Consider the following 243,793-nt stretch of genomic DNA (forward strand, 5'->3'; position numbering starts at 1 on the left):
CTCAATTTATTGACAAATTGCTCAAGAAAACCTGGTGGATCATAGAATCATTGAATAATAGACTCTTACAGTGCAGAAGGAGGCCATTCGGCCCGTTGGGCCTGTGCCAGCTCTTAGAAAGAGCCATCCAATTTAGTTCCACACACCATTTTCCCCCAAAACCCTGCAAATTAGTTCCCTTCAAGAACATATCCAATTGCCGTTTGAAATTTACGAAGGAATCTGATTCTACCACTCTTTCAGGCAGTGTGTTCCAGATCTTAACCCTCTGGGTGAAAACAATTCTCCTAATTTCCCCTCTCGTTCTTTTGCCAATTATTCTAAATCTATGACCTCCAGTGTCCATTTCTGACCTCCAACCTATATTATTGAGATTTATATCTAAAAAGAAATCCCAGGAAATGCATTTTTAATTTGAAAAATAATGACCAAACAAAATGCCTAATTGCCTAATGAATGATTTCTTCCATCTCCACTGTAGTTTGTGGATATTACTCCTTCAAGGATACCCTCAAAGCCTTCTTGACAAAATGCAGCATCCCCACCGACTCCTGGGAATCCCTGGCCCAAGACCACCCAAAGTGAAAGAAGAGCATCCGGGAGGGTGCTGAGCACCTCGAGTGCCATTGCCGAGAACAAGCTGAAGCCAAGCGTCCACAGCGGAAGGAGCGTGCGTCAACCCAGGCTCCCCGACCACCCTTTCCTTCAACCACTGTCTGCCCCACCTGTGACAGAGACTGGAGGTCCTGCATTGGACTCCTCAGTCACCTGAGAACTCACTTTTAGAGTGGAAGCAAATCATCCTCGACTCCGATGAGATTGATGATTACTGCTGTGAACAGCAAGGATAAGACACACAAAAAAATGGAACCAAATTAAAGCTATGAAGAGGTATTTGATGCATAATCACAGCAATTGGATTAGTGTAATATAAATGCAAATAATTGAGCAGTTTTCTTGAATGATTACAATTGGTGTACAATTCGATATTTTGTCCCTGGGACAAAATGCTAATCCCAATGTGTTAATACAAGCACTACGGTGCAAATATAATCATGCTTTATGGTTGATTTGCTCCAAAATACTGATTCCCTCTGATTTGATTTGGTGTATCTCCACAAAATGCTCATTCAGCCGACCAGTGGTTATTTGTCCATATTCATGAGTCCTGGCAGTTTTTAGTCAGGAAACTTAATACCCACTTGCAATTTACATTTCTATTCTAGTAAGTTCAATTGCTATGATTCTGTAGTCTTTTAATTACGTATTCATCATATATTTCCTTTGATTGCATTCTTTATTTTTTTACTTTATCCTTGCTGTTCACAGGAGACATATGCACAGTACTCCTGATGGAGCAGAGATGGAAGAAACATTAATTCGGCAGTTAGGTGTTTTGTTTGGTCATTGTTTTTCCAATTAAAAATATAATTTTTGTGCTTTTTTGTTAGATGTAAATAATTGTTCACAAAAAGGTTAGGAGAAGAAGAATACTTGGACTATATAGTACTTCGTTACTTTAAAACATTTCAAAGCACTTCCAGGACCACATACTGTCAATATCATTAATAATGCAACATCGTCCACCTTGTAACATTGGGGTCAAGTTTCAGGTCGTGTCTAGAACTGCGCAGCCCCGCGAGCCATGCCTGATTTCCGCGCTCAAAACCGCGCCGAAAACTTACCTCGGTATTCTCCCCGCTGCTGGAATATTCCAGGTCCTTGGCGCAGCGCAGCACAAGCTGTGGGGGATGGAGCCAGGTCCCTGCGCTGAAAACAGTGCCGGGACCTCTGCACATGCGTGCTAAAGTGTGCGCGCATGTGCAGTAGGTCCAGGCGCCTGAGGCTGTGTGGGAGGGGCCCGAAGCACGCCGCCTCTAGCCCTGGCCGAATGGGCTCACTGGGGGGGCGAAGATCGGACTGGACCTCCCTCTCTTCAGCTCCTGATATGGCTCCCACTCCCCCCCCCCCCCTCGTTCAGCTCCCGCTCCCTCCAGCTCTCTCCCGCGCACCACCGCCCCCCATCCCTGTTCAGCTCCTGCTCCTTATTCAAATAAGTTAATAAGAAAAACTACCAAATGTCCTATCTACATCAGCAGCTTTGAATAAAGGTATGCAACTGTTACCATCATCACAGGCAATCCCTCAAAATTGAGGAAGACTTGCTTATACTCTAAAAGTGAGTTCTCAGGTGGCTGTACAGTCCAATGCGGGAATTACAGTCTCTATCACAAATGGGACAGACAGTGGTTGAAGGAAAGGGTGGGTGGGGAGCCTGGTTTGCCGCACACTCCTTCTCTGTCTACGCTTACTTTCTGCATGCTCTCGTCAACGAGGCTCGAGGTGCTCAACGCCCTCCCGGATGCTTTTCCTACACTTTGGGCGGTCTTGGGCCAGGGATCCCCAGGTGCCAGTAGGGATGTTGCACTTTATCAAGGAGGCTTTGAGGGTGTCCCTGAAATGTTTCCTCTGCCCACTTGGGGCTTTCTTGCCGTGTGGGAGTTCCGAGTAGAGCACTTGCTTCGGGAGTCTTGTGTCGGGCATACAGATGATGTGATCCGCCCAATGGAGCTGGTCGAGCATGGTCAGTGCTTCGATCCTGGGGATATTGGCAAGAGCGAGAACACTGATGTTGGTGCGTCTATCCTACCGATGGATTTGCAGGATCTTGCGGAGGCAGTGCTGGTGGTACTTCTCCAGTGCCTTAAGATGTCTGCTGTATATAGTCCACATCTCTGAGCCAATAGGAGGACGGGTATCACTACTGCCCTGTAGACCATAAGCTTGGTGCCAGATTTGAGGTCCTGGTCTTCAAATACTCTCTTTCCTCATGCAACCAAAGGCTGCGCTGGTACACTACAGGCGGTGTTGGACCTTGTCATTGATGTCTGTCCTTGCTGATAATAGGCTCCTGAGGTATGTGAAAATGGTCCACGTTGTCCAAAGTCATGCCGTGGATTTTGATGACCCGGGGGGCAGTGCTGTGTGGTGGGGTCAGGTTGGTACAGGACCTATGTCTTATGGATATTTAGTGTAAGGCCCATGTTTTCGTACTCCTCGATGAAGCTGTTAACGATGGCTTGAAGTTTGGCCACTGAGTGTGCGCAGATGCAGGAGTCATCTGAGTACTGTAGTTCAATGACAGAGGATGGGCCGACCTTGGATCTAGCCTGGAGGTGGCGAAGGTTGAACAGGTTCCCATTGGTTCTGTAGTTTACTTCCACTCCAGCGGGGAGCTTGTTGAGAGTGAGATATAGCATTGCAGCAAGTACGATCGAGAAGACCGTTGGTGCAATGACGCAGCCCTGCTTGACTCCAGTCCGGATGTGGATTGGGTCTGTGGTGGATCCGTTGGTCAGGATCACGGCTTGCATGTCATTGTGGAGCAGGCGGAGGATGGTGACAAACTTTTGTGGGCAGCGAAACGAAGGACGACGCTCCATAGTTATTGTGTTCCTAACACAGATGAGGCTGCACACAGGGAGGTTAAATTAACAGTGACCTCAGTCTTTAATAAGACACTCCAGAGCGAGGAACAGGCCTCAGGGGCCGGCTTATATACAGTGCTCCTATTGGATGCTGGGATCCCTTGGGACTTCAGGGGATGGGAGTGCATGCTTTATCGATACACAACAATAGTCCCTCATGGTTGACAGTGTAAAAGGCCTTTGTGAGGTCAAAGAAGGCCATGTACAAGGGTTGATGCTGTTCCCTGCATTTCTCTTGTAGTTGTCCCACAGTGAAGATCAAGTCCGTTGTATCCCTTAGTGGATAGAACCCATATTGTGACTCTGGGAGGAGCTCTTCAGCTACAGGGAGAAGACAATTGAGGAGAATTCTTGTGATGACTTTCCCAGTGGCCAACAGCAGGGAAATTCCTCTGTCGTTACCGCTGTCAGACTTGTCCGCTTTTTTGAAGATGGTCATGATTATGGCATCTCTCAGATCTCATGGCATGCCCTCCGCCTTCCAGATAAGAGAGCTGAGGTCATACATTCGTGCCAATAGTGCTTCTCTGTCATACTTTTGTGCCTCGGCGGGGATTCCATCTGCTCCCATTGCCTTGTTGTTCTTGAACTGGCGGATGGCCTTTTCTACCTTGTGCAGGGCTGGGGTTTTGCTGAGATGGTGCTGGGTAGCATACTGCGAGATGGAGTCGAGGACACTCGTGTCGAAGGCAGTGTCTCGATTGAGATCTTCGAAATGCTCCTTCCAGTGGGTCCTGAATGTCTCAGTGTCCTTAATGAGTGCCTTTCTGTTCTTGGCTCGCAGTGGGGTGGGGCCTTGGATGCTTGGGCCATAGGCGGTCTTGACTGCGGTGAAGAATCCTCACATGTCGTGATTGTTGGCCAGCTGCTTGAACTCCTATGCTTTCTCCACCCACCATCTATTCTTTAGTTCACGGGTTTTTTGTTGGACCTCGGCCTTCAGCCAGCTGTAGAGCTACTTTGCTGCTTCTAATTGAGTTGCTGCTTTAAGTTCAGAAATGCCTTGCGCTTGTGGCTTATTAGCTCCTGGATCTTCTGGTCGTTCTCGTCAAACCAGTCTTGCTGGTTGCTGGTTGAGTGACCGAGCGTCTCTTCGCAGGCGCTGGTTATGGAGGCCTTGAGGCCAGACCAGGTGTTGTGGGCACTTTGCATCTCAGGATCATCGAGGGTCGCCAGGTTGGCAGTGAGCCATTGGCTGTATCGGGCTTTCTTAACTGGGTCTTTGAGTGTACCAGTATTGATCTTCCTGCGGCAATGTTTCTGTTGCCGTCGCTGTTTGGGGCTATATTGATGTTAATGACGAAGCGGATTAGGTCCATCCAGCAGTCATCGGCTCCCGTCATGGCGCGGGTGATGTGCACGTCTTTGCGGTTCCTCGCTCGGACGAGGACGTTGTTAAGCAGGTGGCAGTGCTTGGAGCGAGGGTGTTGCCATGATGCCTTGTACTTGTCCTTCTGACGGAACAAGGTGTTGGTGATGATGAGGTCATGTTCTAGGCATTTTGTCAGGAGCAGGGTACCGTTGGAGTTGGGTTTCCCTACCCCCTCTGTGCTGATCACGTCTCCACAGAGGTCTGTGTCCTTACCGACTCTGGCTTTGAAGTCGCCGAGGTTGATCAGCTTGTCATCCGTAAGGTCTCAGGACAGGGATTGTTCGAAGTTAGAGTAGAATTCCGCTTTAGTCTCATCTGTTGCGTCGAGTGTTGGGGCGTACGCGCTGATGACTGTGGCGCACTGGTTCCGGTCTAGGGTGAGCCAGAGAGTCACGAGACATTCGCTTATCCCGCAGGGGGAGTCTCTGAGACGGCCCACCAGTTTATTCTTGATGCCGAAGCCAACTCCATGGAGGCGGCGTTCTGCTTCTGGTTTGCCTTTCCAGAAGAAGGTGTAACCACCACCTTGTTCTTTGAGCTAGATTTCTCCTGCCTGCCAGGTCTCACTTAGGGCAGCGATGTCAACATCGAAGCGTCTGAGTTCCCGGACAATGATGGCGGTGCGGCGTTCTGGTCTGTTGCTGTTGGTGTTGTTCATGAGGGTCCTGATGTTGCCTGTTGCTTGCTGCAGAAATGGAATTGTGTGTGCAACATTGATTTGACGCACAATCTGCCGTTTTGGTCATTGCTGCTCCACTTACCGTCCTCTCTTAATCACGACCAGCTGAGCAAACATTCAGAAGCAGGAAGGAGGACCCAGCAGCACTACGTAAAGGGATCATCAGCAACAACTTACAGCTGACATGCTTTTTCAATTCTACTGGCTCTGTCTAAGTTTCTGTAACACTTGCAGCTTTCTAAACATTTAAAGTTTCTGAGGTCACAGGGAGTGTTGCCCCAAGTGGAGAAGGCCTTGATGTTCATTTAAAGGCTTCTGCTCACACCACTGGCTCTACTTGCAGTCCCCTTCACATTCGAGTATCTTCGGGAGAGAGAGTGGAGGCAGCAAATAACAGAAGATGCTCACAGAGGGAGGAGGGTTCTCAGCAGGAGGCATTATCCACCTAGGGTCTTCCAGAAGCACTTAGCTCCACAAGCCAGGAGCAGTGTATTACGAGGCTCTGCTTCAACAATGAGGTGGTCACAGATATCTGCCACCTCTGCAACCAGATGTGCAGCCTCAGAGCAGGGCAACCACGGCTCTCCCATGTTGCCCTCAAGGTCACCGTGGCCCTCAATTTCTTCAATAAGGAGACTTAGCTAACATTTCCCTGTTTGCCATCCATCCTGCATCTGGGAGGTCATAGAGCCTCTGTACTTCAGGAGAAGGGACTTCATTGTCTTCTCTCTGAACAGAAAGAAGCAGGATGAGCATGCATATGGCTTTGCCAGGATAGCAGGCTTCCCCATGGTGCAGGCGGCATCGACTGCACACAGTGCTTTTGTGGGCACCATGTAACAATGCTGAGATGTTCCGTAACCGCAAAGGCTATCACTTATTAATGTGCAGTTGTTGTGCGATCACGCCCACTACATCATGGTGGTGTATGCTCGCTATCCTGACAGCAGTTATTATGCCTTCATTCCGTGCCAATCTGGTATGCCAGCAGTCTTCCAGCTACCACGTCAAACCCAAGGGTGGCTGATCAGGGATAAGGGCTATCCACTCTACATCATCATAGGCGGTCCCTCATATCAAGGATGACTTGCTTCCACGCCAAAAAGGGATGAGTTCATAGGTATTTCAATGAAGGACCTAATATTCCAGGTCCTGAACTACATCCTGAAGGGTGGAAGATGGCTGTGTGTGGATTTCTTTAACGTGTGGTGGCCACCACACGGGCTTGACATTGGCAAGGATCTACACGTATCCGCAAGTATCCGCTCTACACCTGGCGAATGACTCCCCTCCGCAACCCTACCACTCATGGCCAGCACTCATATAATCACAGCCATGCTGCCACCAGGAACGTCATCAAGTGGATCATTGGCCTACTGAAACAACAGTTCTGCTGCTTTGTCAGCTTGAGAGGAGCCCTCTTGTACTCGCCGGAGCAGGTGCCCCATTTCGTGGTGGTGTGCTACATGCTCCACAACTTGCCCAGCACTAAACAGTCCTTCAACCACTCATCCACCCATTGCACATCTGCCCAGTGGGTCCCACCATCTATTGACATTCATCATGAAATAAGTGAAAGGACAAGTTGGTACCCGAGACGCAATAATAGACAAGACGTGGAAGTGGAACTAATTAATACATTTTTATATCGTTATAAGTAAGTAAACTTAACAACATAACATTTTGTCAAGCACCCATGTGTATACCCTTTGTGAATTACAATTTCTTGAACTTACACCTCCGACCGCTTCCACATACTGCATTCCGTGTGGCTTCTGCAGAGGTAAAGGCAGGCTGTTCAGATCCCTGCCCTGATTGCTGAGGTGTTTTTGGCTTATGCTCTCTGGGTTCTGGAGTTCCTGAGAGCACCCCCCGCCAAGACTGCTCCACTTACACTTGTGCAGGGCAGACTCAGCCATCGGGAGAGGAGGAAGCATGTCGGGTAGTAGCTGGGTGGGTGGGGAGGCAGTGGGTGAGAAGTAGGAGCACTTTCAGCAGCGTTAATATTTACAAGTCCCCTTTCACTTTCCTCCCTCTCCCGGGCTGCATCAATTTTCTCCGAGCACTCTGCTGCAGACCAGCTTGGTGATCAGTGTTGTGTTGTAAGGCCATGGATAAAGTATCTTTTTAAAAATTCGTTCATGTAATATGGGCGTCGCTGGCAAGGCCAACACTTATTGCCCATTCCTAGCTGCCGTTGAGAAGATGGTGGTAAGCCACCTTCTTGAACCGCTGCAGTCCGTGTGGTGAAGGTACTCCCACAGTGCTGTTAGGGAAGGAGTTCCAGGATTTTGACCCAGTGACGATGAAGGAACAGCAATATATTTCAAAGTCAGGATGGTCTGTGACTTGGAGGGGAACGTGGAGGTGGTGGTGTTCCCATGTGCCTGCTGCCTTTGTCCTTCTAGGTGGTAGAGATCGCGGATTTGGGAGATGCTGCTGAAGAAGCCTTGGTGAGTTGCTGCATCTTACAGATGGTACACACTGCAGCCACGGTACACCGGTGATGGAGGGAGTGAATGTTTAAGGCGGTGAATGGGGTGCCAATCAAGTAGACTGCTTTGTCCTGGATGGTGTCGAGCTTCTTGTTCGTATGCCTGATACAAGACTCCCAAAGCAAGCGCTCTACTCGGAACTCCTACACGGCAGGCGAGCCCCAGGTGGGCAGAGGAAATGTTTCAAGGACACCCTCAAAGCCTCCTTGATAAAGTGTAACATCCCCACCAACACCTGGGGGTCCCTAGCCAAAGACCGCCCTAAATGGAGGAAGAGCATGCAGAAGGCGCTGAGCACCTCGAGTCTCATTGCCAAGAGCATGCAGAAATCAAGCGCAGGCAGCGGAAGGAGAATGCAGCAAACCAGGCTCTCCAACCACCCTTTCCTTCAATGACTGTCTGTCCCACCTGTGACTGTAATTCCCGTTTTGGACTGTTCAGTCACCTAAGAACTCACTTTTAGAGTGGAAGCAAGTCTTCCTCGATTTTGAGAGCCTGCCTATGAATGAATGATGGTCCTGATGCACCTCTAGCATTCTCCTACTCAACAAAAGCCCACAGGTGTCCAAATAATACAATTGGTTTAGACATTTATCACCAGAACTGGCTGGACCACATAAATTGGATGCTGCTCTAAGAACATAAGAAATAGGAGCAGGAGTAAGCATTTTGGCCCCTCGAGCCTGCTCCGCCATTTAATAAGATCATGGCTGATCGTGGACTGATTATGGACTCAGTTCCACTTCCCTGCCCGCTTCCCATAACACTTTATGCCCTTATTGCTCAAAAATCTGTCTATCTCGGCCTTAAATATACTCAATGACCCAGACTCCACAGCTCTCTGGGGCAGAAAATACCACAGATATACAATGCTCCGAGAGAAGAAATTCCTCCTCATCTCAGTTTTAAATGTGTGGCCCCTTATTCTGAGACTGTGCCCCCTAGTTTTAGTTTCCCCTATGAGTGGAAATATCCACTCGTTGAACTCAACTGATGATGCCCTCTCATTGCAGCCTGTCCAGCTCGATTTCCACTTTCTCTCGCATCATGTATGGTGGATGGGTCGTGTACCGGGAACCAAGTGGATCTGCACCTTCGCCCCAGAGAAATTTCTGATGCCTGGCTCAAACAACGATGGGAACTTGCTCAAAACCTGGGCACGTGACGCGTCGTCGATGGACGAAAGCGCTCGGATGTCGTCCCAGCTCCAGCGGATTTTTCCCAGCCAGCTTCTGCTGAACAGTGTGGGGCCATCCCCTGGTACAATCCATAATGGTAGTTCGTGCACCACTCCATCATCGGAGACTTTTACTGCTGTACTGTCAATTACAGGGATCAGCTCTTTAGTGTAAGTTCTCAGCTTGGTATGAATAGGGCTCAGCTTGGGCCTTTGTGCCTTGTTGCACCACTGCCTCTCGAAGGCCTTTTTGCTCATGATAGACTGACTCGCACCCGTGTCCAATTCCATGGATACTGGAATTCCGTTCAGTTCAACTGTTAACATGATAGGTGGACATTTCGTGGTGAAGGTGTGTACCCCGTACAATTCTGCCTCCTTGGTTCGAGTCTCTAGTTCAGTTTGATCCGCCATGGATTGGTCTTCCTCTGCAACGTGGTGGTTTGCAGGGTTTGCAGCTCGTCTGCACATTCGCCGGAGGTGTCCCATTGTTCCACAGCCTTTGCACGCATAGTGTTTGAAGCGGCATTGATGGGCTCGATGATCACCTCCGCAGCACCAACAAGGTGTTAATTGCCTCGCATTCACACTTGATGGCGGACTGTGAGTCATCTGAGGTCGTGCAGCTGCAGGCATATACGTTCTGCCATATGCATTCCTGCTTGAAAACGACATTACTCCTTGTACAGTTCTTGCCGATGCATCTTTATGCTGCGAAATTTGTTTGATGGTGGACATAAATGCCTGGGCTATCGTTATGGCTTTTCTCAGGTTCGGTGTTTCAACAGTCAATAGTTTGCGAAGCACAAAAAAGTCTCTTAGCATTTGCTCCAGGAATCCACCGAATTTGCAATGTCCTGCAAAGCGCCTTAGTTCGACGACGTAGCTCGCCACTTCCTAGTCTTCAGACCATTGACATGTATAAAATCGATAACTTGCCATCAGAGCGCTCTCCTTCGGATTTAGGTGCTCCCAGACCAGCGTACAGAGTTCTTCATATGATTTGGTTGTTGGTTTCAGCGGTGCAAGAAGATTCTTCCTGAGGCCATAGGTTGTTGCCCGCAGACGGTGAGGAGGATCACCCTTCGTTTGGCAGCATTCTCATTCCCTTCCAGCTCATTGGCCACGATGTATTGGTCAAGTCGCTCCACGAAGGCTTCCCAATTGTCACCTTCTGAGAATTTCTCCAGGATCCGAACAGTTCTCTGCATTTTCGCGTGAAGGTTTGTTGTATATTACTCGTCACCAGTTGTTATGTCTCAAATAAAGCAATGTGACTGAGTACTGTAGACTTGAGTAAGTGTGACCTTAGTCTCTTTATTCTGACTCCAGAGTGTCAACACAGCATGGGAGGCCCGCTTATATGCAGTGCTCCCAAGGGATGCTGGGAGCCCTTGGGACTCCAACAGATGCGCCCTCTGGTGACGGTAGAATGCTGGTTACAAGGTGTTGCATACATAACAGCTTTTACCTCTGCAAAGTTATGGGGGCAGTGATCGCACACCATGCCATCCTGCGGCGACGACTGCAAAGGCTCCGGCTGCAGAGACAGCTTATGGCAAATATGGATACGAGACCCCAGTTGGCGGGACAGGAGGCTGTACAGTCACAGGGTTTGTCGTGCACATTGTTGTTACTTTGTGATGTCCGAGGACCAGTGCCTAAGAAGTTTTGCAAAGTGATGGTGATGGAGCTCTGCCACTTCCTGCAGACATACCTGGCAGCTAACATTGGCACCAGGACCTCGCTGTCAGTGGCAGTGAAAGTGATGGCAGCATTTAACTTCTATGCTACCGGCTCCTTCCAGTCTTCTGTAGATGATATATGCAACATCTCACAGTGTGCAGTACATTGCTGCATGTGCAAAGATACCGATGCTCTCCACAGCAAATGAATGGACTAGATCAAGTTCAGCATGTCCAGGGAAGACATGGTTACTTGAAGCATCCAACATCCATTGGTATCTATGAAGGATGGGCTCGATGGACTGCTGAGACACAAATCAAATCATTGAGGCGGCCTCCACCACACTCAAAGCAAGTGCATCGACACTCTCGGGCACCCTTGACAAAACACCCAGTAGATCGCTGTGCATCTGCAATAACTGTCCTCTAAGATCCTCTAAGTCGGCCTCATCATCAGAATGCTGCTGAGCATCACTCAGGCGTACATTCACCTTCTGGGAGGCTGGTCCCCTGATCTCCCCTTCCCCATGGCGTTGCTGCATGCCACTGGGTCCTGGAGCATCACCTACCTCCATCTCCCTGACCACGCCTTCCGACAAAAAGCTGCTGGCCCTGCTCTGAGGATGCTGGATCCTCTGTCATGTCCAGAGAGGTGTCCTCTGCCTCCTCGTCTTCTCCACCGTCACCCGCAGTGGAAGCCTGACGTGCAGGCCCCTGGCTGTCTGTGTCATCATCTGAAAGCACAAAGTCAGAGAAGAGTGGTTACCTGCAGGGGAGGTGGCCAGGAGCAGCAAATGCATTGTAGGATGCCAGTCTCATTGAAAGAGCTGAAGGATAGTGGCATCAGGCCTAAGAGGCTTGCCGGATGCTGCAAAGGAACTCAACATACCGTCACTGTCCCCAGAGGAGCCGGCCTCACCCACCGCCATGGCACCAACTTGAACACCCATCAGGGCCGAGGTGCGTTCCTCAAACGGAGTGAGGTTCTGGAGTTCAGAGACCTTTCCTGCAGTCCGCATCTGCTCTCTGCGGTTGTGGGCGAGCTTGTCCTGTGAGATTAAAGCGAATATCTGAGTTAGAGCCCTGTTATCTGTGTGCCCCAAGTGCCTTACATAGTTTAGTAGATATAACTGTATGAGAGTCTTCACAGTTTGAAGTAATTTCCACTCGCTACGTGAACTTGCTGTGGCAATGCTTGAATTAGGGGGCCAGAACCTAACAGTAACAAAGACATGATCGTCTTCCAGACTCATAAGAAGACTGAGGAGTTCGCAACATCATGGGTGGATCTGCAGAACCGAGTAGCAAAGTTAACAGCGCATGTAGGCCCTTGCATTGGGTGAGGCTTCAAATGGGAACCTTGCATTGGCCTCACCCACGTAGAGAAGGATGCCAAAACAGTACAGTGCACGTTGAGCTCAAAGCTTAGTATGCTGCTGGTTCAAATTTAAGATACTCACCCTCACCAGCACTATCATCTCGTTCCACTTTTGTAGACATTGAGTGGCTGACCTGGCCACCGTGTCACTCACAGAATCTTGCTTTGAGATTTCCCTTCACAGGCCTCGTGAGTTGGTCCTCGCCGCCTCTCCAGGGCATCAAGGAGTGCATCCACGCTGGCGTCTGGGAACTGATGGGGACGCTGACGAGCTGCTGCTGCTAGGTCTGCCACCCTCACTGTCTGAATGAGTATATAGGAAGCAAATATAATCATGAGACGTTGAGGTGGCCAATCAACACCTCAATGGAATCCAGTGGCGCCACTATGTCTGTGGCACAGCTCCAAATGCTGCCCAATGCCTAGCTGTTGAGGCCCACTCAATGCCATTTATAGCTTCCAGGTAAGTGAGCAACGCCATGATTTAGCACTGCAATCCACTTTTCAAGCGGCAAAATTCAATTTCACGTTTTGGGGCCGCGCCGAATACCTGCCGGTAAAAATACATCTCAGCCAGTGGCAAAATTGGCGGTACCGAATTTCGACCCCTTAGTCTTCTCATAGTTCATCATTGATTAAATAAAGTCAGCATTTGTGTCTCTGAGATATTTGTAATTTTTTCACTAGCTATTTGCAAGTTCCCTGTCTCTCCATCTCTGACTGAGAGGGATGCAGATGTGCCACTTATCTTGCGGGCCTCCTTCTCTGCATCTGTTAGCTGGACAATTTGTAGTGGCCCACCTCCAGTCCTCTCCCACTCCCTTGTGTTTTGCATTCTCTTCTCCTACAAGGGGTTAGAAAACAGACCTGTGAGTGAGTGAAGTTGAGGTATTCACCCAATGGATGCAATGCATTCGATGAGGATAACTATGAGACACATTGCATAAGGATTGGGTTGATTGGCAATGGTGAGGGGATAAATGGGGAGGTGACTGCTGGGTGGTGCTGAAAGTTGAGTGGATTTGAGGAGTGATGTGATGTAGTACACTTAGAAAGGTAGAGTGAAAGGGGAAGGGGCTTAAAACAAAGGATGAAGTTGAATCAGGAAATGTATTCACTTTTCATGACCTGCTTAATCTATTTCATACATGACCAGGGCACAATGCTTCTGCTGCTCACCTCCTCAGCTACATCCAATCACACCTTCTTGGTGAGAGCCATAAGTTTCTTCCTCCCATTGCTGGGAAAAGTGTGTCCCTCCTGCTCCTAACTGCACCCAGCAGTAATTCCACTGATGCATCCTAGAAGCTGGGTGCTGCCCTTGTTCTATGCCCACCATCCACCATAAACACCTCAATTTCTATCTGTACATTGTCCCTTTAAAAATAGCTGAGATCACGTCATGCAGGTGCTCATCACGCCACTGCGCAACTTGGCACCGCGAAACCCGGAAGTCATAATTAATTGGTACAATTCATTTCTGACTCACTGAATTGACCTCCGAGTTTCGCCCATGCAATTACACCACCTCCACCCCACCCAAATCTCACAAGAACACCTTCAGATTAATATCAGGGCCTTTACCTTCACTCTGATGATCAAACCCAAAACATCTGATCTGCTCCCTGCCAATGCTCACTGTATGCATAATTGATAACACCGCTTGCATATTCTGTAGCCTGATCCAAATCCTCACTCTCCAGTTCGGCCCAATTCCTTCACCTACTCAGTGTATATTGTGTGGAAAAACAAATATCTGCCCACACAGCTAATGTTGTATATGATGGATGTATTTCATTATGTGGCTAGCTTGAGGTCAACTGGCTCCCACTTTGTTCCTTTGAGAATCTACGTTTATAAGTAAGTGAGAGTCACCAAATTTATTTTTTTGATCTTATCGTACAAATCAAGTCCAGCCTTTCCCGATGTTGTAAATCTAGACATTACCTTGCAGTTTCAGATACCTAATTTGTTGATGTTATAATTAGACTGCTGTCTCAAATCTCTTTATTAATAATCACAGCAAAGTGCAGTTTCCAAAAGCAGATTACATCTCTGACTAAAAACTTAGACTTTTCTGTCTGCTGTGAAGGGAGTAGTGTGCCACAGGATTAATAATTAATCTTTTACCACAATATTTTGCATCTGATTTCCCATGCGTTCCTGTCCAGAAGGTGAAAAGCACCATGCTGACAGACCATTCAATTCAGCTAAAACTAGTAATCAAATTAATTTACAAGCTTTATCATTACACAGAAACAAAAAGAATACAGCAGACTAATCAGTGATGCAGTGCTCGATGCACACTACATTGAACGATTTTGAAAATAAGAGTATTTAAAATCTTGAAGTGTCCTTTTCAAAATTTTGGAACTGAGTCTTTGGAGAACGTGGCCTGAGCATCCCTCTGCGCCACAGAGTTCCCCTTTTCTCCAACAGCATGGAAACAAACAGTTGAAACAAGGGAACTCCAAAATAAGGGAAGCGAGTGGATTGACTTCTAAAGGTAAATTTTATAAGACTTTGATCCTGAGATGAAGTTTCATAAAATTTAGCTTTAATTTTCAAGCGGGTTTCCAACACCCAGATCAAATGAGTTCCTCCCAAACCAGATACTGGGCCGAGAAGTGGTAGGTAAGATTTGCACAATGTAAGTGCTTGGTAACAGCAATCACAAACAAAAAATGCCCAACAGCCTGTACTAGGCATTCGACAGCACCATCTCCAGGTTCCCTCACTATCAACAACTTACGGGTTAACATTGACCAGAAGCTTAACTAGACCAGCCATATTAACACATCTGCATTTCATGGCTCCACATCAAAATTAAAACATATATATGGTTTTACTCATGATTTTGGTGGCGACTTCTGGCTCGGCTGCATCCACACCAGCAAAACCTGAGGGGAGCAGGTCCAGTGTCTGTTCTGCTCAGGGCAGCCCAATTTCCCAGAGAGGTCATAAAACAGGCACTATGTCCCTCATTAACATAAGCAATGGACCTAATGCCGGTTTTCGACACCGAACACTTGAAAAATGGTCTGACTGAATAATGGGCCCAACATCTTTCAGACATCCTTAGCGCACAGGATGTTGGTCCCCAAAACTGGCCCTTTTTTTGTCCGTTTTATGCCTGTAAAACAGGCACAGCAAGATCCAATTTCTAGGCTTCACTTTTTTTAAACACAGTATCTAGTGCCGGGCAGAAATTATAGAAAAGATTAACTTTTTCTCTTTCTACTTTGATTGTTTTAATAGCTACTTTTGGATATACAACTATACAGTCTCATCATTTTCTTATTTAAGTATTTATTTTGTTGGCATCTTCTTACCATACTACAGGCACATTACCTCTCATACCAAATCCATTTGCTAAAAAATATTATAATTATTTTCATCATACTTTAGTCACAGAGTCTTTGGAAAATTATGATTTTTCTCTTTATCTAGAAAATAAAGCAATATATTCTTCCTAAATCAGCACATCAACATTAGGCTCCAATCTCATCTCAACGAACTTTGACCAATCAGACTTATGGAAATTTGTCATCTTTCGTGGCTGGCTTTGAGACCTCATAGAAACTTTGGTTTAGCCAGGGTGACAATCTCAGTCAAATGTTGGGCATTAGTGTCTTTTGCTGTAACAATCGGTAATGCATTCTGACAAGGAAAGGCTATTTCAAGCTATATTCAAACATAGGCTGATTGCTGACTCGTCCTGAGGACTATCTGACCTGACACAAAAATATGCACTGCACTACAAAAAAAAATGCATGTGCTCCCCAATCATATACTTCTGACCCTCATGCAGGAATGTTTCTAGCAGTAGAATGTTTCAAAAAGGCTGAAACAATGAAGCTTTTGATAGCTACCTTTTGGGGAAGTGGGTTGAATTCCCATCAGCTGTTGGTCTCAAACAGCTAAAATTGGACTAACTCATTCCACCACCTGTTCTTGATATGGCGAAACGACCGTTTAAAGTTATTCAACACACCACTTTAAATACAGTTTATATTTTGTGCAGTTTAATGCCTTACATAGGTTCGCTGGAATATTAACATTTTGAGCAGTGCAATGCAGGAATATTGTTTGTCACAGAAAATGCCTATGATAAGCAACTTAGTCACAAATTTTGGATACATTTTTTTTATCGGGGGGTGGGGTGGTTGTGCTCATTAAGATGGAAAATGCCAAGTTGTAGAAAACTGAACACATATTTACTTTTTGTACCCAGTCAGCATCAAATGCACGTGACACAATAAAAGAAAAACAACATTTTGTCCATGTGTCGTAGCCTCAACATCAGCAGAATACCCTCTACAGCACCACTGTAAATGTTCCCATGTTCCATAACTGCCAAGTTTAACTGCTCTCTATGTAAGATTGCAAATTTACTGCCAATTTGTGAGTAGTTTTGAGCTGTGAACGTTCAGCCAAAGGATTTTGCTTGATGCTCCCCAAATTTAATGGGAATGCAAAAGAGTTGCACAGGCCAAAAACATCTGGCCCTTTAAAGCCACTTTGCCCTTGTGACCTAGGCATGGCCAGAAACCCCCATGAGCCTGTGTCCAACCACAGTGCAAAGCACCACTGGACTGCTATTACACTGCAGCAGTTTTAATTGGGGATAAATGTTGGACTAAATTGCAAACGACCAATGGACTGAATTGAATTGAGGTATTTCATGGATAAGTGAGAGTCTTATAATTTTAAAGTATCCTTTCTTTAAAAAAATTAATCAAAAATAATTATACATAACAATAGCTTGCATTTATATAGCGCCAATAATGTCGTAAAAAGTCCCAAGGCGCTTCACAGGAGTGTTATAAAACAACATTTGACATTGAATTACAAAAGGAGATATTAGGACAGGTGATCAAAAGCTTGGTCAAAGAGAAGCATCTTAAAGTACAAGAGTGAGGTAGGCTTTAACACATGTAGCTATTTCTGTTGACAGTGAGAACTATTGATGTAATGGAGGAAGAGGCCGAAAGGAATTATTCAAACATAACTATGGGGCCGAAATTCATCAGGCAGCTCGCTGCCACCGACATCCCTCTTGAAGATCCGCCCAGTGCCACTTTCGAGGTGGCCTGGAGAGGGCTGGAGCGGACGAGAGGGGAGAGCCGCTGGGAACCACCCACTAATGTCAGCGGACGGCCGAATGGCGCAACTGACTTCCCGCCCGTCAAGCTCCCAGATTCCTGCAGGTGGGAGTCGGCGGCAGAATGGGAGTGGTTCGCTGACTGTAGGCTGGTCTGTTCCCGACGGTAAGCCTGAAGAACCTGAAAAAAAGGTAAGTGAACATTTAACATTTTTTTTTCAACAGCAACTTACCTGCAGGGAGTCCCCTGAAGGTCTTCGGATAGGTTTTGTATTTTTTATTGACGATTTTTTTTTCTCAGGTCTTCGACTCTCCGTGGGCCCGACTCCATCCTCGGTGGCACTTGGGCGGCAAGTGCCTCTGCCGCCGAGAATGAGACTTCCCGCCCGCTGCCGCCCAGATTGACATCGTACTTCGTCCATTTGCCGCCCACCGACCTTCGAGGGACCTTGGCCATGAATATTCCACCCAAAGTACCTTCCGGTACCTCAGCGGCCATTGGCAGAACTTTGGGCTGAACTTTGGCTGGCACTTGGGCGGGCAGAGGCCTTGATGAAAATCAGCCCCTATGTCTGGGAGGCAAAATAACACAGTTGAAATGACAAGTTTGTTGAAGCACTTTGGGTTAATGGCTGTACCTACTGATGTTCAGCTACTTCACACTGTTGGGCTCAGTGACCTTTCCAGGCAGTTTCTGATAATGTCATCAGCACTCAGTTGAAACAAAACATATTCAAAACTTAAACCTTACTTGTAAAAACAAGATTTTTTTTAATAACAGCTCATGATAATAGATGGCAACGCTACTTCTTCAGATATCCCAAGACGTAATTCTGCCATCTGACACTCCCAGTGGGACATGTCGCTCACTATGAGTGCATGTTATGGAATTGTAGGCGCACAGGCTGTTTGTCTGCAATTTCCTCAGATCTGCACTTTGTTAGCACTGCTCCCCACTGGGAGTGCCAGATTACGATAACCCCTACAGGCCTTTTCCTATTAGCTTAAGGTATACCATCCCAGCCTATGTTTCTTAACCTATAACATATTGAAAGAGTAAAACTTGGGTGCTTAGGGAAGGATCAACATTTTCTTTAAAACAAGCAGATTATTTCCTTGATGGCTCAGTTAGTACAGCAAATGAGTCGTGAGCCATTGATAATTGCAAAGGTCGGTTTTACAATGATCCTGGTGGCATCCAAGCCTCATTGCTCCAGTTTTCAGCCTCTGTCTTTGGATGGCAAAAAGATGTCATCGGCCAAAGCTGAAGAGGGTAACCTTGGTCTCCGATCAGCCACGCTGTCACTTCGGCCTGATTGAGCAGTGTAGATATCTTGGATTGACTGAGAATAAACAAACCGTGGCTACTGCCTGGGTAGCAAGCACTTTGTTATGTATCTGAACTTGTATATACCCTGTATAGCCACCAGAGGGCTCAGTCCCCGGAGTCCCAAGGGATCTCATAATCCCTTGGAAGCACAGGTATTTAAGGAGGCTTCACAGGTTTGAGAGGCACTCTGGAGACCTGCAATAAAAGACTAAGGTCACACTTTACTTTGAGCTCACAGTGTTCAGTCTGACTCTTTCTCCATACATTACAACTGGCGACGAGATACAGAGAGCAAACCCAAAGATGCAGAGAACAGTAGGCATCCTTGAAAAATTCTCGGAGGGAGATGATTGGGAAACTTTTGTGGAGCGACTCAATCAATACTTCATGGCCAACAAGCTAGATGGGGAAGAAAGCGCTGCCAAATATAGAGCGATCCTCCTTACCGTCTGTGGGGCACCAACGTATGGCCTCATGAAGAATCTGCTCACTCCAGCGAAACCCACGGAGAAATCGTACGACAATTTGTGCACACTAGTCCGAGAGCATTTGAAACCGAAGGAAAGCGTTCCGATGGCGAGGTACCGGTTCTACACCTACAAAAGATCTGAAGGCCAGGAAGTGGCGAGTTATGTCGCCGAGCTAAGACGCTTTGCAGGACATTGTGAATTTGAAGGACATTTGGAGCACATGCTCAGAGACTTTTTCGTACTTGGCATTGGCCACGAAACCATACTTCGCAAACATTTGACTGTAGAAACCCCAACCTTGATTAAGGCCATAGCGATAGGCCAGGTGTTCATTGCCATCAGTGACAATACTAAGCAAATCTCTCAGTACACAAGTGCTGCTACAAGTGCTGTGAACAAAGTGATGTTGTTTTCGAATTGTAACGGACATGGCAGGTCACATATACTTGCAACTACACATCGGCAAATGTCTCAGAGTCCACCATCAAGGGTGATGAATGCAAGACCATTAACACCTTGTTGGCGCTGCGGGGGTGGTCATCGTTTCCATTCATGCCGATTTAAAGGATACATTTGCAAGGGCTGTGGAACAATGGGACACCTCCAACGAGTGTGCAGGCGAGCTGCTAGGCTTGCTAAAAATGCAAACCACCACATTGCAGACGAGGACAGATCCATGGAGGATCACGACGAAACAGAACCTCTGATAGAGGAGGCAGAGGTACATGGGGTGCACACATTCATCACAAATTGTCCCCCGATAATGCTGAATGTCAATGAGCTGGACACGGGCGCGAGCCAGTCCATCATGAGCAAAAAGACTTTCAAAAGGTTGTGGTGCAACAAGGCCTCAAGGCCAGTCTTAACTCCAATTCGCACGAAACTAAGAACTTACACGAAAGAACTGATTCCTGGTCTACGATGAAGTGGTACACAAGCTACCACACTGGGTGGTACTGGGCGATGGTCTCATGCTGCTCGGCAGGAGCTGGCTGGGAAAGATACGCTGGAACTGGGACGACATCCGAGCACTATCGCCCGCTGACGACACTTCGTGTGTCCAGGTCTTAAACAAATTTCCTTCGCTGTTCAAACCAGGCATCCGGAAAATCCAAAAAGCAAAAGTGCAGATCCACCGAATTCCGGGAGTGCGACCCATCCATCACAAGGCGAGAGCAGTATTGTACATGATGAAAGAAAGGGTAGAGATTGAGCTAGACCGGCTGCAAAGAGAGGGCATCATTTCACCGATTGAGTTCAGCGAGTGGGCCAGTCCTATTGTCCCAGTCCTCAAGGGAGATGGCACCGTCAGAATCTGTGGCGATTACAAAGTAACTATCAATTGTTTCTCCCTGCAGCACCAATACCCACTTCCAAAAGCCGATGACCTCTTTGCAACGCTGGCGGGAGGAAAGTCGTTCATGAAGCTGGATCTGACCTCAGCCTATATGACGCAGGAACTGGAGGAATCATCGAAGGCCCTCACCTGCATCAACACGCACAAAGGTCTTTTTGTTTATAACAGATGCCCGTTTGGAATCCGATCAGCGGTGGCGATATTCTAGAGAAACATGGAAAGTTTACTGAAGTCGGACCCGCATACCGTGGTCTTCCAGGACGACATCTTGGTCACAGGTTGGAACACAGTCGAGCATCTGCAGAACCTGGAGGAGGTTCTTAGTCGACTCAAACGTGTGGGGCTCAGATTAAAATGCTCGAAGTGCGTTTTCCTGGTGCCTGAAGTGGAGTTCTTGGGAAGGAGGATTGCGGCGGACGGCATCAGGCCCACCAACGCGAAGATGGAGGCAATCGAGAACGCACCAAGGCCACAGAACGTGACGGAGCTGCGGTCATTTCTGGGACTCTTGAACTCCTTTGGTAACTTCTTACCGGGTCTCAGCACACTGCTAGAACCACTACATGTCTTACTATAAAAAGGGGGCAAATGGGTTTGCGGCAAAAGCCAAGAAAATGCCTTTGTAAAAGCGAGAAAATTGTTATACTCAAACAAATTGCTTGTGTTGTATGATCCATGTAAGCGTTTGGTACTAGCATGTGATGCGTCGTCATATGGCGTCGGGTGTGTATTGCAAAGAGCTAATGATTTCGGGAAACTGCAACCGGTTGCTAATGCATCCAGGAGTCTGTCTAAGGCTGAGAGAGCCGACAGCATGATTGAAAAAGAAGCGTTAGCGTGTGTCTATGGGGTAAATAAAATGAATCAATACCAATGTTTGGGCTAAAATTCGAATTGGAAACTGACCATAAGCCACTTATATCCCTGTTTTCCGAGAGCAAAGGGATAAATACCAACGCATCAGCCCGCATCCAGAGATGGGCGCTCATGTTGTCCGCATACAACTACGCCATCCGCCACAGGCCAGGCACAGAAAACTGCGCCGATGCTCTCAGTAGGCTGCCATTGTCCACCACGGGGATGGAAATGGTGCAGCCCGCAGATCTAGCCATAGTTATGGAAGCATTTGAGGGTGAGCAATCACCCGTCACTGCCCGGCAGATCAAAACCAGACAAGCCAGGACCCCTTATTATCTCTAGTCAAAAGCTGTGTGCTTCACGGGAGCTGGTCCAATGTCCCAGTGGAAATGCAGGAAGAGATAAAGCCGTTCCAGCAGCGCAAAGATGAAATGTCTATACAGGCAGACTGCCTTCTGTGGGGCAATCGAATAGTGGTCCCCAAGAAGGGCAGAGACACCTTCATCAATGACCTCCACAGTACCCACCCAGGCATTGTAATAATGAAAGCGATAGCCAGATCCCACGTGTGGTGGCTCGCATCGATGCGAACTTGGAGTCCTGCATTCACAGATGTAATACATGTACGCAGTTAAGCAATGCATCCAGGGAGGCGCAGCTAAGTTTATGGTCTTGGCCCTCCAAACCGTGGTCCAGGGTACACCTCGACTATGCAGGTGTTCTTGGGTAAAATGTTCCTTGTGGTTGTAGAAGTGTACTCAAAGTAGATTGAATGTGAGATAATATCGGCTAGCACGGTCCGCTGCCACCACTGAAAGTCTGCGGGCCATGTTTGCCACACATGGCTTACCCGATGTCCTGCTGAGCGACAACGCGCCATGTTTTACCAGTGTTGAGTTCAAAGAATTTATGACCCGTTTAAACCAGCGTCCAATGGTCAGGCAGAGAGAGCAGTGCAAACCATCAAACAAGGCTTGAAGAGGGTAACTGAAGGCTCACTGCAGACTCACCTATCCCGAGTCTTGCTTAGCTACCGCATGAGACCACACTCACTCACTGGGATCCCACCTGCTGAACTGCTCATGAAAAGAGCACTTAAGACAAGGCTCTCGTTTGTTCATCCTGGTCTACATGAACAGGTAGAGAACAGGCGGCTTCAACAAAGTGCATACCATGATAGTGCAAATGTGTCACGCGAGATTGAAGTCAATGATCCTATATTTGTATTAAATTATGGGCAAGGTCCCAAATGGCTTCCCGACACTGTCGTGGCCAAAGAGGAGAGCAGGGTGTTACGGGTCAAACTTTCAAATGGACTAATTCACCAGAAACACTTGGACCAAATCAAACTCAGATTCACAGACTACCCTGAGCAACCCACCTTGGACCCTACCTTTTTTGATCCCCAACACATACACCAGTGGCAACCGACACCACGGTTGAACACGAAGCAGAACCCATCATCCACAGCAGCCCAGCAGGGCCCAACACACCAGGCAGCCTAGCAAGGCCAGCTGCACAGTAGCCCAGCGAGGGCCCAACAAATGGTTCAACAACACCAGCCTTCATACCGAGACAATCAACCAGGGCAAGAAGGGCCCCAGATCGACTCACATTGTAAATAGTTACACTATTGACTTTGGGGGGGGGGGATGTTGTTATGTATCTGGACTTGTATATACTCTGTACAGCCACCAGAGGGCTCATTCCCCGGAGTCCCAAGGGATCTCATAATCCCTTGGGAGCACAGGTATTTAAGAGTGCTTCACAGGTTGGAGAGGCACTCTGGAAACCTGCAATAAAAGACTAAGGTCACACTTTACTTTGAGCTCACGGTGTTCAGTCTGACTCTTTCTCCATACACTACACACTCTACATGGATAATGATATTTCCAGCATCACTTGGTATCTGGACATTCAGGGAATAGAATCCCTTACTATTCATGAAGTTGATGGGATTTTCAAATGGGGCTATTATAGGCACCTTGCATTTGTGGAAATTTAGCCACTTGGAATGAGTTGATGACTCTGTCTCTCTCTCTCTCTGTTTTGCGGGACCAATGTAGCACTGAATATATTCTGAGGCATGGCTGAACAGGGCATCCATGATGTGTTTAGTGTAGCAATGAACTGCTGATCGACTGATGTGGTCACCAGAAGCCACCTGAAAGCATAAAATCTAAGTGCTGTTGTCATCTTCAGTCACAGACAAGGCAGTGCCCCATGGAAAAGAGGCTACAAGTCAGATTATAACATCTGTCGCCGTTTCAGGAAAAAAGCACTGTGGATAGGAAAATCCAACTAAGACTTCCATGACCTGTAGACCACCTAGCATGTTTACTTTTGGGCCAGGGGTTGCTTATATCTAAACTGCTGCACTCTCCTGGCTTCCATCCTTGACTTCTCTATGGCCCCAACATCCTCCTCCTCAAAACAGAAAAACAATGTAATTGGCAGAGGGAAATCTACTATTTCCCTTTAAATTTTCATCAAGTTTCACAAAGTACCTTAAAATTCTCCAGTACTGTAGTATTGGAAATGAATCCCTGCCAAAACTGTGCTGCAGAATTGCAATCCGGTGTGACCTTCAAATCTGTTTCGACCTGCAGGGCACTGTATATGTTCAGAAGTGACTCCTTTACGTTGGTGATGATTTTCAGAGGTGATTAGTGTGCAGAAATGAATGGAAATCCCAGAGTAGGGGCCACTTCAGTAAATGCAGCTATTTTTCGAGCAGAGGTTTACCTGCCAAACCTTTAAAGAAAATCCAGACCTATATGTGAATTTATGAATTATTGCTATCAAATAGCATTGTGAATATACAACAAAACTGCTAGCTGTGTTTATGTATGCAATTAGTTTCTTGTGGGGGGAACCCTCTAAATTAAATTGAAATGGGAGGGGCACATCAAAATCTGAATCATTCACAAGACGGGAGTTTCTTAAAAAAATTCAAAATTGTTTCGAAATATTTCAGTTTATTTTTAAATAGAAAATAAAATACTTGGAATCTAGTATATGAACCTCCAAATAGACTTATAGCTGAATAGAAACAATGACAATTGCATATCTGACAGATATTGGCTGAATACTGAAATGGTTATTGATCAATGGCCTACTCATAAGAACATAAGAACATAAGAAATAGGAACAGGAGTAGGCCATAGGGCCCCTCGAGCCTGCTCCACCATTTAATACGATCAAGGCTGATCCGATCATAGACTCGGCTCCACTTCCCTGTCCTCTCCCCATAACTCCTTATTCCCTTATCGTTTAAGGCACTGCCTATTTCTGTCTTAAATTTATTCAATGTCCCAGCTTCCACAGTTCTCTGAGGCAGCGAATTCCACAGATTCACAACCCTCTGAGAGAAGAAATTTCTCCTCATCTCAGTTTTAAATGAGCGGCTCCTTATTCTAAGATTATGCCCTCTAGTTCTAATCTCCCCCATCAGTGGAAACATCCTCTCTGCATCCACCTTGTCAAGCCCCCTCATAATCTTATATGTTTCAATAAGATCACCTCTCATTTTTCTGAATTCCAATGAGTAGAGGCCCAACCTACTCAACCTTTCCTCATAAGTCAACCCCCTCATCTCCGGAATCAACCTAGTGAACCTTCTCTGAACTGCCTCCAAAACAAGTGTATCCTTTCTTAAATATGGAAGCCAAAACTGCACGTAGTATTCCAGGTGTGGCCTCACCAATACCCTGGATAACTGTAGCAAGACTTCCTTGCTTTTATACTCCATCCCCTTTGCATAAAGCTCAAGATTCCATTGGCCTTCCTGATCACATGTTGTACCTGCATACTATCCTTTTGTGTTTCATGCACAAGTACCCCCCAGGTCCCGCTGTACTGCGGCACTTTGCAATCTTTCTCCATTTAAATAATAACTTGCTCTTTGATTTTTTTCTGCCAAAGTGCATGTGCTCACACTTTCCAACATTATATTCCACCTGCCAAATTTTTACCCATTCACTTAGCCTGTCTATGTCCTTTTGCAGATTTTTTGTATCCTCCTCACACATTGCTTTGTCTCCCATCTTTGTATCGTCAGCAAACTTGGCTACGTTACACTCGATCCCTTCTTCCAAGTTGTTAATATAGATTGTAAGTAGTTGGCGTCCCAGCACTGATCCCTGCAGTATCCCACTAGTTACTGATTGCCAACCCGAGAATGAACCATTTATCCTGACTCTCCATTTTCTGTTCATTAGCCAATCTTCTATCCATGATAATATATTATCCCCAACCCCGTGAACTTTTATCTTGTGCAGTAACCTTTTATGTGGTGCCTTGTCAAATGCCTTCTGGAAGTCCAAATACACTACATCCACTGGTTCCCCTTTATCCACCCTGTTCGTTACATCCTCAAAGAATTCCAGCAAATTTGTCAAACATGACTTCCCCTTCATAAATCCATACTGACTCTGCCTGACCGAATTTTGCTTTTCCTAATGTCCTGCTACTGCTTCTTTAATAATGGATTCCAACATCTTCCCAACCACAGATGTTAGGCTAACTGGTCTATAGTTTCCTGCTTTTTGTCTGCCTCCTTTTTTAAATAGGGGCATTACATTTGCAGTTTTTCAATCTGCTGGGACCTCCCCAGAATCCAGAGAATTTTGGTAAATTACAACTGATGCATCCATAATTCCTGCTGCTACTTCTCTTAAGACCCCAGGATGCAAGCCATCAGGTCTTGTGCTCCTGCTCCTATTTCTTATGTTCTTATATTCTTACTATGTTCTTAAAGAAAGAAACCATCAAACCATCTCTCCTCCCCCTTAGCGCTGTGCCCCTTTTGCTGCCAGTATTGCTGTCTTTACCCCTACCCATGCCCAGTGTTGCAGACTTCTGCTTCCTCATCCCCCCACCCCAAGATTTTTTTCTGTTTTCTTTCTGATGGCGCGTTTGTTATTGGTGGGTTGCGACAGGGACAGAACGAGCAGACGTCATTGTGGAAGGCCCGGGTTCCTCTTCGGACTCTTCTTCAGCCTGTGGATCAACCCCTGACTTTAATTGAGAGACTTGAATCAGCAGCAACACATCTTTGCTTTCTCAGGATATCTCTTAATGTGTGTAGACTGTTGGCTATCATAAGATGCCCTCAGTGTTATAAGTAACTGAAGCACTGTAGCACTGTGAATGTGTTACAAATCAGATCATATGTGAGGTAATAAACTCAAGACTTTTTTGAAATAAGCAAAATAATGAAGAAATTAATGAAGAATAACTATCTTGTGTTGTCAATAGCCACATTCTTTATTCAAATTATTGTTGAAAGTAAAGCTGTGTTCCATTTCTATCATGAACTTTTAATTTATACATTTAAAATGCCAAAGGTAAACAAAAAGTTTGCAAGAAGATATCTCAAAACATCAACATCCAGAAAGTTAATTTACAGATGAATAACATGAAAGAAGAATTAATTTGTTGGAATATACCATGTCTCTTTTTTATAATATGCATTCATTGGTGATTATCGTCACAATGCAACAGGATGCTCCTGGCTCATCATACAATTGCCAATAATAAAAACAGAAAATGCTGGAAAACACTCAGCAGGTCAGGCAGCATATGTGGAAAGAGAAACAGATGCTACCTGACCAGCTGAGTGCTTTCCTGTATTTTCTGTTTTTATTTCAGATTTCCAGCTTCCATGTATTTTGCTTTTGATACAGTTACCAGTCATGGTTTCAGTGCTGTGATTATTTTCTAGAATGGTGCAATGTTTCCAGAGTCTGCTACTGGTACAAAGACAGCTATTTCAAACACTGAATTAGGAGAGGCAAGAGAAAATAAGCTAAATTATGTGGTCAGCAGTAACTTGTGATGGGATAAAAATTGCCTGAAGATTATGACTGAAATTAAAAATAAAGCACAAATTCAATAAAATATTGTATTGTGCCAGCAGCTGCCACTGCAACTGAGCCATAAGTTTCTGAATTCTCATTTAGCTTTTATATAGCTGGTGAACAATAATGTATGTCGAACAGTTATGTTGCTGTGGGACTGAATGCACAATGAATCCAAGTCAGGTTTCAGACAGTGAACAATTTAAAGGTTACATTTACCAGGGTATATTTTAAGTCTGAATGTATTTATGAAGAAAGAAGTTACCCACTTGAAAGTAAGGTAAGATGACATTTTGTTCAGTGCTTTTTAATATAGAAGATGGATAAAGATGCTCCCATGTTCAAAACAATGCTGCATGTTTAAGAAAAATTACACAGTATCCCAAGATATTCATTTTCAAGGTTTAAGCATGTTTCAAACAATATTTGCAAAACAAAAGTACTTGAATCATAGAGATTTACGGCACAGAAGGAGACCATTTGGCCCATCGTGTCTGTGCTGCTGGAAAAGAGCTATCCATTCAAATACCACTTTCCAGATCTTGGTCCATAACCTTGTAGGTTATAGCGCTACAAGTGCATATCCAAGTACTTTTTAAATAGAATGAGGGTTTCTGCCTCTACCACTCTTTCAGGAGGTGAGTTCCAGACTTTGGGTGAAAAACGTTATGCTCAACTCCCCTCTAATCCTTCTACCAATTACTTTAAATTTATGCCCCCTGTTATTAACCTCTCAGCTACGGGAAATAGGTCCTTCCTATCCACTCTCTCTAGGCCCTTCATAATTTTATACACCTCAATTAAGTCTCCCCTCAGCCTCCTCTGCTCCAAAGAAAACAAATCCAGCCTATCCAATTTTGCCCCATAGCTAAAATTTTCCAATCCTGGCAACATCCTCGTAAATCTCCTCTGTACCCTCTCTTGTGCAATCACATCTTTCCTGTAATGTGGTGACCAGAACTGTACACAGTACTCTAGCTGTGGCTGAACTAGTGTTTTACACAGTTCAGTCATCATTATAGGCAGTCCCTCAAAATCGAGGAAGACTTGCTTCCACTCTAAAAGTGAGTTCTTAGGTGACTGAACAGTTCAATACTTGAATTACAGTTTCTGTCACAGGTGGGACAGACAGTCATTGAAGGAAAGGGTGGGTGGGGAGTCTGGTTTGCCGCACCCTCCTTCCGCTGACTGCGCTTGCTTTTTGCATGCTCTCGGTGACGAGACTCGAGGTGCTCAGCGTCCTCCCGGATGCTCTTCCTCCACTTAGGGCGGTCTTTGCCCAGGGATTCCCAGGTGTTGGTGGGGATGTTGCAATTTATCAAGGAGGCTTTGAGGGTGTCCTTGAAATCTTTCCTCTGCCTACCTGGGGCTCGTTTGCCGTGTAGGAGTTCCGAGTAGAGCGCTTGCTTTGGGAGTCTTGTGTCAGGCATGCAAACAATGTGGCCCACCCAACGGAGCTGGTTGAGTGTGGTCAGTGCTTCGATGCTGGGGATGTTGGCCTGATTGAGGACACTAACGTTGGTGCGTCTGTCCTCCCAGGGGATTGACAGGATCTTGCGGAGACATCGTTGGTGGTATTTCTCTAGCGATTTGAGCTGTTTAGTGTATATGGTATCTCAATTCTGATTTACAACTATTTGGGAAAACAAAAACCATGTCCTGAGCACTAACATTGAAAGAAATAACCATCTAGCGTTTTCAGTAATAGTTTTAAGATATCTGATTTAAGATATATTTCTATGTAGATTTTATTACGAATCATTATTTAGTGATGCATGCATTGGATTAGATTCACATTTAGATTGTGGTATCATATGGTCATTGGCCTACACTTCAGTTATAAGCGTAACAACCTCCTCAAAATAAAATAAATAAAAAACTCAAGTTTTCAGTGTTTTAAATAATGTTCAGAAAATATTTGAATTGATATCATATTAAGAAATATCTATGTATATAGATAAGATATTTCTAGGATTTTAGTTTTCTGCCTATATTGGAGTTTTATCACTGCTTCTATTTAACAGTGAAAAGCTTCAACTACTGAAATACTCCTGCTCAACATTGTTAAAACAAATGAGGCTTTTAACGCGCATAAAATGGTATCAGAATAGGCCAGGTTTAAAAACAAATTCATGCTAAGAATTTTATTTATTTTAAATCTGAAAAAAGCTGGATTCTAAACACGATTAGTCAGATGTATAATAATAATGTATCAAAATGTTAAAGCAAAGAAGGATTATTACCGAAGCTTTATATTTTAGCGAGTTGCTACCAATGAGATGAATAGCCGTTTTCAAATTTACACACGATTGAGGACATGACATCGATCTCAGACTAACATAAAAAAGGTCTAGTGCTGAGAAACAAATTGGGATATAGACCATTTATGGAATTCTAGCCGGCCTGTTTAGTATTTTAAAATTGCATGTATTTCAGATGTGGATAATTGGAATTCCGCCACATGATGAATGGAAACTTTTGCTGCAGTAAAGATTCTAGAATTTCGGAGAAAGTTTGAGTGTTGCTCATAACTGGGAAGGGAGGATGGCAATGAATCATTAAATGTTTGATGTAGACTGTTGTCATGCCAACCTGCTGCCTACAGTAACAGATCAGGATTCCTTTACGGTTGAAACTGTTTGATTTCTTTTCTGGAGAATGTTTGCAGCTTTAGGTTGCAGTTATACCTCTTAAACAACAACTTGAATTTTTATAGCACCTTTAATGTAAAAAATATCATCAGGAATTTTATGATTGGCCATTGTCGTTGATGCTAAAGCTCTTATTTCTGAAATGTTTAAATTTTGGATGTAATTTAATCAATGTGAAAGATACTAAAGATTACAGAAATCTTAGACACAGGTGAATGATGAACTCTCTGCAAATTCATACAGATTCAAATAAGAAGAACGTAAAAGTTGGGGTATCAGTGGGAGAGCACTTGGGTGCCAGTGACCATAATTCAATCAGATTGAAGGTAGTTATGAATAAGGACAGGGATAGACCAGGAATAAAAGACCCAAATTGGGGAAAAGCTAACTTTGCTAAGTTGGGAAGTGATTTGGCCACAATGGACTGGAAACAGCTACTTGTAGGTAAATCAGTACCGGAACAGTGGGAGGCATTCAAAGAGGAGATCCGGAGGGCTCAGGCCAAACATGTGCCCTTAAAAAAAAAAAGGGTGGGAATAACAATTCAAGAACCCCCTGGATGACTAGGGATGTACAGGGGAGGATAAAGAAAAAAAGGGAAATGTATGTCACATACCGATGGCTAAATACTGTAGAATCTCTGAAGGAATAGAAAGTTCAGAGGTAAAATTAAAAAGGATATTAGGAATGCTAAGAGAGAGCATGAAAAATTCTTGGCTAGTAAAATTAAGGAAAACCTAAAGATGTTCTATAAATATATTAAGAGTAAGAGGATAACTAAAGAAAGGGTAGGGCCTATTAGAGACGATGAGCGTAATCTCTGTGTGGAGGACGAAGATGTTGGTATGGTTCTTAATGAATACTTTGTGTCTGTTTTCACAAAGGAAAGGGGCAATGCAGATACTGCTATCCAGGAGGAGTGTGAAATTCCGGATGAAATAAACGTAGTGAGAGAAGAGGTATTAAAGGGTTTAGCAGCTTTGAAAGTGGATAAGTCCCCAGGCCCGGATGAAATGCATCCCAGGCTGTTGAGCGAAGTAAAAGAGGAAATAGCAGAAGCCTTGACCATCATTTTCCAGTCCTCTTTGGAGTTAGGCATGGTGCCGGAGGAGTGGAGGACTACTAAAGTGGTACCCTTGTTTAAGAAGGTGAGAAAGGGATAGGCCGAGTAATTACAGGTCTGTCAGCCTAACCTCAGTGATGGGAAAATCATTGGAAAAAATCCTGAAGGACAGGATAAATCTACATTTAGAAAGGCAAGAATTAATCAGGGACAGTCAGCATGGATTTGTAAAGGGAAGATCGTGTTTGACTAAACTGATTGAATTTTTCGAGGAGGTAACCAGGAGGGCCGATGAGGGTAGTGTGTACGATATAGTATATATGGACTTTAGCAAAGCTTTTGATAAGGTCCCACATGGCAGACTGGTCATGAAGGTAAAAGCCCATGGGATCCAGGGCAAAGTGGCAAGTTGGATCCAAAATTGGCTTAGAGTTAGGAAGCAAAGGATAATGGTTGATGGATGTTTTTGTGACTGGAAGAATGTTTCCAGTGGGGTTCCGCAGGGCTCAGTACTGGGTCCCTTGCTTCTTGTGGTATACATCAATGATCTAGATTTGAATATAGTGGGTATGAATAAGAAGTTTGCAGATGACACTAAAATTGGCTGTGTGGTTAATAATGAAGAGGAATGTCATGGACTGCAGGAGGATATCAATCAAATGGTCAGGTGGGCAGAACAGTGGCAAATGGAATTTAATTCAAAGAGTGAGCTAATGCTCTTGGGGAGGGCTAATAAGGAAAGGATATACACATTAAACGGTAGGCCACTTGGAAGTGTAGATGAACAAAGGGGCCTTGGAGCGTTTGTCCATAGATTCGTGAAAGTAGCAGGCCAGGTGGATAAGATGGTCAAGAAGGCATACGGAATGCTTGACTTTGTTGGCCGAGGTATAGAATACCTAATTATCATCATCATCATAGGCAGTCCCTCGGAATCGAGGAAGACTTACTTCCACTTTAGAATGAGTCCTTGGGTGGCTTAACAATCCAATACAGAGACACAGTTCCTGTCACAGGTGGGACAGACAATCGTTGAGGCTAAGGCAGGATGGAACAGATTTGCCGCACTTTTTTTCCACTGCCTGCGCTTGATTTCTGCATGCACTCAGTGATGAGACTCGAGGCGTCAACGCCCTCTTGGGTGCACTTCCTCCACTTAGGGTGGTCTTTGGCCAGGAACTCCCATGTGTCGGTGGGGATGTTGCACTTTATCAGGGAGGCTTTGAGAGTGTCCTTGTAATGTTTCCTCTGTCCACCTTTGGCTCATTTGCCATGAAGGAGTTCTGAGTAAAGCGCTTGCTTTGGGAGTCTCGTGTCTGGCATGCTGACATTGTGGCCTGCCCAGTGGAGCTGATCAAGTGTGGTCAGTGCTTCAATGCTGGGGATGTTGGCCTGGTCGAGGACACTAATGTTGGTGGGTCTGTCCTCCCAGGGGATTTGTAGGATCTTGCAGAGGTATCGTTGGTGGTATTTCTCCAGCGATTTGAGGTGTCTCTGTACATTGTCCATGTCTCTGAGCCATACAGGAGGGCGGATATTACTACAGCCCTGTAGACCATGAGCTTGGTGGTAGATTTGAGGGCCTGGTCTTCGAACACTCTTTTCCTCAGGTGGCCGAAGGCTGCACTGGAGCACTGGAGGCAGTGTTAAATCTCCGCATCAATGTCTGCTCTTGTTGATCAGAGGCTCCAGAGGTATGGGAAATGATCTATGTTGTCCAGGGCTGCGCCGTGGATCTTGATGACTGGGGGGCAGTGCTGTGCGGTGAGGACAGGCTGGTGGAGGACCTTTGTCTTACAGATGTTTAGCGTAAGGCTCATGCTTTCGTACACCTCAGTAAATATGTCGACTATGTCCTGGAGTTCAGCCTCTGAATGTGCGCAGACACAGGAGTCGTCCACGTACTGTAGCTCGAAGACAGAGGTTGGGGTGGTCTTGGACCTGGCCTGGAGACGGCAAAGGTTCAACAGCTTCCACTGTAGTTTAGTTCCACTCCAGCCTTAGAATACAAGAGCAGCGAGGTTATGCTTAAATTGTATAATATTCTGGTTAGGCCGCAGCTGGAATACTGCGTGTAATTTTGGATTGCCGTATTATAGGAAGGATGTGATTGCACTGGGGAGGGTGCAGAGGAGATTTACTAGGATACTGCCTTTAATGGAGAATCTTAGCTATGAGGACAGATCTCATTGAGGTATATAAAATGTTGAGGGGCCTGGATATAGTGGATAGCAAGGGTCTATTTCCCTTGGTGGAGTGGTCAATTATGAAGGGACATAGTTTTAAAGTGGTTGGTGGAAGGTTTAGAGATGATTTGAGGGGAAGCTTCTTCATGCAGAGGGTTGGGGGGATCTGGAACTCACTGCTTGGAAGGGTGGTAGAGGCAGAAACCCTCACCATATTTAAAAGGTGCTTGGATGGGCACTTGAAGTGCCGTGACCTGCAGGGTTATGGACCTAGAGCTGGTAAGTGGGATTAGACTGGATAACCTCTTGTTGGCTGGCGCAGATACGATGGTAAGTACTTCAGGGAATCGAATACGGCCAGAGTGATCTCATAGTTTCAATTGGCTGGATGGGTCACGGAGTGGAATTTTCCCAGATTTATTTTTCCCCAGTTGGCCAGGGTTTTTATCTGTTTTTTTTGCCTCTCCCAGGAGATCGCATGGATCCGGTTGGGGTGGAGTGTAAAATGTTGTGATGCATGGGGTATTGTAGTTGTGTGGGGCGGACTGGTTGGGCTGGATGCTCTTTACCTTTCCGCCATTGTTCATTGTTCATGGGTTTATATGTAACCTTCAGGGCTGCTGACCGAGGGCCGTGCGGCTCTTTGTCGGCTGGTACGGACATGATGGGCTGAAATGACTTCCTTTTGGGGTGGGTTCCAGGGCACTACTGGGGCACGTTCGTCAGTGCTTCGCAGTTGCTCTGCTTGGCACTGACGTGTTTCAACGCCCCCTCCCCTTCGGCAAAAGGTGACGGCCGCTGCACACTCTGCTGGGCCTCTGATGATCTCCATTGGGCTACCAGGGCGGCGTGGTGCTGAGGCCGCAGCCCGGCATCCAAAATGGAGTGGCGGGCTGCACGATGGTGGCCCGGACCACTCAATGGAAGAAGTCGGGCCAACCGGTGAGTCGGCCAAACTGGCAAGATGGCGGCGCAGGGCGCTCCCCACCTACCTTTTAACTTCCGCCTCGCGAGTGAATGTCGGCCTGGTTTATGACCTGTGAGGCTGGCACTGACACCGATCGCGGAAGCCTCGTGGGAGACTGAGCAATTTCTGTCGCGGGGCAGAAATGGGTCAGTCCCCGGTGCTAAGGGGATCATCGCCGGTTGCCCGGAGGCTGGGGTGCTACTGGAGGGGTGGGGCACGGCACTACCTTGGCAGTGCCTCTTCCGCTAACTCCCGCGCAATTTCGCAGGAGCTGGTAGCGTTTCCCCACCCCCGTCCGTTCCCACCCAGGTGAAACTGTTTCGCCGCCCAATAACCTGTATTGTAAACAGCGCAATTTTATCCCCATAATGTCTATGTTAATATATTTTTTCAGAGGTGCAGACACTGGAGCCAAAATTGCCCACTGCCGGAAAGGAGGCACACCTACCGGTTTCGATATGTTCTGGCCGTCCCACGCCCCATACACCGCTCCAAACCTGAGGTGGGACAATTTACAAATTGGCAGAGGCCTTATTAGGAGGTGCAATTTTGGCCCCACTGGCTCAAGATTAGACAAATGTTCCCTTGGAAGGGAAAATCTTCTGGATTAATTTTCACCAAAATGCAGAGAGTGAGGATAAAGGGGGTATTGGGCCTGCTGGATCAAAATGATATGATTGGAAATTCATAAGAAATAGGAGCAGAAGTAAGCCATTCAGCCCTTCAAGCCTGCTCCACAATTCAATAAAATCATGGCTGATCTTCTACTTCAACTTCTCCTTCCCACACTATCCCCATATCTCATACAAACTGAAGAAATATGTTAAATATTTCAATACATAGCACAATGAGATTGCAGCATGGTAAAGGTTGTGGGTTGACTAAATATGGAGAACAATGCAGTAGCTGAGGTGACCTCCCTTAAGAATTTATTTATATTTCTACCACAGACTGGAAGTCGCAAAATGAACTAATATGCTGCTCTTGTAAATATTCATTAGGTTATGATCACTCGTTTAAAACTATTGGGGGAGAATCATTATTTTATAGATCATAGGTCAATAGTGTTCTATGATGATGAAAGTTCGAACTAGCTATGCTGGGAATTTAGATGAAAGACGCTCTTTTAAATTATTCCAACAGATAAAGCAGCGATTCATGCTGCCCTATAAACAATTTTACAAGTTCTTGCAGCTTAGAAGAGCTTTCCAGAACCGTAGGAAGCATTTGGATTTCTCAGAACACAAATTATTCAGCACAAACTGAACAGGCCACTCTTTCTGGGCAGTAATGTGGGAGATAGTGTAATTTACAGAACCCAAAAAGCTCTAGGAGTGAGATCCTGGGTTTGCATTCACATATTTCAGGCTTTTGCAATGCCTTTCCGGGTCTGGACACACTCCGTATGGACCCAGGGAGGCTGGGATTTCAGGGCCAGTATCCTAAAATATGATTGTTGGGATTAATGCCAGGGGTGAAAGCTCAGCAGTGTTTATGCAGAATGGGAGTGAAATTGATGTACACCAGTAGCGCAAAGCGTATCCATAGTGAATTGGCAGCCCGTTTTACACTGCTTTGACTTTAATGGAAAAGAAAATTGAGTGCAGTGTAAAACCTGCTGCCGATTCATTATGCGCCCGTTTCACACTACTGGCATACAGAAATATCACCCCCAATTGTTCTGCTGGTGTAGTTCGTGGCAGAGGCTCATTGTTTTGGTATGACACTCAAAGGAGTCACCCATATATTAGCACTAGATGAATGTGTTCCACGAGAGTATGAATCTGGAGAGAGTATCATTTTGTAATGCAGGCAAGGTAGAAGTGTTCCATCAGATTTGGGAAGGAATGAGGAGGGATCTTCGGACTGCTAAAGTTGTTACGCTCCTGCGACCAGAGAACAGAAAGGAGCAATGAGTGGGGATCGTGGGCCCCTTCTGGGATGGAGCAGAACATCTTCTTGTATTTCTTTCTTTCCTTTGCTATTTTCCCATTGCTTATTTCTTCTTACTGTTTGATGGATTAATTAAGAATGGGGTGCAAGGGGATAACAGGGGTTTGTTTAACATTTGCACCATGATTAATGTTGATGTTATACATTTTCAGCTTATATTCCTAGGGCTGGATTTTCAGCTTATTTGTGCCTCGGTTAGCGTCCCGGCGGGGCATTAAATGCTGTTTTTGGGCGTTATGCCAGGCACCCAGGATTTAGCACCTGGCCAGAAGATTTAGCTATTGGTTTGCACCGGCATAAAAACATACCGTCCTTGTCATGTATCTCACATTACTGTATATAACTGTATCTTAACTGGATATGATCTGTAACAATAAGCATACCTTACCACCAGGGGTGCACTTGCAGTAGACACTCTATACCTGTTCCACTGAGGTCTATAAAGGGAGGTCTCAGGCAAGTGGGGCACTGGAGAGCTGGAATTAAAGGTGCAGGTCCTGAGTGACCTTGACTTCAGCATGTGTCTCGTGTAAGTCAGTACATTAGAGTCAGGACTTAACAGTGGCGACGAGTTACGGGATCACAGAATCCACAGAATGGCTACCAACAGCTCAGATGAGAAATACAATGCTGGAGACAATTGGGATAACTTTATAGAAAGGCTCCAGCAAAGCTTTGTGACCAAAGACTAGCTGGGTGACGATAAGGCAGACAAGAGAAGAGCCCATCTCTTGACCAGCTATGGCTCGAAAACATACGCTTTAATGAAAGACCTGCTGGCATCCGAGAAACCAGCAAGCAAGTCGTTTGAGGAGTTGAGCACACTGGTGAGAGCCCACCTGAAGCCAGCGAGCAGCCTACACATGGTCAGACACAGGTTCGACAACTATAGATGCTGTGTGGGCCAAAGCATACCCGACTTCGTGGCGGAACTTCGGAAGCTGGCTAGTTCATGTGTGTTCCCCAATGAACTAAGGCGAGAAGTACTGAGAGACTTTTTTATTGAAGGAATAGGCCATGCAGGCATATTCTGAAAGCTTATAGAGACTAAGAACTTGACTCTAGAGGCAGCAGCACCTGTCGCACAGACGTTCTTGGCAGGTGAAGAAGAAACGAGGCTGATCTATACTTCGGGTACGACAACCAATGAGGCATCGAAACAAGGGGTTCACATTGTGAAACCAACCGCTACCCCCACACACAGACAAAGGCAGGAGAGCAGGCCTTCAACAGCAGACAGTGGCGCCAGAAGCCATCAAAATCAAGGGCCACATGAACGACCGATCACACCTCATCAACCCACAATGCGAGCAATCAACAACAGATTGAGAGAAGCTCAAGGGAGATCAGCCAGATGCAGCTCATCCTTCGGAAACAATGGAAACAGTCTGTGTTGGAGATGTGGGGGAAGGCACTCAACCAGGGTGTGTCGATTTCAGCATGCCATTTGCAGAAACTGCAACTACACAGGGCATCTGGCTCGCATGTGCAGAAAAACAGCGGCTCAGCTGGTATACGAATCGGAAGGGTCGGAAAGTGGACCAGAAGACGGTTGGAACAGTGCACAGGACGCCGAGGTACAGCGGGTTAACACGATCAATGTCCACTGTTCTGACACCAAGATGCCTCCAATTATGATGAAGGTTCTACTCAACGGGATACCCATCAACATGGAACTGGACACGGGAGCCAGTCAATCCCTCATGAGCATTCAACAATTTGAACAGCTGTGGCCTCACAAAAGCTACAGACCAAAACTCACAAAGATCGACACCAAAATAAGGACCTATACTAAAGAAATCGTCCCAGTCCTTGGCAGCGCCATGCTCTCAGTCACACACAAAGGGATGGTGAACCGACTTTCCCTGTGGACTGTCCCTGGGGATGTCCCAGCCCTGTTGGGGAGAAGCTGGCTAGCAGAACTTAATTGGAAATGGGATGATGTTCACGCCATGTCGTCAGAGGAACGGACCTCCTGCTCAACAGTTCTAAGCCGTTTTGAACATCAATTTCAGCCAGGTGTGGGCACCTTCAAAGGAGCTAAAGTTAGAATCTACATCACACAGAATGCCAGACCGGTCCATCACAAGGCTAGAGCTGTGCCTTATGTGATGAGGGAAAAGATTGAAAACGAGCTGGACCGGCTTCTGCGGGAAGGCATAATTTCTCCCGTGGAATTTAGCAACTGGGCAAGCCCCATCGTCCCCGTCATGAAGCCTGATGGATCCGTGCGAATCTGTGGGGATTACAAGTCTACCATAAACGGAGTCTCTCTACAGGACCAATACCCGCTGCCCAGAGCGGAGGACCTATTTGCCACATTGGCTGGAGGTAAACTTTTCTCGAAACTTGACCTCACATCTGCGTATATGATGCAAGAACTGACCGAAGAGTCCAAGCTACTCACCACCATCAACACACATCGAGGCCTTTTTGTGTACAATCGATGCCCATTTGGCATCAGGTCGGCAGCTGCTATATTCCAGCGCAACATGGAGAGTCTGCTCAAGTCCATTCTGGGGACAGTTTTGTTTCAAGATGACATACTCATCGTGGGCAGGGACACCGACTTTCATTTCCGCAATCTTGAGGAAGTACTAAGTCGATTGGATCGGGTAGGCCTAAGAGTTAAGAAATAAGTGTCTGTTTCTCGTGCCCGAGGTTGAATGTTTGGCAGAAGGATTGCCGCTGATGGAATCCAAAACCGCAGCGATTCGCCTGGCACCCAGGCCCCGGAATGTCTCGGAACTGTGCGCCTTTCTCGGGCTACTCAATTACTTTGGGAACTTTAAGCAGAACTTGAGCATGCTGCTGGAGCTTCTCCATGTGCTACTCAGAAAGGAGTGCGATTGGTTTTGGGGGGATGCCCAAGAACGCGCCTTCAATAAGGTACGCAACCTTCTATGTTCCATGAGTGTTTTAGCCTTTTTTGACCCAGGTAAAAAGTTAGTTCTTACGTGTGATGCGTCAGCGTACGGGGTCGGGTGCGTTTTACAGTATGTCAATGATGCGGGTAAATTGCAGCCCGTTGCTTATGCCTCCAGGTCACTTTCGCGGGTGGAGTGCGGGTATGGTATGGTTGAGAAGGAGGCGCTCGCGTGCATGTACAGTGTCAAAAAGATGCACCATTACCTTTTCAGGGCCAAGTTTGCGTTAGAAACTGACCACAAACCCCTCACGTCCCTACGATCCGAGTGCAAGGCAATCAACGCCAACGTCTCGGCGCGCATTCAGCGGTGGGCACTCAAGCTGGCGGCTTACAACTACACGATAAGGCACAGACCAGGCACAGACAACTGTGCCGACGCGCTTAGCAGGCTACCCCTGGCGACTACAGAAGGGTCCGACGAACAGGACTGTGAGATGGACATGGCAATCAATGCCTTTGAATCCACAGGTTCGCTCATGACGACTCGCCAAATCAGAGCCTGGACGACCAGCGATCCCACGTTATCTCTAGTTAAAAGATGCGTTTTAACCGGTAACTGGGCAGAGGCTCGTGATGCCTGCCCTGAGAAGGTCAAACCCTTCCATAGGCGCATGCATGAACTCTCACTACAGTCGGACTGCCTGATGTGGGGCAGCCGAGTGGTTATGCCCTTACGAGGCAGGGAGGCGTTTGTCCGGGAGCTCAATCGTGAGCACCCGGGGATCGTCCTTATGAAGGCCGTAGCTAGATCTCATGTCTGGTGGCCTGGCATTGATGCGGACTTGGAGCTCTTCGTCCATCGGTGCACCATTTGTGCCCAACTCAGCAATGCCCCCAGGGAGGCCCCCCTGAGCCCCTGGCCCTGGCCCACCAAACCGTGGTTGCGGGTGCATGTAAACTATGCAGGCCCATTCATGGGAAAAATATTCCTCGTAGTCATTGATGCATTTTCAAAATGGATAGATTGCACCATTTTAAATTCGAGCACCACCTCCACACTGTGGAAAGCCTTAGAACCATATTTGCAACGCATGGCATTCCTGACATATTGGTCAGTGATAATGGTCCATGCTTCACCAGCGCAGAATTTCAAAATTTTATAGTTGACCACGGTATAAATCACGTTAAGACGGCACCTTTCAAGCAGGCCTCCAATGGCCAGGCGGAGCGAGCAGTGCAGATTATTAAACATGATAAGGCATGATCAGAATCCAAGGTCCCACGCTGCAGAGCCGCCTGTCGCGACTGCTGCTGGCATACAGATCTCGTCCGCATTCATTGACTGGGGTTCCCCCCGCACAACTATTGATGAAACGAACCTTAAAGACCAAGCTCTCATTAATCCTCCCAGACATGCATGAAATTGTTGAGGCGAAGCGTCAAAAGCTAACTGAGTACCATGACCGAAATTCGAAGGGGAGGTGGAATGAGATAGGGGACAAAGTGCTTGTGCTAAACTATGGCCGGGGTCCCAAATGGCTTGCAGGGACAGTAACAGACAAAGAGGGAAACAGGCTACTGGTTGTACAAATGGACAATGGCCAAACCTGCCGGAGGCATGTAGACCAAGTAAAAAGTAGATTCACTGATAACACTGAAGAACCAGAGGCAGACTACAATGTGGAACTCACACCATACCTGGTGGACAGACAGATGGAACAACCTGAGGAAAGGGCAGTCTCAACAGACAGCCCAGGCGAGATACCAGCAATCACACCGAACGAAAAACAGGCACCAAGGCAAACAACTGAACCACAACGAAGATGCTCCACGTGAGAGCGCAGACCACTTGAGAGACTGAATCTATAAAGGCAATAAGCCCTTGGAGGAGGGTGATGTCATGTATCTCACATTACAGTATATAACTGTATCTTAACTGGAGATGAGCTGTAACAATAAGCATACCTTACCACAGGGGTGCACTTGCAGGAGACACTTCATACCTGCCCCACTGAGGTATATAAAGGGAGCTCTCAGGCAAGTGCGGCACTGGAGAGCTGGAATTAAAGATGCAGGTCCTGAGTGACCTTGACTTCAGCATGTGTCTCGTGTAAGTCAATACATTAGAGTCAGGACTTAACAGTCCAGCTCTCTGTTTTTAACGTGATGATGACTTCAGTCGTTGTGCAAGGCTGCGCTAGCGCCCCGGATGGAACTTTTGGCCTTAATGCCTCATTCAATGCCCGCCCCAGGAAACGCCTGAACAAAGCAGGCAGTCTCAGGATGCAACAGGCGCTATTGGCAGCATATTTAAATGGAGGATCTTATATCGTAGTTGTCAGTGACTGCTACGGTTGCATGCAGAATTCTGCGTGAGGCGTTAAATGCTGTTTTGGGCATTATGCCGGGCGTCCAGGATTTCGCAAATGGCACTTCTATGTGTTATGACACTTTGCTTACAAGGTCAATGAGAGATTTCAATGGGGGAAATACCAGTTCACCAGCATATCATGCTGGTTGCTACTGGCAGGCGGCTTCAAGCTTGAAGATGGGTTCTTGGCCATGTTGGACCACGAATTCGAAGAGGTCGCAGCTGGGGAGGAGGCCTTACCCCCCACGAGGTTACAGGGAACATAGCTCATACCTTCAGTTCTCTGAGGCACAGTGCATTAGAAGGCTGCGCTTCCGAAAAGAAGTGCTGACAGAGATATGCCAGCTCCTACAGGCAGACATACAGCCTACCAGTGTCAACTGGACTGTGCTGCCCATCGAGGTGAAGATGACTCTGTGCCACCATGACGACCCATGACTGAATTCTGCAATAAGACACAAGACACCAATGGCAAAGGTCAAAGAAACATTTTTATAAACATCAATAATGAACAATGCCCCCCTCAACAACCCAAAATGATACAATGATTAAACCAAAACTAAATAAAAAACTGCTTCCTTCAACACAATTGTTGCTGAAATTCTGCAAGCACAAAAACACTTGTGTGTAGTTAGCAGCAGGAGAGGGGGCAGGGTGACATAAGGAAGGTGGCATTGTACATGTTCATTTGAAGGCCCACCACTTCATTATACATCTGAATGCAGTCTCTTCAGGCGCCCTATCCATTTACATACCCTCACTACCCGAAGGGGACTCAGCATCCCCCCGGATGCTACTCCAATGACGACTGACACCTGCTCCTCGACATCAGTAAGCGGTAGTATTTGAGGTGGACCCCGCTTGTGCACAGCTGTTCCCTCCTGATATGTCCTTACTATACAGTACAAATGCACACGAGGCCCATACTTGAGAGAAGGTCACTCTGTGACCAGTTACCTTTATTCCAGCACGAAAGTGATGAAGGTGGGTGGAATTTCCCCTTTTATACCTGAAAGTCCAGGTTAGGAGTGTCTCCCACAAGTTCACCACCTAGTGGTCAGTGTTCTCATGGTGTACAACTTAGGTCAGTTTATACATGGATTACAATGACAGTTGAATACATGACATCACCTCCCCCCGCTCCCCCGCCCTAAAGTCTTATTGGGATCACAGGTTAAGTCTCTCTGGTGGTTTACGCTCCCTTGTAGAGCGCCTGAGTTGGAGCTCTGGTTGTTGGGCGCTGGCCTGAGTGTCTGCTGTTTGCAGTGTCTCAGGCCTGTCCGGACTGCCCACAGTGACTGGACTCTCCTCCACTTGGTTCAGGTGTTCGGTCACCTGTGGTAGAGTAAACTCTACATCGTGTTCTTCCTCTGCTTCTTCGATGGGGTTGCTGACCTCCTTTTTGTTTGATCCACGTGTTTGCGGCAGATTTGTCCATTGGTAAGCTTAACTACCAGAATCCTATTCTCCTCTTTGGCAATCACGGTGTCTGCGAGCCATTTAGGCCCTGCAGCGTAGTTGAGGACAAAGACAGGGTCATTGACATCAATACATCGCGCCCTCGCATTCCCGTCATGGTAGTCACATTCTGACCGTCGCCTGCTCTCAATAATTTCTTTCATGGTGGGGCGTATGAGGGATAACCTGGTTTTGAGGGTCCTTTTCATTAGCAGCTCTGTGGGTGGAACCCCTGTGAGTGAGTGTGGTCGGTAATATGTCCTTACTATACAGTATAAATGCACACGAGGCCCATACTTGAGAGAAGGTCACTCTGTGACCAGTAACCTTTATTGCAGCACTGATGTGATGAAGGTGGGTGGAGCTTGCCCTTTTATACCTGAAAGTCCAGGTTAAGAGTGTCTCCCACAAGTTCATCACCTAGTGGTCAATGTTCTCACGGTGTACAACTTAGGTCAGTTTATACATGGGTTACAATGACAGTTAAATACATGACATCACCTCCCCCCCAAAGTCTTATTGGGATCACAGGTTAAGTCTCTCTGGTGGTTTACGCTCCCTTATAGAGCGCCTGAGTTGGGGCTCCGGTTGTTGGGCGCTGGCCTGAGTGTCTGCTGTTTGCGGTGCCTCAGGCCTGTCCGGACTGCCCACAGTGACTGGGCTCTCTTCCGCTTGGTCCCGGTGTTCGGTCACCTGTGGTGGAGTGAACTCTATATCGTGTTCTTCCGCTGCTTCTTCTATGGGGTTGCTGAACCTCCTTTTTGTTTGATCCACGTGTTTGCGGCAGATTTGTCCATTGGTAAGTTTGACTACCAGAATCCTATTCCCCTCTTTGGCAATCACAGTGCCTGTGAGCCATTTAGGCCCTGCAGCGTAGTTGAGGACAAAGACAGGGTCATTGACATCAATACATTGCGCCCTCGCATTCCCGTCATGGTAGTCACATTGTGACCGGTGCCTGCTCTCAACAATTTCTTTCATGGTGGGGTGTATAAGGGATAACCTGGTTTTGAGCATCCTTTTCATTAGCAGCTCTGCAGGTGGGTCCCCTGTGAGCGAGTGTGGTCGGGATCTATTGGCCAACAGGAGGCATGATAAGCGGCTTTGTAGGGAACTCCTTTGGATTCTGAGCATCCCCTGTTTGATTATCTGCACTGTTCGTTCTGCCTGGCCGTTTGAGGCCGGCTTGAACGATGCTGTTCTGACATGGTTGATACCATTTCCTGCCATGAAGTCCTGGAACTCAATGCTTGTTAAGCACAGGCCATTGTCTCTGATCAAGTCATCCGGTAGACCATGGGCGGCGAACATTGCCCGTAGACTTTCTACCATGGCAGAGGATGTGCTTGAATTGAGAATGTCACACTCGATCCATTTGGAGTAGGCGTCAACTACAACCAGAAACATTTTTCCCATGAAAGGATCTGCGTAGTCCACATGGATGTGTGACCATGGCTTGGCGGGCCAGGTCCAGGGGCTAAGGGGTGCTTCCCTGGGTGCATTGCCCAGCTGGGCACACGTGTTGCAACTGCGAACACAAAGTTCCAGGTCTGCATCTATCCCTGGCCACCAAACGTGTGACCTGACAATGCCCGGGTGCTCCTTGTGGAGTTCTCGGATGAACATCTCTCTGCCCATCTGGGGCATGACTACTCGGTTTCCCCATAGTAGGCAATCGGCCTGAATCGAGAGTTCATCCTTGCACCTGTGAAATGGTTTGAATTCCTCAGGGCATGCCCCGTACGTGGCTGCCCAGTCCCCATTCAGGACACATTTCTTAACTAAAGACAGAAGTGGGTCTCTATTTGTCCAGACTTTAATCTGACGGGCTGTCACTGGTGAGTCTTCGATTTCGAAAGCTTCAACAGCCATGACCATCTCAGCAGCATGCTCGGTTGTCCCATCGGTGGTGGCTAGTGGGAGCCTGCTGAGTGCATCGGCGCAGTTTTCAGTGCCTGGTCTATGCCAAATTGTATAGTCATAGGCGGCTAACTTGAGTGCCCACCTCTGTATGCGAGCCGCTGCATTTGCATTTATGGCCTTGTTGTCGGCCAAAAGGGACATTAGGGGTTTGTGATCTGTCTCCAGCTCAAATTTCCTGCCAAACAGGTACTGGTGCATTTTTTTTACAGCATATACACATGCAAGCGCTTCCTTTTCTACCATCCCGTAGCCCCGTTTTGCCTGGGACAGACTTCTGGAGGCATAAGCTACCGGCTGTAACTGACCCTTGGCATTAACATGCTGCAACACACACCCGACCCCATAGGACGACGCGTCGCACATTAAAACGAGTTTCTTACATGGGTCATATAGCGTCAACAGATTGTTGGAGCATAACAAATTTCGTGCTCCATCAAAAGCCCTTTCCTGGCTGTCCCCCCAGACCCATTCGCGACCTATGCATAGGAGCACGTGTAGCGGCTCTAACAGCGTGCTCAATTTGGGAAGAAAGTTACCAAAATACTTCAGGAGCCCCAGGAACGAATGCAGCTCCGTCGTGTTACAGGGTTTGGGTGCTCTCTGGATCATTTCTGTTTTGGACGCAGTAGGTCTGATCCCGTCTGCTGCTACCCTCATCCCCAGGAATTCTACCTCTGGAGCTAGGAATACGCACTTCACCTTTTTCAGTCGCAGACCTACCTGGTCCAGTCTGCATAGCACCTCCTCCAGGTTGTGGAGGTGTTCTTCAGTATCACAACCCGTGATGAGGATGTCGTCTTGAAAAACCACTGTACTTGGAATCGACTTGAGGAGGCTTTCCATATTTCGTTGAAAGATCGCCGCGGCTGAGCGAATCCCAAACAGACATCTGTTGTACTCAAACAACCCCTTGTGTGTCGTGATGGTGGTCAGCTTCTTCAACTCACTCGTCAGCTCCTGGGTCATGTAAGCTGAGGTCAGGTCCAATTTTGAAAAAAGTTTGCCACCGGATAGCGTCGCAAAGAGGTCCTCCGCTCTCCGTAGCGGGTACTGGTCTTGGAGTGACACCCGATTGATGGTGGCCTTGTAATCACCACATATCCTGACCGACCCATCCGCCTTGAGCACCAGCATAATCGGGCTCGCCCAGTCACTGAATTCGACTGCCGAGATGATGCCTTCCCTCAGCAGGCGGTCCAATTCGCCTTCTATCTTTTCCTGCGTCACGTACGGCACTGCTCTGGCCTTTGGTGTACTGGCCTGGCGTCCGAGTTTATGTGAATCACTACCTTGGTCCCCATGAAAGTGCCAATGCCGGGTTGAAACAGTGAGTCAAATTTGGCCAGGACCTGTGAGCATGATATTCGTTCCACAGAAGAAATTGCATTGACATCGCCCCATTTCCAGTTCATGACAGCCAGCCAACTCCTCCCCAGCAGTGCGGGACCATCCCCCGGGACAATACAGAGTGGCAACCTGTTCTCTGAATCTTTGTGGGTACGACTACATGGCGCTGCCTAGCACCAGAATGATCTCCTTTGTATATGTCCGTAGCTGTGTGTCAATCGGCAATAATTTTGGCCTCCTGGCCTTGGACGCCCACAACTTGTTGAACTGTTTGATAATCATCAGGGACTGGCTGGCCCCTGTGTCTAGCTCCATTGATACTGGGATGCCATTGAGGAGCACTTTCGTCATTATCGGTGGCGTCCTGGTATATGAACTGTAGATGTGCTCCACATGAACTCGCTGAACTTCAGCTTCCAGCGATTTCCCCTGTGTCCATTTGGCCTCATAGGGCTTACATCGTCCCCGTCCTCCTCGTACATCAACCTGGCTGCAGGCTTTCTGCATGTACGTGCCAAGTGACCACTGGCATTGCAGTTTCTGCAGGTATATTGCTGATACCTGCAAGCTCTGGCTGTGTGTTTGCCTCCACAACTTCAACATGAGCCGTTGTTGGAAACAAACGGTCCATTACCAGTCGATCGTCTCTGACTGTCTCTGTTACTGTCCTTAAGCGCACCATTGACAGGTGTTGATGGCCCCATTACTGGCCGCATTTTCCCTTGCGATGGCATGAATCGCCGTTCAGCTAGCCATTGTCTCTGTTGAATTCCCCTTTTGGGTTCGACTACATGCTCGGGCATGTCCGATTGCCCCTGTCTGCCTGGGGAACTGTGTACCGCGTTAATAATGTTGACTCCCTGTCCATTTGCTGCATTTAAACCAAGATTTTTGTCAAACATCATTCTGGTCTCTTCCTCCCCTGAGATAAATGTCTGGGCCATCAAAGCCGCCGTTTCCAAGGTCAAGCCTTTGGTCTCAATCAGTTTCCTGAAAACCCCAGCATGCCCGATGCCCTCAATAAAAAAGTCTCGCAGCATCTCCACTCTGCAAGCCTCTGGGAACTTACATAGGCTCGCCAGTCGCCGGCGGTCTGCCACAAAGCTTTGCCCTTCTCGCCGCCGGCGCGTGTAAAACCGGTGTCTCGCCATGTGCATGCTGCTCGCAGTCTTGTCTGCCGGCTTTTCTGGCACTAGAAGGTCCTTCATCAGGGATTACGTCCTGGATCCACAAACCGTCAGGAGATGAGCCCTGCGTTTGTCAGTCGAATCCTGTCCCAGCCATTTCTTAGTGACGAAACTTTGCTGTATCCTCTCAATAAAATCGTCCCAATCATCACCAACACAGTACCTCTCGTCTGTGCTGCTAGTGGCCATGCTTATGTGGTTTAAATCCCAGTTTCTAATCGCCAATAATATGTCCTTACTATACAATATAAATGCACACGAGGCCCATACTTGAGGGAAGGTCACTCTGTGACCAGTAACCTTTATTCACCAGCACTGAAGTGTTGAAGGAGGGTGGAGCTTGCCCTTTTTCCCTGAAAGTCCAGGTTAAGAATGTCTCCCACAAGTTCACCACCTAGTGGTCAGTGTTCTCACGATGTACAACTTAAGTCAGTTTATACATGGATTACAATGACAGTTGAATACATGACACCTCCTGTTGTGGGAGTGCCTCGACTGCAAGGAGAAAAATAGGAAGAGTTCAGAGAGGGTTTCTCTCCTGTTGTGGCACATATGTCTACCATATTACAGTTGTACAGGGCCTTGGTGAGGCCACACCTTGAATATTGTGTACAGTTTTGGTCTCCTAATCTGAGGAAGAACATTCTTGCTATTGAGGGAGTGCAGTGAAGGTTCATCAGACTGATTCCCGGGGCGGCAGGACTGACATATGAAGAAAGACTGGATCAACTAGACTTATATTCACTGGAATTTAGAAGAATGATAGGAGATCTTAGAGAAACATATAAAATTTTGACGGGATTGGACAGGTTAAATACAGGAAGAATGTTCCCGATGTTGGGGAAGTCCAGAACCAGGGGTCACAGTCTAAGGATAAGGGGTAAGCCATTTAGGACCGAGATGAGGAGAAACTTCTTCACTCAGAGAATTGTGAACCTGTGGAATTCTCTACCACAGAAAGTTGTTGAGGCCAGTTCGTTAGATATATTCAAAAGGGAGTTAGATGTGACCCTTACGTCTAAAGGGATCAAGGGGTATGGAGAGAAAGCGGGAATGGGATACTGAAGTGGCATGATCAGCCATGGTCATATTGAATGGTGATGCAGGCTCGAAGGGTCGAATGGCCTACTCCTGCACCTATTTTCCATGTTTCTATGTTTCTATTACAATAGGTGAGACTGTATGAATGTTCTAGTGGCTTCCATTCAATCTGTTTGGATGTTGCATGAGCTTCGTGAGCGATTGTTGTGAGGTTAGAGGGATGTAACATAGGGGCTGCAGGTGATCTTTCTTAAAGTCATAGCAGCACTGGGAATGCATTGCGAGGAAAGATGTCAATTTGTGACTTTATGTGCATCGATCATTAGAAGGCAATGGGTGCAGAAGTAAGCCTTCATCTTTCTTATGCATTGTGAAACCCACCCCACAGACAGCAAGACTTTTGAGAGGGACCATATGCATGAAAGACTTCACATAGTGTTTGAGATTCATGTTAGAAGGAAAGGAGGCATATATAAATGTGAATGGTACTCACCCTGACGAACTTGGTAAAGTCGTTGAACTTTTTTCGACATTTTGTCCCGTTCTGGTCAAAGTGTCTGCTGCAGAGACCTCATGTGCTATCACCCTCCACATACTCTTAAATACAGGTGGGTGTGGTCTGGCTCCCCCAGCAAGATGGAGTGAGGACCAACTCCTCTCCACTGCGTGGACTAAGGCCTCACTCACCTTCCTCCCTGCTCCTCCATATCTGCAGAAGTGGCTGAAGTGGGGTGGTTTATGCACGGGAAGCTGCCGTGCCCTACGTTAGCGTTTGCACCCAGGAAAAAAAAATTCACTGCGCATGCGTAAAATGGCCGTCTCCTTTAACGCCACAAGTTCCAGCTCAGGGGCACAAAGTCTGTTGTGTCACGCCTGACTTAACGCCAGCACTCCTCCAACTTACATTTTCGCTGAAACTTGCAGTTGAAGGCGCAAACTATTTTCAGGAGCTAACTTTAACACCCCACTGCCCCAAAATCCAGACAGCCCAAAATACAGTCCCTAATGTTCAATGGTTTTTATTGTAGTCTGTGCTTCATTACAAAATAAGGAAAATTGTATTCAAAATTTTATCTACGTAAAAATGGATTCATTAGCAGTACCTGTAACAAAGGAATATCAGATAATCTCAATGCACTTACATATGCTCAGGCCAACATCCCCAGCATCAGACCATTGACCACGCTCGACCAGCTCCATTGGGTGAACCACATCGTCCGCATGGCCGATACGAGACTCCTGAAGTAAGTGCTCTACTCGGAGCTTCGACACGGCAAGTGAGCCCCAGGTGGGCAGAGGAAACGCTTCAAGGACACCCTCCCAGCCTCCTTGATAAAATGTAACATCCCCACTGACTCCTGGGAAGCCCTGGCCCATGACCGCCCAAAGTGGGGGAAGAGCATCCGGAGGGCACTGAGCACCTCGAGTCCCATCGCTGAGAACAAGCAGAAATCAAGCTTAGACAGCGGAAGGAGCGTGCGTCAACCCAGGCTCCCCACCTACCCTTTCCTTCAACCACTGTCTGCCCCATCTGAGACATATGTAAAGAGAAAAAGGTTAGTGAAGACAAACGTAGGTCCCCGGCAGTCAGAATCAGGGGAAGCCATAACGGGGAACAAAGAAATGGCAGACCAATTGAACAAGTACTTTAGTTCTGTATTCACTAAGGAAGACACAAACAACATTCTGGATATAAAAGGGGTCAGAGGGTCTAGTAAGGAGGAGGAACTGAGAAAATCCTTATTAGTCGGGAAATTGTATTGGGGAAATTGATGGGATTGAAGGGCGATTAATCCCCAGGGCCTGATGGTCTGCATCCCAGAGTACTGAAGGAGGTGGCCTTGGAAATAGCGGATGCATTGACAGTCATTTTCCAACATTCCATAGACTCTGGATCAGTTCCTTTGGAGTGGAGGGTAGCCAATGTAACCCCACTTTTTAAAAAAGGAGGGAGAGAGAAAACAGGGAATTATAGACCGGTCAGCCTGACATCGATAGTGGGTAAAATGAAGGAATCAATTATTAAGGATTTCATAGCAGCGCATTTGGAAAGAGGTGACATGATAGGTCCAAGTCAGCATGGATTTGTGAAAGGGAAATCATGCTTGACAAATCTTCTGGAATTTTTTGAGGATGTTTCCAGTAGAGTGGACAAGGGAGACCAGTTGATGTGGTGTATTTGGACTTTCAGAAGGCTTTCGACAAGGTCCCACACAAGAGATTAATGTGCAAAGTTAGAGCACATGGGATTGGGGGTAGTGTGCTGACGTGGATTGAGAACTGGTTGTCAGACAGGAAGCAAAGAGTAGGAGTAAATGGGTACTTTTCAGAATGGCAGGCAGTGACTAGTGGGGTACCGCAAGATTCTGGGCTGGGGCCCCAGCTGTTTACATTGTATATTAATGATTTAGACGAGGGAATTAAATGTAGTATCTCCAAATTTGCGGATGACACTAAGTTTGGTGTCAGTGTGAGCTGCGAGGAGGATGCTATGAGGCTGCAGAGTGACTTGCATAGGTTAGGCGAGTGGGCAAATGCATGGCAGATGAAGTATAATGTGGATAAATGTGAGGTTATCCACTTTGGTGGTTAAAAACAGAGAGACAGACTATTATCTGAATGGTGACAGATTAGGAAAAGGGGAGGTGCAACGAGACCTGGGTGTCATGGTACATCAGTCATTGAAGGTTGGCATGCAGGTACAGCAGGCAGTTAAGAAAGCAAATGGCATGTTGGCCTTCATAGCGAGGGGATTTGAATACAGGGGCAGGGAGGTGTTGCTACAGTTGTACAGGGCCTTGGTGAGGCCACACCTGGAGTATTGTGTACAGTTTTGTTCTCCTAACTTGAGGAAGGACATTCTTGCTATTGAGGGAGTGCAGCGAAGGTTCACCAGACTGATTCCCGGGATGGCCAGACTGACATATCAAGAAAGACTGGATCAACTGGGCTTGTATTCACTGGAGTTCAGAAGAATGAGAGGGGATCTCATAGAAACGTTTAAAATTCTGACGGGTTTAGACAGGTTAGATGCAGGAAGAATGTTCCCAATGTTGGGGAAGTCCAGAACCAGGGGTCACAGTCTAAGGATAAGGGGTAAGCCATTTAGGACCGAGATAAGGAGAAACTTCTTCACCCAGAGAGTGGTGAACCTGTGGAATTCTCTACCACAGAAAGTTGTTGAGGCCAATTCACTAAATATATTCAAAAAGGAGTTAGATGTAGTCCTTACTACTAGGGGGATCAAGGGGTATGGCGAGAAAGCAGGAATGGGGTACTGAAGTTGCATGTTCAGCCATGAACTCATTGAATGGCGGTGCAGGCTCAAAGGGCCGAATGGCCTACCCCTGCACCTATTTTCTATGTTTCTATGTTTCTATAGACTGTAGGCATTGGACTCCTCAGTCACCTGAGAACTCACTTTTAGAGTCATCCTCGACTCCAAGGGACTGCCTATGATAATGACGACTTGCAATATTGAAACTAACATTTCTCAAGCAGCCAGTCTCTCCCAATGAATGCATAATTATCGGAGAGAATGGCTGAACACCTGTGATGAAAAGCATAGTTCAGTGCTGAAGTACTCCAAACTTTAGTGTGTGCTCTGATGGAGTGTTGGAATGATGAGACACAAAACAATGAATGAGGCATATTACTCCATCATGTCCAGGTAGCTGCATCTGTTGTGATAGACTGCTGCTTGGAAGGTTGTTCAGCGAATAATTTTTTGCCCTCTGCATATATGGGTTGCCATCTCTTCTGCAAAGAGAAACTCAACAATAGCTGCTGTCGGGCTGAAAAATCCTCTTTATTATATATTTCTGTGATCCCTGTGTTAAGATTGCAAGAGGAATTTTGACCCACTGTATCAGCTACTTCCGCTTAAGCTGTTTGGATCAATGGCCTAAGGTGTGTTCAAACTGCACCCTCTAATTCTCAGGGCCATGCTTTTGGCATTTTTAAAGGCTCGGAATCAGGTAAGTTAACTTGTTGCCTTTTGAGTTTTATTTCCCCCTTTTCTTCCTTCCTCTTCTGAAGATGCTGACTGACTCTTTCTGGAGTACAGTTCCATGAGTGTCTGCAGCTTTTCAGTCCTTTGCCCAAGTGCTTGTTCTTCAGCGCCAGCCCTCATACATGGCCTTCTTCGACCTTGCAAAGGCCGTTGACACTGTCAACCACGAGGGTCTATGGAGCGTCCTCCTCCATTTCGGATGGGCCCACAAAAGTTCGTCACCATCCTCCGCCTGCTCCACAACGACATGCAGGCCGTGATCCTTACCAACGGAGAACTGATAGTGATACTGCCTGCTGGTGATTACTATCAGTTCTCCTGCCCACCCCTAGCCCAGGCCGAGTGGCCTCCCGGAGCATTGTCCCACCCCTAGCCCAGGCCGAGTGGCCTCCCGCACTGGCCCGCTGCCTTCCCAGGCCGAGTGCACAAAGGTGAATTGCAGTTTGAAGATGAAGGTAGGACTTCAATTTTTTATTTCTTATAGAATTGTTAGGAGTTTTTGTTCACAAACATTGCTAAGGGTAAGGCTTGGTTGGTTCAGGTCCAGATCCTCTCCACTTCCCACCCCTAGCCCAGGCCGAATGGCCTCCGATGTACTTACCTGCGCCGATTTCTTTAACTGTCTGCAAGGGTTTTCTCAAGTGGCCACATATGCTGGCCTAAGTAGAAATGGAATAACTATTAGCTGGCCAAAGTTGCCTAAATGGGCAGAACTGGCATAAGTGAAAAAAAAACGAACCTAAAAAAAACATAACTAAGTGAGTTACGCTGGTGCAAATTGATTGGGGAAACTGTGGATTTTTAAGTTACGCCAGAAAAAGAAGGTTACTCCAAAAAAAACGGAGCAACTCCTGGCCAAAATTGAGCCCATTGTTTTTTAATCTCTCTCATTAGTAATGTGTTCCACTTTGTAAAGTCCTGTCCCCTCAGTACAGATTCACACGAGTCATGTAGTGAAGTCAAGGTCACTCTGGACCTGCACCTTTATTTCACAGATCTGGAATGCTGCACTTGCCTGAGACCTGTCCTTATATACCTGTCTCTCGCAAGTGCACCCCTGGTGGTAAGGTATGCTGGTGGTTACAGGTCATATCTTATTACAGTCATGTATAGCATGTTAGGATACAGTTATATATAATAATGTAAGATACATGACACACTTGTTCTTTAATATTTTGCTTAGTAGAAACATACTCAAATATTATTTTCACTTCAATATTGTAATTTACTTAAGATATTTTTTCTTATTAATCTTTTACTTTGGTATGTTCTCTAAGTTTCCTTTTTCTCTACTTCCTTGAACTGTTTCTTTTTCTTTACCTTATCCTTTCTTTAATCACTCAATTCTCAGTCTTCTATGTCAACGTGGCATATATTCTATTTGTATCCTTTGCCATTTATCCATAACCATTAAGCTGCATTTAGAATGCCAGACAGAATCGATTCCACCTGTCAACATCCCTTGGTGCCAAGAGAAAGATCTGCGGGTGTGCGTTTATGAACATGCACAGACCTAAGCTCCTAGGTGGTAAATTTTAAATGGTTTGAAGCATGGATCATAACATCTGCACACTCTCAAAGTGTTCAAAAAAACTGTCTTAAAGTATAATGTACCAGGAGTTACAAGGGACTGTCAAAATGTTTTTTTCAACCCAATTTGTCACTGCACTGAAGATATATTACATGTGATATCAAATACAATCAGTGTGATATTGACTCCCGCAGGTGACCTCACAACATTTCACTCCAGCGTCAGATTGGAATCTAACTCCGGAAATAACGCACTTCCTGGGCCAGCTAGAATTAGCTGGATTTTAAGTTTTCAACTTGCATCCTGTGACAGTGAAAATAATTACAGCAATAAAGCTAGTCATATACCACCAGTGGCTTTATTGTCGTATTAATAATAAACTATGAAAATATGGGCCCAAGTTTCGAGCCATGCCTAGAACGGCGCAGTCCTGACCTGGACGCCCGTTTTTCGCGCCACAAAGTGCGCCTAAAAAAATCCTCCGTATTCTCCACCTTCCTGCAGGTCCTCTGGCCCTCGGCACAGCGCAGCACGAGCTGTGGGGGGCGGAGCTAGGACCCTGCGCTGAAAACAGTGCCGGGACCTCTGCACATGCGCGCGACAGTGGGCGCGCAAGTGCAGTAGCTCCAGGCGCCCAAAACTGTGTGGGAGGGGCCGAAACACGCAGCCCCTAGCCCTGGCCAAATGGCCTCACTGGGGCTGCGTGCATAAGGCTCCTCCCACGGCCAGCTCCTGCTTCCTCCCGAACCGACTCGACTCCCACTTCCCGCCTCTGGACCGGACCGGACCCGACTCCCGCTTACCCCACCCCGCCCCCGGACCAGATCGGACCGGACCCGACTCCCGCTCCCCATCCCCCTTCTTCCCCCCTCCCCCTTCTCCCCCTCCCCTTTCTCCCCCATCCCTCCCCCTTCCCTCCCTCTGCTCCCCCCCTCTCTCCCTCTACCCCCCTCCTCCCCCTCCCCTCGCTGTCAGAAACACAGACACTGACAGACAGAGAATGAGAGACACACACAGGCAGACAAAGACACTGACAGAGACACACTGGGGGGGGGGGGGGCATCCCAGCATGCTATTGAAGGGCTCCCGGTGCTGCAATCGGTAAGTAGAAAATGTTTTATTTATTGATTTTTTGAAAAAAAAATTATTTCTTATTAATTTTTTTTGATTGATTTATTGGTTGATTTATTGATGTATTTATCATTTATTATTGATGATGGCTCTTTATTTGTAAAACTGAAGTGTTTAATGTTTGTAAACTTCCCTTTAAACCCCTCCCCTCCCCACCATTCCCTACGCCTGATTTATAACCTACGCCTGATTTTCTAAAGTGTAGACAAGGTTTTTTCAAGCGTACAAAAATCTTCACTTACTCCTTTCTAAGTTAGTTTGGAGTAAGTTTTCACTGACGAATCTTTGAAAACAGGCGTAAGTGGCCGGACACGCCCCCTTTTGAAAAGAAAATTCTGTTCCAAAGTGAAACTGTTCTAACTGACTAGAACTGGAGCAAACTAAATGACGAGAATTCCGATTTCTAAGATACTCCGTTCTACACCAGTTGCTCCTAAAAATCAGGAGCAAATCATGTGGAAACTTGGGGCCAATGTGTTGTGTATCTGTAAAGCATGCACTCCCATGTTCCGCCACCAGGGAGCTCATCCCCTGAAGTCCCAAGGGATCCCAGCATCCCTTGGGAGCACTGTATATAAGAAGGCCCCTAAGGCCTGTTCCTCATTCTGGAGTGTCTTATTAAAGACTGAGGTCACTGTTACTTTAACCTCCCTGTGTGCAGTCTCATCTGTGTTAGGAACACAATAACTGGCGACGAGAATACGAATCCAACGCAAAGATGCAGCAAACTGTGGGCATCCTGGAGAAGTTCTTGGAGGGTAAGGACTGGGAAGCCTATGTTGAACGGCTAGACCAGTATTTTGTAGCCAACAAGCTGGGCGGAGAAGGAAGCGCTGCAAAAAGGAGAGCGGTCCTCCTCACAGTCTGCGGGGCACCGACCTACATCCTCATGAAGAATCTTCTGGCTCCGGTGAAGCACACAGATAAGTCGTATGAGGAGCTGTGTACACTGGTTCGGGAGCATCTTAACCCGAGGGAGAGGTATCGGTTCCACACGTGCCAGCAATCTGAAGGTCAGGAAGTGGCGAGCTACATCGCCGAGCTAAGGCGATTTGCAGGACAATGTGAGTTTGATGGCTACTTGGAGCAAATGCTCAGAGACTTTTTTGTACTGGGCATTGGCCACGAGACCATCCTACGAAAACTTTTGACTGTAGAGACACCGACCCTCAGTGAGGCCATTGCGATAGCACAGGCGTTTATGTCCACCAGTGATAACACCAATCAAATCTCTCAACACACAAGTGCTAGCAATGTTCATAAATTAACTGGAACTATGTTTGCGAGCAGAAATGTACAGGGCAGAACCCACGAGTCTGCAACTGCCAGCAGGCCTCAGGTGACCCAGATGACTCAGAGTCCCCAACAAAGGATGAATGCAAGGCAATTCACACCTTGTTAGCGTTGTGGAGGCTTCCATTCAGCCTCTCACGCCGCTTCAAAGGGTATGTTTGCAAGAGCTGTGGAATAATGGGGCACCTCCAACAAGCTTGCAAATGAGCTGCAAGCCCTGCAAAACCTGCTTACCACCACGTTGCAGAGGAAGATCGGTCCATGGTGGATCAAAGCAATTTTGAGCCTCGGAGAGAGGAGGTAGATGCTGAAGTACATGGGATGCACACATTTTTGACGAAATGTCCACCTAAAATGCTAAATGTAAAATAGAATGGCTTACCCGTAGCCATGGAACTGGACATTGGCGCTAGCCAATTCATCATGAGTAAAAAGATGTTTGAGAGACTGTGGTGCAACAAGGCATTCAGACCAGCCCTGAGCCCCATCCACATGAAACTGAGAACGTACACCAAAGAGTTTATCACTGTCCTGGGCAGCGCCATGGTCAAGGTCACCTATGAGGGCACGGTGCACGAACTGCCACTCTGGATTGTCCCGGGCGATGGCCCCACACTGCTTGGAAGGAACTGGCTGGGCAAAGTCCGCTGGAACTGGGATGACATCCAAGCACTATCACATGTCGATGAGACCTCATGTAACCAGGTTCTTAACAAATTTCCTTCCCTTTTTGAGCCTGGTATTGGAAACTTTTCCGGGATGAAGGTGCGGATCCACTTGGTCCCAGAGGCCGACCCATTCACCACAAGGCGCGAGCGATACCTCACATGATGAGGGAGAGAGTGGAAATCGAGCTGGACAGGCTGCAACGCGAGGGCATCATCTCCCCAGTGGAATTCAGCGAGTGGGCCAACCCGATTGTTCCACTACTCAAAGGTGATGGCATGGTCAGGATTTGCGGCGATTATAAAGTAACTATTAATCGTTTCTCGCTACAGGACCAATACCCACTACCTAAGGCAGACGACCTATTTGCGATGCTGGCAGGAGGCATGACGTTTACCAAGCTCGACCTGACTTTGGCCTACATGACGCAGGAGCTGGAGGAGTCTTCGAAGGGCCTCACCTGTATCAACACGCACAAGGGACTGTTCATCTATAACAGATGCTCGTTTGGAATTTGGTCGGCTGCAGCGATCTTCCAGAGAAACATGGAGAGCCTACTCAAGTCGATACCACACATGGTGGTCTTTCAGGACGATATTTTGATCACGGGTCGGGACACCGCCGAGCACCTACAAAACCTGGAGGATGTCCTCCAGCGACTGGATCGCATAGGACTGCGGCTGAAGAGGTCGAAATGCGTCTTCATGGCAACAGAAGTGGAGTTTTTGGGGAGAAAGTTCGCGGCAGATGGCATTCGGCCCACAGACGCCAAGACAGAGGCTATCAGGAATGCACCCAGGCCACAGAACGTCACGGAGCTACGGTCGTTTCTGGGACTCCTCAACTATTTTGGTAACTTCCTACCGGGGTTAAGCACCCTTTTAGAGCCCCTACATGTGTTATTGTGCAAAGATGAGAACTGGGTATGGGGAGAAAAAACTAAGTAATTGCTGTAGAGAAAACCAGAAACATTTCATGCTCCAACAAGCTGCTTGTATTGTATAACGTGGGTAAAAGACTTGCGCTAGCATGTGACGCATCGTCGTACGGAGTCGGGTGTGTATTACAACAAGCTAACGTTGCGGGGAAGTTGCAACTTGTCGCCTATGCTTCCAGAAGCTTGTCCAAGGCCGAGAGGGCCGACAGCATGATTGAGAAAGAGGCATTAGCGTGTGTGTTTGGGGTAAAGAAAATGCATCAGTACCTGTTTGGCCTCAAATTTGAGCTGGAAACCGATCACAAGCCCCTCACATCCCTGTTCACTGAAAACAAGGGGACAAAAACTAATGCCTCAGCCTGCATACAAAGGTGGGCACTCACACTATCAGCATATAACTATACAATCCGCCACAGGCCAGGCACCGAGAACTGTGCAGATGCTCTCAGTCGGCTACCATTGCCCACCACGGGGGTGGAAATCGCGCAACCTGCAAACTTGTTGATGGTGGCGCAGTTCGCAGACTTGTTGATGGTCATGGAAGCGTTTGAAAATGATAAATCACCTGTCATGGCCCACTAGATTAGGACTTGGACCAGCCAAGATCCTCTGCTGTCCCTAGTAAAAAACTGTGTACTGCATGGGAGCTGGGCCAGCATCCCCGTTGAAATGTAAGAGCCAATTAAGCTGTTCCAGCGGCGAAAGGACGAGCTGTCCATTCAGGCAGACTGCCTGTTGTGGGGTAACTGCGTAGTGCTACCAAAAAAGGGCAGGGAGACGTTCATCTCGGATCTCCACAGCACACACCCAGGTTTGGTAATGATGAAAGCGATAGCCAGATCCCACGTGTGGTGGCCCGGTATTGATTCTGACTTAGAGTCCTGTGTACGGCAATGCAGCGTATGTACTCAGTTGAGCAACGCGCCCAGAGAAGCACCACTAAGTTTGTGGTCCTGGCCCTCCAGACCATGGTCGAGGATCCATGTCGACTATGCAGGCCCGTTTCTCGGTAAAATGTTCCCGGTGGTGGTGGATGCTTTTTCAAAATGGATCGAATGTGAAATAATGTCGGGAAGCACCGCCACCGTCACCATTGAAAGCCTGAGGGCCATGTTTGCCACCCACGGCCTGCCTGACATACTGGTCAGTGACAACGGGCCATGTTTCACCAGTGCCGAATTTAAAGAATTCATGACCCGCAATGGGGTCAAACATGTCACCTCGGCCCCGTTTAAACCAGCCTCCAATGGACAGTTAGAGCGGGCAGTACAAACCATCAAACAGAGCCTTAAACAAGTCACAGAAGGCTCACTCCAAACCCGCCTGTCCTGAGTACTGCTCAGCCACCGCACGAGACCCCACTCACTCACAGGGGTGCCCCGGCTGAGCTACTCATGAAAAGGACACTTAAAACCAGACTCTCGCTGGTTCACCCCAACCTGCATGATCAGGTAGAGAGCAGGCGGCAGCAACAAAATGTAAACGATGGTCGCGCCACTGTGTCATGGGAAATTGATCTGAATGACCCTGTGTATGTGCTAAACTATGGACATGGTCCCAAGTGGATTGCGGGCATGGTGATAGCTAAAGAAGGGAGTAGGGTGTTTGTAGTCAAACTAGACAATGGACAAATTTGCAGAAAGCACCTGGGCCAAACGAGGCTGCGGTTCACAGACTGCCCTGAACAACCCACAGCAGACACCACCTTTTTCGAGCCCACAACACACACCCAAAGGATCAATGACACTACGCCGGACCAGGAAATCGAACCCATCATGCCCAACAGCCCAGCAAGGCCAGGCTCACCTAGCAGCCCTGCAGGGCCAACAACACGCCAGCCCATCGAGAGCACAGCTAACACACCAGAACAGACATTTGTACCGAGGCGGTCCATCAGGGAAAGAAAGGCTCCCGACCGCCTCACCTTGAAGCTGGCCCCTAAGGCCTGTTCCTCACTCTGGAGTGTCTTATTAAAGACTGAGGTCACTGTTATTTTAACCTCCCTGTGTGCAGTCTCATCTGTGTTAGGAATACAATACAATAATATGTATTGTAAAAAGTTACATAAGGTGTAAATGATGTTTCAGTTGTTCCTACCAATGTGCATCACCTCACATTTATCTACGTTAAAGTTCATTGCCACTTAAATGCCCAGTCTCCAAATTTTCTAATGTCTTCTTGTATTATATTACATTGCTCCTTCGTATTAACTATAACCCCCAGTTTGGTATCATCTGCAAATTTTGATATTGAGTTATTTATTCCTAAATCCAGATCATGAATGTAAATTATGAATAACAGTGGTCAAAGCACTGATCTTTGTGGAACATCGTTATCTACCTTCCTCCAATCTGAATAACTATCTTTTACCCCTGCTCTCCGATAGTTTTTTATAGCCAATTTGCTATCCATTCAGTTATTTGTTCCTTGACTCTACATGCCATAACCTTTGTCATGAGCCTACTATGTGGTACCTTATCAAAGGCCTTTTGAAAATTCAAGTATATGACATCTACTGCAATACCCTTGTCTATTGTTTCCGTTACCTCTTCGAAGAGGTAGTTAAGCTTGACTTAGCATTTTGGAATCCATGCTGACTATTTCTTATATTTTCTGCTCCAGATGCTTCTCCATCGCTTCTTTTAGTATAGATTCCAATATCTTTCCTATCATTGTTGTAAGCTGACTGGTCTATAGCTCCCAGGTACTGTTCTAGCTCCCTTTTTGTTTATAGGAACAACATTAGCTGTCCACCAGTCTTCTGGCACAACCCATTTTCTATGGAACTTCTGTATACATAGGTATATACCATCCAGACCTGGGATTTTATCCCCTATTTTGCTAGTTGGTCACTTATTTTCTTCCTTTCTACCCAACTGTATTAATATTCTTTTTAAGCTCATCCTCTAGTGAAGTATCTATTTTGCTATCTTCTTTAGTAAAAACTCAGACAAAGTAGTTGTTCGATACTTCTGCTATTTCTCTATGAACCTGTGTTCACCTTGTTCGTACTTTCGTTGCCCTATCCCTACTTAAAATTTCCTTTTGTTATTTATGTACCTTTAGAACACTTTATTATTTCTTTTTATATTTCTTTGATAATTTGATTTTGTAATTTCTCTTTGTCTTCCTGAAGTTTTCTTAAATTCTCTCCTAATTTTTTTGTATTCCTTTTGTCCTCTCCTTTAGTATTTGAGTACTTCTTATTTGTTTTATTCTTTAGTACAATTTTTCCTTTAGGCCTTTATTCATCCATGGTGCTTCATAATTAGCTTGCTTGTTTTTGGCTTTTAGTGGAGTTCATTTTGCTTGACCTCTATTTACCTGTGAAAGATTTCCCACTGATTTTCTGTCTTTGTTTTTCAAGCTTTTCTTCCAGTTTACATTCCCTCATTTCCTCATAACTTTCTCTTTTCCAACCAATTACCTTAGTCTTTGTCCTACCTGCCAAATAAACTCATCCACAGCATGCTGAAGGTTAAAATCAATTCATATGTTTTCCCCTGTGTTTTCATCATCCAGCATTATTACTAAGTTTATCCTTTATATTTGAGACTGAAAATCCTCAGCCCTAATGGCACAAATTCAGGCATAATTCCGGTAAGAGTCTAGTGGAAGTGCCGCAAATTATCCCAGGACCTGGATATCCCAAGTCACAGCCTTCCCCGACAGTTTCTGTAGAGCATTGCTGGAGCAGAATTTCTATCCACCCCGAGCAAGGTCACCATCGTAAGAGGGGGTGTGGCCAGGAGTGAGTACTCCGAGACTTGGAGTTCCCATGTGGCTGGCCTGGAGGGGCATCGGTGGGCTGGTAAACCTGGTTGGAGCAGGCAAACCAGCCTGTCTAACAGCTCAGGTGGGGACCACTTGGGAGTCCAGGACAGAATCATGACCTGGTCCCCTCAAAAAAGCAGAAGAGTTATAAAGGGGACTGTCGGGCACAAGTAGGTATTTTTTTCATGGGGATAGGTGGGGCGAAGACTGGTATCTCCCCACCCCAAACTCAGCATGGTCTGCTGCAAATTGAAGCCTCTTGAAACAGTCAAATGCCTGAGATACACCTATAGGGGCATAGGTGCCCACCTGGTCTAAGATAAAGACGTGACTGGGTCAGTGCAGCATCAGTGCTGGAGGTCACTAGTGAGTGGATCCTGGCATTGAGTCAAAGGTTTTGGCGACCATTTTATCTTATTTCCTTAAGAGCTATTTCATGAAATCTGGTATTGTCATTTTATTATCCAGTATATTTCTTACATGCTGAATAATTCCATTTCAGTTTCTCACTTTTGCCTCTGCAATCCATAGCAATTCCCAATTATTAATTTGTTTTACTTGCTTTCAAAAGATTTCACCTAAATTAATCAGCCCATTCTTTGTCTGAGGTTAAATTAATAATTTTATTAACTGTTGCTAACAAGCAGGGCGAATTTGGATCAAACTAAATGTCATTTAATTTGGATTATTAGGTTTTATTTGGATTTAGATGGATTCCACGTGAAGTTAGTATAGCATCAGACTTTGAGCTCAGAGATAATGACTGAAAAAAAACACAGAAACTGCATTTTTGAAGTTTTGTGAAGAAATCACAACATGAGCTTTAGACTGGGAGGTCTGAATAATAAATTTGAATTTTCTCCTGAGATGTTTTACCCTAGTAGGGAAGAACAGTTTCCTTATTTGTCAACCCAAGGGCAGAACTTGTATTAATCTCATCGGACAACATTGCTGCATTGACAGGGGTGCTGTGATGGACTATGTGGTAAAACCTACTCAAAACAGCTTGAAGAAGGTATTTGTGTGAGAGCCTACAAATGAGAGATGCAACTTCAATTGAAGACATTCTCCTCTGAAATCTAAAAAAAATTACAGGAACTAGGTGAAAGAACCATGACATTTGACATGCTGATTTGAAGGCTTTGGATGGACATAATGTAGAACCTGAGCTGTCAACTGTGATAAGTAATTAAAGGATTATGGGGTCTTGAGCAGCTAAATTTAAAAACATGCTGGTAAAGAGTGAAGTCTGGTCTAATATTTTTAAATGGGTACCAATCACAGTTTCTAAACTGATTATACCACTCACTTATTTTCAACCCAGTTATTAATCTAAAAATTCTGCCAATCGCTTTTGTTTAGCATCAATGGGCTTAATTTTCCCCAGTGATTTGCGACATTTTTTTGGAGCAGGTTGCTTTTTTTGGCCTAAGTTAAAAAACCACAGTTTCCCCAATCAATTTGCACCAGCGTAACTCAGTTACGATTTTTTTAGGTTAAGTTTTTTTTCAGCCGAAGGGGGCATACCCTGCCACCCGCGCCAATTCTGGCCATTTAGGCAAATTTGGCCAGCTGAAAGATACTCCAGTTCTGCTTAGGTCAGCGTATGTGGCCTCTGCAGAACAACCTTCTGGCGAGTTAAAGAAATCGGCGCAGGTAAGGAAATCGGCGCAGGTAAGTGCAGCAGATACCCAGACAGCAGCAGCAGGAGAGGTAAGAGAGAGAGGGAGAGAGAGATGGGGGGGAATGGGGGAGAGAGAGGTGGGGGAAGGGAGGGGGGGAAGCCTTTTGGGTGTAGTTAGGTGTGGGGACTGGGAGGGAGGAGGTCATTCGGCCTTGGATAGGAGCGGGGGAGCGGACTGGAGGCCACGCGGCCTGGGCTAGGGGGTGGGAAAGTGCACCGGGAGGCCACTCGGCTTGGGCTAGGGGCGGGAGAGCGGACCAGCAAGCATTTCGGCCTGGACGAGGGATGGGGGAGCAGACCGGGAGACAACTTGGCTAGGGCTAGGGGTGGGGAAGCACACCAGGAGACCACTCAGCCAGGGCTAGGGGTGGGGGAGCGCACCGGCAAGCCCTTTGGCCAGGGCTAGGGCGGGGGAACGGATTGGCTTTAATAATTGGATGTAAGTTGCTGCAATATATTTTGATGTGTTTTTAAGTTTATGCAATGTATTTTAATGTGTTTTTAAATTGATGCAGTGTTTTAATGTGTTGGGTGCTGGCTGTATGTTTTACTTTGCAGCCTCAGGCTGTATGTTTCACTTTGCAGCCTCAGCTCGCATTGTGTCCCTGGTTACTGTGGCAACCCTATCTTTTTGGTGCAGATCAAGTCTCCACCCCCAAAACTAAAGGACATGTTAGGCCACGACAAAATGAAGAAATCCCACGAGGAAACTTAGAACATTTTTTTTTTGCCGTATTTGGGCCCCAAAAAACAGGCGTAACTCTTCAAGTACGCCAAAAAAAAAGCTTTGGGGAAAATTGAGCCCTTTGTATGGCTATTACTGGTCCTGGTGAAATTCCTTGATATGTTTCATTATTTATCCCATGATCAATCAACACATTTTCATTCATAACAGCTTTTCTTGCCTAATTACAACTTTATCTGCTGAACAATTTTCTATGCAAAAATATGTCAGGAAAATGAACAGTTGTGTGAAACTACAAAATAATTCTAAAGAATAGAAAACTACTTTATTACCTGAGAACAAAGGGATTGGGGGAAGAGAGAGAAGATTTTACCTGTGGGTTACATGTAATAAAATCATAAATCGAGGTGCTTTTGCAGAGAGCCGGCACGGGCTCGACGGGCTGAATGGCCTTCTTTCATGCTGTAACAATTCTATGATTCTATGATAAATGCTTCCTTTATAAACACAAGTTCATTACATACAGGGCACAGAGGAAATATCTCTCCAAGACCTGCTATTTTTCTGTAAAAAATAGTTACTTATTTACAAAACTTTGGGATCACAAACAAAATACTGGAAAATGGATAATAGTTCATTTGATTGAAATCAATCACTACAATTTTCAGAGTTCTTGGACTGACCCTACCCAGCCTAGTGCCTTTGCAAGTTGCCCTCTAGTATAATTTATTAATAGGTTATTGCCATAATTTTTATTTTCTTCATGTTGCATATAAAATAAGATTAAATTTAGGGTTATTAATTACTTTATAATTTCCCTTGTCAGTCCAACCTAATTAAAGGCAATTAGCTGAGTCACTGTTTAGAGAGTTATTTAATTGTTATAAGATCTTCAGTTATAAATTGTAATAAAAAATGGATAGGTCACTTATATCAAAACAAGATCTGTGAAGTGCAAAATGACCTAAATGAAGCAATAATTAAATTAACAAAACACATTCAATAGTGAAAGGACAAGGAGTCAGTATGAAATTCTATAAATCAAGTTTCAGGGCTCAATTTTCCCCACGCTCACTTTCTGGCGTATTACGCCTATTTTTCTAGGCTAGAAAATGCGGCAGAAATATTTTGCCAAAGTTTCCCCCATGCATAATTTGAATTTGGCGCCACGCAGCATGTCCAGTCACCTCGGGGGTTGGAGCCTGCTGTCTGCGCCAAAAAATGAAGCCACACCTTCTGCGCATGCGCGGGAAAAAATTTTACATTTTTGACGTCGTTCCAATGGACACGCATGCTCAGTACAGCTTGGATTTGGCAATTGGCCATTTTTAAAGAGCCAGTTGTGTGTGTGAGAAGAAGTGCTGTGTGAGAGCATTGGAAAAATCGCAGTTGGAGCAATACAAGATGCAATGTGGTGCAAGGACCAAGAATTTCTTACAGGAAGAAATGGAGGCACTAGTTACTGTGATTGAGAACAGATCGCAGGAGTTGGACACCAGCAGAGGTCACATAAAAGTTCCACCCAAATAAATGAAGAAGCGCTGGAACCAAGTTGCAGAAGATTACTGTGCAATGGTGACAACTACGAAATCTGGAGGCCAGTGTAAAAAGAAATGGCAGGATCTTGGTCAAGTAGTTAGTGTAAGTAAGAATTGCAATTGTAAATGTGACCATCTGTATATGCCCCACCCAGCAGAAAGACACCCGTTCTAAAAAGTTGCATTTTCATCTTTGCAAAGGAAGATGGTACATAATAAAAGAGACAGAACTCGGACAGGAGGAGGCCCGGCAAATCTGCACCCACTGACACCCTTGGAAGAGAGGGTCACTGCTTTGATGGGTCCTGCCTGGAAAAAGCAATCAGTACTAATTCGAGTCTTGTGACTTCTCTCTCTCCGCAACCCCCCCCTTACTAATTGGAGTCTTGTGACTTCTCTGTCTCTCTCCCTCCGCCCCTCCCCCCACCGTCCCCCACCCACCCCCCCCATTCCCCCTCCGTCCCCACTCATTCCAGTCTTCAGTGCAGAAGGCATCTCGCTCCCCGGGCTCCAAGCCTTCCGATCGGCACCTCACTCTCTCGCTCTCCTCCCCCCATCGCCCCCCACCACCCCCGACACGGCTTGTTTTGCAGCCGAGCCCCGAGCCGCTGTGTCCGGGCATGTGGCCGATTCTGCTGGCCTAAGCTACGACCCTCCAGTCCTGCTTCAAGATGTTCGGTGGTAGTGTGAGTGAGTAAAAAACTGAGAGAACTTCTGAAATCCAACAAATTTCTACGTTGACAGGTAAAAAAAGTTGAACTTTATTATTGATTTTGACAGTGTTCTTGACTCCCTCCAAAATCTTCGATTGAAAAACAATGGTATCTTTCAGCGCCGATTTGTGAATGTGCGCTGGTTTTCTTAACTCACCATAAGGTTTTTCGGGAGTGACCAGATACGCCGACCTCAGAGAAAAAAATGTTGGCCAAACTGCGAACAATTGAAAAAACCGGCGCAGACATGACCCTATGACATAAAAAAAAACTGGCCTAGAAAAATCGTAACTAAGCCAGTTACGTCAGCGCAGATCGCAGGGGGAAACTTGGAAAAAATAAATATGTAAAAAAAAACGGCATGTGCGAAAAAAAACGGCGCAAATGAACGGGGAAAATTGAGCCGTCAGATTTGTACTCTACTAAGAGAGCTTTACTTTGTTGACTGCTTCCATTGAGAAAAAAGGACAACGAGACAATCCCATTGCAATATAGGTGAGTTTAAAATCTGAATGAAGCAATTAAAGAAAGACCTTGCACTTATGTAGCACCTTTCATGTCCTCAGGGTGTCTCAAGCATTTCACAGACAATCAATTACTTTTTGAAGTGCAGTCACTGTTGTTTTGTAGGCACATGCGATTGCCCATTTGTGCCTATAAACAGCAACAAGATCATTATTGCGGTAGATTTTAACTTGGAGTGGATGGGAATTGTTATGTATGTAAACATTAACAATGTGTAAGACTTTCCACCAGGGGGCGCACCTGTGGGAGACCCAAGGGTCACCTGCACACCCTGCGCAAGCAGGTATAAAAGGCAGACTACCACGCTGCCTCCTCACTCTGGAGTTACAATATAGAGACCAAAGTCACAACAGTTTGAGCTTAAGATATACAGTCTTGTGGAGTTATTCTAAATGTAACAGGAATCTGCTCAGATGAGTTCATTCCAACGCAGTGCAATTCTCCTCACCGTTTGCGGGTCTACAATATATGGCCTCATCAAAAATCTGCTAGCACCGACGAAACCAACGGAGAAGACATATGAAGAGCTGTGCATGCTGGTTCGGAAACACCTCGAGCCGAAGGAGAGCATCTTGATGGCAAGGTATCACTTTTATACGCACCATTGCTCCGAGGACTAGGACGTGGCAAGCTATGTCATCAACCTAAGACGCCTTGCTGGACTGTGCGTATTTGCTGGATTTTTGGGGGGGAAGTGTTGCGGGACTTTTTCGTGCTTGGAATCGGCCACGAGGTCATTCTTTTGCAAACTGCTGTTTGCCAAATCCCTACATCTGAGCAAGGCCATCACGATAGGTTTGCCAGATGGAATACAATGTCGGAAAGTGTGAGGTCACCCACCTTGGGAAGAAAAACAAAAAAAGGGAATATTATTTGAATGGGGAGAAATTACAACATGCTGCGGTGCAGAGGGACCTGGGGGTCCTTGTGCATGAATCCCAAAAAGTTAGTTTGCAGGTGCAGCAGGTAATCAGGAAGGCGAATGGAATATTGGCCTTCATTGCGAGAGGGATGGAGTACAAAAGCAGGGAGGTCCTTCTGCAACTGTATAGGGTATTGGTGAGGCCGCACCTGGAATACTGCGTGCAGTTTTGGTCGCCTTACTTAAGGAAGGATATACTGGCTTTGGAGGGGGTACAGAGACGATTCACTAGGTTGATTCTGGAGATGAGCGGGTTACCTTATGATGATAGATTGAGTAGACTGGGTCTTTACTCGTTGGAGTTCAGAAGGATGAGGGGTGATCTTATAGAAACATTTAAAATAATGAAAGGGATAGACAAGCTAGAGGCAGAGAGGTTGTTTCCACTGGTCGGGGAGACTAGAACTAGGAGGCACAGCCTCAAAATAAGGGGGAGCCAATTTAAAACCGAGTTGAGAAGGAATTTCTTCTCCCAGAGGGTTGTGAATCTGTGGAATTCTCTGCCCAAGGAAGCAGTTGAGGCTAGCTCATTGAATGTATTCAAACCACAGATAGATAGATTTTTAACCAATAAGAGAATTAAGGGTTATGGGGAGCGAGCGGGTAAGTGGAGCTGAGTCCACGGCCAGATCAGCCATGATCTTGTTGAATGGCGGAGCAGGCTCGAGGGGCTAGATGGCCTACTCCTGTTCCTAATTCTTATATGTTCTTATGATAGCCCAGGCTTTTATGTCCACGAACGTTAACACTAAACAGATATCATTGCAGCATCGGAACTCATCGGCAAGTACTGTGCATAAAATAATGCCCTGCCATGTACAATTCAGCAGGCCGAATTGTACATGGCAGGGCCTACACGCCCACAGAGGCCAGAACTAGGATGACTCAGAGTCCGCCGTGGGGCGTGAATGCGAATCCATTAGCACCATGTTGGCGCTGCGGGGCTAATCATTGAGTCCATCAATGTCGATTCAAGTACTACGTGTGCAAGGGCTGTGGAACAATGGGTCACCTCCAGCGAATGTGCAGATGTGCTGCGATTCACCACGTGGCAGAGTCGGCAGAAGATGATCGATCCGGCGTGGATCATGCTGAACGAGTAAGAGAGGCAACTCAACCCGAGGCTGAAGAGGAAGTGTATGGGGTACACACCTTCACCACCAAAAGCCCTCTGATAATATTAAAAGTCAAATTAAATGGCATTCTAGTTTGAATGGAATTGGACACGGGGGGTGAGTCAGTCAATTCTGAACCAGAAGGCTTTTGAGAAACTGTGGGGCAACAAGGCACAAAGGCCAAAACTAAGCCCAATTCACACAAAGCTGCGCACTTACACCAAAGAGCTCATACCAGTCATTGGCAGTGCGGCAGTGAAGGTATGATATGATGGAACTGTGCGTGATCTACCACTATGGATTGTACCAAGCCCAACGCTGTTCAGCAGAAGCTGGCTAGGAATGATCTAATGGAATTGGGATGACATCAAAGCGCTGTCTTCAGAGAGTGATGCCTCATGCGCCCAAGTACAAAACAAATTCCCGTTATTATTCGAGCCAGGCATTGGCAACTTCACAGGCGCCAAAGTGCAGATCCATCTAGTCCCTGATGCATGGCCCATTACAAGGCCCGAGCGGTTCCATACATGATGCAAGAGAAAGTCGAGATCGAGCTGGACAGACTTCAACGAGAGGGGATCATATCACCGGTCAAGTTCAATGAGTGGGCCAGTCCAATTGTGCCGGTGTTGAAGAGCGATGGGATAGTCAGAATCTGCGGGGACTACAAGGTAATGATCAACCGAGTCTCGTTACAGGACCAGTTCCCACTACCCAAAGCAGATGACCTGTTTGTAACACTATAGGGGGGAAGTCGATCACCAAGCTGGATCTAACCTCTGCTTACATGACACAGGAGCTGGCTGAACCTTCAAAAAAATTGACGTGCATCAACACGCAGAGAGGACTGTTCATATACCACAGATGCCCCTTTGGAATTCGCTCGGCGACGGCCATCTTCCAGAGGAACATGGAGAGTCTGCTGAAAGACGATATCTTGATCACTGGCCACAACACCACCGAACACTTGCACAACCTGGAAGAAGTTCTCAGCGACTGGACAGAGTGGGACTCTGGCTGAAACGCTCCAAGTGTGTTTTCCTGGCGCCAGAGGTCGAATTTCTGGGGAGAAAGATTGCGGCGGACGGTATCAGACCCATGGACTCCAAGACGGAGGCCATCAAGAATGCACCCAGACCACAGAATGTGATGGAGCTGCTTTCGTTCCTGGGACGCCTCAACTATTTTGGTAACTTTCTACCGGGGTTGAGCACTTTGTTGGAACCATTGCATTTAGTGCTACGCAAGGGTGACGATTGGGTTTGGGGAAAATCTCAAGAGACAGCCTTTAACAAGGCCAGAAACCTGCTGTGTTCTAACAAGTTACTTGTATTGTATGAGCCATGTAAACGCTTAGTACTAGCTTGTGATGCATCGTCGTACGGGGTCGGTTGTGTGTTACAGCAAGCCAATAGGTCAGGCAAACTGCAACCAGTTGCATATGCGTCCAGAAGCTTATCTAAGGCTGAAAGAGCCTACAGTATGGTTGAGAAAGAAGCATTAGCATATGTATACGGCGTTAAGAAAATACACCAATATTTATTTGGGCTCCGGTTCGAGCTCGAAACCGACCACAAGCTGCTCATTTAGTTGTTCTCAGAAAGCAAAAGTATTAACACCAATGCTTCGTCCCACATCCAAAGATGGGCACTAACATTATCTGTGTATGACTATGTAATCTGCCACAGACCAGGCACTGAGAACTGTGCGGATACCCTCAGTCGGCTACCATTACCCACCACCGGGGTGGAAATGGCGCAACTATCACTAGTAAAAAGCTGCGTCCTCAATGGGAGCTGGTCGGCGGTCCCAAGGGAAATGCAAGACGAAATTAAGCCATTCCACCGACGCAAGGATGCAATATCCATCCATTCGGACTGCCTCCTATGGGGGAGTCGTGTAATTTTGCCAAAAAAAGGCAGGGAAACGTTTATACGCGACCTTCACAGTGCCCACCCAGGCATAGTCATGATGAAGGCTATTGCCAGGTCGCACATCTGATGGCCCGGCATTGATTTGAAATTGGAGTCTTGCATACATCAATGTAACACTTGCTCACAGTTGAGCAACGCACCAAGGGAGGCCCCACTGAGTTGTGGTCATGGCCCTCGAAACCGTAGTCAAGGGTCCACGTAGATTCCGCTGGCCCCTTTCTAGGAAAGATATTCCTAGCAGCAGTTGACGCATATTCTAAATGGATTGAATGTATAATAATGTCATCATGTACGTCCACTGCCACCGTTGAAAGCCTCCGTGCCATGTTCGCCACCCATGGTTTGCCCAACGTCCTTGTTAATGACAATGGACCATGCTTCACCAGCTCAGAATTCAATTATTTCATGACCCGCAATGGCATCAAGCATGTCAGGTCTGCGCCATTTAAGCCCGCATCCAATGGTCAAATGGAACGGGTAGTCCAAACCATCAAGCAGAGCTTGAAACGCATGATGGACAGTTCCCTGCAGACCCGGTTATCTCGGATTCTGCTCAGCTGCCACACTCTTCCCCACTCACTTACCGGGGATCCCCCCTCAGAATTGCTAATGAAGAGAGCAATCAAAACCAGGCTCTCCTTAGTCCACCCGGATCTCAATGATCATGTAGAAACCCGGTGTCACCGGCATAACGTGTACCACGATTGCGCAGCTGTATCACATGACATTGAGGTTAATGACCCTGTGTTTGTTCTTAATTATGGTCATGGTGCCAAATGGGTTGCTGGCACTGTGTTAGCCAAGGAAGGGAATAGAGTGTTGTCAAACTTTTGAATGGACAAACGTGCATTTGGATCAGACCAAACTGCGGTTCACTGACAACCAAGAACAGTTTGAAGAGGACATTACCATCATTGATCCACCCACACACACCCAACCAGCAATCAACCTCGCGGTCAACCACGAGATGAACCCACCATGCCGACAGTCCGATCAGGCCAGCCACACCGCAGTGCAGCAATGATCCGACCGACTCACCCATGCCGGGACTTTAACTCAGACGATCAGCCTGGGAACGCAGAGCCCTGGATCGCCTCAACTTGTAAATAACTTGTACATAAGACTTTGCGGGGGAATGATGTTATGAATGTAAACATGACCAATGTGTAAGACTTGCCACCAGAGGGCGCACTTGTGGGAGACCCAAGGGTCATCTGCACACCCTGAGCAAGTAGGTATAAAAGGCAGACTACCACGCTGCCTCCTCACTCTGGAGTTACAATATAGAGACCAAAGTCACAACAGTTTGAGCTTAAGATATACAGTCTTGTGGAGTTATTCTAAATGTAACAGGAATCTGCTCAGATGAGTTCATTCCAACCCACCAGCGACAGCAAGAGGCCTTTGGCAATTTTAGCTGAGGGGCCTCATTTATATGTCATTGGTCCACTTCCTGCCTGGAACGACAGGCTGACAAAGATCGTGTGGCCGCCAGCTTGCAGGTAACTGGCAAGGAGTTTTGAGAGGGAAGGGGAGAGAAAGAATGGAAAAATATTGAGAGCTGGCAAAACGGTAGTAGTTCTACATCTTTAAATGTGTTTACCTCCGTGGAAGATAATTCTAAAAGTGATGGATCAATAATGAATGTGTTTGTAAATTGGAATCCATTAAGTAATGACAGCACATCTTCCCAATTACAGGAATGAAAGGTAAATCAAGTTTTCTTCTGTATTCCATTAAATATTATTATTTCTAGTTACAGTAGAGAGTTTTAGGGTTAATTTTAGATGGGGTTAAGGTGTAGGGTTAGTTTTACGTGTAGGTTTTGGGTTAGGATTAAGAGTAGATTAAGAGCAGAATCTGGGTTCGGTTTGGGAATTGAATTAGACTAGGATTGTAGTTAAGTAAGGTTTCATGGGGGCTGAAATTGGCCTCTTGTGCGTCTGCCATCGTGCAAAATTTTTTTCCCCCAGGCGTGGCGATAACCGCGCACCCCCCGCGGAATTGGTAGGGTTTTGCAGAGGCAATACGCCGCAGAAGTGAAATTCTACCGCGCACCCTAACTTACTGCCTGGCGGTGACAATGACAGCTTCAGCTGTCGAGCAGGAGTCAGGAGTTGGCTGGACCCGTGCTATTTAAAGACAACATCTTGAAAAAAAATTCTGTCAGCCATTATTCTTTGCAGCTTGTTCGTACATAGGCAGAGTGGCTGGTGGACAGACCGCAGTGATTTTGACTTCAAGGACTGTTCTGCCTCCTAACTATTCCCCTGTATCATTCAGGGCAGATTTCAAATCACATTAGTTTTGTTTCATTGGGGCTGTATTGGCACTCGACCACCTGCTCCGATGTCACATTCACTTAGGCGAAGACAAATGCGGCGACAAATGCAAGGAGAAAGGCAGGGAGAAAGGCATTGAGGAACGCATGGAGAAAGGCATGGTGAAAGGCAGGGAACAGGACATGGGGCAAGACAGGGAGAGGCACAGAAAGCAGCACATGGAGAAGCAAAAGGAGAGGCACAGGGAGAGGCACAGGGAGAAAGTCAGGGAGAAAGGCAGCAAAATGTGGCCAGAGGGAGAAGGCCCAACAGGAGGAGCAACAGAACTTACCCTGCCAGGCTATTCCAGCAGCAGTTCTCCAACATCAATTTCACTGAGGAACAATGTATTTGAAGGCTAAGCTTCAGCAAGGACTGTCACAGAGCTCTGCCATCTACTGCAACCAAACCTCGAACCTCAGATCAGGGTAAGGATGGCTCTCTCAGTGGCAGTCAAGGTCACCATCGCGCTCAATTTCTACGCCAATGGTTCCTTCTAGGGAGCGACAGGAGACAGCTCCAACATCTCCCAGTGTGCTGTCCATCGCTCCATCCGTGAGGTCACAGATGCTCTGTACAGAAGGAGGGACCACATCTCCTTCCTCATGACCAGAGAGAAGCAGAATGAGTGTGCATGTGGCTTCCGCAGGATACCGGGCTTCCCCATGGTGCAGGGCGCCATTGACTGCACCTACATTGCATTGCGGACACCGCATCACAATCCTGAGGTCTTCTGTAACCGCAAAGGCTTCCATTCACTGAATGTGCAGCTGGTCTGCAACCACACATGCAGACTCCTCACCGTCAATGCCCGCTATCCTGGCAGCAGCCATGATGCCTTCATCCTGTGCCAGACCGGTGTGCCAGCTCTGTTCCAGCCACCACATCAAGCTGGCTGCTCGGAGACAAGGGATATCTGTTCTCCACCTGACTCATTACCCCCTCCACAACCCACCACTCCTGCCAGCACTCACACAATGAGAGCCATGCACCACCAGAAACATCTTTGAGCAGACCATCGGAGTGCTCAAGCAACTGTTCCGCTGTCTTGACTGCTCGGGAGGAGTCCTCCAGCAATCGCCTGAGCAGGTGTCCCTATTCATCATCGTCTGCTGCATGCTGCACAACAGCAACGGAGGAGGCAGCAAGCCAATCGCAATTCTGCAAAGGAGGTCCGTGACCGTCTCATCAGTGTTCTGAGAGAGAACATTGATGTTGGTACGCCTATCCTGCCAATGGATTTGCAGGATTTTGTGGAAGCAGCATTAGTGGTACTTCTTCAGTGCTTTGAGGTGCGTGGGTATCACCGCTTCTCTGTAGACCATGAGCTTAGTGCCGGGTTTGAGATCTTGGTCTTCAAACACTCTTTTCCTCAGGTGACCGAAGGCTGCACTGGCACATAGAAGGCGGTGTTGGATTTCATCATCAATATCTGTTCTCGCAGTGCTGTGCAGTGAGGGAACGTTGGTAGAGAACCTTTGTCTTCCGGATGTTTAATGTAAGGCCCAGCCTCTCGTACGCTTCAGTGTAGAAATCACGATGGTTTGGAGTTTGGCAGTATAACTCTAGTCCCAATCTGCAATCTGACCCCTGCATATAGTAAAGCCAAGTCATGCAAGACATCCTCCAAGACGCTATCTCACACCCATATTGGTCCTGCTGCTGGAAACATGCCAAAGTGTTTGTGTGGGGAAAGTGAAAATTGCACATGCCAGCAGCTCTAAAGGACTGCAGGAAAATTGAAAGGATGTACCATTTAAGAGTAAGTGGCCACATATTCATTGTAAACTTTTTGTTAGTTTTTAGAAAGGCCTGCAGATATTTAAAAATAATATTTCAGGCTTTTCGAGTGGCTAAACAGTGGCCAGCAAAGCCCAGTAGGTGGCAGAACAAATGTGGAAACAAGGAAATGGAGTCCCCTATATTTACAAGGAGGGAACTGGGTGGGATGTGTACATAAGAACATAAGAAATAGGAACAGGAGTAGGCCATACGGCCCCTCGAGTCTGCTCCACCATTCAATAAGATCATGGCTGATCTGATCATGGACTCAGCTCCACTTCCCCGCCCGCTCCCCATAACCCCTTATCGTTTAAAAAACTGTCTATTTCTGTCTTAAATTTATTCAATGGCCCAGCTTCCACAGTTCTCTGAGGCAGCGAATTCCACAGATTTACAAGCATCTGAGAGCAGAAATTTCTCCTCATCTCTGTTTTAAATGGGCGGCCCCTTATTCTAAGATCATGCCCTCTAGTTCTAGTCTCCCCCATCAGTGGAAACATCCTCTCTGCATCCACCTTGTCAAGCCCCCTCATAACCTTATACGTTTCGATAAGATCACCTCTCATTCTTCTGAATTCCAATGAGTAGAGACCCAACCTCCTCAACCTTTCCTCATAAATCAACCCCGTCATCTCCGGAATCAACCTAGTGAACCTTCTCTGAACTGCCTCCAAAGCAAGTATATCCTTTCGTAAATATGGAAACCAAAACTGTACGCAATATTTCAGGTATGGCCTCTCCAATACCTTATATAGCTGTAGTAAGACTTCCCTGCTTTTATACTCCATCCCCTTTGCAATAAAAGCTAAGATACCATTGGCCTTCCTGATCACTTGCTGCACCTGCATACTATCCTTTTGTGTTTCAAGTCCCGCTGTGGTAGGTCCGAAGGCCTCCTCGTAGGACTGCTCCTGGGCACGGCCAAGGGTGCCATCAGCCGGTCCAGGCAGCGGGCGGTCGAGGGGGTCGTTCAACCTGACTGCCTGCCTCTCTTCCGCTCTTACATCCGGTCCAGGATGTCCTTGGAGATGGAGCACGCGGTGTCCACCGGTACGCTCGCGGCCTTCCGCGAGAGGTGGGCACCGGAGGGACTGGAGTGCATCATCACGCCCGGCAACCAAATTTTAATTTGATTTTACGTTTTAAAGTTTAATTTGTTTTAAATGCCGGTGATTTTAGTGTCCCCTTCTCTTTTATAGGGGGCACTGGAAAATTGTGATTTTAGTGCCCAAAAAAAAAAAAAAAAAGAAAAACTCAAAAAAAAACAAAAAAAGGAAAAAAAAGGGCCTTGTAAATGTCTGGTGTGTCACCCAGGTCGGGTGGCACGATTTAATGTTTTATGTTTTTGCAGGTAGACTCTAAAAGAGTTTCAAGTCCCGCTGTACTGCAGCATTTTGCAATCTTTCTCCATTTAAATAATAACTTGCTCTTTGATTTTTTCTGCTAAAGTGCATGACCAAACACTTTCCAACATTATACTCCATCTGCCAAATTTTTGCCCACCCACTTAGCCTGTCTCTGTCCTTTTACAGATTTTTTGTGTCCTCCTCACACATTGCTTTTCCTCCCATCTTTATATCGTCAGCAAAATTGGCTATGTTACACTTCAAGTTGTTAATATAGATTGTAAATAGTTGGGGTCTCAGCACTGATCTCTGCGGCACCCCACTAGTTACTGGTTGCCAACCAGAGAATAAACCATTTATCCCGACTCTCTGTTCTCTGTTAGTTAGCCAATCCTCTATCCATGTTAATATATTTCCGCCAACCCCGTGAACTTTTATCTTGTGCCGTAACCTTTTATGTGGCACCTTTTCAAATGCCTTCGGTGTAGCGGCCAGGAAACTCAGAAATGCAGGTTTCCCAGAGGTCCTGTCCAATTTAACAGCAGGGCCACTTTAAAATTTTTGATTCCGTTTCCAGCCAAATTGAGAGGCTGGCTGGCTGGCTGGCCTGCGGCACCAGGTCCCAGCCAGGGAGCGGAGAGGAAGGAGGGAGAGAGGGTGAGATCATGGATTGGAAGTACACCGTGGCGGACCAGGGAGGATGTCAGGGGGGTCAGAGAGGACATCGCCGGCTGTGAGTAGACTGGGAATGGAAAGGAAATTACGGACTGTGAGTATATCAGGGGCGGGGGGGGGGAGGGGTGCGGAAAGGAAATTGGGGGCTGTGAGTAGATTGCGGGGGGGTGGTATGGAGAGGAAATTGTGTGCTGTGAGTATATTGGGGGGCGGGGGTGGGGGTGGACAGAGAGGAGATCGAGGGCTGAGTAGATCGCGGGGGGGGGGGCAGAGAGGTGATTGTAGGCTGTGAGTAGATCGGAAGGGGGTTACAGAGGAGATTGGCGGGCGGTGACCAATCGTGGGGAGGTGGACGGGGAGTCCGGTTGCAGGGAGGGAAGCGGGTTAGTTTGGGGGCCCATGAGGGAAGCACTCCTATTCCTCCTGGCCCACAAGCAGTGCTGTAAAGGCACTTACCAGATGGATCCAACCGTTCTTGCCTCCCTTCAGCTGCCGGGTTTCCCGAGTCCTGGGAAACTTGGGCCGCAGCACTTAAATTTAAAAATCTTCTAAAATTTGAAGTATCCTTAAAATATTGATATGATGGGCCCACCTCTGGAGAGCAGGTTAGTCACCCCGTTTCCCCTCCCCCCCCCCCCCCCGCCCACCCCCGCTGCCCTGTCCCCTCCAATCCACCTCTGTTAAAACTAGAATCGGGTGCATTGGAGGCAAGACCCATTAAGCTACGTGATAGCACAGCTGTCTGGAGCTCCCATGCAGCCAGCGCACCAGCTTTTAAATAGAAAAAATCGTGCCGGCATGGGAATTGCATCGGCCACACAGCCCGTTAAAGAGTGTGCAGCCCCCAAAAATTGAAGGGTACATTGGTTGGAGGCGGATTGGGTCAGATTTCCCATTTTTGAATTTTTAACCACCCCCCGCCCCCATCAGTTGTGAGACGTTAAAATTCCCCTTGGAGCATCTGGCAAGTGATGGAGTTGCCAGACACCTGGTTTGATGGCTGCTGAAGTGGAGGTGCTCTTGCATGAGTTGGATACAAGAAGGACTAGAGTGTTTGCCACACTAGGGCAACCTTCCCAGATCATGGCAGTATAACATGCCTGACTGGAGATAGAAGTCAAAAAGTTGATGGAGGAGGTGACCTTGACTATCATTAGCAGAGTGCTTCCTATATTACAGTTTGATTACAGGTGTCTTTGCAGCAGATAGCACAGATTCATGGGCTCAATTTTCCCCAATGACGTTTTTTGGCGTATTGCCAGAGTTACGCCTGTTTTTTTTGGCCCCAACTACTCAAAAGAAAGTAGCAAATTTCCCCATTAAATTTTTTGAAATTGGCGCCGCGCAGCCTATCCTGTAGCCTCGGGGAGGTGGGGCCTAATGTCAGTGCCAAAAAAACGATGCCGTACCTTCTGCGCAGGCACGAAAAAAAGGGAAGTTTTTGACGTGATTCCTATGGGCGCTCATACCCAGTACAGCTAGCGGTCTGCGTTCGGCCATTTTTAAAGGGCCAGTTGTGTGTGAGAACTTTAATTCTCATTGGGAAAATCGCAGCTGCAATACAATATGCAATACGTCAAGGACCAAGAATTTCTTACAGGATGAAGTGGAGGCACCAGTTACTGTAATTGAGGCCAGATGGCAGGAGCAGAGGTCACATAAAAGTCCCACCCAAAGAAATGAATAAACGCAGGAACCAACTTGCAGAAGATTACTGTGCAATGGTGACCACCCCGAAGTCTGGAGGTCAGAGCAAAAAGAAGTGGCAGGACATTGGTCAAGTAGTTAGTGTAAGTAATATTTTCAATTATTCAATGGAATTGCAGTTGTAAATGTAACCAGCTGTATACGTCCCACCCAGCAGAAAGACACCCTATCTAAAAAGTTATATTTTCATCTTTGCAGAGGAAAGTGGCACACAACAAACGAGAAAGAACTCGAACAGTCAGAGGCCCAGCAAATCTGCACCCACTAACACCCTTGGAAGCGAGGATCGCTGCTTTAATGGGTCCTGCCTGGAGAAAAGCTACCACCACTGCACAAGCTGGGCCCACACTCGAGGGAGAGGGTAAATCCTGCAAATTTCACAGTCTGGCTTTGCTAAATGTTAAGTACTGCGTGGGCTAGCCATGCTTCGGTTCAAGGGGATGTTTCCGTTAGTTACGCTTCGATTGATGCAATGTGCTATCATTCATCGTGGTCCTTCAAATCAGCCTGCTGCTTGCGCTGTGTGAGCCTACTCATGCCACCCATCCTGCCCCCTCCTCTGCTGCTCACCATTTGTCTGTTCTGTTATATTTTTCAGAACTTGAGGCCAGCCCTGGTGATGCAGAAGATTCAGATGCGGACAAGCCTGAAGAGAATATCTTCCAATCCCACCTTCCAGACCAAGAGCATGGGGGTGAGGGGGAGGTGATGGATGAAGCCCCCATTGTTGTACTTACTTTTGAGGAGGAGCAGGTGCCGCCCATTGAGGTGCCAGCCACTTCCCTGAGTGGTGCGAGTGTTGGTGGGACATTCCATGGTTGCCCACCGTCCGAGTCTGCGGGTCCCAGTGGGGTGCAGCGAGGCATACCCAGGGTGAGGAGGGGAAGGAGAGCTCGACAACGCTCTCCTGAGGTGCAGGATCTAACAGATGTGGTTCAGATGATGGCAACGAGTGCGGAGAACATTGACCTTACCCGATCACTCCTGGACACCATCAATGGGGTAGGTGATGAGGTATTGGGACTGTCGGGAGAAGTAACAACACTCTCACGAGAAATGGGAAAACTGTCCGGGAACATGAGGGAGGGAACGTCTCAGTCAGCTGAAACAATGTCAGTGCACTTGAGGGAGGGAATGTCACAGGTAGCTGATGTGCTGTCAGTGAACATGAAAGAGGGAATGTTTCGGGTAGTTGAAACACTGTCAGTGAACATGAGGGCAGGAATGTTGCAGGTAGTTGACACACTGCCAGGACGCATGAGCGAGGGAATGTGGGAGTTAGTTGCTGCAATAAGGGAAAATGGCCAGACCCCGCGGCCATTGACAGAATCAACTGCCACTCCCACTCCAATCCCCAGACCAGCCTCTGAAGAGGCCCAAGCCGGGCCTTCCACATTGCTGCCTGCCGCCCGCCCACCCCCCGCAACCCCCCCATCCCCGCCATCAAGAAATGCGCATTACCCGAGGTGTTCGAAAGAATAAGCTTGGTACCAACCAGAGAAACGCTGCGCCACCGCCTGTGGGCAGGGGTGGAGTCAACAAGACCAAGTGCAGCGGGTGGTCTTAGAATAAGGTGGAGAAGAGATGGGTGTAGCCTTTCTTTACTGTTGTTGTTATTATTATTATTGTTGTTACTGTTGTAACTGTTCCCAAATTAACAGTTTTTTTATGTTATGTAAATTTACAAGTGATGTTAAAGTTTGTAAGTGATCTTAACTGAAAACTTTAAAGTTTGATACAAGAATATTTTTATCAAAGCTAAGTTGACAAATGTTTGTTAAACTTTTCAATAAAATATATTTTTCATTATAACTGAATAATTTACATTATTTGTTCCATTATTAACACAACTTTTTGAAGTAAACAAAAATCATTTCCATCATTTGTTCCATTAACACAACACAACATCATGGAACAGGTCCAAACAGTAAACATGGTCCATGTGGAACAGTTGCCTCTGAACCTTCAGGCAGCAAAGCGTTCATGGATGCGCTGCTGGCGCAAGGCTCGAGCAATCATTAAAGGGGCATGGCGGCCCGTCCTCCTCCGCTGCCGTACACGGGTTCAGGTAGTTGTGTGACTTCCTCGCTCTTGTCCTCCTCGTCATCTGCATCTTCCTCCTCATCACCAGCCACTCTCACAGAGGGAAGTAGAATGGGGGCAGAAGCAAAAGATAGAAAGAAGAAAAGTAAAAGTGGAGGGCAGAGAAACCCAAGGCAAAAATCAAAAAGGGCCACATTACAGCAAAATTCTAAAGGGACAAAGTGTGTTATAAAGACAAGCCTGAAGCCTCTGTACCTCAATGCGAGGAGTACTCGTAATAAGGTGAACGAATTAACTGCGCAGGCAGCAATTAACGAATATGATATAATTGGCATCACGGAGACATGGCTCCAGGGTGACTAAGGCTGGGAACTCAACATCCAGGGGTATTCGACATTCAGGAAGGATAGACAGAAAGGAAAAGGAGGTGGTGTAGCGTTGCTGGTTAAAGAGGAAATTAATGCAATAATAAGAAAGGACATTAGCTTGGATGATGTGGAATCTGTATGGGTGGAGCTGCGAAATACCAAAGGGCAGAAAATGCTAGTGGGAGTTGTGTCTAGACCACCAAACAGTAGTAGTGAGATTGGGAACAGCATCAAACAAGAAATTAGGGATGTGTGCAATAAAGGTACAGCAGTTATCATGGGTGACTTTAATCTACATAAAGATTTGGGCTAACCAAACTGGTAGCAATACTGTGCAGGAAGATTTCCTGGAGTGTATTAGGGATGGTTTTCTAGACCAATATGTCGAGGAACCAATTAGAGGGCTGGCCATCCTAGGCTGGGTGATGTGCAATGAGAAAGGACTAATTAGCAATCTTGTTGTGTGAGGCCCCTTGGGGAAGAGTGACCATAATATGGTAGAATTCTTTATTAAGATGGAGAGTGACACAGTTAATTCAGAGACCAGGGTCCTGAACTTGAGGAAAGGTAACTTCGATGGTATGAGACGTGAATTGGCTAGAATATACTGGCGAATGATACTTAAAGGGTTGACGGTGGATAGGCAATGGCAAATATTTAAAAATCACATGGATGAACTTCAACAATTGGACATCCCTGTCTGGAGTAAAAATAAAATGGGGAAGGTGGCTCAACCGTGGCAAACAAGGGAAATTAAGGATAGTGTTAAATCCAAGGAAGAGGCATATAAATTGGCCAGAAAAAGTAGCAAACCTGAGGACTTGGAGAAATTTAGAATCTAGCAGAGGAGGACAAAGTTGTTAATTAGGAGGGGGAAAATAGAGTATGAGAGGAAGCTTGCTGGGAACATAAAAACTGACTGCAAAAGCTTCTATAGATATGTGAAGAGAAAAAGATTAGTGAAGGCAAACGTAAGTCCCTTGCAGTCAGAATCAGGTGAATTTATAATGGGGAACAAAGGAATGGCAGACCAGTTGAACAAATATTTTGGTTCTGTCTTCATGAAGGAAGACACAAATAAACTTCCGGAAATACTAGGGGACCGAGGGTCTAGTGAGAAGGAGGAACTGAAGGAAATCCTTATTAGACAGGAAATTATGTTCGGGAAATTGATGGGATTGAAGGCCGATAAATCCCCGGGGCCTGATAGTCTGCATCCCAGAGTACTTAAGGAAGTGGCCCCAGAAATAGTGGATGCATTGGCGATCATTTTCCAACAGTCTATTGACTCTGGATCAGTTCCTATGGACTGGAGGGTAGCTAATGTAACACCACTTTTTAAAAAAGGAGGGAGAGAGAAAAAGGGTAATTATAGACCGGTTAGCCTGATATCAGTAGTGGGGAAAATGTTGGAATCAATTATTAAAAATGAAATAGCAACGCATTTGGAAAGCAGTGACAGGATCGCTCCAAGTCAGCATAGATTTATGAAAGGGAAATCATGCTTGCCAAATCTTCTAGAATTTTTTGAGGATGTAACTAGTAGAATTGACAAGGGAGAACCAGTGGATGTGGTGTATTTGGACTTTCAAAAGGCTTTTGACAAGGGCCCACACAAGAGAATATTGTGCAAAATTAAAGCACATGGTATTGGGGGTAATGTACTGACGTGGATAGAGAACTGGTTGGCAGACAGGAAGCAGAGAGTTGGGATTAATGGGTCCTTTTCAGAATGGCAGGCAGTGACTAGTGGGGTGCCGTAGGGCTCAATGCTGAGACCCCAGCTCTTTGCCTTATACATCAATGATTTAGATGAAGGAATTGAGTGTAATATCTCCAGATTTGCAGATGACACTAAGCTGGGTGGTGGTGTGAGCTGCGAGGAAGATGCTAAGAGGCTGCAGGGTGATTTGGATAGGTTAGGTGAATGGGCAAATGCATGGCAAATGCAGTATAAGTGGATAAATATGAGGTTATCCACTTTGGTGGCAAGAACACGAAGGCAGATTATTATCTGAATGGCGGCAGATTAGGAAAAGGGGAGGTGCAACAAGACCTGGGTGTCATGGTACATAAGTCATTGAAAGTTGACATGCAGGTACAGCAGGCGGTGAAGAAGGCAAATGGAATGTTGGCCTTCATAGCTAGGGGATTTGAGTATAGGAGCAGGGAGGTTTTACTGCAGTTGTACAGGGCCTTGGTGAGGCCTCACCTGGAATATTGTGCTCAGTTTTGGTCTCCTAATCTGAGGAAGGACGTTCTTCCTATTGAGGGAGTGCAGCAAAGGTTCACCAGACTGATTCCTGGGATGGCAGGACTGACATATGAGGAGAGACTGGATCGACTGGGCCTGTATTCACTGGAGTTTAGAAGGATGAGTGGGGATCTCATAGAAACTGTCATGTATTTAACCATCTTGCAATGACATAGTCATGTAACTGTAACTCATGTACACTGTACCTGTACCCTAGAAATGCACACTGTAAGGGGAGCTTGGGGTGTGGGTTCAAATCCACACTCCCCTGGGGTTCTGTACATGCGATTTATGAGGATGGGTGAGTAATGAGGCACCAGACACAGTGGGTAAGAGTACAAATTGGCTAATGTTCTTTATTTGGAATAGTAAACACCAAGATAGAGGGCATAGGAAGAGGTCATAAATAGCAGTAATGGCACAATCTCACGCAACAACATGAAAAATCTCGCAACAGGGAAGGGGAAAATAAGAGGTTAAAACATTCCACTCACACACAACCACACCTCCGACTTCCACCCTTCTCACCAATTCCTATCCTAAATTGAGTCTGTGCGGGGGTTTGGGCTATATTCACAATCCTATCAACTCCGGGGTTCTGGTGGCACTTATTTCAGCTCGGGGTCCCTCTGGGGTGGGTTTTACGTTGTTGGTCGGTTCGGTTTTCCCCCTCGATGTTGCGTCGGTTTCTTCTCTTTGCCTTTCGGTTGGCTCCTAAGCAAAAAGCTGCTGGAGTTAAGCACACCTTCCCCAGAGTGAGGGCCCTGTGAAAAACTGACTCAACTCCCAAAAGCTGACTCCAACCTTTCCCCTCTGGTTCTGTAGGTCCTATCTTCGTATCCAATTTAGTCCTGGCCTTTTCGCGCTCAAACTCAGTTGGTGGTCTATTGTGTAAGTTTGGGCAGGGAGATAGCTTTGAATATTTAATCAGAAGATGTCACAGGTACACGTAGGTGTGAGGACAGGAGTATTGTTTCAGTGCACATTGGTGCCTCAACATCTGCTGGTCCATTGTAACAGTCCTGGGAGTCAATCGGTTTGGACCTCCCCTTTGATGGGCCATTAGGTAGATGATGGTCCACATTCATTAGGGGTGAGTCATATTTTCAAACTGGGCCGGGTAGTCTCCATTGGTTGAGGATCCCCCCCGCCTCAGGCCCGACTCAACCCCTGATTGGCCTGCAAGAATGCACTTTTCCCCCATTGGCTAGTGCCTCTGTCTCGCTTGTGAGCCAGACTCCACAATGTCTGTATCCGTCCACACGTTTCCCAGCCTGCCTGGTCTGAGGATTTTAGTTGGCCAAGAATGTTAATTTAAAATCTATAGGACGATCCCATGGTTGTTTTCTTGTCCTTAGGGTGTTCCGATAAAAAATGCGGCCGTGGATTTTCGAACCTTACAACACCCTGACCACAGGGGGTGAACTTGCGGGAGACGCTCCTTACCTGGGTTTCCAGGTATAAAAGGAGAGGTCCCACCCAGGGTCAACACTCCTTGGTCCTGGCAATAAAGATAAAGGTCACAGAGTGACCGTGTCTGATATATCCATGCCTCGTGTGAGTTTGTAGTAAGGTGCAGGGACACTACATTTGGCGACAAGAAACTGGAATCACCGAACCACGAGGATGGCCACTGGTGGCACAGAGGAACGTTACTGTGTGGGTGAGGACTGGTACGACTTCGTGGAAAGACACCAGCAGAGTTTTGTCACAAAGGACTGGCTGGAAGAGACAGCGGCTGACAAGCGGAAGGCGCATCTACTGACCAGCTGCGGATCACAGACGTATGCGCTGATGAAAGACCTGCTCGCACCCCAAAAGCCGGTGGACAAGTCCTTTGAAGAGCTTAGCCAGCTGATCAATGAGCATCTCAAGCTGGCGAGTAGCGTAACATGGCCCGGCATCGGTTCTACTCTCACCGGCGTCGGCGGGGACAAACGTCTCGGACTTCGTGGCAGAACTGCGGCGCTTGGCCAGTCTCTGTAAGTTCTCCGATGCCTGCAGGGGGGAGATGTTAAGGGACTTTTTCATCGAGGGCATTAATCATGCTGGCATTTTCAGGAAGCTCATAAAGACTAAGGACTTGACTTTAGAAGGGGCGGCGTTGATAGCTCAGACCTTTATGGCAGTGGAAGAGGAGACCAAGCTAATTTACGCACGCAGCCCTGGTCCACACGTGGCGATGGACCAGGGAGTTAACATGGTGAATGCGGCTCGGGACCCCGCAGGCAGGCAAGGGCATTTCGAAACCGCCCAGGCAGCAACAGACTCTAGGGTGGGCCTGCAACAAGGACAATGGAAAGGGGATCAGCAATTCACGCCATCACGAGGAACAATGCGTCCCGCGATGGGATCATTAACACCCACCTTCAGAGTGCTTAGAAACAGCCAAATGTGCAATCAGAGAGGAATGCCTGGTAATAGTCCTTTTGTTCACAGCAATCTCAATCTCAGCTCATGCTGGAGGTGCAGGGGTAGACACACAGCGAGAAGCTGCAGGTTCCAGCAATATACCTGTCGGATTTGTAATGTCAGTGGACACTTGGCCAGGATGTGCAAAAAGGCATTAGCGAGGCTAATCTGCGAGACAGAGGAACCAGACGAGGGGTGCAATGCAGAATGAGGCCTTGGGTAAAGCCATAGATGCTGAAGGTCAGTGGGTTCATGTGGCTGACATCCACAGCTCATACACTAAAACACCACCCATGATGATGAAAGTCCTACTGATTGGCATCCTGGTGCACATGGAGCTGGATACGGGAGCTAGCCAGTCACTCATGAGCGCCCAACAATTTGAGAGACTATGGCCACACAGAGCTAGCAGGCCCAAACTGGAATGCATTGAGATGCAGCTACGCACGTACACCAAAGAAATCATCCCAGTGCTGGGCAGTGCAAACTTGGTGGTAACACATAATGGATTACAGAACCGGCTGCCACTCTGGATCGTTCCGGGAAATGGCCCTGCACTTTTGGGAAGGAGTTGGCTAGCTGAGATGAATTGGAAATGGGGGGATGTGCACGCCATTTCATCCGTGGGGCGAAGTTCATGCTCACAGGTCCTGCAAAGATTCAGGTCACTGTTTCAACCTGGTGTCGGAACGTTCAAGGGCACTAAAGTAGTGATACGCATCATTCCGGACGCCAGACCAGTGCACCACAAAGCCAGAGCGGTGCCGTATGTGATGCATGAAAAAATTGAATGTGAACTGGACAGGCTGCTCAGAGAGAGCATAATTTCGGCCATTGAATTCAGCAATTGGGCAGGTCCCATCGTTTCCGTCCTCAAAGCAGATGGCTCGGTTAGGATTCGTGGCGACTACAAAGCCACCATCAATCGAGTATCGCTGCAAGACCAATACCTGCTTCCGAGAGCGGAGAACCTTTTTGCCATGCTGGCAGGTGGCAAGCTGTTCACGAAGTTGGACCTCACTTCGGCCTACATGACTCAGGAACTGGCTGAAGAATCCAAGCTTCTGACCACCATCACGACACACAAGGGATTATTTGTTTACAACAGGTGTCCGTTTGGCATTCGTTCGGCAGCAGCCATCTTTCAGAGAAACATGGAAAGCTTGCTTAAATCCATTCCTGGAACGATTGTATTCCAAGACGACATTCTCATAACGGGTCGAGACACTGAAGAACACCTCCACAACCTGGAGGAGGTGCTGCGTCGTTTGGATCAGGTAGGCTTGCGGCTGAAAAAGGCCACGTGTGTGTTTTTGGGCCCAGAGGTCGGGTTTTTGGGCAGGATGGTTGCCGCAGACAGGATCCGGCCCACTGAATCAAAAACAGAGGCGATCCGCCAGGCGCCCAGGCCCGGCAACACGTTGGAGCTGCGATCATTCCTGGGACTTTTGAACTATTTTGGTAACTTTCTGTCGAACTTAAGCACATTTCTGGAGCCGTTACACATGCTCCTGCGTAAAGATTGTGAATGGTTTTCGGGGGACTGTGTAGAACGGGCTTTCAATAAGGTGAGGAACCTACTGTGTTCCAACAAACTGTTGACTTTGTATGACCCTTGTAAAAAACTGGTCTTAACATGCGATGCATCATCCTACGGGGTTGGGTGTGTGTTGCAGCAGGGTAACGATGACGGCCGACTCCAACCGGTGGCTTACGCCTCCAGGTCACTCTCCCAGGCAGAGCGTGGATACGGCATGGTTGAAAAGGGAGCGCTCGCTTGTGTTTACGGTGTGAAAAAGATGCACCAGTACTTTTTTGGTAGACAGTTCGAGCTAGAGACGGACCACAAGCCGTTAACATCCTTGTTGTCTGACAGCAAGGCTGTCAATGTCAATGCGTTAGCTCGCATACAGCGATGGGCTCTCACGCTGTCTGTGTATGATTACACCATATGGCACCGGCCAGGCACCGAAAATTGCGCTGACGTGCTCAGCAGGCTCCCACTGGCCACCCCCGAGGGGGCGTCGGAGCAGAGCGCCGAGATGGTCATGGCCGTTGAGGCTTTTGACACTACGGACTCCCCCATCACAGCCTGCCAGATCAAACTCTGGACCAACAGGGACTCCCTCCCAACCATGATGAAGAAATGTGTCCTGACTGGGGATTGGGCACCCGCACACAGGGCGTGCCCCGAGGAAGTCAGACCGTTTCAGAGACGGATGGATGAGCTCTCCATCCAAGCCGACTGCCTGCTATGGGGCAGCCGGGTAGTCATGGCCCAGAAAGGAAGAGAAGCGTTCATCAGGGAACTCCACAGCGAGCACCCTGGCATCGTGTTAATGAAGGCCATTGCCCGGTCACATATATGGTGGCCGGGGATTGACTCAGACCTGGAACTCTGGGTTCGCAGGTGCACGACGTGTGCCCAGCTGGGCAATGCCCCCAGGGAGGCCCCACTCAGCCTGTGGCCCTGGCTCACCAGACCATGGTCACGTATTCACGTAGACTATGCGGGCCTGTTCATGGGGGAAATGATCCTGATTGTTATCGATGCATACCCGAAGTGGATCGAGTGCATCATATTGAACTCGTGCATGACATCCATCACCGTGGAGAGTCTGCGAACAGTTTTTGCGACCCACGGCTTGCCGGACATCCTGGTCAGCGACAATGGCCCATGTTTCATCAGCCATGAATTCCAGGAGTTTATGTCGGGCAATGGTATCAAGCACGTCCAGACGGCACTGTTCAAGCCGGCTTCCAATGGCCAGGTGGAACGCGCGGTCCAAGTCATAAAACAGGGCATGCTACGCATCCAAGGACCCTCCCTTCAGTACCGCCTATCGCGCCTCCTGCTGGCGGACAGCTCCCGCCTGCACTCTCTCACGGGAGTCCCATCAGCGGAACTCTTCATGAAATGCACGCTCAAGACGCGGCTGTCCCGGAATACCCAGCCCTGGCAGACATTGTTGAGGGCAAGCGCCAGTCCCAAACTGAGCTCCATGACCGAAACTCAAGGGGGAGGTGTATAGAAATAGATGACCCGGTATTTGTTCTTAACCATGCTTTGGGACCCAAGTGGCTTGAGTGCACCGTAATTGGCAAAGAAGGGAATAGAGTCATGGTGGTCCGACTAAACAATGGGCAGATATGCCGCAAACACTTGGACCAAGTAAAGAAAAGGTTCAGCATAGACACGGAGGAACCTGAAGAAGAGCATGAGATGTCACCCACACCACTGCCAGCGGACGAGCAACAAAGACAGCCCTCAGCATGCACAGCCCCTGCGGCCAGCCCGGACAGGCCAGAATCACCTCAAGTGACAGAGACGCGTGCCGAGGCTCAGCCACCAGAGCCACAACTGCGGCGCTCCACGAGAGAGCGTCGACCACCTGACAGACTTAACCTTTGAAACAAAAAGACTTAAGGGGGGAGGTGATGTCATGTATTTAACCATCTTGCAATGACATAGTCATGTAACTGTAACTCATGTACTCTGTACCTGTACCCTAGAAATGCACACCCTGACCACAGGGGGTGAACTTGCGGGAGACACTCCTCACCTGGGTTTCCAGGTATAAAACGGGAGGTCCCACCCAGGGTCAACACTCCTTGGTCCTGGCAATAAAGATGAAGGTCACAGAGTGACCGTGTCTGATATATTCATGCCTCGTGTGAGTTTGTAGTAAGGTGCAGGGACACTACAGAAACATTTAAAATTCTGACAGGACTGGACAGGTTAGATGCAGAAAGAATGTTCCCGATGTTGGGGAAGTCCAGAACCAGGGGACACAGTCTAAGGATAAGAGGTAAGAAATTTAGGACTGGGATGAGGAGCAACTTCTTCACTCAGAGAGTTGTTAATCTGTGAAATTCCCTACCGCAGAGAGTTGTTGATGCCAGTTCATTGGATATATTCAAGAGGGAGTTAGATATGGCCCTTATGGCTAAAGGAATCAAGGGGTATGGAGAGAAAGCAGGAAAGGGGTACTGAGGTGAATGATCAGCCATGATCTTAATGAATGGTGGTGCAGGCTCGAAGGGACGAATGGCCTGCTCCTGCATCTATTTTCTACGTTTCTATGTTTCACCTCAGATGGGTCTTCCACTACCAGCTGCTGCAGCCTCATGATGGCTAAGTTATGCAGCATGCAGCACACAACAGCGAACTGACTGACAATTTCAGGGGAGTATTGCAAGTAGCCTCCGGAATGGTCCAGGCATCGGAAACACTGTTTCAAGAAGCAATGGTCCTCTCTATTATGCTGCGCATCGCAATGTGCAACATGCTGTATTCCCGATCAGCTTCCGTCCGGGTTATGCATAGGGGCATCATGAGCCAGGTGGTGAGGCCGTATCCATTGTCTCCCAGCAGCCAGCTCTGCCCTTCTGGCTGCTGCTGAAACATGGCAGATATAATGCTCTCATGTAGGATGAACGCATCATGGGTGCTCCCAGGGTATCTCGCATCAACTGATATAATGCGATGCATGTCATCACACATGAGTTGCACATTAATGGAGTGAAAGCCTTTTCTGTTCCTATACATCTCGGAATCTTCCAAAGGTGCTCGCAAGGTGATGTTGGTACAATCAATGCAGCCCTGTACCTTGGGGAAGCCAGCAATCCTGGAGAAGCCCACAGCCCTTTCACGCATTGCCTGGTCATGGGGAACTTTATGTAGTCATTCCTCCAGGCATATAGTGCAGCAGTCACCTGCCAAATACAGATATGTGTTGCATGTTGAGAAATGGTGCATACATCCCCAGTTGTAGCTTGGAACGATCCAGATGCATGGAATGAAAGTGCAGCTGTAACCTTCACTTCAACTGACAAAAGCAGTCCTCCTGACACTTTTAGGTTGCAGGTCTGCTTTTACTAACTCACAGATCTCGGTTACAACTTCTCTGCAGAAATGCCGCCTTCTGACACAGTCTGCATCACTCAGGTGGAGGTACGAATACCCGATGTGGGTAAGGCCTCCTGTCCATTATCCTACGTGCTCTGAGGTTCCTCATGCGATGATGTCAAATCAATTGTCTCCTCCGCAGCAGCATCATGCAGAAGGCTTGCACAAGGTATTGTCAGTATTGCCCCCATGATTAAATTGTACCTTTGCAAGAAGCTCAAAACAGCAGGCAGGGCAAGGTAATTTGTTCTCTCTCCCCAAGGTCGACGCCCTAGTATGGCCCACACCCAGGTCTGATCAGGCACAATGGTCGGTAAACCCCCCCCCCCCCCCATGCTTCATTTCATGGGTAGTGTAGACTTCTCATGCCGTCAGTTCATCTTCCAAAGCCTCCCCCCACCCCCCGCCCACCCCCCCCCCACCCCCCGACCACCGGGCTTCTTTTGAAGCCAAGCCCCGAGCCCCTGTGTGCTGGCGTGGGCCGATTCTGCCAGGCGATGCTCCGACCCTCGAGCCCAGTTTGGAGACGTTCGGTGGTGGCGTGTCAGTTTAAAAAAAATTAAAACTTAAATAATTCCATTAAACTTCCATTTCCTGCGTTTTAAGTTTAAAAATTTTAAGCTTGATCATTGATATTTATGTGTTCTTGACTCCCTCCATAACTTCGCATAAAAACAATGGCGTCTTTCTGCGTCAAAAGTGCCCAGAAGGTTTTTCGCCAGTGGTCACATACACCGTCCTAGGATAAATTTAAATTGGCGAAACTTCCATAATTGTGAAAAACTGGCGCAGACATCAGGTTACGCACCCGATGATGCAAAAAAAAACTAAGCTAAAAAAATCGGAACTAACTGAGTTACTTACGCTGGCGCATAAAGATTGGGGAAACTTGGATTTTTAAATTTAGGCCAAAAAAACGTGCAAAGCATTGGGGAAAATTGAGCCCCATAACTGGCTCCATGCTAACCCAACATCTGTAGAGCCAATTCCTCATGGTTATTGACAGATGGGCATGCCTTGGTGGCATATTATTGGGTGCAGGAAGCCTGGTGCCTGCTGATTTCCCTGCTTTTTTTCACCTTGTACTGCATCAACCATGAAATATTCCAATTTGGGTGCTTCAAAACCAAGCAACCAATTCATCAGATTAACTTGTCTTGCTAACTCTTCATTTAGGTGCCTGTCAGCTTTCTGAACTCCCATGAAAGTTTGTATCGTAAGATTTTCTTGGAATTCAATTTGCCTTGGAAAAGAAAATTGGGCAGAGTACTGAGTGGGCTGCTGATTCGCTATTGCCCGTTTTATAACACCCAAGGTTATATCCCTACCCTCCTTGTACCAGGTCTCATCTTTCAGCCTGTTCTGCTAAAGCCTTGTAAATGCTCCAATTCCTATCAGCTTCCCAGTGAATTAGCAGAAAATATTTGGCTGCTTACGGTTCCAAATGAACATACTTTTAGAAGAAAAGAAAATGCTTCAAAAAGGTTGATTATTTTTTTCCATTAAAAATATCAGTAAAAATGTAACGTGAAACTTAAAGCAAAGAAGCAAATGCTAAAAAAAAGATTCCCTTAGACCCATTCCACATGAGAGAAGCTAGCTCCCAGCTCAATCTCAGCCTAAGCAAATGAAAAATGGTGCCAACCTTCATTTAAATGCATTTTAATATCTCAGTAATGCACTGACTCATTTTTGATGAGAGCACTTTAGGCTAATCTATAAGGCCTGCTGGGAACCCACACTCACAGTGAATTTGGGTCTTTTGTCGATATGGATTTTTGTTTGATTTTCCACTCACCAGCATTAACTAGGCATGCAGGTACAGCAGGCGGTTAAGAAGGCAAATGGCATGTTGGCCTTCATAGCGAGGTGATTTGAGTGCAGGGGCAGGGAGGTGTTACTACAGTTGTACAGGGCCTTGGTGAGGCCACAACTGGAGTATTGTGTACAGTTTTGGTCTCCTAACTTGAGGAAGGACATTCTTGCTATTGAGGGAGTGCAGCGAAGGTCCACCAGACTGATTCCCGGGATGGCGGGACTGACATATCAAGAAAGACTGGATCAACTGGGCTTGTATTCACTGGAGTTCAGAAGAATGAGAGGGGATCTCATAGAAATGTTTAAAATTCTGACGGGTTTAGACAGGTTAGATGCAGGAAGAATGTTCCCAATGTTGGGGAAGTCCAGAACCAGGGATCACAGTCTAAGGGTAAGGGCTAAGCCATTTAGGACTGAGATGAGGAGAAACTTCTTCACCCAGAGAGTGGTGAACCTGTGGAATTCTCTACCACAGAAAGTTGTTGAGGCCAATTCACTAAATATATTCAAAAAGGAGTTAGATGTAGTCCTTACTACTAGGGGGATCAAGGGGTATGGTGAGAAAGCAGGAATGGGGTACTGAAGTTGCATGTTCAGCCATGAACTGATTGAATGGCGGTGCAGGCTCGAAGGGTCGAATGTTCTACTCCTGCACCTATTTTCTATGTTTCTATGTTTCTAAGAGGAAGCTTGCTGGGAACATAAAAACTGACTGCAAAAGCTTCTATAGATATGTGAAGAGAAAAAGATTAGTGAAGGCAAACGTAGGTCCCTTGCAGTCAGAATCAGGTGAATTTATAATAGGGAACAAAGGAATGACAGGACAATTGAACAAATACTTTGGATCTGTCTTCACGAAGGAAGACACATATAACCTTCCGGAAATACTAGGGGACCGAGGGTCTATCGAGAAGGAGGAACTGAAGAAAGTCCTTATTAGTCAGGAAATTGTGTTAGGGAAATTGATGGGATTGAAGGCCGATAAATCCCCGGGGCCTGATAGTCTGCATCCCAGAGTATTTAAGGAAGTGGCCCCAGAAATGGTGGATGCATTGGTGATCATTTTCCAACAATCTATCGATTCTGGATCAGTTCCTATGGACTGGAGTGTAGCTAATGTAACACCACTTTTTAAAAAAGGAGGGAGAGAGAAAACAGCGAATGAAAGACCGGTTAGCCTGACATCAGTAGTGGGGAAAATGTTGGAATCAATTATGAAAGATGAAATAGCAGCGCATTTGGAATGCAGTGTCAGGATCGGTTCAAGTCAGCATGGATTTATGAAAGGGAAATCATGCTTGACAAATCTTCTAGAATTTTTTGAGGATATAACTAATAGAGTGGACAATGGAGAACCAGTGGATGTGGTGTAATTGGACTTTCAAAAGGCTTTTGACAAGGTCCCACACAAGAGAATAGTGTGCAAAATTAAAGCACATGGTATTGGGGTTAATGTATTGATTTGGATAGAGAACTGGTTGGCAGACAGGAAGCAGAGAGTAGGGATAAACGGGTCCTTCTCAGAATAGCAGGCGGTGACTAGTGGGGTGCCGCAGGGCTCAGTGCTGCGACCCAGCTCTTTGCCTTATACATCAATGATTTAGATGAAGGAATTGAGTGTAATATCTCCAGGTTTGCAGATGACACTAAGCTGGGTGGTGGTGTGAGTTGTGAGGAGGATGCTAAGCGGCTGCAGGGTGACTTGGACAGGTTAGGTGAGTGGGCAAATGCATGGCAGATGCAGTATAATGTGGATAAATATGAGGTTATCCACTTTGGTGGCAAAAACGTGAAGGCAGAATATTATCTAAATGGTGGCAGATTAGGAAAAGGGGAGGTGCAACGAGACCTGGGTGTCATGGTACATCAGTCATTGAAAGTTGGCATGCAGGTACAGCAGGCGGTGAAGAAGGCAAATGGCATGTTGACCTTCATAGCTAGGGGATTTGAGTACAGGAGCAGGGAGGTCTTAATGCAGTTGTACAGGGCCTTTGTGAGGCCTCATCTGGAATATTGTGTTCCGTTTTGGTCTCCTAATCTGAGGAAGGACATTCTTGCTATTGAGGGAGTGCAGCGAAGGTTCACCAGACTGAATCCCGGGATGGCGGGAGTGACATATGAGGAGAGACTGCATCGACTGGGCCTGTATTCATTGGAGTTTAGAAGAATGAGAGGGGATCTCATAGAAATATATAACATTCTGATGGGACTGGACAGGTTAGATGCAGCAAGAATGTTCCCAATGTTGGGGAAGTCCAGAACCAGGAGTCACAGTCTAAGGATAAGGGGTAAGCCATTTAGGACCGAGATGAGGAGAAACTTCTTCACAGAGAGTTGTTACCCTCTGGAATTACTCTATCGCCAGTTTGTTAGATATATTCAAGAGGGAGTTAGATATGGCCCTAATGGCTAAAGGGATCAAGAGGTATGGAGAAAAAGCAGGAAAAGGGTACTGAGCTGAATGATCAGCCATGATCTTATTGAATGGTGGTGCAGGCGCGAAGGGCCGAATGGCCTACTCCTGCACCTATTTTCTATGTCTATGTTCTATCTGCTTTGCTTCTGTGCTACTGGCTTAGGACTGGAAAATCTACCTTTCTAAGAAAAACTGACTTGTGGAGTTCATTTCATATGAAGTACCTTTGCTTTCTTCAGATTACCCACATGTTCCAATCGATTTTAAAAGAATATTCATCATAACCTCAAGAATAGTTGTCCTGTTGATGGGACCATTGGTTACAATCCTCACTGTAAAATAGGTCATTTTTGCTTTTTTCCTTTTAATCCTTCCTAGCTCTATGAAGTGAAAGCTATCCTCATTTAAGTCAAACAGTACGGAACGTGTGGTGGATCTACCTGCTAAATAAAATGCTATCCTCTAAGAAGATCATCAGGCTATTCTCTGTACATGCGTAAATTTCCAAGAACAGATTTTACAAAGCTCTTGTAGTCCAGGTAAGATTTAGATTTTTTTAATAAATATTCAAACTTCCTACATTCCTAAAAATAAATAGATATCGTACCTGATAAGGCAATGTGGAATTAAATGTTCCTGAACTAAATCTCACTAAAAGATTAGTTGAAATGCTGACCAGGTCAGACTGGCACAGTGCAAAGCTTTTACATTTGGTAATTCACATGCTTTCATATAAAAGGTATCTTTGTCAAGCAATTGGCCCCAAGTAATATGGCACATATCCACTGTATTAATAATCAAGATTATTATATTCCATCGATTGTTTGGGTTAGAAAAAGGATATTTCAATATGCTAAATAAAAATATCCAAGTAAAATTTTTCCTTGTGAGTTTGCATGTCTGCATGTGTGTAAATATTTTGATTATTTTATTTACAGGAGCAATGTCTCAATTGTAAAGTATGTTATAAAAGTCTTTGTGGTAGAAGTTCACCTTGGGCGGTGGTGCAAACTGGGCGGTATCGGATTGACCGCATGTTATATGCAGTGCCTGATATTTAATTCCATTAACTGCAATAGAACTGAATATCAGGCGCTGTGTATAACAGGCGGCCGGTCCGATACTGGCCTTTTTCGCTACCGCCAAAGATGAATTTCTACCCCTTTTTATATTTACACACAAATAAGCAGGCAATAACTAAATTTTAGACATGATTGTCTCACTGATCATGTCTAACTGACCAAAATTATTCTACTTCTTTTATTCATCTTTTTTTCTGAAAGCTGTGATTCATTCTGGGGGTATTGATACATGTAGGCTTGACTATTCCCCTGTATCATGTCCAAGTGGTCTTGCTTTATGTTTGAGCCTTTATGTGTGAGAGTTGATAACCTATTCAACTATGGGGGCATTACATTTCAACCAGCCCTAAACTCACCCAATGTTCTCATACATTTTTAGCAAGGATCAATGGATAGTAATGAGGATGAAATCATCTGTTTTCCTCTCTAGCTCAGGAATATTGAAGGCAATTGTAGTGTACCTTATGCCACTTCATTTAGCCTCTGAGTAATCATGGGAGCTTGTTTCAACTCATACATTATTTTTTTTAAATGGCATTTCTCCAACCCTTTGTTAGCGTTCAACAAGATGGACAGCTGCTGTTTTTTGGAGCAGGGTGTTCTAGAAACTGTTGCTATCTAGAAAGAACTTCTCAAAACAGTGATGTCATATCTTTAGAAGGGTTTTTAGTGAATAGAACCCTGTGAAAAGATATACATCTGTAATAGCTCCACTGTGCTGCACCAAGGAATAATAGGACATAGGTATATGGCCCAGGTTTATATCCCAGTCCTCCACACACCGAGTTCCCAATTTCAGCCACACTGTTCTAGGGAGTTAACAAAGAAGTAAGGTAATTGCCAAGAAAAGAAGAAGAGTTAACTCAGATCACTCTTGCATCTCTCCTTGCAGCCAGGTTCAGAGTGACAGAGGCAGGGGAAAGTCTGTGGTGTAGAGATAACAAACAAAGCAGAAGGGGAAGCAAATATCTTGAAGCATATATCTGTGTAGATATATACATGGATATCTGTTTGTATGAACACATATGAATATATTTTATTATGAAACAACTTATAATTGTGCACTGCTTCTCATGTAACATAAAGTCTGAGACCATTTAACAAGAAGGAAAAATGGTGGACAGTGAGCTACAATGACATTTTGGGAGTGTGGAGATCAAAAGTCCCCAATAATTAAACCAAGGGTGAAGTGAACAAGTCGTACTCCGACAACAACTTATGCAGCTCATTTAATAAAGCAGAAACTTCTGAAGGCATTTCACAAAAAGTGGGAAGGAGTGAAATAAAACTGAGTAAGAGTAAGAGATGAATTAGCGGCAGTGAGTGAATTAAAGTCAAAGATGAGACTTCTAAAGTTGGGAAGAGAGGTAGAAAAGCAAAGGAGTTTAGGAAGAGAGTTCTAAAATGCAGAATTATGATGACTGAAGTTTCTGCCACTGATGGTACAGCAGAGGGGAGTGGGATGTACACTAAGGCCATTGTTGGCAGAGTGGAAGGTGTGAGTTGGGACTTCGGCCTGCAATGGTAGGTGGGAGTCTATGCAGGGATTTGTAAACATGGAAAAGGATTTATGTCAATTTATTGGTGATGGGGAGCCAGTGGAGACTCACAGAAACAGCAGGAATATATGAGTAGAACTTAGTATGGGATTGATTGAAAACTCGAAAAACCCACTCTTGCCCCTCCTGCCCCTGTAAACTAGCACGCCATCTCCAACTTTCCTTTCTTCTCCAAAGTCCATGAAATTGTTGTTGATCCCAAATCTGTGCATACCTTTAACTTAACTCCATGTTTGATTCTCTCCAGATTTCTGCCGCTGCCACAGCACTGAAATGGACCTTATCACAGTCACAATCTGGATGACTGTGACCATGGTAAACTATCACTCCTCACCCTTCTCGACACCTTTGTCTGCAGCCTTTGACATGGTTGAGCATACCATCCTCCACCAATGCCTCTCCTTTTTCATTCAGCTGGTTGGGACTGCTCTCACCTAGTTCCTTTCTATCCAGTTGTAGCCAGAAAATCACCTGGAATGGCTTCTCTTCCTGCTCCTGCATCGTTACCTTTGGAGTCCTCCAAGGATTTATCCTTGTCCTCCTCATATTTCTCATCTACATGCTGCCCCTCAGCAACATCATCCCAAATCACGACATCAGGTTCTATATGTACGGTGACGACACCTAGCTCTACCTCACCATCACCCCTCTCGACTCTTCCACTGCCTCTGATTTGTCATGCTGTTTGTCCGACATCCAATACTGGTTGAGCAACAATTTCCTCAATTTATTCAATGACTGAGCATCCACAGCCCTTTGGTGTAGAGAATTCCAAAGATTCACAACCTTGAAGAAATGTCTCCTCATCTCAGTCCTAAATGACCTACCCCTTATTCGGAGACTGTGCCTCCTAGTTCTAGACTCCCCAGCCAGGGGACATATCCTCCCAGCATCTACCTTGTCAAGCCCTGTAAGAATGTTATATGTTTCAATGAGATCACCTCTCATTCTTCTAAATTCTAGGGAATACAGTCCTAGTCTTCCCCAATCTCTCCTCATAGGACATTCCCCCCATCCCAGGAATCAATCTGGTAAACCTTTGTTGCATTCCCTCTAAGGCAAATATATCCTTCCATAGGTAAGGAGAGCAAAACTGTACACAGTATTCCAAGTGTGATCTCGCCATAAGAACATAAGAAATAAGAGCAGAAGTCGGCCATTTGGCCTTTTGAGCCTGCTCTGCCATTCAATAAGGCCATGGCTGATCTGATCTTGGCCTCAACTCCACTTCCCTGCATGCTCCCCACAACCCTTGACTCCCTTATCATTCAAAAATCTGTCTATCTCCACTTTAAATATATTCACTGACCCAGCCTCCACAGCTCTCTATGGTAGAGAATTCCACAGATTCATGACCCACAACTAGCTTTCCCACCTATCTTTGTATCACCAGCAAATTTGGCTACATTATACTCGGTCCCTTTATTCAAGTCATTAATATAGATTGTAAATAGTTGAGGCCCCAGCATTGATCTTACTAGTTATAGTTTGCCAACCTGAAAATGACCCATTTATCCTGACTCTCTGTTTTCTGGTAGTTAGCCAATCCTCCAAGGCTCTATATAATTATAAAGACTGAAGCCATTGTCTTCTCTCCCGTTTCCAAGCTACCATGTCCATACTGCACCCTGGCTACTGTTTGAGGTTGAACCAGGCCGTTTGCAACCTTGGCATCCCAATTGACCCTGAGATGAGATTCTGACCACATATCTGCTCCATCAACAAGACTGCCTACTTCCACCTCTGTATTGCTCATATCTGCCCCTGCCTCAGCTTATCTGCCGCTGACTTGACTATTGAAATGCACTTCTGGCCAATCTTCCACCCACCATAAACTTGAACTCATCCAAAACTCTGCTGCCCATATTCTATCCAACTCCGTTCACCCATTAACCCTGTACTCTCTGACCTACATTGGCTACTGGTCTGACAACGCCTCGAGTTTAAAATTCTCATCCTTGTTTTCAAATCCCTCCATGGCCTCACCCCCAACTATCTCTGTCACTTCCTCCAGCCCTATAACCACGCCCCACCCCCACAAGATCTCTGTGCTCCTATAATTCTGGCCTATTGTGCATCCCCAATGGCACTTCATCATTAATTGTCTAGGCCGTAAACTCTGGAATTCCCTCCCTCAACCACTCCACCTCTCTTCCTTTCTCTTCTCCTTTAAGCTAGTGAAGCCCATAGATGGATTTGAAAATGAGGGCAAACGAGGGAAAATGAACTCAATTCACTGAGAGACAGAGCAAGTGAACCATTGCAGGTTAATACAAGCGAAGGGATAGGTTGTGGAATTTTCGATAAGCTGAAGTCTTTGAACAGTGGAGGTAGGTGAAGAGAATATTGGAGAAGTCATGCCACAAGGTGATAAAGATATGGGAGTGATAGTTGCCCACATTGGAAATGTTTTACAAGTGAAAACAAATGGTCCTGGTGACAAAATATAGGTGGGGCAAAAAATAAACGCACCTCAGGATCTAACATAAAAATTGCATTCATTAAATGACCACGGCAAAGGGACAGGAACTACGGAAACAATCATTGAATGGTGCAGTCAGATGAGGAGGGGGATATTTCCCCATTACATTTTTTGGCCATGAGTTGTCTCCTTTTTTCCCTGTTCCTAATCTTGGAATAGCCCCCGATGTTACACCCAACTCTTTATTTGTGGTTGCCTCTCTGGCAATAAGTAGTTTGGGGGTTAGGATCAATAGTTAAACTTTTATAATGATAACCACTCCTAATGGAAATCAGACTTTTCCTTGACAAAATCAATTTAGAAACTTTTATTCTTGCTTGCTGAAATCAGAGTGACTTTAAGACCAAGGGACTTTCCAAAGAAGACCTGTTCCATTCACCCCTGGGCTTACTGACCTACATTGGCTCCTGTTTCCAATGCAATGCCTCCATTTTAAAATTCTCATCCTTGAGTGTCAGCTGTGGCTCAGTAGTTGGCATACTTGCTCAGAAGGTTGTGGGGTTAAGTCCCACTCTAGGGACTTGAACACATGAATCTAGGCTGACACTCCAGGGGAGTGATACACTGTAGGAGGTGCCATCTTTCGGCTGAGACATTACACTGAGGTAGGTGTAAAAGATCCCATGGCACTATTTTGAAGAAGAGCAGGGGAGTTATTCCTGGTGTCTTGGCCAATATTTATCCCTCAATCAACATAACAATAACAGATTATTTGGTCATTATCACAATTGTTGTTTGTTGTGTGCAAATTGGCTGCCACGTTTCCCACATTACAACAGTGACTACACTCCAAGTTCTTCATTGGTTTAAAAGCGCTTTGAGATATCCAGTGGTCGTGAAAGGCACTATATGAATGCAATAAAAACAGAGAATGCTGGAAATCTCAGCGGGTTAGGCAGCATCTGTGCAGAGAAAAACAGCGTTAATGTTTCGGGTTGATGACCCTTCGTCAGAACTGCCGAATGCTCGAAAAAAGCACAAGCACTGAAAGGAGGAGGGGAAGAAAGAAGTAAAGGGAAAATCTGTGATAGGGTGGAAGGTAGGAGAGATTAGAAAGACAAAAGGGTTGATGGGCCGAATTGAAATGGTAATGATAGAGGTTAGAAAAAGGTTAATCTAGATAGGGTGTGAATGGTGTAGTACTGACTAGCTGCCATTATAGACAAAGAGGAAAAAAAAGAGAAGAAAGAAAAACATAAGATGGGGGGCGGGGGGAGGGGAGGGAAAGAGAGCCAAAGATGGCCAGAGGTTATGCTCCAAAATTGTTGAACTCGATGTTGAATCCAGAAGGCTGTAAAGCGCCTAACCGAAAGATGAGGTGCTGTTCCTCGAGTTTGCGTTGAGCTTCATCGGAACAGTGGAGGAGTCCGAGGATGGAGATATCAGAGTGGGAGTGGAGTGGAGAATTAAAGTGACAGGCGACCGGAAACTCAGGGTCAAACTTACGGACTGAACGGAGGTATCAGCAAAGCAGTCACCCAATCTAAGCTTGGTCTCCCCAATGTAGAGGAGACCACATCGTGAGCAGCGAATACAGTATACTAAATTAAAAGAAGTACAAGTAAATCGCTGTTTCACCTGGAAGGAGTATTTGGGGCCCTGGATAGTGGGAAGGGAGGAGGTAAAAGGGCAGATGTTGTGGGCCCACTATAAGCCCACTGACTCCCACAGCTACCTGGACTATACTTCCTCCCACCCCGCATCCTGTAAGGACTCCATTCCATTCTCCCAGTTTTTCCATCTCTGTCGCATCTGCTCTGACGACGCCACCTTTCAAACTAGTGCCTCTGACATGTCTTCCTTTTTCCTCAACCGAGGATTCCCCTCCACTGTGGTTAACATGGCACTTTACAGCCTTCTGGACTCAACATCGAGTTCAACAATTTCAGAGCATAACCTCTGCCCATCTTTGGCTCCCTTTCCCTCCCCCCATCTGATGTGTTTTTATCTTCTCTTTTTTTTTCTCTTTGTCTATACTGGCAGCTGGTCATTATTACGGAATTCATACCCTATCCAGATTAATCTTTCTCTAACCTCTATCCATTACCATTTCAATTCGCCCCTTTTGTCTCTCTAATCTCTCCTCTCTTCCACCCTATCACAAATTTTCCCTTTGCTTCTTTCTTCCCCTCCTCCTTTCAGTGCTTAAGAATGTGTTTTTTTCGAACATTCGGCACTTCTGACGAAGGGCCGTCGACCCGAAACATTAACTGTTTTTCTCTCCACAGATGCTACCTGACCCGCTGAGATATTCAGCATTCTATGTTTTTATTTCAGATTCCAGCATTCGCAGTATTTTGCTTTTATATATAAATGCAAGTTTTTCTTTAGTGTTCAAATCCCTCCCCATCTCTGTAACCTCCTCCAGCCTTACAGCACCGCCCCCCCCCCCCCCCCACTTCCCCAAGGTCTCTGCGTCCCTCCAATTCTGCCCTCCTGCACATGCCTGATTTCCATCGCCCCACTATTGGTGGCTGTGCCTTCAGCTGTCTAGGCCTTAAGCTCTGGAATTCCCTCCTTAACCTCTCTGCCTCTACCTCCCTCTTCTCCTTTAAGCCACTCCTTAAAGCCTACCTCTTTGACCAAGCTTTTGGTCACCTGTCCAAATATGGTGGCTAGGTGCCAAATTTTGTCTGATAACATTCCTCCGGAGCGTCTTATGCTAAAAGTGCTATATAAATGCAAGTTGTTGTTGAAGCCTTCTCAAGTCTACTCGACTTCATTCTGCCAATTAACAGCTGTCTATTTGCTCGAAGTTCACTGAGTGAAATCAATTTTTGAAAATGAGAGCTAATTGACACGACACAGAAGAGTGGCTGGAAATTTGGGCCGAAGAAATCAATGGTGCTAAAAGGCAGGCGTTGGCGTGCGCTGTGTGTGATTGCTGGTGACGGGCGGGAATGCCCCGGAATTTGAAGCAATGATTAATTTTAACGCTTTTTTTTATCGGTAGCTTCATCTGGAAAAATTATTTCAAGAGGTTCCTTTGCTGTCAGCGCTCTCAGAACAGAAATCGCTTGGAGCGAAAAAGAACGAACCTGGCTTCGATCTAGATTCTGGCTGCAAATATCGAGGAGGAAAGGGGGCATCGGATCTTGGCATAGGTTGCTTGGCATAGGATCGCCCGTGTTTACTACACCTTTCCAGAGAAACCAACAGTCATTTGTACATGAGAGGCGATGACTGTCGCGTGTTTTTGGTGCAATTTATTGGCGAGAGCAGGAACTGTCCGCACAAATGGGAGAATGGATGGCGTTTTCTCTCCAACAGATCGAGGTAATGGTATTTACAAATGTACGTGCGTGGTTTACCATAAGCAATACCTGTAAGAAAGTATGAAGTTGGATTTTTTTTTACAATACCACTGTGTAAACTGGGTTTAGTGATTTATATCTTGCAGTAATCAGAACCGCAGGCAGATGGATCTAAAACATAACTCGCTGGCAAGAATGTATCGCATCTGTAGTATTTTGTTTGGTAACAATGTATCGTTACACTCACACTGAATTTACACAGAACACGGAAACTCATTTTGCTTTCTAAATTGGATATTGCAATGTGCCCTTTAACAGTTTATGGATTCCATGGATCCCACACAATACTTATTCGGCAGGTTGCTCGAAATATTTAACACACGAGTTGTTTTATTGACAGTTGGAGAAACTGTTACAGTATCTTACAAGTGACGGACAAACCAGAATCGTTGTTGAACACCGATGCTTCAACTCACTTTAATGATTTCTATCGTCTCGCAATTTATAAGCACTGTTCATAGGTTGCTAAATATTCAGTGATCCTTTGCAATCAGGTACTATGTTATATTCTGTGTGACAGGAACAAATTAACAAACCTTTCAGGAATAGTAACCCAGGAAATCAGGTCAAATATATTATTGTTGTTCAGTGGAAATGCAATTTTATTTAATAGAGAACATTTCAAAATGAGACCTACTGGTTGGTAGAAGGCGAAGAAGACGGCGAGATATGGAAACATTGCACACTTTGAAAATGCTGAGGTCATGCTTTCTACATCCGCGTATCTTCTGGCTGCCCAATCCTGGTGGCCAGGAAGGATTCAGATGATTATTAACAAGACACGAAAGAAAACTGTTGAAATGTTGCACTGAGCTGACTAACTCTCGCGGTTTGGCAGAATCATGTCTTAAAACGTCCTCAAATCTGTTCAGACTGGATAGATCAATGAATGAATGACGTTTCCAATTGGAAATATCAATTGCATTGCCTTATGGGCTATTTAGCCTTGAGTGAGGAGCGACTGCAGGTGCCGGTCTTTCTGTAGGTCTGGAGTCAGGATGGTAATGCTATCAGGGAAGATCAACAGGAGAGTGATGGAAACGGTACAGTACAAAGCGGACTCCTTGCTCAAAACATCTTCGTCGGTAATATGCAGAACTAAACATGATTTTGCAAGTACTAACATCACTTTATTTGGATGAATGGTACATAGTTTTTGGAAAGTAAATAAATAGGTTGGGTTCATGTCACATTTCTAATGCTTTGGGTTTGATATTTTATTCACGTATTGCGTTATATCTAAAAGCATTGCTGTGTATTTGACCATATCTGTTTTGATGGGTAGAATAAGCCACATTTGCTAGGCTGATGTGGTTATCTTGAATAGCCGAATAGATGTAGCTGGATTTAAAGAAAAATCTAATCCTGGCACGGCTGCTGCTGGTTGGGAAAGAATATAACTCCGTTTTGCAGTAGTGATTTATTTTAACACGGTTACTGTGTGGTCAAACTCCACACGCAGAGCCTGCTTTTGGGTAATTGGCTGAATTGTGTCTAACTTTTAAACACTGAACAATTGTTTTTTACAGATCAAGGGCTTCGACCCAGACATTTTCACCATGGACTCAATGAATTGATCATGAGGACGAGAAAATTCTGTGATTATTCACTTCAACTCTCCTGGACTATGGACGGTGAAGCGTTCACTTCCACGCTGCTACCGGTAGGAGGCGCAGTCCACGAGGGAGTGACTCTGGAGCAGAAAACCACTTTCGCTTTTGTCATCTTTCTCTTTATCTTCTTGGGAATCCTCATCGTAAGGTGCTTCAAGATCCTCCTGGATCCGTACAGGAGCATGCCCACGTCAACATGGGCAGACGGGCTGGACGGATTGGAGAAAGGACAGTTCGACTATGCATTGGCCTGAAAGGGGACTTGTGATAAAAGTGACTGATGGATTCCAGGGTATCAGCCCGTCCCCAGTCTGTGACATGAAACATGCATCGCCAGCAGGCTCTTTCACGGACAGTGGACACTTTCAACGTCGAGAACGCCTCCGTGATGCCATGCAACTCCTGGACATGATGTTTGATTATTTGACAAGAATGGTGCAAACTACAATGTTTAAGTCCTAAAAATGAGAAAATGCTGTCAGCCTCTTATGTAATCCCGATGTTGTCTTTCTAATACCGGTTGGCATTGCAGAAATGAAAATAATATTGGATATAACTTACACGTATAAGTGAGAAACTTCAGAGATAAAGTAATCTGAGGGGCGGGGAAGGGGCCCAGGATAGCTACAGGGATTAAATTCTATGGCCTCCTCACAAAAGACTTCTTTCTACGCATTATAGATAAGCATTTGGCGGATTTGCACTATATACGCAAAAACGTAACTAACACAATTTAATGTCATTCAATTACAGAAGAACATAAGAATTAGGAACAGGAGTAGGCCATCTAGCCCCTCGAGCCTGCTCCGCCATTTAACAAGATCATGGCTGATCTGGCCGTGGACTCAGCTCCACTTACCCGCCCACTCCCCGTAACCCTTAATTCCCTTATTGGTTAAAAATCTATCTATCTCTGACTTGAATACATTCAATGAGCTAGCCTCAACTGCTTCCTTGGGCAGAGAATTCCACAGATTCACAACCCTCTGGGAGAAGAAATTCCTTCTCAACTCGATTTTAAATTGGCTCCCCCGTATTTTGAGGCTGTGTCCCCTAGTTCTAGTCTCCCCGACCAGTGGAAACCACCTCTCTGCCTCTATCTTGTCGATCCCTTTCATTATTTTAAATGTTTCTATAAGATCACCTCTCATCCTTCTGAACTCCAACGAGTAAAGACCCAGTCTACTCAATCTATCGTCATAAGGTAACCCCCTCATCTCCGGAATCAGCCTCGTGAATCGTCTCTGTACCCCCTCCAAAGCTAGTATATCCTTCCTTGAGTAAGGTGACCAAAACTGCACGCAGTACTCCAGGTGCGATCTCACCAATACCCTATAGAGTTGCAGAAGGATCTTCCTGCTTTTGTACTCCATCCCTCTCGCAATGAAGGCCAACATTCCATTTGCCTTCCTGATTACCTGCTGCACCTGCAAACTAACTTTGTGGGATTCATGCACAAGGACCCCCAGGTCCATCTGCACCGCAGCATGTTGTAATTTCTCCCCATTCAAATAATATTCCCTTTGACTGTTTTTTTTCCCAAGGTGGATAACCTCACACTTTCCGACATTGTATTCCATCTGCCAAACCTTAGCCCATTTGCTTAACCAATCTAAATCTCTTTGCAGCCTTTCTGTGTCCTCTACACAACCCGCTTTCCCACTAATCTTTGTGTCATCTGCAAATTTTGTTACACTACACTCTGTCCCCTCTTTCATCTATGTATATTGTAAACAGTTGTGGTCCCAGCACCGATCCCTGTGGCACACCACTAACCACCAATTCCCAACCCGAAAAGGACCCATTTATCCTGACTCTCTGCTTTCTGTTTGCCAGCCAATTCTCTATCCATGCTAATACATTTCCTCTGACTCCACGTACCTTGATCTTCTGCAGTAACCTTTTGTGTGGCACCTTATCGAATGCCTTTTGGAAATCTAAATACACCACATCCATCGGTACATCTCTATCCACCATGCTCTTATATACTCAAAGAATTCCAGTAAATTAGTTGAACATGATTTCCCCTTCATGAATCCATGCTGCGTCTGCTTGATTGCACTATTCCTATCTAGATGTCCCGCTATTTCTTCCTTAATGATAGTTTCAAGCATTTTCCCCACTACAGATGTTAAACTAACTGGCTTATAGTTACCTGCCTTTTGTCTGCCCCCCTTTTTTAAACAGAGGCATTACATTAGCTGCTTTCCAATCCGCTGGTACCTCCCCAGAGTCCAGAGAATTTTGGTAGATTATAACGAATGCATCTGCTATAACTTCCGCCATCTCTTTTAATACCCTGGGATGCATTTCATCAGGACCAGGGGACTTGTCTACCTTGAGTCCCATTAGCCTGTCCAGCACTACCCCCCGAGTGAGAGTGATTGTCTCAAGGTCCTCCCTTCCCACATTCCTGTGACCAGCAATATTTGGCATGGTTTTTGCATCTTCCACTGTGAAGACCGAAGCAAAATAATTGTTTAAGGTCTCAGCCATTTCCACATTTCCCATTATTAAATCCCCCTTCTCATCTTCTAAGGGACCAACATTTACTTTAGTCACTTTTTTCCGTTTTATATATCTGTAAAAGCTTTTACTATCTGTTTTTATGTTTTGCGCAAGTTTACCTTCGTAATCTATCTTTCCTTTCTTTATTGCTTTCTTTGTCATTCTTTGCTGTCGTTTAAAATTTTCCCACCCTTCTATTTTCCCACTAACCTTGGCCACCTTATACGCATTGGTTTTTAATTTGATACTTTCCTTTATTTCCTTGGTTATCCACGGCTGGTTATCCCTTCTCTTACTGCCCTTCTTTTTCACTGGAATATATTTTTGTTGAGCACTGTGAAAGAGCTCCTTAAAAGTCCTCCACTGTTCCTCAATTGTGCCACCGTTTAGTCTGTGTTTCCAGTCTACTTTAGCCAACTCTGCCCTCATCCCACTGTAGTCCCCTTTGTTTAAGCATAGTACGCTCGTTTGAGACACTACTTCCTCATCCTCAATCTGTATTACAAATTCAACCATACTGTGATCACTCATTCCAAGAGGATCTTTTACTTGGAGATCGTTTATTATTCCTGTCTCATTACACAGGACCAGACCGAAGATAGCTTGCTCCCTTGTAGATTCTGTAACATACTGTTCTAAGAAACAATCCCGTATGCATTCTATGAATTCCTCCTCCAGGCTACCCCGTGCGATTTGATTTGACCAATCGATATGTAGGTTAAAATCCCCCATGATTACTGCCGTTCCTTTTTCACATGCCTCCATTATTCCCTTGATTATTGCCCTCCCCACAGTGAAGTTATTATTTGGGGGCCTATAAACTACACCCACCAGTGACTTTTTCCCCTTACTATCTCTAATCTCCACCCACAACGATTCAACATTTTGTTCATAGGAGCCAATATCGTTTCTCACAACTGCCCTAATATCATCCTTTATTAACAGAGCTACCCCACCTCCTTTCCCTTCTTGTCTATCTTTCCGAATCGTCAGATCCCCATGTATGTTTAATTCCCAGTCTTGGCTACCCTGCAACCACGTTTCTGTAATGGCCACCAAATCATACCCATTTGTAATGATTTGTGCCGTCAACTCATTTACTTTATTTCGAATGCTGCGCGCGTTTAGATAGAGTGTTTTAATAATAGTTTTTAAATCATAATTTTTAGTTTTGACCCCTCCTGCAGCTCCTTTATATTCAGTGGCCCTTTTTGTTTTTTGCCTTGGGTTTCTCTGCCCTCCTCTTTTACTCATCTCCTTTCTGTCTTTTGCTTTTGTCTCCTTTTTGTTTCCCTCTGTCTCCCTGCATTGGTTCCCATACCCCTGCCATATTAGTTTAACTCCTCCCCAACAGCACTAGCAAACACTCCCCCTAGGACATTGGTTCTGGTCCTGCCCAGGTGCAGACCGTCCGGTTTGTACTGGTCCCACCTCCCCCAGAACCGGTTCCAATGCCCCAGGAATTTGAATCCCTCCCTGCTGCACCATTGCTCAAGCCACATATTCATCTGAGCTATCCTACGATTCCTACTATGACTAGCACGTGGCACTGGTAGCAATCCAGAGATTACTACTTTTGAGGTCCTACGTTTTAATTTAGCTCCTAGCTCCTTGTAGGACCTCATCCCTTTTTTTACCTATATCGTTGGTACCAGTGTACACCACGACAACTGGCTGTTCACCCTCCCTTTTCAGAATGTCCTGCACCCGCTCCGAGACATCCTTGATCCTTGCATCAGGGAGGCAACATACCATCCTGGAGTCTCGGTTGCGGCCGCAGAAACGCCTATCTATTCCCCTTACAATCGAATCCCCTATCACTATCGCTCTCCCACTCTTTTTCCTGCCCACCTGTGCAGTAGAGCCAGCACGGTGCCATGAACTTGGCTGCTGCTGCCCTCCCCTGATGAGTCATCCCCCTCAACAGTACTCAAAACGGTGTATCTGTTTTGCAGGGGGATGACCGTAGGGGACCCCTGCACTACCTTCCTTGCACTGCTCTTCCTGCTGGTCTTCCATTCCCTAGCTGGCTGTGGACCCTTCACCTGCGGTAGGACTAACTCCTTTGAAAGACTTGCTGGGCTTCTCTAGCATTCCTGGTGCTGGACTTGAATTTGACACACGCTGTGATACAGCTTTCAATTTGATCTCGTATTTATGAACCACTGAATGGAGAGAAAGAACGATTTTATTTCAGCATGCCAACCTTGCATCTTTCTATGAATCAATAAGTGTAAAATAAAACCCAACATCGATCGCTCATAGCATTTAGATTGTGCGTCCTGGCTCTGACCTTCGAATCCTGAATTCCAATCGGTAATAGACCAACGTTTTCCCCCTTTCGTCACCCTGTAGCTGACTGTCACTATGAATGGAGGCCTCCCAACAACATAACATAAGAACATAAGAATTAGGAACAGGAGTAGGCCATCTATCCCCTCGAGCCTGCTCCGCCATTCAACAAGATCATGGCTGATCTGGCCGTGGACTCAGCTCCACTTACCCGCTCCCCATAACCCTTAATTCCTTTATTGGTTAAAAATCTATCTATCTGTGACTTGAATACATTCAATGAGCTAGCCTCAACTGCTTCCTTGGGCAGAGAATTCCACAGATTCAAAACCCTCTGGGAGAAGAAATTCCTTCTCAACTCGGTTTTAAATTGGCTCCCCCGTATTTTGAGGCTGTGCCCCCTAGTTCTAGTCTCCCCGACCAGTGGAAACAACCTTTCTGCCTCTATCTTGTCTATCCCTTTCATTATTTTAAATGTTTCTATAAGATCACCCCTCATCCTTCTGAACTCCAACGAGTAAAGACCCAGTCTACTCAATCTATCGTCATAAGGTAGCCCCTTCATCTCCAGAATCAGCCTCGTGAATCGTCTCTGTACCCCCTCCAAAGCTAGTATATCCTTCCTTAAGTAAGGTGACCAAAACTGCATGCAGTACTCCAGGTGCGGCCTCACCAATACCCTATACAGTTGCAGAAGGACCTCCTTGCTTTTGTACTCCATCCCTCTCACAATGAAGGCCAACATTGCATTCGCCACCCTGATTACCTGTTGCACCTGCAAACTAACTTTTTGGGATTCATGCACAAGGACCCCCAGGTCCATCTGCACCGCAGCATGTTGTAATTTCTCCCCATTCAAATAATATTCCCTTTTACTGTTTTTTTTCCCAAGGTGGATGACCTCACACTTTCCGACATTGTATTCCATCTGCCAAACCTTAGCCCATTCGCTTAACCTATCTAAATCTCTTTGCAGTCTCTCTGTGTCCTCTACACAACCCGCTTTCCCACTAATCTTTGTGTCATCTGCAAATTGTGTTACACTACACTCTGTCCCCTCTTCCAGGTCATCTATGTATATTGTAAACAGTTGTGGTCCCAGCACCGATCCCTGTGGCACACCACTAACCACCAATTCCCAACCCAAAAAGGACCCATTTATCCTGACTCTCTGCTTTCTGTTAGTCAGCCAATTCTCTATCCATGCTAATACATTTACACTGACTCCGCGTACCTTTATCTTCTGCAGTAACCTTTTGTGTGGCACCTTATCGAATGCCTTTTCAAAATCTAAATACACCACATCCATCGGTACACCTCTATCCACCATGCCCGTTATATCCTCAAAGAATTCCAGTAAATTAGTTAAACATGATTTCCCCTTCATGAATCCATGCTGCGTCTGCTTGATTGCACTATTCCTATCTAGATGTCCCGCTATTTCTTCCTGAATGATAGTTTCAAGCATTTTCCCCACTACAGATGTTAAATTAACTGGCCTATAGTTACCTGCCTTTTGTTTGCCCCCTTTTTTAATCAGAGGCGTTACATTAGCTGCTTTCCAATCCGCTGGTACCTCCCCAGAGTCCAGAGAATTTTGGTAGATTATAACGAATGCATCTGCTATAACTTCCGCCATCTCTTTTAATACCCTGGGATGCATTTCATCAGGACCAGGGGACTTGTCTACCTTGAGTCCCATTAGCCTGTCCAGCACTACCCCCCTAATGATAGTGGTTGTCTCAAGGTCCTCCCTTCCCACATTCCTGTGACCAGCAATTTTTGGCATGGTTTTTGTGTCTTCCACTGTGAAGACCGAAGCAAAATAATTGTTTAAGGTCTCAGCCATTTCCACATTTCCCATTATTAAATCCCCCTTCTCATCTTCTAAGGGACCAACATTTACTTTCGTCGCTTTTTTCCGTTTTATATATCGGTAAAAGCTTTTACTATCTGTTTTTATGTTTTGCGCACGTTTACCTTCGTAATCTAGCTTTCCTTTCTTTATTGCTTTCTTAGTCATTCTTTGCTGTCATTTAAAATTTTCCCAATCTTCTATTTTGCCACTAACCTTGGCCACCTTATACGCAACAAAGCTGAGAAGTACACACGTATCTCACTGAGCAAAATCCAAACTGTTTCGGTCAAGTTGGCAGAGATTTCGGGACCCTCCAGTTTACATTGGTGGCCAGCCAAAACCAAGAAGTCTACCAGCATACCAGTAAACTTCCTATAATGCTTGCCCAGCCAAGATTGCCCTACCAATTAGGCTTTTGGGATCAAATGTATTTATTTATTGTCTTATAACACTCCTGTGAATCGCCTTGGGACATTTTACTACGTTAAAGGTGCTATATAAACACAAGTTGCTATTGTTGTTGATGTTTCAGGTTATCTATAGCCAAATGGGAAGAATCCCACTCCCAGTGGTGGGCCTACACCTGCAGGTTCTGTCTGTGTGGCAAGGCTGGCTGGTCATTCATCAACAATGTTACAGAGTCTGCTAGGCTTGCTTGGCTCAGGTACTGGACTACCAAGTCTGCCACATTGGACTGGTTCAGTTCGGAACTTCCATCATCACATATATTATCTTGGAGTCATTTTGAGCCCACGGAGACCCTACTTGCCTGCCACCCCTCTCTTCCCCTACCCCAAGAAGCATAGTTGTCAGTTTGTCATTAGGTAATTAACAAAGGAAGTTTTGAGCCTTTGCAGGACAGGCAGCATGTCTCTGGGGGTGGGAGCTTCTCACATGTAGCATAGTGAGCAGCACTACTATAAAATAACGGGGGTGCTGTGTCTGTCCCTGCTGTAACCAAGGCGATGCACTCACTGATATACCCCACATGAGCCATTCCATCTGGTGGAAAGTTCTTACTGTGATGAACCCAGGATCTGCCCAGTTCCAATTCGAGAGAAATGTTCTCTTTTTATATAAAATATTAGTTAGCTCAAAATGGGCAAATTGTAATTAGTTTCTGTAAACTGCTAGCTGTAAAGACTTTGCTGCTGCTTTTCTGTCAGTAAATGAATATACACCACAGCAGCTGAAGTGATTACACTGTCAAATTGCATCAGAAATTTGCTGCAGGCTGCAAGGACTTTTGATTGCTCTGTCGCTCTTTGAACTAAAGCTATTCAAGTTACAAATAGTTTATTGAACAAAAGATGAGTTTTTTTAGTTTCCTGTCAGATTCGTATAGTTGTTTAGGACCAAATTATGTGTGTTGCATAATAAATGTTAGTAGATGCAAAATCTACCAGGTGATATAAACAATTACTATGGATCACTTACCTCTACAACAAGGACTGATCCCCATCCAGGGCCCCTAGCGAGCAGCGGTGCTTGCACAGAGCACTGGTGCAGAAATCGTCAGGCCATAGTATCTGATTTTGTCGAATCATTTAATGATAAAATAAACTGTTCACAATAGGATAAACTGTGCATAGTCCATGAAAGGGGTGAGCATAATGGACAAATTACTTTTCTTTTGTTCCATCCTTTCTTCATCTTTAAACTGCATAAAAGATCGAGAAAATATAAAAAGTTATAAGATCGTGAGATACTCTGTAACTCAAAAGGAATTTATAGAGTTAATGTTAACATGGTACCATCAGAGAAGGAGATGACCATTACTCCAGATCGCTATAGTGCAGTATGTATCATATAGTTTGGTGTCATTACTGCAATGGGATTTTGAACTTTTGACTTTGCTGATGTTTCCATGATAACCACAAACAACCTATTCTTTTAATATCTTATTTATATACACACACATACAAGTCTCAAAAGGGCATAGTACTAGTTTTTACATCTGGTTGATGTGGTTTAGAAACATAGAAACATAGAAAAAGGAGCAGCAGTAGGCCATTCGGCCTTTCGAGTCTGCACCGCCATTCATCATGGCTGATCCTCTATCTCAACACCATATTCCCATTTTTTTCCCCATACACCTTGATGCCTTTTGTTTCTAGAAATCTATCTGTCTCCTTCTTAAATATATTCAGTGACTTGGCCTCCACGGCCTTCTGTGGTACAGAATTCCACAGGTCCACCACCCTCTGAGTGAAAAAATTTCTCCTCATCTCGGTCCTAAATTTCCTACCCCGTATCCTGAGACTGTAACCCCTTGTTCTAGACTTCCCAGCCAGGGGAGACATCCTCCCCACATCCAGTCTATCCAACCCAGTCAGAATTTTATATGTTTCAATGAGATCCCTTCTCATTCTTCTAAACTCTAGTGACTACAGGCCTAGTTGACCCAATCTCTCCTCATACGACAGTCCTGCCATCCCAGGAATCAGTCTGGTGAACCTTCTCTGCACTCCCTCTATGGCAAGTATATCCTTTCTTAGGTAAGGAGACCAAAACTGCACACAATACTCCAGGTGCGGTCTCACCAAGGCCCTGTATAACTGTAGTAAGACATCCTTGCTCCTGTACTCAAATCCTCTTGCAATGTTTTGGTTTATAACATAGGCTGAAATTGCCCCTTTGCACAGAGCAACTTAGCGCCACCGGCTAATGGGCTTTCACACAGGCTAGGTGGCCAAAGTGCTTCCCTCGGATTTGCCGCAGGGGCTCGGAGTGCACAATGGGCTTAACGCCGTGCCCTGCGATTAGCGCAGCAGCACAGCGCTCGCATGGGAATGACGTAATCGCCATGCACGCCGACCCCTTATTGCCCTGCGCCGACCCCCTTGCACTCCGTGGGGGAAATTGCCTGGCGGGGGCGAGGTCGGCACTGGGCGATGCCACTGACAGCTTCTTGGTATGAGAAGCTGTGGTGGCTGTGGCGCCCCGGCTGCCCTTAAAGGGGAGGTGGTGCCACCGTGGCCGCCATCTTCTTTGTGTCATAGTGACATAGAAACATAGAAAATAGGTGCAGGAGTAGGCCATTCGGCCCTTCGAGCCTGCACCACCATTAAATATGATCATGGCTGATCATGCAACTTCAGTACCACATCCCTGCTTTCTCTCCATACCCCTTGATCCATTTAGCCATAAGGGCCACATCGAACTCCCTTTTGAATATATCTAACGAATTGGCCTCAGCAACTCTCTGCGGTAGAGAATTCCACAGGTTCACAATTCTCTGAATGAAGAAGTTCCTCCTCATCCCGGTCCTAAATGGCTTACCCTTTATCCTTAGACTGTGACCCCTGGTTCTGGACTTCCCCAACATCGGGAATATTCTTCCTGCATCTAACCTGTCCAATCCCGTCAGAATTTGATATGTTCCTATGAGATTCCCTCTTATTCTTCTAAATTCCAGTGAATATAAGCCTAGTCGATCCAGATTTTCTTCATATGTCAGTCTTGCCATCCTGGGAATCAGTCTGGTGAACCTTCGCTGCACACCCTCTATAGTAAGAATGTCCTTCCTCAGGTTAGGAGGCCAAAACTGCACTCAATACTCAAGGTGTGGCCTCACCAAGGCCCTGTACAACTGTAGTAAGACCTCCCTGCTCCTATACTCAAATCCCCTCGCTATGAAGGCCAGCATGCCATTTGCTTTCTTTACAGCCTGTTGTACCTGCATGCCAACCTTCAATGACTGATGTACCATGACACCCAGGTCTCATTGCACCTCCCCTTTTACTAATCTGTCACCATTCAGATAATAATCTGCCTTCCTGTTTTTGCAACCAAAGTGGATAACCTCACATTTATCCACATTATACTGCATCTGCCATGCATTTGCACATTCACCTAACCTGTCCATGTCCCTCTGCAGCCTTCTAGCGTCCTCCTCGCAGCTCACACCGCCACCCAGCTTAGTGTCATCTGCAAACTTGGCGATATTACACTCAATTCCTTCGTCTAAATCATTAATGTATATTGTAAATAGCTGGGGTTGCAGCACTGAATCCTGCGGTACCCCACTAGTCACTGCCTGCCATTCTGAAAAGGACCCGTTTATTCCCACTCTTTGCTTCCTATCTGCCAACCAATTCTCTATCCACGTCAATCCCATGTGCCTTAATTTTGCACACTAATCTCTTGTGTTGGACCTTGTCAAAAGCCTTTTGAAAGTCCAAATACATCACATCCACTGGTTCTCTCTTATTCACTCTACTAGTTACATCCTCAAAAAATTCTAGAAGTATTGTCAAGCATGATTTCCCTTTCATAAATCCATGCTAACTTGGACTGATCCTGTGACTGCTTTCCAAATGCGCTGCTATTTCATCTTTAATAATTGATTCCAACATTTTCCCCACTACCGATGTCAGGCTAACCGGTCTATAATTCCGTTTTCTCTCTCCCTCCTTTTTTAAAAAGTGGGGTTACATTAGCTACCCTCCAATCCATAGGAACTGAACCAGAGTCGATAGAATGTTGGAAAATGACTACCAATGAATCCACTATTTCTAGGGCCACTTCCTAAAGTACTCTGCAGTTGGCCAGACAATGGCAGCTGTTATTTTGGCTGGGCCGCCAACAGGCAGGCAGGCACCCCCTATTGGGTGCTGGGCCACTGGCCGGGTCGAGACTCTCCCTGGTGGCTCAATGGGCGGCACCGAATGTGCTGCTCAGATAACAGTGGTCCTCCCCTTTAAGGGACGTTATGATGTGGCGGTATGATGTGCGGAGCGTGGCGCTGAGTGCCACAAGAATGCATGGTTATGGCTCCCAGCAGTTTTTTGCTTTAACGAGCTCAATTCCGCGCCGGGGTCGGTGCTTTCCACGCTGGCACAAAAAAACAGGGATTCCGAATTGACCACTCCAAACCCAAGTGGCCATTTTCAGCCCCTTGAAGTCTGGTTTATTGTCACAGTATATTTTTGAAGGGGATAAAGTATTTTGACATGGTAATGCCTTGATTTAAAAGTTGTTAAGCAATCATGTACCACAACAGCCCTTCCTGTAATATCAGCAGGATGGGTTTAGGAAAGAAAATTGCTTGCTTTCGATCAGAAAAATCAATTAAGTTAAAAATGCTTTGAACCAGGTGTGAATGTAATGTAACATCTATTGTGGGATGAAATTGTGATCATTGGCCTAAACCCACACAATGTACAGAGGGCACAGTAGTGCAGTGGTTATGGTACTGGACTCGTAATCCAGGGTACGTTAGTTCAAATCCCACTGTAGCAGTTTGAGAATCTGGAATTAAAAAAGATGGGATCAGGAAAAAATTACCATAAGCTGTCAAATTATCATAAAAACCTAACTGGTTCATTAAATTCCTTTAGGGAAGGCAACATTCTGGGGGACAAATTAGGTGCATTTGCACCTCCCGTTCGCGTCCTCTGTTTGAATGCCGGGCTGATTGCATAGGTTCACCACTCCCTTGGTGGACCAGGTAGGTCTGTTTTAAATTGCAGAGCCTGCAGCAATGGCCCTTCACTTTAAGAGAGGGAAGGTCCCTCTGAACACAGCATTAGCACCTGGCGATAAGTTGCCCGGCTTTCAAAAGTTACAGCCCCAAAACAGGGCGATAATGAATTTTTCCCCTTTGTCTTTATCTGGTCTGGCCTATGAATGACTCCAGTCCCTTAACTGCTTCAGACTCTTAACTGTTCCTTGAAGTGGCCTAGCAAACCACTCAATTGTATCACACTGTTCAAGAAGAAAGCCCACCTTCTCAGGACAATTGGGGATGGGCAATAATTTGACCAGAAACTTAACTGGACCAACCACATAAGTACTGTGGTGACAAGAACAGGTCAGAGACTGGGTATTTTGCGGTGAGTGTCTCACCTCCTGACTCCCCAAAGCCTTTCCACCAATCTACAAGGCACAAGTCAGGAGTGTGATGGAATACGCTCCACTTGCCTGGATGAGTACAGCTCCAATAACACTCAAGAAGCTTGATACCTTCCAAGACAAAACAGTCCACTTGATTGGCACCCCATCCACCACCTTCAACTTTCACTCCCTTCACCACTGACGCACCGTAGCTGCTGTGTGTACCATCTATAAGTTGCACTGCAACAACTCGCCATGGCTTCTTCGATGACACCTCCCAAACCCACGACCTCCACCATCTAGAAGGACAAGGCACTTGGGAACACCATCACCTCCAAGTTCCCCTCCAAGTTACACACCATCCCAACTTGGAAGTATATTGCTGTACCTTCATAGTCGAAATCCTGGAACTCCCTCCATAACCGCACTGTGGGAGTACCTTCACCACATAAACTGCCGTAGTTCAAAAAGGTGGCTCACCACCACCTTCTCGAACGTAATTAGGGATGGGAAATAAATGCTGGCTTTGCCAGCGACGCCCACATCCCATAAATAATTTTTTTAAATGCTGGCCTTGTCAGAGATGACCACTTCCCAAGAATTAATTTTTTAAAGTGTATTTTCATTGTGTTCATCAAACCAGAATCTGACCATCTTCGAGTTAAAAGGTTGCAAATATTGTTGTTAGCCAATCAACCTTATCCAACAGACCAACTTTCAAAGCAAATGCATGTTCTTCAAAAGAAATTATGTTTGTACAAACACGGATTTTGTATGTTAGCAGTTCCGTTTGCCTTGCTCAGGAGCCCAAGAACCCCAGTATGCTTAGAATCATAGAATCTTACAGCACAGGGGGAGCCCATTCAGTCCATCATGCCTGTGCCAGATCTTTGAAAGAGCTGTCCAATTTAGTCCCACAGCCCAGCTTTTCCCCATAACCCTGCAAATCACTTCTCTGCAAATATATGTCCAGTTACCTTTTGAAAGTTCCTATGGAATCTGATTCCACCACACTTTGAGGTCATGAGTGCCAGACCTTAACAACCCTTTGTGTGAAAAAAAAATCCTTATTTCTTCTCTACTTATTTTGCCAATTATTTTAAATCTATCACTGCTGGTTACTGATCCACTTGCCAGAGGAAACAGTTTCTCCCTATTTTCTATATCAAAACCCCTCTTAATTTTGAATACCCACTATTAGATCTCCCCTTAACCTTCTCTGCTCTGAGGAGAATAATCCCAGCTTCTCAAATCGTTCCACATAACTAAAGTCCCTCATCCCTGGTATTATCCTGGTAAACTTCCCCTGTACCCTCTCCAAGGCCTTGACATCCTTCCTAAAGTGCGGTGCCCAGAATTGTACACAATACTTCAGATGAGGCCTAGCCATTAATTTGTAAAGGTTTAGCAAAGCTTCCTTGTTTTTGTATTCAATGCCCCTATTTACAAACCCAAGTATCACATACGCTTTCCTAACCCCTTTATTAACTTACCTTGTCACCTTCAAGGAATATGAACCCCAGGTTCCTCTGCTCTTGTACTCACTCAAAGTAGTATTATTTAGATTATACTGCCTTTCCATGTTGCTCCTCCCAAAGTGCATCACTTTACACTTATCTGCATTAAAGTGCATCTGCCATGTGGGTGCCCAATTCACCAGCCTGTCTATATTCTCCTGAATTCTGTTACTATCTTCCTCACTATTGCTCAGTTTTGTATCATCTGCAAACTTCAAAATAATACTCCCTATACCCTAGTCCAGATCATTTATATATACAAGAAAAGTAATGGTCCTAATACTGATCCCTGGGGGAACCCACTGCATACTTCCCTCCAGTCAGAAAAACATCCATTCATCACTATTCTCTGCCTCCTATCCCTTAGCCAATTATATACCCACGTTACCACCATGCCAATAATTCTTGTGCTAATTTAATTCTTATATAAGAACGTAAGAAATAGGAACAGGAGTAGGCCTTCGGCCCCTCTAGCCTGCTCTGCCATTCAGTAAGATCATGGCCGATCTTCTACCTCAACTCCACTTGCCTGCACTATCCCCATATCCCTTGATTCCCTTAATATCCAAAAATGTATCAATTCAATGTGGAGGCATTGAATGAAGGATTGCAGGACTTGGATGACCATCAATGCCAAACAGATTGCAAAGTATATAGAGCAGAATCTCGGAGAGACAAAAAGATGTTTTGGGAATAATGCAAGCATGCAATACAGGTATAATCATATCCATCCACCTGCACCAACATCAAATCTGGCTAGTTGGTACATTATAATTGGGGAATAGAAGATTGTCTCAAAATATAAATAGTTAAAAAAACAAAATCATTACTGATTATGGAGCAGCATTGATAGAAAAATGTGAGACACAGATCATCTGAGCCTACTGGCTGAAGCAGAAAGTTGGCACTAGATGGCAGCGGTGGTTTTCTGATGAAGATACACATCCTACTGAATATTTTTAAGCAATCCTGTTACTTCTTTTGCAGTAAAAGTGGAGTATTCTGTCCTCATTTGCGGTAGATTTCACACAGTCACAGCTCTTGCAGTCTACATACTCTGCATGATATGGTAGGTTGATGACTAAGTATGTGTCACACTCCAGGGGCTCCATTCCAGAAAGGTGCATTATTATCTATTAATGTGGCACTAATTACATAGATAGTTTAGATGAGATTCAATTCCCAGTCTAAATTTGTAGATTTTGCACAATTATTGTCTAGATATGTATGCTCATCAATTGGTGTCTGGTCCAATGAATCCTGCCCCAAATTATTTAATAATACCTCAATCAGATTTAGTCAGTCACCAAATGCTTTTAATGGTTGTAGGAAACAAAGAAATAATGGTATTCATTATAAAACAGTAAAAAAAGTTTTAACATAAAGCTACCTTTGAGTTTTAATAATCTAGTTAGATAAGTTCTAACTCAATTTCCCTTGTTTTAATTTATTGTGGATTTCATAATGCAATATGCCAGAACAATGGAGTGCGCCGACTTTTTAGAATAAAAACCGGGCCTAAAGGTTACCTTGCTATTCTCCCCTCAGCTGGAACGATGAAGGCCTTCGGCGTAGCACAGCACAAGGGGCCAGGGGGCAGAGCCAGGTCCCTGCACTGAAAACAGTGCCGGGACCTCTGCGCATGCACACTAGATTGTGCGCGCATGTGCAGTAGCTCCTCGCCCCAAATCTGTGCAGGCTGTGTGGGAGGGGCCCGAAGCACACCGTCCCTAGCCCTGGCCGAATGGGCTCCCTGCCGCAACCTGCGGGAACAGTGCCTGCCGCGTTCAGCCGGTAGTACTATAAAGAACATAAAGTCTGGAATGAGAAATGGCCATTTGAATCATCAAGCCTGCACCATCCCAAATCCATGTCTTATTATTGTATCGTGGAACAAGAAGGGAAGTCAGTGAGCATTTAGTTACACAAAGAGTAATGACGTTGTGGAAGAAGATGCTCGAGAGTGGGAGAGAGCAATAGAGAGTAATAATATAAATGAGTTTAAGGTAAGTTTCTGGAGAGAAAATGATTGAAGGGTATGGGGAAAAGATGGGTTTCTGGGGTTGAGATTATTTAAAAAGGGATGGGCTTGTTCCTAAACATGTGTCTGTTCTCCCCCACCCCATGGAGTTGTGTGTTTTTGCATTAATTTCTGAAGAAGCAATTACAATGAGCTTTCTCACAGTGGCTCAGCCATTTGGGGGTTTACAATGACAATGCTAAAAATGTATTGTTGTGCAGGCAGCTTCAAATAATTTGATAAACTATACAAAAATCACTTGAGGGTGTAAAGATTCTGTGTTACTGGATGTTTTAAAGTACTTTATGCAGCTTTTATCTCCACCTATCTGTTTCGTGTAGATTTGTGTCAGCTTACCTGGGATTCTGTAAAAGCAATCAATATGGTAAAGGAGGGGCAGTTCTGAAGCACGTCTGATTTAGCAATGCATGAAGCAGTAAGCTTGTAATCCAAGACGTATGTTCAGAGGAACTGGCTGAGATAGTCAGTTGTGATTAGGCATGTCAACAGTTAATTAGCAAATTTACTCGTCAAAAAATAGTTATGGTGTGGGATGGTGTAATCATTTTCAAAACATTATAGAGATTGATTTATTGTTTGATTTATTGATTTATTGATTTATTTATCATTTATTATTGATGATGGCTCTTTATTTATAAAAGTGAAGTGTTTAATGCTTATAAACTTCCCTCACCCCCCCCCCACCCCAATCTCTCGTTCACTGCGCCTAATTTATAAAGTGTAGGCAAGGTTTTTCTGAGCGTACAAAAATCTACACTTACTCCATTCTAAGTTAGTTTGGAGTAAGTTTTTACTGCCTAAACTTGCAAAACAGGCGTAAGTGGCTGGTAACGCCCCCTTTTGAAAAAAACTGTTCTAAAACAAACTATTCTAACTCACTCGAATTGGAGCAAACTAAATGCCGAGAATTTCAATTTCTAAGATACTCCATTCTAAACTAGTTGCTCCAAAAAAATAGGAGCAACTCAAGCCGAAACTTGAGCCCAATGAAACTTAATTAGGTATCAGCCTTGGCTCAGTGGTAGCACTTCGCTTCTGAGCCAGAAGGTTGTTACTTCAAGCCCAACTTTGAACATGTATTCTAGGCTAACTGAGGAAATGCTGCACTGTCTGAAGTGCTGTCTTCCAGATGAGATGTTGAACCGAGGCCCCATCTGCCCTCTCTGGTGGACATAAAAGATCCCATGGTACTATTCGAAGAAGAGATGGGTAGTTCTTCCTGGTGACTTGGCCAACATTTATCTAATACTTCAACTAATACCTAAAACAGGTGATCTGGTCATTATTATCCTAACCAATATTTATCCCTCAATCAACCTCACTAAAACAGATTATCTGGTCATTATCACATTACTCTTTGTGGGAGCTTGCTGTGCGCAAATTGGCTGCTGCATTTCCTACGTTACAACAGTGACTACAGTTCAAAAAAGTACTTAATTGGTTGTAAAGCGCTTTGGGACATTTGGTGGTCGTGAAAGGTGCTATATAAATCCAAGTCTTTCTTTTTTATCTTTAATTTGTGTTGGATAATGTCGTTTCCTTAAAATCTGCTCTAATTTAAATGTTTTAAAAGGTTTTCTTGTGTATTTTAAATTAATTCCACAGAGCAGATTCTGTGGTTAAAAAAATGGCAATTAACTGTACGCATGGCATCAAATTAACTTTGATGGCTCTACTAGCTTAGCTTCTTGATTCATTGGTTCCCTTTTTGATTGCAGCGAAATACGCATTACTTTATCTAGTAAAGCTTTAGGTGTATCTGTTTCTCTGGAAGATTATATTATTTTTCAATTTATTAAAAAAAAATCTAATTTTGAGCACTTAATCCTAGTATTGTCCAGTTACTATTTTTAACCTAAGTTTATTTTAAGGGATATTTTGCAGGTAACACATGACACAGATTTCCTTTGAGCTGCTCCTGCCCTCCTAACTAGAAGTGCTGCAGAAACCCCGTTTATACAGGTAAACTGGGTTTCTGCCATACTTCTGGTGAAGTTACTGCGGCAGAATGGGAGCATCCCTAAGGAAGTTCCCAGACAATGAATAAATGAAACATTGGAATGATGCGCACGGGTGATGCCAGCTGGTGGAATCCCATTGTGACATTTGATTGCTAGTATTAGTTCAGTGTGTTCAGTTTAGTTTACAGGCTATTTTTCTTTTTTAAAACCCGCTCTTACCAGATGGAACCTGCGCAGGTCCATGCTGTTTGAGTGCTTGCATTGGTCCCTCTTCTAGTTAAGTCCTGATGCCTCTCTGCCAACTTCTGAATGCTAAATTCCTAACAATGTTCTGTGTTAGGAAGGTTAAATCATAAAATTTGCCCTTAGATCCCCAGCTATATAAAGGCGCTATATAAATGCAAGTTATTCTATTTGTCAGAGGTGCTGTCTTCTAGATGAAACGTTAAACTGAGGCCCCAGCTGCCCTCTCAGGTGGACGTAAAAGATCCCACGGTACTATCCAACAGCACAATATCATCTGTGAAAAGGAGCACTGCTACTATTTCATAAATGCCCAGAAAGGACACTTTCAACCTTTTATCGTGGTATCATTGATGAAAAGAAGGAGGCAAGTCTTTCCTCACCCCTCTTTTGAGTGAGATAAATTCAGTGAATCTCCCATCTACTCTTACACAGATCTTGCATCTAAATTATTCACCCGAGATAAAATCCAAAATGTGGCCATGTCCTTCCATAGTTACCAGCATCTTGATAATGCTGCATGTGGGGCTAGGTCAAAAGGTTTTTAATCAATAAAAGGGATATAAATGGTTTACCCCTGAGCCTTATGACATTCCCCGATCTCACATTAAGCTAAAAACAGATCTATATATTCCTCAATAGTGCTCCTTTCTGATTACTGGATTACTGGCAAGTGCAGATTTGGAATTCAGCCATTCCTAATTCATGGCTCGCGCAATTTTCAATCCATTAAGTTTGATTTTCAAACCAAATTGCATGCCACAACACCTCTAAGAACCAGCTTAGGAGTTATTGATATCAGTGAGATTCCTTGGCAGTTTTCAAGCTCATTAGGATCCCCCTTCTTAATAGAACATAAGAATTAGGAGCGGAAGTAGGCCATTCAGCCCCTTGAGCCTGCTCCGCCATTCATGGCTGATCTACTACCTCAACTCCACTTTCCTGCACTATACCTATATCCCTTGATTTCATTAATATTCAAAAATCTATCAATCACTGTCTTGAATATGCTCAAAGACTGAGCCTCCACAGCCCTCGGGTAGAGAATTCCCAAGATTCACCACTCTTTGAGTGAAGATGTTTCTCCTCATCTCAGTCCTAAATGGCCAACCCCTGATTCTGAGACTGTGAACCCCGGTTCTAGACTCCTCAGCCAGAGGAGACATCCTCCCTGCATCTACGCTGTCAAGCCCTGTAAGAATTTTGTATGTTTCAATGAGATCACCTCTCATTCTTCTAAACTCTAGAAAATATAGGCCTACTTTGCTCAATCTCTCCTCATAGGACAGTCCCTCCACCTCAGGATTCAGTCTGGTGCACCTTTGTTGCACTCCCTCAATGGCAAGTATATCCTTCCTTAGTTAAGGAGACCAAAACTGTACACAATACTCCAGGTGTGGTCTCCCCAGGGCCTTATATAATTGCAGTAAGATGCCTTTACTCTTATACTGAAATTCTCTTGCAATAAAGGCCAACATACCATTTGCTTTCTTAATTGCTTGCTGTACCTGCATGTTAACTTTCAGTGACTTGTGTGCAAGGACACCCTGGCCACTCCGAACACCAAGATTTCCCAATCTCTCATCATTTAAAAATATTCTGCTTTTCTATTTTTCCTATCAAAGTGGATAACTTCGCATTTCTCCACATTATATTCCATTTGCCATGTTCTTGCCCATTCATTTAGCCCATCTATATCCCCATGAAGCTTCATTGCATCCTCCTCACAACTCACATTCCCACCTAGCTCTGTATCAACAGCAAACTTGGATATATTACATTTGGTCCCCTCATCCAAATCATTGATATAGATTGTGAATAGTTGGGGCCCAAGCACCGATTCTTGTGGCATCCCACTAGTTATAGCTTGCCAACCCAAAAATGATCCATTTATTCTTACTCTCTGTTTGCTGTCCGTTAACTAATCCTCAAGTCATGCTAGTATATTATCCCCAATTCCATGGAGTCCCAATTCTGTTCAATAATCTTTTGTGTGGCATCTTGTCGAATGCCATCTGAAAATCCAGATACATCACATCCACTGGTTCTCGCTTATCTATTTTGCTAGTTACAACCTCAAAAAAACTTTAATAGATTTGTCAAACATGATTTCCCTTTCATAAATCCATGTTGACTCTGCCCAATCCTATTATTATTTTCTCAGTGCCCTGTTACCACATAGTTAATAATAGTTTTGGCGCAGCCCTGGACAACGTGGACCACTTCCCATATCTCAGGAGCCTCTTATCAACAAGAGCAGGCATTGACGACGAGATTCAACACTGCCTCCAGTGTGCCAGTGCAGCCTTTGACTGCCTGAGGAAAAGAGTGTTTGAAGACCAGGCCCTCAAAACTGCCACCAAACTCATGGTCTACAGGGCTGTAGTAATACCCGTCCTCCTGTATGGCTCAGAGACATAGACCATGTACAGTAGTCGCTGGAGGAATACCACCAACGATGTCTCTGCAAGATCCTACAAATCCCCTGGGAGGACAGACACACCAACATTAGTGTCCTCGGCCAGATCAACATCCCCAGCATTGAAGCACTGACCACAATTGATCAGCTCCGCTGGGCAGGTTACATAGTTCGCATGTCAGACACGTCATCCCCAAAGCAAGCGTGCTACTCAGAACTCCTTCGCGGCAAACGAGCCAAAGGTGGGCAGCGGAAACATTACAAGGATACCCTAAAAGCCTCTCTGATAAAGTGCAACATCCCCACTGACACCTGGGAGTCCCTGGCCAAAGACCGCCCTAAGTGGAGGAAGTGCATCCGGGAGGGCACTGAGCACCTCGAGTCTCATTGCCGAGAGCATGCAGAAATCAAACACAGGCAGCGGAAAGAGCGTGTGGCAAATCAGTCCCACCTGCCCCTTCCCTCAACAACTATCTGTCCCACCTGTGACAGATACTGTGGTTCTTGAATTGGAATGTTCAGCCACCTAAGAACTCATTTTGAGAGTGGAAGCAAGTCTTCCTCGATTCCGAGGGACTGCCTATGATGATGATGAATAGATTCTAGCATTTTCCCTTCTACTGATGTCAGGCTGACTGTTCCCTGTTATCTCTCTCCTTCCTTTCTTAAATAGCGGGGATAAATTACCTACCTTCCAATCTGCGAGAACTGTTCTAGAATTTAGGGAATTTTGGAAGATGACAACCAAAGCATCCGCTATCTCTATTGCCACCTCTTTCAAAACCCCATCAGGTCCAGGGGATTTATCAGCTTTCAGTCCCATTAATTGCTCCAATACTATTTTTTTACTAATGCTAATTTCTTCCAGTTCCTCATTCTCGCTAGACTGTTGGTTCTCCACTATTTCCAGGAGGTTTTTGGTGTCTTGTTCCATGAAGACACAAAGTATTTGTTTAATTTCCTTATTCCCCATTTTACTTTCTCCTGTCTCAGTCTGTAGAGGATCCAGATGTACATTTGCTAATCTTTTTCTTTTTACATGCCTATAGAAGCTTTTACAGTCTATTTTTATATCTCTTTCATATTCTATTTTCCTTTTCTTTATCAATTCCTTTGCTGAATTCTAAAATGCTCCCAATCCTCAGGCTAACTGCTCTTTTTGGCAATATTATAAGCCCCTTCCTTTGATCTAATATTATCTTTAACTTCTCTTGTTATCCACGATTGGACCACTTTTCCTGTGGGGTTTTTGTGCCTTAATGGAATGTTTGTTGTAAATGATGTATTAATTCTTTAAATGCTGGCCATTGCTTGTCTACCGTCATACCTTTTAATGTAGTTTCCCAATCTCCCTTAGCCAAACTCTCACCTCATACCTACATAGTTTCCTTTATTTAGATTTAAGACCCTAATTTCAGATTTAACTGAATCACTTTCAAACTTAATATAAAATTCTATCATATTATGGTCACTCTTCCCTAAGGACTGCTTTACTACAAGGTTATTAATTAATCCTTTCTCATTGCACAATATTAGATCTAAAATAGCCCGTTCTCCATTGGTCCGTCAACATATTGATCCAGAAAACCATCTTGTCCATATTCTATAAATTCATCCTCCATACCATTACTGCAAATTTGGTTTGCTCAGTCTATATGTAGATTAAAGTTCCCCATGATTATTGTATTATTTTTGTTACATGCACCTCTAATTTCCTGATTTAAAATGTGCCCTACATTACTATTACTGTTTGGGCTGCTATAAACAACTCCCACCAATGTTTTCTGCCCCTTCCTGTTTCTTAGCCTTAATTGCATTCTGGAACACCAAAGGTATGAAAATCTCAAACAGAATCCCATTCACCAGACTCAGAACAAGCAGTTCCAAGGTGAATGTGCAGTTCCTTGCACTGTTCTCCAACAGCATTGCCAATTCCCTCCCCAACCCCCTGACTACAGCAACTGTGCAAGGCTGATGCTGTGCGCATATCACCTTCTGAGTCTATGTTTTAGAAAATGATCTCCAGCCTATTTTTATCAACCTCTGCTGCACATCTCCCCTGATATTTTTTTACATCATTTAGTCACTCTATCATAATTGATATGATTCATTTCTGTAATATATTTCCCTCTGAAGGTCTGAATCACTTAAACACTGTAGGGTACTATTTTATTACAAGCAGCGCAAGAGTCACCCCATTGTGTAGCTGCACATGCGTAGAAGTTGCACAGGTGCAGAAAAGATTTGTAGTGCACTCTGGGTGAACTTGGTGCAGCACAAGATTGAGCAGGAGCTGACAGGCAAACAGCAGATTAGGAATGTTCAGTATGAAACACTGGTGGTTGGCATTTATATTGTCATCAGATATAAAAAAAAAGGAATCAACGGTGAATTCTGGAAGTTCAGACATTAGAAGTAGATTTTTTTTTAAACTGATTCACCCAGAAAGCTATGCAGGACTCCACGACTACCTCAGCCTTTTTGTTAACCCCAAGGAACCACACTTTGTCACATATAATTGCATTAATATGAATATTAAATTAAAGAAGCTAATGACACTGTGACCTCAATGCCATCTAATTGTCAGCATTCAGAAGTAGCAAGTACAAATGCACATTTAATCCTTCCATGTATATGCATGTCCATGTTTCTGAATATGTATCGCACTGTTAAATGAACACCGTCAGAGTGGAGTGGCCATACAGCATGTTGAAGCTCCAATAAGCTGTGCCATGGGATGCTCGGGTGCACATTGATACCAACGGTGTGCCGGTGGAGGGAGTGAATGTTTAAGGTGGTGGATGGGGAGCCAATCAAGTGGGCTATTTTGTTCTGGATGATGTTGAGCTTCTTGAGTATTGTTGGAGCTGCACTCACCCAGGCAAGTGGAGAGTATTCCATCACACTCCTGACTTGTGCCTTGTAGATGGTGGAAAGGCTTTGGGGAGTCAGGAGGTGAGAAACTCGCCACAGAATAATCAGCCTCTGACCCGTTCTTGTGGCCACAATATTTATGTGGCTAATCCAGTTAAGTTTCTGGTCAATTGTGACCCCCAAGATGTTGATGATGGGGGATTCAGCGATGGTAATGCCGTTGAATGTCAAGGGGCGTTGGTTAGATGCTAGCTTGTTGGAGATGGTCATTGCCTGGCACTTTTGTGGCGCGAATGTCACTTACCACTTATCAACTCAAGCCTGTATGTCATCCAGGTCTTACTGCATGCGGGCATAGACTATTTCATTATCCGAGGAGTTGCGAATGGCGCTGAACACTGTGCAATCATCAGCGAACATCCTCACTTCTGACCTTATGATGGAGGGAAGGTCATTGATGAAGAAGCTGAAGATTGTTCTGCCCTGAGGAACTCCTGCAGCGATGTCCTGGGGCTGTGATGACCACTACGACCATTTTCCTTTGTGCTAGGTATGACTGCAGCCAGTGTAGAGTTTCCCCCCTGATTGCCATGGACTTCAGTTTAACTAGCGCTCCTTGTGCCACACTTGGTCAAATACTGCCTTGATGTCAAGGGCAGTCACTCTCACCTGACCTCTGGAATTCAGCTCTTTTGTCCATGTTTGGACCAAGGCTGTAATGAGGTCTGGAGCCAAGTGGTCCTGACGGAACCCAAACTGGGCATCGGTGAGCAGGTTATTGGTGAGTAAGTGCCGCTTGATAGCATTGTTGACAACACCTTCCATCACTTTGCTGATGATTGAGAGTAAACTGATGGGGCGGTAATTGGCCGGATTGGATTTGTCCTGCTTTTTGTGGACAGGACATACCTGAGCAGTTTTCCACATCGTCGGGGAGCTGCCAGTATTGTAGCTGTACTGGAACAGCTTGGCGAGAGGTGTGGAAAGTTCTGGAGCACAAGTCTTCAGCATGACAACCAGGATGTTTTTGTGGCCCATTTCCTTTGCTATATCCAGTGTGCTCAGCTGTTTCTTGATATCACATGGAGTGAATCAAATTGGCTGAAGACTGGCTACTGCGATGGTGGGGATCTCAGGAGGAGGCCGAGATGGATCACCGACTCGGCACTTCTGGCTGAAGATGGTTGCAAATGCTTCAGTCTTGTCTTTTGCACTTACGTGCTGGGCTCCGTCATCATTGAGGATGGGGATATTCCTGGAGCCTCCTCCTCCCATTAGTTGGTTAATGGTCCACCACCATTCACGACTGGATGTGGCAAAACTGCAGAACTTTGATCTGATCCATTGATCGTGGGATTGCTTAGCCCTTTCTACGATATGCTGCTTCCGCTTTTTAGCATGCATGTAGTACTGTGTTGCAGCTTCCCCAGAATGACATCTAATTTTTAGGTACACCTGGTGCTGTTCCTGCCATCCTCTTTTGCACGCCTTATTGAACCAGGGTTGGTCCCCTGGCTTGATGGTAATGGTAGAGTGAGGGATATGCCATTCCATGAGGTTACAGATTGTGGTGGAATACAATTCTGCTGCTGCTGATGGCTCACAGTGCCTCATGGATGCCCAGTTTGAGCTGCTAGATCTGTTCTTAATCTATTCCATTTAGCATGGTGGTAGTGCCACATAACACGATGGAGGGTGTCCTTAGTGTGAAGATGGGACTTCGTCTCTACAATGACAGTGCGATGATCGCTGCTACCAATGCTGTCATGGACAGATGCATCTGCGACAGGTAAATTGGTGAGGACAAGGTCAAGTAGGTTTTTCCCTCATGTTGGTTCTCTCACCACCTGCTGCAGGACCAATCTGGAGTCCTTCAGGACTCGGCCAGCTCGGTCAGTATTGGTGATACTGAGCCACTCTTGGTGAGGGAGATTGAAGTCCCCCACCAGAGTACATTCTGTGCCCTTGCTGCCCTCAGTGCTTCTTGAAGTGCTGTTCGACATGGAGGAGAACTGATTCATCAGCTGACGGAGAGCGGTAGGTGGTAATCTGCAGGAGCTTTCCTTGCCCATGCTTGATCTGAAGCCATGAGACATCATGTAGTTTGGAGTCAATGTTGAGAACTCCCAGGGCCATTCCCACCCGATTGTATACTACTGTGCCGCCACCCCTGGTGGGTCTGTCCTGCCGCTGGGACAGGACATAGCCAGGGGTGGTGATGGAGGAGACTGGGACATTCGCTGAAAGGTATGATTCTGTGAGTATGACTATGTTAGGCTGTTGCTTGACTAGTCTGTGCGACAGCTCTCCCAATTTTGGCACAGGTCTCCAGATGTTTGTGAGGAAGACTTTGCAGGGTCAGCTGGGCTGGGTGTGCCAGAATCGTACCCATAGCTGGTGCCGAGGTCGATGCCGGGTGGTCTGTCCGGTTTTATTCTTCTTACTTCTGCCAGATATAAAGAAAGAATTTGCATTTATCTAGCGCTTGTCCCATCCTCAGATCATCCCAGTGATTTTTTTTAAGTTTGTTGTTTCATAGACAAACACAGCATAATAAAGGTAACAAAACAGAATAGACAGCTTGGATGAGAAGGCCACTTTCCCACCCTTTTGGGTGCAGAGTGTAACCTAGGAAGACACCAAAAAAATGAAACAAGGAATTAAAAAATAAACACTGTTCAAACATAAACATATGATGATGTCAGCCTTGACTTAGTAGTAGCACTTTCACCTCTGAGTCAGAAGGTTTGGGGTTCAAGCCCCACTCTAAAGATATAGGCACATAATGCTGATTGATGTTGCAGTGTGCTCTGATGGTGCAACACTCTCTCACGAGTGCACTGCTAAACTGAGGTTCCATTTGTCCTCTCAGAGTCAGGGTCCTGGCCAGTATTGTGGGTGGATATTCATTCGGACGGCAGGATTAATGGGCAGACCTAAAAGATTGAGGAAACTTGGGCGTATTGTAGTTGTGCGCATAACTCACTTACACCCAAAATTCTGCGATTTTTTTAAAGCCACATAAATGTGTGTATCTAGGTGCAAATGCGAAGGAAACTCCAGACCCCAATGTTTACTGAAAAGATAACAGGAAGCTTTGCCTGCTGCCACAATTAGTAACAATTAAGCTGTTCTAAGCATCCACATAAATGCTCATCACAGGATGACAAAGATCCTTGTCGCCACACATCCTGTGGTTATCTTGGGTCATATGCAATATTTGGAACACTCTGGAACAGGGCAGTAGTGATGGCACCACTAACAACATCCATTCCTATTACATTACCATTGAAATGTCAGCCCACAGCCAGCAGCTGATGACAACTGTTTGTAATCCACGAAGTATTACAGATCCAGGCTTGTTCTCATCTTTATAACAATGGACAGTGTTCTAAGACTTCCTTTCAACCCACATTGTCCTAAACTGCATTTGATGTTAATCCAGAAATTGATAGTTTATGATAAAGGAATGTTGGTGACAGCTAGATGTCATTGTTGATAATACACAGCCCTGAAATTGTGGTTGGTGGCTTCCTGCAGGCCTCCAAACACAAAAATATTTACGAATGTACCTGGTGGCCCCAGAGGAACGAAGACTTCTACACCGAGGCCTCGATGTACAGAGCAGAGGCCCATGTATTCCAGGAGCAGTATGTGCATCCTGCGATCACAGGGCCAGACCAACCAATGAAAATGGTGGATCCCCATTCATAGTAATGACGGAGTTCACTATTATTATGAATGGGGATACCCCCCAAAACACAAACATTTTATATAAATAAGAAAAACACTTCAGATATTTAAAATTAATTGAAATTGAGTGTAATTAAATGTTTTAGACAAAAATGTATTATTTTAACTTTTTTAATATGTTTTAATAGGTGCAAAAGTTAATTTACCTTAACGGACAGGGTTATTAATATAAAAATTATTGCTAACATTTCATTTTTCTATCTTCGAAAACTCTTGTGCTGGTAAAAGCAGGCATCCCCCTACGACCTAACGCCTGCTTTTACCAGGTGTGAGAGTTTGAAGGACATTCACTGGGCAGGAGTTGGGCAAATTGCCCAACTCTCTATCCACAGAGGCCCTTCTCCCGGGGATGCGTGCAATCTGCCAAAATCAAGTTCTGGGTTTAGGCGCATGCGCAGTGCACGCCTAACCCAAATCTTGCAGGGCATCTACGGGGACATGCGCACATCGTACGCACCCGGAGAGGCAGCGATTTCAGGCCCCACATTATGGCTCTGTAGTGATGGGAATTAAAGGCAGGATAATGTCACTCCTCAGTGATGAATTCACTATTTCAGAATTTTTCACAATTCATATACACTTGCTTAACTGAAAGAAAGCAAAAATGTGGGTGGTATAGATATTATTTATAGATTATTTCATATTTAAAAAGGGAGGGTGAACGGCCAGTTGTCGTGGTGCATATAGGTACCAACGATATAGGTAAAAAACGGGATGAGGTCCAACGAGACGAATTTAGGGAGGTAGGAGCTACATTAAAAAGTAGGACCTCAAAAGTAGTAATCTCAGGATTGCTACCAGTGCCACGTGCTAGTCAGAATAGGAATTGCAGGATAGCACAGATGAATACGTGGCTTGAGGAGTGGTGCAAAAGGGAGGGATTCAAATTCCTGGGACATTGGAACCGGTTCTGGGGGAGGTGGGACCAGTATAAACTGGACAGTCTGCACCTGGGCAGGACCGGAACCAATGTCCTAGGGGAAGTGTTTACTAGTGCTGTTGGGGAGGAGTTAAACTAATATGGCAGGGGGATGGGAACCTATGCAGGGAGTCAGAGGGAAATAAAATGGAGTCAGAAGCAAAAGATAGAAAGGAGAATAGTAAAAGTGGAGGGCAGAGAAACCCAAGGAAAAAAAAAAGGGCCACATTACAGCAAAATTCTAAAGGGGCAAAGTGAGTTAAAAAGACAAGCCGAAGGCTCTGTGCCTCAATGCGAGGAGTATTCGGAATAAGGTGGATGAATTAACTGCGCAGATAGCAGTTAACGGATACGATGTGATTGGCATCACGGAGACATGGCTCCAGGGGTACCAAGGCTGGGAACTCAACATCCAGGGGTATTCAACATTTAGGAAGGATAGACAGAATGGAAAAGGAGGTGGGGTGGCATTGCTGGTTAAAGAGGAAATCAATGCAATTGTAAGGAAGGACATTAGCTTGGATGATGTGGAATTAGTTTGGGTGGAGCTACGCAATACCAAAGGGCAGAAAACGCTAGTGGGAGTTGTGTACAGGTCACCAAATAGTAGTAGCGAGGTTGGGGAGAGCATCAAACAAGAAATAAGGGAGGTGTGCAATAAAGGTACAGCAGTAATCATGGGCGACTTTAATCTACATATTGATTGGACTAACCTAACTGGTAGCAATGCAGTGGGGGAGGATTTCCTGGAGTGTATTAGGGATGGTTTTCCAGACCAATATGTCGAGGAACCAACCAGAGAGCTGGCCACCTAAACTGGGTGATGTGTAATGAGAAGGGACTAATTAGCAATTTTGTTGTGCGAGGCCCCTTGGGGAAGAGTGACCATAATATGGTAGAATTCCTTATTAAGATGGAGGGTGACAAAGTTAATTTGGAAACTAGGGTCCTGAACTTAAGGAAAGGTACCTTCGACGCTATGAGGCGTGAATTGGCTAGAATAGACTGGCAAAGGATACTTAAACGGTTGACGGTGGATAAGCAATGGCAAACATTTAAAAATCACATGGATGAACTTCAGCAATTGTACATCCCTGTCTGGTGTAAAAAATAAAACGAGGAAGGTGGCTCAACCATGGCTAACAAGGGAAATTAAGGATAGTGTTAAAGCCAAGGAAGAGGCATATAAATTGGCTAAAAAAAGAAACAAACCTGAGGACTGGGAGAAATTTAGAATTCAATAGAGGAGGACTAAGGGTTTAATTAAGAGGGGGAAAATAGAGTATGAAAGGAAGTTAGCAGGGAACATAAAAACTGACTGCAAAAGCTTCTATAAATATGTGAAGAGAAAAAGATTAGTGAAGACAAACGTAGATCCCTTGCAGTCAGATTCAGATGAATTTATAATGGGGAACAAAGAAATGGCAGACAAATTGAACCAATACTTCGGTTCTGTCTTCACGAAGGAAGACACAAATAACCTTCCAAATGTACTAGGTGACAGTGGGTCTAGTGAGATGGAGGAACTGAACGATATCCTTATTAGGCAGGAAATTGTGTTAGGGAAATTGATGGGATTGATGGCCTGATAGTCTGCATCCCAAAGGAAGTGGCCCTCGAAATAGTGGATGCATTGGTGATCATTGTCCAACAGTCTATCGACTCTGAATCAGTTCTTATGGACTGTAGTGTAGCTAATGTAACACCACTTTTTAAAAAAGGAGGGAGCGAAAACGGGTAATTATGGATCGGTTAGCCTAACATCAGAAGTGGGGAAAATGTTGGAATCAATCATTAAGGATGAAATAGCAGCGCATTTGGAAAGCAGTGACAGGATCGGACCAAGTCAGCATGGATTTATGAAAGGGAAATCATGCTTGACGAATCTTCTGGAATTTTTTGAGGATGTAACTAGCAGAGTGGACAAGGGAGAACCAGTGGATGTGGTGTATTTGGACTTTCAAAAGGCTTTTGACAAGGTCCCGCACAAGAGATTGGTGTGCAAAATCAAAGCGCATGGTATTGGGGATAATGTACTGACGTGGATAGAGAACTGCTTGACAGACAGGAAGCAGAGAGTTGGGATAAACTGGTCCTTTTCAGAATGGCAGGCAGTGCCTAGTGGAGTGCCACAGGGTTCAGTGCTGGGACCCCCGCTCTTTACAATATACATTAATGATTTAGATGAAGGAATTGAGTGTAATATCTCCAAGTTTGCGGATGACACTAAACTGGGTGGCGGTGTGAGCTGTGAGGAGGACGCTTAGAGGCTGCAAGGTGACTTGGCTAGGTTAGGTGAGTGGCCAAATGCATGGCAGATGCAGTATAATGTGGATAAATGTGAGGTTATCCATCTTAGTGGCAAAAACACTAAGGCAGAATATTATCTGAATGGTGGCAGATTAGGAAAAGGGGAGGTGCAACGAGACCTGGGTGTCATGGTTCATCAGTCACTGAAAGTGGGCATGCAGGTACAGCAGACGGTAAAGAAGGCAAATAGTATGTTGGCCTTCATAGGTAGGGGATTTGAGTATAGGAGCAGGGAGGTCTTCCTGCAGTTGTACAGGGTCTTAGTGAGGCCTCACCTGGAATATTGTGTTCAGTTTTGGTCTCCTAATCTGAGGAAGGACGTTCTTGCTATTGAGAGAGTGCAGCAAAGGTTTACCAAACTGTTTCCAGGGGTGGCTGGACTGTCATATGAGGAGAGACTGGATCGACTGGGCCTTTATTCACTGGAGTTTAGAAGGATGAGAGGGAATCCCATAGAAACGTATAAGATTCTGATGGGACTGGACAGGTTAGATGCGGGAAGAATGTTCCCGATGTTGGGGAAGTCCAGAACCAGGCGACATAGCCTTAAGAGGTAGGCCATTTAGGACTGAGATGAGGAGAAACTTCTTCACTCAGAGAGTTGTTAACCTGTGGAATTCCCTGCCGCAGAGAGTTGTTGATGCCAGTTCATTGGATATATTCAAGAGGGAGTTAAATATGGCCCTTACGGCTAAGGAGATCAAGGGGTATGAAGAAAACGCAGGAAAGGGGTACTGAAGGAATGATCAGCCATGATCTTATTGAATGGCGTGGCAGGCTCGAAGAGCCGAATGGCCTACTCCTGCACCTATTTTCTATGTTTCGTTATTTCTATATACAGATGCTATCTTCATGACTTTTTCTGTAGAATATGAGATCATCTTAAAAATAAAAGCAACCATTCAAGTATGTTTTTCTGATTATTAAACTTATTTCCAGTTATACCATAGAGCTGCGGAACATAGGCAGTAACAAGGAGCCATTTGATTGAATTATGTGATTATGTATAAAATCTATTTTATAACTGAAAACTAGTCTGTTCTAATCAAACAGTACAATATCATGTGCAGTACATGTTACAATTTGGGTTGGAATTTCACTGTACTTTCTTTACTTTTCTCCCTACAGCCAATTTTACAAAAGTAACACCAGACCCCACATCAAACAAACTTTGACTCATGGTGTTCTCCATTTGTTCTGAGTTCCCTCCTATTTACATTATTCATAAATAACAAGGATGATAGCATTCATAATACTAATCATTATTCATTATGGCCTAGAAGTTGGGTACTACCCCGTAACACTCACAAGGAGTGTGATTTTGCGCCAGGCGCAGAAGTCTCAGCCCTCGCAATAATTTGGGGGTAAGGAAGTGATGCGCTACGATCACTCAAATAGAGTGCCAGGCTGAGCGATTGTGGCACTGATCCCACAACCAAAGCGCCAATGGAGCGGGAAGCGAAATGGGAGGTTTTTTTCCAGTAGCAGCCGGCTACCTCCCCTTTAAATTTCGCCCCAGTAGTGACCGGCTGCTGGGTACATGTCCCCTGAAGCTGTCAATGTTATCGCCCGGTGCAGCTTCAGAGGAAAAAACCCAATTTAGGTGCTGGGACGCTAACGGGGCGATGCGCAAGGCGATGATGTCATGATCTCCAGGCAAACTAACCGGATCTCCTGGGGGCACGAACAGGTGGTGCAAATGCACTCAATTTCTCCCCCTATGAGTCTTGACACTATAAGCTGGTGGTTACCAAACTCGTCCCTTCTCAGCATTCATGGGGATCGCTTCCCCTTGTAATTTGATTGCAAGTATTCATAAGCACTGTGAGCATACATCTCTCATTATTTTACTATCAGGATGTGTTTAACTGTCACCCAGCACAGAAGGATTGCGCATTGGGTCAGCTAGACTTGCAACAGGAATCACCAAATGTCAATAGAGAGCGGGATCTCTGGCCAACTGTTTTTCCTTCACTAACTTAGTGGAACTGATGCCACTTGCCGTGTCCTGACCACTGCACATGCTTTTTGTTTTGTTCGTTCCTAGGATGTGGGCGTCACTGGCAAAATCAGCATTTATTGCCCATCCCTAACTACCCTTGAAAAGGTGATGGTGAGCTGCCTTCTTGAACCACTGCAGTCCATGTGGTGAAGGTACTCCCACAGTGTTATTAGAGAGGGAGTTCCAGGAATTTGATCCAGCGACAATATATTTCCAAGTCTGAATGGTGTATAACTTGGAGGGGAATGTGCAGGTGATGGTGTTCTCATGCACCTGATGCACTTGTCCTTCTATGTGGTAGAGGTTGCAGGTTTGGGAGGTGCTGTCGAAGAAGTCTGGGCGAGTTGCTGTAGTGCATCTTGTAGATGATACACAATGCAGCCACGGTGGAGAAAGTAAATATTTAAGGTGGTGGTTGCGGTGCCAATCAAATGGGCTGCTTTGTCCTGAAGAGCTTCTTGCCTGTTGTTGGAGTTGCACTCATCTAGGCAAGTGGAGAGTATTCCATTACATCCCCGAGTTATGCCTTGTAGATGGTGGAAAGGCTTTGGGGAGTCAGGAGATGAGGTGAGAGAATTGGATAAACACTTGAAGGGGAAAATAATTACAGGGCTATGGGGAAAGAGCAAGGGAGTGGGACTAATTGGATAACTCTACAAAAGTGCTGGAACATTCACGAAGAGCCCTTTTGTGTGCTGTACCATGTTATAATGCGGAGTCGACATCTCTTGCAGCTCACAGCAAGCAAGAAAACATTCGCTCCACCGCTCACACCGCCCCACAGCCTGAGTGCTGTCGGCTCTGTGCCCCTGCGCGGGCTCGAGGAGCAACAGACGATCAAGTTGTTCAACAGAGGGCGTTCTTCCCAGCGCCGCGTGTGATTGGTGCGTGATGACGGCAGCGTCAATCCACGTTTGGATTGTGCGGTCGCTGTATATTTACGTTGCTAGGAAACGCCGTTGTATCAATAAACAAAGAAGCAAGTCGAGCCTCGCACTCCCGTTTGCAGTGTGTGCCTCACTCAGCAGCAAGGCGCCGCTGAGAGATGGGGCATGCAGCAAGTGGTAACGTTAAAATAATACCGGTTAAACCCGATGAGAATAAACGAGTGTCAAACGCTGCCACCCTGCGAAAAGCACAAAGGTACTACATTCACATACACGTTCTTGATCACTTCTTCATTCAAATGTTAGGTAAACATTATTGAACGCTAGTTAGATGGGTTAACAACAACTTATATTTGTATAGCGCCTTTAACGTAGCAACACGTCCCAAGGCGCTTCACAAGAATGTTGAGATCAGAAATAAAAGAGGGCGTGCACTTTGGTGCTAAGTTATATTGTGGTCTGAATTAGCGTTTGATATACTTCGTAAAATTGTTCTGTATAACTAAATAATAATCGTTTATTTATTTTGCTTGCTTATTTACAGCATAGCACAGGCTAACAGCCGTGGAAAGGAAACTCCAAATTACATTGATGACTTGGTGAGAATACAAATTATCACGGTTTTTGTCAGTTGTTCCATTTTAGTTTGATCCAGAACATAATTTTATAGAACATATTGCATATAAGACCTTCACTTAATTGTGTTATGTTGAGGCAAGAATAAACAGCAACAACTTGCATTTATAAAGCGCTTTTAACGTAGCAAAACGTCCCAAGGAGTTTAACAAGAGAATTATCAATAAAAAATAATTGACACTGAGCCACAAAAGGAGTTATTAGGACAGGTAACCAAATGAGGTAGGTATTAAGGAGCATCTTAAAGGAGGAGCGAGAGGTATAGAGGTGGAGATGTTTAGGGAGGGAATTCCAGAGTTTAGGGCCAAGGCAGCTGGCCACCAATGGTTGAATGATTAAAACTGGGGAGGCTTGTAGGGCTGAAGAGGATTACAGCAATAGGGAGAGTCGAAGCCATGGAGGGATTTGAAAACAAGGATTAGGATTTTAAAACTGAGGTGGTCCTGGACCGGGAGCCAGTGTAGGTCAGCAAGCATGGATGAATGAAACATAGAAACATAGAAACATAGAAAATAGGTGCAGGAGTAGGCCATTTGGCCCTTCGACCCTTCAAATGAAGTGGCAGCCAAAATTCGCACGCAGATAGACACAGGCGGAGAAACTAAAAAAAAAATTCAAATTACATTGTAAATAATGCAATAAGGAGTATACAATAGTAAAATCAGTATCATAAAGATTAATTCTAATTAAACAAAATTAAATAATATATACGATAATTATAAATTAAGTTAAAATTAGAAAATCAGCAATTGAAGCAAATTAAATCAATTATTAGCTTTCTTTAAGATTCATCCCCTGTCCAGTGATTCAATTAATATGGAAGAACCAATCACCGTCCTCCATCCTTGTGATGTCATAATGTCATTACTTTTTATTTCTCATTTTCTCCCCTTGACAGGACCTGTAATAGTTCCAGACTCACGCTGCCTCCGTTGTCAGGGTGTCACTTATGTTTAAAACTCCCTCCAGCTGCTCCAGGCTTGAGCTGCCTCCGTTGTCAGGGAGACGCTTATGTTTAAAACTCCCTCCATCTGCTCCAGGCTCGAGCTGCCTCTGTTGTCAGGGAGACGCTTATGTTTAAAACTCCCTCCATCTGCTCCAGGCTTGCGCTACCTCCGTTGTCAGGGAGACGCTTATGTTTAAAACTCCCTCCAGCTGCTCCAGGCTTGAGCTGCCTCCATTGTCAGGGAGATACTTGTGTTTAAAACTCCCTCCATCTGCTCCTGGCTTGAATTGATGACAACTAATACATCCACTATCACTATAGCCACCTCTTTCAAAATCCTAGGATGTAGGTCATCAGGTCCAGGGGATTTATCGGCTTTCAGTCCCATGTACTATTTTTTATTCTAATCATTTCTTTCAGTTCCTCATTCTCGCTAGACCCTTGATTCTCCACTATTTCCAGGAGGTTTTTTGCATCTTCTTCCGTGAAGACAGACACAAAGTATTTGTTTAAATTCCCTGCCATTTTCTTATTCCCCATTATAATTTCTCCCGTCTCAGATTGCAAGGGCCCCACATTTACTTTCGCTAATCTTTTCCTTTTTACATACCAATAGAAGCTTTTACAGTCTGTTTTATGTCTCTCGCTAGTTTACTCTCATATTCTATTTTCCCTTTATTTATTAATTTCTTGATCCTCCTTTGCTGAATTCTAAATTGCTCCCAATCCTCAGGCTTACTGCTCTTTTGGCAACATTATAAGCCTTTTCCTTTGATTTTTTAATCCTATCTTTAACTTCTCTTGTTAGCCATGGTTGACTACTTTTCCTGCAAAGTTTTTGTGCCTTAATGGAATGTATATTTTTTGTAAATTATGTATTAATTCTTTAAATAGTAGCCATTGCTCATCTACCATCATTTTAATGTAGTTTCCCAACCTACCTTAGCCAACTCGCCCCTCATACCTACATAGTTTTCTTTGTTTAAATTTAAGACCCTAGTTTTGGATTTAACTATATCACTTTCAATCTTAATATAAAATTCTATCATAGTATGGTCATTTTTCCCTAAGTGCCTCTTTACTACAAGGTTATTAATTAACTCTCTCATTGCACAATATTAGATCTAAAATAGCCTGTTCCCTGGTTGGTTGCTCAACATTCTGATCTGGAAAACTATCTTGTATACATTCCATGAATTTGTCCTCCATGCTATTATTGCAAATTTGGTTTACTCAGTCTATATGTAGATTAAAGTCCCCCATGATTACCATATTACTACCCTTGTTACATGCACCTACATTACAACTACTGTTCGGGGGCCTATAAACAACACCCATCAAATAAAAACAGAAAATTCTGGAAATACTCAGCAGGTCAGGCAACATCTGTGGGGAGAGAAACGGGTTCTGACAAAAGGTCATCGACCTGAAACGTTAATTCTGTTTCTCTCCTCTTATTCTTTTCTGCTCTAAGGAGAACAACCCCAGCTTCTCCAGTCTTTCTATATAATTGTAATCCCTCATCCCTGGAACCATTCTCTTCTGTACCCTCTACAAAACCTTCACGTCCTTCCAAAAGTGTGGTGTCCACAATTGGACACAATACTCCAGCTGGGGTTGAACTAGTGTTTTATATAGGTTTAGCATAACTTCCTGGCTTTTGTACTCGATGTCTCTATTTATAAAGCACAGGATCCCATATGCTTTATTAATGAATGAAACACTAATGAAGGAAACATGTATAATTTGCTCACAACCTCATCCCTCGTGAGTTATGCGATCTTCTTCACAAATAAATAAAAAAATATCTTCGGCTACTATATTTATTTGCTTTCAGAATGTCGGCAACACTGGCAAGATTGCAAGTGTTGGTGAGCCTTCTTGTGTCATTACAGTCCTCTGTGTTGATGGTGCCCCCATGATAGTGAATAGCTTTAGAGAACTTTAAGTGTAGACTAGACTGGGTAGAGGTGGTAGGTTTCTATTACTAAATCAGTTGTGATTTCACAACAAAACAGCAGCTATCTTGGTCATTTATTCTGATGCAAGGCTACACATTATCAGATTTATTGAATTAACTTTCACATCACACCATCATGAGATTTGAATTCATAATATTGGGGTTACTAGTCCAGTACCCCAACCACTACACTACCTATACCCACACTCATACTGCCATAATGTCCTGTTCAGTAGCTTGTATTTATTTTACCACTGTAAAACATCATCACCTCTATGAATAGAGGATATATAATATCCAGCCACAATCTATGATAAAAAGATCCATAAATGAGCAAGACGAACAATTCATGAGTGGAAAAAGCCACAAGTGACCTATAGTTGCTCCATGAGTGTAAATATTTATTGTATGTTGTGGCTAGGTAAAATGCTTATTTAAGTTCTAATGCTTAAAGTAGGTTTTTCCAACTGAAAAATTGAATAATTTTGTACTTTATGTTACACTAGAAAATAAGTTGAAGTGCTTTATTATGTTGCTTTGTGACTTTATGGGGGAAAAAATTCCGTTACGCCCCGTTTAGGGGCAGGAACACTCACCAGGCGCAGAAGTCTCGCCTCTCGTGAGAAATTGGGTTAATGCCCCCGAAAGGATGGAGTGCAAAATAACACGCTCCACTTCCTTTCTAGGGTGGTAGTGGGGCAGGCGCATCGGAAGTGGGGCGCAGCGCTACACACAGGGCCATTTAGCACTGCCGCATAGGAGGGGCTCTTTCCTTAATTAAAGGGAAGGGCCCAAGCTGCAAACTCTGCAGTAATGAAAGGGTCCAACTGGACCACCGGAGAGCGGGGGTGCTTTGCTAACAGCCCGGCACACAAGCAGAGTGCCAGGCTGAACGATCGCTGCATGGACCCCACATTAAAAGTGCCAACTGAGCACAGGACAAAATCGGCATAATTTTTTTTAAAGGCCCACACCTCTCCTTTAACTTGCGCCCCATGAGCAGGCAGCCACCCTGTGCATATCCCCTGAAGCTGTCGCTGGTATCGCCGCTGTGCAGCTTCAGGGGGTGATACCCAATTTCGGGTCCGGGACGCTAACGGGGCATTGCACACAGTGATGACGTTGTCATTGCCGGCGGAGCGGGACGCTATGGGTTACTACCGCTGCTAAACTCCCGCGGAATTTAATGGGTGTCTTTAGTGGCACAGCGGCCGGGCCAAAAGCCCAGGCGCGCTAACAAATGACCCAAATTTCTAGACCTATATGTTTTCTTTAACCCTGGTGTTTTTCCACATGGTGGTGATAACATAATTTAATGGATCTATACAGGCCTGGTTCTTTAATTCATTCTACATTTTACAAGTGGCAATCAATCTATTCATTATGCAGGACAATTGATTCTTTTGACTTGCATGCTAGATGTGTTGTGCAAAAAATAAATAAAAGTTACACAACTGGTGTTAAGATACATCAATTGAGAAAGGTGATAGCATGGCCTTGATCAGTGCCATGCTTTGTGCTGTAGAAATGCTGATTTATTTACTTTTTCAGATACAAGGTTTAAACTTCACACAGATTGGTTCTATCCCAGATACAGCAGAAGTAGAAAGCGAACTGCAAGAGGCAGAAGAAAAAGCAAGAATGCTAACAAAAGAGGTAAATCATTTTGGATATGTTAAAGTGAAATTTATAAAAGCAAAATTAATCCTCAATATTTTTTCATTGTGTAACATGTGTACCAAAAGTTATATGTCCACAAATGTTAGTAAGCTAACCATACAAGGATATTTAGTCGAAGTTTGATTTTTAATCTTATATGCTTATTACCTGCTTTAGTGTTTATTTAGGTGCAAGCTATTATTAATAAACTGCCCTTTATCACAATCTCTATTACATTGTACATTTACAGGGTCGGAATTTTTACAGCTCCGGAAAATATTCGAAGTATCTTCCATTTACTGTTATAGTATTGCTATTTATAAGTACAGTTATTATTAGATTCAAGCAGTGAGAAAAGCTGTTAAGTTATCTTATATTTTGGAAACAAACAAAGAAATATTTTTAATTAAAAGTCATTTTCAATAGTTAAAATTTCAATAATTGCTGCATTGCTGAGCGGTTCTGCTGATATAGATTTTGTATTGAATTCATTATTTCAAAGTCATAGAAACATAGAAACATAGAAAATAGGTGCAGGAGTAGGCCATTCGGCCCTTCGAGCCTGCACCATCATTCAATGAGTTCATGGCTGAACATGCAACTTCAGTACCCCATTCCTGCTTTCTCGCCATACCCCTTGATCCCCCAAGTAGTAAGGACCTCATCTAACTCCTTTTTGAATATATTTAGTGAATTGGCCTCAACAACTTTCTGTGGTAGAGAATTCCACAGGTTCACCACTCTCTGGGTGAAGAAGTTTCTCCTCATCTCGGTCCTAAATGGCTTACCCCTTATCCTTAGACAATGACCCCTGGTTCTGGACTTCCCCAACATTGGGAACATTCTTCCTGCATTTAACCTGTCGAAACCCGTCAGAATTTTAAACGTTTCTATGAGATCCCCTCTCATTCTTCTGAACTCCAGTGAATACAAGCCCAGTTGATCCAGTCTTTCTTGATATGTCAGTACCGCCATCCCGGGAATCAGTCTGGTGAACCTTCACTGCACTCCCTCAATAGCAAGAATGTCCTTCCTCAAGTTAGGAGACCAAAACTGTACACAATACTCCAGATGTGGCCTCACCAAGGCCCTGTACAACTGTAGTAACACCTCCCTGCCCCTGTACTCAAATCCCCTCACTATGAAGGCCAACATGCCATTTGCTTTCTTAACCGCCTGCTGTACCTGAATGCCAACCTTCAATGACTGATGTACCATGACACCCAGGTCTCGTTGCACCTCCCCTTTTCCTAATCTGTCACCATTCAGGTAATAGTCTGTCTCTCTGTTTTTACCACCAAAGTGGATAACCTCACATTTATTCACATTATACTTCATCTGCCATGCATTTGCCCACTCACCTAACCTATCCAAGTCACTCTGCAGCCTCATAGCATCCTCCTCGCAGCTCACACTGCCACCCAACTTAGTGTCATCCGCAAATTTGGAGATAGTACATTTAATCCCCTCGTCTAAATCATTAATGTACAATGTAAACAGCTGGGGCCCCAGCACAGAACCTTGCGGTACACCACTAGTCACTGCCTGCCATTCTGAAAAGTACCCATTTACTCCTATTCTTTGCTTCCTGTCTGCCAACCAGTTCTCAATCCACGTCAGCACACTACCCCCAATCCCATGTGCTTTAACTTTGCACATTAATCTCTTGTGTTGGAATGTTGGAAAATGACTGTCAATGCATGCACTATTTCCAAGGCCACCTCCTTAAATACTCTGGGATGCAGACCATCAGGCCCTGGGGATTTATCGGCCTTCAATCCCATCAATTTCCCCAACAAAATTTCCCGACTAATAAGGATTTCCTTCAGTTCCTCCTTCCTACTAGACCCTCTGACCCCTTTTATATCCGGAAGGTTGTTTGTGTCCTCCTTAGTGAATACCGAACCAAAGTACTTGTTCAATTGGTCTGCCATTTCTTTGTTCCCCGTTATGACTTCCCCTGCAGGGGACCTACGCTTGTCTTTACTAAACTTTTTCTCTTTACATATCTATCGAAACTTTTGCAGTCCGTTTTCATGTTCCCTGCAAGCTTCCTCTCGTACTCCATTTTCCCTGCCCTAATCAAACCATTTGTCCTCCTCTGCTGAGTTCTAAATTTCTCCCAGTCCCCGGGTTCGTTGCTATTTCTGGCCAATTTGTATGCCACTTCCTTGGCTTTAATACTATCCCTGATTTCCCTTGATAGCCACGGTTGAGCCACCTTCCCTTTTTTATTTTTACGCCAGACAGGGATGTACAATTGTTATAGTTCATCCATGCGGTCTCTAAATGTCTGCCATTGCCCATCCACTGTCAACCCCTTAAGTATCATTCGCCAATCAATCCTAGCCAATTCACGCCTCATACCTTCAAAGTTACCCTTCTTTAAGTTCTGGACCATGGTGTCTGAATTAACTGTTTCATTCTCCATCCTAATGTAGAATTCAACTATATTATCGTCACTCTTCCCCAAGGGGCCTTGCACAACGAGATTGCTAATTAATCCTCTCTCATTACACAACATCCAGTCTAAAATGGCCTCCCCCCTAGTTTGTTCCTCGACATATTGGTCTAGAAAACCATCCCTTATGCACTCCAGGAAATCCTCCTCCACCGTATTGCTTCCAGTTTGGTTAGCCCAATCTATATGCATATTAAAGTCACCCATGATAACTGCTGCACCTTTATTGCATGCACCCCTAATTGCCTGTTTGATGCCCTCCCCAACATCACTACTACTGTTTGGAGGTCTGTACACAACTCCCACTAACATTTTTTGCCCTTTGGTGTTCTGAAGCTCTACCCATATAGATTCCACATCATCCAAGCTAATGTCCTTCCTAATTATTGCATTAATCTCCTCTTTAACCAGCAATGCTACCCTACCTCCCTTTCCTTTTATTCTATCCTTCCTGAATGTTGAATACCCTTGGATGTTGAGTTCCCAGCTCTGATCATCCTGGAGCCACGTCTCTAATCCCAATCACATCATATCTGTTAACATCTATTTGCACAGTTAATTCATCCACCTTATTACGGATACTCCTTGCATTAAGACACAAAGCCTTCAGCCTTGTTTTTTTAACACCCTTTGTGCTTTTAGAATTATGATGTAGTGTGGCCCTTTTTGTTTCTTGCCTTTGTTTACTTGGCCTTCCACTATTGCTTTTTACCTTTCTACCATCTGTTTCTGACTCCATATTACTTCGCCCTGTCTCGCTGCATAGGTTCCCATCCCCCTGCCATATTAGTTTAAACACTCCCGAACTGCCGAAGTCCTATAACAAAGACACGCAACACTTCTCTCACGATTTACAGTCCACTTCTTATCGCAGACAAATCGCCTTAACATCAATTCTCTTTGCTATAAGTGGTAGGGACTGTATTACAGCATTCAGATAAAACTGTTTACTTGAGTGTAGGGCAATAAAGTTGTTACTCCCATAAGATTGGGAAATTAATACAAACGAGCAAGTATTGATTGGATTCATTTGTTGATCTTTTGTTGTTTTTATCAATAAATTAGTAAGTGAAAGTTAATTTGTTGAAACAAACATCATGATATTGTATAATCCATAAATAGCACCAATTTTTAGTTCATTAATTGTCACATAATTTTCCAACCATCTCAAATGTGATGTCTCTGTAACATGTTGGTATTCTCACCTATATGGCCTGGAAGATATTTTATTGTAATTTATTTTCTGGTATTGTTGTGAAGTTAAGATTCAGCTTATAAAGGGTTAATTCCTAAGGTTACAGCATTCTTGTTTGACTTAACATTAAAAAGCTGATATTATAAAAAAGAAAAAAGATCTAGCAAGCTTATAGTGACTGAAATGTTAGAAATAATAAGCTATCCCAAAGCTATTTAAATGTTTACTTTTGCATGTTGGACAATGAACATTTGTTGATGGTCGACTGGTGACCATTTAATACATCTGGCAGAGGGACTTAGATGCACAGACAAATAGGTGCCATGAGCTTCCACATCAAGGAGGAGCGCAGCATTTCACTCAAGGTGGTAACTTTGATTGCCAACTTGACGAGCCAATCCTTGACACACAAATCTAAGGGTGTGGGTGGGAGGAAGGTCAGAGGATAGGTTTTTTCTTGTTTCTCTTTGTCGAAGGAAGTCTGAAGTCCTCGATAGGAATATGCGCAGTCTGTAACGACGGTTAACAAGTCAGATGCCAGTCGATTCAGGAACACTTGATTTGTAATTGAGTTTAGTCTATAATGAGGCAATGATGTGTAGTAGGAAATAGGTGTACCTCACTGGAAAACTGTATTCTGTTCTCGTGTGTATTCTATGCAGATTAAACTAATTTATTGGTTTGCAATCAGTCTTGTCTCACTCGAGTGCTTGACAGTCCACCTTCTGAAAAGACAGGAGAGAATTTATGATGGCACATGCAAGATCATAGTATCCAGTACACATAACAAGAGCTCCATTTAGCAATTGCCAAGTCATACTATCATTTAACCAGCTGTTGAGTAGTAAAGGTATGCTTCAGAATGTAGAGATTAGCTACTTGGAGTTAATAACACTGAGCCTGAGAGAATATCAGTGCTGACCAGTGAAATCTTGTAACTATCTCTAAATTTTAATTAATGTCAGTATTTAGAGAAATGGACTTGATTTCCACCTAAATGTTTTCTTTCACGTAGATTTTATCATATCTATGATGTTTCTAGAGTTGAATAACTTGGAATGCACACCATGGCCGTCATTTTGCCATTGGGTGCAGGTGGCATCGGTGGTGTGTGGGGAACGCGCTCCCAGCTCCAGTCCATCCTCTGACAGCAATCTTCCATTGATGGGCTTGTTAAGCCCACCCTGCGGGGTTCCCAGCTAGTTAACAGGAAATCGCTCTGCTGACATCGTCTGATGGTGCGTCATTAGCCGGTTTCCTTAAAGGGACCATGGTTGACTTTTTTCTGACAGTTCTTGGGGCTGAAATTGTCCCCATCTTTAAAGTCCATTACCGTCATTAAGAGGCAGTAATGGGGGAGTAAGGCCTTTCTGACCAGGGGTAGGCGGATAGTCCAACCCATCCGAAATTTCCCCCAGGCCGGGGACAGCAGAAATATGTTTCCACCGTGCCCCGTGTTCCCGCCCTGTCAGTCACTTCTGCCCCTCAGCCGCCCCAAACACCGCCCCGACAATTTAAAAAAGTTAAAAGGCCAATTTCCCTCTATTCTCCGCTCCATGGATTCGGGTGGAGAATATTCATTTAATTCGAAATATCTGCCCCGTTTTGAGCAGAGGGCAATTGCGGCCCCCTTCAGTCAGTGTTCTGCAGCATTTAGCTGCTGAAAATACTGACAAACACTGCACAAAGGTGCATGGCTACACCTAGGCTCTCCCATGACTCCCTCCAGATGCTTATAGGGAGCACATAGGGAGGTTCCAATGGACGGAAGAGACCTCCCCAGGAGACCAAGAGAGCCTCGTTGCACATTGCAAAGCAGGGCACAAGCAGAGATGTCATTAGGAGGACCTGTCTGGAGTGGCACAAACTTTTCAATGATCTCAGTAGATGAAGAAATGTTACTGCAAAGCCCCACTCAACCTCATCCTGCTGTGCCACTCATCACATCCTCATCATTTTGCCTTCCCTACTCTACCCCTGCACATCCTTAGTCATACCAACTAACTTTGCACCTCCACCCATCCCTCTTACTCACTATCTACATTATCACATCCCCATCTCACAAGCCACCCCTCACACTCACCCTCATCCTTGTCTAATCATACCAACTAACAAATCGCAAGGGTACGCACTTGGGTGTTTCAGCCAATGTTCATGTAGACTTTCTACTAATGTGCTGTCAAACATTTAAATCTTTATTTTGAACACTTTGTCTTCTTGGGCAGATTTCTGTGCACCTTTGGAAGTGGCTTAGTGAGTTGCAGTGAATGGTGAGACATAAGGGTACCCTGTACAATGGTGATGAGTGGGAAAGGAATGGGTTGGACATTGCAGGGATGATTTATGGTGCAGGTGTGGGGTGGTGACAAACTGCCGCATCATGTGGTAGCCAGGGTGTACAGGGTCAAGTGAAGTAAATGTGGCCATGGTGAGGCCATCCCTGGCCTCCCGGGCAGTAATGTAGTCAGGTGCTGATGTCCTGTGTCCTGTGCAGCATCAGGTGATTGCAGAGAGGGTTGGTGTTGTTGGTAGTGATGTTGGTGTGTTTAGTGATGTTGGTATGTTTAGTGATGTTGGCGTTGGGGCTGATCGTGATGGGATTCTGAGGACCAAGGTGAGATTTTGTCAAGAGCATGGATGCTGCTGGAATAGATGGCGGTTGAGGTTGAAATGACAGAAGCAATCTGTCAATGGTGAGAGAGGTTGCTCCAAGGAGGTGACAGTGAATAGAGTTCACTGCAAACACTCCCAACCTGCATACAGCTCAAAAGTTTCTTCCAAATCCTGAAGGCTTTGTCTTCTGACATTGGAAAGTGAACAGCTGTGAAATGGTAGCTTTTATACCACTTCTGCAGCTGTCAACTTGCCAAAGCAATGGAGAGCCACTGAGAACCCACTTACCGAGCGTGTTCCCGAGGGACGGCAAACCCATCAAAAAGTTGGTAAAATCTAAGTGCCTGCTTTTAATCTTCTTAAATTGCCCTAAACTATCTGTTAAGAAACTTAATGAAGTGGCCCGCCGCTTGGTGCCGGGTCTGCAATCTGCACACAGACCTGACAGCTGAGAAACTAACATGGAGGCGGGTTCAGAGCGGGATCCCGACCCGCTGTCAATCAGGGCCATTTTGCCAGCGGGCCCGCCTCCAAACCTGCACTCACAGGACTGAGAAGATTCCGGCTCACGGTTGGAACTTCAATTTCCCCGTGGGTGTAAAGCGGACGATATCAAATCAGATGCCTGTTATACACCTCTTCTGATTTTCTTTTCCATTGACTTCAGTATTGTTAACTTTACAACCTCCAACCCCCACGCCCCCGCCACCACCAAAGTTGAAAGTTCCAATGCATGTGTGTGGCATTTATCTCAGTTGTTGACCTGTGATTACTTCTTTATTTTCAACTATCACTATCTTGTATGAATGTTAAATAATCAAGCTTTTAATGTGGTCTTAAAGTTCACATTAAAACATATGGGGCGAGAACCTCCACTTTTTTTGCATGCTTAACGCCCACTTAACGCCCATTTTACCGTTGAAATGATGTATAACGCCCATATATCGCCCATTTTGGCAAAAAATGGAAACTGGCGGGCATTTTTCGGAAACTTATTGCCGAGCGTTACTTTCCCCATGTGCTTAATGGCGGGTAAAAATATTACCACCCGCCCACTTTTTTGGGCGGAAACAGCAGAATGGGTGCAATCAACGCCCATAATATCGCGAGTGTTACTTTCCGCGCCGAATTAACGCCGAGATTCAGTAATAACGCCCGGCGACTGTTTTTTGTCGTAAAGAGCATATTTACCCAAACTAGCGGCCATGGAGATCGCCCATCGTCAATTTCACCACCTCGCACAAATTTCGCCCACAATATCGCTCGCTCAAAAAACCGCCCACAAAAAGTGTGGCTGGCATTTGTTAAATCCCACTCTTACATGAGGAGCTGATAGCTGAAAGATTTGCCTGAAAGAGCGCTGATGTGAGTGACAACGCTGACACACTGCTGTGTATGTGCAGCTCAGACATCAATAGTGCCCATCACCTTGGTGCCAGTTAAAATTTATGTTGATTGATGTTAAGTTGTATTTAACCCTTTCATGGTAAGGAATCATTAGTGTGTAATGGCCCAGCTATCTGAGACAATGTGAAACAAGGTTATGTTCAATAACAAAAATTTATTACCAACATTGGTGTGAAATCATAAGTATCACAGCCAATAACACCCAACCCCCACCCACACCCCACTTTTTCCACCATTGACATAAATCACATGTTCAACATGTCCAGCAACACAGAATACAAAGGCAAAGCAGGAGCGTGGTCCCCAGCCCCCGTACATTGCAACAAATTGCATACAACCAGATGGAGATATAACACAGCCATCACCTGTGCACATGCACCTCACTTTCCTTCCTCCCTCTCCTTCTCCCCACCTCTACCCCTTCCCTTCCTCGCTCCACGGCGCCTGGCTGAGGAGCTCCTCAGGTGGTGCCTCATTAGGGGGGGATGAAGGCAGATGCGGTCGTTGCACGGGTACGGGAGCGGGGTGTGCCGAGGGGACAACATTCTCTGATGCAGAAGCAGGATCTTGGTCCTTGCTCTCACCTGCCGTTCGCAGTGGTGGTGCGGAACATAGGGGTGGAGTGCCGCGCTCGGGGACCATTGGGAGGGCTGTGGCAACAGTGTTCCTGGCTATCGCATCCAGTGACTCCACCATGCATGGAATGTACTCGGTCATGGTGGCCAGGTGTTGGGATATGCCCCCTAAAGCTTTGATGAGCTGGTCACCAATGTCTGCAGTTCTCCTGGACAACTGTACCATCTCTCCGCTGTCATGTAGCGCTCGTAGAACAGAGCTGCTGCATCCATGAGGCCTCCGTGGGGTCGGCACCGTCCTGGGGACAAATGGGGTGCCCTGTAGAGAGGTGCTTGGGGCTAGTACCTCCAGAGTGGAGGCTGGAATGACCGGAGACCACTAAATGCCCTTGGGGTGGAATGGGTTCTGGAGCGTGGCGATGCAGATTCTTCAAATTCCACGCTCTCATCCATTGAGAACAGACCCAGCGGATTGACGGGCGAGAATCGGAGCTCCTCAGCACCAGATGTAATAGGATCGTCCGCTGACTCCTGCCTCGCGCCCCCACCTTCTGGTCTCTGTGGTCTTGCCTAGGGCCACTCTGCTGGCTGAGCTGCAAAACATAAATGAGGTTGTTAGAGGAGAAGGGGGTGCTAGGGTGAGAAGGTGAATCCAGCGCTACACACAACATATGCACGACATAAGCACCACCGCTCTCAAAATCATCACAGACATCACATTTCATGACCAACACATTGTGCATTGCAATGATTTTGATTAGGCCAGCATTATTTCAATGACACTTTTAGAAATCATCTATCATATATGATTGTTCGGATATGAGTGGGTGTGGCATCTATAGACTTTAAATGACGCAATGGTGTAAGCTTTACTCACGTGGCATCACTTCAGGGTCTGCAGATGCATCCGTGGCTGTCCGGGGGTGCTTCCCCACGAGTGCGAGCACTCGCTCCTCCATCTCTGTGATGTCACTGGGGACTGGTGGCCCGCCATCCGTTCGCCTCTGCACGGACCTCATCATCAATAGCTTCTTTTGTAAAAAGTGACAGGATGACATTGCATGAGATCATTGCATGATATCATTGCTAGATACTGTCACAGACACTGATACAACACATAACCGCCAGATGTAATCATTATTATTATGATTATTATCATTCTTTACCTAAAGACATATATTGTGACTGCAGGCTTTGAGTAAAACATTCCCGGTAAAAGCGCAAGACTTCACATCTGCTGATAGTCATTCATGACGGTTACAAATCAAATTATATAAACATATGTACATGTAAATCAATATAATACTTACTCTTGTGGATCCCACAAGGTCGTTCCATCATTTGCGGCATTGGTTGCCCTCACGCATCTCATTGGTCACCGACGAGACCACCTCTGCTATCTCGGCCCATATCCTCTGGTAGGCCTTAGGGGTGGGATTCCCACGCCCTCCTGGGTCACCCCAGCGTGACTCGACCTTCTGCAGGAGGGAGGCATTTGCCTCGTCCGAGAACCTCCTGGCTCTTTTGCGGACTCCAATGTGCTCCTCTCCCACCTCATTGCTCTCTCCAGCATCAGTCTCCACAGTGTGCTTTGATGCCTCCCTCTCCTCTCTCTCCATTATAGGCAAAATTCGGTCAAATATGTGGCTGGTAACACCGCCTTTTTGGTTGCCTACTTGCTGTGAAGCTCTAAAGTCTCCCTCCTTCCTCCCAAAATAGCCACACTACATCCAGCCATGCCTTCAGTCCCTCTGAGCTCCCTCTTCTCTGTCTCCTCTTCTGCGCATGTCATGGTGACTCTTGACCTCCAGAATCACGGGAATCGAGCGTTGCCATGCCGTTGCTATGGATGGCCACACTTTACGGCAGTAGGCCAAAAGAATTAAACGCTCAAAGTGGATAACCTCACATTTATCCACATTATACTGCATCTGCCATGCATTTGCCCACTCACCTAACCTGTCCAAGTCACCCTTAGCGTCCTCCTCACAGCTCACACCGCCACCCACTTTAGTGTCATCTGCAAACTTGGAGATATTACACTCAATTCCTTCGTCTAAATCATTAATGTATATTGTAAAGAGCTGGGGTCCCAGCACTGAACCCTGTGGCACTCCACTAGTCATTACCTGCCGTTCTGAAAAGGACCCGTTTATCCCGACTCTCTGCTTCCTGTCTGCCAACCAGTTCTCTATCCACGCCAGTACATTACCCCCAATACCATGTGCTTTGATTTTGCACACCAATCTCTTGTGTGGGAACTTGTCAAAAGCCTTTTGAAAGTCTAAATACACCATATCCACTGGTTCTCCCTTGTCCACTCTGCTAGTTACATCCTCAAAAAATTCCAGAAGATTTGTCAAGCATGACTTCCCTTTCATAAATCCATGTTGACTTGGACCGATCCTGTCACTGCTTTCCAAATGCGCTGCTATTTCATCCTTAATGATTGATTCCAACATTTTCCCCACTACTGATGTCAGGCTAACCGGTCTAAAATTACCCGTTTGCTCTCTCCCTCCTTTTTTAAAAAGTGCTGTTACATTAGCTACACTCCAAGTCCATGGGAACTGATCCAGAGTCGATAGACTGTTGGAAAATGATCACCAATGCATCCACTATTTCTAGGGCTACTTCCTTAAGTACTCTGGGATGCAGAGTCAGGCCCCGGGGATTTATTGGCCTTCAATCCCATCAATTTCTCTCACACAATTTCCCGCCTAATAAGGATATCCTTAAGTTCCTACTTCTCACTAGACCCTCTGTCCCCTAGTACATCCGGAAGATTATTTGTGTCTTCCTTCGTGAAGACAGAACCAAAGTATTTGTTCAATTGGTCTGCCATTTCTTTGTTCCCCATTATAAATTCACCTGAATCCGACTGCAAGGGACCTACATTTGTCTTCACTAATCTTTTTCTCTTCACTTATGTATAGAAGCTTTTGCAGTCAGTTTTTATGTTCCCAGCAAGCTTCCTCTATTTTCCCCCTCTTAATTAAACCCTTAGTGCTCCTCTGCTGAATTCTAAATTTTTCCCAGTCCTCAGGTTTGCTGCTTTTTCTGACCAATTTATATGCCTCTTCCTTGGATTTAACACTATCCTTAATTTCCCTTGTTAGCCACGGTCGAGCCACCTTCCCCATTTTACTTTTACTCCAGACAGGGATGTACAATTGTTGAAGTTCATCCATGTGACATAGACATTTAAGTGACTGGGCAAAAATTTGGCAGATGGAGTATAATGTTAGAAGTGTGAGGTCGTGCACTTTGGTAGAAAAATAATCCAAGAGCAAGTTATTATTTAAATGGAGAAAGATTGCAAAGTGCTGCAGTACAGTGGGACCTGGGGATATGTGTGCATGGAACACAAAAGGATGGTATGCAGGGACAGCAAGTGATCAGAAAGGCCAGTGGAATCTTGGTCTTTATTGCAAAGGGGATGGAGTATAAAAGCAGGGAAGTCTTGTTACAGCTATACAGGGTATCGGTGAGGCCACACATGAAATACTGCGTGCAGTTTTGGTTTCCATACTTGCTTTGGAGGCAGTTCAGAGAGGTTCACTAGGTTGATTCCGGAGATGAGGGGTTAACTTATGAGGAAAGGTTGAGGAGATTGGGCCTCTACTCATTGGAATTCAGAAGATTGAGAGGTGATCTTATCAAAACGTATAAGATTATGAGGGGGCTTGACAAGGTGGATGCAGAGAGGATGTTTCCACTGATGGGGGAGACTAGAACTAGAGGGCATAATCTTAGAATAAGGGGCCGCCTATTTAAAACAGATATGAGGAAAAATTTCTTCTCTCAGAGGGTTGTAAATCTATGGAATTTGTTGCCTCAGAGAACTGTGGACGCTGGGAGATTGAATAAATTTAAGACAGAAATAGACAGTTTCTTAAATGATAAAGGGTTAAGAATTATGTGGACCAGGCAGAGAAGTGGAGCTGAGTCCATGATCAGATCAGCCATGATCTTATTGAATGGCAGAGCAGGCTTGAGGGGCCGAATGGCTTACTCCTGTTCCTATTTCTTATGTTCTTATGTTCATATGAATACGGCCAGAATGATATCCTGGACTAGTTTTGATCACCTGGATGGGTCGAAGAGGAATATCCCCAGATTTTTTTTCCCAATTGGCCTGGGTTTTTATCTGGTTTTTGCCTCTCCTGGGAGATCGCATGGCTCCGGTCGGAGTGGAGTGTAAAATTTTGCGGTGCGTGGGGTATCGCAGTTGTGTGGGGCAGACTGGTTATGCCGGATGCTCTTTACCTTTTCATCATTGTTCATAGGTTTATATGTAACCTTCAAGGCTGCTGACAGAGGGCCGTGTGGCTCTTTGTCAGCCGGCGCGGACACGATGGGCCGAAATGGCCTGTTCTGAGCTGTAGATTTCTATGTTTCTATTTTTGCTTATGAGTTCTGTCATACTGTACAGTCTAATGATAAGGGGTAATCCATTTAGGACCGAGATGAGGAGAAACTTCTTCACCCAGAGAGTGGTGAACCTGTGGAATTCTCTGCCACAGAAAGTTGTTGAGGCCAATTCACTAAATATATTCAAAAAGGAGTTAGATGTAGTCCTTACTACTAGGGGGATCAAGGGGTATGGCGAGAAAGCAGGAATGGGGTACTGAAGTTGCATGTTCAGCCATGAACTCATTGAATGGCGGTGCAGGCTCGAAGGGCTGAATGGCCTACTCCTGCACCTATTTTCTATGTTTCTATGTAACAATCTTCTTTTGGTCTTTAATCTTGAATTAACTTTAATCTGGGGCTTTTGGTCTGGTTTGTCTACCCATTCGGCCTGGGCTAGGAGCGGTACTGGCTCCGGGGCCTGGGGCGGGGGGGGGGCGCGTGGGAGGGAATGTCTTTTGGCCCGGGCTATGAGCGGTACTGGGTACCGGCAAGGGAGGGAGGCCTTTCTGCCTGGGCTAGGACCGGCACGGGCACCGACAAGGGGGGAGGGCAGGGGGGCCTTTCTAATTCAGTTTACTTTAGGCACAAAGACTCTTTAATATTTTCATGTTGGTAAGCTGCAATGTGCTTGTGCAGGTTGCTGTGAGCTTGCCAGAATGTCTTGTATGTTTCACTTTCCAGCCTCAGCCCGCAGTGTGTCCCTCATTACTCTGGCAACCTGATCTTTTTGGTGCACATTTTAGGCTCCACCCACAGAGCTTAAGGACAATGTGCACCGGGCCACATTCACAAGTTAAAACGGGGAAACTTTCAACTTTTTTTTGGCGTAGGCGGGCCTACAAAAAGCATGCATAACTCTTCAAATACGCCAAAAAATGGCATCGGGAAAAATTGAGCCCAAAGTGTTGACAGTTATATTCTGGAAAGTTCACAAAAGGGAACCAATCACATCTTTGATAAATGACCAATCACAGCCACCAAAAAACATTTTCTCTGAAATGCAGCTCCCATGACAGTTCCCCACCCACTCACTATATACCCCTAAAATAAACTTTATCTCATTATATTCGTGGAAAAAAATTTAATAATTTGCAAAACAAATCCCAAGCTTACCTATTAAATGACCCATAGTGCCTTCCAATAACTCAACAATTCCCTTCCCCATTCCATGAAAGGCCTAACACATCCCACCAGATTTCATCAACAGCTAGGCCCTGTGTGCACTTTTCCTGCTGCAGACAGCATTACACCAATCCAAACCCCTAAACTCCACATCTGCCTGACATGTTTTATAACAGGCAGTTTTGTGTACAGTACTGGCGCTAGTTCAGCAGGCTTGCACAAAAGCAACTGAAAGTATTTCACTGTTGTAATTTTTTACTTTCTATCTTCAGAAGAGAGCAAAGCTTCCCAAAATAATACCATTTAAAACGGTACAGGAACATACAGAATGAAAACAGAATCCAGTGGCATAGGGTTCTTTACCTGAGTTTTTCTTGTATATTGGCCATTAAAATTGAACTATAATTAATTATTCTAACATTAACACAACAAACTGGTAAATATTAGTCTGATACAGTTCACTCCTCTTAACTTAAAGTTGCTTAATTTGAAATACCCGTTAACTCGATTTTTTAGCACTACATTATAATTATAATAACTATAATTTACATTGCTTTATTGAAATTATTGGATATAATTTTTAACCGCAAAAAAATGACTGAATTATCAGGAGTAAACTGTACTCATAGGTTTTGGGCACCAAAGCTCAGGAAATATATCTTGACATTGGAAGGGATACAGCATAGAATCACCAGAATGATACCAGGGCTTAAATTATGAGCACAGGTTACATTAACTTGCGTACTGAAGGGCTCCTCAAGATCTGTCAAGGCATCTGAAGCCCATTTTCAGCATGCCGATTGTCTGCTCTATGACACATCTGGTGGACATGTGGCTTTCATTATATCTCTCCTCAGCCTCAGTACTTGGCCTCCTCAAGGGTGTCATAAGCCACTTCTTCAGTGGATAGCCCTTGTCTCCAAGCAGCCAGTCAGAAAGTTTGTTTGGCGGTGCGAAGACCTGAGGCAGGGTGGACTGGCGCAGGACGAAAAAGTCATGGCAACTGCCAGGGAATTTGGTGCACACATGCATGATGATCTTCCTATGGTTGCAGATCAGCTGCACATTGAGGGAGTGAAAGCCCTTGCAGTGGACAAACACTCCTGGGTGATGATGGGGCGCTCTGATGGTCACAAGTGTGCAGTCGATGATGTCCAGCACCCGTGGGAAGCCAGCTAGAGCAGTAAAACCTAATGTCCTCTTATCATCAGTGGCAAAGTTGATATAATTGCTGACTTGTCAAACAGGACATTGGTGACTTGTGTAATCCGTCTGCGGGTAGCCACTGCAAGATGTCGAAAATGTCTGATGCAGATCCCTGGAAGGAGCCTGAGTTGAAGAAGTTGAGGGCACTGGTGATTTTGGCAGCCACTGGTAAGGCATGTCCACCAGGTCCTCTGGGCTGCAGCTCTTGCTCTAACAATCTGCAAATGTCTGCGACAACCTGACGCGATAATCTGAGCTTCCTTTATTGCTGCTGCTCAGTCATGTTAAGGAAGCTCATCGTTTGCCTGTATACCCTGTGTGTTGGGGGTATCGACTCTGTTGCGGTGCAGCCCTGCACTGATGCTTTCTGTCCCGTGGAGTATCAGGTGGTTGAGGAGAAGGTTGGTGGTGGTGTTGTTGCTGCTCCTGGTGTGCCTGGTGCTGCTGGTATTGGGGCTCATCGTGGTCCGATTCTGAGGGCCAAGGTGAGACAGTATAAATGGCACTTATGCTGATGTAATAAATAGCAGGTCAAGTAGAGATGAAAGAGGCAATCTGTCAATGGTGTGATAGGTTCTACCAATGAGGTGATAGTGGTTCCCGAATTTGCTGAAAACAATTACAACCTCTAGAAACCTAAATCTGTGCTGCAACAGTACTTCCCTGAGGAAAGTAAGCAGATGTCAGGTGGCAACATTTATTGTGCTTTTCATGCTGTGCATTAATGAGGTGGATCAGTGACAGCTGAACGTCTGCCTCAGCTTGAGAGACAGGGTTCCCGAGCTGATTGATTCCCGTGGTCATGCAGTGAAATTGCAAGGGTCTGGTTAAGTAGGCTTTTAAGGGTCTGACAATGAGCTAATAATGATCTAAATTAGGTTGCCTGCCTCTGCCGTTCAGGTCACTGCCATGCTGCCAAACGTGCCCATGTTAAAGGCATGTGGAGGCAGGATGATGGCGGGTTCGCAACCCACTCCAATTTCTCTCCACTTTCACTCCTGACCCGCCTCCAATCCCACACGCATGGCAGCGGAAAAAGTCCAACCATAATCTTAAAATAAGAGCTAGACCATTTAGGAGTGAAATCATGATGCACTTTTTCACACAAAGGATAGTGGAATCATGGAATTATCTCCCCAAATGACTGTGGATGCTGGGTCAATTGAAATTTTCAAGATGGCCATCAGTAAAATCTTGTTAGGTAAGCGTGTCAAAGGATATGGAATAAGGGTGGGTAAAATAAGTTGAGGTACAGAGCAGCCATGATCTAATTGAATGGCGGAATAGGCTTGAGGAGCGGAATGGTTTACTCCTGTTCCGATGTTCATTTCAATCCATTCTTCCTAATTGCATAACTTACCTAAACTTTTCTGAATTATAAATTGCAGTGCTGTACAAATAACTTGCTGAATTTTTATAATTGACATTTTTACTGCTCTTATAGAAACATAGAAACATAGAAAATAGTTGCAGGAGTAGGCCCTTCGAACCTGCACCACCATTCAATAAGATCATGGCTGATCATTCACCTCAGTATCCCTTTCCTGCTTTCTCTCCATACCCCTTGATCCCTTTAGCCGTAAGGGCCATACCTAACACCCTCTTGAATATATCCAATGAACTGGCATCAACAACTCTCTACGGTAGGGAATTCCATAGGTTAACAACTCTCTGAGTGAAGAAGTTTCTCCTCATCTCAGTCCTAAATGGCTTACCCCTTATCCTTAGACTATGTCCCCTGGTTCTGGACTTCCCCAACATCGGGAACATTCTTCCTGCATCTAACCTGTCCAGTCCCATCAGAATTTTATATGTTTCTATGAGATCCCCTCTCATCCTTCTAAACTCCAGTGAATACAGGCCCAGTCGATCCAGTCTCTCCTCATATGTCAGTCCTGCCATCCTGGGAATCAGTCTGGTGAACCTTCGCTGCACTTATATGTACAATTTATATGTGCTAGCCAATTTACATCTCATACCATTGAATTTACCTTTCCTTAAGTTCAGGACCCTAGTCTCTGAATTAACTGTGTCACTCTCCATCTTAATAAGGAATTCTACCATATTATGGTCACTCTTCCCCTACACTTATATGTTATCAATTATACACTTAGACAATTTATAATAATTTCATTACATATTTATAATAATTTCACTGCAATAAGGGTACAACAGTTATCATGGGCGACTTTAATCTACATATAGATTGGGCTAACCAGCAATACGGTGGAGGAAGATTTCCTAGAGTGTATTAGTGATGGTTTTCTAGACCAATATGTCAAGGAACCAACTAGAAGGCTGGCCATCCTAGACTGGGTGATGTGTAATGAGAAAGGACTAATTAGCAATCTTGTTGTGCGAGGCCCCTTGGGGAAGAGTGACCATAATATGGTAGAATTCATTATTAAGATGGAGAGTGCCGCAGGGTTCAGTGCTGGGACCCCAGCTATTTACAATATACATCAGTGATTTAGATGAAGGAATTGAGTGTAATATCTCCAAGTTTGCAGATGACACTAAGCTGGGTGGTGGTGTGAGCTGTGAGGAGGATGCTAAGAGGCTGCAGGGTGATTTGGACAAAAATCCCTTTTGAATTTATCGACAAAATCCAACTCCATTGCCTCCCTGGGCAGTTCATTCCACATAAGTTAACGTGTTTGCTAGGGTTTCTGCCACTCTAAATTTCCATAAGCCTCTATTGTTAAGATCATCTAATTTAGGTGCTGTTACCTAGCAGCTGCAAGTTGGCTGTGATTTGCTGCCATCACACTCACTTGCTAGATATCTAGCCTCATATCTTTTCAGCGCCGTCTAGCAATTTTATTTTGATGCAGTCACATTTTATGTTATTTTTTGTACCCTACTAATCAGTTACTCCTCTACAAGTTAAAATTTTCCCCTAGCATAGCATAGGTGGCTAAATATAATGGAGTTCCTTTCTTTTGCATCAACATGTAGAGAATTGCAGTGACACAGGCAGAGCACCCCCTTTGCTTTCCTCCTCCCTTAGGTTTCTTGGCTAGTTTATGTTAACCTTTACTTGGGACATGTTATAAATAAACTCTAACCTGCTACATCAGTCATTTTTGCTCTTTTAAATTACATTTTTGTAACTATTTGCTCCAGGATCAGATGAATCTCCCTTAGCCGTCAGCTATCTGAGTCATTGGTATCATGAAGAGGTCTAAATTAAATACATTTTCAACTTATGAAACATAAACTCCTGCTTATTGTGTGGTGTGATACGTTGTTTAAAAATTGCACAGCATTGAGCTACGGGCACTATTCAAATAAGATCTGTTTATAAAACATGAAAATGTGTCGTACTTACGGACAGGCCACTGTCAAGGAATGAATGAAGAAACCATCAAAATATGCGATGAGCACAAAAACCAGTAGAAAGGAGAAAAGAAGATAGAGAAAAAAATTATTTTCTAGATTATGTGGATTTCTACATGGAGGAAGCCATAAAAAGCACTGATGGATTTTAGGAACAACTCTAACTCGTCTAAGGCTGCTTGCTGACTGCACCAACCTTGGCACAAATTGTTACAAAAATGAGTACCACTTACAGGATCCTAAGAAGAGGTCAGGTCTTGAAGTGTGAGGTAGGTATTTCACTCGAGAAAAAGTTTGCTACATCAGAATTGCAGGAGGGCACCACACCTACCCCAGAACAACCGAGCACATGGGATGACCAGATCCCATAAATCATGAACAGGAGGAAATAGAAGGCCTAGATAGTGTTAATATACCTCATGAGTACATTTGAAAGGCCCTTTACTACACTTCATGGCCAGGAGCTGTGGCAGGAGCAGCAGCTTGTTAGGAGAGCTACCCATCGCCAGAAACGAAGGCAAATAGGAAACATAAGTCCCCATTTTGTGAGACAGTCAAAAATGGAATGATGTTGGCCCAATGAACCAGCACACCTGTGCTAGTAGCTCTGGGGTAGGCTGTGTGAATTTTGTGATATAAGGCTTGTCCACTAATTTGAGTAGGCAACATGAACAGAAAAAGTTTTGCCTGTAGCACATTTGGCTTGGCAAAATCCAATGAGACAACATCCAATGAAGAGGAAACATTTGCTGGGCTATGAGGAAAGAGCAGGGGAGTGAGAGTAATTGCATAGCTCTTTCAAAGAGCCAGCACATGATGGGTCGAATGGCCTCCTTCTGTGCTGTATCTTTCTATGATTCTATTCTAAAGGAATGCAGCTTGCCATGAAAGGGGAAGCTGTGGTGGCGATGACAGAAAAATGAACTAATACTTCACCATGGCATAGTGGAAACGTGGGAAACACTGCTCACTTTGACACTGAGGAGTTGAAGGTGCTGCTGCTAAAGGTGCATCAAAGTAGAGTGGTCGTATTTGGGCTGAAGTAAAAGCACAGGTGTTCCCTTAACTGAGGAGATCAACAACTAGGTCAATACTGTTACCCAGATCCCTTGTACCTGGCTGCAATTAAGGAAGATATGTGCTGGTATAAGGGGCAAAGCAAAGACGAATGTATTCCTCACTTTTCTTGTCCACATCTCTTGTGGGCCCATCAACTGTGACACAATCCTAGGTTGAGAACTACTCTACCCTCTGGAAGGTAATATTGAAGCATTGGCCTTATGTCTCAATTCTTCTATTGTGCCAAATAGAATAGTACTATCTTGAGCCAAAGAACAGTAAACAGATGCTGAGGTGTGCAGGCTGACATTCTTAGCAGAGTCAGCATTCATGGATGCAGAGGATGCCCCTGTGTTCCTAAAAGCTACCCACTCGGTGTTTTTCTCCTTCAAATATACCTGAACATTAATTGAGTGCAAACATTTTCTATTCTTGAAGGCCATCGGGATGATGCCCACAAAGGTATCATGTGTGACTTTTTTAAATCAAAGTGAAAGCCACCTAATGAAAGCTATGTGTCTTCTCCCTCTGATGTCTCCTTTCCATCATCATCATCATCAAGATAGGCAGTCCTCGGAATCGAGGAGGACTTGCTTCCATTCCCAAAGTGAGTTATTTGATGGCTGAACAGTCCGATACGAGAGCCACAGACCCTGTTACAGGTGGGACAGATATTCGTCCGGGGAAGGGGTCGGTTTGCCGCACGCACCTTCCGCTGCCTGCGCCTGGCCTCTTCATGCTCCTTGCATCGAGCCTCAAAGAGCTCAACGCCCTTCCGGATGGACTTTCTCCACCTCGGGTGGTCTGCAGCCAGGGTCTCCCAGGTGTCAGTGGTGATGTCGCACTTTACCAGGGAGGCTTTGAGGGTGTCCTTATAACGTTTCCGCTGTCCTCCTTTGGCTCGTTTACCATGAAGGAGCTCTGCATAAAGCATTTGCTTAGGGAGTCCCGTATCTGGCATGCGTACTATGTGGCTTGCCCAGCGAAGCCGATCGAGTGTGGTCAGTGCTTCAATACTGGGGATGTTAGCCTGGTCGAGGACACTGATGTTGGTGCGCTTGTCCTCCCAGGAGATTTGCAGGATCCTTTCCTCCTTTCCACAGTAAAAGTGATGAAAGTGTTGCGACACGCAAATGTAGTGGTTATACCTTCCTTGATACGAGTATGGAATGTCTCCTTGGGGTGGTTTGAAAAGATACGGTAGCATGAAGACTTATGCTGTAGTAAACCTCTAATCGATAGGAACAGCTGTTCCTAATCAGGATGTATGTTAATCATCGTGCAGCAAATGGTCCAACTCTGTGACAGCATGCCTTGTGAAGCACAAGTAATGAAGACAGGATTCTAACATGTTCAGGTGCAGGTCCCATGGTACTGGATGCTTCAGGGGTAATTGCACCCGCATTTCTTGTCACCTCACAAACTCCTCTTCCTTATCTCAATGATGCAGTGCATGCAGAGAACCCACATCCTCACTTTTTTAGACAATGCTTCATCAAAGCCCACAGTTTTACACAATAATCAATTTATCCATCAACCAACACGTGATTATTTCATTGTTGTTTGTGGAACCTCGCAGTGTGTAAATTGGTATTTGGTTACATAACAACAGTAACTACACTTAAAAACTAATTTGTTCGTTGTGAATGCTATGGGACATTCTGAGGGCATAAAAGGTGCTTTATAAATTCAAGTTCTTTTTTTCAGAAGTAGTGGCAGGAAAAAACCCACAAATGAAATTATTCTTAAGAAAACTTACCATCTCCCTCAGCAGGTGAACTCTTAGAACTAGGGGTCAGACCAGTTTCTAATTGGCGAAACCTACGCTGTGTGTGAAGTCTCACTCAAACTCACAAAATTCGGATGGCCAAACATTTTCATTGATGTTGAAAGGAGGCTTTGCATGCGATTGCAGACTTATTATTTGGTTACAAATTACACCTTGTCACATTGGATATGCAATGAATTGTGCAGTTGGACTCTGCATTTTAGAAGCTCTGACTGCAGTTCTTGAGGCCCTGCCTGTGGCGTGGGGCCTCATAAAACAAATTATATTTTAAAATATTTAAAATGTAGCAAACAACAAAACAGCTCAAATCCAATTTTTAACAGTTTCGTCTTTGTATTACAAATAGTGTCTCAAAAGGAAGTTCAAGAGACATCCCCTCTATAGGATCACATCGCAGGAAAGGAGATACACCAGCATTGTGGAAACAGGATCTGCCTTTAATTGAACTGAAAATAAATATAGCCCAGTCAACATACTGATTAGTGCATCATCAGAAGAGACCCATCTGACTAGGACTTCACAGACCTACAAAGTATGTAGAATTCAGAGCCACCACACTCCTCCGATGAACGTGAGAAATTTATAGTTCCAAGACCATCAAATATTTTAGATCATTCCCCTCCAAAGCATCCCAGAATGGGTTCCATACAAATTCTAGAAGAATTCATAATTGTCTAAGAAAAGAAATATATATATATTAGAAACTCTACTAGGAACTGAAGACAAATCAATTTGTTGTATCTTTGTTTGTGTCAACGAGTTACTTTTTTCATACATTGGCTGTTTTATTGACTATTCAACTTAGGGTAATTACCTCAGTATTCTGATCAAATGCTTTCGAACAAATGATAGAAAAGGTGAGGAGAGACTTCAGACTTGTTCTGCACTCGTCAGTACAACAACACCTTCTCTAACCACTATGAATGCTAAATCTTGGATTAAGCAAAAAATATAAATATCCCTCCAAAAATACATTACGCAAGATCACGACACCATAAATAAAAATTTGGCTTGCACAGTAGTAATGGCCGACAGACTCTCAGGGCCAGTATTCCTCCTTAGACTTATAAGTCACATCCTCAGCTACACATCCCAAATTTTTATTTGCTTTTGTTCACTGCCTGCAAACACTGAATGGGTTTTAGGGTGTTGGTTGTGGCTCAGTGGATAGCACACTTGCCTCTGGGTCGAGAAGATTGTGGGTTTAAGTTCTACTCCAGGGACTAGAGCACATGAATCTAGGCTGAAACTCCAGTGCAGTGCTGAGGGAGTGCTGCACTGTCAGAGGTGCCGTCTTTCGGATGAGGTGTTAAACCGAGACCTTGTCTGCTCTCTCAAGTGGATGTAAAAAATCCCATGGCATTATTTTGAAGAAGAGCAGGGGAGTTATCCCCAGTGTCCTGGCCAATATTTATCCCTTAATCAATATGACGAAAACAGATTATCTGGTCAATATCACATTGCTGTTTGTGGGAGCTTGCATGTGTGCAAATTGGCTGCCGTGTTTTCCACATTACACCAGTGACTACACTCCAAAAGTACTTCATTGGCTGTAATGTGCTTTGAGATGTCCAATGGTCATGAAAGGCACTGTATAAATGCAAGTCTTTCTTTGTTTTAATGAGCCATCCACCAAATCTCCCAAATATGCTTTGTTTACCTCAAGTACATTGCCATTTAATATATAATGTTATTTTTTGTAACTAATCTCGTAACTTTACACTTAACTGTGTGGAATTACATCTGCCATTTTTCTGTCCATTGACCCAACCTGCCTCGATCCCTTTGAATGATCACATGTTAATTCGAATCATTGACCACTGCACCTAATTTGTGCACCTATGATTTTCTAATGAGCTATTCACTGCATGTGAGGCCCCACTGAAGCAGTGGAGTCTCAGAAAATGTTGCCCTGTGTATCTATATTCATATTGGCCTTGACTTTCTGCCCAAACAAAGTGACCTATGTCAAAGGAGAGTGGGGGGGTGGGGGGCTGATATTGTGTTCTCTAAATCGTTTATAAAGATTCTAAGCAACAGTGGCTGAACACCAACTTAATTACATTCAGACTTTGAAACTAAGAGAAAGGGAACCTACATAAATACAGTAACCATAGATTCCCTTTTAAAAGTTCCTGTGCCTGTGCCAAGCTCCAAATTCAAACGATTGGGAAATGTTTAACAATGATTCCCTGCACTACTACATCGGTACACGAGTAGATCATTCAGCCCCACCAGCCTGTTTCACCACTCAATTAGATCATGGCTGATCTGTACCTCAACTTTTACTTGCCTTTGATCCATATCCCTTGATATCCTTATCTAATTAAAATCTATTGACCTCAGTCTTGAAAATGCAATTGTCCCAACAACAACAGCCTTTTGAGGGAGAGAATTCCACATTTCCATTACCCAGGCCCACAATCTCAGTGACTCATTTCTTGACCCCCACCTTTTTTTTCTGGCAGGTGTCTGCGATGCACCTGTATTGGCACAGGTGCTTGCCATTTTTATTTAAATTGCAGAACCTCCTCCCGACTTGTGGGGTCAGGAGCAGAGCTTCCCAGAAGGTGGACCCAGGCACTTTCTAACCGCCCCCCACCCCCCCACTCTCCTTTGAAATAGGTCACTTTGTTTGGGCAGAAAGTCAAGGCCAATATGAATATAGATACACAGGGCAACATTTTCTGAGATTCCACTGCTTCAGTGGGGCCTCACATGCAGTGAATAGCTCATTAGAAAATCATAGGTGCACATTGTTTTCTGATAAACTACCTGTTGTGCACAAGACCCCACTGGTGGCAGAAGTTCTTGGCAAAATTCAGCTATAAAGGGGCCGAAATTTCCCCTCCTGATAAGGCCTCTGGCCGCTTGAAAGTGGCAGCCATGGGGTGCCACGGAATGGCCGTCGACTCTCTGCAGATGGGCCGCCATTTTGCAAATTGCCCTTCATCGGGCGGAGCGGTATAGCGACGCTCCGCCCGTTTTCCCTCCGCAGCATGCACACGCCGACCCCTTACCGACCGGCGGCAACTGCTTACCTAAATTGCCCTGCAGGAAATTTACCTTTTGAGGAATTGTCCCGCGGGAGCGGCACCGCCACCGGCCGGTGCCCCGACAGCTTCTGGTGTTGGTGTACTCCTTGTGGTCCTTGTTGGTTGGCGGCATGACCGTCTTTAAAGGGGAGATGGCACTTCCGGTGCGCCATTTTTGTATGTCTGAGGCGTTTTCGATGCAGCCCCCACGTTACACTAGTTCTAGACCTGGGAGTGATTACTGTACTGACCAGATGACGTAGGTCCCCTGCAGTCAGAATCAGGGGAAGTCATAACGGGGAACAAAGAAATGGCAGACCAATTGAACAAGTACTTTGGTTTGGTATTCACTAAGGAGGACACAAACAACCTTCCAGATATAAAAGGGGTCAGAGGGTCTAGTAAGGAGGAGGAACTGAAGGAAATCCTTATTAGTCGGGAAATTGTGTTGGGGAAATTGATGGGATTGAAGGCCGATAAATCCCCAGGGCCTGATGGTCTGCATCCCAGAGTACTTAAGGAGGTGGCCTTGGAAATAGCGGATGCATTGACAGTCATTTTCCAACATTCCATAGACTCTGGATCAGTTCCTATAGAGTGGAGGGTAGCCAATGTAACCCCACTTTTTAAAAAAGGAGGGAGAGAGAAAACAGGGAATTATAGACCGGTCAGCCTAACATTGGTAGTGGGTAAAATGATGGAATCAATTATTAAGGATGTCATAGCAGTGCATTTGGAAATAGGTGACATGATAGGTCCAAGTCAGCATGGATTTGTGAAAGGGAAATCATGCTTGACAAATCTTCTGGAATTTTTTGAGGTTGTTTCCAGTAGAGTGGACAAGGGAGAACTAGTTGATGTGGTGTATTTGGACTTTCAGAAGGCTTTCGACAAGGTCCCACACAAGAGATTAATGTGCAAAGTTAAAGCACATGGGATTGGGGATAGTGTGCTGACGTGGATTGAGAACTGGTTGGCAGACAGGAAGCAAAGAGTAGGAGTAAATGGGTACTTTTCAGAATGGCAGGCAGTGACTAGTGGGGTACCACAAGGTTCTGTGCTGGGGCCCCAGCTGTTTACATTGTACATTAATGATTTAGACGAGGGGATTAAATGTAGTATCTCCAAATTTGTGGATGACACTAAGTTGGGTGGCAGTGTGAGCTGCGAGGAGGATGCTATGAGGCTGCAGAGTGACTTGGATCGGTTAGGTGAGTGGGCAAATGCATGGCAGATGCAGTATAATGTGGATAAATGTGAGTTTATCCACTTTGGTGGTAAAAACAGAGAGACAGACTATTATCTGAATGGTGACAGATTAGGAAAAGGGAGGTGCAACGAGACCTGGATGTCATGGTACATCAGTCATTGAAGGTTGGCATGCAGGTACAGCAGGCGGTTAAGAAAGCAAATGGCATGTTGGCCTTCATAGCGAGGGGATTTGAGTGCAGGGGCAGGGAGGTGTTACTGCAGTTGTACAGGGCCTTGGTGAGGCCACACCTGGAGTATTGTGTACAGTTTTGGTCTCCCAACTTGAGGAAGGACATTCTCGCTATTGAGGGAGTGCAGCGAAGGTTCACCAGACTGATTCCCAGGATGGCGGGACTGACATATCAAGAAAGACTGGATCAACTGGGCTTGTATTCACTGGAGTTCAGAAGAATGAGAGGGGATCTCATAGAAACGTTTAAAATTCTGTTTAAAGTTTAGACAGGTTAGACGCAGGAAGAATGTTCCCAATGTTGGGGAAGTCCAGAATCAGGGGTCACAGTCTAAGGATAAGGGGTAAGCCATTTAGGACCAAGATGAGGAGAAACATCTTCACCCAGAGAGTGGTGAACCTGTGGAATTCTCTACCACAGAAAGTAGTTGAGGCCAATTCACTAAATATATTCAAGAAGGAGTTAGATGTAGTACTTACTACTAGGGGGATCAAGGGGTATGGCGAGAGGGCAGGAATGGGGTACTGAAGTTGCATGTTCAGCCATGAACTCATTGAATGGCGGTGCGGGCTCGAAGGGCAAATGGCCTACTCCTGCACATATTTTCTATGTTTCTATGTTTCTATGAATGAGTCACAGACAAATACCTCAGTCTCAACTGGCAATGCTTTAGTAAAGCTAAACACACACCTGCACCTAGTAAAACCACACACACCCTGGTGTGTAAAACAAACAAATGCAGTACAATACACAGTGTGGCCTGTCTAACAGGCCCCTAACGCGAAGTACCCACGTATAACACACGCCCTCTGTAAACCCCGAAGAATTTGATTGGGAGAACGCACGACACCCCCTCACACTGTGGCTGTGATCTTAAAAGATGTGTGCGCAGAAATGTACATCGATTTCACTGGCTTACTCGCTGCTTCTTCCGATGAAAAGGTGTCTCTTCGGGTTTCTTCGCTCCGTCCCAATACGGAGGGTTGGATTGTTGTAGGGGCGAAGCAGCGAGGCAAGAGAGAGAGCTGTGTCCACATGGTTTTCTTATATACCCAGCGCTGTTTGCCCTTCCTGGGTCATTGCTGTTGAGGCTTCCTGTGAGTGTGTCTTCCTTTGGCCTTTGTTTCAAGGTTTCCTGTGGGTATGTCTTCTGCTTTTACCCAATAAAGTTCCTTGTTTTTGAGGCTTCCTGTGTTTGAGTCCAGTGATATTAAACACAATGTCCAGACAATATCCAATAAATCCTTGGGGGTTCGATGCTTCCAGTCCTTACATTAAATTTTTTATTGTTGGCCGACTGCTCGATCAGCCCAACAATTATGCCCCAACAATTTAACTGAAGGGGAGAGACATTGTGACACGCGGCGCTGATGAGTGATTGGGGCAGCCGAGCCGCTGCAAGGGCACTTCTGCCCATCAGCCGCGACTACATCCATCCCGAGAAAAAGAAAACGTCCAAGTACCGAATATCGACAGCACCTCCGCTGCAACCCATGCGGCAGGGAAAAACTACAAAAATTGGAAGGTACACCCCATTTCAGGCGGAGTTAAATTTCTACCCCCAAAGGCTGCTTTACACCTGCTTGGTAACGTACTAGGGACAACAACTTAGGAGGGATTTTGCCGCAGCGCAATGGCCTCTGCTCATATAGATCAGTGACTCACCCTCCAGTAGAGGTATATGAGCAGAAACATAGGAGCAGGTCAGCTTGTTCCTTGCATCTGTCTCTAGACCAGTGACAGGAAAAGCACCTAAAATCAAGCAGGTCCCTGCAGCTGAAAAACAAAAGACTGGGAGTAATTATAACCTCGCCCCCACCAGTAGGCCACTGACAGGATTGGATCAGCCGCCCATTTTAAACCTCCACCGAATTTAACTTTCCATTGACAACGATCCCTGGGTGGGTTAGGTTAACATTACCCCCATGATCGCTGGCACACAGCAGGACCGATTGCGTCTACTACAATAGTGGTAAATGACCAACTGAGGCAGGTCCTCAGCTGACTTCTCAGGAAGCCTCTACACCTTCCAGTTGCACATTATGTAGGAACAGTGCAGTCGAAAAGTAATAGTACACTAGTGCAGATAGCACAATGAGAAACATATCAGCAAATCACATTAAGTACACAGTACACTTTCAATAAAGACACAACTGTCCTGATTTTGAAAGGCTCTTGTTGGTAACGTGGATCCTTGCTGGGGGTGGTAGGGGGAGAGATGGAGGGCTGGAGAAATGGTTAGGAAATCAGGTTTTCAAGTGTGCCTCGTTTCACAGAAAAAATTGCCTGAAAAAGGGAGGCTTTGCTGGTGGGTGGTGTCTCCTTATTTTAATTTGCTAACTGGTGTATTCAGGTCTGGTGCTCAATTGCACATACAGTGTGCTAGTTCCATCCCTTGGTGCTCACCTCTCTCATATAAAATGAATACATAACTAATCTGCTACTGCCCTAGCCTGCAGTAGTTGGCTCTGAGAGCTAGGTTTCTGCTGGTACAGCTGACCAAATTTGCTCTCTGCATCTGTCTTTGTTCATGTGGAGGGTATAATTTTTGCATTAATGATCCACAGTATTTATCTTCCTGCTCAAATTAAAGTCATAGCAAACAAAGTGCTGAGGATCGAGATTCTTTTGGGGGTTCCTATTGCATTCCATGCTTTAGATGAGGAAACCAAGATCACGCAGAGACACCAAATGCTGGTGTAACAAAAACTGATGCATTATTTTTATCTCTTCAATAACCCAATGCCCACATTTAGAGATATCAACACTCCTACCTGGACATGCCAGAGAGCCAGCACTCCTACCTGAGCATGTCAACATCTATCACAGGCACAGCTCTTCCCATGGGTTATCACAACATTAAACTTTTATGCTGCCAAGAGTCCAGTGCATTATAGAGCAGACCATTGGGATGCCGATGCAAAGTTTTGCTGTTTGGACTGCTCAGGTAGAGCACTATCCAAAATAATAATGGTTTGCTGCATGCTGTATAACTTTGCATTACAGGTACAAGGACGAGTAAACACACAAGGGATGCCCATGAAACAAATGCAGTTGAGGCAGAGGAGATGGAAAAAGCAGAGGTGTGGTACCCACTCATTAATAACTGTTTCCAGTAATTCCCAGATCTATCTCTTACACAAGTACTGCAGATAAATTAAACATCACAAATGGTCCAGAACTTAAAGAAGGCTAACTTTGAAGGTATGAGGCGTGAATTGGCTGAGATGGATTGGCGAATGATACTTAAGGGGTTGACTGTGGATGGGCAATGGCAGACATTTAGAGACCGCATGGATGAACTACAACAATTGTACATTCCTGTCTGGCATAGAAATAAAAAAGGGAAGGTGGCTCAACCGTGGCTATCAAGGGAAATCAGGGATAGTATTAAAGCCAAGGAAGTGGCATACAAATTGGCCAGAAATAGCAGCGAACCTGGGGACTGGGAGAAATTTAGAACTCAGCAGAGGAGGACAAAGGGTTTGATTAGGGCAGGGAAAATGGAGTATGAGAAGAAGCTTGCAGGGAACATTAAGACGGATTGCAAAAGTTTCTATAGATATGTAAAGAGAAAAAGGTTAGTAAAGACAAACGTAGGTCCCCTGCAGTCAGAATCAGGGGAAGTCATAACGGGGAACAAAGAAATGGCGGACCAATTGAACAAGTACTTTGGTTCGGTATTCACGAAGGAGGACACGAACAACCTTCCGGTTATAAAAGGGGTCGGGGGGTCTAGTAAGGAGGAGGAACTGAGGGAAATCCTTATTAGCCGGGAAATTGTGTTGGGGAAATTGATGGGATTGAAGGCCGATAAATCCCCAGGGCCTGATGGACTGCATCGCAGAGTACTTAAGGAGGTGGCCTTGGAAATAGTGGATGCGTTGACAGTCATTTTCCAACATTCCATTGACTCTGGATCAGTTCCTATCGAGTGGAGGGTAGCCAATGTAACCCCACTTTTTAAAAAAGGAGGGAGAGAGAAAACAGGGAATTATAGACCGGTCAGCCTGACATCGGTAGTGGGTAAAATGATGGAATCAATTATTAAGGATGTCATAGCAGTGCATTTGGAAAGAGGTGACATGATAGGTCCAAGTCAGCATGGATTTGTGAAAGGGAACTCATGCTTGACAAATCTTCTGGAATTTTTTGAGGATGTTTCCAGTAGAGTGGATAAGGGAGAACCAGTTGATGTGGTATATTTGGACTTTCAGAAGGCGTTCGACAAGGTCCCACACAAGAGATTGATGTGCAAAGTTAGAGCACATGGGATTGGGGGTAGTGTACTGACATGGATTGAGAACTGGTTGGCAGACAGGAAGCAAAGAGTAGGAGTAAATGGGTACTTTTCAGAATGGCAGGCAGTGACTAGTGGGGTACCGCAAGGTTCTGTGCTGGGGCCCCAGCTGTTTACACTGTACATTAATGATTTAGATGAGGGGATTAAATGTAGTATCTCCAAATTTGCGGATGACACTAAGTTGGGTGGCAGTGTGAGCTGCGAGGAGGATTCTGTGAGGCTGCAGAGCGACTTGGATAGGTTAGGTGAGTGGGCAAATGCATGGCAGATGAAGTATAATGTGGATAAATGTGAGGTTATCCACTTTGGTGGTAAAAACAGAGAGACAGACTATTATCTGAATGGTGACAGATTAGGAAAAGGGGAGGTGCAAAGAGACCTGGGTGTCATGGTACATCAGTCATTGAAGGTTGGCATGCAGGTGCAGCAGGCGGTTAAGAAAGCAAATGGCATGTTGGCCTTCATAGCAAGGGGATTTGAGTACAGGGGCAGGGAGGTGTTGCTACAGTTGTACAGGGCATTGGTGAGGCCACACTTGGAGTATTGTGTACAGTTTTGGTCTCCTAACCTGAGGAAGGACATTCTTGCTATTGAGGGAGTGCAGCGAAGGTTCACCAGACTGATTCCCGGGATGGCGGGACTGACCTATCAAGAAAGACTGGATCAACTGGGCTTGTATTCACTGGAGTTCAGAAGAATGAGAGGGGACCTCATAGAAACATATAAAATTCTGACGGGGTTAGACAGGTTAGATGCAGGAAGAATGTTCCCAATGTTGGGGAAGTCCAGAACCAGGGGTCACAGTCTAAGGATAAGGGGTAAGCCATTGAGGACCGAGATGCGGAGGAACTTCTTCACCCAGAGAGTGGTGAACCTGTGGAATTCTCTACCACAGAAAGTTGTTGAGGCCAATTCACTAAATATATTCAAAAAGGAGTTAGATGAGGTCCTTACTGCTAGGGGGATCAAGGGGTATGGCGAGAAAGCAGGAATGGGGTACTGAAGTTGAATGTTCAGCCATGAACTCATTGAATGGCGGTGCAGGCTAGAAGGGCCGAATGGCCTACTCCTGCACCTATTTTCTATGTTTCTATGTTTCTATGTACCCAAAAACAACATGCTGGTTATTTCTGGTCACTACATCTTAACTGCGATCTCACCATTTGTTTTTACTTGTTCTTTCCAGCAAAAGCTCTGAACTAAGAAGTATGGGAGCTCAAAATTTCTGTATTGGTATTTACATAATGAATTGCTTTCCCTTGATGACCCTATAATATATGCTTCTTCTGGTACTAATCCTACTAATGTTCTAATTGCTCCCTCAGGGAGAGGCAAAGGTGTTTTGGTAGGCTGTGAAATTCAAAGGATGGAGGTGCCATTCCCATGAAACATAGAAATATAGAAAAATAGGTGCAGCCTTTGTGATGGCCTTTGTGCAGCTGTAGCTACATCTGAGAAAGCAATGGTTGCCAGTGCTCGCACACTAACTGATATTTCTTCAATACTGGGAATTGCAACCTGGGTTGGATGGTTGTGTGGACTCTCTAAGAGGAAGCTGCCACATCTATCTCCTCCTGCCATGTTCCATGTTCTGGGCATCCCTGCAGGATGAGCTGCAATCTGCATGAGAACAAGCCATAGGGGACCACAGAAGACAGTGAAACCTTCTATCATGGCTCCCTTGAGCTGATTTCTCAGCCTGTAAATCAGACATCTGTAAGTTGGGGTCCAAGGTCTTCATAGCCCCAGGCAAAATTTGTGAGAGATTGTGTCTGGGCTTGGTGTGTCTGATATCTGGAGTTCTCCTGCAGATATCCCTGAAGTTGCCACACGATATGTGGTGCACTGCAATTGTTTAGCTCCATCACACATTTGATGTTAATAGTTTGGAGGTTCACTCTGCACATTTTGTGAACAACCCTTGCAGTATGTTCAGTGTCATCTGAAAAAATGTTATGAAAATATTTTGCACATTGGTCAACTCCCTTCTGAAGGCAGGCCCAGAAGGGTACCAATCCTTTGTCCACATGTCAGAGGAAAGCCTTAGTCTGCAGCCTTGGCCAGCTGCTTGTTGTTGCTCAGATGCCTTGTCCACTTGCTCCTCATCACTTATAATAAGTGTTTCATCTGGTGCTCCCTCCAAAATCTGATTATCAAAATGCCCTGAAGTGCGTGAATCTGTGATGGCGTTTGTGCTGTGTTGAGCATGTGCTGCGACCTGCTGTGAAGTACTCAGTCCATACTGCCACAAGGTGACGCTGCCTTATCTGGAGAAGAGAAAGTAAGAAGGAAGATATTACAATGGTTTCAGGATGGAGTTACTTCCAGAGGTAAGATGCCAATACATCGTGTGTCATGCTGCTGTTGTAAAATGCATGACTGCATGTTACTGAGTGAGAGCTGGAGGAAGAGACTGTGGTTGTGAGAAGTCTTTCCCTGGATGTACACACAGACATTCAGGGGCCAAAATTGAGCCCCGCTCCAAATAGGGTGTACCTACTGTTTTTTGACATTTTTTCTCCGCCCTGGTCCACGGGAGGGTTTCAGACGAATCAGCAGCCTGGTACCTATAAGGGGGTGCCATGCTACCTGTTGGTAGCCCGGCCGAACCCGTGGCTATAATTGTCGGCCCGACCTGGCAGTCGGACAAAAAACAAAGTAACATAGCATCGACGGCAGCGCCACCGCCACTTGAAGGGCGGCTATGCCGCCAAGCCAGAGAGTGTACCGACAGCAAAAGCTGTCAGTGGCACCGACTGGTGGCAAGACAATTCTGGGAAAGGTGCAATTTCCCGAGGGGCCATTTCGGGAAGGGGTCCCCGCCAGTCGGTGAGGATCGGCGCACCCCTGACACCGCTCCAAACCTGAGGAAGGGCAATTTTAAAAATGGCGGCCCTTCCGTGAAGACTCGGCAGCCATTCCGCATCGACATGGGGCCGCCGCTTTCAGGTGGCCAGAGGCCTTATAGAAAGGGGCAATTTCAGCCCCCGACATTCAGATGTTAGAAATTGGCAGAGCACCAGACCGTTACCCCTGTGGCCAGAGCACATCTTTCTGTGAGTGCACTCCAATATGACATGCAAGTAGATTCTGTTGGCGTTACTGGCAGATTGGGGCTAGAAGATGCACAAAATGGTAAGTTTTTAAAACATTTTTTTACTTCCCTTGTGCAGCCAGGAAGTGCAGGAATGTTCCTCTGGGCCCTACATGGAAAGCTTAGGTCTCCACCGCCGCAAACTCGTCCCCCACTTTCCGATTACGAGACTCCTGCAGCATAGTCCCAGCAGCTGATTCCTGGTCCTGGTCTAAGCCATGCAATTTTAGAACCACGGAATGAATCTCCCAAGGGGGCATAGCAAAATAAAGTTTGGGAATCTCTGATCTAGAAGTTCACTTGACACTCAGCATGTTAGTCACTGCAGAGCAGAAATCAACAAAACAAATAGAGCTAAAGCTCTGGAGGCTTTATGCCACCCATTACCAGCAAAAAAATAGTGAAAGTAGCCAGTGGTGGGTCCCACAGCATTCTCCATTTTCCCTGTAGTGCTGCCGGTAAAATCCATTGCCCTGCAAATTTAAATGAGGGAGCAGTGACGTGAACGCCGACTTAACATCACCACGGCGAACTTGGACCTCTGCGCTGAGTTCAATGCTGGGTCCTAAGCTCGCCATGAAAACCCAGCATGCAGCAGACTCACAGAGGCACTGTCAGCATCTCTTAAAGGGACATACACATCTTTCAGGTAAGTTTGCGTTTAAGCTTTTGGGCTGGGTCTTTTTGATTTTACTGAAGTACTGGCTTGCTGCAATAGATGTTAAAAGTTTTTTAAGTGTGTAGGTCATGCTGCTGGATGCTTGCAAGGCCTCAGATGGTAAAGGAAGCCCCCCGAGAAGACAGAAAATGCTGCAAATACTCAACAGGTCAGGCAACATCCATGAATGGAGAAACAGAATTCATGTCTCAGGTCAAGATGCTGTCTGACCTGCTGAGTATTTCCAGCATTTTATGCTGTCATTTCAGATTTACAGCATTCGCTCGGGATATCCAGGATGGAATCATCCACCCTTTGCTCCCAAAGACGACAACCTCAATTCCCCTTTCAATATTAGCCCCACACCTTACCTTCTCTCTGTTACAGACCATCACTGCATCCTCTTGGCCATGATGCTGAAATAAAAGCCACCTCAAAGCAAATTTTCCAATCCAACTTTATACATCCATCCATCCAATATGATATCAAGAAATCAACTCATCACCCTTATGCATTCTCTTAGTGACTGTCTTTTGTGTGCCTTTGCCTATCTTTCTGATGTCACACAGTGCTTTCCCAGAGCCTGCAGCATGGCTGGTGGAAGGCTGGTGACTTTCTGTGGGGGACACTGTAAAGGACCTTGCTGGTTGACCTTCAAGAGCTGGTGACTGGGAATGTCAAATAAAATGACAGCTCTTCTTCTCACCTCGCTTCTTGCCAAGGGCTCAGCCATGCCCCTGCCATGGCCTGCATCAACTTCTCGAAGGGGGTAAGGTGAGGCTAGGAATGTGCCTCGTGATTGGTACCGATTGTTGGTAGGTGACTGTTTGAAGTGGGGGGCGGGGGGGGGGGTCATGCATTGAGCAGTATATGAGGCTAGTGATTCAGTTGGTAGGAGATGGCTTTTGAAGATGAATTCACAGACCCGTACCAGTGGTCTGAGGTCATGAAGCTTCTTTGGGCACTGGAGCCAGGTGGTGTGGGCGATGTCATGTATGTAACCACAATGTAACACCACTGTATTACTGTATACACTCAAACTAGATGCATACTTTGACCACAAGGGGTGAACTTGTGGGAGACACTCCTTACCTGATCACACAGGTATAAAAAGGGAGGTCCCATACAGGGTCATCATCTTTGGAGTCCTGTGAATAAAGAGTTATGGTCACAGAGTGACCTTGTCCCCAGAATGTGCCTCGTACTGTAGAGTAAGGACTTTACATTGGCGACGAGAAACGGGAATTCACGACCCACGAGAATGGCCACCGGTAGCACAGAGGAATGGTACTGTGTTGGCGAAGACTGGGACGATTTTGTCGAAAGGCTTCAGCAAAGCTTCGTTAGGAAAGAATGGCTGGGGGTTGCAGCGGCCAACAAGCGAAGGACTCATCTTTTGACCAGCTGTGGACCAAAGACTTATGCGCTCATGAAGGACTTATGAGCACCCCAAAAGCCGGCGGACAAAACCTTTGAAGAACTTAGCAAATTGATCGGGGAGCACCTCAAACTGGCGAGTAACATACATATGGCCCGACACAGATTCTACACCCACCAATGTCGTGAAGGACAGAGCATAACGGACTTTGTAGCGAACCTCCAGATGCCTGCTTGGGGAGATGCTAAGCGACTTCTTTATCGAGGGCATCGGTCATGCGGGAATTTTCCACAAATTAATTGAGACCAAGGATTTGACCTTGGAAGCGGCGGCGTTGATAGCTCAAACTTTCATGGCGGGGGAGGAAGAGACGAAAATAATATACGCGCGCAATTCTGCCTCTAACGCGGCGATGGATCAGGGAATCAACATCATCAATACGACTCAGAGCCCCACAGACAGGCAGATGCAGTCCAACACTCCCCAGGCAGCAATAGACCCGAGAATAGGACTTCAACAGAGACAATGGCAGGCTGAACGGACATTCACGCCATCACAGTGGACAATGCGGCCCAGGATGGGGCCATTGGCACCCACTAATAGGGTACTTAAGAGCAGTCAAAGGGACAGGCAGCGCAGAATGCCTGGCCATAGTCCCTTTGTTCCCAACAATGGAAACTTTAACATGATAGAGGTGTGGGGGAAAACACTCAGCTAGATCTTGCAGATTTCAACAGTTTGTCTGCAGGAACTGAAATCTCAGTGGCCACTTAGCTCGAATGTGCAGAAAGTCTGCAACCAGACTAATATATGAGGCGGATGGACCAGAAGAGGGTTCTTTGAGGCAGGATGACTTTTGGGGCAAATCGATGGACGCCGAGATTCAGCAGGTCCATGTGGCGAATATTCACAGTTCATACATCAAAACGTCACCAATGATGATGAGAGTTTTATTAAACGGTATCCCAGAACGTATGGAGCTGGACACTGGGGCCAGCCAGTCACTCATGGTCGTTCAGCAATTTGAGAAACTATGGCCACTTCAAGCCACTCAACCCAAATTAGCACGTATTGAGACACAATTATGGACTTACACTAAAGAAATCATTCCGGTGCTAGGCAGTGCAATGTTGGCTGTCACACATAATGGGGTAGTGAATCGGCTGCCGCTCTAGATTGTCCCGGGCAATGGTCCCGCACTGTTGCGGAGGAGCTGGTTAGCTGAGATGAACTGGAAATGGGGGGATGTTCACGCAATGTCATCTGTGGAGCGAAGTTCGTGCTCACAAGTCCTACAACAATTCAATCACTATTCCAACCTGGCGTCGGGAATTTCAAAGGCACTAAAGTAGTGATACACATCACCCTGGACGCCAGGCCAGTGCACCACAAAGCCAGAGCGGTGCCGTATGTGATGCGGGAAAAGATCGAGAGCGAATTGAAGCGGCTATTGAGAGAGGGCATTATCTCGCCTGTTGAATTCAGTGACTGGGCGAGCCCCATTGTTCCCGTCCTAAAAGCGGATGGCTCTGTCAGGATCTGTGGCGACTACAAGGCCACCATCAATCGGGTGTCCCTACAAGACCAATACCCGTTCCCGAGAGCGGAGGACCTCTTCGCCACGTTGGCAGGCGGCAAGCTGCTCACCAAGTTGGACCTCACTTCAGCCTATATGACCCAGGAACTGGCCGACGAATCTAAACTACTGATCACCATCACCACGCACAAGGGACTGTTTGTTTATAACAGATGCCCATTTGGAATTCGATCAGCGGCCACGATTTTTAAACGAAACATGGAAAGCCTGCTTAAATCCATTCCTGGAACAATCGTATTCCAGGACGACATCCTCATCACGGGACGAGACACCGAGGAACACCTCCACAACCTGGAGGAAGTGCTGCGCCGACTGGACCGGGTAGGCCTGCGACTCAAGAAGTCTAAGTGTGTGTTTTTAGTCCCCGAGGTTGAGTTTCTGGGCAGGAGGGTTGCTGCAGATGGGATTCGGCCCGAATCCAAAACAGGCGATTCGATGAGCACCCAGGCCCTGAAACACATCGGAGTTGTGTTTAATACTCGGACTGTTGAACTATTTCGGGAACTTTCTGTCAAACTTGAGCACGTTGTTGGAGCCGCTACATGTGCTCCTGTGCAAGGGTTGCAATTGGTTTTGGAGGGACTGTCAGGAACGGGCTTTTGATCGGGCGCGAAACCTACTTTGTTCAAACAAGTTGTTGACCCTGTACGACCCCTGTAAAAAATTGGTTCTGACATGTGATGCATCGTCCTATGGGGTTGGGTGCATGTTGCAGCTGGGCAATGCTGAGGGTCAACTGCAACCTGTGGCTTATGCCTCCAGGTCGCTCTCTCAAGCAGAACGGGGATATGGGATGGTCGAGAAGGAAGCGCTTGCATATGTCTATGGTGTAAAAAAAATGCATCAGTACTTCCTTGGTAGGAAGTTTGAATTAGAGACGGACCACAAGCCATTAACATCCCTGTTGTCAGACAGCAAGGCTATTAATGCCAACGCATCTGCTCGCATACAGCGATGGACTCTCACGCTGGCTGCTTCTGACTACTCCATCCGGCACCGGCCCGGCACTGAAAATTGTGCTGACGTGCTCAGCAGGCTTCCACTGGCCACCGTTGAGGGAGCAACGGAGCAAAGCGCCGAGATGGTCATGGCTGTCGATGCCTTTGACAGCGCAGGCTCCCCCATCACAGCCCGCCAGATCAAAATCTGGACAAACAGAGATCCCTCCTATCCCTGATTAAGAAATGTGTCCTGACTGGGGATTGGGCGCCCATACACGGAGCATGTCCTGAGGAGGTCAGACCGTTCCACAGACGGATGGATGAGCTCTCCATCCAAGCCGACTGCCTACTATGGGGCAGCCAGGTAGTTATGCCCTAGAAGGTCAGGGAAGCATTCATCAGGGAACTCCACAGCGAGCACCCAGGCATTGTGCTGATGAAGGCCATTGCCCGGTCACACGTTTGGTGGCCTGGAATTGATTCAGATCTGGAACACTGTGTTCGCAGGTGCACGACATGTGCCCAGCTGGGTAATGCCCCCAGGGAGGCCCCGCTCAGCCTGTGGCCCTGGCCCACCAGGCCATGGTCACGCATTCATGTTGACTACGCGGGCCCGTTGATGGGTAAGATGTTCCTTATTGTGGTAGATACATACTCAAAATGGATCGAGTGCATCATTCTGAATTCATGCACGTCATCCACCACTGTGGAAAGCCTACATGCGATCTTTGCAACCCATGGCTTGCCGGACATCCTGGTTAGTGATAATGACCCATGTTTCACAAGCTACGAATTCCGAGAGTTTATGTCGGGCAATGGCATCAACCACGTCAGGACAGCGCCGTTCAAGCTGGCCTCCAATGGCCAGGCGGAACATGCGGTCCAAATCATTAATCAAGGTATGCTCAGGATTCAAGGACCCTCTCGATCGCGTTTCCTGCTGGCCTATAGATCCCGACCGCACTCACTGACAGGGGTCCAGCCCACAGAGCTACTAATGAAACGGACACTCAAAACTCTGTTGTCCCTCATTCACCCAGTCCTGACCGACATAGTTGAGGGCAAGCGCAAGTCACAAAACGAGTACCATGACCGTAATTCGAGGGGGCGATGTATAAAATAAATGATCTTGTATTCATCCTCAATCAGGCCATGGGGCCCAAATGGCTTGAGGGCACTGTAATTGACAAAGAGGGGAATAGGGTCATCGTGGTAAAACTCAACAATGGTCAGATATGCCGTAAGCATCTGGACCAAGTGAAAAAAAGGTTCAGCATCGACACGGAGGAACCAGAAGAAGACCATGAGATGGAGCTCACAACACCGCCAGTGAACGAGCAACAAGAGCAATCAGAAGAATGCACAGTCCCTGCGGTCAGCCCGGACAGGCCGGAATCACCACAGGTGACAGACACGTCAGTGTCCAACAACCAGAGCCCCAACTGCGGCGCTCCACGAGGGAGTGTAGACCACCTGAAAGACTAAACCTATGATCCCAATAAGACTTTGGGGGCGGAGGTGATATCATGTATGTAACTACAATGTAACACTACTGTATTACTGTATACACTCAACCTAGATGCACACCTTGATCACACGGGGTGAACTTGTGGGAGACACTCCTTACCTGATCACACAGGTATAAAAAGGGAGGGTCATCGTCTTTGGAGTCCTGTGAATAAAGAGTTAAGCTCACAGAGTGACCTTGTCCCCAGAATGTGCCTTGTGTGGTTTCATACTGTAGAATAAGGACTTTACAGGTGACACTGCTGGTAGTGACAGCCATGGTGATGTGGTCCCACATCATTCTTTATGGAGAGCCTCTTGCCCGACCCCCTGGAGTGTTGTGTGTGAGACCCTGGGTGCCCCTTCCCTGGCTTGCTGAGCCATTTTTGTTAGTGCAGAAGCACTTTTCCCATTTTTGGGTCTTTTTTTTAATGTTAATTTTTTTTAAAGGCAGTAAGGGCTGAAAACTGCATTTTTTCATTTCATTTTAATTTGTATTAGTTCTGACCGCATTGCCCTTTTAATTGCCCACAATTCTTTTCAAATTCCACAGCCTCGCTCTCAGAGTCAGTTAGTAGCTTGAACGCTGCTTCAGGATGGGAACTTTGACTTCCAGGCCTGCACTAATGCCATGAGGAGGGCATTACACATTAAGTTAGCGCTGGGCTAGAAATCTTCAGCCCCAGCGCGAGTTTTCTTGGGTAACTGGTGGCGGCCATAGATTCTTCCCCCATGATGTAGGATATTATTTTCCTTCCAAAAAACAAGTTTAGATGTTGTGTGAGTCACCCTGCTTGCAGAAATTCTCTAATCATTCTCCTTGTTTGAAAAAGTGATAAAATATAATCTAACAGAGGGTAGTTTTATTTTAAAAACTAGTGCTACAACACAATAAATATAACACATTAGTATAATATATGTAGAAGAATAAGAATTTACATTTATATAGTGCCTGAGTAATAGGAGAGATTTTTGTTAAGATAGTTAGAGGCTACTAGTTTCACTTGGGCAATTTAGAGAATTAGATCTCCCTTTATTGTATCAAATACTTTTAATTGATATATTGCTGGTAGTCAGAATATATTAAGGAGGCAGGAAATGCAGAAGAGCCTTGAAATGACAATATGTTGTCTGTGAATACAAGTATTAGTCTAGATTATGCCCATTATGCAGGTACTTCCTGTAGTCTTGTGTCATATGGGGTTATGGGGAGCAGGCAGGGAAGTGGAGCTGAGTCCATGATCGGATCAGCCATGATCGTATTAAATGGCGGAGCAGGCTCGAGGGGCCGTATGGTCTATTCCTGCTTCTATTTCTTATATTCTTATGTTCTTATAGTTTTGAATTTTCGACCATTTTCCACAGAAAGGATCTTGGTATGATTTATATTAAAAATGTTACCTTTAAATTAAATCCAGCCCTTCAGGGATTAAAGTTAAATTCTGATTTCAAGGGATTAGAATTACCACAGCATCCAGAGATTGTGAGGTGGTGGTGGGGGGTAATGTTTACTAAAGTTAGAGGGGTCAGTTTGTTGCTACTCACATACGCCCCAAGTTTAACTACCCGCCTCGCGGAAACTGGACAGTAGGGGCGGGTGGGAGGACAGTTAAAATGAGGCCAGTCACTTACCTCCTCTGATCCCACTGCCTTCCTGCCATATCCCGATCTTAACCTGTTTCTTTTGAACTGGCGAGCGGGACACCCACAGGAAGGAAGTGGGATTCTTCTTGAAGTATGCAGATCGGGTCCGATGATTTCAATTTATTAAATTGAATCTGGTTCCAAATTTAAATATGGAGATGATATTGCTAGTTTTATCCAAGTATTTGAATTGTTAGCCAGTTAGTACAAGTGTAATAATTATGAATGGGCCAACTGATTTGTGACTTCACTAAGTGGAGAGGCGCTTGCAGCATTTGCATATGTCAACCCTGCTCTGAGTATGGACTATGACAAATGTGGTGAGGTAGGCCACAAGGCAAACTGATGGCCTCTTACAAATGCTGAAATGCAAACCGAAAGGCAGGAAACCAGGAATAATTCATTGACCGTCTATGTAGATAGGTTGACGCCTTTCCTTTACCTAGTCACTGTAAATGAGATGCATGCAAAGGCCTGTGAGACTCTAGTTGCTCTTTCACTACGTGGCAGTAGTGTGAAGGACAACCATTAAATAAAGGGCAAAGTTGGCTACATTCTGGACTGTGGATGATCAGACATACTCGGTCAGAGTTTGGCTGGAATATTTCAGGTCACTGAAATGGGAATGTATTCGTCCATGCTACTTGATGATTTAATAGGTAATGCATAGATATAATAGACAAGTACTCAGGGTAGAGGAAATGGCCAGCCTTATTGGTTGAGCACAGAAAGCTACAGAAGTGCACAGACAAGAGATATGGAGGCAATTTCTCCTCCACAATCCCATTTGAAAGCAGGAGGATAACGGAAAATTTCAGGCAGTGAGATCTACCGCTGCCTCACTGCCCCAACAGGAATTTAGATTCTCCCATTCCCACTGGGACTGCTGCTATTGGCTCCTTTTATGCCGAATATATAAGTGACAGCAGGGTTGGCAAGGCCCAGGTTCCCGAGGGATTCCCTCCTATGCGGCTCATTTACTGCTGCTTCCCATGGCTGCCACGTGGAATGTGGAAATAGGCACCAGAAAGCAGCGCTAAAGGGCCTTGTAATGGCTTCCTCTTCCTCCATCTTGGGTCCCACACTTAGCTGCTGAAGGTGTGTCTCACCAAGGCCTTTAGTGGAAACCTTACTGCTATCTTCAAGGTGCTTCTGTCCCTTTAAGGTTCCATGCAGCCTTTTCTGGAGCTGGAATGGCATCCCCCTTTGCAGCACCGATGGGATTCTCTGCCATCAGACTGGTTAGCTCACTCTTGATCATGAGACTGCTGCCAGGAGCTCACCATATATTCGAACAGAATCTCAACTTTTCAAAACGGGTCACATTTGCGATGCATCGATGGGTTTGCAGAGGTCCTGGCCTGCCAGGACTGTGCCCGGAGAAGAGAATTCCTCACCCCCATGATAGCCATCCAGTTTAGATCACAAGAGGGCACTATTTTTATGCCCCCAGGTTACATTATAATATGATTAGATATTGAGCAGTACAGGCACACTCTTGAACATATGACATTCAGACCTGAAATCTGTACTACCTTGTTATTAGTCAATTGTAAAAAATAATGCTCTTGTTGTTATTGCCTTTTTGGCGCCAACTTTCTCTGCCAACTTTTGCCCCTTTTCCGCCTGAAGAGAATGAAAAATAAATACAGGAGGAAATAAGGGAAAGAGCAAGAATAGAAAAATGAGGAACAAAGCACCAGGGATGAGAAATTCATATACTTTGGTAATGTACGCCCACATTGTTCTTTCTGGAGGGCCTCCTGGTCCCTGTGGGTAGAGGGCCAGTCAAGCAGTGTTGACCACTTGCACAAAGCTTCAGTGCTGCCTACAAGACCCTGGGTGCCCCTTCCCTGGCTTGCTGAGCCATTTATGGTAGTGCTGAGGCAGTTTTCCCAATTGTTGAGTTTAAGAAGGTAATTCAGCTTTAAGTGCTGAATATTGACATTTGGAACTTCTTTTAAATATTGATCATTTGTTAAAAGACAGAAAGGGCTGAAAAATATATTGAATCACAGTGCATTTTATGTTCCCTTGCTTCAGTGTTCATAGCCTTTTAAATTTCAGAGCTTCTCATTGCCCACAATGTATTGCGAGCTTCACCAGCCTCATACACAGACGCTTGGGGAAGCAGCAACGCTGCACTAGCACAACAAATTGGTCCCTCGTGCAACGGCGCCAGGACGGCATTGCACCTAAGGTTAGCGGTGTGCCACCTACCACCATGCCCCCCACACCAAGTTACCTTGTTTAGCGCGGCGCCATTTCGGGCGGCCGTTAACGGCAGTTGGCGAGGATACCAACTGCTTTCCGGGTGAGAATGTTACCCCTAGAAGTAGAGAAAATGGAGACGTATGAAGCGACACTACAGGGGCACCTGTTCCACAGAAACTTCCACAGTATCTCTGAGAGGCAGAAGCAATATGTCACTTGAGCCAAATATCAGAAGGGGCACGACTTTTTTTCTTATTTCATCCACAAAGTCTGTCCACTGTGACAACAGCAAGCAATCCTCTGGAATAGATTGCCATTTGCCTTTTAAACTTTAGACCTTACTGCCCCACAATGGAGCATATATCTGCTGTCAGTATTTGTAGGCCCTTCTGGGTCGAATTACCAGGGTTGCCCAGGAACGCCCCAATACATCCCTAAATTACTGGCTGGATTTAGTGGGGGTGAGCAGAACAAGTGCTCCACACCTGATTGGGATTTTCTTTGTGTAAATGGGGCGGAAATGTGCTGGATCCGGGTTCTGTGCCAAGTTCTGTCCACTGACCACTATTTTACCAGAACTCCATCCCCCAGGGGGCCATTAGAGCGAAATTCAGCACTTTGGGGGAATAAAAGGAGCGGTGTAGTGTTGGTGGCAGAAATGGGGTCTTTGCAGCGGTGTGGGGGCGGATTGACTGATTAGGCCGAGAAATTCAGCTGATTCCCATTGACTGATGATGAGGCAACTGCTTCCTGACCTTCTTAAAGGGCAGGTTTTGCAGCTAGACCCTGAGCATTGAGTTTGTCTCTGGTGCTTCTGATGGAATGGCTAACGCAAGAGAGACCCTCGTCCAAGCTGTGGAGGGAAGGAGGCGGATTCTCTGTCTGGACACAGAAAGACCCAGTCGCACTGTCTTTGTGAATGTGTGGAGAGAGATAGCTGTGGAGGTGTCGGGGACCTCAATTCATGACCGCACCGCCACCCAATGCTGCAAAGGGTTGAATTACATCATTCGACTGATGAAAATGAGTACATTTTCCCACAACTCCTCACCTTCTATCTCTGAGCCTCTCCTTCTCTTACTTCCCACCTTCACTATATAGTCACTGAATCACCATTTGATTGCTGAGGCCTCTATTTCTATGTGTGCATACTCACAATAGAGGGTCCCTTTCATGTGAGAGTTACACCTGCATATAATGGACCCACACTTGGACTAATTGCCGAGGCCTCATGAAACTGTTACTCAGAAACCCTTCTTTGCTTTGCAGGCCAAGGTCTCCCACAACCGTTTAGAGCATCAGAGGTCTAGTGGGGACTGATACGCTTATAATGAAGGATGAAACTGAGTACTGTGAGCAATGAGTAAGTGTGACCTTAGCTCCTTTAATAAGACTCCAGAGTGCAGGTACCTCGTGTGTAACCTGTTTATATACAGTGCTCCCAAAGGATGCTGGGATCCCTTGGGACTCCAGCAGGTAGGCCCTCTGGTGGTGGTGTGATACAGGTTGCAAAGGGTTAAATACAAAACATCACTCCCTTGTAAAGTTAATAATACACTTATTTACAGGGTGAGACGATCTGGGGCTTTTCGCTCCCTTGTCGATCGTTTCAGTACAAATGCGGGTGTGGGTGAGTTGGTTAGTTCTTCACTGGGCTGCTGGGCAGCCAGCCTTGCCGGGCTGCTGGGGATGATGAGTTCAGCTTCGTGGTCAACCATGATGTCGTTGCCATTTGTGTGTGTATTGGAGGGTCAAATTTGGTGGTGTCTTCTTTGGGTTGGTCGTATCTGTTGGTGAACCGCAATTTGATTTGGTCCAAATGTTTTCTGCACGTTAGTCCATTGGCCAATTTGACCTGAAACACCCTACTCCCCTCTTTGGCTATGACCGTGCCAGCGAGTCATTTGGGACCATGCTGATAACTGAGTACAAACACAGGATCATTGACCTCAATATCGCGTGACAAATTTGCTCGGTCATGGTACATACTTTGTTGATGCCACCTGCCCTCCATGTGATCATGGAGATCAAGGTGGACAAGAAAGAGCCTTGTTTTGAGCGCCCTTTTCATGAGCAGCTCAGCTGGGGGAACCCCGGTGAGCGAGTGGGGTCTGGTGCGGTAGTTGAGCAGCACCCGGGACAGTCGGGTCTGCAGAGAGCCTTCCGGCACACGTTTCAAGCTTTGCTTGATGGTTTGGACTGCCCGTTCTGCCTAGCCGTTGGATGCGGGCTTGAACGGGGCATGTGTGACGTGCTTGATCCCATTGCGGGTCATGAATTCCTTGAATTCAGCACTGGTGAAACACGGCCCATTGTCGCTGACTAGGACAGCAGGCAGGCTGTAATTGGCAAACATGGCTTGTAGGCTTTCGATGGTGGCCGTGGACGTGCTTACAGACATTATTACACATTCAATACAAGAACATTTTGCCTAGAAATGGGCCCGCATAGTCCACGTGGATCCTCCACCAAGGTTTGGAGGGCCACGACCACAAACTTAGCAGTGCCTCCCTGGGTGCATTGCTCAGCTGAGAGCAAGTGTTGCACAGGCGCACGCATGGCTCTAAATCTGAGTCGATGCCGGGCCACCACACATGGGATCTGGCTATGGCTTTCATCATTACAATGCCTGGGTGGGTGCTGTGTAGGTCACAAATGAACGTTTCTCTGCCTTTCTTGGGCAAGACCACGCGATTATCCTACAACAGACAGTCCGCCTGCAAGGACATTTCATCTTTGCGCCTGTGGAACAGCTTAATCGCCGCTTGCATCTCCGCTGGGAAGCTGGACCACTCCCATGGAGGACACAGTTTTTATTATCAAGGACAGTAAAGGATCCTGGCTGGTCCAGATCCTGATCTGGCGAGCCGTAACGGGTGACTTTTTGTTTTCGAATGCTTCCATTACCATGAGCAAGTCCGCAGGCTGTGCCATTTCCACCCCGGTGGTGGCAATGGTAGCCAACTGAGAGCATCAGCGCAGTTCTCTGTGCCCGGTCTGTGGCGGATTACATAGTTGTATGCCGACAGAGTGAGCGCCCATCTTTGGATGCGGGCAGAGGCATTGGTGTTAATCCCTTTGCTCTCAGAGAATAGCGATATGAGCGGCTTGTGTCAGTTTCAAGCTCAAACTTGAGGCCAACAAGTACTGGTGCATTTTTTTCACCCCGTAAACGCATGCCAGAGCCTCTTTTTCAATCATGCTGTAGACCCTTTCGGCCTTGGACAAACTCCTGGACGCATAAGCGACCGATTGCAAAATCCCTGATTTGTTAGCCTGTTGTAACACACACTCGACCCCATATGACGACGCATCACAAGCTAGCACTAATCGTTTACAAGGGTTTTTCAAGACAAGCAGTTTGTTTGAACACAACAGATTTCTGGCTTTCTCAAAGGCAGCCTCTTGTGAATTCCCCCATACCCAGTCGTCTCCCTTGTGTAGCACATGTAGGGGTAGGAAATTACCGAAATAGTTGAGTGCCAGGAACGACCGCAGCTCTGTCACATTCTGTGGTCTTGGGACATTCTTGATGGCCTCCTTCTTGGCGTCGGTGGGTCTGATGCCATCTTCTGCGATTCTTTTTCCCAAGAACTCGACCTCCGGCACCAGGAAAACACACTTTGAGCGTTTCAAACTGAGTCCCACGCGATCCAACCGACTAAGAACCTCTTCCAGATTCCTCAAGTGCTCAATGGTGTCTCGACCTGTAACCAGTATGTCGTCCTGGAAAACCACGATGCAAGGAACCGACTTTAGCAGGCTCTCCACGTTCCATTGGAAGATTGCCACGGCCGACCAAATCCCAAACGGGCATCTGTTATAGATGAACATACCTTTGTGTGTGTTGTTGCAAGTGAGGCCTTTCGAAGATTCCTCCAGCTCCTGCATCATGTAGGCTGAGGTCAGGTCCAGCCTGGTGAATGTTTTCCCTCCAGCCAGGGTCGCAAATAGATCGTCTGCCTTGGGTAGCGGGTACTGGTCCTGTAACGAAAAATGGTTAATCGTTATTTTATAGTCCCCACAAATTCTGACCGTGCCGTCACCTTTAAGTACCGGAACAATCGGACTGACCCACTCGTTGAATTCCACCGGCGCAATGATGCCTTCTCGCTGCAGCCTGTCCAGCTCAATTTCCACTTTCGCACGCATCATATATGATACCGCCCGTGCCTTGTGGTGGATGGGTCGCGTACCGGGAACCAAAATGGATCTGCACTTTCGCCCCCGAGAAGCTCCCAATGCCTGGCTCAAATAATGATGAAAATCTGCTCAGAACCTGGGCAGATGAGGCGTCGTCAACAGATGAAAGCGCTCGGATGTTGTCCCAGTTCCAGCGGATTTTTCCCAGCCAGTGTGAGACCATCGCCTGGCACGATCCACAGTGGGAGTTCGTGCATTGCTCCATCATAGGAGACTTTGACTTCTGCACTGCCAATTACATGGATCAGTTCCTTGGTGTAAGTTCTTAGCTTGGTGTGAATGGGGCTGAGCTTGGGGCTGAGCTTGGGCCTGTTTGCCTTGTTGCACCACAGCCTATCGAAGGCCTTTTTGCTCATTATGGACTGACTCGCACCAGATCCAGTTCCATTGATACTGGAATTCTGTTTTTAACTTTCAACATTATTGGTGGACATTTCGTGGTGAAGGTGTGTACCCTGTACACTTCTGCCTCCTCGGTTCGAGTCTCCAATTCAGTCTGATCCACAGTGGATAGATCTTCCTCTGCAATGTGGTGGTTTGCAGGGTTTGCAGGGTTTGCAGCTCGCCTGCACATTCGCTGGAGGTGTCCCATTGTTCTGCAGCAGTTGCACGCATAGTGCTTGAAGCGGCATTGATGGGTCCGATGATCACCTCCACAACGTCAACAGGGTGTTAACTGCCTCGCATTAACAATTGATGGCGGACTCTGGGTCATCTGAGGTCGTGCAGCAGTCGACGTGTATGTTCTGCCATGTGTATTCCTGCTCGAAAACGACGTTACTTTGTGCACAGTATTGGCCGAAACCTCTTTATGCTGCGAAATTTGTTTGGTGTTGTCGCTGGTGGACATAAATGCCTGGGCTATCATTATGGCTTTGCTCAGATTGGAGTTTCAACAGTCAACAGTTTGCGAAGGATTATCTCATGGCCAATGCCAAGCACAAAAAAGTCTCTCAGCATTTGTTCTAGGAATCCATCAAATTTGCAATGTCCTGTGAGGCGCCTTAGTTTGGCGACTTAGCTCGCCACTTCCTGGCCCTCCGACCGTTGACACATGTAGAACCGATACGTCGCTATCAGAACGCAGGATGAAACTGAGTACTATGAGCAATGAGTAAGTGTGACCTTAGTTCCTTTAATAAGACTCCAGAGTACAGGTACCTCGTGGGTGGCTTGCTTATATACAGTGCTCCCAAGGGATGCTGGGATCCTTGGGACTCCAACAGGTAGGCCCTCTGATGGTGGTGTGATACAGGTTGCAAAGGGTTAAATACATAACAGGGACGAGGCTGGTAACCAGCAGCTGACTGATATCGAAGAGAGGGTGCAGCGGCTAGTGGGCCCACATGTTGCCTTCCCTGTGGCTGCCGGCAGTGTGGATCCTTTAATGCCATCTCTTCCTGAAAGTCCAAGTGCCTACCAGTCGATTGGTGATGATTGTGTGCAAGTTGCTTGCTGGATGGTGCAATGCCCTACCTCACCCTCAGGGAACCCTTGTTCCATTTATGATTGCAGGTGAGACCCCGAGTATGAGCCAGAGTAAGACCAACACCTTTGAGCTGAGTGTGAGCCAGAGTGAGACTGACACCGATGAGCCGAGTGCAGACATAGACGGCATGTCCGATGAGGATGATGAAGAGGAGGACACTGCTGCGAGCACCACATCATGCTTCCTACAGTCCCATGTGCCAGCTCAGATCCTGGGAATACGCAGTCGATGCAGTTAGATTTAGGAGAGGGGTCTGCACTGGGTGATGCACTGGGGCCTAGTGGGCTGCAGCATGATGGAGGGCAAAGGGAACCGCGGGTGCCATCTCTCCGGGGGGTGAGGTCACACGTGAGTTCTGCTGCCGAGGACTCAGACGAGCCCCTCGGCGTGGCGGCTTTTAAACAAGGGTGGAGGCCATGCATTTGCAGATGTTGGGGAAAAGGTGCCAGTGAACCTGTCACAAGTGGTCAAGAGCATGGAGCAGTCTGCGCACACCATGGAGCCTATTGTTGCCAGTGTGCAGATGACGGTGAACTCCCAGAATGACTGTACGTATCCAGCTGTGATGCCGCGTGTCGTGGGCGATGTGGCAGCTGCCACTACAGCACAGGCGCAAGGGAACAAATGTCTAAGTGCTGCTTTGGAGAGGATGGCCCCGGCCTAGAAGCTCAGAATGCTCTCATGCACTCTGAGCAACAGGCCACGGAGTGTCTTACTGCTGTTGTGTTTGGTGGCATCGAGACTGTGTCTGCCCTTATGCTGCCTCAGCTAGATGCCATGCAAACTCTGACTGCTGCCATCGTGGCTGGGTCCACCACAGTCTACGGGGGGGCCTTTGTGCCACTCCATCCAACTGTGCTCCAACAGATTGGTGGGGATGGCGAGGTGCTGTCCCAGGAGAGTGGCGCAGGCTCATCGGACCAGGATGTGGCCCAGTTTGCAGCCAGCCCTTCCAGGGCCAGGCTGGTCGAGGGAGTCTGAGAAGGGCATCTGCAGTTTTTACACTTGAAACACAGCAGCCTTCCCAAAGCCATGATGCAGCCACAGGGGAGACACTGCGGTGTAGTTCCAGAATAGGTATGCGTAAGCGGGGTGATAAGGAAATGCACAAGGGTGAGAATTGATAATATTATGTCTGTAATGTACTTATGAATGACTCCGCGAGGCACTGTGTTGTACTCAAACTGTAGTGACCATGATCCTTTATTCATAACTCCAGAGTGAGTCAGCCGCATGGTGGCTCCCCTTTTATACAGCCCCTGCCACCCAGGAAGGAAACCCCGGTCTCCACCTGTTGCACCCTCTAGTGGCGCCAGCATGTATATACACAGTGTAAACCTTATCAATAGTACATCAGGTAAACAAGTCTCCATCCCATGCAACTATACAATGACTACACAGAGAGTACATCCATAGTCTGCATATACAACATCACACTCCCCCAAGTCCTTTGTGCCAATTACCTTTGCTCTATATGCTCTGGGTTAGCTCTCCCCAGACTTAAGTGCCAACAGCCCTTGCATCTTGGCTGTGCTTTGACTTGGCTCTCTCCTTGTTAACCCCCAAGTCCTTTTGCCACAACGTTGGGTAGTGGTTACCAGTTTGGATGGTTCGATGATGCAGTGGAGGTTCCAGTAGGTTCTGGGTGTGATCCATGTGTGTGTCCATGGCTACATACATCCATTTCCCCCCCCCCGCCCCACAGTGTTACATTAACATACAGGATCAGACACAGTGCAAGTACAAAGAAAGGAAGTAAAACATTTTTTTTAACAGTTTGTATCGTGACACCTTGGTTCAGTGACTTACATTTGTTACGTTTTACGGTCGTGCGCCAGGATTGGGTAGATTGCATTCATGGTTTAGTCATGGTCAGTACTGAGGTAGCAGTACAGGTATGCGAGGATGCTAGTTCCAGAGCAACCGGACGGGGTCCTAGTCGTTTGATGACGGCACTGCACCCCCTGCTAGCGGGGTGGGCTTGGTTCACTCATCTTACCAGGACTCAGGACCTTTGCCATTGCCTAGTGGTGGTCAGAGCCACAGATGTGTGTGGCCTCCCTGTCCTTCTTTGAGGGTTGCAGAATTTTCTGTCTGCTCTCTAACGGTGTTGAGAACCTGGCTGTTCCAGGTCCCGTTTGGTTCTTTACATTCTTAATCAGTTCGTTACATTGATTGTCATGCATACAATGTCTCTTTAAGTTCAGTTGGTTGCAGGTCTCCTGTAAGAGAACCCTGCCATGCCACGCTGCCCCTTGCTGCAGCAGGGACACCATCTTGCCTCTATCCTCGAGGTCGACTGCCTTGATCCTTCTCTCCTACGATTCTGCCAAAAAAGCTGGAAGAGTGTCTGTGAATTCGATCTTCCTCCCCAGGAGTCCTGCTACTGGAGCTAGGAAGGTACTTTTAGATCGTTCCTGTCGGATCATTGCCACGCAGTCATAATGGATGGTGTGTGCCTCAGATGCTGCGCTGGTCTGTTCTCTGGTGCCTGGCCCAAGCGAAGGTGAGGTTTTGCTATGCCTCTGAGCATGGGGGACATCGATTGCTTGAGTGAAGAGGTCTTCCCATTTCCACTGGATCTTCCTCATCCACCTTCTTCCGAGTAGCATTGGACCATCACCTGCAACAATCCACAGAGGAAACTTGTGCACCACGCCAATGGATTACACTTACATCCGCACTACCAAGGACTGGGATCAGCTCCTTGGTGTAGGTGCGCAAATTTTCCTGTAATGAAACCAGCTCGGATCGTTTTTCATTCCATAGACTCTCAAAGGCATCCTGGTTCATCATTGACTGGCTCGCTCCCCTGTCTACTTCCACGAAGACAGGAATGCCGTTTATCTCGACTTCCATCTTCACTGAAGGATAATCGGTGGTGCAGGTATACACTCCATATACTCCTTCTTGGGGCTGAGCTGCCTCTCTGGCCAAATCATCATACTCCCCGCTGGATTCAAAGTCACCTACTGACTCCTCGGCTAGACGGTGAATAGTATTTCTTTTACACATACACTGGAGGTGGCCCTTCATGTTACAGGCTTTGCATATGTACTCAGCAAACTGACACTGGTGAGCCCTATGGTTTCCTCCACAATGCCAGCATGGTGCTACTCGATTAGCCCTCGGCGGACTCTGTGTTCCGGAACCCTGAGGTAGAGCCACGTTCTACAGTCTTGCCTGTGAAAGACACCATTCTGTGTACAGTTCTTGCCGGGTTTGAGTCCACAAAATGAATAATTTGCTTGGTGCTGCAGGTCGCAGTCATGAACGCCTGACTGATGCTGATGGCCTTCTGCATGTTGACTGTGGTGTCGGCAGATAATAGCTTGTGAAAGAGGGCAATTCCTATCACGAAGATGTCTCGCAATGCTTCCTTGACGTGCGTATCGAAGTCACACGGTGCCCCAAGTCTCCTGAGGTCGGCAGCATATTTTTCAATCTCCTGGCCCCCAGGTGAGTGTAGAATCTATGCCTGGCTGTGAGGATGCTCTGTTTTGGTTTTAGTTCGTCACAAATTAGTTCAGTCAGTTCATTGTATCCTTGGCCTTCATGGGTGCCAGCAAGTCCCTGACGAGGCAGTAGACCTCGGGCCCACAACTGGTCAGCAGTATAGCCTTGCGCTTCTCCGCCAATATGTCCGTCTCCCCTCCAAGTCGTTTGCCACAAAATATTGCTCGAGCCTTTCCGTGAAGGCATCCCAATCATCACCCTTTGCAAAGTGTTTTAGTGTGCCAAAGGTAGCCACAATCGTGTGAAATTTCGTATTCTCGTCGCCAGTTATTATGTCTGTAATGTACTAATGAATGACTCCACGAGGCAATGTGTTGTACTCAAACTGTAGTGACCTTGGTCCTTTATTCATAACTCCAGAGTGAGTCAGCCGCATGGTGGCCCCCCTTTTATACAGCCCCTGCCACTCAGGCAGGAAACCCTGGTCTCCACCAGTTGCACCCTCTAGTGGCGCCAGCATGTATATACACAGTGTAAACCTTATTGATAGTACATCAGGTTATCAAGTCTCCATCCCATGCAACTATACAGTGACTACACAGAGAGTACATCCATAGTCTGCATATACAACAGATAATGTGTATGTTTTTTGACACCATGATTTCTTGTTTAATAAATCTTTATTTTGGGCTTGAATATCTGTGCAGGTCTCTCATTTCACTGTGGGGAATGCTGTGTGAAAGGGCTCATTGGTTTGCCCATGGAGGTGAACAGATGAAGGCTAAAGTGCGCATGAACTCAGCAGAAACAACCAGCAATGAGACGGTTTAGTACTTCCCTTGCAGAGTGCAGATGGCAACGCCGCTTCCTGGGTGGCCTACGATCCGCATCTTGGTCCTCCTCTTGTGCCACCTCCTCCTCCTGCGTGTTGTGCTCCTGCGCCTCCTCCTTCTGGTCCTCCTCCTCAGGTGGTACTGCTGCCTCGTCCTCCAATGGCTGTGCCCCCATGATTGCCAGGTTGTGAAGCATGCAACAGACGATGATGAATACTGCAGCACTCCTCCTAAATGATCCAGGCATCGGAACCTCTGTTTAAGGATTCCGATGGTCTGCTCAATGATGCACCTGGTGGCTGAATGAGTCATTGTACGATTGCTGCGCAGTAGTCCTGGGGTGGCGAAGGGGAGTCAGCAGCCAAGTGCAGATTGGGTAGCCCTTATCTCCAAGGAGCCATCCGTAATCTTGTTTTGAGCCAGCAAAGACACCTGGCACAGGATGAAAGTATCGTGGCTGCTTCCAGGATACCGGCATCAATTAAGGACGACGGTGACCATTGATGCGGCGGACAGAGCTGTCCTCAACCTTGTTTGAGGCTTCAGGTCTGGCTGCAGGAGATTGCACAGCTCTGTGACGACGTCCTTGTGGAATCGCAGTCTCCAGAGACACTGGTCATCAATCAGGTCCATGTATGAGAACTGCTGTTTGTAGACCCTTTGACAATAGGGCCTTCTGCTACCATGTCTATGTAGGCGTCTTCCTCTGACAGCTGTCTCATTGCCTTCTCCCTCCTGCTCTTGTTGGTCCTCATTCTCTGCCTCCTGTGCACGCTGCCTTCTCTCCATCAGGGCCACTATTTGGTGCTGGGGATCTGCGTACCAGACCCTCCTCCTGACAGCAGGCCCTTCCTAAAGGGGTAAGCCATTTAGGACTGAGATGAGGAGAAACTTCTTCACTCAGAGAGTTGTTAACCTGTGGAATTCCCTACCGCAGAGAGTTGTTGATGCCAGTTCGTTGGATATATTCACGAGGGAGTTAGATATGGCCCTTATGGCTAAAGGGATCGAGAGGTATGGAGAGAAAGCAGGAAAGGGACACTGAGGTGAATAATCAGCCATGATCTTATTGAAAGGTGGTGCAGGCTCGAAGGGCCGAATGGCCTACTCCTGCACCTATTTTCTCTGTTTCTATGTTTCCCAGTGTACCTCTCTGGGTTCAGCTCTGTCGCCATCTCCATGGCCTTCTGCATTTTCTCAGCCACGTGAGCTGCGTCCCTTGCCTGCTGCCTCCCCATCCGTTGTAGCCGGTGCCACCTTCTCCTGCGTGCCTCCCTGCCACGCACAATGTGCAGGAGGCGTTCCGCTGCCAGCACTGACCCCATTTAGTTATCCTCCACAAGCCCAGCCTCCTCAATTAGCGCTCTATGTTGCAGAGTATGAAGAGGCTGGCCCACTACTCCTCAAATCCAGTGTCAAAAACGCAACTCTCAATGGTTTAAACCGTCTGAAATAATCCGGCCAACAAGAATCGTGGGATACGCACGGCGCCTTTAAATGCCGCTGGCGGTCTTCAGCACGCAGTGTGTACCAACCCAAAAACCTATTATTGGCACTGACAAGTGGCCGGTAGATGATTTAAGGGCAATTTCATTTCCGGGGCAGGTCACAGACTGCACGCTCTGATGACGTAGTTACCAACGCATACGCAGGAGTGGGGTCGAAGTGAGGGAGCGGGACAGATCCCTACACCGCCGGAAATATTCATCAGGGCAATGCCATAAGCATCGGCAGCCAGTCCGCTCCAACCCGTGGCTGCCGCTTTTAGGCGACCACGGGCCTTAGAGAAACGGACAATTTCGGCCCTAATATTGTACAGTGCAATTTCAACTCCATAGAAATGAAAAGAAACTAGAACAATGAAACTGAATAAGGGTAAGCTAAGATTTCTTCATCCAGTTTTATTAAAATGATACGCTCAATATTCCATGCTCTTTTATATTAAAGTGTAAACATGCAGTATAAATGAACAAAAGGTCCAGTCTTTCAGTCTTTGTTTTGTAAGATGTTGCTTTGTGTTACCAACATGGTGATACCTGCAAAGATTTTGCTTCTTTCAACTGCAATTTTTAAAAACTATAAATACTGCTTATTTTAAATAATGTGTACATATAACAGAGGTTTCAATAGATGTCTTGCCCACTTAATTTTGATGCAGGTTATGAAAGCAGGAACAAGAATGAAAGTTTAAGCTTTAGTATGTGATCTTAAAACCCCCTTAATAACTACTGTGTAGCTCTTCTTGGCTAGCAACCATTCCCTTTCCTGATGAAAAAGTGGAAAGGAGGATAGAATCCAAGCAAATGGCTCCCAACAATGCCAAATGAGATCATTCAAACTTTCAATGCAACACCTAAGATTTGTGCTATGGAAGTGGCATCACTTCTTTTGGCCTGAGTAATTTTTTTAATACAATTTTATTCAAGTAAAACCCCTATGGAATGCCTTTACACCTAAATCATGTTTACCAGTCTTATAATAACATATAAAAAATATTTTGACTTTTATGATCACATTGAGATGTTATTCAGCCATCCTTTAGAGCATTTATCATCACCTAAGTTGTCAATACTAAATTGACCTTGTTTATGCAATTAGAAAAACAAAGTCTCAATGCAGACAAACAGATAAAATATAATCTAAATTTATAAACTCTGAGTAGATCCTGTTTGAAGAAGAGATATAAATTGTAATCAATACATAAAAATCATTTAACTGTGCTCATAATTTGAAATTAAATAGAAATAAAAATTACACCAATGATTTCATGCCCATCCACGGTAAAATTACATCAGCCTGGGTTTTGCAATAAAAGTAACGGTGAGGCTATCAGCACTCACTGTTATTAAAGAGTAAATTGGAGAGCAACTTCCGGCAATCATCAATTAGATATGGCCCTTACAGCTAAGGGGATCAAGGGGTATGGAGAGAAAGCAGGAAAGGTGTACTGAGGGAATGATCATCCATGATCTTATTGAATGGTGGTGCAGGCTCGAAGGGCCGAATGGCCTACTCCTGCACCTATTTTCTATGTTTCTATGTTTCTATCATCATAGGCAGTCCCTTGAAATTGAGGAAGACTTGCTTCCACTCTAAAAGTGAGTTCTCAGGTGGCTGTACAGTCCAATGCAGGAATTACAGTCTCTGTTACAGGTGGGGCAGACAGTCGCTGAAGGAAAGGGTGGGTGGGGAGAATGGTTTCCCGCACACTCCTTCCGCTGTCTACGCTTGGTTTCTGCATGCTCTCGGCGACGAGACTCGAGGTGCTCAGCGCCCTCCCGGCTGCTCTTCCTCCACTTTGGGCGGTCTTGGGCAAGTGATCCCCAGGTGCTCGTGGGAATGTTACACTTTATTAAGGAGGCGTTGAGGGTATCCTTGAAACGTTTCCTCTGCCCACCTGGGGCTCACTTGCCATGTAGGAGTTCCGAGTAGAGCACTTGCTTAGGGAGTCTCGTGTCAGGCATGTGGACGATGTGGCCCACCAACGGAGCTGGTCGAGTGTGATCAGTGCTTCAATGCTGGGGATGTTGGCTGAGCGAGAACACTGATGGTGCGTTTATCCTCCCAGTGGATTTGTAGGATCTTGCGGAATATCATTGGTTGTACTTCTCCAGTGTTTTGAGGTGTTTGCTGTATATAGTCCATGTCTCTGAGCCATATAGGAGGGCAAGTATCAATACTGCCCTGTAGTCCATAAGCTTGGTGCCAGAATTAAGGCCCTGATCTTCAAACACTCTCTTCCTCAGGTGACCGAAGGCTGCACTGGCACACTAGAGGCAGTGTTGGACCTCGTCATCGATGTCTGTCCTTGCTGATACTAGACTCCCGAGGTATGGAAAATGGTCCACGTTGTCCAAGGCCGAGCCGTAGATTTTGATGACTAGGGGGCAGTGCTGTGTGGCGGGGTCAGGTTGGTGGAGGACCTTTGTCTTACGGATGTTTAGAGTAAGGCCCAAGCTTTTGTACACCTCAGTGAAGGTGTTGACGATGGCTTGGAGTTCGGCTACTGAGTTTGCTCAGACGGAAGTGTCGTCCGTGTATCGTAGTTCGAGATAAATGGTTCATTCTCAGTTTGGCAATCAGTAATTAGTGGGGTGCCACAGGGATCAGTGCTAGGATCTCAACTATTTACAATCTATGTTAATGATTTGGAAGAAGGCGCCGAGTGTAACGTAGCCAAGTTTGCTACAATACAAAGATGGGAGGAAAAGCAATGTGTGAGAAGGACACAAAAAATCTGCAAAAGGACATAGACAGGCTAAGTGAGTGGGAAAAAATTTGGCAGATGGAGTATAATGTTGAAAAGTGTGAGGTTATGCACTTTGGCAGAAAAAATCAAAGAGCAAGTTATTATTTAAATGGAGAAAGATTGCAAGGTGCTGCAGTACAGCGGGACCTGGGGGTACTTGTGCATGAAACACAAAAGGTTAGTATGCAGGTACAGCAAGTGATCAAGAATGCCAATGGAATTTTGGCCTTTATTGCAAAGGGGATGGAGTATAAAAGAGGGAAGTCTTGCTACAGTTATACAGGGTATTGGTGAGGCCACACCTGGAATACTGCGTGCAGTTTTGGTTTCCATATTACGAAAGGATATACTTGCTTTGGAGGCAGTTCAGAGAAGGTTCACTAGGTTGATTCCAGAGATGAGGGGGTTGACTTATAAGGAAAGGTTGAGTAGGTTGGGCCTCTGCTCATTGGAATTCAGAAGAATGAGAGGTGATCTTATCGAAACGTATAAGATTAAGAGGGGGCTTGACAAGGTGGATGCAGAGAGGATGTTTCCACTGATAGGGGAGACTAGAACTAGAAGACATAAACTTAGAATAAGGGGCCGCCCATTTAAAACTGAGATGAGGAGGAATTTTTTTTCTCAGAGAGTTGTAAATCTGTGGAATTCGCTGCCTCAGATAGCTGTGGAAGCTGGGACATTGAATACATTTAAGACAGAGATAGACAGTTTCTTAACCGATAAGGGAATAAGGGGTTATGGGGAGTGGGCAGGGAAGTGGACCTGAGTCCATGATTGGATCAACCATGATCATATTAAATGGGAGAGCAGGCTCGAGGGGCCGTATGGCCTACTACTGCTCCTATTTTTTATGTTCTTATGTTCTTATGACAGAGGATGGGACGACCTTGGATCTAGCCTGGAGGCGACATCGGTTGAAGAGGTTCCCATTGGTTCTATAGTTTAGTTCCACACCAGCGGGGAGCTTGTTGATAGTGAGATGGAGATTTGCAGTGAGGAAGATTGAGAAGAGCGTCGGTGCGATGACGCAGCCCTGCTTGACCCCCTGTGGCAATCACAGATGAGCAGTTAAATGTGAAAATCAGGAAGTTACTGTCCAAGTTGCCTTGCTCATCCAGAAGCTTCGCTATAAACAAAATCTTACCGAGAGACTCGACATTGAACATATGGAAGTGCATAATGTTGCTGTCATTACGTGATAGATACCTACTAAACTCATTAGAAAAAGTTAGGGTTTGTCCATTCCAGTGAAAGTCTTAATTACTGCCAAACAAGCATTGACAATTAACTTTTAAAAGTGTGGAATAAAATTTTACCTCTCTCTCTTAATCCCATCCCATCTTTCTTTCCCTCTCGTTATTTAGTTTTCTGTACATGATTTGGCATTGTATTCACTCTTCTAACTGACACTTCCCGGTTCAGGCTCTGTGTGTCTCAGTAAGCATTCTTCAATCTGATTGCTTAAGGAGATATACAGTTGCTTTCCCTGTTCACATTGGTCCCAGATCATCTGCAGAGGGTGCCATGCTGAAATGGTTCTCCAACTACTGCAATTTCCAGTAGTTCTGAAATTCTGTGGGTAAGTGTAAGTGTAATGAATGACTAGCGCTGTTTGTTAGCTACTGACCACAAACTCTGGGCCGTTACATTAGATATGCTACAGGTCATTAAAATCTGTCTTCAATATTGACTTATAGACCATATTTTACGGTAAGTTGTCATCAAGTATTGTCATCTCACTAAAGTAACCTCTGTGTTTGGTATAGAGACATATGACCCCAGATGGAGTGGCAATACTGGATGAGAACATAACTTTAGTTTTAAATTGATATGCAGGAAATATCTATAGTGCAAACTGCAGCCTGCTGAAAATAGGCCCTTACATCTTTACTGTGTACAGATGTAATCTTTGCTTATACACATGAAAATAGATCATCTTGAGAAACCAAAGCTGTTCATCCGAAAGAGAAACATTATAAGAACTGTTTTTTGTTTTGCATTTGTGTTTGTATTACAGCTAGCTGAGGTGGAAGGATGCAAAATAGAGCTCAGTGACCGGGTCATGTGGTTGGAAGAACAGCTGGAGGTCATGAGAAACAAGATAAAGTCTGCAGGATTATATGAGGAAACAATTACTGCCAAAGACAAGGTATATTACGCATTCTCATTGTGAATTTCTTTCAAGGCATTTTTTAATAAAGGTCAGGTAAGTAGTTAGAATACTGAGCAATCCTGCCAAATACAGATAAACTGGGGCTAATTATCCTATGATGCAGAGAACCGAGAGGTGCCTGCTCTGAAAAAGTTTGTGCTGAATTTTAATAATTTTATATTCCGCAAACTCAAAAAAACTAGAAATATAAAGTTTTTCATTCTTTAGCAGCGGGCATCTAGGGGACCCAAATCTACCAGTGCTACTGGTATAAAAACAGAAAATGCTAGAAATACTTAGCAGGTCAGACAGCATCTGTGGAGAGAGAAACAAGAGTTAATGTTTCAGGGAGCTGTGGAAGCTGGGTCATTGAATACATTTAGGACAGAGATAGACAGTTTCTTAACTGATAAGGGAATGAGGGGAGCGGGCAGGGAAGTGGACCTGAGTCCATGATTGGATCAGCCATGATCTTATTAAATGGCGGAGCAGGCTCGAGGGGCCGTATGGCCTACTCCTGCTCCTATTTCTTATGTTCTTATGACCTGCCATTAGAGATATAACAGGTTTTAAACAAATGCAGAGGCAGAGGAAGAGGGGAGGGGAGGAAAGGACAAAAAAGTGAATGCCTGTGATAGGATGGAAAGCAGGAGAGATTAAAAGGCAAAGTTGATGATGGTGTGAGTCAAAGGGTGATGTTAATGGGACCAGTAAAGAAACAAAAGGTGGGTCTAGAAGAGGTGTAAATGGGAATAGTAGAATCATCAACAGCTGCCTTATGAAAAAACGGGGGCAGTGCTGCTGGTAATTGTGCACTAGGTAGTAGATCAAAATGCCCTAAGGTGACTTAATTCGCTCTCTGCGAACTGGCATTTGATACATCCATCTGTCAGCCCAACTGAGAACGGGAACTTGCAATGTGGAGAATCACAGTAGGCAAAGCCACGTCCAACCAATCCATGCTGGTAATCTCACTGGGTCAGGCAGCATCTGTGGAGAGAGAAACAGAGTTAATGTTTCAGGTTGATGATGCTTCGTCACTTCTGATGAAAGGTCATCGACCTGAAACATTAACTCTGTTTCTCTCTCTACAAATGCTGCCTGACCCGTTGAGATTTCCAGCAATTTCTGTTTTTATTTCAGGTTCCAGCATCCGCAGTATTTTGTTTTTGTTCTACCATTCCATGATGTACAACATTGGTAGACTAGAATAGTGCACCACAAAGTGCCTTACAAATATTTCTTCATGGCTCGCTTTGAGGTTTGTGAATATTAAAAAGTATGCATTTTTGATTTCCAATTCAAAATATAAACTGCACTGCAAAAGCAAAAGAACTTTTATTGCAATGTATACTTGTGAATGGTTGAATAAGAACAGGTATTGAGCATAAAATAAAATTATTGGATGAAGATTTATTTTGCACACTGTGTAAAAATTGTAAACCTGTATATGATTTCATTATACATGGCACACAAAGGAAATCTTCTGGTACTTTATTGAGGTATTTTATGTTAACATTGGGCATGGGTTTGTATCCCCAATACTTTGCATGATGAAATTGTTGTAGACCATCTCGGACTGTGGCTGGTGTGCAACGGCCACCCCATGTTAAAAAAATCTACCCACAGGCATCTTCCATCCTTCAACATGTAGTTCGGGACCTGGAATATTAGGTCCTTCATTGAAACACCTGTGAACTCATCTCTTTTTGGCGTGGAAGCAAGTCATCCTTGCTTCGAGGGACTGCCTATGATAATGATGATAATGATGTAGAAGTGAAGAACTTCCAATAGAGGATGAGGAAAAATTGTAGGAGAAATCAGCACAGCCCAGTAATGTTAATTTTCTAGCAGCTATTTGAAGAGACATTGTTAGAGAATTAGGAAGCTGGTCACTTCTCCATGCTGTCAGTAGAAAAGTAATGCTTGGGAAATCTATTGCTTTATCTATTTCCATCTCTTATGGATCAATACTGATAAGTACTTAACTTTGTTTTAAGAGTGCCTCTCCTGTGCTTCCATACTGCAAGGTTTCACCTGAGAAGTTTTTGCAACACTCAACACGCTCACATACCTTTTACCACCTTCAGCATTCTGGGAGACACAGTGCCATTAAATTATAATATCTCTGCTTAGCTTATTCAATTATGGTATTTTGTTTACAAAACTAAGCAGCAAATCTTCCTTTCCCTGGGAAATGTTCCAGATGAAATCCGTAACTGCTTATATACTTAATTTCCCAGTGAAAATTTGAATGAAAGAAAAACAGCTGAAGTGATTTCCTCAGTTTTCCCCAGTGGTTTGCTCTGTGTTTTGGAGCAGGCTGCTTTTTTTGTCCTAAGTTTAAAAAAACAGTTTCCCCGATCAATTTGTACCACCGTGAGTCAGTTACGATCTTTTTAGGTGCGTTTTTTTTCAGCCAAAGGGGGCGTAACCTGCCACCCGCCAATTCTGATGTAAAAGAAAAGATAGCCATCCATGGCTAACGAAAGAAATAAAGGACGGTATCCAATTAAAAACAAGGGCAGAAAAATGGCCAAAACTAGTGGGAGGACAGAAGATTGGGAAGCTTTTAAAAGCCAGCAAAGAATGACTAAAAAATGATTAAGAAAGGGAAGATAGACTATGAAAGTAAACTAGCACGAAATATAAAAACAGATAGCAAGTGTTTCTGTAGGTATATAAAAAGGAAAAGAGTGGCTAAAGTAAATGTTGGTCCCTTAGAGGACAAGACTGGGGAATTAGTAATGGGGAACATGGAGATGGCAGAAACTCTGAACAAATATTTTGTATCAGTCTTTACTGTAGAGGACACAAACAATATCCCAACAGTGCATAGTCAAGGGGCTATGGGAGGGAGGAACTTAACACAATCACAATCACGAAGGAGGTGGTACTTAGCAAGATAATAGGACTAAGGCGGATAAATCCCCTGGACCTTATGGCTTGCATCCTAGGGTCTTAAGAGAAGTAGCAGTAGCGATAGTAATTGGTTATAATTTACCAACATTCCCTGGATTCTGGGGAGGTCCCAACAGATTGGAAAACCACAAATGTAATGCTCCTATTTAAAAAAGGAGGCAGACAAAAAGCAGGAAACCATAGGCCAGTTAGCCTAATATCTGTGGTTGGGAAAATGTTGGTGTCTATTATTAAAGAAGCAGTAGCAGGACATTTGGAAAAACATAATTTAGTCAGGCAGAGTCAGCATGGATTTATGAAAGGGAAGTCATGTTTGACAAATTTGCTGGAATTCTTTGAGGATGCAACGAACAGGGTGGATAAAGAGGAACCAGTGGATGTGGTGTATTTGGACTTCCAGAAGGCATTTGACAAGGTGCCACATAAAAGGTTACTGCACAAGATAAATGTTCATGGGGTTGGGGGTAATTTATTAGCATGGCTAGAGGATTGGCTAACTAACAGAAAACAGAGAGTCAGGATAAATGGTTCATTCTTGGGTTGGCAATTAGTAATTAGGGGGATGCCGCAGGGATCAATGCTGGGACCCCAACTATTTACAATCTATATTAATGACTTGGAAGAAGGGACCGAGTGTAACGTAGCCAAGTTTGCTACAATACAAATATGCGAGGAAAAGCAATGTGTGAGGAGGACACAACAAATCTGCAAAAGGACAGAGACAGGCTAAGTGAGTGGGCAAAAATTTGGCAGATGGAGTATAATGTTGGAAAGTGTGAGATTATGCACTTTGACAGAAAAAAAATCAAAGAGCAAGATATTATATAAAGGGAGAAAAATTGCAAAGTGCCGCAGTACAGCGGGACCTAGGGGTACTTGTGCATGAAACACAAAAGGTTAGTATGCAGGTACAACAAGTGATCAGGAAGGCCAATGGAATCTTGGCCTTTATTGCAAAGGAGATGGAGTATAAAAGCAGGGCAGTCTTGCTACAGCTACACAGGGTATTGGTGAGGCCACACCTGGAATACTGCGTACAGTTTTGGTTTCCATATTTACGAAAGGATATATTTGCTTTGGAAGCAGTTCAGACATAGTTCACTATGTTGATTCCAGAGATGAGGGGGTTGACTTATGAGGAAAGGGTGAGTAGGTTGGGCCTCTACTCATTGGAATTCAGAAGAATAAGAGGTGATCTTATTGAAACGTATAAGATTATGAGGGGGCTTGAAAGGTGGATGCAGAGAGGATGTTTCCACTGATATGGGAGACTAGAACTAGGGGGCATAATCTTAGAATAAGGGGCCGCCTATTTAAAATTGAAATGAGGAGAAATTTCTTCTCTCAGTGGGTTATAAATCTGTGAAATTCGGTGCCTCAGAGTGCTGTGGAAGCTGGGACATTGAATGGATTTAAGACAGAGATAGATAGTTTCTTAACTGATAAGGGAATAACGGGCTATGGGATGCGGGCAGGGAAGTGGACCTGAGTCTATGATCGGATCAGCCATGATTGTATTAAATGGCAGAGCAGACTCGAGGGGCTGTATGGCCCACTCCTGCTCCTATTTCTTATGTTCTTATGTTCTTATGGCCAGTTAGTCAAGTTTGGCCAGCTGAGAGTTACTCCAGTTTGTCATGTATGTAATCACAATCTAACACCACTGTATGACTGTACACACTCAACCCAGATGCACATCTTGACCACAAGGAGTGAACTTGTGGGAGACACTCCTTACCTGATCACACAGGTATAAAAAGGGAGGCCCCACGCCTGGTCATCGTCTTTGGAGTCCTGAAAATAAAGAGTTAAGGTCACATTGTCCCCAGAATGTGCCTCGTGTGGTTTCATATTGTAGAGTTACGACTTTACATTGGCGAGGAGAAACGGGAATTCATGACCCACGAGAATGGCCTCCGGTAACACAGAGGAACGGTACTGTGTTGGGGAAGACTGGGACGGTTTTGTCGAGAGGCTTCAGCAAAGCTTCGTTATGAAAGAATGGCTGGGGGATGCAGTGGCCGACAAGCGAAGGGCTCATCTTTTGACCAACTGCGAACCAAAGACTTACGCGCTCATGAAGGACTTACTAGCACCCGAAAAGCCGGCGGACAAAACCTTTGAAGAACTTAGCAAATTGATCGGGGAGCACCTCAAACTGGCGAGTAGCAGACACATGGCTCGACACAGATTCTACACGCACTGACGTCGTGAAGGACAGAGCATCCCGGACTTCGTAGCGGACATTCGGCGTTTGGCCAGCCTCTGTAAGTTCACAGACGCCTGCAGGGGGAGATGCTAAGCGACTTCTTTATCAAGGGCATCGGTCATGCGGGGAATTTTCCGCAAATTAATTGAGAACAAGGATTTGACCTTGGAAGCGGCGGCATTGATAGCTCAAACTTTCATGGCGGTGGAGGAAGAGACGAAAATAATATCCGCGCACAATTCTGCCTCTAACGCGGCGATGGATCAGGGCGTCAACATTATCAATGAGACTCAGAGCCCCCAGGCAGGCAGGGGCGGTCCGACTCCCTCCAGGCAGAATAGACCCCAGAGTAGGACTTCAACAGAGACAATGGCAGGCTGAACAGACATTCACGCCATCACAGTGGACAATGCAGCCCGGGATGGAGCCATTGACACCCACCAATAGGGTACTTAAGAGCAGTCAAAGGGACAGTCAGCACGGAATGCCTGGCCTTAGTCCCTTTGTTCCCAACAATGGAAACTTTAACTCATGCTGGAGGTGTGGGGGAAAACACTCAGCTAGATCTTGCAGATTTCAACAGTTTGTCTGCTGGAACTGAAATCTCAGTGGCCACTTAGCTCGAATGTGCAGGAAGCCTGCAACCAGACTAATATATGAGATGGATGGACCAGAAGAGGGTTCTTTGAGGTAGGATGACTTTTGGGGCAAATCGATGGACGCTGAGGTTCAGCGGGTCCATGTGGCGAATATTCACAGTTCATACACCAAAACGTCACCAATGATGGTGAGGGTTTTATTAAAAGGTATCCCAGTACGCATGGAGTTGGACACTGGGGCCAGCCAGTCACTCATGGTCGTTCAGCAATTTGAGAAGCTATGGCCACTTTTACCGATATATAAAATGGAAGAGAGTGACGAAAGTAAATGTTGGTCCCTTAGAAGATGAGAAGGGGGATTTAATAATGGGAAATGTGGAAATGGCTGAGACCTTAAACAATTATTTTGCTTCGGTCTTCACAGTGGAAGACACAAAAACCATGCCAAAAATTGCTGGTTACGGGAATGTGGGAAGGGAGGATCTTGAGACAATCACTATCACTAGGGAGGTAGTGCTGGACAGGCTAATGGGACTCAAGGTAGACAAGTCCCCTGGTCCTGATGAAATGCATTCCAGGGTATTAAAAGAAATGGTGGAAGTTGTAGCAGATGCATTCGTTATAATCTACCAAAATTCTCTGGACTCTGGGGAGGTACCAGCAGATTGGAAAGCGGCTAATGTAACGCCTCTGTTTAAAAAAGGGGGCAGACAAAAGGCAGGTAACTATAGGCCGGTTAGTTTAACATCTATAGTGGGGAAAATGCTTGAAACTATCATTAAGGAAGAAATAGCGGGACATCTAAATAGGAATAGTGCAATCAAGCAGACGCAACATGGATTCATGAAGGGGAAATCATGTTTAACTAATTTACTGGAATTCTTTGAGGATATAACGAGCATGGTGGATCGAGGTGTACCGATGGATGTGGTGTATTTAGATTTCCAAAAGGCATTCGATAAGGTGCCACATAAAAGGTTACTGCAGAAGATAAAGGTACGTGGAGTCAGTGGAAATGTATTAGCATGGATCGAGAATTGGCTGGCTAATAGAAAGCAGAGAGTTGGGATAAATGGGTCCTTTTCAGGTTGGAAATCGGTGGTTAGTGGTGTGCCACAGGGATCGGTGCTGGGACCACAACTGTTTACAATATACATAGATGACCTAGAAGAGGGGACAGAGTGTAGTGTAACAAAATTTGCAGATGACACAAAGATTAGTGGGAAAGCAGGTTGTGCAGAGGACACAGAGAGGCTGCAAAGAGATTTAGATAGGTTAAGCGAATGGGCTAAGGTTTAGCAGATGGAATACAATGTCGGAAAATGTGAGGTCATCCACCTTGGGGAAAAAAACAGTAAAAGGGAATATTATTTGAATGGGGAGAAATTACAACATGCTGCAGTGCAGAGGGACCTGGGGGTCCTTGTGCATGAATCCCAAAAAGTTAGTTTGCAGGTTCAGCAGGTAATCAGGAAGGCGAATGGAATGTTGGCCTTCATTGCGAGAGGGATGGAGTACAAAAGCAGGGAGGTCCTTCTGCAACTGTACAGGGTATTGGTGAGGCCGCACCTGGAGTACTGCGTGCAGTTTGGTCACCTTACTTAAGGAAGGATATACTAGCCTTGGAGAGGGTACAGAGACGATTCACGAGGCTGATTCCGGAGATGAGGGGATTACCTTATGATGATAGATTGAGTAGACTGGGTCTTTACTCTTTGGAGTTCAGAAGGATGAGGGGTGATCTTACAGAAACATTTAAAATAATAAAAGGAATAGACAAGATAGAGGCAGAGAGATTGTTTCCACTGGTCGAGGAGACTAGAACTAGGGGGCACAGCCTCAAAATATGGGGGAGCCAATTTAAAACCGAGTTGAGAAGGAATTTCTTCTCCCAGAGGGTTGTGAATCTGTGGAACTCTCTGCCCAAGGGAGCAGTTGAGACAAGCTCATTGAATGTATTCAAATCACAGATCGATAGATTTTAACCAATAAGGGAATTAAGGGTTATGGGGAGAGGGCGGGTAAGTGGAGCTGAGTCCACGGCCAGATCAGCCATGATCTTTTTGAATGGCGGAGCAGGCTCGAGGGGCTAGAGGGCCTACTCTTGTTCCTAATTCTTATGTTCTTATATGTTCTTAAAGCCAGTAGACCCAAATTAGCACGTATTGCAACACAATTAAGGACTTACACTAAAGAAATCATTCCGGTGCTAGGCATTGCAATGTTGGCTGTCACACACAATGGGGTAGTGAATCGGCTGCCGCTCTGGATTGTCCCAGGCAATGGTCTCGCACTGTTGGGGAGGAGCTGGCTAGCCGAGATGAACTGGACATGGAGGGATGTTCACGCAATGTCATCTATGGAGCGAAGTTCGTGCTCACAAGTCCAACAACAATTCGATTCACTATTTCAACCTGGCGTCGGGACTTTCAAAGGCACTAAAGTAGTGATACACATCACCCCGGGCACCAGGCCAGTGCACCACAAAGCCCGAGCAGTGCCGTATGTGATGCGGGAAAAGATCGAGAGCGAATTGGACCGGCTGTTGAGAGAGGGCATCATCTTGCCTGTTAAATTCAGCGACTGGGCGAGCCCCATCGTTCCCGTCCTATAACCCTAACCCTAATCCTCTGTCAGGATCTGTGGCGACTACAAGGCCACCATCAATCGGGTGTCCCTGCAAGATCAATACCCGCTCCCGAGAGCAGAGGACCTCTTCACCACGCTGGCAGGCAGCAAGCTGTTCACCAAGTTGGACCTCATTTCAGCCGATATGACCCAGGAATTGGCCGACGAATCTAAACCACCATCAACACGCACAAGGGACTGTTCATTTTTAACAGGTGCCCATTTGGCATTCGATCAGCAGCCGCGATTTTTCAAAGAAACATGGAAAGCCTGCTTAAATCCATTCCTGGAACAATCGTATTCCAGGACGACATCCTCATCATGGGTCGAGAAACCGAGGAACACCTCCACAACCCGGAGGTGGTGCTACGCCGACTGGACCGGGTAGGCCTGCAACTCAAGAAGTCTAAATGTGTATTCTTAGCCCCTGAGGTTGAGTTTCTGGGCAGGAGGGTTGCTGCAGATGGGATTCGGCCCACCGAATCCAAAACAGTGGCGCTTCGATGAGCCCTGCAACACATCGGAGTTGCGTTCATTCCTGGGACTATTGAACTATTTCGGAAACTTTCTGCCGAACTTGAGCACGTTGTTGGAGCCGCTACATGTGCTCCTGCATAAGGGTTGCGATTGGTTTTGGGGGACTGTCAGGAACGGGCTTCTGATCGGGCGCGAAACCTACTTTGTTCAAACAAATTGTTGACCCTGTATGACCCCTGTAAAAAAAATTGGTCTGACATGTGATGCATCGTCCTAAAAGGTTGGGTGCGTGTTGCAGTAGGATAATGCTGAGGGTCAACTACAACCTGTGGCTTATGCCTCCAGGTCGCTCTCTCAAGCAGAACGGGGATATGGGATGGTCGAGAAGAAAGTGCTTGCAAGTGTCTATGGTGTAAAAAAAATGCATCAGTACCTCTTTGGTAGGAAGTTTGAATTAGAGACGGACCACCAAGCCATTAACATCCCTGTTGTCAGATAGCAAGACTATCAATGCCAACGCATCTGCTCGCAGACAGCGATGGGCTCTCACGCTGGCTGCTTATGACTACTCCATCCGGCACCGGCCTAGCACTGAAAATTGCGCTGACGCGCTCAGCAGGCTTCCACTGGCCACCACCAAGGGGGCAGCGGAGCAAAGCGCCGAGATGGTCATGGCTGTCGATGCCTTTGACAGCGCAGGCTCTCCCATCACAGCCCGCCAGATAAAAATCTGGACAAACAGAGATCCCCTCCTATCCCTGATTAAGAAATGTGTCCTTACTGGGGATTGGACGCCTGCACACGGAGCATGCCCTGAGGAGGTCAGACGAGCTCTCCATCCAAGCCGACTGCCTACTATGGGGCAGCTGGGTAGTCATGCCCCAGAAGGGCAGGGAGGCATTCATCAGCGAATTCCACAGCGAGCACCCAGACATTGTGCTGATGAAGGCCATTGCCCGGTCACACGTTTGGTGGCCTGGAATTGATTCAGACCTGGAACACTGTGTTCGCAGGTGCACGACGTGTGCCCAGCTGGGTAATGCCCCCAGGGAGGCCCTGCTCAGCCCGTGGCCCTGGCCCACCAGGCCATGGTAACGCATTCATGTTGACTACGCGGGCCAGTTCATGGGAAAGATGTTCCTTATTGTGATAGATGCGTACTCGAAATGGATCGAGTGCATCATTCTGAATTCATGCACGTCATCCACCACTGTGGAAAGCCTACGTGCGATCTTTGCAACCCATGGCTTGCCGGACATCCTGGTTATTGATAATGGCGCATGTTTCATAAGCTACGAATTCCGAGAGTTTATGTCGGGCAATGGCATCAACCACTTCAGGACTGCCCCTTTCAAGCCAGCCTCCAATGGCCAGGCAGAATGTGCGGTCCAAATCATTAAGCAAGGTATGCTCAGGATACAAGGATCCTCCCTACAATGCCGCCTATCGCACCTCCTGCTGGCCTATAGGTCCCGCCCGCACTCGCTCACGGGGGTCCCACCCGCAGAGCTACTCGTGAAACGGATCTTATCGAAATGTATAAGTTTATGAGGGGGCTTGACAAGGTGGATGCAGAGAGGATGTTGCCACTGATGGGGGAGACAAGAACTAGAGGGCACAATCTTAGAATAAAGGGCTGCCCATTTAAAACTGAGATGAGGAGAAATTTCTTCTCTCAGAGGGCTGTAAATCTGTGGAATTCGCTGCCTCAGAGAACTGTGGAAGCTGGGACATTGAATAAATTTAAGACAGAAATAGACAGTTTCTTAAACAATAAGGGGATAAGGTATTATGGGGAGCGGGCAGGGAAGTGGAGCTGAGTCCATGATCAGATCAGCCATGATCTTATTGAATGGTGGAGCAGGCTTGAGGGGCCGTATGGTCTACTCCTGTTCCTATTTCTTATGTTCTTATGTTCTTATGATGTCATCGAAGCCAGATCTGTTTATTTAAAGAAGACAATTTAAAATTGCAGTTGACCAGATAGGGGCATGTTAGTCCCCCCTCCATTTTAATGGCTTCCGCCAGGCGAGGGAGCTAAAATCATGCCCTGTATCTCTAATGATCCCTTCTTGTAGCTTGCCTTTAATTGAAGTTAAGCAAATAGGCCTATCATTTCCCAGTTCTTACCTAGCTCTCTCTAGTCCATGGGTACAATCCCAGACCCAAGCGAGCTTTTAAATATATGAGGAAGAGGCTAATAAACTACGGACCCCATGTTTTAAGCACCTTTTGTTGAATGTCATCGGGCCCAGCAGCCTGATCTGTTTTGAGATACCTTATTCTAGTCAGGACTATATCTGCATCTACCAGGACAGTTTCAACTTTAACATCAACCCTACAATGTATTCTTGGTAACTTAGTATCATCTTCTGTAGTGAAGACTGAAGTCAAGTCGCCATTTAAAACTCCTTCCAAATCCTGGGAATCCACCCAAGTCTGCCCTCAGGAGACTTTCAGCGGCCCAATGCAGTACTTAATGGATTTCTCTGAATCCTAACATGGTTAAAAATAGACCTTACTATTACTACCACAGCTATCCACTATATTTTTCTTCAATGTCCTTGTGGTTGCTCTGAAAGCAGTTTTTATTGCCTTTCGCTGAAATAGTTACGTATCTCTGTTCTCTGAAGAGTATTTTCTTTAAGCCGATAAAAATATTTCTGCTTAAGTCTTTGAACATGATCTATTAACCAATTTGTCTTTGTTTCACCATATATCCTTTTAACTCTACACACATGCTTTTTTGCATAAGGATGGCTTTGAAGGCATTTCATTTATCTTTAATGTCACTGTTCTTGAGTAGCACCGCTCAATCAGTCTGGTACGTGGCTTCTACCATCTGTGTTAATCTCGCTTTCTTAAAATCTGGTCCGAGTATTAAAGATTCAGCTGCTTTTGTTTGACTGATCGAGTCAAATCTAGTTACAGGCAGGAGCTATATTAAAATATTTAAATCTGGGTCCTAAGCCAGTTGTCGGAACTTAATGCAATTTTCAGGTACCAATGGGCGGAGCTTGCATTGCTATTGCTCTGCTCAATGGTACTGGACTGAGAACGGCCAACCAGTGTTCTGCTTGCAGGCTGCTCCGAAAATGCCACAGAAACCTCGATGTCATTGATTATTGTTGTGCCAGAGTGATCATTTATGCTCAGTGGTCTCTCCCTGGATTATCTCTCCCTCCTCATTTAAGGTTTGACTTCCAGCTCGGCTCCACAGAGGAGCCATCGGATTTCCCAGCCCCCAATCAGAGCGTTGACTGTTGGTGCTTGTTGAGTGTTGGCAACTCGCTGATCAAATTCAAATGAGGCCCGACCATGAGAATGGTTCAGTCATCTCACTAGTGCCATCAGGCAGGCAGTGCGATTGCTCTGCCCACTGTCCTAACAATGTTCACCGCATATGAAAATTGTCCCTAGACTCTAAATAGTAACACGTCCCAAGGTGCTTAGAGTCCAAATATTCAGACTTAAAGGGAATAGCAAAGCTTCAATCAACTTATATGAAATACAAAGACCTCCTCCAGTACTTTGTTCTTTGTACTAGTTCATTTTCTAATTTCATGTATGACACCTAAGATTACCGTGGACATTTTTTGCATTTTATTAAATCGAGAAACCAAGGTGAAAGACCAGGATGCATCATGCAGGACAACACCAATGTGCAATATAGGATACTTTTTATGAGGCTCTGCACTGTCAGTCATCATCATAGGCAGTCCCTCGGAATTGAGGAAGACTTGCTTCCGCTCTAAAAATGAGTCCTTAGGTGGCTGAACAGTCCAATACGAGAACTACACTCCCTGTCACAGGTGGGACAGATAGTTGTTGAGGGAAGGGGTGGGTGGGACTTGTTTGCCGCACGCTCTTTCCGCTGCCTGCGCTTGATTTCTGCACGCTCTCGGCGATGACACCGTCAGTGGGGCCAGCGGTTATCTGAAAATCTCAGGTGCACTGCCCAGAATTCTCCGGAGCACTGGCAATAGGTGAGGGCCTGCTAGCAGTGCGGGCCCTCACAACAATTACCCTTATTAATTAAAAAGTGGTGATTAGATGACACCAAGCTTGAGTTTGCAAAGCCAGTAGGTTGCAGCAGGACGGGTATAAGAAGTTCCCCAATTTTGTGGTCCTGAGAGAGAACGAATTATAGCAGAAAACAGTGTGACAGGTCTTGATTTTAGCATTGGGAGAATGCAGGGAGGGGAAAGAATATATGGGAAAGAAACTATGGCAACTGTATCCTCAAATCCCTGAGACTATCAGTAATGCTAACATTAGACCCAATCCCCACTGAAATAAAGTTTACATTATTTCAGCTTCTGGAAATTCATGCACAAAAATAATCTGATATATGTATTAAAAAGTAAAGTTATCAACCATTGGAGTTAAACATGTAATAATTCTATTACAGTATTTAAAGTGAAGAGATGACCTGGATTTCCACTAAACATATAAGCCTGGAAGTTATGCAGTGTGATGTTAGTAAACAAATAACACATTCACATCAACTTCCTTCGGCTGCTGTTTTAAGAAAGGTGTTAAATTGTCTAAAGTAAATGGGTTACGGTCTCCATTAAACTCCTGGACGAGTAATTTGATACAAATAAGTGTTCATAAGATAATATTTCACAGTATAATTTCCAGGATGTCTTTCTCTGAGGGGATTATGTTTTATAAACCTGCTTTTCTTTTCTCTGTTGTAGTACATCCAGAGGTTAGAAGCCGAAAATAATTTTGTTCAAGGACAATTGGTACAATTAGTAAGTATATTATTTTGTGATTTAATTATCAGACTCTGTTGTCTGCCACTTCATAGTGAAGATACTATGAAGTTTGAAGTGTGCCACAAGACAGCAATACATCTTGGGGTTGATCTGATATGCTCTTGCTATGCTCTTATGCCTTATATCTCCACTTATTGTTGCTTAACTTGGCTCTTCTGAAGGACCTACTTCTTGCTGTAGTGTCAATAGCTGTCACATAAATGGTTTCCATAGATGGGAATAATTCTGAAATTTTGGAGAAAATTCAGTGTGAATAATTTTTGAGCTCAATCAAGAAAGGCAGGTTTTTCAGACCATACAGTTGCATCTCAGTGTCTGTGGCTCAGTTGGTAGCACACTTGAGTCAGAAGGTTGTAGGTTCAAGTCCCATTCTAGGGACTTAAGCACATAAATCTAGGCTGACACTCCAGTGCAGAGCTGAGGGAGTGCTGTACAGTTGGAGGTGCCGATTTTCGGATGAGACGTTAAACTCTCAGATAGACGTAAAAGATCCCATGGTACTATTTCGAAGAAGAGCAGGGGGGTTATCCCTGGTGTCCTGACCAATATTTATCTCTCAATCAACATAACAAAAACAGATTATCTGGTCATTTTCACATTGCTGTTTGTGGGAATTTGCTGTGCGCAAGTTGGCTGCCGCGTTTCCCACATCACAACGATGACTACACTCCAAAAATACTTCATTGGCTTAAAGCACTTTGAGACGTCCGGTGGTCGTGAAAGGTACTATATAAATGCAAGTCTTTCTTTCTCATTCCTAAAATATCTTCTGCTTCTTCATGATCTGTGATTTCGAAACACGGAACATACTTAATGCTGAGTTAAACCACACCTGGAGTACTGGTCCCTATATTATAAAAAGGATATAGAGATATTAGAGAAGGTGCAAAAGAAATTCATAAGGATGATACCAGAAGTGAGAGGTTATAACTATCAGGACAGACTACACAGGCTGGGCTCTTTTCACTAGAAATGATGAGGCTTCGGGGTCACCTTTGAAATAATGAAAGGGTTTGATAGAGTAGAAGTGGAGAAAATGTTACTGGCGCTGAGAGGGCGGGATCAGAGGTGGATCAGGCGGCAAAATAGAAATGATTGACAGTGGGTCAGGAGCCCGCTGTCAACACGCCTCCACGCTAGTCTCCCAGGGGTTGGGCCTGTCAGCGCTTAACAGACCCATCACCAAGTAGCAGGGGAGGCAATTTAAATCATTAAGAGTTAGTTAAAAGCCAATTAAAGACAATTTTACCCTCTACTTATCATTTTTCCAGCTTTTTGACCAGGTTCACAGCTGTCGGGGGTTCATGTCAAGTAAGTAGGTTGAGTGTTCAATGCGTATTCATTCTCCTGAATAGTTAACAGCTGCAAATGTGGTACAAAAGCTACCATTTCACAGCTGTTTGCTTTCCAATCTTAGAAGCTGGAGCCTTCAGTATTTGGGAGACACATACTGAAAATGTAGTTTGAAAATGTTTGGAATAAACCTCTATCCACTGTCACGTCCTTGGAATAACTTCTCTCACCATTGACAGATTGCTTCAGTCATCTCAACCTCACCTGCCATCTATTCCATCAGCATTGGTGGAAAATATCTCACCTTGATCCTCAGAATCCCACCACACCAGCATTACCAGGCACACCAGCAGCACCAACAACAACACCAACCTTCTCTGCAATCACCTGATGCTGTACAGAACAGACAGCATCAGTACTTGACCACATTGCAGCCCGGGAGGCCAGGGATGGCCTCACCATGACCAGATTTACTTCACTTGATGCTGTACACCCTGGCGCCAGGTTGGCATCACCCCACACCAGCACCATAAAGCATCCCTGCAACGTCCAAGCCATTCCTTTCATACTCATCACCATTATGTCTCACCATTCACTACAACTCAGGAAGCCACTTCCAAAGGTGTACACAAATCTGTCCAAGAAGGCAAAATGTTGAAAATAAAGATATTTATGTTTGACACCATATTAGCAGAAACAGATAATGTAGATCGAGAGAGAGGGATGGGCGGAGGTACTCGGTAAGTTGGTATGAGTAAGGATGTGTACGAGTAGGGTCAGGAAGGCAGAGTAATGGAGACGTGATGAGTGGCACAGTAGGATGAGGTTCAATGTGGCTTTGCAGTAACGTTTCGTGATCTTATGTTATCTTATCCACTGAGATCATTGAAAGGTTTGCGCCACTGCAACCAGGTTCTCCTGATGACGTCCCTGCTTTTCCCTCCTGTGCAATGTAAAACCAGGCTGCATTGGTCTCCTGGGGGGTCTCTTCTGCCCATTGGAAGGGTAGAGAACCTCCCTGCATGTTGTGAAACCCCCCCATAAGCATATGGAGGGAGTCGTGAGAGAGGCTGGGTGCAGCCGTGCACCTTTGTGCAGTGTTTATAGCATCTCAGTGCTGTAGAACACTGACAGCACAACTGTCAAAATGAATGTGGCCATGATCCCTTTAAGGAAACTGGCTGATGACATGTCATCAAATGACCCACTTCCTTTTAATTGGCCGGGAACCTCGCTGGGCGGGCTTAACAAACCCCATCAAGATAAAATCACTTGTTGAGAGAGGCTGCAGCCGTGAGTGGGCCGGGACCTCACTCCAGACATCGGCCCCCCCAGATTCACCTCGGTCAGCTATTGACTAATAAATCCAATTGGGAATTCAGAAGGAAGTTCTTTACCCAAAGAGTGGTAACAATATGGAACTCGCTTCCACAAGGAGTAGTTGAGACGACTGGCATAGATGCATTTAAGGGGAAGCTAGATAAGCACAATAGGGAGAAAGGAATAGAAGGATGTGCTGCTAGGATTAGATGAAGAAGGATGGGAGGAGGCTTATGTGGAGTGTAAATGCTGGCGTAGACCAGTTGGGCTAAATGGCTTGTTTCTGTGCTGTAGATTCAATGTAACTTGATGTAACGCGATCCTGACACTCCCGCCTGCCACCATCCTAACTGTGCAGGTGTTATGATGGCACTGAGAAGCTGAATGGTAGTAATTTAGTTTGGGCCTCTTCATTTTGGTGCACCATTGCTGCACGCTGCCGGAATTGCGCCTGATTTGGGGCACGAAAGAATTTAGGCAGTGCGTACTTTATGCAGTGGGAAATTATTTCACAGTGATTCTCTTTTTCTTTGGCGTGATGGTGTTAAGCTTTGAACAATGATTTCCCTTGTGCTTTCTAGTAGATTTGAGTGGCTTAACATTCTTTCTAATATTTGCAAGTATGTTGAAAACTGTAAGGAGAATAAGAATAAAATGCACTTAACAGCTTTCCAGCTGAGTTGGTGGTCATGACTCAGAAATGTGGATTCAACACCCACTGCAGTAGGGTTTAATCAAATCCACCCGGTGAAAAACTGACCCACGATCAGATCGCCGCCCGTTTTACACACCAATCTTACTGTTCATTGACTTCAACGGAAAGTAAGATAGGGCGCCAAGTAAAATGAATGGCAGATCTGATCGATCAAATTCTTACCGGTTGCATTAGCTTAAAATTATCCTCCAGGACTTGAGTGCATAAACTTCCAGGTAGTACTGAGAGAGTACCGTATTGTTGGAGATGCCATTTTTTAGCTAAAATGAGTATAGGAGCAGGGCGATCTTACTGCAGTTGTACAGGGCCTTAGTGAGGCCTCACCTGGAATATTGTGTTCAGTTTTGGTCTCCTAATCTGAGGAAGGACGTTCTTGTTATTGAGGGAGTGCAGCGAAGGTTCACCAGACTAATTCCATGGATGGCTGGACTGTCATATGAGGAGAGACTGGATCAACTGGGCCTTTATTCACCGGAGTTTAGAAGGATGAGAGGGGATCTCGTAGAAGTGTATAAGATTCTGACGGGACTGGACAGGTTAGATGCGGGAAGAATGTTCCCGATATTGGGGAAGTCCAGAACCAGGGGACATAGTCTTAGGATAAGGGGTAGGCCATTTAGGACTGAGATGAGGAGAAACTTCTTCACTCAGAGAGTTGTTAACCTATGGAATTCCCTGCCACAGAGAGTTGTTGGTGCCAGTTCATTGGATATATTCAAGAGGGAGTTAGATATGGCCCTTACGGCTAAGGGGATCAAGGGGTATGGAGAGAAAGCAGGAAAGGGGTACTGAAGGAACGATCAGCCATGATCTTATTGAATGGCAGTGCAGGCTCGAAGGGCCGAATGGCCTACTCCTGCACCTATTTTCTATGTTTCTATGTTTACCTAGGTATTGTCTGCCTGTTCAATTGGACATTAAAAATCTCGGCATCTTGGCGAACACTTTATCAACCAACACCACCAAAAACAGATTAATTCATCATTCATCTCATTGCTATTTGTCGGAACATGTTGTACACAAAATAATTGATGTGTTTGCCTACGGAAAAACTGTCACTTCAAAATAATTAATTGTAGGAAGCTTGGATTGGAGAGTCAGATTATTTACTCTATAATGTGACTTTGAATTTTAATTTTAATCAAGAAACAGAAGCACAAGCGAATTGTGAAGAAGTTACAGATTCAGCTAGCTCAAGTCAAGCAAGATGCTGCAATTGGTGTGATGGAAGCAAAAGAGAGAATTCAGACATTGGAGAAAGAAAATTATTTTGCCAGGGGTCAGTATTTATAAAGCAGCATGGTTGTATATATGTACATTTACAGTTCAATGAAACACATAAAAACAGAGCACTCTGTCCAGTAAGTGGACCTGTAATTCAACCTGATAGTAATTGTATTATTTAACATTCGCTGCTGTCTGGAACATTACAAAAGTACTATTTAACAAGTGCTCTGCTGTTCATAGAGATAATGAACACTCAGATAATTTATGTGCTTAAAGGAAACATTATTGAACGGGGAAATATTTCAAATATAAAACATAAAGACCTAACCTTGCCAGATGTTCGGAATAAAAAAATTGTGAGTATAATTTCCTACCTGGTAGCAGATATTTTAATTTGCTATAATCCTCACTCCCTCAGTAGCCAGGCACACACACACACACAGGATTTCTCCCTCTAGCCACAGAAACCCCAGAAAAACAACATAAATGCCATTTATGCCATTTCCCCAGAGTTTCCACAACTCTTCTGCTGTACAAGTGGGCGAATCCGCACAAAAATTCACTCCCAGAGTTTCTTGCTGCAATTGTGCCTTTTATTGGGTTAGTCATGGAAAGAAAACTGCCATGCTGCTGTTCTTGCAGACTAGGGCCAAAGAAAATCCGGACCTGCGTGTTCACTGCACTGGCCAAGGATGACCTTGTTTAGGGAAGATATAGGTTCCACCCCAAGCAAGGCTCTGTAGAAACTGGTGAAGGAAGCCAGCACCAAACTTAAATTCTGGCCTAATTCTCAGCCATTCTACATGCCTTATGTCAAGAGTCTGCCAGAAAAGCTGCAAATATTTGGCCTCAATGTGGCAACTTTGTAGGAGCCAGAAGATGGCAGCACCGTACTGAGTAGAGTTGAATTCTTAATCGATCTTTCAGCTTTGAAATCTTGAGGTTTATTTTCCTCTGTTAGGGCTCAATTTTCCCCAATGCCGTTTTTTGGCGTATTACAAGAGTTACGCCCGTTTGTTTTGGCCCTGACTACTCCACAAAAATAATTTTTACATTTCCCTATTCTAATTTTTGAAATTGGTGCCACGCAGCCCGTCCTTTAGCTTTGGGGGATGGAGCCTTATGTCTGCGCTGAAAAAATGATGCTCCCCATTCTGCGCATGCACGGGGAAAAAATGAAATTTTTTACGTGACTGCTATGGGCACACATGCCCGGTACACCTCCCGGTCTGCATTGGACCATTTTTAAAGTGCCAGTTGTATGTGAGAACTTTAATTCTCAGTCGAAAAATCGGAGCTGCAATATGCAACACAGCTCAAGGACGAAGAATTTCTCACAGGATGAAGTGGAGGCACTAGTTACTGTAATTCAGACCAGATGGCATGAGCTGGTCACCAGCAGAGGCACATAAATGTTTCCCCAAAAGAAATGAAGAAACTCTGGAACTAACTTGCAGAAGATTACTGTGCAATAGTGACCACCCTGAGGTCTGGAGGCCAGTGCAAAAAGAAGTGGCAGGACCTTGGTCAAGTAGATAGTGTAAGTAATATTTTCATTTATTCACTGGAATTGCAATTGTATATGTGACCATCTGTATGTCCTACCCAGCAGAAAGACACCCTCTCTAAAAAGTGATATTTTTATCTTTGCAGAGGAAGGTGGCACACAACAAAAGAGAAATAACTCAAACAGGAGGAGGCCCAGCAAATCTGCACCCACTGACCTCCTTGGAAGAGAGGGTCGCTGCTTTGATCAGTCCTGCCTGGAGAAAAGCAACCACCACTGCGCAAGCTAGGCCCACACACGAGGGAGAGGGTAAGTCCTGCATATTCCACAATCTGGCTTTGCTAAATGTTAAGTACTGCATGGGCTAACCATGCTTCGGTTCATGGGGATGTCTCTGTCTACTGAGTACTGTTTAACTAAGCAAAGTACAACCTTGCTTCTGCTTTATTTTGGCCCAAAGTGCCTGACTCACAAAATGGCTCCTTTTTATACCAGAGCAGCACCAATGTGCGTGCTGCTCAGTTGCCTCCAACAATGACACCATCTGGTGGCTACAAACAGCATGTACATACATGACACTCACCAAGGTCGACGTCCTAGTATGGACCACACCTTCGTCTGCGCATACGCAATAGGCTTGCTTAGAACGGGAAGTTAGGCATTCACTGAAGACATAGAAACATAGAAACATAGAAAATAGGTGCAGGAGCAGGCCATTCAGCCCTTCTAGCCTGCACCGCCATTCAACGAGTTCATGGCTGAACATGAAACTTCAGTACCCACTTCCTGCTTTCACGCCATACCCCTTGATCCCCCGAGTACTAAGGACTTCATCTAACTCCCTTTTGAATATATTTAGTGAATTGGCCTCAACTACTTCCTGTGGTAGAGAATTCCACAGGTTCACCACTCTCTGGGTGAAGAAGTTTCTCCTTATCTCGGTCCTAAATGGCTTACCCCTTATCCTTAGACTGTGACCCCTGGTTCTGGACTTCCCCAACATTGGGAACATTCTTCCTGCATCCAACCTGTCCAAACCCGTCAGAATTTTAAACGTTTCTATGAGGTCCCCTCTCACTCTTCTGAACTCCAGTGAATACAAGCCCAGTTGATTCAGTCTTTCTTGATAGGTCAGTCCCACCATCCCGGGAATCAGTCTGGTGAATCTTCGCTGCACTCCCTCAACAGCAAGTATGTCCTTCCTCAAGTTAGGAGACCAAAACTGTACACAATACTCCAGGTGTGGCCTCACCAAGGCCCTGTACAACTGTAGCAACACCTCCCTGCCCCTGTACTCAAATCCCCTCGCTATGAAGGCCAACATGCCATTTGCTTTCTTAACCGCCTGCTGTACCTGCATGCCAACCTTCAATGACTGATGTACCATGACACCCAGGTCTCGTTGCACCTTCCCTTTTCCTAATCTGTCACCATTCAGATAATAGTCTGTCTCTCTGTTTTTACCACCAAAGTGGATAACCTCACATTTATCCACATTATACTTCATCTGCCACGCATTTGCCCACTCACCTAACCTATCCAAGTCACTCTGTAGCCTCATAGCATCCTCCTCGCAGCTCACACTGCCACCCAACTTAGTGTCATCCGCAAATTTGGAGATACTACATTTAATCCCTTCGTCTAAATCATTAATGTATAATGTAAACAGCTGGGGCCCCAGCACAGAACCCTGCGGTACCCCACTAGTCACTGCCTGCCATTCCGAAAAGTACCCATTTACTCCTACTCTTTGCTTCCTGTCTGACAACCAGTTCTCCATCCACGTCAGCACACTACCCCCAATCCCATGTGCTTTAACTTTGCACATTAATCTCCTGTGTGGGACCTTGTCGAAAGCCTTCTGAAAGTCCAAATATACCACATCAACTGGTACTCCTTTGTCCACTTTATTGGAAACATCCTCAAAAAATTCCAGAAGATTTGTCAAGCATGATCTCCCTTTTACAAATCCATGCTGACTTGGACCTATCATGTCACCATTTTCCAAATGCGCTGCTATGACATCCTTAATAATTGATTCCATCATTTTACCCACTACTGAGGTCAGGCTGACCGGTCTATAATTCCCTGCTTTCTCTCTCCCTCCTTTTTTAAAAAGTGGGGTTACATTGGCTACCCTCCACTCGATAGGAACTGATCCAGAGTCAATGGAATGTTGGAAAATGACTGTCAATGCATCCGCTATTTCCAAGGCCACCTCCTTAAGTACTCTGGGATGCAGTCCATCAGGCCCTGGGGATTTATCGGCCTTCAATCCCATCAATTTCCCCAACACAATTTCCCGACTAATAAAGATTTCCCTCAGTTCCTCCTCTTTAATAGACCCTCTGACCACTTTTATATCCGGAAGGTTGTTTGTGTCCTCCTTAGTGAATACTGAACCAAAGTACTTGTTCAATTGGTCTGCCATTTCTTTGTTCCCCGTTATGACTTCCCCTGATTCTGACTGCAGGGGACCTACATTTGTCTTTACTAACCTCTTTCTCTTTACATACCTATAGAAACTTTTGCAATCCGCCTTAATGTTCCCTGCAAGCTTCTTCTCGTACTCCATTTTCCCTGCCCTAATCAAACCCTTTGTCCTCCTCTGCTGAGTTCTAAATTTCTCCCAGTCCTCAGGTTCGCTGCTATTTCTGGCCAATTTGTATGCCACTTCCTTGGCTTTAATACTATCCCTGATTTCCCTAGATAGCCACGGTTGAGCCACCCTCCCTTTTTTATTTTTACGCCAGACAGGAATGTACAATTGTTGTAATTCATCCATGCGTTCTCTAAATGTCTGCCATTGCCCATCCACAGTCAACCCCTTAAGTATCATTAGCCAATCTATCTTAGCCAATTCATGCCTCATACCTTCAAAGTTACCCTTCTTTAAGTTCTGGACCATGGTCTCTGAATTAACTGTTTCATTCTCCATCCTAATGCAGAATTCCACCATATTATGGTCACTCTTCCCCAAGGGGCCTCGCACAATGAGATTGCTAATTAATCCTCTCTCATTACACAACACCCAGTCTAAGATGGCCTCCCCCCTAGTTGGTTCCTCGACATATTGGTCTAGAAAACCATCCCTTATGCATTCCAGGAAATCCTCCTCCACCGTATTGCTTCCAGTTTGGCTAGCCCAATCTATGTGCATATTAAAGTCACCCATTATAACTGCTGCACCTTTATTGCATGCACTCCTAATTTCCTGTTTGATGCCCTCCCCAACATCACTACTACTGTTTGGAGGTCTGTACACAACTCCCACTAACGATTTTTGCCCTTTAGTGTTCTGCAGCTCCACCCATATAGATTCCACATCATCCAAGCTAATGTCTTTCCTAACTATTGCATTAATCTCCTCTTTAACCAGCAATGCTACCCCACCTCCTTTTCCTTTTATTCTATCCTTCCTGAATGTTGAATACCCCTGGATGTTGAGTTCCCAGCCCTGATCATCCTGGAGCCACGTCTCCGTAATCCCAATCACATCATATTTGTTAACATCTATTTGCACAATTAATTCATCCACCTTATTGCGGATACTCCTTGCATTAAGACACAAAGCCTTCAGGCTTGTTTTTTTAACACCCTTTGTCCTTTTAGAATTTTGCTGTACAGTGGCCCTTTTTGTTCTTTGCCTTGGGTTTCTCTGCCCTCCACTTTTCCTCATCTCCTTTCTGTCTTTTGCTTTTGCCTCCTTTTTGTCTCCCTCTGTCTCCCTGTATAGGTTCCCATCCCCTTGCAATATTAGTTTAACTCCTCCCCAACAGCACTAGCAAACACTCCCCCTAGGACATTGGTTCCGGACCTGCCCAGGTGCAGACCGTCCGGTTTGTACTGGTCCCACCTCCCCCAGAACCGGTTCCAATGCCCCAAGAATTTGAATCCCTCCCTGCTGCACCACTGCTCAAGCCATGTATTCATCTGCGCTATCCTGCGATTCCTACTCTGACTAGCACGTGGCACTGGTAGCAATCCCGAGATTACTACTTTTGAGGTCCTACTTTTTAATTTAGCTCCTAGCTCCTTAAATTCTTTTCGTAGGACCTCATCCCTTTTTTTACCTATGTCGTTGGTACCAATGTGCACCACGACAACTGGCTGTTCTCCCTCCCATTTCAGAATGTCCTGCACCCGCTCCGAGACATCCTTGACCCTTGCACCAGGGAGGCAACATACCATCCTGGAGTCTCGGTTGCGTCCGCAGAAACGCCTATCTATTCCCCTCACCATCGAATCCCCTATCACTATCGCGCTCCCACTCTTTTTCCTGCCCTCCTTTGCAGCAGAGCCACCTACGGTGCCATGAACTTGGCTGCTGCTGCCCTCCCCTGATGAGTCATCCTCCCCAACAGTACTCAAAGCAGTGTATCTGTTTTGCAGGGGGATGACCATAGGGGACTCCTGCACTATCTTTCTTGCACTGCTCTTCCTGTTGGTCTTCCATTCCCTATCTGGCTGTGGACCCTTCTCCTGCGGTAAGACCAACTCACTACACGTGATACTCACGTCATTCTCAGCATCGTGGATGCTCCAGAGTGAATCCACCTTCAGCTCCAATTCCGCAACGCGGACCGTCAAGAGCTCGAGGCGGATACACTTCCCACACACGTAGTCGTCAGGGACACCGGAAGTGTCCCCGAGTTCCCACATGGTACAGGAGGAGCATATCACATGACTGAGCTCTCCTGCCATGTCTTAACCTTAGATACCCTTAAATTGGTAATAACAATGTTATAGTTCACTTACTGATATAAAAAATAAAAGAAAAGCTACTCACCAAACACCAGCCAATCACTTACCCCATTGGCTGTGACGTCACTTTTTGATTACTTTCTACTTCTATTTTGCTTTCTCTCCCGCTGTAGCTGCACCGGTACGCTTTTGACAGGTCGCTCCCCTCTCACCAACTGCCGCTGGCTCTCGATCTCCCGCTGGGCTTTTGACAGGTCGCTCCCCTCTCACCAACTGCCGCTGGCTCTCGATCTCCCGCTGGGCTTTTGACAGGTCGCTCTCCTCTCACCAACTGCCGCTGGCTCGATCTCCCGCTGGGCTTTTGACAGGTCGCTCCCCTCTCACCAACTGCCGCTGGCTCTCGATCTCCCGCTGGGCTTTTGACAGGTCGCTCCCCTCTCACCAACTGCCGCTGGCTCTCGATCTCCCGCTGGGCTTTTGACAGGTCGCTCCCCTCTCACCAACTGCCGCTGGCTCTCGATCTCCCGCTGGGCTTTTGACAGGTCGCTCCCCTCTCACCAACTGCTGCTGGCTCTCGATCTCCCGCTGGGCTTTTGACAGGTAGCTCCCCTCTCACCAACTGCCGCTGGCTCTCGATCTCCCGCTGGGCTTTTGACAGGTCGCTCCCCTCTCACCAACTGCCGCTGGCTCTCGATCTCCCGCTGGGCTTTTGACAGGTCGCTCCCCTCTCACCAACTGCCGCTGGCTCGATCTCCCGCTGGGCTTTTGGGGCAACGAAGTCTAACTCAATTCTTTAATTTTATATTTTTTTCAAAATACCACCCTACCACCGACCGAAAGTCTCCTCACCGGACTCAAAGGTCGGTCGGCAGAATTGCTCCCTCGCCCGGACACAGGGGTTCGGCATCCAACACCCCCCCATCCCCCTGGCTTCTTTTGAAGCTGCTATATGTCTAAGCGTTCTCATCTCTTGAGTTCGGCTTCCACATCCCCCGCCCCCCCGGCCCCGCCCCCCCCACCCACCCAAGCTTATTTTGAAACTAAGCCTCGAGCCCCTGTGTCTGGATGAGGGAGCGATTCTGCCGGCCGACCCTTGAGCCGGTGAGGAGACGTTCAGTGGTGGCGTGGTACTTTGAAAAAAATCAAAAATTAAAGAACTGCTTTAGACTTCCATTTTCTCCCTTTAGACTTTGAAAAAATTAAGGTTCATAATGCATATTCTTTGTTTTCTTGACTCCCTCCAAAACTTCACCTAAAAACAATGGCATCTTTCTGTGCTGATTTTTTAATGTGCGCTGGTTTTTCTGCCCAGAAGGTTTTTTGGGAGTGGTCACAGACACTGTCCGAGTAAATCTTTTCCGCACCCCCTCTAAGGCCTTCACATCCTTCCTAAAGTGGCAACAAGAGCAGGTCAGAGGCTGGGCATTCTCACCTCCTGACTCCCCAAAGCCTTTCCACCATCTACAAGGCATAAGTCAAATTGTGATAGAATACTCTCTACTTGCCTGGATGAGTGCCGTTCCAGCAACACTCAAGACGCTCGTCACCATCCAGGACAAAGCAGCCCACTTGATTGGAACCCCATCCACCATCTTAAACATTCACTCCCTGCACCACCGGTGCTCCGTGGCTGCAGTGTGTACCATCTATAAGATGCACTGTAGTAATTTTTAATATTTTTGCGGCACTGCTTCTGCTATATTGATGTTGATGACAGAACAGATTAGGCGGTGGTTCATCCAGCAGTTGTCAGCTCCTGTCATGGCGCAGCTGATATGCACATCTTTGCGATCCCTGACTCAAACGATGACGTAGTCGAGCAGGTGCCAGTGTTTGGAGCGAGGGTGTTGCCACGATGCCTTGTACTTGTCCCTCTGGTGAAACAAGGTGTTAGTGATGACAAGGTCATGTTCTAGGCATTTTGTCAGAATCAGGGTACCGCTGGAGTTGGTTTTCCCTACCCCCTCTCTGCCGCTCACGCCTCCCCACAGGTCTGTGTCTTTACCGACTCTGGCATTGAAGTTGCCGAGGAGGATCAGTTTGTCATCCATAGGGATGCGGGATAGGGACTGTTCGAGGCTGGAGTAAAATCCCTCTTTGGCCTCATCTGTTGTGTCGAGTGTGGGGCACACGCACTGATAACTGTGGCGAACTGATTCCAGGATAGGGTGAGTCGAAGCGTCATGAGGCGTTCGCTAATCCCGCAGGGGGAGTCTCTGAGGCGGTCGAGCAGCTCGTTCTTGATGGTGAAAGGTTTGCCTTTCCAGAAGAAGCTGTAACCTCCACCTTGTTCCTTGAGCTGGCCTTCCCCTGCCCGCCGGGTCTCGCTTAGGGTGGCGATGTCGACATGACTGTAGTAACTTGGCAAGGCTATTTCAGCAACACTTCCCAAACCCGCAAAGTCTACTACCTAAAAGGACAAGGGCAGCACCATCACCTGTAAGTTCCCCTCCAAGTTACACACCATTCTGACTTGGAAATATATCGCCGTTTCTTCATCATCACTGGGTCAAAATCCTGGAACTCCCTCCCTAACAGCACTGCGGGAGTACCTTCACCACAAGTACTGCAGTGGTTCAAGAAGGCAGCTCACCACCACCTTCTCAAGGGCAATTAGGAATGGGCAGTAAATACTGGGCTTGCCAGCGACACCTGCATCCCAGGAACAAATTTTTTAAAAATAGCTGTGGCAGTGAGTTGCAGGTCTTGTAAGAGGTAACAGAACTATGTGCCAGCCTTCCTAGAGAGACCTCCTTATGCATTGCTCCTCAGGTAAGTACCTTCTTGCATCTGGACCTCCTGTAGTTGCAAGCTCCAGCTCCAGCTTTATTTGCTCCTTCCTCCTGTTGCTGCTGCTCCTCTTCCTCTAGCCAGAGTGGAATTGTCAGAAGGATTCCCACGTTGCCAGATTTCACCAGGTTGTACAGCCACTACAAGTGCTTTAAAATCATCTAAGCAGCCAAAATCTGCAAAACATTACTAGCATTTGGACATCTCCAAAACCATTGCAACGTTTAAAGTTACAGCAAGTGAGTATCCCTTTAAATGGCACTATAATGGCTGCTTGCTGACCTTTAGCGGCCATGGCTTGTGGGCAGGTGGAGGAAGTACCAGTGGCAGCACTGATTGGCACTGGGGACATCGGACAACATTGGTTGACACCTGTTTGAACATTTTAGTAGGGCCCTACCTGTTTCTGGTTGTGGCGCTGGCTGGCTAAATCGAGGTCAGGCCAAAAATTGGAATGGGCAGACTTCCAGCAGTAAGTCAACATTTATTTTCCTGATTTTCATCTCACTACCACCTCAATTACTGGTAGCGAGATGGAAATCAGCCCCACAAATTTGAATAGAATACAGTTAGTTAAGCATTCTGATTTTAGAATTCAATTCCACATTTGTTCCCAAAAAAACAAATTCTAAAATTAGAATTGAGCCCAATAAAACACGGAAACATCAACATGAGCATTATGGCAGTTCAGGTGCAACACACACAGCTGCTTTCCCTGTTTGGCACGTAGAGCACATCATGTTTTCTCCATACTAATGGGTAGGTGAAGGTGTATTTAAAGTGCTCTTTCATCCACCTGTATTATATACAGATGGCTGAATGAAGTTCCATGGGGTGTAGATATTGAGGATGCAGATAATGCTCTATGTTAACTCTTTTTAGCATTATACTTTTTAAAGATAGTTGTAAAGGGCTCAATTTTCCCCAGTATTTGCTCTGATGTTTTTGGATGTTCTGGCCTAACTTAAAAATCCACAGTTTCCCCAATCAATTTGCACCAGCGTAACTCACTTAGTTACGTTTTATTAGGTTGTTTTTTTTTCTCTCAAAAGGGGACATTACTAGCCACCTGCGCCAGTTCTGGCTATTTAGGCAACTTTGACCAGCTAATAGTACTCCATTTCTACTTAGGCCAGCATATGTGGCCACTCGAGAAAACCCTTGTGGAGAGTTAAAAAAATTGGCACAGGTAGGTAAATCGGAGGCCTTTCGGCCTGGGATAGGGGCGGGAAGTGGAGAGGACCTGGACCTGAACCAACCAAGCCTTAGGGAACAGATTTGCAAAACCATCCTTCCTTCCCACAATTAAAATAAGAAGAAATTAAAAATTAAAGTCCTACCTTCAGCATCAAACTCCAATTCACCTTTCTGCACTCAGCCCGAGAAGGCAGCGGGCTGGTGCAGGAGGCCACTCGGCCTGGGCTAGGGGTGGGAGAACGCACCGGGAGGCCACTTGGCCTGGGCTAGGGACGGGAGGGAGCAATTCAACGGAGAGGCTGGTTTGGGAGAAGAGGAACTCTGTGATCTGCTGCCTGTGTGTGGTGATCACACCTTCCCTGCACACTCAGCTCCAGTATCAGGACATGCAACACTAGACTGATCAGAATTAAAAGCAACTCCGATTAAGAATCTTCAGAATAAAATACTTACTGTTAGTTGCTTTTGAAGTCAGGTTTGTTTGCACGTCTGCAGCAGTGTCGTGCCCAGCACCGAGAGACTGCCCTCAGCTCAGAGGCAGGCTGGATAAGACTCGGGTGTATGGTGAGGTTTGTTCAGTGCAGCCCTGGTCAGTATGACCGTCCTGGCTTATCGCACTGCAAACAGAGGCCCGTGGAACCAGCCCTGAAGACCGCACTTCATGCGAGGGCTCCTCATATCTGCAGCACGGAAGGCACGCAGACTCGGAGCATTACTGCGCACGCGTGGCCATCATTTTTTTCCACCGTGCATGCACAGACTTCCCGGCACATTATCCAGCGCAGAATGCAGGCTCCACCTCCCCCCCCGCCCCCCCCCCCCCGAGGCGACTGGCCATGCTGCACGGCTGCAGAGAAGAGGCCAGACAGCGGCGAAAGTTGGAAAAATTTTTTCTGGAGCATCTCCTGACGTACTGAAGCGGTGCAACTCGGGTAAGCGTGCTAAAAAACGGGCTGGGCCAAAATTGAGCCCAAACATTTATGAAGGATTTGAATTAATTCCTTCCAAAGTTGCTCTGTCCATTAAACCCAAAATTTGATTGCAAATATTTTGTTGTATTTTGATCTGAAAACGCACATATTTGTGCGCAATGGATTTCATGTGATTTTTTTTAAACCTGAATTTAGCGGACAAAATATAAAGGATACCGATCGTATGCTCCCAGTGGGGAACTGCGCTTAAAGGGAACATGGTTCGCAGATAGAGCCACAACACTGTTGCGTTGATTTTCCGACTCGTCTCTTTGAGTACAGCTCCCCACTGGGAGCATGAGATTGGTGAATTTACCGGTACAGCCCAAAATTAGAAGCCTAATTAAATTGCAGCAAATCCTCAACAAAACTTAGAGTATGAAACAAGCTAAGAAAAGTTTTTTTTTAATTACCAACAGTAGAAAAAGCATGAAATGAATTTTTTAAAAATCACCAATTTCAACAGCAACCAGATTTCCGCGTAAACACTCACAGCAAAAATACTCATTAACACATTAAAGCAGCAGGTTGTGTTCACATGCTCTTTGAATATCAAGAGCTGTGTTAGATTGAGCTATATTTGATTGAACCTTCCAGAAACAACAGTGTATTTCACAGAGCATCCATTGTGATCAGGAATCAGTGACAAGATGTCATCTGGAGAGAGTTTGTAGCCACAGCACTTCCGTTTGGTCTGCACCTGTCCAATGCTTGTTCATGCAAGGACTAAGTGCACTTAGCACTATTTAAGGCCAGTGGACGCAATGCCTCGCAGTGTCTGAACCAGTTCCACAGCTTTATGCATGACTGCGCTGGTAAATGCATCCCGTGATTATCTGTCTCTGTATATGATGTTTTGTGGTCTGTGGATGCTTTCTTTGTTTATAATTTAAAACCAGTACTGGCTTTGGTCATGCAAACCGCTACTATAAATGGCACTCTGCCAGGTCGTGAATTCCGATTTGATTACAGGGCTTTTTCTGTCACAATGTTTTGCAACAACAGCTATATGAATGAAGCCAGAGATTATTTTATTTTAAATTCAAGATAACTAAGGACAATAAAAACAATTTAAACAATGTTGAAGTAATACTCTAAGTTAAGGCTTTATCTTGAGTAATCCTTATAATCTACCTCCCCCGAATTGTTGTTCCTTAAATTCTGAATTTATTTCCATTTTCTTTGGGTTTTTAACAAATGTACATTTGCATGTTATGAAGCTGGTACATTCATACAGCTGTAGATTCATATACATAATTTATGAAGTATTGTACACATAGGTGGAGTGAGCCTTTGACTTACTGGTAGCATTTCTGCCACTGAGTCAGAAGGTGCAGAGTTCGAAACCCATTACAGATAGTGCCAGTGAGTGCAGACTAGCACTGAACCTGGGTCGACATCTAGCGGGATACAGGTGGCTGGTGGGTGTTAGCGGCTCCCCTCATCGTATGGGTAGTAGGAGTCCATAAAACACTTCTGCCATATAGGACTAACCACCCTATCGGTTGTATAAAAGTGGTTGCAGCTATGGAAGGAATGTTCACGTTGCAGACTGTTAATCAGCCTGTGTATCCTTCCACTACTTCACACTATTATCCAAGGGAAGGGTGTGAAGATATGAAAACAACTTGCATATAGGTGTACACTCACGTATGTTTTCTGAAGACATTGTAGGTCTCCAGTCGTCCTGGTTAACCCTTGCCACTAGATAAAGGCCTAGCTCTGTCAAGCCCGTGTGGTGGCTGATGTGCAACGGTCACCACATGTTAAAAAAAAGTCCACGCACAGGCATCTTCTACTCCCTCAACTGGAGAAGTTCAGGACTGGAACATCGGGTCCTTCATTGAAACATCCATGAACTCAACCCTTTTGGTGTGGAAGCAAGTCATCCTCATTCGAGGGACCACCTATGATGATGATGAAGACATTGAATGATTAAGATACATCCACAAAGACATTTTGTAAGATCATTGTATATTTAGATGTGTTATCACATACGTCTTATGAAAGTTCGCATTTCCATGCATAGTTTATGGAGTCACTGGGGGAGAAATTAGTCTTCATGGTGTATGTTTTCCAGGCAGAAAATAGGGGCAAAAAGGACCAATTTTGGGTCAAAACAAGACCATGCCCCAAGAATGCCTGGTGTATGCCTTACCTCATATTGGGTTGGGTGACATTCAAGCACCCAGGTGCTGTAAGTACATATTTTAAAACATTTCTTTATGTGGAGCAGTCCTCCTCCAAGCCGCACAGCACTCCTCGGGGCTGCTACAGGCACATTAACGCCCATTTCTGTTCTTCTCCCTACCACGACCTACTTAACGGCTGCTACCACTGAGGGAGCCAGCTGAAATTTGTTCTTTCAAACGCCTCTGAGCATTTGCAGCTTGCTGGTAATATACTAATGAGGCCTGAGGCCCAATTTTGGGTGAAACTCGGGCCATCTATTTCAATCATAACCCACTGCACATCCTGACAGTTAGAATTTTACTTTGCATAATAAGGGATGATTGAGTGCCTTGACACTTTGTGATATTATTTTGAGATGGGCTGTACTGAGGTAAGTGGGGGGTTGTTATGTTGTGCTTGGGATGGTTGTTTTGTGTTTATACGAGTTGTATGTATACTTTTCTCTCAGGGCCTTTGGCCCTCTGTACTGAGGAGCTGCCAGGTCGTTCCAATTTTACTTGTTCTCCTGTGGAAATGTTGTGTCTGGTCACGTTGTAGTGTCCGTGTGCACATCATGCTCTGAGTATCTCTTCTTCAGTACTGTGTATGTCATAGATTCTAGTGCCCCTGCCCCATACTCTCCGCCGTTCATTCCTTATCCCCTGGGAATCTTGTTTGTCTTCCTTGGGGTGAGTCCCTTATTGACTACCGGACAGTAGGAAGTGACTGGCCAACACTCAGCCTCTCCTTTTATGCCTTGGTTGAAAAAAACCTGCATCACAGTGTGATCTTTGAACTGGATGTTACTATGCACTAACACTTCTCACTGATTTCAGTTTTCGTAGAGGTGGGGAGATGTTGGCAGCAGAATAGTTGAGAGGTATCTTGGCCTAATGAAATGGCATAAAAATGGCAGTTCCAAATTGGAAAACAGCTATCAGCAGATAAAACTTTGAATTAAATTATTCAAGAAAAATAAAGAATGTAAATAATAAATAATTTAATCTGCTTCTTTATATGCATCTCTAGATAGATAGTGTAGGTGTGTCAGCCTTGGCTCAGTGCAGCACTTATGCCTCTGAGTCAAATGGTCACAGGTTCAAGCTGCACTCCAGGGGTTGAATACATCATCTAGCCAGCCACTGCAGAGCAGTCCTTTGGGACTGCTCTGCAGTGGCTGGCTAGATGTTAAAGAGAGGCCATATCTGCTCCTTCAGGTGGATGTAAAATATCCCACCATACCATTAAAAGAAAAGCAGGGAAATTCTCCTGGTCCTAGCCAACATTTACCCTTCAACTAATATCACTAAAACAGATTATCTGGTTATTTATCTCATTACTATTTGTGGGACCTTGCTGTGTGCATATTGGGCGCCATAATTACCTGTGTAACAATAGTGATTACAAAAGTATTTCCTCATTATTACATTGAGGTTGTGAAAGGCGCTATATAAAAATGCAGGTTCTTTCTTTTTAAAACTTCTACAAAACACAATTGGACACAAATGTAAGATAAATGTCTAACAGATAATACAAATACAGCATCAACTTCAAATCCAGTCACATCAACAAGAAATTAAACTGAGCAATGATACTCCTTTTGGGGAAAAAAATCTGAAAAATAGCTATTCTTAAAAGATGACTTGAATAGGAATGCTCTGTATATCTGAACTTTTACACATAATTGTTCTGATTTTCTATACCACTTCCTTATAATTAGAGTCTTGTATCATTGCCAAGAATTGATTTTACCTCACTCTCATGAAATGCTTGACTCAGTCACGCCTGTTGTATTTTGCTGCAATGGGAACAATTTTAGTTATTTTGTTTCCCTCCATATTTAATTTGCAGTTTAACTTTGATTTGCGGACACTTGACGTAATGTGGTGCTGGGGACAGAGCAGCTGAAACATTGCATCAGGAAATTGTGAGGCAGGATGTGTGGGTAATAATACCCATGAAACATCTTAATCTCAGTGCCTGAACTACAAGCTCTCTCAATGGCTTAGTGGATAAATGCACTATCCAATGAGCCATATCGACAGTTTCTGAGTTGGCTGATCACAAGCAGCGTATTAAAATTGGCCTCAGTGGCCCAGGTTATCGAGAGATCATCATCATCATAGGCAGTCCCTCGGGGTCGAGGATGACTTGCTTCCACACTAAAAATGAGTACTCAGCTGACTGATGAACTCATTTTAAATGTTGGAAGATGCCTGTGCGTGAATTCTTTTAACATGGGGTGACCGTTGCACACCAGCCACCACACGGGCTTGACGGAGCAAGGTCTTGGTCCAGTGGCAAGGGGATCCAAGAAGACTAGAGACCAGGCTCCGCTGCATGTGCCAATACATACACGCAAACTCAAACATACTCATACTGTCCTCCTTCCTTCCTTGGAGGTCGGGACCGGTGAGGTCTGGAGATCGGAAGCGGAGAGGAGAGGCCGGACGAGGCACGGAAGAGCGGAGAGGTCGGAGTCCAGAGGAGGAGCAGCATGGACAAGACCAAGGGAAGGTGCAGCACGGGCCAATAGCGAGGCTATGAGGTCATGAGGCTCACATTGCGTACTATGAATTCCACACCCTCATCGCTTCCAAACTCCATTCCTCGCCGCTTCCGACCTCCGTTCCACACCAATTCCGACCTCTGCTCCATGCTGTTTCTGACCTCCGCTACTCGCCACTTCCAACCACTAAAGCAGCAACACCAGAGTGACTGTTTAGGCTAACAGCTACAAGAATCCTGATATATCTGTGTCCTTGTTAAACATGTCTCTGCCTACCGAACCCAATTTAATATAAAAAAGCTCCTAATCAATTTGGGACCACAACAGAATATGGCTCACAATTTGGCATGAATTGGCATTAAACTATTTTCCACATGCATTGCATTGGCGCACAAATTGCTGCTCTATTGAGAATGGGGTTAAGGATATGTTAGGGAAGATTACAAAGGGCTAACGCAGACAATGGATTCCCAAACATACTCCTTAACAATGATATTCCCCATTCTGTGCAGATTCTTCAAAAAAAAGGGAATATTGCTTCAAGTACAAATATTCACTCTAATATTAAATAATTCATACTGAATATTTTGCACTGTGCAAGATAGTGATGATACCTTTCCACTATCTGGAATCCAGAGCCTAGAAGTTTGAAAGATCCACTCTACTGGTTGAAGTGAGGTAAGACAAGACTTCTGCCCGCTCGCCCACAAATCCCAGGGAGGGGCCATTTAGATCATTGGTGGCCAGCCCATGGGGACAATAGGATTTCAGTCTGGCACCTCGGCACTTCAGTGGAGGGGTTAAGTGTGGTCTGACCTGTCTCCCAATATTTCACGCAGGCCTATTCATTGCTCCTGTGCTGCTCACCAAATGACAATCAACTGCTCTTAGATCAGTTGCAGTTGAGATACGTATAGCCCTTGTAGGTCCATGTGTGCCTCCTGGTCGTATGCTGGGAAACCAAGCATCTCACCAGTTCCACTTTCAAAAGTAACATCAGGGTGAAGAGGGGTGGGGGGGAATGAATTTCTCAATGAAGCCAGGAAAAAGCAAAATCCAGCAGAAACACTTTCCACCCCAAATTCCTCCAGGACACTGGGAACGTCAGCCATTATGACTAAGAAAGCCTTCTGGTTATGGGTGAGATGGGCTGCCCATGGGGAAAGCTGAAGGAATCTGGAGACAAAGCTATGGCCAGATGGGAGAAAAGGTGAATGGCTGATGAGGGTTGGAGAAAGAATGAATAGGGAAGATGGACGTAGCAAAGTGTGGAGTCTTATGTGGAGAGTCTTCAAGAATTTTAAGGGAAAAGGGGGAACAGCAGAAGGCAGAGAAGGGAAACAAGGATTACGAAGGGGAAGATGAAAGGGGGGTCAAGAAAGAGAACAGGAAGTAAAACTGAAGAGGTGGTAGGGAAGGGGAACAACGGGAGGGGAAGCACAAGGAGAGGAATGTGATGGGAAACAGGAATAGGATACGTAGCAGAAGCAGGAGTGAAGAGGAGGTGAAAACAAGGAGGAGAGCAGGGGCAGGTAAAGGAGAGAAGTGCTGACAGAAACACAAGGATGAGTAGAAAACAGGACACCTTCAGAGGATATGCTGCAGTAGTACTACAGTGATCCCCAAGAGTAAGGTAACAGAGTATGTGGTCATAGCTGCATCACTACCAGGAGGTGATCAAGCAAAGAGTAAAAGTATTTATAGAGTCATAGAAACTTACAGCACAGAAGGAGGCCATTTGCCCATCATGCATGTGCTGGCACTTTGAAAGGGCAGTCATGTTTCGCCCCACATTCCCACCTTTTGTTCATATCCCTGTAAGTTCCTCATCTTCAAGTACCTGTCCAACTCCCTTTTAAAATTATTTATGGAATCAGTTTCCAACACCTTTTCAGGTAGAGCGTTCCAGATCCCCACAACTCTCTGAATGAAAAATGTTCTCCTCCTCTCCCCTCTAGATATTTTTCCAATGATTTTAAACGTAGGATCTCTGGTTATTGATCTGCTCACCAGAGGGAATAATTTTTCTCTATCTACTCTATCAAAATCTTTCATCATCTTGAAAACCTCTATTAGGTCATCTCTTAATCTTCTGTGTTCCATGGAGAACTTTCCAACCTCTCCTCATAATTGAGTTCCTTCATCCCTGGTAAAATCCTGGTAAACTTCCTCTGTGACTTTTCTAAGGCCTTTACATCTTTCCTTAAGTGTGCTGCCCAGAATTATCCACACTACTCCAACTGAGGTCAAACCAGTGATTTATAAAGTTCCAGCATGATCTCTTTGCTTTTATATTCTATTCCTCTATATATAAACCCAAGTAACCCACCAGCTGGGCTTCCCACAGCTGTATGCTACCCAGTATCACCTGTTGGCAAGTATGCATGTTGTGGATATTGGATCAGCATCAGCTGTGGTGCATTGCATCAACTGTGATGCCTCCCACAATCAAATAACCTATAAATGCTTGCTGTCTAGACCCAAACATAAAGAATTACCACTTGTTGGTGTTACTGGCATATTGCCAGCCTCCATGGAACTGTACCCCAGCATAAACCAGTGCTTTCTAAAGTGTAGGGGAGAAAAGGGGGAAGCAGAAAAAAAATATTGACCCACAAATCTGTTGTCATTCAAGTGGACTCCTGCCGTTAGTTGGGTGGAAGTCTGGCAGAACAGCTGCAAACTTGACCAGACTCGGATAAGCTGGGTCCCAGCCTTAAGTCACATTTTTGTGAATGACCTGATGGGGATGGGGATGGCGATGGGGACAGGGGCTCCCTATATTGGGAGTTCCCGCTCTCTGCTCCTCCGTAGAGATCTATATCATCACAGATACATCTGGTATCACTAGGTGTACCTGGCCGTAACCGGTGGAATTGATGCCAACCTGTTAGTTCATTCCAAGGTCAACCGCTCCAGAAGACAGGCTATCTTAGATCTGGTCCTGTGTAACGAGACAGGATTAATAAACAATCTCCTATAAAAGGATCCCCTCGGAAAGAGTGATCATAGCATGGTTGAATTTCAAATTCAGATGGCAGGCGAGAAAGTTGCATCTCAAACCAGCGTACTAAGCTTAAATAAAGGAGACTACAAAGGTATGAGGGCAGAGTTGGGTAAAGTGGACTGGGAAAATAGATTAAAGTGTAGTACAGTTGCTGAACTGTGGTGTACATTTAAGGAGATATTTCACAACTCTCAAGAAAAATACATTTCAGTGAGGAGGAAAGGGAGTAAAAGAAAAGATCGCCATCCATGGCTAACCAAAAACATAAAGGACGGTATTCAATTAAAAACAAGGGCATGCAAAATGGCCAAAACTAGTGGGAGGACAGAAGATTGGGAAGCTTTTAAAAGCCAGCAAAGAATGACTAAAAAAAATGATTAAGAAAAGGTAGATAGACTAGCATAAAATATAAAAACAGATAGCAAGTGTTTCCATAGGTATATAAAAAGGAAAAGAGTGGCTAAAGTAAATGTTGGTCCCTTAGAGGACGAAACCAGGGAATTAGTAATGGGGAACATGGAGATGGCAGAAACTGAACAAATATTTTGTATCAGTCTTTATGGTAGAGGACATAGAAACATAGAAAATAGGTGCAGGAGTAGGCCATTCAGCCCTTCTAGCCTGCACCGCCATTCAATGAGTTCATGGCTGAACATGCAACTTCAGTACCCCCTTCCTGCTATTCTCAACACAAACAATATCCCAACAGTGGATAGTTAAGGGGCTATAGGAGGGGAGGAACTTAACACAATCACAATCACTAAGGAGGTGGTACTCAGTAAGATGATGGAACTAAAGGAGGATAAATCCCCTGGACCTGATGACTTGCATCCTAGGGTCTTAAGAGAAGTAGCAGCAGCGATAATAATTGGTTGTAATTTACCAACATTCCCTGGATTCTGGGGAGGTCCCAGCAGATTGGAAAACTGCAAAAGTAACACCCCCATTTAAAAAAGGAGGCAGACAAAAAGCAGGAACCTATAGACCAGTTAGCCTAACATCTGTGGTAGGGAAAATGTTGGAGTCCATTATTAAAGAAGCAGCAGCAGGACATTTGGAAAAACATAATTCAGTCAGGAAGAGTCAGCATGGCTTTATGAAGGGGAAGTCATGTTTGACAAATTTGCTGGACTACTTTGAGGATGTAACAAACAGGGTGGATAAAGGGGAACCAGTGGATGTGGTGTATTTGGACTTCCAGAAGGCATTTGACAAGGTGCCACATAAAAGGTTACTGCACAAGATAAAAGTTCACGGGGTTGGGGGTAATTTATTAGCATGGATAGAGGATTGGCTAACTAACAGAAAACAGAGTCGGGATAAATGGTTCATTCTCTGGTTGGCAATCAGTAACTAGTGGAATGCCGCAGGGATCAGTGCAGGAACTCCAATTATTTACAATCTATGTTAATGACTTGGAAGAAAGGGCCAAGTGTAACGTAGCCAAGTTTGCTGATGATATAAAGATGGGAGGAAAAACAATGTGTGAGGAAGACACAAAAAATCTGCAAAAGGACACAGACAGGCTAAGTGAGTGGGCAAAAATTTGGCAGATGGAGTATAATTATGGAAAGTGTGAGCTTATGCACCTTGGCAGAAAAAAAATCAAAGAGCAAGTTATTATTTAAATGGAGAAAAATTGTGGAGTGCTGCAGTACAACGGGACCTGGGGGTACTTGTGCATGAAACACAAAAGGTTAGTATGCAGGGACAGCAAGTGATCAGGAAGGCCAATGGAATCTTGGCCTTTATTGCAAAAGGGATGGAGTATAACAGCAGGGAAATCTTGCTACAGTTATACAGGGTATTGGTGAGGCCACATCTGGAATACTGCGTACAGTTTTGGTTTCCATATTTCAGAGAAGCTTCACTAGGTTGATTCCGGAGATGAGGGGGTTGACTTATGAGGAAAGGTTGACTAGGTTGGGCCTCTACTCATTGGAATTCAGAAGAATGAGAGGTGATCTTATCGAAACGTATAAGATTATGAGGGGGCTTGACAAGATGGATGCAGAGAGGATGTTTCCACGGATAGCGGAAACTAGAACTAGGGGGCATAATCTTCGAATAAGGGGCCACCCATTTAAAACTGAGATGAGGAGAAATTTCTTCTCTGAGAGGATTGTGGATCTGTGGAATTCGCTGCCTCAGAGCGCTGTGGAAGCTGGGTCATTGAATAAATTTAAGACAGAGATAGACAGTTTCTTAATCGATAAGGGGTTATGGGGAGCGGGCAGGGAAGTGGACCTGAGACCATGATCAGATCAGCCATGATCGTATTAAATGGCGGAGCAGGCTCGAGGAGCTGTGTGGCCTACTCCTGCTCCTATTTCTTATGTTCTTATGTTCTTAACTGGACCACGAAAGAGGAATTTTTAACTTAAATTTTTAAAGCAGCATCATGATGCAATCTGTCACAACTCCCCTCTCTCCCAAGGCCAATCACCTTTCACCTGCTTTTCAAGGGTCTTTGGCTAGGGGCTCCACACATGCATCCCTATAACACCAAAGACTCACGTTTGGCGGCCAGGCCCCCGACTCTACAAACTCGAGAAGTCAGCGGTATCGTTCCACAGTGGGTGCGACCCTTAAACTTTCCGGGGTCCTGAAGTGTAACTCTATAATAGTGACTGAGGACATGTAAGGGGTCATTTATAAAATCACACTACCAGTGGACCAGCATCCTTATCAACAGCACAGAATCAGAAGATTTTCTGTATTGAAAATGTCACCAATCAGATTACTATGTTTATTACCTTTCATAATTTTACAGAACAAAGATCCAACCATACGCATTTCAAAGAAGATTTCAGCAGCGATGACATTGAACCTCGTGAGTTTAGTGTTGGAGATAAAAGTCGAATACGTCTTGTCCTTGAGCTGTCTACTCAATTGTCACAGCAGCAAGAAAAAATATTCCTTCTAAAAAAGACTTTGGAAGAGAAAGAAGTGCGGCTGACTGGACTTGAAACACAACTGTTCGCTCAACCAGATGGTGGAGCCTCAGCGCACGGGTTACTGCAGCCTAATTTGCCAGCACCACTCAACAATAACACCTGCACAACAGAATGTGATCAAAAGTTAGGAGCACTGCCCTTTCCTCAGATACCTTGACCTCAGATAGGTCTCATAATGGCAAAAAAGACCAAAGCTAATCCTGTCTTGAGATGCAAAGAAGTTACGGACACTAATTCAAAACCGTGTCACAGTGAGATCAATTGAGCAATTGTGCTGCTTTTTTCATGCCCATTGAGAACAGAATATCTAGGGCAGCAGAGGAGAATGGTGCTTTGAAAAATGTAAATAATATGAACTAAAACAGATTTCTACTTCAAAGTTATGAAGGCATCCAGCATAAATCAGAGAACTGATGTTCCCATTAGCCTTCTATGCAACAGCTGTGGCACAACTACATTTCAGCCTGAGAGTCATGCATACTCCATTTTAGAGCTACATTATAGTGGAACTGTGGCAAAAATATTCTGGAGCTGGTTATTGTCTGCATTTGAGTATATATTTGCATAATTTTATAATGTAAAATAATTCATGTACATTTTCTTTTGATTTAAATTACCATTAAAAGTGGATGTTTATAGTCGAGTCTAAATAAATCTAAATTCACACAGCACAATTAGGAAAATGGAATTGAACGTGGTGGAGGAGTTTTAATTAAATTATATTGCGTTGATTCTGTCTCAAGGTACTGATTACTGTCCAGTATATTAAAGTTTGTTTTTCTGAATTCTTACTTTCACCCTTGTTGAACACATCGTACAGAACCTTTGTATCTCGTCATTGAGCCTCTGTTTGCTTCATTATATGTCCCAGCAGTTACAGTAAAACACTCCTGAGTAGACTGGCAGCTGCACTGATTGAGCATGTGTTAGTGTGCTTCTGTGTAACTGGACTGCATCTGTTACTTTCAACAC

General features: G+C 45.5%; 2 protein-coding genes across 2 annotated transcripts; both read left to right on the plus strand.

Annotated features, from left to right (window-relative positions):
* Nucleotides 1-104,797: 104,797 nt before the first annotated feature.
* On the plus strand, nucleotides 104,798-105,085 carry LOC139227127 (cortexin-3). Its single transcript, XM_070858222.1, has one exon. The coding sequence runs from the start codon at nucleotides 104,798-104,800 to the stop codon at nucleotides 105,083-105,085; it is 288 nt and encodes a 95-aa protein (XP_070714323.1).
* A 33,269-nt stretch (nucleotides 105,086-138,354) lies between these two features.
* On the plus strand, nucleotides 138,355-243,349 carry LOC139227240 (coiled-coil domain-containing protein 192-like). The gene is made up of 7 exons (XM_070858266.1): nucleotides 138,355-138,509; nucleotides 138,798-138,852; nucleotides 143,347-143,451; nucleotides 202,699-202,830; nucleotides 216,372-216,428; nucleotides 220,927-221,059; nucleotides 242,638-243,349. Exons 1-7 carry the CDS (start codon nucleotides 138,412-138,414, stop codon nucleotides 242,976-242,978), a joined length of 921 nt encoding a protein of 306 aa, XP_070714367.1. The 5' UTR covers nucleotides 138,355-138,411; the 3' UTR covers nucleotides 242,979-243,349.
* Nucleotides 243,350-243,793: the final 444 nt, after the last annotated feature.

This window comes from Pristiophorus japonicus, chromosome 1 (genome assembly GCF_044704955.1).
Source record: "Pristiophorus japonicus isolate sPriJap1 chromosome 1, sPriJap1.hap1, whole genome shotgun sequence".
Lineage (NCBI taxonomy): Eukaryota > Metazoa > Chordata > Chondrichthyes > Pristiophoridae > Pristiophorus > Pristiophorus japonicus.

Bases quoted from the DNA above. Each gene is read 5' to 3' on its own strand.
- LOC139227127 (XM_070858222.1), top strand. From the start codon at position 104,798: ATGAGGACGAGAAAATTCTGTGATTATTCACTTCAACTCTCCTGGACT.
- LOC139227240 (XM_070858266.1), top strand. From the start codon at position 138,412: ATGGGGCATGCAGCAAGTGGTAACGTTAAAATAATACCGGTTAAACCC. The intron at 138,853-143,346 runs GTGAGAATACAA...TTACTTTTTCAG, and splicing joins CAAATTACATTGATGACTTG to ATACAAGGTTTAAACTTCAC. The intron at 143,452-202,698 runs GTAAATCATTTT...TTTGTATTACAG, and splicing joins CAAGAATGCTAACAAAAGAG to CTAGCTGAGGTGGAAGGATG.